The 219,600-nt window shown below is 44.6% G+C and overlaps 7 protein-coding genes, 2 long non-coding RNA genes and 1 other non-coding gene across 10 annotated transcripts; 7 read left to right on the plus strand and 3 right to left on the minus strand.

Moving 5' to 3' along the window:
* Positions 1-7,649: 7,649 nt before the first annotated feature.
* On the plus strand, positions 7,650-51,990 carry ddrgk1 (DDRGK domain containing 1). The gene is made up of 9 exons (XM_031895257.1): positions 7,650-7,783; positions 9,590-9,739; positions 18,422-18,531; positions 19,880-19,981; positions 40,528-40,650; positions 45,782-45,820; positions 49,211-49,267; positions 50,720-50,768; positions 51,696-51,990. The coding sequence occupies exons 1-9, from the start codon at positions 7,696-7,698 to the stop codon at positions 51,866-51,868; spliced, it is 891 nt and encodes a 296-aa protein (XP_031751117.1). The 5' UTR covers positions 7,650-7,695; the 3' UTR covers positions 51,869-51,990.
* On the plus strand, positions 48,842-48,941 carry mir146b (microRNA mir-146b). Its single transcript, NR_049709.1, has one exon. It is a non-coding gene; the product is annotated as a microRNA mir-146b (primary transcript).
* Positions 51,991-54,542: 2,552 nt separating the features above from the next.
* Positions 54,543-55,418, minus strand: LOC100486283 (vomeronasal type-1 receptor A14). The gene has a single exon (XM_002938399.1). It carries the CDS (start codon positions 55,416-55,418, stop codon positions 54,543-54,545), a length of 876 nt encoding a protein of 291 aa, XP_002938445.1.
* Positions 55,419-63,365: 7,947 nt separating this feature from the next.
* paip2b (poly(A) binding protein interacting protein 2B) lies at positions 63,366-73,313 on the plus strand. The gene is given in 4 exon segments (NM_001001902.1): positions 63,366-63,533; positions 69,820-69,971; positions 70,984-71,160; positions 71,916-73,313. Coding segments are annotated over 3 exon segments (375 nt in total). The 5' UTR covers positions 63,366-63,533; positions 69,820-69,830; the 3' UTR covers positions 71,973-73,313.
* Positions 73,314-87,066: 13,753 nt separating this feature from the next.
* Positions 87,067-115,625, plus strand: siglec1 (sialic acid binding Ig like lectin 1). Its single transcript, XM_002938400.5, has 22 exons — positions 87,067-87,238; positions 89,822-89,877; positions 91,162-91,512; positions 92,230-92,526; positions 93,432-93,695; positions 94,353-94,607; positions 95,501-95,800; positions 97,043-97,297; positions 98,164-98,460; positions 98,755-99,009; positions 100,995-101,294; positions 101,449-101,703; positions 102,468-102,767; positions 102,852-103,106; positions 104,012-104,311; positions 104,611-104,865; positions 108,480-108,776; positions 109,539-109,793; positions 112,782-113,084; positions 113,464-113,560; positions 114,139-114,202; positions 115,089-115,625. Exons 2-22 carry the CDS (start codon positions 89,838-89,840, stop codon positions 115,104-115,106), a joined length of 5,013 nt encoding a protein of 1,670 aa, XP_002938446.3. The 5' UTR covers positions 87,067-87,238; positions 89,822-89,837; the 3' UTR covers positions 115,107-115,625.
* Positions 115,626-135,285: 19,660 nt separating this feature from the next.
* LOC101732811 lies at positions 135,286-172,254 on the plus strand. Its single transcript, XR_208753.4, has 3 exons — positions 135,286-135,359; positions 140,132-140,912; positions 171,935-172,254. It is a non-coding gene; the product is annotated as an uncharacterized LOC101732811 (long non-coding RNA).
* Positions 172,255-177,353: 5,099 nt separating this feature from the next.
* Positions 177,354-181,667, minus strand: LOC116408422. The gene is made up of 3 exons (XR_004220913.1): positions 181,551-181,667; positions 178,297-178,451; positions 177,354-178,008 (listed from the first exon to the last, which is right to left on the minus strand). It is a non-coding gene; the product is annotated as an uncharacterized LOC116408422 (long non-coding RNA).
* A 689-nt stretch (positions 181,668-182,356) lies between these two features.
* Positions 182,357-190,344, plus strand: tex261 (testis expressed 261). The gene is made up of 6 exons (NM_001113851.1): positions 182,357-182,742; positions 186,187-186,266; positions 186,545-186,698; positions 187,308-187,375; positions 189,282-189,384; positions 189,652-190,344. The coding sequence occupies exons 1-6, from the start codon at positions 182,673-182,675 to the stop codon at positions 189,765-189,767; spliced, it is 591 nt and encodes a 196-aa protein (NP_001107323.1). The 5' UTR covers positions 182,357-182,672; the 3' UTR covers positions 189,768-190,344.
* Positions 190,345-194,652: 4,308 nt separating this feature from the next.
* ankrd53 (ankyrin repeat domain 53) lies at positions 194,653-202,940 on the plus strand. The gene is made up of 6 exons (XM_004916428.4): positions 194,653-194,963; positions 198,614-198,749; positions 199,496-199,695; positions 199,842-200,006; positions 201,052-201,172; positions 201,388-202,940. Exons 1-6 carry the CDS (start codon positions 194,947-194,949, stop codon positions 202,081-202,083), a joined length of 1,335 nt encoding a protein of 444 aa, XP_004916485.1. The 5' UTR covers positions 194,653-194,946; the 3' UTR covers positions 202,084-202,940.
* A 621-nt stretch (positions 202,941-203,561) lies between these two features.
* LOC108645698 (shootin-1-like) lies at positions 203,562-214,539 on the minus strand. Its single transcript, XM_031904330.1, has 15 exons — positions 214,466-214,539; positions 214,025-214,085; positions 212,433-212,527; positions 212,006-212,165; positions 211,509-211,606; positions 210,574-210,655; positions 209,951-210,045; positions 208,347-208,493; positions 207,846-208,014; positions 207,187-207,325; positions 206,448-206,509; positions 205,793-205,884; positions 205,641-205,703; positions 204,954-205,113; positions 203,562-204,195 (listed from the first exon to the last, which is right to left on the minus strand). The coding sequence occupies exons 1-15, from the start codon at positions 214,535-214,537 to the stop codon at positions 204,086-204,088; spliced, it is 1,605 nt and encodes a 534-aa protein (XP_031760190.1). The 5' UTR covers positions 214,538-214,539; the 3' UTR covers positions 203,562-204,085.
* Positions 214,540-219,600: the final 5,061 nt, after the last annotated feature.

Consider the following 219,600-nt stretch of genomic DNA (forward strand, 5'->3'; position numbering starts at 1 on the left):
CGGTTTGTGCTGGATTTAATGTTTGTGTCACCCGAGGCCCAGGGCTGAGGTTCTGAATAGAAAGAAAAGTAATAAGTTATAGGAATATAGCATTGTAGCCTGTATTACAACAAAAAATGAAGACCAATTGAACTGTTGTTAAGATTAGAATATTCTATAACCCACTAATGTGCTGGGTCTCCCCGTGTCTGAAAAAAATACTGTACAGAGATACCTATAGTGACCAGCAGTGTATGATCTATACTGACTGCTCAAAGTGTTTCTTTCTCAGTGTTAAACCAATAAGCATTGCTCTGCTGCCCTCTAGTGGTAGAACTTGGAATAGGGAATGCATCCTGGAACATCCAAACTGTACAGTGGTCTGTAACTTTAAAAGCCCACCCAGTGCTGACTATTTGCCTCCCACCCAGTGCTGACTATTTGCCTCCCACCCAGTGCTGACTATTTGCCTCCCACCCAGTGCTGACTATTTGCCTCCCACCCAGTGCTGACTATTTGCCTCCCACCCAGTGCTGACTATTTGCCTCCCACCCAGTGCTGACTATTTGCCTCCCACCCAGTGCTGACTATTTGCCTCCCACCCAGTGCTGACTATTTGCCTCCCACCCAGTGCTGACTATTTGCCTCCCACCCTGTACCGACTACTTGCCTTACACCCTTCCACCCTGGCAGGGGCAGTTCTTTTTTTTTTCCCCCAAACAGAGTGCAGGCTCCAATAGCTCTATAATATAGGGGTGCCCTTTAACATATCTATACAGTTTGTCCAGGTATTAAATTTCAACCCCTGTGTTGCAATTTGTTAGAAATATCTTATTATTCTTACAGTTCAACAACATCAAATTTTTATATGATGTAGACATTGCTACTCTGAGACAATCTGCAATTGGTTTTCATTTGTTATTTTTTGTAGTTTTTCAGTTATTTAGCTTTGTGTCTAGCAGCTCTCCAGTTTGGAATTTCAGCAGCTATCTGGTTGCTAGGGTCTTGTTTACCTTAGCAACCAGGCAGTGGGGTGGAACGAGAGACTGGAATATGAATAGGAGAGGGACTAAATAAAAATATAAGGAATGAAAAGTAACAATAACAATAAAATTGTAGCCTCAAAGAGCAAAGGTTTTTGGCTGCCGGGGTCAGTGACCCCCATGGGAAAGCTGGAAAGATGTAGACAACTAATTCAATAACCATAAAAAAGAAATAATAAAGACCAATTGCAAAGTTGCTGGGAACAACTGAGGCTGGAAGGGCGTGTAAAGCACAACTAATTGGCTTCGTTTTCAGTTGTAAGTTTGACTAAATATCTGTTTTTTACTTAAATAACTACATTTCTAAATCTGTTTGACTTCGTTAATTAAAGGGGAACTGTCATAAATAGGAATTTGTTTAATTTGGCTCAGTACTGACAGGCAGCTTGTGTTCTAAGCAGAGAGGAGTAGGAGGGGCCAACCAGTCTTGACTGACAGCTAAAGTTTAACCCCCGCCTGCCCATCTTTCCTATCTGATAGAAAACCTGGGAAAGACTTAAGAAGGTCTAAAAATTCACCCCAATCCCCCCTTACATTGTCTGACACTTTCCCTCTCACTCACCGGAGTCACTAACAAACACCTAGAACTTTATTTTCTTGGTTATTTATGAGAAAAACATGAAAGAAGCCACTTTCTGAGCAGCAGCAATCAAGTTATTTAGTAAAGGCCCAGCAATTAGGAACATACAGGCCTAGTGAGCCGGGAGGGAATGCTGGGAGTTGTAGTCAAACAATAACTTAACAATAGGGCATTCCCATAAAACTACAATTTACCTTGTGTATAACCTATAAATAAATGCTGAAGGAACAATAACTTTATTGCATTACTGTGCAATAAAATTGTAGTCACTCTCTATATGTATGCAAGCTAACTGATAAGGGAATATACAGCCAACATGGACTGGCTATAGCAGAGTAAATGCTACAGACTGACCAGGGGGCCTGATTAGACTCAGCTGGCCAATCAAGAAGCCTGAAATCCTGGCGGGTCAGTCTTTAGAGAGACATAGAGAAGTGTCTCTGAATCCAACATACAGGAGTCTATGTGCCTGTACACACACAATTGCCTGTCACTGCAGAAAGTCTCTTTTATACCCTGTTTTGTTACCCCTGTATGTGGCTATTGAAGTAAGATTTGTATCTGCGTATATCTGTATGTGTAAATGGCAGGAGGGTGACGGGCAGCGGATGTAAGGCTGCTGGAGGGCTGCACAAACCCAAATGCAAAAGAGCCTGAAGTGCTGTGTAAATGTGGATATAAAGGATACAAACAATAAGCTGCTTTACTGTTATATGTACAAATGCAGCTTCATCAGCTCCCAGCCCGGCCCGGCTCTGTTCCTTTACTTCCCCTTTGCAAAGGTTTGCTGTTGAGGGGTGTGGCCTCATGACATGCAACAGCCAATCAGCTTTCACTTTGTTCTGTCACTCACACATTTCTGCGTCACTGACACAGACCAGGGAGTCAGAGATTCTGGAGGTGCAAAATTGTTAAAAGCTATAAATTGTCAAAATGTTTGTCTAGACTTTATATATTAAATATTATTAAAGCATTTTTCATGATTGTTCCCCTTTAACTTGATAAATCTCCCCCGAAATCTCAGTAATCAACATCAATACCACAGCCATGTGACCTGTACTCTGATAAACTTCAGCCACACTTTACTGCTGCGCTGCAAGTCGGAGTGATATTCCCCCCCCAGCAGCCGATCAGCAGAACAATGGGAAGGGAGCAAGATAGCAGCTCCCAGTAGGTATCAGAATAGCACTCAATAGTAAGAAATCCAAGTCCGGCTTGGGACTCCTCCAGTTACATGGGAGTAGGAGAAACAGTAGGTTAGCTGAAAGCAGTTCTAATGTGTAGCGCTGGCTCCTTCTGAAAGCTCAGACTCAGGCACACTTTACTGCTGCGCTGCAAGTTGGAGTGATATCCCCGCCCCCTCCCCCCCAGCAGCCGATCAGCAGAACAATGGGAAGGGAGCAAGATAGCAGCTCCCAGTAGGTATCAGAATAGCACTCAATAGTAAGAAACCCAAGTCCGGCTTGGGACTCCTCCAGTTACATGGGAGTAGGAGAAACAATAGGTTAGCTGAAAGCCGTTCTAATGTGTAGCGCTGGCTGAAAGCTCACACTCAGGCACACTTTACTGCTGCGCTGCAAGCCCAGCAGCCAATCAGCAGAACAATGGGAAGGGAGCAAGATAGCAGCTCCCAGTAGGTATCTGTCCCTTGTGAAATCACCAGTGGTTTAAACTGGGGCCAACTGTACCTTTGTTGCTTGTACTAAAGCACCTAGCTTTAGGTGCGTTCACATCATTAGCAGCCCCGCTGTTTCCTACTATGGTTACTATGACAAAAGCTCTTTTCTGCTGCAGATACAAACTAGGATAGCCTAACAAGAAATATTACAAATCTAAACTAAAATTTGACTGTCGTTCTCCAAAAACGCCCAAAGAATTTCCAAATTCCATTGGGAGGTCTCAGGGAGAGATTAATTATAATAAATGGGGTAATCGATATACAAGATGTGTCTGATCTTAGAGCCTACAATAGGGCTTTGTAGATAATCCCCTTGCACCATTACTCATTGCTGGTCCATAGGGATTTCTCAGGAACAAATATCTCATCCAGCATCAGAGTGTTGATCTCGTTAAAAAAAAATACTATCCTGACATCATTGTGAACTACAGGGCCTCCAACCCATCTAACTGGGAAAGAAAGGTAGCCATGGATATAGAGATAAGGCAATCCCAGCTCTCTCAGCTCGAGTCTTTATAAAGGACCAGCCTTTAGCTGGAGGAACGAGGCATCTCCAGGGCTCCATACAAGACAAAGTTCTCCCTTGGCCATAAAGTAGACCAACCAACATTCCAAGAAGATTAGAAAGCAAAAAGTGCAACCAACCATGATACAAATTTGGCCAGATATTGTGTCTTTTGCCATTTATCTATTATCACTTTTTGGAACGATAGCAAACTTGCTCATTCTCTTCGCCTTCATCTGCAATGCCGTCAAGAAGAAGGCTTTCCAGCCTCTGGACAGGATCATCGTTAACATGGTGTTTGTTAACTTCTTGCTCTGCTGCTACAAGGAGATCCCTGGGCTCTTGTTATTTTTACACATTGAAGTGTTCGGGGAGATAGGGTGCCGGATTCTGCTTTATATATGCCACACGCTCAGGTTGGTCAGCCTTTGGTCAGTGGCAAATCTAAGCTTTCTTCATCTCATCAAGATAAGGAGACCAGGCCATCGCTGGTTGAAATTCATACACAGACATGAAAGGCAGTATGTAAACTGGTCCCTGGCTGCCTGTTGGGTTGGTAGCGTCGTGTTTCATACACCGTACCTTCTATACAGCGATGAATTGAATGTCTACAATGGGAGCAATATCCATGTCACGAGCACCAACTGTATCGGTCTATCAGAAAGCTCCCTGCTCAGATTTCTCACCTACATCACTGTGAGCGTGGACTTCCTGCTGGTATTCCTGGTGATCCTATTAAATGGCTTTACCCTCGACCTGCTTTGTAGACACCGGCGGCAAGTAAGGGACACAATGACTGCCAGACGAGATTGGGCCAAACATACCGGAAGGGTGACCAAGACCCTCCTGTCCATGCTCTCAATCTATGTGATCTGCTGGGTCTGCACCGACCTGGTCTGGATTGCAATCGTTTCTGGAGCGTTACACAACTATCAAAATAACCTTCACATTGCAATGTATGGGATTTTGACATCTTTCTATTACTCCGTCAATGCTGGTATCATGGCTTTTGGCTACAGGCAAGTGAGGGACTACTTAACTGAGGCAGGTTGCTGCTGCCAGTGGAGGGCGCCATCAGTTATCCAAGGAGAACAACAGAGACAATGAAAAGGAACATTATTCTGATGAAAATAGCACACTTTATTGTTTATTTGTTGAGCCAAAGAAGAGTAACCTCTATTATGGATCATGATTATTCAGCAAGATATTGCTTGGTAATGACAAGAAAGCTTTTTATCACGTGTATGTGTATTTATAGTTAGCGGTGGGGACATTGATATATAAAGCAGGTGGAAGGGGTAGATACAATTTGGTAAATGTATTTTATATAGGTTTTCTGTTGTTACAAGTTCCAGTCTCTAGATGGCAGTGTGGGACAGGCAGTTGCCCAGAAGGTTCTGGAAGGAGATGTTCCTCAGTACCAATCAGGAGTATTGCCTTGGGAAGACCATAGTTGAGAAGTGATGACACCAAGGGACTGAGGTCCAAAACCCCAGATCAGTGCTGTCCAACTTCTGTGGTACCGAGGGCAGGATCTACATGGTGGAGGGCCGATAATGGAAGATAGTTTTGATCACCCTTTTTTAAACCACACCCACTTCAAACCGCACCCATGTTGTCAGAAGAGCTTTAAAAGGAACACTGTCATGATGTTTATGGGGCACTTTTTATTTTCTAAATGACACTGTTACACAGCAAATAATTCCCTCTGCCATTTAACCTTTTATTCTTGAACCAACAAATGTATTTGTAGCTGTAATAGTGGTGTGTAGGCGCCATCTCAGTGCCTTGTGCCTGAGTCTGAGCTTTCAGCCAGCGCTACACATTAGAACTGCTTTCAGCTAACCTATTGTTTCTCCTACTCCCATGTAACTGGAGGAGTCCCAAGCCGGACTTGGATTTCTTACTATTGAGTGCTATTCTGATACCTACTGGGAGCTGCTATCTTGCTCCCTTCCCATTGTTCTGCTGATCTGCTGCTGGGGGTGAGGGGGGGATATCACTCCAACTTGCAGCGCAGCAGTAAAGTGTTCCTGAAGTTTATCAGAGCACAGGTCACATGGCTGTGGAACCCTGGGAAATGAAGAATATAGCTAGCCCCATGTGACATTTCAAAATTAAATATGTATTAAATCTATGTATGTTTTTGAAAGACAGATTACAGGCAGGCAGAGTATGGCACACACAGGCAGCATAGGGCAGGCAGAGTATGGCACACACAGGCAGCATAGGGCAGGCAGAGTACGGCACACACAGGCAGCATAGGGCAGGCAGAGTACGGCACACACAGGCAGCATAGGGCAGGCAGAGTATGGCACACACAGGCAGCATAGGGCAGGCAGAGGATGGCACACACAGGCAGCATAGGGCAGGCAGAGGATGGCACACACAGGCAGCATAGGGCAGGCAGAGGATGGCACACACAGGCAGCATAGGGCAGGCAGAGGATGGCACACACAGGCAGCATAGGGCAGGCAGAGTATGGCACACACAGGCAGCATAGGGCAGGCAGAGTATGGCACACACAGGCAGCATAGGGCAGGCAGAGGATGGCACACACAGGCAGCATAGGGCAGGCAGAGTATGGCACACACAGACAGCATAGGGCAGGCAGAGGATGGCACACACAGGCAGCATAGGGCAGGCAGAGTATGGCACACACAGGCAGCATAGGGCAGGCAGACTATGGCACACACAGGCAGCATAGGGCAGGCAGAGTATGGCACACACAGGCAGCATGAGATGTACTGAGATGTTCTCTGGTGGTTTGTTCATGTTGCTGATTTTGCGATGGGACTGGGGAAGGTTGTTTTGGTGACTGAATAAAATTCATTCCTACATCTGTGTGGTCTCCAGTTTATTCATTACTTCAATGTCCAGACCAGAGTCTCCCTGTGCGAGCTAAAGGTAAGGTTGCTACTTTTTTTTTATATATAATACAGGTCTTTGGGTGGTGTCGTGTCATTGTTTGGGGTGAATGTGACTGGTAAATGGGGGTGAAATAGGCAGATTGGGTGGGGAAATGGGTGGGGCAAAGGTGGGCGTGTCAGTATAAAGGCTAATCAGCACAAAGAAGATGAGGAAAGGGGAGGATTTATGGGCAATACAAGTTTACTGGCCCAGTGGCAACTCTAGCTAACTGATTTCCCTGGAACTCTATTACACTAATATCAGACTAAACATTAAGAAATGTCCACTTTATTTCACATTTAGTCCCTATTAGTATTAACCAACCAGAAATTTCTGCTCAGGTGGCAACCCTATGGGGGCATCAAGTCTTCATTCTTTCCCACATAGACGGGCATAGATGGGGGGTCAGAAGGGCTGAGGGTGGGCTCCAGGCTGAGGTAAAAATCTCTTTAAATGAGGGATTTCAGCCTAAATAATAAAAAATATACACCAGCTATCAATATGTTGTTGTAAAAACATTTTCTGTAGGTATTTTTGGAGAAGCAGTGTTTAATGGAAATATAATTAGTGTCTTTATTGTATAAATAGTATAGCAACATTGTTACCAACATATTAAAACAGAGGAAGGACTAGAGGGAAAAAAGTACGAAGGCGGCAACACGTTTCTGCCCGACCGGCCCGTTTTCTTTTTAAAACATTCTTGGAACCATAAAATCAATGGGAAAACTCCAGGATACCACCAGTGTAACTTAAGATAGGGGGTTCTTTTTGGATACAAACCGAAAGTGTCGGCTTGAAGAGATACATTCGCACAAAACTTGTTATAAAAGGGTTACAGTGAATGGTATCCTAAATTTACCCAGTAAGAGTAAGTTGAAAAAAATCTAATGTACCAGCACCCCCCCCCCCCGCATTTAATTTGGTTGCTTCCAAACAAGCGAGCGATTGGCCGCTTACTGAGTGCCGGGCGGGGGCGGGGCCTGCAGTGTGACGTGTAACTATGGATCCCGTGTTGTACATTGTAGCGGCGGCGCTGCTGGCCGGGCTGCTGTTCTTCGCTATCAAACTCCGGGGCAACGTACAGCAAGGTGAGCGGGACATTACCGCAATCCCCTGCCCGGAGCTCTCCGCTGGCGCTACTTCTGCGTCACTGCACTGCGCCGGCTGGAACTGCGCTTAGTTCCGCTTCCCACACAGGGACTGGCACCCACAGGGGGCTCTATGCGGGGACTGGCACCCACAGGGGGCCCTATGCGGGGACTGGCACCCACAGGGGGCCCTATGCGGGGACTGGCACCCACAGGGGGCCCTATGCGGGGACTGGCACCCACAGGGGGCCCTATGCGGGGACTGGCACCCACAGGGGGCACTATGCGGGGACTGGCACCCACAGGGGGCTCTATGCGGGGACTGGCACCCACAGGGGGCACTATGCGGGGACTGGCACCCACAGGGGGCTCTATGCGGGGACTGGCGCCCACAGGGGGCTCTATGCGGGGACTGGCGCCCACAGGGGGCTCTATGCGGGGACTGGCGCCCACAGGGGGCTCTATGCGGGGACTGGCGCCCACAGGGGGCTCTATGCGGGGACTGGCACCCACAGGGGGCACTAGGCGGGGACTGGCACCCACAGGGGGCACTAGGCGGGGACTGGCACCCACAGGGGGCACTAGGCGGGGACTGGCACCCACAGAGGTCACTAGGCGGGGACTGGCACCCACAGGGGGCTCTGTATATGGGCTGGCTATTATATGGGACTTTATTATAAATACTATTATATATGCTACTGTATAGGGAATGGCAATTGTAGGAGATGCTGGGATGCAGGGACTGGCACCCACAGGGGGCCCTATGCAGGGACTGGCACCCACAGGGGGCCCTATGCGGGGACTGGCACCCACAGGGGGCCCTATGCAAGGACTGGCACCCACAGGGGGCTCCCACAGGGGGCCCTATGCAGGGACTGGCACCCACAGGGGGCCCTATGCGGGGACTGGCACCCACAGGGGGCCCTATGCGGGGACTGGCACCCACAGGGGACCCTATGCTGGGACTGGCGCCCGCAGGGGGCCCTATGCGGGGACTGGCGCCCGCAGGGGGCCCAATGCGGGGACTGGCGCCCGCAGGGGGCCCAATGCGGGGACTGGCGCCCGCAGGGGGCCCAATGCGGGGACTGGCGCCCGCAGGGGGCCCAATGCGGGGACTGTCGCCCGCAGGGGGCCCAATGCGGGGACTGTCGCCCGCAGGGGGCCCAATGCGGGGACTGTCGCCCGCAGGGGGCCCAATGCGGGGACTGTCGCCCACAGGGGGCCCAATGCAGGGACTGACAGCTGTAGTTGATCCCACACATGTCCCAGTTCTGACGGGAGCCATATAAAATGGTTACGGGGAAAGGTGGCCCAGATGTAGGGCGCCAGTCATTGATAGGACTGTAGGGTCCCCAACTGACCTGTGCCAGGCACCAGAGGGAAAAGAGGGTTCTGATGGTAGCTCTGCAGGCTCCGCTGGTACTTGGAAAGCAACACGGGGTCTGACATTTGCAGAGCTGTTTATAGGGATTGACATTTATGGGTTAATCTATACAGGAGTTGTTCCTTGTTTGGGTCTTCGTAGAGGAATAGGTACAAGAATTATCAACATCAATTGTTTTTTTAATGTTTATCGGTATATAGCTGGGCTTTACATGTTGGACTGACTCTTTCATACCCTTTATCTGGGGTAGGTGTTGGCTCTAGTAGGCTGGCAGCCACGCAGGGGTTGGTACCCCTTAGTGATTACCTTGAACCCCGGGCTGGTGCACCACCAAGTGATTGTACCTTTTTTTCTCCTTTAAATATGTTACCTGATTTTAAAAAAAAAGACATTTTCAATCATTTTTTTTTGTCTATCACTAGCTGATCAGGAACAACAACAGAATGTGGCGGCAGCAGTGGCAGCAAGGCCTCGCCCACAGCCAGTGGATCGGGCAGAGGGGATGCCGAGACCCAGGAGAAACAGAATGATGGCTCAGAGGCGCGCCCAGCACTTAGAGGAGGAGAGGGAAGGTAAAGTGATGCCCCCCAGTTACATGGAACTGCTGCCTTGTGGCTGGTTGGGGGAATATTTAATAATGGTGACCGGAACTCTGGTTCAGCTTAAATACAGCTGCCTGAGTCACGGCGCTTATGGGCTCTTTGTGTACCAGGATTGTGCTATTCCCCAGCTGTCATTCTCACACCAGGTCTAAATGCCACCAGCAGCTCTGTACCTATGTAAGTATTAGGGATTTCCTTCTTACATAACGGAAGGGTTTCTTGTGTAATAGGGCAGCCTGCGACCCTGGAAATGCTGCTTTAGCTAAAGGCTTCTAGTTAAGGACTGTATAAGCCAAATGCAGTTATTTATTAGCTGCTGTGTTTTAATGATAATTTTGCCTTCCTGCCTCAACTCCTGTTCTTGCAGTAAAGGCCCCTTAGGGCAGGGATCCCCAACCAGTGGCTCAGGGGCAACATGTTTCTCCCCAACCCCTTGGATGTTGCTCACAGTGGCCTCAGAGTAGGTACTTATTTTTCAATTTCTGGCTTTTGGGCAAGTTTTGGTTGCATAAAAACCAGGTGTACAGATAGACAGAACCTTCTGTAGGCTGCCAGTCCATATAGGGGCTACCAAATAGCCAATCACAGTCCTTACTTGGTACCTCAGGTAAATTTTACATATTTGTGTTTCGCCCCAATTCTTTTTACATTTGTATGTGGCTCACAGGTAAAAATGTTTGGGGATCCCTGCCTTACATCCCTTGATCTCTGCTATCGCAGGAGACTAACCGCTCCAAGGTTGCTGAAGTAGGAAACTTCACACAACTTTGGAATACGGAAGCGATGCGAAGGGCTTTTCACTGGCGACTTCTATTGTTGTCGGTGGAAGGCCATTCCAGAGCGGTTAGTCGTGAATGATAGCAGAGATCTATCGCGGCCGACTAATCCGCTCCATGGGTTCTTACCCTTAAAGATCTAAAGCTAATGGCAACATTTCCCATCCTGTAGACTCAGTGGCAGGGCCAGAACTAGAGGTAGGTAAAGGCTACCCATGCCTAGGGTGCAACAGTGGGGTGGCAGTAGGCACAAACCTCGTCTGCCTATTCCTAGTTCAACTTCATGTTGTTGTGCCTACGGAAGCCATGAGCAAGGCCAACGTGCACAGTCGCCATCGCACATTGCTGTACCTGCTCACTGCTGCACAGCCAATCCCGATCAATGCCAGGGGGTTTGCCTTGGGTGCCACTTCGGGTTGGCCTGGCACTGCTCAGTGGATATTTCCTTTCTGTGGAAGAGAAGTTCACTAGACACATGTAATGGTCCTATTGGTGGGCTTACTATTGGCGAAAAAAATGAGTGTGCAAGTACAACAGTTGGTATGCAAAGTAGATAGTGTGAGTAGCTGGGCAAGGGCAGGATACTGTGGGCCCAATAAGCTCAGCATAGGCGTGCTCCTATCATCTTTTGTGACTCATGTTTGCTTTTCGGGTGCAGCATCTGGGGGACGTTGCACAAATCAGACAGGCGGCCCTGTCCTGTACGAGTATTACATGAGTAGCTCAGTAGAAAAAAATCAAGTACTTCTTTGTTTAAATGCCACTTTGGTTATCACTTGGTAAAGACAGGCAGGCTGCAGGCATTCTGTAGTGATTCATGGTAATATACTATATTTTGTAAAGCTAAAGAAAGAAAGAAATCACCAGCGCTTGGTCTAACCCAACGCTATAGCATTGGCCAGCTGCTAGGAGCCTAAATATAAAATATATATAATATATAATATATGAGAGGGAGCAACAGACTCAGTTGGAGTAACTGATTTTAATAAAGCAACAAAGCATTGAGTGCGTTACTTTTTTGTTACTGATAATGTAATAGAAAAACCTTGCACTTTAGTCACATCACAGGGTGACGTTTGTTACTTTGAACACATTTTACCTGCACCCAGGCATGCTGTTTTTGTTTGAGTCCTCCATATGTATATATATACACACTTCTTCTTGAGTGTTTTCCGGTGTTGCTGGCCTTCTTAAAGAGTGTTTATATATAATATGTATACTTGGTACTTTCCTAAAGCTGAAGGATGAAATAAAAGGTGATGTAATAAAACCAGTGTCCACAAAAGATGGAGCAGAAGTTTTTGCATAAATTTGTATGTTTTAATTCCTTTTGTGGGCAGCAGAATATATACCCTGACACACAAATGATTGCCCTTGTTTTTCATACTAATGTTCCATTTGACCCTCTCTCCAGGGTGAGGAGTAGAGGTTGCTGTGCAAACATTGCCAGTATTCCTCTGTAGGGAAGTTAAATAACAAATATGACTCTTGGCCTAGTAACCCTAACATCCAATCAGATGGTTGCCTTCATAAATCTAACCTCTAAAATACAACAGCTATGGATGGCCTTCATTATGAAAGCCAAGGCTACAGAACAGGACAGAGCTTCCAATGTGGAAACTGATACTTCAACAGGCTTCAGATTTTCCCTTCACCATTACAAGACTTACACCTCTCAGGGAGGCCAGACTTACCATTTGGGCTTACACTCTTCAGCTTCAGAATGAACCTTAGACATGAGTGGTTCTGGCGGTGCCAGTGAGGGAAACTGCTTCAGTATTGCCCCATTTAGGGGGTATACCCCAATAGCTGATGGCTCTATCTTGGATATACCTTCATAAGAAGCCTGCACTACTTCATCCTTTCTTCTTGGGCTCCCCAAAACACTGGAGTTATGGGAAGTCATTCTGCTGGCAGGGAGGACCTCCTAACTGGTTTGTTATTAGGAAACTCATTGATTTTAAAACCAATAGGAGCGCCCACGTTAAGAATGGCAAACATTCTGTGGAAGATGAGGCTCTCAACAAGCTGACGCAGGAGACCGGAGATATTCCTTCCTTCTAGTAAAGCAACACGAGAGTACAATGAGCTTGATAGTAGGGTGTGGGCTGCGAGGTGGAAGGGCTGATTCACAAGCCACCACTACAAGTCTCTTTGATTTCTGCCACTGTAGGGGGTTAGTAAGCAGATATGATTCATAGAGTTGTGTGAAATGGAAACAGATACAAGAGGGACGATGAGTATGTAGTAACAGAGAATTACTACTGGCTTCCTACGTGCAAACGTAACGGCCTGGCACTCGGAGCAAAACACAGAGTTGCACTAATAACACAAAGCAAATGTGATCTCACCTTCCACGGAACCTCGTCCCCTCTTGCCGTGGGCGCTCGCTTGCTTCTGAAGCCCTCGCCGAGCATTTCAGGTTAACGATGAGCTCATTCCTCCACGTAATTATGAAAGATGTTGCTAATTGTTTCTTTTCAGTATTATTCGTGCTTGAACTATGACTTAATTTTTTTCCCCCCCCTCTTTCTCATTATAAATGACTATGTAGTAGTGGGCCCTGCAGGGAGCGGGGTAAAAATAGAGCTCACAGGGGTCTTAAAGAGGGTGAGAAATGCAAATGAGAATGAACGACAAAAGGAAGATGAGTAAGAATTGAGTAAGAATGCGTTACTCACTACACAACTCTCTACTACACTTTTATCTCCCTGTGTTTTTTGATGTCCCTTCCATGTCCCACAAAGACACCCTTGTTTATGCCATATCTCTTATCTCTACAATTCCACCCCTGTTACCCTCCACCTCTCCAGTACTAAACAAATCTTACCTAAAGATGGCCATGCAGGGGCACTAATTACGGGCCTGCCCGACCAACATCTGGCGTGAAATCGCCCAGTTGTCGATCGGGCAGGTTTAAAAATGTAGTCGGATTGGGGACCGCACTGGCTCATTGATGCGGTCCCCAAACCGAATGCGCCTATACCCATTGTTCCAAATCTATCATTTGGCCCCAGGGCCAAACGGCTGAATTAGCCCGATATCGCCCACCCATAGGTGGGGATATCGGGGGAAGATACACTTGCTTGGCAACCTCGCTAAGCGAGTGGCTCTTAGCGGATATGGCCACCTAGAGTATTAGAATTTATGAGCAGAGGCCCAAACTCTTTTGTGTCTATAAGTTACCTGTGCAGTTCTATTATTCTAGGCTCTATGGGCAGGGCCTCTTTCCTTCTAGATCCTTGGGAAATCCAGAGTCATGCCGTGCATTGACCACACTTGAATCTGTGCCACAATAGTTGACAGCGCTGCCAGTGCATCAAAATTCATACAATGGATGCCTGCCCCTTTATGTGGACCTGGCTGTGCTTTTTATAGGTATCCAAAAGAGCTTACAATCTATAAGGAGAAGGGGTTGGGACACATTTTGTTATTACATGTTCCTGGGCCAGGTTATATGTCAACTAACTGACCCACTCCATGGAAAGAGAGTGTCTCAGTCATTCCCCCCCCCCCCCCCCAACCCATTGCATTACTGACAGGTAGTAAATTAGGGAAACCATTTAAGATGAGAAGATTGTGGTTCATATGATCGTTTTGCTTAAAGCCACAGCATAGAATTATCCCAGTGAGGTATCTCGGGCTATCCCACATAGTTACTGCTGTAACTACAGTTATTGGACCCCTTATCAAAAACCCATAACCCAGAAATTTCCGAATTACAGAAAGGCCATCTCCCATACACTCCATTTTAATCAAATAATTCAGATTTTTAAAAATGATTCCCTTTTCTCTGTAATTGATCCCAACTAAGATATAATTAGTATTTCATGTTTAAATGATTCCCTTTTCTCTGTAATAATAAAACAGTACCTGTACTTGATCCCAACTAAGATATAATTACCCCTTATTGGGGGCAGAACAGCCCTATTGGGTTTATTTCATGGTTAAATGATTCCCTTTTCTCTGTAATAATAAAACAGTACCTGTACTTGATCCCAACTAAGATATAATTACCCCTTATTTGGGGCAGAACAGCCCTATTGGGTTTAATTACTGTTTATTAGCAGATTTAAGCTAGGAGATCCGAATTACGGAAAGACCCCTTATCCAGGAAACCCCAGGTCCCGATCATTCTGGATAATGGGTCCCATACCTGTACATTACTAGAGCAGCAGGACGTCTCCAGATACCCTGAATGTCTGTTTACCTTTTTAAGGACCAGTTTCCCATCACTCCCTGCTGGGTGACTTTGATTGACATTTAGTAGTTGCATTTATTCTCATTTAAGAATATTTCTATACCGTGGCCGGAATGACTGTTTTTCTTAAAAAGAATCGTGGGAGGTGACAGCCAAAGTGAGACTTGGGGAGCTGCTGTTTTTGTGCAGAAGGTACAAACCACAAGGTCGGTGTGATAGTGGGGGCCCCGTTTCTATAGGAGACCTCTCGGCTTCCTGCCTTAAAGCTGCGGTACCGGCACATCAGAACATTGTACAGCACCGTGTGGGTTGGCTGCATATAAACACTCTAAAGCTTTTAGACTTAAAGGGCAACTCTGGCTTCTGAACCAAAATCTGTTCAAGACCCCCACACAACACAGAAACCCCTAATATCCCTATCACTGTAATCTGTTCCTTTAAAAAGTAGGAATAAATATTATTTTTATATGCTAAAATCCAGCTGCAAAACAGTTCTTCTCTTTCTGCATCATTTGAAAACCTGGCAGGGGAGGAGGGACTAAAACACTGATGTTACAAATTGTAACAACTTCTCCCCAGCTTACAGACAGCATGCAGGAACTACATAACCCACGATGCATTGCACTGTGATTTCTTTTCCTTCTTGACATCACGTGTGCAGGGAATTGTGGGATTGGGAGGATGCAGGCTAAGGACAGGCGACTACTGTTACATTTTATTTGACTCTTAAAATAGTCAGCCAGATCACTCTCTCAAACTACTCCCTGGTTACCATTTTGGTACATAGGTTGGTACATAGCTTGGTACAAGCCGTCGGTATATAGGTTGGTACATAGCATGGTACAAGCCGTCGGTACATAGGTTGGTACATAGCTTGGTACAAGCCGTCGGTACATAGGTTGGTACAAGCCGTCGGTATATAGGTTGGTACAAGCCGTCTGTACATAGCTTGGTACAAGCCGTCGGTATATAGGTTGGTACATATAGCTTGGTACAAGCCGTCGGTATATAGGTTGGTACATAGCTTGGTACAAGCCGTCGGTATATAGGTTGGTACATAGCTTGGTACAAGCCGTCGGTATATAGGTTGGTACATAGCTTGGTACAAGCCGTCGGTATATAGGTTGGTACAAGCCGTCGGTATATAGGTTGGTACAAGCCGTCGGTATATAGGTTGGTACATAGCTTGGTACAAGCCGTCGGTATATAGGTTGGTACATAGCTTGGTACAAGCCGTCGGTATATAGGTGGCCGTCGGTATATAGGTGGTACACAAGCCGTCGGTATATAGGTTGGTACAAGCCGTCGGTATATAGGTTGGTACATAGCTTGGTACAAGCCGTCGGTATATAGGTTGGTACAAGCCGTCGGTATATAGGTTGGTACATAGCTTGGTACAAGCCGTCGGTATATAGGTTGGTACAAGCCGTCGGTATATAGGTTGGTACAAGCCGTCGGTATATAGGTTGGTACAAGCCGTCGGTATATAGGTTGGTACAAGCGTCGGTATATAGGTTGGTACAAGCCGTCGGTATATAGGTTGGTACAAGCCGTCGGTATATAGGTTGGTACAAGCCGTCGGTATATAGGTTGGTACAAGCCGTCGGTATATAGGTTGGTACAAGCCGTCGGTATATAGGTTGGTACAAGCCGTCGGTATATAGGTTGGTACAAGCCGTCGGTATATAGGTTGGTACAAGCCGTCGGTACAAGCCGTCGGTATATAGGTTGGTACAAGCCGTCGGTACAAGCCGTCGGTATATAGGTTGGTACAAGCCGTCGGTATATAGGTTGGTACAAGCCGTCGGTATATAGGTTGGTACAAGCCGTCGGTATATAGGTTGGTACAAGCCGTCGGTATATAGGTTGGTACAAGCCGTCGGTATATAGGTTGGTACAAGCCGTCGGTATATAGGTTGGTACAAGCCGTCGGTATATAGGTTGGTACAAGCCGTCGGTATATAGGTTGGTACAAGCCGTCGGTATATAGGTTGGTACAAGCCGTCGGTATATAGGTTGGTACAAGCCGTCGGTATATAGGTTGGTACAAGCTGCCTGTTGGTTACTGAGCTGTCGGTGATCTGTACGCTGCAGACTGTGTGTGGGGATGGTGGGTGCAAGTTATCTCAGTTACACCACGGGTGGGCGGCCAATGGCTTCCCGTGTTACAGAGCTCCCTGCCCATTGCAACCTTTCTTGGAGAATAAAGAAACCCATTTATACATGTTTTCCCATGCTGCAGCGCTCCTGCTTTGTACAGTTGTTTCCCGTTAGTCCCCCTGCTCCTCTCCCTGGGAGTTTTATCCTGAAGTTCTAGCACTGACTTCATACCTTATAATTTCCTATTCCCACTTTATTATGGCAGCTTTGTAGGGCAGGAGTTAACAGCACTTACTGAAGCAGTAGGCCACATTAGTTTTCTATTTTAGTCTCTAACTAGAATGCCACCCACTTCATAACTAACCCCCTCCTTTAAACTGCCATCAAAATGTAAAAGGTTCCTTGTCTATCCCTGTAAGCTGCTATTAGAGTAACAGACTCCCAGCCCCACCCCCTGTAAGCTGCAATTAGAGTATACTAGTCCCACCCACTACTTCAGTAACTGACTCCCACCCTCTATAAGCTTCCATCAGAGTGTTCTAGTCCAGCCCACTCTTGAATTGTAGACTCCCAGCCCCTCCCCCTGAAAGCTGCCATTAGAGTGTTCTAGTCCAGCCCACTGCTTGGGTTCCAGACTCCTTGCCCCTCCCCCTGTAAGCTCCCATCAGAGTGTTCTAGTCCAGCCCACTGCTTGAGTTACACACTCCTTGCCCCTCCCCCTGTAAGCTTCCATCAGAGTGTTCTAGTCCAGCCCACTGCTTGGGTTTCAGACTCCTTGCCCCTCCCCATGTAAGCTTCCATCAGAGCGTTCTAGTCCAGCCCACTGCTTGAGTTACAGACTCCTTGCCCCTCCCCCTGTAAGCTGCCATCAAATTGTTCTAGTCCCGCCCACTGCTTGAGTTACAGACTCCTTGCCCCTCCCCCTGTAAGCTCCCATCAGAGTGTTCTAGTCCAGCCCCCTGCTTGAGTTACAGACACCTTGCCTCTCCCCCTGTAAGCTTCCATCAGAGTGTTCTAGTCCAGCCCACTGCTTGAGTTACAGACTCCTTGCCCCTCCCCCTGTAAGCTACCATCAGAGTGTTCTAGCCCAGCCCACTGCTTGAGTTACAAACTCCTTGCCCCTCCCCCTGTAAGCTTCCATCAGAGTGTTCTAGTCCAGCCCACTGCTTGAGTTACAGACTCCTTGCCCCTCCCCCTGTAAGCTTCCATCAGAGTGTTCTAGTCCAGCCCACTGCTTGAGTTACAGACTCCTTGCCCCTCCCCCTGTAAGCTTCCATCAGAGTGTTCTAGTCCAGCCCACTGCTTGAGTTACAGACTCCTTGCCCCTCCCCCTGTAAGCTTCCATCAGAGTGTTCTAGTCCAGCCCACTGCTTGAGTTACAGACTCCTTGCCCCTCCCCCTGTAAGCTTCCATCAGAGTGTTCTAGTCCAGCCCACTGCTTGATTTACAGACTCCTTGCCCCTCCCCCTGTAGGCTACCATCCGAGTGCTCTCAGGTTTCCCACATCATTATTACACACAAATACAGACTCCCATCGAGTCACTAAAATCCCATCTCCTTTTCCCTGATGTATAGCGGTAGAAGAAGATGCAGATGAGACTCCAGAGACCCAAGCCCATGGGAAAATGGGTGCCAAAAAGATGAAGAAACTGGAAGAGAAACAAGCAAGGAAAGCTCAACGAGAGGTAAGAATGTCGCCAAATAACTGGAGAAACTTTAGGAGGAGGAGTTATGTTACCTAAACTAATAGATTATTTTTAACACTTTCCCAGGATAAATGCTATGTATATATATATATATATATATATGTATATATGAAATATTTAACCCCTGATTTATATTACAAGGAATAATATACAACCCTACTGTAAATTATAAGGATATTAATGGTGCAATTCTCTGGTGACCAGATGTTACATGATTATTAAATGATCATTACTGATAACATCACTAAGCACTGTGTTTATACAGTGAACAAAGAACCCCCTATTGTAACATATAGGGATATTATAAGCCCCCGAGGAGTTCCTTATAATATATAGTGAATAAAGTACCCCTATTGTAACATATAGGGATATTATAAGTCCCCGAGGAGTTCCTTATAATATATAGTGAATAAAGTACCCCCTATTGTAACATATAGGGATATTATAAGTCCCCGAGGAGTTCCTTATAATATATAGCGAATAACATACCCCCTATTGTAACATATAGGGATATTATAAGCCCCCGAGGAGTTCCTTATAATATAGTGATAAGTCCCCTATTGTACATATAGGGATATTATAAGCCCCGAGAGTTCCTTAAATATAGTGAATAAAGTACCCCCTATTGTAACATATAGGGATATTATAAGCCCCCCGAGGAGTTCCTTATAATACATAGTGAATAAAGTACCCCCTATTGTAACATATAGGGATATTATAAGCCCCGAGGAGTTCCTTATAATATATAGTGAATAAAGTGCCCCCTATTGTAACATATAGGGATATTATAAGCCCCGAGGAGTTCCTTATAATATATAGTGAATAAAGTACCCCCTATTGTAACATATAGGGATATTATAAGCCCCGAGGAGTTCCTTATAATATATAGTGAATAAAGTACCCCCTATTGTAACATATAGGGATATTATAAGTCACAGAGGAGTTCCTTACAATATATAGTGAATAAAGTGCATATAACATATAGGGATAACCATATTAAGGTACAAGGCTGAAGGCCCAGTGCTTTTATTCAGGTCATGGAACTCCGAGGTTACATCGAAAATTGTTATATTTTTTAGCAGGGGGCACTTTATTTATTTTAATACACAAGTTTCCATGGGTCATGTGACAGAAATGACATCACAGCACTATTTATAAGGATATCGTTTACAGGATATTCCTGGCTTCTGTGTATTTTGTTCAAGCATATATTTTACAGGTTGTTTTTGTGTTATATGAACCTTTAAGAGTTGACATTTACAAGCTAAGAAAACACTTTAATAAGAAAATGTATAATTTTTCCATTGCGATGGCTGTTTTGTGACAGGCGGAAGAAGCAGAAAGAGAAGAGCGCAAAAAGATGGAACTAAAACGGGAGGAAGAAAGACGCAAGGAAGAGGAACGCGAACGAATGGAAGAAGAAAAAAGGGTAACTATTCCCCCCCATATGCTACATAATGGTGCCATAACTGTTACCTCTCCATCGTACCGGCCACCAAATAACATAAATGCCCACTACCAACAAGAAAACAGACCCAGTTAAAAAAAAAAAAAAGTTCACTCATACATAGCAAATAGCCCCTATATCTGGGCCTTTAATTGCAAATGGTGAATACAACATTCAAAGTTACGTTTTTTGCTGATAGGGCTGCTTGTAAGTAATTGTTACTTGAAGCCTAAACCTGACTGGTTTGCCAACCTGACTGTCCCTTCTCAGCCTGACAGGGTGAAGACACACAGTAGCCGTGACAAGTAGCTGCTACTAGTAGCTCTGTGTGTCTTCACCCTTAGAGCTTCTAATGCTAATAGACTCCTGCTGCACAAATATGGCCGCCCCCTCATAGAGGAACATGGGGGATCAGATAGGTCATGTAAAAGCATCAGGCAAATACTATATGTATAAATACATTCAAAGACAATGTTATGATAGATGTAAAATAAGGTTTAATTTAAACAATTACGGGCCCTGTCATTGGTGGTCAGCGGGTAATTCGATTGGCTGTGCCCTGTGCGTACACGTGACGTTGGTACGCACCGGGCGCAACTGTTTAAATGTGTCAATGCAGCGGGGAGCCGGAGGAAGCAGCAGGACGCTGGGGAGGGGTGCCACAGGAAGCGGGACACTGGGGGGTAGGAGCCACAGGAAGCAGGAGGATGATGGGGGTGGAGCCACAGGAAGCAGGAGGATGCTGGGAGGGGGGGGAGCCTGGGAAGCAGGAGGATGCTGGGAGGGGGGCCACAGGAAGCAGGAGGATGCTGGGGGGGGGGAGCCCAGGAAGCAGGAGGATGCTGGGGGGGAGCCACAGGAAGCAGGAGGACGCTGGGGGGGGGAGCTAGAGGATGCTGGGGGGCTGGCTACCAATGTTATAGGGGGGCCCTGGCTACCAATGTTTTAGGGGGGTGCTGGCTACCAATGTCTGTGTCCTTTGTACTGATAGGTGGGGTCACTGGGGGAGGGGGGCCCAGAAAGTTTTGTTGTGAGGGACCCTGTGATTACTGATGGCGGCCCTGCCATTTCCACTGGAGTATTTTCATCACTGCCTGTTTAAATGGACATACCGCCGGTGGAAATGGGGCGGGCCACTTAGTACTCTTCAGACAAGTGAAGTTCTCAGACACCATCACCAGAATGTCCTGGGACTGTGATTTGGGCCAGTGGTTATGGTCAGGCAGGTTGTCCAACCCTGGGCACGTGCAGCCAGCGAGGCTCCACTCTGTGTAGGAACCATGTCCTGTTTCACTTCCCTGGGTGTTTTTACTCGAGGAGGTTCTTGTCTTCCCCTTCCCAGTTTTGGTTGGGTTTAGCCCAATCCCATTACAGTGTGCCAGTGCCTCGGAGCTATAACTTGCTCTTACACCTACCTTGTGAGAAAAAGACATTTATAAATAGAGCAAAGGATATATGAGCAGCAGTGAGTCACTTGCCTTCCGACAGTAGGGGGGCCTCGCCCTGTGTAGGCTGGGACCTTTATTCTCTAGCTGTGTCTGGGGGGGCCCTCGGCCTGTGTAGGCTGGGACCTTTATTCTCTAGCTATGTCTGGGGGGGCCTCGCCCTGTGTAGGCTGGGACCTTTATTCTCTAGCTGTGTCTGGGGGGGCCCTCGGCCTGTGTAGGCTGGGACCTTTATTCTCTAGCTATGTCTGGGGGGCCCTCGGCCTGTGTAGGCTGGGACCTTTATTCTCTAGCTATGTCTGGGGGGGCCTCGCCCTGTGTAGGCTGGGACCTTTATTCTCTAGCTATGTCTGGGGGGGCCTCGCCCTGTGTAGGCTGGGACCTTTATTCTTTAGCTGTGTCTGGGGGGGCCCTCGGCCTGTGTAGGCTGGGACCTTTATTCTCTAGCTGTGTCTGGGGGGGCCCTCGGCCTGTGTAGGCTGGGACCTTTATTCTCTAGCTATGTCTGGGGGGGCCTCGCCCTGTGTAGGCTGGGACCTTTATTCTCTAGCTGTGTCTGGGGGGGCCCTCGCCCTGTGTAGGCTGGGACCTTTATTCTCTAGCTGTGTCTGGGGGGGCCCTCGGCCTGTGTAGGCTGGGACCTTTATTCTCTAGCTGTGTCTGGGGGGGCCCTCGCCCTGTGTAGGCTGGGACCTTTATTCTCTAGCTATGTCTGGGGGGGCCTCGCCCTGTGTAGGCTGGGACCTTTATTCTCTAGCTATGTCTGGGGGGGCCTCGCCCTGTATAGGCTGGGACCTTTATTCTCTAGCTGTGTCTGGGGGGGCCTCGGCCTGTGTAGGCTGGGACCTTTATTCTCTAGCTATGTCTGGGGGGGCCCTCGGCCTGTGTAGGCTGGGACCTTTATTCTCTAGCTGTGTCTGGGGGGGCCTCGCCCTGTGTAGGCTGGGACCTTTATTCTCTAGCTATGTCTGGGGGGGCCCTCGGCCTGTGTAGGCTGGGACCTTTATTCTCTCGCTCTGTCTGGGGGGGCCCTCGGCCTGTGTAGGCTGGGACCTTTATTCTCTAGCTCTGTCTGGGGGGGCCCTCGGCCTGTGTAGGCTTGGGACCTTTATTCTCTAGCTCTGTCTGGGGGGGCCCTCGGCCTGTGTAGGCTGGGACCTTTATTCTCTAGCTGTGTCTGGGGGGGCCCTCGGCCTGTGTAGGCTGGGACCTTTATTCTCTAGCTGTGTCTGGGGGGCCCTCGGCCTGTGTAGACTGGGACCTTTATTCTCTAGCTGTGTCTGGGGGGCCCTCGGCCTGTGTAGGCTGGGACCTTTATTCTCTAGCTATGTCTGGGGGGGACTGAGTTACAGGGTCGTTGCCTGTGTGCGAAGGTTTCACAATTAGAGAGGTGCTGCCAGGTCACACTAACCGCCATGTTTAGCTATACACAGACTGGCAGCTCTAACATGATGAATCGGGACCCCCCCCCCGGGGCGAGTGTGGCTGAATTGTATTTTATAGTGATAAACTGCCACATAAAGGGACTTCCCATGCATTTACAGCTCCGCTTTGCAACATTTTTCTAAAACAGTGCGATTTGCCAACCTTCAAATGGAATTTTTCCAATTTTTCCAATTTTTTTTGCAAAAAGATTTGAATTCAAACTCAAATGTTTGGTATTTATTAAGCACGAAAACTCAAATGTAAAACTTCAGCGTCTAAAAGCTTGTAAGTTGCACGTAGAAGTCAATGGGGTTCTAAAACCTAACAAATTAGAATTTTGATTATTAAGTAATTACAGATTTTTTTTTCTAATAGCTTTCACTGTTTATTCAACTGCAACACATTTTACAAATTCTTTTTTTTATTCAGATAATAATCAAACAAAGCATATTTTTACTTCAATAGCAGCAGATTCTAAGATTCTGAGAATATTTGAATAAATGCAAAATACTTTCTGCGGAAGTGGTTCCAGTAGATCTATGCTGACCAACACTTTTTTTTTTTTTTTCAATTATGATTAGGTTTTTTTTATTGTAAAAAAAAAAAACAAACAAACACTCAACAGCGTGTTTTAATCTGATTTTTTATATTTCTTTCTTTTGGAGGAAATCAGCAATATCCATTTTGTCATAGGTTTGAAACTAAATCCAGAAAGGCTCTGTGTCTCCCACTGAGTAAATTTCAAGCAAATGATTCTATTATAATTAAATAATTTTGTATTATTCCACCTTTGTCTGTAATAATAAAACAGTACCTGTACTTGATCCCAACTAAGATATAATTACCCCTTATTGGGGGCAGAACAGTCCTATTGGGTTTATTTAATGGTTAAATGATTCCCTTTTCTCTGTAATAATAAAACAGTACCTGTACTTGATCCCAACTAAGATATAATTACCCCTTATTGGGGCAGAACAGCCCTATTGGGTTTATTTAATGGTTAAATGATTCCCTTTTCTCTGTAATAATAAAACAGTACCTGTACTTGATCCCAACTAAGATATAATTACCCCTTATTGGGGGCAGAACAGCCCTATTGGGTTTATTTCATGGTTAAATGATTCCCTTTTCTCTGTAATAATAAAACAGTACCTGTACTTGATCCCAACTAAGATATAATTACCCCTTATTGGGGCAGAACAGCCCTATTGGGTTTATTTAATGGTTAAATGATTCCCTTTTCTCTGTAATAATAAAACAGTACCTGTACTTGATCCCAACTAAGATATAATTACCCCTTATTGGGGCAGAACAGCCCTATTGGGTTTATTTCATGGTTAAATGATTCCCTTTTCTCTGTAATAATAAAACAGTACCTGTACTTGATCCCAACTAAGATATAATTACCCTTATTGGGGCAGAACAGCCCTATTGGGTTTATTTAATGGTTAAATGATTCCCTTTTCTCTGTAATAATAAAACAGTACCTGTACTTGATCCCAACTAAGATATATTACCCCTTATTGGGGGCAGAACAGCCCTATTGGGTTTATTTCATGGTTAAATGATTCCCTTTTCTCTGTAATAATAAAACAGTACCTGTACTTGATCCCAACTAAGATATAATTACCCCTTATTGGGGGCAGAACAGTCCTATTGGGTTTATTTCATGGTTAAATGATTCCCTTTTCTCTGTAATAATAAAACAGTACCTGTACTTTTTTTTAAAAGCAGATTTAAGGTATGGAGATCCAAATTACAGAAAGACTAGAAAACCCCAGGTCCCAAGCATCCCGTATAATAGATCCCATACCTGGTATATAATCTAAAGTTCCAACCGCAAATTGTACCAAATGAAACACTGGTAAGTTAGTGCTTGTTTCTTCCCTTGAAGAACATGTATTATGAGAAATTTGTTTTCCATTTTTATTTATTTTTTTTGTGGTTTGTGAATAATTTTGTTGTAATCATTTTAACTGCTGTTTTATTATTGATAATTATTTTTTTGTTCAGTGTGGCCCTACAGGAGTGTAACATTTGGGGGGGTAGGACAAACTGAAAATACTGCCTTTGATTGGGTCAATGACTGGACTTTTTTTTTTTAACTTTACCAATTGGAGATTAAAAAAAAAAAAAAAAAAAAATACATTTTTAAACTAGTAGATTACCAGTGTTAGCAGCCATGCAGTAGCTCAGGCAGAGATGCAACAAACAACACCTTGGAATATTAGTAATACAGATATTGTACAGCCGAGCAGAGAAAGTGACATCTCTAAACATAATAGGGTTATTGTGTAAGAATGGAAAATTTAATTTCTAGGCTCATTTTTTTTTTTCCTTTGAAAAAATGATTTTATGTGAGAAAAAATCGAAGTGAGAGCAGAGAAAAGGGAGGGTTGTTGTTTTTTTTTTTTTTACACCACTTTTGTGGGATGATTTCATTAGTAGAAATCTTATTTTAGTTTAAAAGCAGAAGAAAGACAGACAGCCGCTGTCTGCCCTCCTACTCACTCACTCACAGTGTTGCCTGTGACCTTTACGTGCGATGGGGGTGCAGGGACCGGCTGCTAACCAGAACGTGCAGCCTCCATGCACACACGGCCCGTCCTATAGCCCGACTGCACTTGTGCCGCAGGGGAGCGCCGACCGCCGTGGGCGGATAGAAATCCACCATATGTGTCGCTAATATTAAATACAATGTCCTATACAGAGCCTTGCAAAAGTATTCAGACCCTCGATGCATTCTCCCGTTTTTACTAAATAAAGTCAAATTGATATTTTTATTTCAAAGCATCAAAGTCATTTTTGAAACAAAATGTGTTTTTTAGGTTGGAAATATAAGAAAGTAAAATGTGTTATACATGTATAGGATCCATTATTCAGAAAGCTTTGAATTACAGGAAAGCCATGTCCCATTGACTTCATATTAATCAAATAATTCAGATTTGTAAAAATGATTTCCCTTTTCTCGGTAATAATAAAACAGTACCTGTACTTGATCCCAACTAAGATATAATTACCCCTTATTGGGGGCAGAACAGCCCTATTGGGTTTATTTAATGGTTAAATGATTCCCTTTTCTCTGTAATAATAAATGGGTATACACTTTTTAGGAGGGACAGAGAGATTAAAAAGGGTGGAGGGGTTTGTCTTTACGTAAAGTCAGACTTAAAGCCATGTAATAAAGACATTACCAATGAAAACGTCGAATCTCTTTGGGTAGAAATTTCAGTAGGGCTGAAGGTCACAAAGAAAATGATCATTGGTGTATGTTATAAACCACCCCGTATAGATGAGGGGGATGAGGCCCAGCTATTGTTGCAAATGGAGGAGGCTTCAAAACTGGGTCAAGTTGTTGTTATGGGGGACTATTTAATTATCCGGACATTGACTGGAGTAATGGGGTGGCTAAGTCAGAAAAAGCTAGTAGGTTTGTAAATATGCTAAAATGACAACTTTTTATTTCAGGCAGTTTCAAGAACCCACTAGGAATGACGCTGATTTTGGGACCTGGTGATTTCTAATAATAATGAACTTATCTCTAACATTTGTGTGGGTGAGCATTTGGGGAACAGTGATCACAACATGGTCTCCTTTGAGATAATGCTGCAGAGACAGCGCTATAAGGGAGTAACTAAAACACTCAATTTTAGACGTGCAGACTTTGCCAGTATAAGGGCATCTCTGCAATGTGTCAACTGGGAAAGGCTTTTCAATGGGGTTAGACACAGAAGGAAAATGGAACATCTTTAAAACATTGCTTTGTAGGTATACGCAACAGTATATCCCCCTAGTAAGCAAGGAGAGGCATCGCAAAGCAAACCTTTATGGCTGAATAAAAGTGTTATTGTCGAGGTTGGTAAGAAAAAACGTGCTTTTAGGGCATTCAAGTTAGCTGGGACAGCAGAAACTTTCATCAGGTACAAGGAAGCAAATAAAGCATGCAAAAAAGCTATCAGCAAGCTAAAATAGAGATGGAAAGGGATATTGCTGCTAGGAGTAAAAAGAATCCAAAATTATTTTTTAATTATGTGGAATAGTAAAAAAATGAAGCAAGAAGGGGTGGGAACTTTATTATCACGGGGGGTACGTTGGTTGAATGAAAACGGGGAAAAAGCTGAAATTTTGAACTCTTATTTTTCATCTGTCTATACATCTGAGGAGCCAGATAATGAAGGCTTCCCTTGTAATATGCCCAGTTCTAGTAATTTAGCTACTGACGCATGGGTCACTCGGGAGGAAATTCAAAAGAGACTTGAACATGTAAAGGTAAACAAAGGTCCAGGGCCGGATGGGATTCATCCCAGGGTATTAAATGAGCTGAGCGCTGTGATTGCCAAACCTCTTCACTTAATTTTTCAGGATTCATTGAGGTCTGGCATGGGTGCCAAGAGACTGGCGGATTGCTAATGTGGTGCCGTTATTTAAAAAGGGATCCCGTTCTCAGCCTGAAAACTATAGGCCTGTTAGTCTGACATCAGTAGTAGGAAAACTTTTGGAAGGGGTAATAAGGGATAGGGTACTTGAATACATTGCAGTTCACAATACTATTAGTTTGTGCCAGCATGGTTTTATGCGTAACAGATCTTGCCAGACTAATTTAGTTGCCTTTTATGAGGAGGTGAGTAGGAACCTTGATGCTGGAATGGCAGTTGATGTCATCTACTTGGACTTGCTAAAGCGTTTGATACAGTACCTCACAGAAGGTTAATTGATCAAATTAAGGAATATTGGCCTAGAACATAATATTTGTAATTGGATAGAGAACTGGCTGAAGGATAGAGTACAAAGAGTGGTTGTAAATGGAACATTTTCTAATTGGACCGTGTGGTTAGTGGAGTACCGCAGGGGTCAGTCTTGGGCCTTTGCTGTTTAACTTGTTTATTAATGACCTGGAGGTGGGCATAGACAGTATTGTTTCTATTTTTGCTGATGACACTAAATTGTGCAAAACTATAAGTTCCATGCAGGATGCTGCCGCTTTGCAGAGCGATTTGACAAAATTAGATAACTGGGCAGCAAACTGGAAAAATGAGGTTCAATGTTGATAAGTGCAAAGTTATGCACTTTGGTAGAAATAATATAAACGCAAACTATCTACTGAATGGTAGTGTGTTGGGGGTTTCCTTAATGGAGAAGGATCTAGGGGTTTTTGTTGATAACAAGTTGTCTAATTCCAGGCAGTGTCATTCTGTGGCTACTAAAGCAATAAAGTGCTGTCTTGTATAAAAAAGGGCATTGACTCAAGGGATGAGAACATAATTTTGCCCCTTTATAGGTCCCTGGTAAAGGCCTCACCTTGAGTATGCAGTGCAGTTTGGGCTCCAGTCCTTAAGAAGGATATTAATGAGCTGGAGAGAGTGCAGAGACGTGCAACTAAACTGGTTAAGGGGATGGAAGATTTAAACTATGAGGTTAGACTGTCGAGGTTGGGGTTGTTTTCTCTGGAAAAGAGGCGCTTGCGAGGGGACATGATTACTCTGTACAAGTACATTAGAGGGGATTATAGGCAGTTGGGGGATGTTCTTCTGTACTTGATCCCAACTAAGATATAATTACCCCTTATTGGGGCAGAACAGCCCTATTGGGTTTATTTAATGGTTAAATGATTCCCTTTTCTCTGTAATAATAAAAACAGTACCTGTACTTGATCCCAATAAGATATAATTAACCCCTTATTGGGGCAGAACAGCCCTATTGGGTTTTATTTAAATGGTTAAATGATTCGCGCTTTTTCTCCTGTAATTAATAAAGCAGTACCTGTACTTGATCCCAACTAAGATATAATTACGCCCATTATTGGGGGCAAGAAACAGCCCGCCTATTGGGTTATTTCATGGTTTAAATGATTCCCTTTTTCTCTGTATAATTAAAACAGTACTGTACTTGATGCGCAAGCTAAGATATCAATTACCCCTTATTGGGGCAGAACAGCCCTATTGGGTTTATTTCATGGTTAAATGATTCCCTTTCTCTGTAATAGATAAAACCAGTACTCTGTCTTGATCCGCAACTAAGATATAATTACCCCTTATTTGGGGCCAGAACAGCCCTATTGGGTTTTATTTTCATGGGTTAAATGATTCCCTTTTCTCTGTAATAATAAAACAGTACCTGTACTTGATCCCAACTAAGATATAATTACCCCTTATTGGGCAGAACAGCCCTATTGGGTTTATTTAATGGTTAAATGATTCCCTTTTCTCTGTAATAATAAAACAGTACCTGTACTTGATCCCAACTAAGATATAATTACCCCTTATTGGGGGCAGAACAGCCCTATTGGGTTTATTTCATGGTTAAATGATTCCCTTTTCTCTGTAATAATAAAACAGTACCTGTACTTGATCCCAACTAAGATATAATTACCCCTTATTGGGGCAGAACAGCCCTATTGGGTTTATTTCATGGTTAAATGATTCCCTTTTCTCTGTAATAATAAAACAGTACCTGTACTTGATCCCAACTAAGATATAATTACCCCTTATTGGGGGCAGAACAGCCCTATTGGGTTTATTTCATGGTTAAATGATTCCCTTTTCTCTGTAATAATAAAACAGTACCTGTACTTGATCCCAACTAAGATATAATTACCCCTTATTGGGGCAGAACAGCCCTATTGGGTTTATTTCATGGTTAAATGATTCCCTTTTCTCTGTAATAATAAAACAGTACCTGTACTTGATCCCAACTAAGATATAATTACCCCTTATTGGGGCAGAACAGCCCTATTGGGTTTATTAATGGTTAAATGATTCCCTTTTCTCTGTAATAATAAAACAGTACCTGTACTTGATCCCAACTAAGATATAATTACCCCTTATTGGGGCAGAACAGCCCTATTGGGTTTATTTAATGGTTAAATGATTCCCTTTTCTCTGTAATAATAAAACAGTACCTGTACTTGATCCCAACTAAGATATAATTACCCCTTATTGGGGCAGAACAGCCCTATTGGGTTTATTTAATGGTTAAATGATTCCCTTTTCTCTGTAATAATAAAACAGTACCTGTAATTGATCCCAACTAAGATATAATTACCCCTTATTGGGGCAGAACAGCCCTATTGGGTTTATTTCATGGTTAAATGATTCCCTTTTCTCTGTAATAATAAAACAGTACCAGAACAGCCCTATTGGGTTTAGTGAGTTGTTTCCTTTATTTTGCCAACCCCTGTCCCTGAAGCTTCTAAATCATTCTCCGGTTCTTCTGGTCCAGGCCTGGAACTCACTGCCTATAGACAATTATTATTGGGCCTGTGGGGGCTGTTTGGGCCTCTCTGTTCTTAAAATGCCAGGGCCTATTTTGAATCTCAGTCCCGACCTGCCCCTGTGTGGCTGCCTCTGTACCTGGGCAGTAAAGATGGCAGTGCATTCCTGTGCATTCATCGGAGCATGTGTTGTGCCCTAGCTGCCCCCGTGCCAGTCGCTCCGTGCCCCCATTCTCCCCCCTTCCTATTATTGTTGCCCCTATGAGCAGGCAGGCGTGTCCCGTGCTGTGGGGCCCCTGAAGCAGCCTTTATTAGCCGAGGGAGAGCGGTGGAATGTCTCTGCGGTGTAGCATATAGCTTTGGCACGGCACAGTCGGGGAATTCCCTTTCACCCGTGGAGTTTTTCTGGTGAGGAAATGGTTTACCAACCGACACCTTATCTCCGAGAGAGAACTTCCTTTTCTATTGCAAAACAGCGATGTGTATGATGAGCGCAAGTGGTCTGCCTGGCTGTGAGCGCCGGGGCCTTCCTGTGCACACAAGCAGGATTCTATTGCCTCTGACTGTTCCCACCCGTGCACTTTCATTGCTCCTCTTCTTCTCTATCAGGCCCCATAATAACATTCTAGATAATTCTATAAATCTCCAGCTCTGTTCTTACATCTCTCTTCTGAATATGAGCCAGGAGGGTGTCTGTGTATAAAGGGACACCCGGCCATATTGTAACACATGTATAATGGTCATCACTGCTGCCAAACTAGTTAGTTTACTAAAATTAGTTGATTAATCAGACAAAAACAATAAATGGGAACTCCAGCTTCCAAACCAAAATTTGTTAAAGAGCCCCCCACAACCCAGAAACCCCTAATATCCCTATCCCTGTAATCTGCTCCTTCAAAAAGTAGGAATAAATGCCATTTTTATATGCTGAAATCCAGCTGCAAAACAGTTCTTTCCTTTCTGCATCATTTGGAATCCTGGCAGGGGAGGAGGGACTAAAACACTGATGTTATAAATTGTAACAACTTCTCCACAGCTTAAACACAGCATGCAGGAACTACATAACCCACAATGCATTGCACTGAGATGTTTCTTTCTTTATTGACATCACGTGTGCAGCAGGGAATTGTGGGATTGGGAGGAGGCAGGCTGAAGGCAGGCGACTACTGTTACATTTTATTTAAGTTACAAAGTAGTCAGCCAGATCAGCAGGGGAACAGGGGGCGGGGCTTAGGGAACCCTATTATTTCAGGCTGCATATTTTTTAATTGTCATAAATTTGCTTAAAATTCTGTTTACTTTTCAAATAGCTTAAGTTGTGTTTGGGTGGAGTTCCCCTTTAAGAATTAGCACACAATAGATAGCTTATAGATTACTATAGCCCTGCTTGTACTACGGAAATGCATTTTCTAAGTTACTAGAGGACACAATGGAGTGCTGCGATTGGTTGAGTAAGGTTGCATATCTAATGTAATAAGGTAATAATAATCACCATAATAATATGTTTATTGGCTACGGTTAATTGACTTGGCCTTTCCAAGTAAAATCAGTATCAATAGTAATATTAAAAGATATGCACCCCCACCTCAACCTTCAGGGGGCAATTGCACCCAATGATTAAAGCCTTGTTTCCACCTTACAAACGCTGCTGCAGAATAGGCCGGGCCGCGTTCATTTATTCACGTCGCTAATTAAAGCAGATCCGTAACCTTCTGGTTTTACTTGGAACTGAATCACACAATATTCACATTCAGATCTGCAGTCGTCTGTTTGTACCTAGAGATAATTACTGTACTGCTGTGGGGGGCTTATAGAGTCATATCGGGACTATTGCACAAGTCAGCTGATTGACAGACCTTTGCAAGGCATTGTGGGAGCTGGGGTCTTGGCTTGTACTACATTATGTCAGTAGTCAGAACCCAAAGTGCAAAAATAGCAAAGGCTGATAGATACTGCTTTTAGTAGTAATTGTATAGTGGAAATCACTTTTTCTTCCATTATTTTGGGGTGAACGTGTGCCCTATTTATAATTAATGATTTCCTCTTTAAATTGGCGGCCGGTAACCGTGATTTTTAGCCCCCCCTCCCCGATTAATCATGTGTGGTCACAATGCTTTTCCCAAAACCACAGCAATTTTAGCAGAAAAAAATGAATTTCAGTGTTTGCCTGTGGCTCCCCCAGTGACAGCGGCTGACTCAGTCGTGCCTGCTCTGCTGCCGACAGGACGTCTCTCTGCCGCTTATAAAGTTTTACCTTCTGTGCAGCGATGAGACTTCCACTTAGGTGCAACGCCGGCGCCCCGAGGAGTCCTGGCCTCACTGAAAATCCCCATCATGGCTGTGAATTAGAGCGTCGGTGAGCTGGGCACTAGTGAGTTACACTGAAGGCCAAGGGGACAGGAATATCAATTGAGTATGACATAGGTAGTTTTACATTCACTTTTTTTTTCTAATTTAATATTTTTAATTCCTGCAGCAGCTCTGGTTGCTAGGCTGCTGACCCTAGCAACCAGGTAGTGTTGAAATGGTAGACCAAAAAATGTATATGAGTTATCCATAGGAGAAAGATAAATGATCAACATTTTCTGAAATATATATTCTCTCTCTCTATGTGTGTGTGTGTGTATGTGTATATATATATATATATATATATATATATATATATATATATATATATATATATATATATATATATATATATATATATATATATATATATATATTTGACGTTTGTAATAATAAATGAACTTTTTACTTTCTACTAAGTCCTGTGAGTGCGGCATTTGTTCCTAAGCGTGTATATATATATATATATATATATATATATATATATATGTTTCAAAAATAATGCTGATGCACACCAGGACTTTTACCCAAAATATACTTATTATTTATTGGATCAACGTTTCCGTCCTCATCTGTGACTTTATCAGAAGCAAAATAATCTTAATAAGCAAAAAATATCTTAATAAAGGTCCAATAAATATGTTTGTTTTGGCTAAAAGTCCTGGTGTGCATCAACCTTATTTTTTTTTTAATTTTGAATACTGATTGAAACCCAGGTAGTAGATGTGTCTTTATTTTCTACTACTTTATATATATATATATTCTCAGAATATCATCTACATTATATAAAAGTTATATTAAAACAATGTGAAAAATAATTTCAAAACAACTGGAAAAAATAATTTGAAACTTCCTGTGTATCAGTCTCTGATTTTTCACGCACCCAGTTTGCCCTTCCCGCTGTGTGGGCTGCGCCATACGGTGGCATTTTCATGGCGGCTGCCTGTGTGCGTTTCTCCGTATCCTGCCAATGCTTTCCATGTTTGATTTAGCAAACGACACTTTGACCTTAAATCTACTATTTTTATTCTCTTTGAATTGATGCTTTTTATGCTTCTCTTTTTCACATATATATATATATATAGTACAGGTATCGGACCCCTTATCCGGAAACCCGTTATCCAGAAAGCTCCGAATTACGGAAAGCCCATCTCCCATAGACTCCATTTTAATCAAATAATTCAGAATTTTAAAACTGATTTCCTTTTTCTCTGTAGTAATAAAAACAGTACCTTGTAATTGATCCCAACTAAGATTTAAATAATCCTTATTGGATGCAAAACAATCCTATTGGGGTTAATTACTGTTTTATTGATTTTTTAGCAGACTTAAGGTATGGAGATCCAAATTACGGAAAGACCCCTTATCCGGAATACCCTTGGTCCCGAGCATTCTGGATAATGGGTCCTATACCTGTACACAGAGAGGAGCACACCCTATACAAGTCCAAATGCCCCTGGTGCAGGGCAAAAATAAAAATATAATAGAAAGAGTGCCACACACACAGGCACTTGATACAAAAGAAAAAGTGTTTTTATTGAAAAAATTCCAATATTTCGAGCACAACTAGGGCGTTTCTCTGAGGAAGAGCACTGGTTGTGCTTGAAACGTTGGAATTTTTTCAATAAAAACACTTTTTCTTTTGTATCAAGTCCCTGTGTGTGTGGCACTCTTTCTATTATATATCTATATATATATATATATATATATATATATATATATATATATATATATATATATATATATATATATATATATATATATATATATATATATATATATATATATATATAGCTATATCTGTAAAGTTTCTATCAGAGGGATCTGCCGAAGTGAAATTCCTAATGGCTTCTGTTTGACTGGTATGGGAGCCTAATGGCAATTGATTTGCCCCCACCCTATTGTATCTGATCCTTATTACTCCGTATACTCTTGGCTTTCACATGGGTACAATTATAATTGCTGTTTGGGATTTTTAGGAAGCCACTACCTATTGCCCAGTGGTGCCCAGACTGCAGTTGGGCTCAGAGCCTTGGTTGGGGGGCCCAGCCTGAAGGCCAATTAGGGACAGATTTTGGGGGAATTCTAGAAGAATGTTTTTATGGTTTGGGGTGAACACGTCTTTGATGTCTTCATCAAGACATCAAGAATGCAATGTGTTTGCAACCTTGCTATGGGTTAAGGTGGACCCTGGGCAAATGTTGGCCCCAGAAGGGGGCTTGAATGCCGATAAGTATGAAAACCTCTAGTCAAAGGACAGGAGCCGCCATCTTTCCTGGTATCGTAAACAGGTAGCAGGTCCTACAGTGGGGTGGGGGTCCTAGACTATGAGACGGTAGCCTTGCACAGCTACTCTTTAGGCCAGGGCTGTCCAACTAGAAGCAGATGTGTGGCCCCCACCCATAGACCTTGTTGTATGACATCATTGTTTTATCCTAGTTTGGGCCCCAGATATGTAAAATAGTGCGTGATTGGCCCACGGCATTAACAGTCTTGGACAAGATCGCTTTAGATCATGGACTTGGTCGGAGCTGGAATTAGGGGCATTGGAGGCAACTATTCCTCCTTCTCCTGTTCATCATGCATTAAAGGCAGCTTTTGATTGGCTGATATTCTTTTAACTGATAATATATTAGCTAATCAGACAGTTGTTGGCTTAGACTGTAAATGGCTATAGATGGCAAAACTGTAGGGCCCCTATTTTACGTTTTTTTATGTATTATGTTTTAAAGGGGATGTTCACCTTTGAGTTAAGTTTTAGTATGATGTAGAGAGTAATATTCTGAGACAGCTTGCAATTGGTCTTTTAGTTCTTTCACTTTTTGTTCAGCAGCTCTCTAGTTTGGAGCTTCAGCAGTTATCTGGTTGCTAGGACCAAATTACCTTAGTGACCAGGGAGTGGTTTGAATGAGAGACTGATATATGAATAGGAGAGGGACTGAATAGAAAAATAAGTCATATCAAGTAACAATAACAATAGAACTGGAGCCTCACAGAGCAATAGTTTTTGGCTGCCGGGGTCAGTGACCCCCATTTGAAAGTTGGAAAGAGTTAGGAAGCAAAAGGCCAATAGATCAAAAATTATAAGAAATAAATAATGAAGACCAATTGAACAGTTGCTTAGAATAGGCCATTCTATAACATATTTCAAGTGGGACCATGATGTAAAGTGTAGAAATAAAAATTAAAATCAGAGAATGTAAAATTGAGGTTTCACTGAATGTTCTCTGAAAGTACATAATATTCTCCTGGAGCCGCTTCTGATTCTTTTATTGCTTTGGTTAAATTGAATTTATTTTCATTTGTGCTCCAGGAAACAAATAAATAGAAGCTGATTCATTTCAACTGTTTACACTTCCCTATAAAACAACTGTTATTTATGTAAGTTTAGCCACAAGGGGTGTGAATATATTCAGTTGGTGCTTTCTATAGAAACTGAGCTTGCTGCGTTGTTAGAGAAGCGGGGGTGGGCTGGGTGCAGGGGGGCTGCTGTATGGGGCGAGCTGTACGGCAGCCCTGTGTAAGGGACTTACAGCTGCCCACGGTTGTAATGAAATAGCAGCGACTAGAGCCAAGATAAAGAAGTTATCTTTTTTTAGTATTTTATTTACTTTTATAACATGAGCTAAAATACCAGTACAGCTATGGGACCTGTTATCCAGAATGCTCAGGACCTGGTGTTTTCCATATAAGGAATCTTTTCGTAATTTGGATCTCCATACCTTTAGTATATTAAATATTGAATAAACCCAATAGGATTGTTCTGCCCCCAATAAGGGGTAATTATATCTTAGTTGGGATCAAGTACAGGTACTGTTTTATTATTACAGAGAAAAGGGAATCATTTAACCATGAAATAAACCCAATAGGGCTGTTCTGCCCCCAATAAGGGGTAATTATATCTTAGTTGGGATCAAGTACAGGTACTGTTTTATTATTACAGAGAATAGGGAATCACTTAACCATTAAATAAACCCAATAGGGCTGTTCTGCCCCAATAAGGGGTAATTATATCTTAGTTGGGATCAAGTACAGGTACTGTTTTATTATTACAGAGAAAAGGGAATCATTTAACCATTAAATAAACCCAATAGGGCTGTTCTGCCCCAATAAGGGGTAATTATATCTTAGTTGGGATCAAGTACAGGTACTGTTTTATTATTACAGAGAAAAGGGAATCATTTAACCATTAAATATACCCAATAGGGCTGTTCTGCCCCCAATAAGGGGTAATTATATCTTAGTTGGGATCAAGTACAGGTACTGTTTTATTATTACAGAGAAAAGGGAATCATTTAACCATTAAATAAACCCAATAGGGCTGTTCTGCCCCCAATAAGGGGTAATTATATCTTAGTTGGGATCAAGTACAGGTACTGTTTTATTATTACAGATAAAAGGGAATCATTTTTAAAAATTAGAATTATTTGCTTATGATGGAGTCTATGGGAGATGGGCTTCCTGTAGTTCTGAACTTTCTGTATAACAGGTTTCCGGACAACTGATCCCATACCTGTATATGTAACAATAGAATATGTCAATTGTATGGAGCAGCCATATTGCCTATTAATGCATAACCCCCCATTATAAATGGGGGGTAATGCTATTTCGGGTATCTGCCATCTTTTTCAAACTGCCCTCTGAGCTTTCCATTCAATGGTGCCTCCTTCTCAGTTTGTGTCATGAAATGATTTCTGTGTGGAGCAGCGAGCAGGCGAGGGCCCCGGTGTGCCCGTCTGTGACACAGAGTGAAACCACTATCAGTACCAGCGCAAGAGAGAAATGAACCAGGGGAAAAAGAACCCGGGGGTGAATGTACAGGAGTGCGGGGGAGGCAAAGGGTTAATCAGCAAATGTAAAACAGACGCCCAGTACACACGCACCATCATTTAAAAAACAAAGGAAACAGATGCACAGAGGGCCAGCCTCTTCTTTTTCTCTTTTAGATGTTATTTTACTTATCTTACTGGAAAATATATAAAAATAAATAAATACATCCACAAATGTAATATACAACTTCTTTTTTGGGGAGTTCTAAAACTTGACTGCCCTTGCATTAAATCCCTTTCTATCCTGGTGGTCAAATCTCCTTTCCTCTTGTCTCCGTTGCCTTGTCCCTATGCCATCCTATTGCAGAAAAGTGTATTATTTTTTTTGTATATTATCTGTTTTTGCAAATGTCTCTTCTGTCTGTTTCTCTATTTATTTCTTAGCCAGAGTAAAGACTCTTACCCATATACACTTGCTTTACTCACTAGTCTTGGATGTGAAAAAGTATCGAATGCTTTAGTAAAATCTACAGCTTCAAGCTGAGTTATACAAGGAAGACATGTATTATAAGGGATAATGTACCCCCTACTGTAAATGATAAGGATATTAGCAGTCACTGAGGGGTTCTGTGCCCATATAAAGGCACAAGGCTGCAGGCTGAGTTATACAGGGAACTCTGAGTATCACTCATGTATTATAAGGGATAATGTACCCCCTACTGTAAATGATAAGGATATTAGCAGTCGCTGAGGGGTTCTGTGCCCATATAAAGGCACAAGGCTGCAGGCTGAGTTATACAGGGAACTCTGAGTATCACTCATGTATTATAAGGGATAATGTACCCCCTACTGTAAATGATAAGGATATTAGCAGTCACTGAGGGGTTCTGTGCCCATATAAAGGCACAAGGCTGCAGGCTGAGTTATACAGGGAACTCTGAGTATCACTCGTGTATTATAAGGGATAATGTACCCCCTACTGTAAGTGATAAGGATATTAGCAGTCACTGAGGGGTTCTGTGCCCATATAAAGGCACAAGGCTGCAGGCTGAGTTATACAGGGAACTCTGAGTATCACTCATGTATTATAAGGGATAATGTACCCCCTACTGTAAATGATAAGGATATTAGCAGTCACTGAGGGGTTCTGTGCCCATATAAAGGCACAAGGCTGCAGGCTGAGTTATACAGGGAACTCTGAGTATCAGTCATGTATTATAAGGGATAATGTACCCCCTACTGTAAATGATAAGGATATTAGCAGTCACTGAGGGGTTCTGTGCCCATATAAAGGCACAAGGCTGCAGGCTGAGTTATACAGGGAACTCTGAGTATCACTCATGTATTACAAACATTTTTTCTTAGCAAACTCTTCAGCTAATGCCACATATTAGCAATCAAATGCTCTGTACTGAAGAGCTGACATTTGAGCTGCAGTAAGGATCAGGGACACCCCCCATGCCCAAACCACTGCTTCCCATTTCTGATGTAAGATTTTAGCTAACTACAACAAGTGCTTGAATTTTTGCCCCATGACATTCATTTTCTCTTTCTGGAGTTGCTGGAGTAGGTTTTGCATTCAGCACCAACCCTTCCCACTGACTAACAGATGTTTCCCTTGTACCCCCCTATCTTGCGGGGGCTCTCGCTGTCACCTTGTCCAGTAGGAGCAGCCCCCAATTAGCCCTGCCCTGGAACCTGCAGGTCTGGTTCTAGAAGTCTGAGGACACTTCCCTTGTTTGTAACCCTGGGTCCCTAGATAGTGCTGGACTACAACTCCCAACGCCCTTAAACATATAACTAAGGTTTAAACATACAGGGAGTTGGTACCCAGGGTCAAGAAACAGAGCGTTGGCCAATCAGTGTTGCCCTGCATTATGGGACGCAAAGGAATCTGGCTGTATGGGAAAGCAAATTTTGTCTCGTTCAGAACCACATTTTCCTTCAGTTTGATGAGGGTTCTGATCAGGCGTCTGTATCCTGCTGATTTGGTACAAAATAAAGTGAAGTCAGAATAAAAATCTCCCCGGTTATGTAAGAGCGCAGGGCATGGGGAACAATTGCTGGGAAGGAAAAGGCCTTTATTGCATCACGCAGTAAATAAATGTGTGTCTCACCGCTGGTACTGGCTTCCTATGTATATGTATGGGGAAAGTACTGTCAGTTGGCGTCCCCATGTCACCCTTATGTATGGCGTTGGAAGGTGCTGAGGGCCACAGGAACCAATCAGGGATCTGCTTTCATTCTCCAGTTTTTGGGAGACTGCCAGAAACGAATTGCTAATTGGTTGTTGTTGGCATTATCTCTTGGGCAATTTAACCGCTTTGTCAGTCAGACTGACTATAATATATAAGAAATGTCAGAGTGTGTGGCGATGAGGGACCAGCAATAAAGGGGACGTGAAATAGCACTTTGTGCAGTAGGACGTGCTGGCATTTCCATTCTGTTGCTCCGGAACAGTACGGAACCCATCAGGAAAATATATTAAAGCAATGAGATGGCTCTGGCTTCTGTCTAACATTAGAGATAGGCTCTGTCTTAGATAACGGGGAGGTGTGTTCCAATACTGTGTGTGTGTGTATATATATAAATATATATATATTTTGGATCTCTTTTCTTAAATAAACTTATATTTTTGCCAAGTCCTGGTGTGTGCAGCTCATTCTCTTGCTTAATATTTTTTTGCTAGCACCCTGGGCATTTGAATTTCAATAGGGTGTGCTCCGTTTGTTCTTGTTATATATATATATATGTGTGTGTGTATATCAAATAGGAGGACCTGCACTTTAGTTAATTTCCATTTTCAAAACAACGTATATTCCTTCCGTTTGTACATATATAAGTTGCAGTTACGTATGTGTGTGTTTGTGTGTGTATGTGACATACATACACACATTATATATATATATATATATATATATATATATATATATATATATATAATATAAATTGTTCCATGTGTGTAAATATGTGAGGCAACAAAAAGCAGGTACATATAAACAGTTATGTATGTAGGTATAAGTATATGTGTGAATAGGACAGGTACATGCATAAGGAGTGAATAAGAGACAGGGACCTGTGTATAGAGAGAGCGCTCTAATGAGAGAGGGGCGGTGGGGCTGAGGGTATATCGGGGTGTGAGCTCTCATGCAAATGCAGCTTCCTGCTCTCTATATAAAGCTCAGTGTGGGACTGTGGGGCTTTAAATGCAGCTCGGACCTGTCACTTGTTGGCTAGCTGGGGGCTCAGCACTGGGAATAGCAGCAATATGTACCCTTGCTCACCTGGGGGCCCCCCTGTTTGTGACTCACAGGTGTGCTGTGTTCCCTATAGGAGGAGGAAGAGCGCAAAGCCAAGGAGGAGCAGGAGAAGAGGGAGTATGAGGAGTACCTGAAGCTGAAGGAGAGCTTTGTGGTGGAAGAGGAGGGTGTGCAAGAGGCAATGAGCGAAGAAGAGGTAAGTGGCTATGGATTGCAACTCTTACTTATTACTTACACTACTTATAACATTGCCTTTAGAAATTAATATGGAGTTTTTACTTTATAGATTAAAAGTTCCTTATATAGATCAGAACTGTAAATATAGTTGTATATATTAATACTTTATGCCCCTGCTTTCTGCCCAGTTTGAGATTTGAATTGTTCGTTTTTACTCATATCTCTCTCCAGTATATACATAGCATCAGTTTCCCTGTGCCAGCCCCCCCAGTATAGCAAAAAAATCCAGTAGCACACTGAAGATGCAAGCCGTGAAAAAATTGTATTTTATTTGCCCAAGTACATATAAACAAGCAAAGAGCAACGTTTCGGGACCCTCCGGACCCTTTCTCAAGCCCCCCCAGTATAGGCACAGCATAGAGAATATTGTCCTGTGCCAGCCCCCCAGTATATACACAGCATCAGTTTCCTTGTGCCAGCCCCCCAGTATAGGCACAGCATAGAGAGTATTGTCCTGTGCCACCCCCCAGTATAGGCACAGCATAGAGAGTATTGTCCTGTGCCGGCCCCCCAGTATAGGCACAGCATAGAGAGTATTGTCCTGTGCCACCCCCCAGTATAGGCACAGCATAGAGAGTATTGTCCTGTGCCGGCCCCCCAGTATAGGCACAGCATAGAGAGTATTGTCCTGTGCCAGCCCCCCAGTATAGGTACAGCATAGAGAGTATTGTCCTGTGCCAGCCCCCCAGTATAGGCACAGCATAGAGAGTATTGTCCTGTGCCAGCCCCCCAGTATAGGCACAGCATAGAGAGTATTGTCCTGTGCCGGCCCCCCATTATAGGCACAGCATAGAGAGTATTGTCCTGTGCCAGCCCCCAGTATAGGCACAGCATAGAGAGTATTGTCCTGTGCCACCCCCCAGTATAGGCACAGCATAGAGAGTATTGTCCTGTGCCACCCCCCAGTATAGGCACAGCATCAGTTTCCCTTCGCCAGCCCCCCAGTATAGGCACAGCATAGAGAGTATTGTCCTGTGCCAGCCCCCCAGTATAGGCACAGCATAGAGAGTATTGTCCTGTGCCAGCCCCCCAGTATAGGCACAGCATAGAGAGTATTGTCCTGTGCCAGCCCCCCAGTATAGGTACAGCATAGAGAGTATTGTCCTGTGCCAGCCCCCCAGTATAGGCACAGCATAGAGAGTATTGTCCTGTGCCAGCCCCCAGTATAGGCACAGCATAGAGAGTATTGTCCTGTGCCACCCCCCAGTATAGGCACAGCATAGAGAGTATTGTCCTGTGCCGGCCCCCCAGTATAGGCACAGCATAGAGAGTATTGTCCTGTGCCAGCCCCCAGTATAGGCACAGCATAGAGAGTATTGTCCTGTGCCAGCCCCCCAGTATAGGCACAGCATAGAGAGTATTGTCCTGTGCCGGCCCCCCAGTATAGGCACAGCATAGAGAGTATTGTCCTGTGCCAGCCCCCCAGTATAGGCACAGCATAGAGAGTATTGTCCTGTGCCACCCCCCAGTATAGGCACAGCATAGAGAGTATTGTCCTGTGCCAGCCCCCCAGTATAGGCACAGCATAGAGAGTATTGTCCTGTGCCAGCCCCCCAGTATAGGCACAGCATAGAGAGTATTGTCCTGTGCCGGCCCCCCAGTATAGGCACAGCATGGATAAATAAGTTAAAGGGGATGTAAACCCAAATAACATTTTGTTAATTGAAAGTGGATGTAATTCTAATTAACTTTCCAATATACATTCATTACACCCAAGTTATTTGTAAGTGTCATTTACAGCATCTGTCCTTTCTTACTCTCTGTTCTGCTAGTTCTGACTACATGTACCATTGGGAGAGTGTATCCGACTCGGTTCCCACAATGCCTTTCGCTATGCGGCGATATTTCTTCTGTAATGGGTCTGCTAATCACAGAAGTCATTATGGGGTTTGGAGTCCTGAATGGAGTGGTGCATGTAGTCTGGCCCAGCAGTGCAGAGAATAGCAAGGTACAGACCGATAAGCATCATTAGCAGATCCATGTACAGACATGCACATTTTCATTTATTTTAAAGTTATTAGTCAGTGTTATTGCTATTGGAAGCCTTGCCATTCTCTGTACTCACTGCTAGTTCCGCTCCAACTGTCAGTTGTCGGAGCCAGCAGTGCAGAGACTGTCGGGTAACAGACATCATTTTCAATAGAAATTTACATTTACAGATAACTTAATAGTGATCGGAAATTTTTACTGAATGTGTTGTGGGAAGTTGACATTTTGATTTTACAGATATGGCCCCATGAAGTCATAAATTGCTCTCTTTATCTCATGTAAACATTGTGCAGAGCACGGAGCCTGTTATCCAGAAAGCCCTAATAAATTACAGGAACGCCATCTTCCATAGACTTAATTTTAAACAAAATCCACATTTTTAAATATGATTCCCTTTTCTCTGTAATAATAAAACAGTACCTGTACTTGATCCCAACTAAGATATAATTACCCCTTATTGGGGCAGAACAGCCCTATTGGGTTTATTTCATGGTTAAATGATTCCCTTTTCTCTGTAATAATAAAACAGTACCTGTACTTGATCCCAACTAAGATATAATTACCCCTTATTGGGGCAGAACAGCCCTATTGGGTTTATTTCATGGTTAAATGATTCCCTTTTCTCTGTAATAATAAAACAGTACCTGTACTTGATCCCAACTAAGATATAATTACCCCTTATTGGGGCAGAACAGCCCTATTGGGTTTATTTCATGGTTAAATGATTCCCTTTTCTCTGTAATAATAAAACAGTACCTGTACTTGATCCCAACTAAGATATAATTACCCCTTATTGGGGGCAGAACAGCCCTATTGGGTTTATTTAATGGTTAAATGATTCCCTTTTCTCTGTAATAATAAAACAGTACCTGTACTTGATCCCAACTAAGATATAATTACCCCTTATTGGGGGCAGAACAGCCCTATTGGGTTTATTTCATGGTTAAATGATTCCCTTTTCTCTGTAATAATAAAACAGTACCTGTACTTGATCCCAACTAAGATATAATTACCCCTTATTGGGGGCAGAACAGCTCTATTGGGTTTATTTCATGGTTAAATGATTCCCTTTTCTCTGTAATAATAAAACAGTACCTGTACTTGATCCCAACTAAGATATAATTACCCCTTATTGGGGCAGAACAGCCCTATTGGGTTTATTTCATGGTTAAATGATTCCCTTTTCTCTGTAATAATAAAACAGTACCTGTACTTGATCCCAACTAAGATATAATTACCCCTTATTGGGGGCAGAACAGCCCTATTGGGTTTATTTAATGGTTAAATGATTCCCTTTTCTCTGTAATAATAAAACAGTACCTGTACTTGATCCCAACTAAGATATAATTACCCCTTATTGGGGCAGAACAGCCCTATTGGGTTTATTTAATGGTTAAATGATTCCCTTTTCTCTGTAATAATAAAACAGTACCTGTACTTGATCCCAACTAAGATATAATTACCCCTTATTGGGGGCAGAACAGCCCTATTGGGTTTATTTCATGGTTAAATGATTCCCTTTTCTCTGTAATAATAAAACAGTACCTGTACTTGATCCCAACTAAGATATAATTACCCCTTATTGGGGGCAGAACAGCCCTATTGAGTTTTTTAATGTTTCAATTATTTTTCAATAGACTTAAGGTATCTTGATGCAAATTACGGAAAGATCCCTTATCTGGAAAACCCCAGGTCCGGAGCATTCTGGATAACAGGACCCGTACGTGCATAGGGGCTGATTTACTATCAGATACTAAACTGCACTGATGCATTTATCAAGCACAACCAATCAGATCTTTGCTTTCATTTTCTAAATTGTGTAAAAATGACTTGCTGATTTGTTGCTGCTTGCACTGATACAATGGAACAGATTTACCCTGGATCGTTGCAGGGTGGGACTAGGGCCCCCCCCAAATCCGTAAGGAACGAATGTATATAATTTAGATATGTCCAACTTGTAATCTCTGCACTCTAATGGGGGGAAGGGGATGAACGTAAAGTGACACAAGGGCTGGACAGGCAGGGCTCACATTTAGTATGATATAGAATGGCCAGTTCTAAGCAACTTTTTCAGTTGGTCTGCATTATGTATTTTTTTATAGTTTTATAATTGTTTCTCTTCTTCTGACTCTTTCCAACTTTCAAATGGGGGTCACTGACCCCGGCAGCCAAAAAAAATGATTTCTTTGTGAGGCCTCGATTTTATTGTTATTGTTACTTTATATTCCTTATTTTCTATTCATTCTCATTCATTCAAAAAATGAGGCCCAGCAGCCCTATAACAGTAATAATCCAAAAGCAGCTCCCATCTTGGGCCTCATTAGGGCGTCTTTTGTGTGTCCGTGGCACCGCACATGCTCAGTGCACTCTGGGCTGCTGTGGAGTTCTGTATCTTAGGGGCCTTATTAATCTCAAATGTGCCTTTATATCCGGCCCAGGTTGGTGTATTTATTTGTGGGAGCTGCTAGTTGTTGTTGCATGTTGGGAACCCCTACACCCAGTCAGCCTTTACCGGGGGGAAGGTTGGGGTGGGGTTCTCGGCCTGGTTCTGAATCCTGCCATGTTGCTGATCCACAATAGAGGTTAGACCAACCAACCGTGGGATCAGAATCCCTAGTGACCAGTGATATTGTGTATAAGGGCCCCGGGGCCGGCTGTGAGGCTGCTCTACCCCTATATTTTATTGATTGTGAAACTACAAGTCTCTTTCTCTGTATTTTGACCTTCAGAACCGATGCACATACATTTAATTGTGCACCCAAACAACACTGACGGTTTTGCACGAGGGGCCGCCTAGTGATCTGACCACATAAGAGGAGGAGACCCTATATAACCACATCTGAGCGAGGGCCGGGCTCCTTAACCCTTTCACTGCCTCCTACAGCCATAACATCCTTCCCTGTGCTCCCCCTGCTTTTTACTCTCAGTAATACTGTGGCCTCTCTAATCATGTGGCCCCCCCCCTCCCTGTTCAACCCCCACACATTATATCCCCCGTCTGTGTGACTAACCCCCATTGGCTTTAAATTCCTGCTGCAGACTGCACTGCTATTCAGTGTTCAGGTACATTCTTATTCTCTTCAATCTTGTTTTATTTCCAGTCCCGAAGCTTTCTCACGGAGTTCATCAACTACATCAAGGTAAGCGGCGCGTTGCATTGTGGCGCATAAAATGCGATTACAGACTTCTACCTAGAAAGCGCAGTTTCAGGGCACCGCCTGTGGGCAGATAATTCACGTTCAGTGTGGCCCCTGCTCAGTAACACAGTGGGGCCCCTGCTCAGTAACACAGGGGGCCCCTGCTCAGTAACACAGTGGGGCCCCTGCTCCGTAACACAGTGGGGCCCCTGCTCAGTAACACAGTGGGGCCCCTGCTCCGTAACACAGTGGGGCCCCTGCTCAGTAACACAGTGGGGCCCCTGCTCCGTAACACAGTGGGGCCCCTGCTCAGTAACACAGTGGGGCCCCTGCTCAGTAACACAGTGGGGCCCCTGCTCAGTAACACAGTGGGGCCCCTGCTCAGTAACACAGTGGGGCCCCTGCTCAGTAACACAGTGGGGCCCCTGCTCAGTAACACAGTGGGGCCCCTGCTCAGTAACACAGTGGGGCCCCTGCTCAGTAACACAGTGGGGCCCCTGCTCAGTAACACAGTGGGGCCCCTGCTCAGTAACACAGGGGGCCCCTGCTCCAGTAACACAGTGGGGCCCCTGCTCGGTAACACAGTGGGGCCCCTGCTCCGTAACACAGTGGGGCCCTGCTCCGTAACACAGTGGGGCCCCTGCTCAGTAACACAGTGGGGCCCCTGCTCAGTAACACAGTGGGGCCCCTGCTCAGTAACACAGTGGGGCCCCTGCTCAGTAACACAGTGGGGCCCCTTGCTCAGTAACACAGTGGGGCCCCTGCTCAGTAACACAGTGGGGCCCCTGCTCCGTAACACAGTGGGGCCCCTGCTCAGTAACACAGTGGGGCCCCTGCTCAGTAACACAGTGGGGCCCCTGCTCAGTAACACAGTGGGGCCCTTGCTCAGTAACACAGTGGGGCCCCTGCTCAGTAACACAGTGGGGCCCCTGCTCAGTAACACAGTGGGGCCCCTGCTCAGTAACACAGTGGGGCCCCTGCTCAGTAACACAGTGGGGCCCCTGCTCAGTAACACAGTGGGGCCCCTGCTCAGTAACACAGTGGGGCCCCTGCTCAGTAACACAGTGGGGCCCCTGCTCAGTAACACAGGGGGGCCCTGTGTCTGTGACATTGGTGGGTCAGTAGTTAAAATGGCAGGAAAGCACTATGGCAATTTTTCATTCTCCCAGGGAGTTAAAAACACAATTTACCTGCAAAGGAAAGGGGAATCCGCATCACTGGGGGACACATGATATATGGGGGTGTAAAATGGACGTTCAGCTGTATATCATTTGTTCCCCTTTTTTTTCTATATATATATATAAAGACCAAAAGGAGCACACCCTATAGAAATTCAAACGCCCAGGCTGCTGGCAAAAAAATAAATATACAGACAGTGAGCCGCACACACAGGGACTTTGCAAAAAAAGCACACTTATTTCTTATTAAAAGTGTGATTTTTTGCAAAGTCCCTGTGTGTGCGGCTCACTGTCTGTATATATATATATATGTCAAAGGCTTAACATTTAAACCTTCAAATACCACAACCCATAGAATCTACAGCACCAGCATAAAAGTACCATTATGCTGATACCATAGACCAGGGATTCTGCATCTATGGTTTTATGGTTTTTGTCCGAAAAATGGTCCCTCAAGCTGCTTAGGGTTGGGTCTCCTTGGCTCCCCCTGAATTATGTGAAATTCCTTTCTGCAACAGAATAACATAATTTTTTTTTTTTTTTTTTTTTTTTAAAAAGGTACATTTTTTGGTTCTAAGCTGATTTTGCAATTTAATTCAGACCCCCTTAGAAGAAAAGGATATGAAACACTGCTATACACTCTACTGTCCTGCTCCCCAGTTTAATCGGTGCACCCCATATATGTACTGGGAACACATAGGGAGGGCAAGATCTAATGACTCGGAAAAGGTTAATGCTTAGATGCTCGTCATTGGGAGGCCAATTGTTTTGGGAAGCTCCATAGTGTTTCCACTATATATATATATATATATATATATTTATAAGATTGCACCAGGTGTGGTATATACTATACTCCTAACGTACTTTTTGGTATCATAGCTTGCATAGAAGGAATCCGTGATGGTGGTATGCATTCAGTCAGTAATATAGTTTGGCCTCTTTGGGGAGTCATTTATGTAAGGGGGTCGTTAGGATTGCTAATGATAATTCAGGCACATAAGGCAGACCTGAGTCACACTGTAATAGATTTATATACACATGACCGGCAATAAGCCCGCCCCCTAATATATAATTTTATATATATATGGTGTTTAGCAGAGAAACCAAAAGAAATGTGACAATATAAAATATTTTCCCCAGGCCTAGTGACCTTACCATTTAGCACTACGATTAGGATGAGGAAGATAATAATATCGATAACGTAAAATTCTGATACGGGCCAGTGTCCTTGTTACCCCTTTACTCCATCCATAAAAGCAGTAACCACAGAAATGAGTCTAGTTGTGTCCCTTTGGCAGCAAATAACATATTGTCTGCTAAATCTCAGTATTCCATATCGCTTATTATTAGGTGGCACCATGGGTACGACTGATCCCTCGCAGCGCTGGGGTCCAGTTCTAGAAGCACCCACTGGGGCGGGGCTGATGGGAATGATGTATAATCTTGCTAAAGTGCCTCATAATATGTTGGCGCTGTATAAATAAAGGAGGATAATAATGCTTATATATATATATTACCAGGAGGGTGGCACACCGCTTTAGTTAAATACCCCGGTGCACAGTAAAAATATAACACATCTTATAAAAAAGACCAGCAACACTGGGATTTCTGTGCAAATAAAAAGTGTATTTAAATGTACATATGCATATATATATATATTGTGTATATACAGTGTCTTTGTAGAAAATGTATTTACAGCCTGGCCTTGCTATGCTGCCCCACCGGATTGTCATTTGTCTTCAGAGACCCATCGGCTGCGCCCCGTGTCACCAGAATTGGACCACTGTCTGCGGTGGGCACTGCCCCTTTATCAACAGGAACTTCCTGCCTGAGAAGACAGCGAGGACCAATGGCAGGGCCCGGCTCTGAGAACTGAATTCCATGGACTGTTCCACTCACAGCACCCTCAGTCCACAGTGTTCAGTGCTCCAGTCTGGCTGCCACTAACATCATGGCTAACACTCCAGCCCCTTGGCTTCCGGTTGGCTGCCTTTAGCCAAAAAGCTGAAAATATATTCATTTGCCATTTGCTTTATTTTGCACAAATCACCGGCTCATCCTGCAGTTTCAGCTTTGCCTAAGCAGCCATTGTGTCCCAAGCTTCCTTATTAAATCCCATTGTATTTATAATCCTTGTTACCATGGGTACATTTAGTGAAGCTCAGTCCCTCCAGTCAGTACAGTTCCTCACACACTGCCATGTCCTCTCTTACAGACATCGAAGGTGGTTATTTTGGAAGACCTGGGGGCACATTTTGGGCTAAGGGCACAGGTAAGATAATGGAATCTATACAGTGTATTGTAGAGAGAGCAGTTTGTTGGGGAGTTCATGGTACCCAAAGGGTCAATGTGTTTGTTTTTACCTGGTTAAGCATGTGACTGGTGTTTTCTTCTGTCCCCCTGTTCCTTTGTCTGTGGTCTGTTCCCTCCATTCACTGTCCCTTTCTCCAAATTCTGTCTCTTCTTTGGTCTGTGCTTTTTACATCTGTAGCCTATTCCTTCATTCCACTGGACTAGTATGACTAGTATGTCCTCTCCATTTACTGCCCCTCCTGTCGTCTGTCTGTCTCCATTTACTGCCCCTCCCGTTGTCTGTCTCCATTTACTGCCCCTCCTGTCGTCTGTCTCCATTTACTGCCCCTCCTGTCGTCTGTCTCCATTTACTGCCCCTCCTGTTGTCTGTCTGTCTCCATTTACTGCCCCTCCTGTCGTCTGTCTCCATTTACTGCCCCTCCTGTTGTCTGTCTGTCTCCATTTACTGCCCCTCCTGTTGTCTGTCTGTCTCCATTTACTGCCCCTCCTGTTGTCTGTCTATCTCCATTTACTGTCCCTCCTGTCGTCTGTCTCCATTTACTGCCCCTCCTGTTGTCTGTCTGTCTCCATTTACTGCCCCTCCTGTTGTCTGTCTGTCTCCATTTACTGTCCCTCCTGTCGTCTGTCTCCATTTACTGCCCCTCCTGTTGTCTGTCTGTCTCCATTTACTGCCCCTCCTGTTGTCTGTCTGTCTCCATTTACTGCCCCTCCTGTTGTCTGTCTGTCTCCATTTACTGCCCCTCCTGTTGTCTGTCTGTCTCCATTTACTGCCCCTCCTGTTGTCTGTCTGTCTCCATTTACTGCCCCTCCTGTTGTCTGTCTGTCTCCATTTACTGCCCCTCCTGTTGTCTGTCTGTCTCCATTTACTGTCCCTCCTGTTGTCTGTCTGTCTCCATTTACTGCCCCTCCTGTTGTCTGTCTGTCTCCATTTACTGCCCCTCCTGTTGTCTGTCTGTCTCCATTTACTGCCCCTCCTGTCATCTGTCTGTCTCCATTTACTGCCCCTCCTGTTGTCTGTCTGTCTCCATTTACTGCCCCTCCTGTCATCTGTCTTGTTTATTCCCTCTATAGTTGGTCCGATCTATCTACTGTATGTTCTGTAATCCACTTCATTCACTGTCTCTGGGCTCCATTTACTGTCCCTTCTTAAGTCTGTCCCATCCATTGCGTAGTGCCCTTACCATGTTCTGTCCCCTAATTCCGTAGTCTCTTCTCTGTCAGCCCCCTCTGTCTATTGTTTGTTCTTTGGCCTGTACCTTACACTGACCATCTTCTGTCCCGCCATGTCAGTTTTGTGATCTGTAACTTTTTTCTTTTTACTGATTGTCTCCTCCCTAACTGTCCATTTCTTCCATTATCTAAAGGGGCAAAACAGCTAAAAGTCTAATATTTATGTTTGTCTTGTACCCAGGATGCCATCAGCAGGATACACGACTTGCTGGCCGATGGCTCTATAACAGGTGATTATTGGTGCAATTTATCTGTAGTACCAACAGCTGCCACTAGGGTTAAGGTGGCCATTCACTGTAAGATCCGCTCGTTTGGCGAGGGTGGGTGATATTGGGTAAATGGTGGGCATAGGCGCCGTTGGATCGGGGACCGCATTGAACTGACGCGGCCCTTCATCCGACAAAAAAATTAAACCTGCCGATAGAGATCTGGCCAGATGTCGGCCTAGGAGGCCCATCGGTGGTGCCCATACACAGGCAGATAAGCTGCGTATTGAAAACTGAAATTGGCCCATGCATGGCCATCTTTGGAGCAAAGTTTCTCCAGTGCAGTAACACATAGTAACCAATTAGCAGTAGCATTTACTGGCCTGGTCAATTTTCATCTGATTGGATTCTATGGGAAAATATCAGAAAGAGTTACATTTACAAATTGTCCAGCAGAATTGTGCTTAGTACAGGGGAATCCCTATGTGCCATAGTTTTATGGTATCTCTCTGTACAGGCTATGAGCAAACTTAGGGGGCTGTTCCTGCTGAATTGTGCTTAGTACAGGGGAATCCCTATGTGCCATAGTTTTATGGTATCTCTCTGTACAGGCTATGAGCAAACTTAGGGGGCTGTTCCTGCTGAATTGTGCTTAGTACAGGGGAATCCCTATGCTGCCATAGTTTTATGGTATCTCTCTGTACAGGCTATGAGCAAACATAGGGGGCTGTTCCTGCTGAAATTGTGCTTAGTACAGGGGAATCCCTATGTGCCATAGTTTTATGGTATCTTCTCTGTACAGGCTATGAGCAAACATAGGGGGTTCCTGCTGATTGTTAGCAGGGGACCTTGCATTTTGGTATCCTGCTGCTTGCAACTTAGGGGCTGTTGCTGATTGCTTAGTACGGGGGAATCCCTTTAATTGTATGACATAAGCTCTTATTATTTCAGGTGTCATTGATGACCGGGGCAAATTCATCTACATCACCCCAGAAGAAATGGCTGCTGTAGCCCGGTTTATCAGACAGAGGGGCCGCGTCTCCATCTCCGAGCTGGCCCAGGCCAGCAACAAACTCATTAACTTGGCCCCTGATGCCAGTTCTGTGCCCCTGGAAGTCTCCTGAAAGAACAGAATTCAGACCTGCAAAGAACAACTCAGACCCCCGGGGACTTTTATTAAAGGGATGGGAACTTGTTTGGTTGGTAAAAGTACATTAATATTCAGCTATTAAACAGGTTCAAGTGATCTGGGTGTCACTTTCTATAGAAAGGAATGTATCGGACACACACACATAAATCTTTCCATGACGTTAATGGGAATAGTGTGCCATCTCAGACACGCCTGTAGAGGATTCTGGGAGTTGTAGTTTAACAACTTGTTGGACTGCAGCTTGGATATGCCTAGTAAATGTAGTTTTATCATAATTAGGTATGTAGAGCACATCTCAGCTGTCACTACAGGGATGGGCAGGTTTATAAAAGCAAATATTTGGGTTGACAAATGTATAAATCACCAGAAAGTCTATTTGCAGATGTTCCTGTACTGCTGCCATCTAGTGGTGGGAACCTGTAATTGCATGTAAAGGATGTTTCTGTGGTTAAAGCTGGCCATACACGCACCGATACTACCATACGAAACCTCATTTCGTACGATATTCGGTGCGTGTATGGCATGTCGGCGAGTCGACAGATATTGCAGGAAGCTGCCGTTATCAGTCGACTCGCCGATCGGACTGGTTAAAAGATTTTGATCGGGCGCCATAGAAGGTGCCTGACCAAAATCTGCCGTCAGGGCTGAATCGGCAGAAGGAGGTAGAAATCCTATTGTTTCTATCTCCTTATCTGCCTGTTTCAGCCCTGACGGTGTGTGGCGGATCCGATGGTCGCACAAAACATCGTCAGATCGCCACGTGTATGGCCACCTTAAGACTATATACTATAGTGTATGGGACTGTGAGGAGAAGAGGGGAAAATCCTTAGCACAAAATCTGGTCAATGTGAACAGGACAGAACCTTTCCATACAAGCCTTGCCATTACAAGGTAGGTTATCTGTATCTATACATCATTTAGTCAAGGGGAAATAGTTTCTCATGCCTTTAATATTATAAATGTACAGTTGTGATGTCACAGTAGAAAGCTTCTCGGAACATTATTATTGTTATACATCAATCCAATGACCTGAAAAAGCTTTGTGCCTGTTATTACTCAGAGGGTTCTGGCAGCAGCGAGGGAACATTACTATTATACAGGTTTAGGGGCAGTTCTGACAGTGGGGAACTGGGGGGACACCAGGAGGAGCATAAAGGCCCTGGGAAGCTGTATAACTAAGCACTATAAGACACTCACATTGGGTGCCCCCTGTCACTTACTAAACATTATATATTGTTTTACTGGGCGTATGGAATACAGGGCCCAATACTGCGCTACTGCCCTACCCTTATCCAATTTAGAAAAAGTAAAGAAAACAGTCAACATCCACAGCAAAGGATGGAGAGAATCTGGTTTCAGTTGCGATCTTACCCCTAGTATGATGTAGAGAGTAATATTCTGAGACAATTTGCAGTTGGTCTTCATTTTTTATTATGTGTAGTTTTTTAGTTCAGTTTCAGCAGCTCTCCAGTTTGGAGTTTCAGCAGTTACTGGGGTCCAATTTACCTTAGCAACCAGGGAGTGGCTTGGATGAGAGACTGGTATATGAATAGGAGAGGGACTGTATAGAAAAAGTTAGAGCAATATTTTTTTGGCTGCCCATTTAAAAACTGCAAAGAGTTGCAAATAATTCAAAAACTATAACAAATAAATAATGAAGACCAATTGAAAAGTTGCTTAGAATAGGCTATAACATACTAAAAGTTAGCTTAAGTAAACCACCACTTTAAAACACAATAGCATTGTTACCACTATGTAGCATGTTACATACATGGTAGGTGTGCAGTTTTCCTATGGCACAGTGCCTAAGTGCACTAAGTGTTGTCGTTGGAATGCAGGCTATTTAGTAACCAGGACATAAAGGGTTACACCAATATAAGAGACACCTTACCAGAAGAGCAAATAACTTCAAAGGCTTAATGTGCCCATTTGGCTGAATCTTAGCAACGCCATAATGGAGCCTGTGTGCCTGGGAGAGTGCCCAGCAGTGCCCATTAAATCCCCTCTGCTGAAGGCATAATGATAGCTCTCTATCGTGTAGAGTCGGGCATTAGTGCCAGCTCATGGGTTTTCCATCCTTGTCTATTTGCCATGAAATTAAATGTGAATCAGCGGATCCCATGCACGTCAGCTTCTATGGCCCAGCGGAGGCTTTAGGGAGCGAGATTGTTATATGATGTGCCAGCCATTGGGTAGGTAAACAGATAATAGCTGTGCCCCGGCGACGGCTCAGATTAGACCATTCTTTTACAAGTAGCACTTCCAGTTATCCATAATGCCAAATGTCATGCAAGAATCATTGAGTTAATACTACAGAAAGCCATATAGTTACCGTATATCCACCTGTGCTTTGGGCAGGCTCACTGCATAATCGGCTAATGCCAATTTGCTTTGCTTATACTAGTGGTTCTCAACCTTCCTAATGCCACGACCCTTTAATACAGTTCCTCATGTTGTGGTGACCCCCAACCATAAAATTATTCCTAAGACCATCGGAAATATGTGTTTTCCGATGGTCTTAGGCGACCCCTGTGAAAGGGTCGTTCAACCCCCAAAGGGGTCCTGACCCACAGGTTGAGATCCGCTGGCTTAGACACAAGCAGTTGCAAAATATAGAGTAGGTTCTGCTTGTTAGAGATAGGTCAGTATCATGTGGCTTGTTGTTGCCTCTGTTGGGCAAGCGATGGCACCTTTCCCATGCAGCAGGCAACCTCGGCCAAGTAATCTCGCACTCGCCGGTAACCGAAGACCATGACCCAGGAACTGACAGAGTAGTAAATGGATGACAGTATCCCGTAAAGTGAAGAAAGGATCTTGTTTTCAAATCTGTTCTGTATTATTCCAGAAGCCATGGCTGCCCAGACCAGGTCACTTGAGAACCAGCAAATCACGTAAAGAGAGAGCAAAGACAGGAGGATTTTGGTTGCTTGTGCCGTACGCTTGTTCCAGCCATGGGTGAGGGTCATTGTGTCCCTTACTTGCCGCCGGTGTCTACAAAGCAGGTCTATAGTAAAGCCATTTAATAGGATCACCAGGAATATCAGCAGGAAGTCCACGCTCACGGTGATGTAGGTGATCAGTTTAAGTAGGGAGCTTTCCGATGGACCGATACAGTTGGTGCTCGTGAAAAGGATGTTGCTCTCATTGTGCACGTTCAATGAATCACCAGACAGAAGGTACGGTGTATGAAACATGACGCTACCAACCCAAAAGGCAGCCAGGGACCAGTTTACATACTGCCCTTGATGCCTGTGAATATATTTCAACCAGCGATGGCCAGGTCTCCGTATCTTGATGAGATGAAGAAAGCTTAGATTTGCCACTGACCAAAGGCTGACCAACCTGAGCGTGTGGTACAGATAAAGGAGAATCCGGCACCCTATCTCCCCGAACACTTTAGTGTGAAGGAACACCAGGAGCCCAGGGATCTCCTTGTAACAGCAAAGCAAAAGGTTGACCAATGCCATGTTAACAATGATCCTGTCCAGAGGCTGGAAAGCCTTGTTCTTGATGGCATTGCTCATAAAGGCGAAGAGAAGGATCAAGTTTGCCACTGTTCCGAAAATAGCAGAGAAATAAATGGTTATAGACACAATATCTGTCCAACTTAATATCATAGTTGGCTGCACTTTTTATACCCCCCTTGGAAAGTTGGTTGGTCTACTTCATGGCCAAGGAGGAACATCTCATCTTGCTTTATTCATTTCTCCGTATCGAGCGCTGGAGATGCCTCGTTCCTCTGCTAATCAGCTAAAGGCTGGATACTTTATAAAGGCTCGAGCTGAGAGAGCTGGGATTGCCTTATCTCTATATCCATGGCTACCTTTCATTTCCAGTTAGATAGGTTGGAGGCACTGGAACAGCTGTGCCACGATAGTATTTCAGTAAGGTCAACACTGGTGAGAAACGTTTGCTTACCCTGATCTCTATGGATCCCTAATTTATATAGAGCAGTTAGTCAGTGAAAGGAAGTTCACTCGAGTTTGAATTTTGGTTCAGGACCTGAGATATGGAGCAGCACAAATGATCTAATTTTCTAATTCCCATGCTTACTTTCCCTTAAGTAATATTATACATGGCTCTTTGCTCTCCGTCACGAAAGACAGGGCTGCTAGTTACATTTTTATGATTGTTGCAACCTTGAGGCAAAGCACTTTGCCCTCTCCTATTAGACTGCAAGCTCTATTGAGCAGGGCCCTCTCTACCAGTTCCGGCAGGTTGTTTTGAGCATTCTGGAGAACGTGGCTGTATTGCTTGCTTCTTTCTCTACAAATAATCCCAGTTGAGATTACAGCTTGGCGGGGGCTCCTTTTTACTACTTTACTTTGTTGGTTGTGTGTTTGGGGTAATTGTCATTGTGCAGAATCAATTTTGGCCTGATCGGATATAGACAAACTGCATTCTGTTAGAGCCAATTTTGACTCAAAAGTCCGGAGCAGCTGCTGCCATTTGTCTGCTCCCCATCCTTGTGTTTTCGTGTGTAACTAACTTGTTTGAAATGACTTTTTGGTCCCAATTCCTCTATGAAGGCTTAAAACCTAAGCATTAGTTAAGGTCCCCATACACGGGCCGACTGTAGCTGCCGATATGGGTCCCTTGGACCGATTCGGCAGCTTATCGGCCCGTGTAGGGGAAGAAACCTGAAATTGGCCAGATATCAATTGGGCAGGTTAAAAGATTTAGTCGGATCGGCTCGTTGATACGGTCCCCAAACCGACTGTGCCATTTCCGCCGTTAGAATTTGATCGTTTGGCCCCAGGGATCGATTTAGCCTACATTTTCCTGATATTGCCCACCTGTATGTGGGAGATCAGGAGAAGATCCGCTCGCTTAGCGACCTCGCCAAGCGAGCGGATCTTAACGTGTATGGGCACCTTTAGTCTTTGGCACATCATCCATCCATGTAACCATATTCAGACATAGGGTTCTATTTACATAAAGTTAGCTGAGAGCTAATGAACCATTGCAAAGGTTGGCAGTGTCGTCCACTCAGCTAGGCCCAATTCTGGTTTACAGTAAAAAATCTATTCTAATTATACCCGGTGGGAGTAGCTGTAAGGAATCTACATTATTGCACTTTATAAAATGAATTGCAGTTTGGCCTCCCACCACTAGCTGTCACTGAAGTACCATTTGGGCATTTGCACTTTACTAAGATAGCTTACAGCCATTCCTTTAGTGGCCGTCTTTGCTATGGTTTTTAACCATCTGAAAGATGGCAACCGGAATTATCTTTAAGATGGCCCAGAGATGGCGAGGTCACCAAACAAGTGGATTGTCTCCCAATATACCCACCCATGGTGGGTGCTATCAGGCTAATTCGATCGTTTGGCCCCAGGACCAAATCATCAAATTAAAACAGTGGGTATATGAGCCATCGAACCAAGGTCCGCATCAATGAGCTGATGTGTTCCCTGATACAAAGGGAAAATCAAACCTGCCAGATCAAGATCTGCCCAATATTAGACCAGAAATCGGGTCGGGTAGGCCCATTGGGAATGCCCATACACAAGCAGATAAGCTGCCAAATTGCTCCGAAGGACCTGAATCGACTGCTGAAATCTACCCACATATGGCCACCTTTACCTTTCTAACTGATCCGTCACTGTCTCTTATGCAAACGATCCCTCATCTCCAGTTCCACTTAATGTGGGGGTACCGCCAGGCTCTGTACTTAATGTGGGGGTACCGCCAGGCTCTGTACTTAATGTGGGGGTACCGCCAGGCTCTGTACTTAATGTGGGGGTACCGCCAGGCTCTGTACTTAATGTGGGGGTACCGCCAGGCTCTGTACTTAATGTGGGGGTACCGCCAGGCTCTGTACTTAATGTGGGGGTACCGCCAGGCTCTGTACTTAATGTGGGGGTACCGCCAGGCTCTGTACTTAATGTGGGGGTACCGCCAGGCTCTGTACTTAATGTGGGGGTACCGCCAGGCTCTGTACTTAGGCCGTTATTGTTCTCCCTTTACACTCTGTCTTTGGGAAATCTCATCCGCTCATTTGGCTTTATTTACAGCTGAAACTCTACTGATAAACCAACGCCACCTCAAACTGAACCTAACAAAAACTCAACTACCCCCTTTACTGTCTGTCAATGGCGCACTCATTAACCCTGTCTACTCTGCACGTTGTTTGACTCCTCTCTCTCTTCCTCTGACCATATTAACACCACTGTCACTTTTTCTGATGCAACATTGCCAAAATCCGTCCCTTTCTATCAACTGTAACAGCTAGGCTGCTCATCCTATCCCGACTTGACTACTGTAACCTGCTGCTAACCGGCCTCCCTAACTCCCATCTATCCTCCTACAGTCTGTCGTAAATACTGCTGCCAGAATTCTCCTTCTCTCATCCATCTGAATGTAGGCCCTTCCACTGCTAAAGGCCTCATCATGGCTTCCCATAAAACCAAGAATCAATTACAAACTAACAAAAAAAGAAACCGTACGAGTGTAGGTTGCCTCAATGTTAGGAAATAAAGTAGCAAAAAGAATTATAATGAATAATAGGTAAAGACTTTCTTGCTTTGAGTTAACTTTTAGTATAATGTAGAGAGTGATATTCTGAGACAATTTTCAATTGGTCTTCATTTTTTATTCTTGTAGTTTTTCAATTATCTCAATAATTGTTCAGCGGCTCTCCAGTTTGGAGGTATAACAGCAATCTGGTTGCTAGGGTCGGTAGTCTACTAGCCTGAATGGGAAAAATTATGTTTTTCGTAGGATTGGTGCCTGCCATCTATTTCCTGTTCAGAACATCCTCCTATTGGTTATGTTTAGAGCTTTATCCTACAATTTCAGACTGAAGGTTAGTTTCAGATCATTGCATTTTAATGTACGACCAATATCTGAACCAAGAAGACTAAAATCTACACGTGTGTAGGCAGCTTTAGTGCAATATTATTGTTACACACATGCAGTGTTCGTTCTTTTACCCAACCGCGCAGCTCTTTTTGTAATGCAAAAAAAAACAAAAAAACAGACAAATAGGCTCTCGCAGGCGTAAGAACAAGGGCAAACAATATTCATGAACCAGAAGCTCCAGTATCTTCTGGATCATGTGATCACAGTATGGCGTAAACTTGTGTTAACTGCATCCCAAAGATAAGAGAGAAAGGGCTGACTTAATAAAAAGCCTACCAGTATGAAAACAGAGTGACCAAGTTGGGAAGCGGGCAACTGCCCTTATTACTAGGGACAATGCATAAAGGTGGCTGTAAGATCTGCTCGTACGACAAGGTCGCCAAGCCAGCAGATCTTCTCCTGATATGTCCATCTACAGATAGGCGATATCGGACTAATTCCATCCTTTGGCCCTAGGGCATAGGCACCGTCGGTTAGGGGAACGCAATAACGAGCCATTGCGGTCCCTGATCCGACGGAAAAATCAAACCTGCCTGATCGAGATCTGGCCGATTTCAGGCCAATTGTCAGCCAGGGAACCCCTCATTGGTGCCCATACACGGGCAAGGTGGCCAAGCCAGATCTTCTCCTGATATGACCATCTACGGGTGGGTGGTATCAGGCTAATTCCATCGTTTGGCCCTAGGGTATAGGCACCATCGGTTTGGGGAACGCATCAACGAGCCACTGCTGTCCCTGATCCGATGGAAAAATCAAACCTGCCCGATCAAGATCTGCCCAATTCTACGCTGGGGAAGCCCCGTCATTGGTGCCCATACATGGGCAAATAAGCTGTCGAATCAGTCTAAAGCACCATTATGGGCAGCTGAAATCAGCCTGTGTCCGTCTCAAGCTTTAACGTCTGTCTACCCTGAGTTTTTGGACCAGACCAACTGCAAAGTGTATATCGGTCATCTTCCAGCCAGAAACCAGATATCCGTGTCTGCACCCTGTAACTTACTGTATTGCAAAGCATTGCTTACATCGCAGTGACATTCTTCCAGTCATTAGAATGAAGCACTTTACACAGGGCGGGTGTGGCACGTTCTGACCCTTTGTACTCATTTCTCATGTGACACAGTAGCCCCGGGGCCAAGTGTCTGTGGAAGATATTTCCATGTGTTGCTAACACTCCTGGCTCAGACAGCCATAGGGCAGATCTGGGACGCTATCCCTGAATTCCTCCGTAGGGAACACTCACTCTCAGACTGTACCTTCTGGGGCACTAATACATTATTTTGCCCAGTCCTGCGCTTAAGGGCAAATATACTTTTTTAGTAGTATGTGCCATTGGGTAATCCTAAATAGGAAACTGCCATTTTAAGTACTAAGGGCCGCCCCCTGGGATCATAGGAGTCACAGTGCACACAAACAAGCCAAGGCACACATACATGCTAGGCCCCATCAGCCAATGAATGGGCAGAGTTCTGCCTCTTACTCCCACACTACTTCCTGTTACAGTTAGGGCTGCATCACTTCCTGTCAGCTGATCTCTGAGGGAACACACAGCCCAGCACTAAATGGCGGCTCAAGGAAAAGGATGTAAAAGGGCAATATTTACTGATATATATATATTCCAGTTTGGCGAGATTCTTTAATGGGCCACTTAACATAATAGAAACCATACCTCCCAACTGTCCTGATTTTCGTGGGACAGTCCCTCTTTTGACAGCTCAGCCTGCAGTCCTGGATTCTTACTGAAAAGTCCCTCATTTCCCTTTGATCTCCTGCACTGAAGCTAAAAAAAGATACAAATTTAATTAAAAGTAGCTTTTGGCAGAGAACCAAGAAATCTTAACAAGCGTCAACTGAACTTAGATACAGTGTTTCTCACTTTTAATTAAATAAGTGGGCTTTTGGCAGAGAGCCCAGAAATTTAAAAACCACACCTAAGCTAAACAGGTCTCTTGGGGGAACTGAGGCTTACAGTAAAGGGCAATTTCAAATTTTTCAGGAAACCTGTAATAACACATAAAACAGGACCCCTAAACCCCCAGAAATGTCTTCAAACTTTAAATAACCAGACAAATTTAGTCGAATGGGGGATGGTATTTAGGGGCTGTGGTCACAAATATGGGTGTGGTCAAAAAAAGTTATAAACTATTGGTTAAGAATTCATTCTGGGGTATAGTTTTCCTTTAAAATGAAGCCTACCTGAAGTGCCACCAAACAGCCATGCCCAAGCCTTTAGGCTGATGCCACACGTGGCGTTTTTCCGCTGCATATTTTGTAATTCGGCGGCTGAAAAACGCCCGATATCATCATCCATAGAAACAGCTTGAAAAGACTCGAAGCAAACCACACAATGCGGAAATACGCTAGAAAACGCCTTAGCACCGATTTTTTCAAGCGTAGGCCGAAATACGCCAGTATTTGCAAATCAAGCTATTCCTATGTATACGCAAAGGCAGCTGCCAGACCTAGCGGAAATACACTGCGTTTTTTGCTATTTCGCACTATTAGCACCATGGAAACGGGATTTGCTTACGTCACCAGTACTAGGCTGAAAAACGCCATGTGTGGCTTGTGCGGCGTTTTTAGGCCGAGAAAAAACGCAGCGGAAAAACGCTACGTGTGGCATCTACCTTATGTGCTTCAATATTTTCATATACAGGTATGGGATCCCTTATCGTGAAACCCGTTATCCAGAAAGCTCCGAATTACGGAAAGCCCGTCTCCCATAGACTCCATTTTAATCAAATAATTCAGAATTTTAAAACTGATTTCCTTTTTCTCTGTAGTAATAAAACAGTACCTGTACTTGATCCCAACTAAGATATAATTACCCCTTATTGGGGCAGAACAGCCCTATTGGGTTTATTTCATGGTTAAATGATTCCCTTTTCTCTGTAATAATAAAACAGTACCTGTACTTGATCCCAACTAAGATATAATTACCCCTTATTGGGGGCAGAACAGCCCTATTGGGTTTATTTAATGGTTAAATGATTCCCTTTTCTCTGTAATAATAAAACAGTACCTGTACTTGATCCCAACTAAGATATAATTACCCCTTATTGGGGCAGAACAGCCCTATTGGGTTTATTTAATGGTTAAATGATTCCCTTTTCCCTGTAATAATAAAACAGTACCTGTACTTGATCCCAACTAAGATATAATTACCCCTTATTGGGGGCAGAACAGCCCTATTGGGTTTATTTAATGGTTAAATGATTCCCTTTTCTCTGTAATAATAAAACAGTACCTGTACTTGATCCCAACTAAGATATAATTACCCCTTATTGGGGGCAGAACAGCCTATTGGGTTTATTTCATGGTTAAATGATTCCCTTTTCTCTGTAATAATAAAACAGTACCTGTACTTGATCCCAACTAAGATATAATTACCCCTTATTGGGGCAGAACAGCCCTATTGGGTTTATTTAATGGTTAAATGATTCCCTTTTCTCTGTAATAATAAAACAGTACCTGTACTTGATCCCAACTAAGGTATAATTAATCCTTATTGGATGCAAAACAATCCTATTGGGTTTAATTAATGTTTTATTGATTTTTTAGTAGACCTAAGGTATGGAGATCTAAATTACGGAAAGACCCCTTATCCGGAATACCCTTGGTCCCGAACATTCTGGATAACGGGTCTTATACCTGTACAACTTTTATAGCATGGAAACCCACAGCAGCCAGTCAGCCAAGCTGCACGATTAATGTTACGCCGGCTGGACAATGAAACCAGACCAACGATAGGCTGACGCATTTTAGCCCTGTTTTACCCATTACCAGAGCACTCGTTGTATTGGCGCGATCAGGGTTACCAGATTTATTTTTCCAAATCAGCCAAAAGGCACTTTGAAAGTAGCCCAAAAATAGCCTAATATGCTCAATGAAAAAACATTCTAAAAAACGTGCCTTTTTAAAGCATATAATCACTACCCATGCCCCAGTTACTGGGATGGCTGTTCCCCTCTGTGCCCAGTCCCTGCAGGTTATAGCAGTTTTGCTACTTCAGGTTCAGTAGAGAGGAATAGAAAAGGGAGCTTCTGTTTATAATTGCATGCTGGGTATTGTAGTTTTCTATTAATGTTAGCTGTAGGCTAATTATTAGATACAAACTACATTACCCAGCATGCACTGGGACAGGCATGTCAGAGGAAAAACTAGGCTAGTTTCCAAACTACAAACCCGCCAACGCTCCAAAAACTAGGCCAAATTTGCACCTGGGCGGGTTTGTACTTTGAAAACCCGCCCGGGCTTAAAATTAGCAGCCCAATTTGGCGGAAACCCCGCCAACCTGGCAACTATGTTGACGGAACGCCAGCAGCCGCCATTATAGGAAGTGCGCCCCGCCCACTCGTCCCAGCGCGCAATGAACGTCACCACGGCAAGCCGGGGGCGGGGCTCCCGGGAGAGTTCCCAGAGGGGCGGGGCCAGCGCAGCACGTGTCACTGTGTCCCTACTTACCGTGCGCGGCTGCGAAGACACGTCCTCTCTGAGTCTCCGCCCACACTGCCCTGGCACGGCGCCCAATCAGAGACGCGCGTCTCCTTGATTGACGGGAGCGGACGGCTAATCCGGGAGAAGCTGGCGCGGCGCTCCGGCCAATGATCGGACAGGGGCGGGCGGGAGTAAAGGAAGCGAGTGAAGCTGCGCGCAGGGCTGAGAGGACGGAGAAGCGTGAGTGAGAGAGCCGCGGGCACCGAGCCAGAGGGAGGCAGAGCGGAGAGAGAGGGTCGGTAGTGTCCGTGTGAGAGCGCTGTACCCCGGGACGCACCGAGGTGAGACATTGCGGGACCTCCCAGCCGCCTGCTGTTATTGTGGCCTGTGAGTGGCCCGCCCGCCTCACGTGTTCCTGCTCTGTGTGTGTGTGTGTGTGTGAGTGAGTGTGGGGCCACTAGTGGGGCATAGGCCTCGCCTCTATCCTCTCTGCCTACCGGGGAACTACATTTCTACATACCCCTGAGCAGCCGCTCTGTAACCCTCCGCGTCCCTTCCCTGTATCCCCAGCCTTGTGCTACTACAACTCCCAGCATGCCTGCCCGGCACACGTGTCTCTATACGCTCTGTGCCTCGGAGTAGGTTCAACTACACTTCCCGGCATCCCCTCTCGTACCTCTTGCCTTAATGAGGCCTGCCCGTATCCTGCAATGTCTAATGTTACACGTACCCCCCCCCCCTCTCAGCTCATTATATCTGTATAAGGCCTGTGTGTCTCCTGTGTAAAACTACAACTCCCAGCATGCCATGCCTGTATAAGCCCCGCCCCTATCCTGACCCATCTCTATACTACATATAATACCAGCTGGGTTTGCGTGTGAATGTCTGATTCTCAACCTTGGTCACTGGATGTTGAACTACAACTTCCAGCAAGCTTTAACCCTTTATTAACATTTATTTATAAAGCGCCAACATATCCCGCAGCGCTGTACAATAAGTGGGTTCCATACATGGGACATACAGAGTAACATATAAAGCAATCAGTAACCAATACAGGAGGGGAAGAGAGCCCTGCCCAAAAGAGCTTACACTCTACAAGGAGTAACATATAAAGCAATCAGTAACCGATACAGGAGGGGAAGAGAGCCCTGCCCAAAAGAGCTTACAATCTACAAGGAGTAACATATAAAGCAATCAGTAACCGATACAAGAGGGGAAGAGAGCCCTGCCCAAAAGAGCTTACACTCTACAAGGAGTAACATATAAAGCAATCAGTAACCGATACAGGAGGGGAAGAGAGCCCTGCCCAAAAGAGCTTACAATCAAGTGCTAGTATCTGACACCTGGGGAGTCAGTGATAAGAATCCGGGTTTGCCTGGGTCCCTAGGAGACTTTCCCGAAACACATGGAGCAGCAGCATTGACTCTACAGGGGTTCCCAACCTTGGGGGGGGGGGGGGGGTAGTATGTATGGCAGCTGTCAGGCCTAGAGGTAATGGGCAGGGCCCATGGCTGCTGGTACCTGATCCAACTCACAGCCTGCTGGCCCCCAAGGAACCTGGAAGTGACATCGTGTGAGGGGCGGGAAAAGTTGGTAGGAAAACCTAATATGGTACCCGTGTATCTCCCCACCCAGTACCCACACTTTTCTTTGCAGGTACCCAGCCTCCTTCTGGCCTACAGCTCAGTGTGTGATACAGCAGTGTGTAACTGTAACTTTCTTATCATGTTGGTGGAGTCACACCAAATGCTGAACCTCACAGGGAACATAAACCAGAAAAAAGTCCTACGACTATTGTTCCAACCTGCTTTCAAGTATTAGTAGACGGTTCGTATGTTGTGGAAGTTGGGGGGCTGTAGTTTAGGTATTTCTGTACATGTGCAGGGAGCTGTAGCAGTTGTGAGGGGCTGTGGGGAGTTGTAGTAGTCGCAGGGAGCTGTATTTTATATACGTGTGGGAGCAGGCAGCTGTAGAAGGCTGCAGGGAGCTGAAGTAGTGGGTGGTTGTGGGGAGCAGTAGTTAATATACCTGTTGGAGCAGGGTGCTGTAGTCGTTGTGCTGGGCTGCTGGGAGCTGTAGTAGTTGTGGGGGGTTGTAGTTAATATACCTGTGGGAGCAGGGTGCTATAGTAGTTGTGCTGGGCTGCAGGGAGTTGTAGTAGTTGCAGAGGAACCATAGTACTTGTGGGGGGGCTGCAGGGAGCTGTTGTAGTTGTGGGGGGCTGTAGTTAATATACCTGTGGGAGCAGGGAGCTGTAGTAGTTGTGGCGGCTGCTGGGGCTGTAGTTAATATACCTGTGGCAGTAGGGAGCTGTTGCGGGGGGAGCTGTAGTTAATTTACCTTTTGGAGCAGGGAGCTGTAACTACTACTGTGAGGGGCTGTGGGGAGTTGTAGTAGTTGTGGGGGGCTGCAGGGAGCTGTAGTAGTTGTGCAGGGTTGCGGGGAGCTGTAGTATATACCTGTGGGAGCAGGGAGCTGTAGTAGTTGTGCTGGGCTGCCAGGAGCTGTAGTAGTTGTGGGGGGCTGTAATTATTATACCTGTGGGAGCAGGGTGCTATAGTAGTTGTGCTGGGCTGCAGGGAGTTGTAGTAGTTGTGGGGGGGCTGAAGGGAGCTGGAATAGATGTGGGGGAGGGGGCTGAAGGGAGCTGTAGTTTATATACCTGTGGGAGCAGGGAGCTGGAATAGCTGTGGGGGGCTGTAGTTAATATACCTGTGGGAGCAGGGTGCTATAGTAGTTGTACTGGGCTGCAGGGAGTTGTAGTAGTTGTGGGGGGGCTGAAGGGAGCTGGAATAGATGTGGGGGAGGGGGCTGAAGGGAGCTGTAGTTTATATACCTGTGGGAGCAGGGAGCTGGAATAGCTGTGGGGGGCTGTAGTTAATATACCTGTGGGAGCAGGGTGCTATAGTAGTTGTGCTGGGCTGCAGGGAGTTGTAGTAGTTGTGGGGGAGCAGTAGTACTTGTGGGGGGGCTGAAGGGAGCTGTAATAGTTGTGGGGGGCTGCAGGGAGTTGTAGTAGTAGTAGTAGTTGTGGGGAGCTGTATTTTTTGTGCAGGGCCTGCAGAGAGCTTTCATCTGTTTACAACGTTAAGGCCCGGTGGTTCTGAGGTTATTCCGTTCTATAAAGGCTGCTCTGGGACGGGCACCTCTGATGGCGGGTAGCCATGCTGTACAGCAGGGACCCCAAACTTTTTTATCCATGAGCAACTGTTAATTATCAAAAAAAGTTCCTGGGGATGCCCAGAAAGGGCTATGATTGGTTATTTGGTAGCCGAATTTGTACTGGCAGCCTACAGGAGGTTCTGTTTGGCAGTATGTATGTATGTGTGTGTAACTTTATTTATAAAGCGCCACAAGGGCACGCAGCGCTGTACAATCTTACAGAATACACAATTACACACAGGGAGGACAAGTGTTATAATAAATACAATAAATAAGTATAATACACAGGGAATAAGTGCCATGTGGTATGAGACACAGTAGGAAGGAGGTCCCTGCCCCATAGAGCTTACAGTCTAAGTGGTTGGGTAACATACAGGCAAATATGGTCCTTATGCCTCCAAAACTTGTCTCCAAGTCAGAAATTCAAAAATAAGCACCTTCTTTGAGGCCACTGGGAGCAACATCCAAGGGGTAAGCAACATGTTGCGGGGGTGGGGGAGCACTGGGCTATAGATTCCAGCATCCCCCTGTTAGTACCCATTGCGGCTTTCTATGGCTGCTCTACAGGCACGTGTGGCATAACTCTGGTTTTTCTGTGCCAGCCATACCTAAAATCTGTTTTACATCGGTCTTTGTTGTCCCACCAATATATAATGCATTTTTTGGTTTTTACCAATCAGCAGAACAATGGGAAGGGAGCAAGATGGCAGCTCCCAGTAGGTATCAGAATAGCACTCAATAGTAAGAAATCCAAGTCCGGCTTGGGACTCCTCCAGTTACATGGGAGTAGGAGAAACAATAGGTTAGCTGAAAGCAGTTCTAATGTGTAGCGCTGGCTGAAAGCTCAGACTCAGGCACAAGGCACTGAGATGGCGCCTACACACCAATATTACAGCTACAAATACATTTGTTGGTTCAAGAATAAAAGGTTAAATGGCAGAGGGAATTATTTGCTATGTAACAGTGTCATTTAGAAATAGAAAGTGCCCAATAAAATCACGACTGTATCCCTTTAAAACAGTTACTATGTCTGGTATTCCCTGGAGGTTTCTTATGAACACTTCAACCAATCGTGTGTGCTACCGTATTTGGGCCACTGGGGGCTGCTGTTTCACTGAATCTGCTTGTTGCTAGGATGAGGGGCAGTGTGGGTGCTATCACTGATACGAATACAGGCAGGTAATGTGTTACTGACTACACACAGGGCAATAAGGTTATATAGCAACGCACTGTTTATTTTACTCCGTGTTAACATGAGTAAAGGTGGCCATACAGGGGGCTGATTGTAGCTGCCGATATGGGTCCCTTAGACTGATTCAGCAAATTATCGGCCCGTGTAGGGGCAGAAATGAGGGGCCTGCCCGACCGATATCTGGCCTAAAATTTTTTTTACCTTACATGCTCCCCAATATCGCCTACCTGTAGGTGGGGATATCGGGGGCAGATCCGCTTGCTTGGCGATCTCGCCAAGCGAGCGAATCTCAACGTGTATGGGCACCTTAAGTCCAGTTATTTGTCTTTACAAATTGTAAGTACCATCAGATAGTAAGTATCACAGAGTGGTTAAATTGCTGGTATGTGCTGTAATTCATTAATATGTAACATAAGCACAAACTGCAGGGAGTCTAAATCCCATCTCTTATCTGCCTAGCCTGCTGGGAGTGGTAGTTTGATGGCTGGGTGGAAGGGTAGTGCAGGATTATGGGTAGGTGTAATATGTACAATAAGAATATTGGGAATGGTCTGTTGGCATTAACGACAGGGAGCCCCATCAGTCAGGTATCAGGGGGCTTATATTTGTCTGAAGGGGGTTGTTTATACAGAGATCTTTATTCTTAGTAACCTGGCTACTTACAGGGGTTCTAGTGTGTATATCACTGCTTTATAAGCTTATGCTTATTATATCAGCACAGTTGCAAAAAGTCAAAAGCCCTAAGGTCACATGATGTGCTTGGTAGTTGCACTCAAATCCAGGGGGCTTTGCTTTTCATGCTGAAGTATTAATATAATTTGATGTGCTGCCTGCTGATTGGTTGCTACGGGTTACTAGAACTGGTTGCGACATGTATTACATCATCCGAGGGATGCCAAGAAGCAACTGACAGTAAGTGAAACATAAGCCCTAGTTATGAGTAAACAGTGCTGCACGCAGGGGCCATATTTATAGTTACTGTATGTTTATCAGTGTGCGCTCAAGCAGCTGGGCTTTGCCAGACTCACCCGAATCTATGGCTTTATCCTATTGGCCAGCCTCGAAATGTATATGGCCCAATCGTTAATTAATAAGCTGGTAATTAACTTGCTTTTACTACAGAGGGCCCTGTTCACAAGAGCTTACAATCTGTTTACCTGGGTGCTGATGTATGGAGTCAGGTTTAATAGAAACACTTGGGTTGTGGCCTAACAGCCAGCCCTGTGGCCCAGTTTGGGCACCCGTAGGGTTAGATGCTTCTGCTTGCTAAGCAGGGCCTGGGGCTAGATGCCTGCGTTAGCCTTTGGGCCTTTGTTGCCCAGCTTGCACAATGTATAGTGACTTTCCACCCACCCTTTGTTTGGCTCGTTCTGCTGACTGGTGCACCTCTGTGCTGCCATCCATCTGACTCAGAACCATTCAGCCTCGTGTAGCCGCTGCCATCTGGTGCATTAATGGGCCAGTCAGGCACGGCGCTAGCACGGATATATTCATTATTACATGGCTGCTGTGTTCTGCATGGGAAGCCACTTCCTATAGAGCATTGCACCCTTTTTCCACAAGAGCCTCACCTTACTGTGTGTTTGCTGCTCAGGTAGGAGCTGTATCTGTTAAAAGAACAAACTCCAAAAATGAAAGTGTTTTAAAAGTAAAAAACATAATGTATTGTTGCCCTGCACTGGTACAGCTGGGGTGTTTGCTACAGAAACCCTACTATAGTTTATATAAATACCCCGCTGTGTAGCCCCGGGGGCAGCCATTCCTGCACTGGTACAGCTGGGGTGTTTGCTACAGAAACCCTACTATAGTTTATATAAATACCCCGCTGTGTAGCCCCGGGGGCAGCCATTCCTGCACCGGTACAGCTGGGGTGTTTGCTACAGAAACCCTACTATAGTTTATATAAATACCCCGCTGTGTAGCCCCGGGGGCAGCCATTCCTGCACTGGTACAGCTGGGGTGTTTGCTACAGAAACCCTACTATAGTTTATATAAATACCCCGCTGTGTACCCATTCAAGCTGGAAAAAAGGCACAGGGTACATAGCAGATAACTGATAAAACCCCATTATAATATACAGATTTTATCAGTTACCTGCTATGTACCCTGTGCCTTTTTTCAGGGCTCAGGATAGAGATGGGTTAGTCCTGCCGGGCTATTATGTCATTACTAGATACTTGCTCGCTGGGTTTATTTTTATCTCCTTTTTATTAGGTATGGGCAGTGCCCTGCTTTACTTCTCAACGCTGATTTGTTTTTCTTTCCCGTTTTAGCTTCTGCCATGATGAATGGTTCAAACATTGGGAACAACACATCTAATGCCAAATCGAACGACGACCAGGTTGTAAATGGACACGATGAAAATGAAAATAACCCCTTTGCTGAATATATGTGGATGGAGAATGAAGAGGACTTCAACAGACAGGTAAGGAGGAGTTCTCTATGTTGGTCGGCAGAACCTTAAAAGGCCAGTTACTGGGAACAGTGCCAGCATAAGTATACCACTGTACTAAGCACAATTCAGCAGGAACAGCCCCCTAAGTTTGCTCATAGCCTGTACAGAGAGATACCATAAAACTATGGCAGCATAGGAATTCCCCTGTACTAAGCACAATTCAGCAGGAACAGTCCCCTAAGTTTGCTCATAGCCTGTACAGAGAGATACCATAAAACTATGGCACATAGGAATTCCCCTGTACTAAGCACAATTCAGCAGGAACAGCCCCCTAAGTTTGCTCATAGCCTGTACAGAGAGATACCATAAAACTATGGCACATAGGGATTCCCCTGTACTAAGCACAATTCAGCAGGAACAGCCCCCTAAGTTTGCTCATAGCCTGTACAGAGAGTCCACAGAAACCAGTGTCATCGGAAATATTTCCCTTGGCACCATTTGTACTGCATATATCCCCTCCGCTTGCCAGCACCATTACATTTTCCTATAACAAACAGCAGCTTTCACCCGGTGGCCATTTTTCCTCTGATACATAATCAGATACATTTAAATTTGCAAACAGCACACACAGACCCTTATTCAGCATACATTTCATCAAGAATACAGGCTCTCACAGGCAGAACTGTCTTTTATAAAAGTTTTCTTTGTTTGAGCTGAGCTCAGGAGAGTTGGTTAGGAGAAAAAAATTGAATCAAACAGCTAGAGCTGAGTTTCTATGGGAACCATCTCTTCACTGGCTGCCAAACTGGGGGGTGTGTTTAGTAATCTGAGCTTAGAACAACTGAGCATGCCCACAAGAGAAGTCAAATCAAATTCCTGAGGGAGGGGGCTGAGTGGGTTACAGGAAGAGAAGGAAAAAGTGATTAAGGGGACGCCTCAGCCTTACTATTAACCTCTGAAATCTTTCAATACCTGCCACTCTAGTTGTCCAAAGAGGCTGTGCTTGGGGTTTACATGTCCTTTAATAAAATGTGTTATTTAGGTGGAGGAGGAGCTGCAGGAACAGGATTTTCTAGATCGCTGTTTCCAGGAGATGTTGGACGAAGAGGACAAGGATTGGTTCATTCCATCACGTGACTTGCCGCAGGGTGTGGGCCAATTGCAGCAGCAGTTAAATGGGCTCACAGTCAATGAAAATCACAGTACAGAGGACATATTGGTACGATGATTTCTGTTTTCTTTGTTTTCATAATCCCCACCTCTGCTCATTCTGTAGCTCCTCACAAACTTCTCAGGAGAGCATTCGGGGGGTGGAGTCAGCTAACTTTGTAGGTAGGAGGGGGCAGCGCGTGCCAAAGGATTCCATTTCTACTTCAAGTAAAATTACTGGGAGTGAAGGATTCATGTACTGGCCGCTTAGTCTGTAAGCTCAGTAGGGCAGAGGGCCCGGCATTCCTGGCTCAGCACCATAAATATCATTTATACAAATATGTGCAATTGAAATTCACCATACATAATGCTCTAAAGCAGGGTACCTCAAACTATGGCCCCCCCAGATTAATTTACCTGGGCCCCCGCTGTGTCCTAACCCCTGAGAGGACTCGGCGGGGAGTGGGATGGGGGAGCTGAGAGGGAGGACGGACGGTGCTGGCTGAGATAGGACTCGATGTTAAGTTGGGGAGGCAGGCGGAGTAGTGGGGTCATTGGGTGGGGGCTGGGAGGACGGGCGGAGCTGTTGGGGTGAGGGGGTCTGGAGGAGAGGGCGGGGTGTCGTGGGTGGGGGCTGGCGAGGATCCGGTGACAGGGCCCTTAAGAGTTGTGATATTAAGGGGGCTACCGGGGGAGGGGTACAGTGGCTGACGAATACATAGTGAGGGTTTGGCAGTGGAATGAGTTAGGGCTGTAAAATACGTGTATGGGGTGGAGAACTTTTAATAACTAACTATAACTTATACTATTTTTCATTCTCTTCAGAGCAAAAGCAGCCTCAACCCCGATGCCAAGGAATTTGTTCCGGGAGTGAAGTACTGAACATTATGGGCGACTTTTAAAACAATAAAAAGAAAAACAAAACAAAAAAAACAAAAAAAAGACTGTTTTCCTTAAATCTTCAGGACAAAAAGCTGCACAGAGAAATGGGAGGGGCTTGGGGAGGTGGGAAATAGTGATGCTTTAGCTCGACACTGACTCGACTTCCATGTGGAATCTTTTTTTTTTTCTTCAGGCGTTAAATGACTCCCCCTTTTTCCTTCCAGCATCCATTTTGGTGTTATACTTGTGGGACACAACTTTTTTTTTTTTTTTTTTCCCCTTCAATAAAAGGGTCGGGGGGGGGGGCAAGAAATCTTCATCAAAAGACCGAATGCTGTTTTATCTTCAACCGGAAGGTTCCTCCATAGTGTCATGAATCTTTCTTCCTCCTTCCAAACCGCCAGTCAGCCTACAGCCCCGGCGCAGAGATTGCGACGGATCCCCAAGCACGATTGAATATCTGTATTAATTATTCCTCGTTAGTGCCATGAAGATACCAGGTATTCACGCCACGGTGTTTAATTTTAAGAAGAAAATGCGGGCGCGGAAATCCCGCCGACCTCACCAAGCAGAGAGAGCGCGTTCTCTACCATTGCCATTTTATTTTAATCGAGAACCATCAGCTGTTTCTATTGTTCTAGAATCCAGAAAGGATACAGAAAATGAACCTTTGGGTTTAAAAAAAAAATAATGCCGATTCCGATATCTACAGCGAGAGAGAAGGCAAGAATCCACGTATTTGTCTGCCCATTGTAACTATGCTGCAACCGGTAAACTTTTTTTTTTTTTTTTTTTTTCGCTTTCAAATAGTGCGATTAGTCAGAATCCGACACTACATAAAAGAAAAAGAAAAAAAAAATGTTCACGGCTATAAAAGCAGGAAATCTGGGGCTGTTACATGACGCTTTATTGAATGTTACTGTGGGTAAGTTTAATGACGTCGCTGCCGCCAAAAAGCCGACTGGATAGACGGCAGTGGTTGGGTAAAATTTCCTTTTGCTTTGAAACCATTACAGTGTTGACTTTCTCTAGGTCTTAGGAGAAGGCATGGACTTTTAATTTTTTTTTTTTTTTCATTAATTGAAACCTTCTGTTTATCTGGATATAACGTGCGTTATTAGCACCCGTTCCTTTCCAGACATAACCATGCCTTTCCACCAGGGGGCAGTACATCAGCAATTGTTCAGTCCGTACAGTATGCGAGTTGGCTCCATTCTAAAGTACAAAACAGGTCTGTCAAATAAGCTATCTTTTAAACTGCCTCAAGAACCATACTGTTTTTATGGAATGACGTGGAATAAGTCACAGTAAAAATAAAGCAGCCTGATCATTGTAAATGTCTGTCTGTGTAATGAGTGCTTTTGTTATTGGTAAAGGTGAACTTACCCTTTAGGGTCTGGATAGCCTATCCTACCTAGGGCCATATATAATACTAGATGGGCCAAATTACTATATATATATATATCGATCTATCTCTCTATCTCTATCTCTATCTCTCTCTCTCTCTCTCTCTCTCTCTCTCTCTCTCTCTCTCTCTCTCTCTCTATATATCTCTATATCTCTCTATATCTCTATATATCTCTCTATATATCTATATATCTCTCTATATATCTATATATCTCTCTATATATCTATATATATATCTATATATATATCTATATATATATATATATATCTTATATATATATATATATATATATATATATATATAAAAAAAAAAAATCTGGCCCTTTATTTGCCTTACAAGGTATAGTATTTATTTATATAGCAGCACAAGTGTACACAGTTATTTACATGGTATTGGTACAAACAGGGGTATTGTACAATCTTACAATATATGCAGTTACACACAGGGAGGCCAAGTGTTATATAATAAATGAGTATAAATACACAGGGAATAACTGCCATGTGGTATGAGACCCAGTAGGAAGGAGGTCCCTGCCCCATAGAGCTTACAATCTAAGTTGTTCTAAATGAGCTAGACAGCGGGTAATGGGACTGCATTGCATAGCATGAGTTGTATGAGGAGGCGCCACTTGCTCTGCAACTGACTAATGACAACAGAGCCAACCTGCTCCTGCCTTACCCCACAAATTATATTGGGGGGTAATTACGCTAGGGTAGGATTCACTTAAACAGGCAATGCACCAACGTTTCTACCATATCTTTTTTTTTTGAAGCATCTCCTTTTTTTCAGTGTTTTTAACTGAAACATCTGTACTGGAAGACAGCCATTAGGGGGCAGTCTGTCCTGTCCAGAAATGGGAGCTTTATTAATGACATAATTTGGCATAAAAAGTATCAGAAGTCCATAAAGTTCAACTCCTATAAATGTCCACTGATGCACACAAACAGACCTACCTATACGTATGTAGCTAAACTGTATATGCCCATACCTATACTGAACAGCAGGACAATAGCCTTGGATGTTATGCTTGTTCAAGAAATCATCCAAGCCCCCCAACATCCCCCGGCAGGGCATTCCCCAACCCCCTCACTGCCCTCACCGTGAGGAACCCCCTACCCAACATCCCCCGGCAGGGCATTCCCCAACCCCCTCACTGCCCTCACCGTGAGGAACCCCCTACCCAACATCCCCCGGCAGGGCATTCCCCAACCCCCTCACTGCCCTCACCGTGAGGAACCCCCTACCCAACATCCCCCGGCAGGGCATTCCCCAACCCCCTCACTGCCCTCACCGTGAGGAACCCCCTACCCAACATCCCCCGGCAGGGCATTCCCCAACCCCCTCACTGCCCTCACCGTGAGGAACCCCTACCCAACATCCCCCGGCAGGGCATTCCCCAACCCCCTCACTGCCCTCACCGTGAGGAACCCCTACCCAACATCCCCCGGCAGGGCATTCCCCAACCCCTCACTGCCCTCACCGTGAGGAACCCCCTACCCAACATCCCCCGGCAGGGCATTCCCCAACCCCCTCACTGCCCTCACCGTGAGGAACCCCCTACCCAACATCCCCCGGCAGGGCATTCCCCAACCCCCTCACTGCCTCACCGTGAGGAACCCCCTACCCAACATCCCCCGGCAGGGCATTCCCCAACCCCTCACTGCCCTCACCGTGAGGAACCCCCTACCCAACATCCCCCGGCAGGGCATTCCCCAACCCCTCACTGCCCTCACCGTGAGGAACCCCCTACCCAACATCCCCCCGGCAGGGCATTCCCCAACCCCTCACTGCCCTCACCGTGAGGAACCCCCTACCCAACATCCCCCGGCAGGGCATTCCCCAACCCCCTCACTTGCCCTCACCGTGAGGAACCCCCTACCCAACATCCCCCGGCAGGGCATTCCCCAAACCCCCTCACTGCCCTCACCGTGAGGAACCCCCTACCCAACATCCCCGGCAGGGCATTCCCCAACCCCCTCACTGCCCTCACCGTGAGGAACCCCTACCCAACATCCCCGGCAGGCATTCCCCAAACCCCCTCACTGCCCTCACCGTGAGGAACCCCCTACCCAACATCCCCCGGCAGGGCATTCCCCAACCCCTCACTGCCCTCACCGTGAGGAACCCCCTACCCAACATCCCCGGCAGGGCATTCCCCAACCCCCTCACTGCCCTACCGTGAGGACCCCTACCCAACATCCCCCGGCAGGGCATTCCCCAACCCCTCACTGCCCTCACCGTGAGGAACCCCCTACCCAACATCCCCCGGCAGGGCATTCCCCAACCCCTCACTGCCCTCACCGTGAGGAACCCCCTACCCAACATCCCATGCTTGCATGCACTGCATACTCAGGGTGAGGCCTTACCAGGGACCTATAAAGGGGCAAAATTATGTTCTCATCCCTTGAGTCAATGCCCTTTTTTATACAAGACAGCACTTTATTTGCTTTAGTAGCCACAGAATGACACTGCCTGGATTACACAGTTTATCCCCCAACACTACCATTTAGTATAACTGGCAATTAAGTTATTTCTACCAAAGTGAGTAAGCTTGTTCATATCAACATTGAACAAAATTTGCCAATTTACTGCCTAGTTTTCTAGTTTAGTTAAACCACTCTGCAAAGTGTAAGCACCCTGCATGGAACTTGTACTTTTGCACGATTTATTATCTCCAAAAAGAGAGACAGAACTTATACTGTCTATATCAGGGCCATTAATAAACAAGTTAAAAAGCAAAGGCCCAAGGACTGACCCCTGCGGTACTCACTAACCACACTGGTCCAATTAGAAAATGTTCCATTTACCACCACTCTTTGTACTCTATCCTTCAGCCAGTTCTCTATCCAATTACAGATATTATGTTCTAGGCCAATGTTCCTTAATTTAACCAGTAACCTTACATGGGTTGGTACTGTATCAAACGCTTTAGCTTTTTACCAGGGAATGGGTTCTTGCTCACCTTTTTATAGAATCCAATTCAATTAGTCTGGCATTAATTACATATAAAGCTAAGTATTTGCAATGTATTCAAGTATCTTATCCCTTATTCCCCCATTCCTAACACTAACGACAAACTAACAGGCCTATAGTTCTCAGGCTGAGACCAGGATTGCTGTGGCACCACATTAGCAGTTTGCCAGTCTTGTGGCACAATGCCAGGCCTCAAGGAATCCTGAATGGCTAAGTAAAGAGGTTCAGCAATCACCAGGGCCGGATTTCTCTTCTGGGCGCCCCGAGGCTGCCCCTGTTGGTGCCCCTCCTCCAACTGTGCGCATGCGCGAACGCGCGACCCCCCCAGTGCGCATGCGCAAATGCGTGACAACCCCCCTCCCATCCCCGCAGCTGCGAGTGCGCATGCACTCCTTTAAACTCCCATACGATGCAGTGGGGAGAGGTCCCGACTGCTCCATATGGGAGACAAATTTAAACATTTTCTGCCGCCCTAGGCCCGGGCCTTTGTGGCCTCTCCACAAATCTGGGCCTGGCAATCACTAAGATCCGCCCAGTAGATATATTGCCAGAACTGGATGTATTAAAAAGGAAACCTTGCAGAAACATACTGGAACAAATAGGCAGGCACAACTGGGGTCCCTTTTGCGTCAAAAATAGTCGTCAAGAAGCAGCTTGTAGTGTAAATAAAAGTATCAAAATGTATTTATTCCATAAAAAACAACTGCAAAAGCCTTACGCGTTTCGTACCTGACAGGGTACTTAATCATAGGCTATGATTTTATTTACACTACAAGCTGCTTCTTGACGACTTTTTTGGACGCAAAAGGGACCCCAGATGTGCCTGCCTATTTGTTCCAGTATGTTTCTGCATGACTCCCCAAGCTGATGGTCTGGGGCATGAGCACCTGGACCCACCTAAGTAGGGGGTAAGATTCTACTTCAATACGATAATTGTGTTAGTCTGTGAGATTTATGTATATATTTATTAAACAGGAAACCTTCATTGTTCCTCAGTTGAAAAATAATTCAGAATTTCTGCTTTTTCCCTGCTCTCGTCAACCAATTGACCTCCCTTTGATAATAAAAGGCCCATCGCTATTTGCTTTATGGTTTTGTTCTTTTTCCGTAACGTCTAAAATTGTGTCTTAGTTACTCCGTTATATGGAGTTGTCTTTGCAACATCTCATAGGGAATGATGTTCCGATCACTATTCCCTAAATGCCCAATCAAATGCTAGAGGTGAGTTCAGTATTATTAGTTATTACCGGATCTTTTCCTGTAGGTTCCTGAGCATATTAACAAGCTGCCTAGACTTTTGTGATTGTTTTATTTCAGTCTCCGCTATGGGACCCGTAAGCACAACTTGGGTGCACCATTTGGTTTATTCCTGTTTGCCCGGAGGAGGCTGGTAGTTCTGGCTTGTGGTGTCCCCCCCCCCGGGTGTTTTCCCAACCTCTAGTGGGAAGATGCAGATCTTTGAGATACTAAGAGTTCCTTCTCTCCCCCTCAGTATAAATGTCTAAGAATAATCTTAAGGAAGTGAAATTTGCGTCCGTTCTGTAGCGAAACCCTTCAAGAGAGATTTAGCTGCCGTCAGCATTTTTAACCACAGATTGAATTGCTACAGATGAATGGGCCCGGGTGGAAACGGCTCCTGTAAGAAACACAATTTAATTTATAGTACAATGTGCTACGGTCAGATGGTCATTGCTGGTTCAGGCAAGTGTAGCGCTGCCCCCGTACAGTTACCATCGCTTGATTCTTCTTAGCAAAAGTGTTTCTCCATCTTCATGGGAGTTTTGCATTGCAGAGTCTTGCTCTCTAGAATGGGCTCCCAAACAATGAGTAAAGGTGGCCATAGCAAGCAGATCTTCTCCCGATATGCCCACCCACTCCTTAGGGCCAAGCGATTGAATTAAAATGATGGGTATAGGTGCCATTGGTTCGGGGACCCCATCAACGAGCCGACGCGGTCCACGATCCGACAGAAAAATCAAACCTTCCTGATTGAGACCTAGGTGATTTCTGGCTCGATGTCAGGGAGGCCCATCGTTGGTGCCTAAAGGACAGATATCGGCAGCTGGAATCGGCCTGTGTATGGCCTCCTTAATCTACTAGGCTGGAGATGGATTCCAGGGTAGAACATTGGAATTGCCAATATTTTCCTCCTTTCTCTAACCTTTATTTTCCTTTGTTCTGCTCTTGCTCCTGATCTTCCTTTTCCTTCACCCTGGTTCTCCATTCCATTGGCAACACTAGAGGATACCGACACCCACCATCTACCTCACCTTGTAAAGTATTATCATCTCCATGTTACATAGTAAGTTAGGTTGAAGAAAGACCTGTATTCCCTCACTTGTACTGAGAGCTATCTCCCCTACCCCTGTATTCCCTCACTTGTACTGAGAGCTATCCCCCCTACCCCTGTATTCCCTCACTTGTACTGAGAGCTATCTCCCCTACCCCTGTATTCCCTCACTTGTACTGAGAGCTATCCCCATACCCCTGTATTCCTCACTTGTACTGAGAGCTATCTCCCTACCCCTGTATTCCCTCACTTGTACTGAGAGCTATCTCCCCTACCCCTGTATTCCCTCACTTGTACTGAGAGCTATCCCCCCTACCCCTGTATTCCCTCACTTGTACTGAGAGCTATCTCCCCTACCCCTGTATTCCCTCACTTATACTGAGAGCTATCTCCCATAACCCCTGTATTCCCTCACTTGTACTGAGAGCTATCTCCCATACCCCTGTATTCCCTCACTTGTACTGAGAGCTATCCCCCATACCCTGTATTCCCTCACTTGTACTGAGCGCTATCTCCCCCCTTATCCCCACTTGTACTGAGAGCTATCCCCCTACCCCTGTATTCCCTCACTTGTACTGAGAGCTTATCTCCCCTACCCCTGTATTCCCTCACTTGTACTGAGAGCTATCCCCCCTACCCCTGTATTCCCTCACTTGTACTGAGAGCTATCCCCCTACCCCTGTATTCCCTCACTTGTACTGAGAGCTATCTCCCCTACCCTGTATTCCCTCACTTGTACTGAGAGCTATCCCCCTACCCCTGTATTCCCTCACTGTACTGAGAGCTATCTCCCCCCTACCCCTGTAATTCCCCTCACTTGTACTGAGAGCTATCTCCCCTATCCCCTGTATTCCCTCACTTGTACTGAGAGCTATCTCCCATACCCCTGTATTCCCTCACTTGTACTGAGAGCTATCCCCTACCTGTATTCCTCACTTGTCTGAGAGCTATCCCCCTACCCCTGTATTCCCTCACTTGTACTGAGAGCTATCTCCCCTACCCCTGTATTCCCTCACTTGGTACTGAGAGCTATCTCCCATACCCCTGTATTCCCTCACTTGTACTGAGAGCTATCTCCCCTACCCCTGTATCCCTCACTTGTACTGAGAGCTATATCCAATACCCCTGTATTCCCTCACTTGTACTGAGAGCTATATCCCATACCCCTGTATTCCCTCACTTGTACTGAGAGCTATCCCCCCTACCCCTGTATTCCCTCACTTGTACTGAGAGCTATCTCCCCTACCCCTGTATTCCCTCACTTGTACTGAGAGCTATCCCCCCTACCCCTGTATTCCCTCACTTGTACTGAGAGCTATCTCCCATACCCCTGTATTCCCTCACTTGTACTGAGAGCTATCCCCCTACCCCTGTATTCCCTTCACTTGTACTGAGAGCTATCCCCTTCCCCTACCCCCTCCGTATTCCCTCACTTGTACTGAGAGCTATCTCCCATACCCCTGTATTCCCTCACTTGTACTGAGAGCTATCCCCCATAACCCTGTATTCCCTCACTTGTACTGAGAGCTATCCCCCCTACCCCTGTATTCCCTCACTTGTACTGAGAGCTATCTCCCCTACTCTACCAATACCTTTGGGTCAAGCTCAGGGTGTTCAACCAAACCATTCTCAAGATCTGTATGATCACTCACAAGGGATGCAAAGTGCGGATGATGAGATCCGCCTCAGTGCTACCCCCAATTTAGAAAATTTGGTGACTCAGACCTCATCTGGTCGAGTGAAGGAGACACAGTCCCCACATGGCAAAAAGAGACCCCATTCAAGAGGGTCTGGTTTGTCTACCTCTAATAGGTACCAGGTTTTAGCCAGCCTAGGGAACACTTCAGCTGAGCCGCAACAGCTCAATGAACTTCCAGAGGAACCCACTGGTGACTGGGGTGACTCCATAGACCCTGGTGATGTTGACAGTCAGGCACGGTCGCATGTCAGTGAGACCCCTCAGGTTTGTCATCGCTTAGAGGATTCCAATATGGATTCCTCTGGCAGCTCCTCAGGGATTAAACAGAAGAAGAGAAGGAGGAACAATAAGAAACAGCGTGCCCATTAACATATAATACATAAATATGGCCAGTGAACACTATAGAGTGCTATCATTAAATGCGTGTAGTATTAAATCTGACGAAGCCAGGTTTTTAGCTTACGACTTCCTGGAGGCATCAGATGCAGAAATAATCTGCCTACAAGAGACCCGTCTTACCCACAAGCTGCAGATTGCTAAAGCCAGAAGGGACTGGCGGTGTGGAGCCTCCTTTTGGTCTATAGGGGAGGAGCCTGCAGCTGGTGTTGGCATTCTCTTTAAAGGCCCTCAGCAACCCACGGTGCACAGGCTAATTGAAATTTCAGTGGGTCGTTGTCTGTTGTTAGATTTCACCTTGGGTAATACCAGGATGAGGGTCATCAATACATATGGTCCTCAAATCCCCTCCGAGAGAACAAACTTATGGTCTGAAATAGCTCAGTACTTAATTGTTCCATATACTCTGTTGCTATTGGGAGATTTCAATCAGGGTCTCATACCCTCTCGGAAAACTTCTAGATCCCTGAGAACAATGGTGCACCAAGCAGGCCTAGTTGACCTTTTTGCTGCTAATGGTAGGCGCCCGGCAAATACCTACACGTGTAGCACTCGCTCATCACGCATTGATTTTGTGTTCGCTAATTCAACCACATCCTTCACTGGGTGTAAAGAAGTTGTGGTTGAGTTCTCAGACCATCTGGCCATTTCTGTCACTCTGGGTGTATCCTCCGTGCCCACAAGGGGTAAAGGTTTATGGAGATTAAACAGACCCTCACACCTTACAAGGTTTCAAAGAATTATTAGATTTGCAGTTGCAGAGAGTTAGTTTCTACGACTCCTATGCTAAATGGTGGGAGCAAGCCAAACAGACATTTAAGCACCATTTTAAATCTTCAGCATCTGCTAAGTCTGCTAGGCAATATCGAGCCTATCTTGCAGTCAGAAGCAAGCTGGAATATGCCATCTCCAACAAGTTGTCCAGCCGTGATATACAGAAGCTTAAGGAACGGCTCAGGGAACTCCAGTACTCCCGCTATAAGTCTCTCATCTTTGAGAGGGACTATGGCAAGTTCCTGACGCCCAACCCTTACTTGCAATGTAGAGAGAAGGAGAATGCCAAGATTGTTACTGGTTTCTTAGACTCCAAAGGGCAACTGCAACAGTCAAAAACAGGTATCTTGACAGTAGTTGCTGAGTTTTATAAGGAACTGTTTAAAGATAAAGCCATTGATTCTTCTCTTATTGATGGTTTTCTGGCATCAGTAGAACACCCCAAAGCCAACACTGATTTCTCGTCACTCACAAGAGAGATAGATGAGAGGGAGATTATGGAAGCTATAGCCTCACTTCCTCTCAAAAAATCCCCTGGTCCTGATGGGCTGACCTCAGAATTTTATAAAGCTTATAGTAAGGAACTGTCACCAATCCTTCAGAAAGTGTTTACCCAGTGCTTGCAGACAGGGCAGCTGCCAAGGTCCCTGAGGGAATCTGCCCTCATTCTATTGTCTAAGGGCAAAGACCGCAGGCAAATTACTAATTGGAGGCCCATAGCTTTACTCAACACGGACCGTAAAATCCTGGCTAAGGTGCTGTTCAATAGGTTGTATGCTGTCTCTGATCTTTTGCTATCAGAAGATCAATATTGTGCTGTGAAGGGGAGAGGGGTCCTTCAGGCAGCAGCCACAATAAGGGAGACAATTGAATATGCAAAAGTGACAAACTGTGAAAAATACCTTCTTGGTTTGGATCAAGCAAAAGCCTTTGACCGGGTGCAACACCCGTACCTGTGGGCTACTTTGTCTAAGTATGGCATCCCAGTTCCATTTGTCAATTGGTTGAAAACATTATACCAGGAGGGAGAATGCTTCCCCTTGATCAATGGTTGGCAGGGCGCTAGGTTCCCGGTGGGTGCTGGGGTGCGGCAGGGCTGCCCGCTCAGTCCGCTTCTGTATGTTTTTGCCTTGGATCCTTTTCTGAGGCGACTGCGCAGTGGTGGACTGGTTGGAGTCTGCATCCTTCGGCCTCCTCCGGTCAGCTTGGTGGCTTATGCTGATGATGTCTCAGTTTGGGTATCTGACTCGTCAGAGGTAGATATCCTGATGGAGGCTCTTGACACTCTGGGTGTCGGACTCCAAGCCTGCCTTCCAAGTGGCGAGTTTTCCGACGACCTCCACCAAAATTAAGGCTCTGGGGATAAAGTTTGGGAGGGACATGTCTGGGAAATCCAATTGGGAGGAGAAATTAGATGCCGGAAAAGAAAAGGTTCAGCGCTGGTGCAAATTGCGACTGACCTGCAGGGAAAGGGTTGCTATAGTCAAGGCTTACTTGGTCCCTATGTTTCTGTACCTGTCCTACATTTACCCAATACCTGCCACACTGTGTGCAGCTTTGCAGGCTATGTTTTTTACAATGCTCTGGGGTAACAAGATCACTTTGGTTAAGAGGGGCATTACTAACCTGCCAAAGAGCAAAGGTGGCCTCGACATGGTGTGCCCTATAGCCTTTTTTGCATCCACATTCTTGGCATTTAACTTTCCCAAGTTGGATGCAGACCCCCCTGCATTGTGGCAGATAGGAATCTCATATTGGTCTGAGCCAAACCTCACCAAGTGGTATAAGGGAGAAAGGTTGACCCAAGTCAGACGGAAAAATTGCAACATTCCTGAATATGTCATCACTGCTTTAGTATGGGTCAGGAAGTGGGCCTTGTCCAAGTGCCAGCTCGATACGGTCCCCTGAAAGGCCCTGTATAGTGAGATTGTTCAGGGTTATTTTGTTGCTTCCCCTGTGCTCAGTGACTGCATCGGTGACACCGCAGAGCGCTCACTTCGTCTCTTGAACAGCAAATCGTTACCTCCCAAACTGTACGATGTTCAGTGGCTGTCTCTGCATGGGAAACTGAAGGTGCGGGGTAATTACCGGCACCTCTCTCGGCCGGACAGGGTGTGCCCCTGGGGTTGTGCTGTTGAGGAAACTCAATGCCATTTTTTGGTTCACTGCCCAGTGTCAACAGCGGTCAGGCGTTCCCTAGCAACAGAGTTACAGTTTCCTTCTCTCAAAGTGGCCGGATACGCTCACCTAGCCTATGGAACACTAGATAACGCTGCCTACAGTGCTGACCACACCTACATCATTGTGTCGGTCTTTAAGTATTTCCTGTGGCAGTTCTTCCGGAAATCCACGGCAAAATCATAGACTCTTCCCAGGACTGAGACTGCTTTTGTCCATATGTCAGGATCTTCATCAGGACATTTGGCCAGTGGACTGGGGGGGGTGAATTTTTAGTTGTAACTTGAAATTATTGGCCGGCATGTCGGTCTGAGTTCTGTTAATTCTCTTTTGTGAAGTTTTAATAAAACCACATAAAAACCCTGTATTCCCTCACTTGCTAAAAAGCCACCCAGCCCCTTCTTAAAGTTATATAATGTATCAGCCAGCACGACTGATTCGGGGAGGGAATTCCAGAACTTCACAGCTCTCACTATATAATCCTTTTCCAAATATTAAGACAGAACCTCCCTTCTAAACGGAGTGGGTGCCCTCGTGCCCGTTAGAAGGACCTACTGGTAAATAAAACATTAGAGAGGTTATTATATGATCCCTTTATATATTTATACATAGTTATATCACCCCTCAAGCTGTTATACCTACATCTCGTGACCCACGTGGCATCACCCAATGAGCTTGGTTACCAGTATTACGCCCCAGCATTGGCGCCGAACAGAGGCTCCAGAATCAGAACCCACAAGGAACAGAACTAGAAACCAGAAGAATAAAACGGGAACCAGCCATGAAAATAAGGAACATTAATCCGACTACAGGGCGATTTTTATTTGTCAATTAAGAAAAGGATGTTACGCAAAATACAAACGCAACAGTAATAGAGTCGATTGTTATTGACCTCGGGTGGCATTGCCGTTCCCAAACACCGGTAATAGGACGGATATCGCCATTGATGTATTTTACGCTTTGTATGCCGGAATTTTCTTTGTTAAATTGTATATGACCCATTATTGCATATTGCCTCTTCCATTCTGGGGGGAAAGAACGGTCACTAACTTCTCTGGAAGCTGATTGGTTGTATTAAAGAAGCAGCACTTGGAATACCTAAGTCCTTTCTTCTCGTGCCCAATGCATTCTGGGTAGTTAATAATGTTTACTTATCTATGGTGTTTTTATAGGAGACCCTTGGAGGTCTGGGGGTGACACTTTCGTATACTTTCCTGGGCAAGCACAATACATAAATCATCAATAAATCAGCTCCATGAAACTAAAACATTTAGTGTTGAGACCTATACCATGATATTTTGGCAATGCAAGTGTCAGACCCACCGGCACCTCGGGATATGTGGTGATCTCAAGCACCTAAGCCGTCATGCCATGGGGATACCAACAATACAATTTTGCTCAAGTTTGCTTGGGTTACCAACCTGCTGAAGGCCTTCTTGTACCTTTGATATGGACCTGTTTTTGGCCCTTGCCTGTCTGGATTCTGACTTGTTGAGGTCCGCCAATGACTTTTGGACTGTAACAATTCTGAATATGGCCACTTGCCCTGAAGCTTTTCAATATTACCTGGTTCTGGTCTTCACTGCCTTGTCTGTTGCACCCAGAAAACTTGGATCTCTCTTAGCACTTGTAATGCCATAGAATGCAAGGGTGAGCCAAGTGAGAGTGAGCCAATGCTTCTCCCTTATGGGGGCTCATCAGTGACCAGTGCAAGGTTGTCTGATCGGCATATAGAGAGCCAGGACATTGGGTCCACAAAAAAAGCACTTGGGGGAGGAGACACAATCCTTATTCGTAGGCAGAAGGAATTATGTGAAGGAAGCCCATTATTGCTTTGTAGAGGGTGAAGCCAGTCTGCAGTTGGGAATCTGATCAGAATACTTCCCTGGCTATTCAATAAAAGCCACAACCCATTTCACTTGTGAGCCACACAGCATAAAAAAAGTTCTTTGGGGAGGCCAAATAAGGGCTGTGATTGGCTATTTGGTAGCCCCATGGGGACAGCTGGCCTGCAGGAGGCTCTGATTGGGGTAAAACTGTGTCTCTGTGATTACAAAACTTGTCTCCAAGCCGGAAAGGTTAATTAGGTACCTACTTTGTGGCTACATGGAGCAACATCAAAGGGGGTGGTGAAAAACATGTTGCCCCTGAGCCACTGGTTGGGGATCTGTGCTCTAGGGCAGTGCTGTCCAACTTCTGTGGTGCTGAGGGCCGGAATTTCTCTAGCATACATAGTGGAGGGCCGCTAATGGAAGCCAGTTTTGACCACTCTCCCTGTGCTGCCTGTGTGTGCCATACTCTGCCTGCCCTAGGCTGCCTGTGTGTGCCATACTCTGCCTGCCCTATGCTGCCTGTGTGTGCCATACTCTGCCTGCCCTATGCTGCCTTTGTGTGCCATACTCTGCCTGCCCTATGCTGCCTTTGTGTGCCATACTCTGCCTGCCCTATGCTGCCTGTGTGTGCCATACTCTGCCTGCCCTATGCTGCCTGTGCGTGCCATACTCTGCCTGCCCTATGTTGCCTGTGCATGCCATACTCTGCCTGCCCTATGCTGCCTGTGTGTGCCATACTCTGGCCTGCCCTATGCTGCCTTGTGTGCCATACTCTGCCTGCCCTATGCTGCCTTTGTGTGAAATACTCTGCCTGCCCTATGCTGCCTGTGTGTGCCATACTCTGCCTGCCCTATGCTGCCTGTGCGTGCCATACTCTGCCTGCCCTATGCTGCCTATGTATGCTATACACACAATGCTGGCACTGCTCCTACAGCCTGAGCCTGAGGTGTGAACACTGCAGGGGGTGAACAATGCAGAAACTAAAAGGTGTGAGCAGTACAGGGGATTACATATTTAAACAATACAGGGGGTTTACAGCCTGAATCTGAGGTGAGAACCATGCAGGGGGGGCAGTTAATCTCAGTACTGATACTATTTAAAGTTTACACAAAGGTAAGCCATCAAAGCAGCCAGACAGGTGGGGGGCCACACAGAGGGGGGTCACGGGCCGCCAGTTGGACAGCACTGCTCTAGGGTATTCCATGTAAACAGATATTTTAGGAGCAAAACCAGGGGGGCAGTTGGGAAGCTGATGAGGATATTACCCTGGCTCTGCCTTAGAATTCAAAGGGTCTGGGGTATTCCATATAAATGGGGGTTTCGGAGTGATGTTGGGCTCCCTTCCCAGAATGCCTTCTGCTTTGCACACAAATGACAAGGGCAACTCCTCAATGGAACACTTTTCCTATGGCTCAATTAATGCCGCAATGCTCATAGCATGGACACGGCCAAGCGCTTTGTGGCCCTACGTTGCCAGGCAGAGGGGACCATAACGATGAGTGAGTTTCGTTTTTCTCCTTCCCCCTTCCTGGCTGACTCTCGTTTCTCGCACTTGAGGAATGTGGATTTGCTGACGGGGCCGCGTTGCACAAACACAACTTGTCCCAAAAGAGGAACCCGGGATCCACTCATTATTAATAGCGATGATCTTTCCTTCTGCACTCGCTCAGTGGGGACGGCAGCGCCGGCGGCAGGACTCTGGGCTCCTCCAGGCAGGTGGGTAAAACCATTCAATGTCCCATAGGGGGGGATCCATCATGCGTTGCCCAGATAACCTTATGTCAGGGGGCCCCAACCTTTCTTACTCGGGAGCCACAGTCAGATGTAAAAAGACTTGGGGAGCAACACAAGCACCATAAAAGTTCATGGAGGAGCCAAATAAGGGCTGTGATTGGCTATTAGGGGCCTCTATGCACCCTATCAGCTTACAGGGGCTTTATTTGGTAGGAAATCTTGTTTTTATTCAACCAAAACTTGCCCCCAAGTCAGGAATTCAAAAATAACTCCCTGGTTTGGGGGCACTGAGAGCAACACCCAAGGGGTTGGGGAGCAACATGTTACCCCTGAGCTACTGGTTGGGGATCACTGGCTTACGTCTATACTTTGCTGTTATCTCTTCTCCACTGCAGGTAACTGTTGGCTCTGGATGGTTCTGATTGGCTACATTCTCTGTTCCCATAATGGTTCTTCTGTAGTAACTGGTTACAGGTTGGGCTAGTTATAGGGGTGGTTAACTTTTAGTATGTTATAGAATGGCCAATTCTAAGCAACGTTCCACTTGGTCTTCATTATTTATTGTTTTATAGTTTTTGAATGATTTACCTTCTTGTCCTGAATATTTCCAGCTATGGGGGGGGGTCACTGACCCCATCTAAGAAACAAATGCTGTGTAAGGCTACACATCCTTGTTATTGTTACTTTTTATTACAGGTATAGGACCCCTTATCCAGAATGCTTGGGACCAAGGGTATTCCAGTTAAGGGATCTTTCTGTAATTTGGATCTCCATACCATAAGAAGACTAAAAAATCTATAAAACATTTATCAAACCCAATAGGATTGTTTTGCATCCAATAACTATTATTTATATCTTAGTTGGGATCAATGACAGGTACTGTTTTATTATTACAGAGAAAAGGGAATCATTTAACCATGAAATAAACCCAATAGGGCTGTTCTGCCCCCAATAAGGGGTAATTATATCTTAGTTGGGATCAAGTACAGGTACTGTTTTATTATTACAGAGAAAAGGGAATCATTTAACCATTAAATAAACCCAATAGGGCTGTTCTGCCCCCAATAAGGGGTAATTATATCTTAGTTGGGATCAATTACAGGTACTGTTTTATTATTACAGAGAAAAGGGAATCATTTAACCATTAAATAAACCCAATAGGGCTGTTCTGCCCCAATAAGGGGTAATTATATCTTAGTTGGGATCAAGTACAGGTACTGTTTTATTATTACAGAGAAAAGGGAATCATTTAACCATTAAATAAACCCAATAGGGCTGTTCTGCCCCCAATAAGGGGTAATTATATCTTAGTTGGGATCAATTACAGGTACTGTTTTATTATTACAGAGAAAAGGGAATCATTTAACCATTAAATAAACCCAATAGGGCTGTTCTGCCCCAATAAGGGGTAATTATATCTAGTTGGGGATCAAGTACAGGTACTGTTTTATTATTACAGAGAAAAGGGAATCATTTAACCATGAAATAAACCCAATAGGGCTGTTCTGCCCCCAATAAGGGGTAATTATATCTTAGTTGGGATCAATTACAGGTACTGTTTTATTATTACAGAGAAAAAGGGAATCAGTTTTAAAATTCTGAATTACTTGATTAAAATGGAGTCTATGGGAGACGGGCTTTCCATAATTCGGAGCTTTCTGGATAACGGGTTTCCGTATAAGGGATCCCATACCTGTACTGATCTTTCTATTCAGGCCCTCGCCTATTTGTATTCCAGTCTTTCATTCAAATCAGTGCATGGTTGCTATGGTAATTTGAGCTCCGGCAACCAGACTGCTATAAAGTGCAAACTGGAAAGCTGCTAAATAACAAGCTAAATAACTCAAATAATGAAAATGAAGACCAGTTGCAAACTGTCTCAGAATATCACTCTCTACATAGCAGCCCCTTTAACCCTTTATTTTAAACCTGTCTACTTCAATGCTGAGCAAATAGTCCCTTACACCAGGGTGTAACTAGTCCCTGTTGGGGTACCCCCCACCCCTTGAAATCCAGTTTTTCATTTTGTGTATGGGGTTGTGTTTCACTTTGTTCTATTTGACTACATACCCATTATCTCCCACCCACTGAAAATGATGGAAAAATAAAGTTAATATTGGTGGGGGGGGGGGGGGCGCTACACAGTAGAACTGCTTTCAGCTAACCTATTGTTTCTCCTACTCCCATGTAACTGGAGGAGTCCCAAGCCATGAAGAATATGGCTAGCCCCATGGGAAAAACAGATAGCCCATAAACCCGATCTGGTGCCATTACAGTCTCCTCCCAGCAGCCAATAACCTTTCCCTTCCTTCTGATCTCAGAACCAAACCAGAAGTATTTTCCCTTTTCTCGTGCCCTTAACTTTCCCTTTATTTCCTTTTTTTGGTTTCTGCTTCGCGCCTCTCACTTCTTCTTTCTGCAACCGCAACCTAAATAATAAATATTCCTTCTCCCCCTCATTGTATTGGCAACAGAACATGGGCCCCCAATCACTCCCAAGCTTAGGGCCCTATTGGTCCAATCCGACTCTGCATGTACAATTCACTTTCTTTGTGTTTGTTGTAGATTGGACTCAGTTCTGATGTTGCTGTTAATTCTACTCATCTCATGGAACGGCCGAGGTAATGTATTAACCCTGCGACCAATAAATACTTCTATTAAGTAGAAAGTAAAGGCCCAATAAATGTATCCTGGGATATGAACTGATTCCCATGGCCCCTTATTGATTATTCACTTATTCACCAAGTATTTTACCCTTCCCAGAGGCTATTATCCCCCCACTGCTACTATAGGCACCATCTCTCCCTACTATACCTGCTATCCCACAGCCCCAGTCCCTTCCCAGAGGCTATTATCCCCCCACTGCTACTATAGGCACCATCTCTCCCTACTATACCTGCTATCCCACAGCCCCAGTCCCTTCCCAGAGGCTATTATCCCCCCACTGCTACTATAGGCACCATCTCTCCCTACTATACCTGCTATCCCACAGCCCCAGTCCCTTCCCAGAGGCTATTATCCCCCCCACTGCTACTAATAGGCACCATCCTCTCCCTACTATACCTTGCTATCCCACAGCCCCAGTCCCTTCCCAGAGGCTATTATCCCCCCACTGCTACTATAGGCACCATCTCTCCCTACTATACCTGCTATCCCACAGCCCCAGTCCCTTCCCAGAGGCTATTATCCCCCCACTGCTACTATAGGGCCCCATAGCTACTACTAGGCACCATCTCTCCCTACTATACTGCTATCCCACAGCCACAGTCCCTTCCCAGAGGCTATTATCCCCCACTGCACTATAGGCACCATCTCTCCCTACTATACCTTGCTATCCCACAGCCACAGTCCCTTCCCAGAGGCTATTATCCCCCCCACTGCTACTATAGGCACCAATCTCTCCTACTATACCTGCTATCCACAGCCACAGTCCTTCCCAGAGGCTATTATCCACTGCTACTATAGGCCCATCTCTCCCTATATACCTGCTATCCCCAGCCCCAGTCCTTCCAGAGGCTATTATCCCCCACTGCTACTATAGGCCCATCTCTCCGCTACTATGCCTGCTATCCCACAGCCCCAGTCCCTTCCCAGAGGCTATTATCCCCCACTGCTACTATAGGCACCATCTCTCCCTACTATACCTGCTATCCCACAGCCCCAGTCCCTTCCCAGAGGCTATTATCCCCCCACTGCTACTATAGGCACCATCTCTCCCTACTATACCTGCTATCCCACAGCCCCAGTCCCTTCCCAGAGGCTATTATCCCCCCACTGCTACTATAGGCACCATCTCTCCCTACTATACCTGCTATCCCACAGCCCCATTCCCTTCCCAGAGGCTATTATCCCCATTTGGATTCTATTGGCTGCTTTAATCTCCTTTCCTTCTTGCCCCCCTGTAGGCGCCTACTCCAGCTGGGATGTATTTGTCCCAGATTCCATACAAGGAGTGGTGGGTTCCTGCCTGCTAATACCCTGCTCATTCACCTACCCCAGCAATGTTCAGACTCCTGACGGAATTGCCCCAATATGGTACAAGGACAGGGACTTGAAAGTTGTCTACCATCCTACGGAGACCATAGAAGCCGGATTTCAGGGGCGCATGGAATTGCTGGGAAACCCCAACCTGAACAACTGTACCACCCTCCTGAGAAACCTACAGAGTAGTGATACGGGGGAGTATTTTTTTAGGTTTGAAATTAGTAATGTGAATAGATGGACAGGCAAGAAAGCCGTCACTGTTACTGTCAATAGTAAGTATCCATAGAGTTGTATCCTTACACATTAGCAACCAAATTAACTCATGTTCCAGCATGTCCTGCTCTTCCTGACTGGGGAACATGGGGTAAAATAGGAAATAATGTACCCCATATTGTATTATAAGGGATAATGTACCCCCTACTGTAAATGATAAGGATATTAGCAGTCACTGAGGGGTTCTGTGCCCATATAAAGGCACAAGGCTGCAGGCTGAGTTATACAGGGAACTCTGAGTATCACTCATGTATTATAAGGGATAATGTACCCCCTACTGTAAATGATAAGGATATTAGCAGTCACTGAGGGTTCTGTGCCCATATAAAGGCACAAGGCTGCAGGCTGAGTTATACAGGGAACTCTGAGTATCACTCATGTATTATAAGGGATAATGTACCCCCTACTGTAAATGATAAGGATATTAGCAGTCACTGAGGGGTTCTGTGCCCATATAAAGGCACAAGGCTGCAGGCTGAGCTATACAGGGAACTCTGAGTATCACTCATGTATTATAAGGGATAATGTACCCCCTACTGTAAATGATAAGGATATTAGCAGTCACTGAGGGGTTCTGTGCCCATATAAAGGCACAAGGCTGCAGGCTGAGTTATACAGGGAACTCTGAGTATCACTCATGTATTATAAGGGATAACGTACCCCCTACTGTAAATGATAAGGATATTCGAAGTCACCAATATATTTTGATGTTGCAGGCAGACCAGAAATGCCCAACGCTGTGATCCCTCGGTCTATAAGAGAAGGGGAATCTGTTACGTTCCAGTGCACGACACAGTACTACTGCCCAAACGGGTCGGGCACACTGGAGTGGCATGGGTACCACCCAGACAGATCTTTCTTGGCACGGAGCCTACAGACGGACACATCTGCCGTTCAGATGGGACAAAACCTGACCACGAGTTTCACTTGGCTGTATCACCAGAAGCAGCTTCAGTGCGAGGTGTCAGTCGGGGATCAGAAGGAAACCAAGGAAGTTCTCCTCGTTGTCAATCGTAAGTTCCCGCTGATTAATCCACACCCCAAAACATCACTTTTACTGGTACAGCGCCCTGATTGGACAGTAATCATTTACTGGGCCAATCACATTTCTAACAGGGGATCTGTAAATCAAGTGATGTCTTCTTCTCCCAGCGTGGAGCCTGGGTCCCAGAGTGACACTGTTTGGGACAAGAATCTATAGGGGGAATTAAGGAACACAAATGATTTTTACCCATAATTCCATCATAGTTGAGGCCACAGTCTGAGCTTCATCCACTGCAACTGCACCAATGGCATCAAAGGGAAACAATTGCCCTTGAGTTTCTGATGCAAATCAGGTTTAAGTTGGAAATCTGGACAGGACTCTAATTGATGTGGCAATCGGCCGATGCCCCCAGGAACAGGGTGGCAGTAGCTCCAGGTTCCCCCCGTATCAATAGGTATAGAAAAGGCAGGACGGACATGCTGGTAGCCATGTGGAAGTGCAGGGGCGCCACTTAGTACAGGGGTGTTTTATAGAAGGGCTCATTTACTAACATGTATGGGCCAAATTGCATGAGGGTAGTTACCCATAGTGACCATCAGATATGATCAGCCTGAGACAAGCTGGGGACCAAAAGCAAAGATCTGATTTGTTGCTATGGGTAATTCACTTGTGCAGTTTAGCACCTAAGATAGTAAATAAGCAAGCTATAGTAGGCTGCACCATGCTTACAACCCTTTGTAAATGTTGCACTCATTGCATCAGTGCCATCATGGGCATCACTTGGGCGGCACTTCGGCGGCACTTGGGCATAGTAGGATGGTGGCCCAATAACATGAACAGAAACACAGACCAACCTCATATTCTTATTATTCAGGGTCTGATACTCAGAGAGTGCCCGTATATACAGTATATTGTCACATGTTCCTCCTGCAGATGCCCCCAAAGGGGTAAAGATCCTCATGGCGCCATCGAGAGACAACATTAAGCAGGGGGACTCGGTGGCGCTGACGTGCCAGTACAACAGCTCTTACCCAGCAGTGAGTGGCTACACGTGGTACAGGAACAACAAGGTGTTTTCCAGGGAGCCAATCGTCTCTTTCCCTAGCATCACCAGACAGGATTTTGGGGACTTTCGGTGTGAAGTGCAGAACCCAGAGGGAACTGGGACCTCGGAGGTCAGCCGGCTAATTGTGTTCTGTGAGTAGCAATGAGTTCTAATGAGTAGCAATGATTTCCAGTGAGTAGCAATGAGTTCCAGTGAGTAGCAATGAGTTCCAGTGAGTAGCAATGAGTTCTAATGAGTTCTAATGAGTAGCAATGAGTTCTAATGAGTTCTAATGAGTAGCAATGAGTTCTAATGAGTTCTAATGAGTAGCAATGAGTTCTAATGAGTTCCAATGAGTAGCAATGAGTTCTAATGAGTAGCAATGAGTTCCAATGAGTAGCAATGTGTAGCAATGAGTTCCAGTGAGTAGCAATGAGTTCCAGTGAGTAGCAATGAGTTCCAGTGAGTAGCAATGAGTTCCAATGTGTAGCAATGAGTTCCAGTGAGTAGCAATGAGTTCCAATGTGTAGCAATGTGTTCCAGTGAGTAGCAATGAGTTTCGGTGAATTTCTCTCTATCTATCTATCTATCTATCTATCTATCTATCTATCTATCTATCATCTATCTATCATCTATCTATCTATCTATCTATCTATCTATCTATCTATCTATCTATCTATCTATCTGTCTATCTATCACTTTCACCCATGTTGGGGGGGGGTCCCTCTCACGTTTGCAGTCCCTGGGAGGCACCCATGTCTGAAACCAGCCTTGAGCTTAACCTTTCTTTGCACTTACCCCCCCCCCAGCGGCAAACACCTTGGTGAGTCCATCGTCGGAGGTGAGAGAGGGCGAGGCAGTGACCCTGACGTGTGACGTTCCCGGTGCTGACCCAGATCAGATCCACTACAGTTGGTATAAGAACAGTCTCTGGATTAAGGATGGAGCCACGCGCTCCCTGATACTCTATGAGGCTGCAGCCTCCGACGCGGGATACTACAGCTGCAAAGTACAGAACGACAAGGGCAGCGATTCTTCTCCACCTGTTATTTTACATGTCCTGTGTAAGTCCCATGGCACGCCCATGCCACAATAGCCACGCCCATACCACACTAGCGACGCCCTTGCCACACTAACAACACCCATGTCCCAGTAGCCACACCCATGTCACACTAGCCACACCCATTCCACACTAGCCACTGCCCAATCAAGCACATTTTTCCCCCTGTTTTGTCACACAATGTGGGCAAGTGAGTGCCAATGAGTTCCAGTGAGTATCAATGAGTTCAAGTGAGTAGCAATGAGTTCCAGTGAGTAGCAATGAGTTCCAGTGAGTAGCAATGAGTTCCAGTGAGTGCCAATGAGTTCCAGTGAGTGCCAATGAGTTCCAATGAGTAGAAATGAGTTTCAGTGAGTAGCAATGAGTTCCAGTGAGTAGCAATGAGTTCCAGTGAGTAGCAATGAGTTCCAATGAGTAGAAATGAGTTCTAGTGAGTGCCAATGAGTTCCAATGAGTAGCAATGAGTTCCAGTGAGGTTCAATGAGTTCCAGTGAGTGCCAATGACTTCCAGTGAGTAGCAATGAGTTCCAGTGAGTAGCAATGAGTTCCAGTGAGTGCCAATGAGTTCCAGTGAGTGCCAATGACTTCCAGTGAGTAGCAATGAGTTCCAGTGAGTAGCAATGAGTTCCAATGAGTAGCAATGAGTTCCAGTGACACAATAGCCCATGGCACGTCCACCCCACAATAGCCACGTCCATACCACACTAACCACGCTCATGTCACAGTATCCACACCCATGTCACAGTAGCCACTGCCCAATCAAGCACATTTTCCCCCTGTTTGGTCATGCAATATGGGCAACTATCAAAAATTTTACTTCAATATAAATACCCCCCCCCATTTCCGCTAAACCCATTTTCAGCTACTTTCTACATCATATTGCTGTCCCATTTGCAGATCCTCCCAGAATCCCAAAATTCAACTCATTTTTGGAAACGCAGGAAGGGAAACTGAGCATCATACACTGCTCTGTGGATAGCAACCCGCCCTCTGTGCTGACTCTCTACAAGAATGGCCAAGTATTGGCCACCACCAACTCCCACGGCGCCCCCACCCAGAGGCTCAATGTCATCTCGTCACGCAACTCCCTGAAACTGGAGATCCGTGAAGTGGTCATGTCGGACGCAGGAGCGTACAGCTGCGTGGCTACAAACGCCATCGGGAACTCAACGGCGTGTCTTCGGCTCACTGTGGAAAGTAAGGGAGGCAAAAGCTGGTTTGTAATGTCAGCTGACTAACATACGTCAGCTGTCAGCACCACTGTAAGGTAAATCTCCCCCAATAGGAGCAGAACTTACCTACTTCTATTCCTCTAGGGTGGAGTTCCTCTATTGTGGAGTTCCTCTAGGGCGGAGTTCCTCTAGGGCGGAGCTTATGTACATTGTGTGCTGGGTGAAGGACTGGAGCTTGGTTGTTCAGGCAGCTGGTAGGCGACAGCTAGTTATGGAGCCTTAAGGGGTCATTTTTCAAACCACGGAGCACAGGCAGGCAGTAAGCACAGGGCAGCCCCTCCTTCACTTGACGCGCAAGTCATGTGATGGGTGGAGAGCAGGGGGATTCTACATACCTCCCCTCTCTCTTGTGTATCATTAATACATGAATACTGCCCATTATCACCCTGATGTGCCGTTAGTAAGTGCCCCCTATTGTGTGCGAGGGGGAAATTGGCCAAACAGGCAGATCTGCCTTTGAGCAGTGAACTTAAGGGGCCTATTCACTAATATTTGAATATTTATGCCCCATGTAGTTGACATACAATAAAGGGGGAGGGGTTAGAGTAGCTGACGTGCCAGCTTTGTACTAACCCTGAGTACTAAGTACAGGAGCCATTAGTGACGTCCAAAAAGCTTTTGGCTAATGTGCCATTAGGAGTTAGTAGGGTACTAGGTAAAGGTTTAACATCCCAACTCCCAGTGTTAAATAATAGTTTTAATTACACAAGTTGGTGGCTCCAACCATACACCATCAGGGCCGGATTTTAAGATAGGGCACCCCTAAGCCCCCTGCAACCCCCCCGCCCCCTATATACCCCCAACCGCTTGCACACACCTCTCCCCACCAATCGCTGGACTCGGTGGGAGGTTCAAATAACTGTCAATGCTCAGTCAGATTTTTGCCTCCCTAGGCCGGGGCCTTTGAGTCCTTTGTGGCCTGCCCACAATCTCAACAAGGAATTAGAAAATATAAATAAGCTGCTAATTTATACAAGTTAAAAAAATCTAAAATCTCATTCATAAGACCACTCAAAATTCAAAAATATCTACTAAAATTCATTTACAAATTTCAGAATTCCTCGGCAATAAATGGAGCCTAAAAACAATTTCTGAAAAAAATTTGGATGAAAAATGGGCAATTTAGCTTCACGGGGGATTAGTATATGAGAGAACTTTCCGAATGAATATTCTGTGGCTTATCCAGTTGGCTTCTCTTTCTTTCCAGTTGCCCGGTTGGTGATATCGCCATCGTCGGAAATAGAAGAGGGGAAAGAGGTCACCCTCACCTGTTTTGCAACCCGCAGCTCTGAGAAGGGAATAAAATATACATGGTACAGGAACGGCAAGTGGCTGAAGGAGACAGAGGAGGACACTGTCACCTTTCCGAGAGTGTCCAGTCGGGACGCGGGTTCTTATTACTGCCTGGCCCAGAGCAGCCAAGGAAGCAGCAGCTCCCCACCCAGGACCCTGCACGTGTTCTGTATGTAAATCACTTTCATTTCTCATTTTCTCGAAAAATAACACACTGGGAAATGCACGAGGGGGGAAGACAACAGTTATTTATAGACAATATTTCATCAACAGCTGCAGAACAACTGACTCCACTTCAGCCTGTGCCTTTTGCAACACTAACACAAAAATTGCCCACGTGGCCCAAGATGAGCATCAGGAACTAAAAAGAACTCAATATATCTATATATATATATATATAAAACAGTGATAATGAATAAAGGCATTTTGCTCTGCATACAGGCCTGGACTGGCAGTCTGTAGGTTCTAGCAAATGCCAGGGGGGCTGCTGTTAGACGCCATAGGCCAGTGATCCCCAACCATTGGCTCAGGAGCAACATATTGCTCCACCAACCCCATGGATGTTGCTTTCAGTGCCCTTCTTTTTGAATTCCTGGTTTGGAGGCAAGTTTTGGTTGCATAAAAACCCAGTATACTGACAAACAGTCTGCCAGTCCACATAGGGGCTACCAAATAGCCACTCACAGCTCTTATTTGGCACCTCCGGAACTCTGTGTTGCTCCCCAACACTTTTTCCAATTGAATGTGGCTCCCGCATAGAAAAGGTTGGGGACCCCTGCCATAGACAGTCACTGTTGATTGTTTGGCTCTGTGTGTACTTGAAATGCAAGGGCTTATCTTGAATCTCAGTCTAAACCTGTATGCCTATCATCTGCAGTAACCCTTTCTAAGACAGCCAACAGCATTGGCAAATGGCAGAGAAGTTAATAACTAGGTCAAAGAGAGTAGAAAACAATAATAAGTTCTGGGAACTAGGAAAGAAGTTTTTCATGGGTTTTGAAGGACATCTACTGTATACTTGATGTCTCTTTCCAGTTGCACCAAGAGATCTCTCTGTGAGCTCCTTTGTGGGATCATCGGGCAGAAATCTAGGAATCATCCTGTGTACGGTGGACAGTGACCCACACTCTGAGCTGTTCCTCTATAGGAAGGAGACCTTGGTGGCTTCCAGCACAATGCTACTTCACAATAGGAGATACAATATTTCAACTTCTCCCAATTCCTTGAAGCTGGAGATCCAAGATGTGTTTCTTGAAGATGAAGGAGCATATCGATGTATTGCTAATAACACTTATGGTCATATGATGGGTTCCTTAGACTTCACCATGGAAAGTAAGTGAGGGTCAAGCTGCACTACGTTGATATCAGGTTTTTTAATAGTAACCACTGTTGCTGACTTAGTCTCAAGTGTTGTATGACCCCAACTCCCAACTGGTGAAAGTGGTGGTCTAGTTCTTTTATTTTGGCCAATTAGGTTTGGTGTGATCTCACCAGAGGATCTCCAAGCTTAATTAAAAGAGCTCAGAGGAGCACTCCAAATATATTCAATGTCTGCATGTCCCCGTTAAAATTCTAAATCTGCTGCTTGATTGAGCGATTTATTCATAATTCTGTTTTTCTTGACAGCGGCAAAGATTTCCGTCATTCCAACGTCTGAGGTCCATGAGGCGGAGGCTGTTAATTTAACATGCATTCTAAACAGTGTTTCAAAAGGGAATTTCATATATACCTGGTATAAGAACAGTGTTCTGTACTCTGAAGGGCCCGAGCCTTTCCTAATGTTTCAAAGGGTCAGCAGTTCAGATTCAGGATCCTACTACTGTCGAGCCTGGAATAATGCAACCAGCAAGAGCTCATCCTCCTGCAGACTCCATGTTTTTTGTAAGTATCAATTGCTTACCCACCACAATGCCTTATGTAAGGGTTCAACAGCCAATCAACTACCAAACCTTTGTTAACGACAATGGCCATATGTCTCAAGGTTCCTATCTTATCTGAACAAAATGATATATTCCGTCTGTTGATCATGTCCATTTGGTTCAGGGCAAGGTCAAGATATCTACTCAATGAGCCTCTTGAGTAGTCTTTGAGTCTTGGTTGCACACACTGTTATCGACTATATAACATTGATCAGTGGAGCCTACTAGAACTTCAGTGGGTAAAAAATATGACATCAATGATAGATTCCATCCAAAAGCTATTTTACTGTCTGCTGATCATGTCCATTTGATCTAGTGCCTTCCTATCCAAGCTACAGATGATGTCTACTCAGTGAGCCTTTTGAGTAGTCTTGGAGTCTTGGTTGTACCCTTTGTTAGTGACTACATAACATTGTTTAGAACTTCAGTGGCTAAAAAATATGAATCAAATGTCCATTTGATCCAGGGCAAGGTCAAGATATCTACTCAATGAGCCTCTTGAGTAGTCTTTGAGTCTTGGTTGCACACCCTTTGTTAGCGACTACATAACATTGATCAGTGGAGCCTACTAGAACTTCAGTGGGTAAAAAATATGACATCAATGATAGATTCCACCCAAAAGCTATTTTACTGTCTGCTGATTATGTCCATTTGATCCAGTGCCTTCCTATCCAAGCTACAGATGATGTCTACTCAGTGAGCCTTTTGAGTAGTCTTGGAGTTTTGGTTGCACACCCTTTGTTAGTGACTACATAACATTGTTTAGAACTTCAGTGGCTAAAAAATATGAATCAAATGTCCATTTGATCCAGGGCAGGGTCAAGATATCTACTCAATGAGCCTCTTGAGTAGTCTTTGAGTCTTGGTTGCACACCCTTGTTAGCGACTACATAACATTGATCAGTGGAGCCTACTAGAACTTCAGTGGGTAAAAAATATGACATCAATGATAGATTCCACCCAAAAGCTATTTTACTGTCTGCTGATCATGTCCATTTGATCCAGTGCCTTCCTATCCAAGCTACAGATGATGTCTACTCAGTGAGCCTTTTGAGTAGTCTTGGAGTTTTGGTTGCACACCCTTTGTTAGTGACTACATAACATTGTTTAGAACTTCAGTGGCTAAAAAATATGAATCAAATGTCCATTTGATCCAGGGCAGGGTCAAGATATCTACTCAATGAGCCTCTTGAGTAGTCTTTGAGTCTTGGTTGCACACCCTTTGTTAGCGACTACATAACATTGATCAGTGGAGCCTACTAGAACTTCAGTGGGTAAAAAATATGACATCAATGATAGATTCCACCCAAAAGCTATTTTACTGTCTGCTGATCATGTCCATTTGATCCAGTGCCTTCCTATCCAAGCTACAGATGATGTCTACTCAGTGAGCCTTTTGAGTAGTCTTGGAGTTTTGGTTGCACACCCTTTGTTAGTGACTACATAACATTGTTTAGAACTTCAGTGGCTAAAAAATATGAATCAAATGTCCATTTGATCCAGGGCAGGGTCAAGATATCTACTCAATGAGCCTCTTGAGTAGTCTTTGAGTCTTGGTTGCACACCCTTTGTTAGCGACTACATAACATTGATCAGTTAAACCTACTAGAACTTCAGTGGGTAAAAAATATGACATCAATGATAGATTCCATCCAAAAGCTATTTTACTGTCTGCTGATCATGTCCATTTGATCCAGTGCCTTCCTATCCAAGCTACAGATGATGTCTACTCAATGAGCCTTTTGAGTAGTCTTGGAGTTTTGGTTGCACACCCTTTGTTAGCGACTACATAACATTGATCAGTTGAACCTATCAGAACCTCAGTGGCTAAAAAATATGAAGCTGCGCCTACCCATGTCTCGTTGTGCTCATTTATTTGGGAACACAAGGAACCCACTTACATTGCTGTCTTAAAATGATGATGTCTTTTTCTTCTTCATTGAACAGATGAACCAAGGAGCATGCAGCTCAAATCCTACCTGGACACAGAGGTAGGCAAATCAGCCTTCATCCTCTGCACCGTGGATAGTTACCCCCCAGCGCAGATGTTGCTCTATTACCAAGATGAACTGGTGATTTCCAAGAAGAACCTGAGTAATGTCAATCAGCGCTACAGAGTGTCCTTCTCCAGCAACGCCCTACGGGTGGATATCCAAGATGTCAAGCTGGAAGATGAGGGGAAATACACCTGCACCTCTGTTAATTCTGTTGGATCAACAAACAAGACCATTTATTTTAAAGTGCAGTGTAAGTATTAAGTCACTTCTGGAGCAAACTTTCCACTTACTTGCGTTGGCTAAGATAGCTGATGGAATCCTCTTTGCTTTTTACTGAAAGAAAAGAGCAAATCATTTCCACCCTTAATCTCAAGTAACTAATTTGTTCATTCTCTTCATTTCAGTGGCTCGGATTCTAGTTACACCATCTCCAGAGGTTAAGGAGAATGAGAAGGTGGTGCTCACCTGTGACCTGACCAAGACCCAACTGGAAGGAACAATGTACATTTGGTATAAGAACAGTCAGAGGCTCCGGGAATCATCTGAAAACACCTTGGTGTTTGATGCAGTAAAGAGCAATGATTCGGGCTATTACCACTGCAAAGCTCACAGCTCCCAGGACAGTACCATTTCTCCCTCTGTGTCTCTCCACGTGTCTTGTAAGTGAAGAACAGCTTTTAGAGAAATGCTGGGTATAATATTTATTTTGATTCCCTAAAGAGATTCTTGGTTAGTTTTGGTTATGACCATCGATGTATGTGAGAGCTGGAAAGTTCCTCTAGGGAATTCATTGCTTCATCCTCCATATTTATTGATAAATAATATACTCTATAGAACAAAGAAGACCCCATAACTTGTTATAGTTAAAGGTCAATCCATTTGTACTCTCATTCTAGCTTGAGAGACATCACTATTGCTCTCTGTGTTTCTTTTTACCTCTGATAATGGTTATTTGATTAGGTAACAGTCGAGTTTATAAACGAGTCCCTCTCTGTTGATCAATATGGATGGTATATGGTCATGGTATACCTGTGGTAATAAGTCCAGTCAACTGGACTTGATGTGTTTTTCTTGAAGGTGTTTGGCTAGTCATCTGACTGGTTTCTGAATTGAGAAAGCCAGTTGGAAGACTGGAGAAACATCTTCAAGAAAAACACGTTGATTTGACTTATTACTAAAGATACATCAGTCTTAGGGTTCTAAACACCCACAGATTTCTGCCTTACACACCCATTGTTGGCTAAGTTGCCAAATAATGAACTCCTGTATAGGATGGTGGGTTAGAAAATACAACTACAGTCTTGCCTGGAGTAGGGGCTGAAGATAATTGCATTAACCCTAATACATTCATATACAGTAAGTCCCAATTCAGGTCTATCTTCTAGGGAATTGCATTCAATTATGTTCTCCTTAATCGTTCCAGATGCCCCCAGGGTTCCAAACATGACCTCATTCTGGGAATCTCACAGTGGCCAGGTTGGCATCATCGAATGCAACGTGGATAGTGACCCTCTGTCCAGCTTATCCCTTTACAGGGGAAAGCTGTTGGTTGGTTTAACAGCTTCTTCTCAAACGCTCAACCAGAGAATGACCGTATCTTCTTCTCAGAACTCCCTGAAACTCGTGATTAGGGATGTTGTGTTGGAGGATGAAGGGGAGTATGTCTGCACAGCCAGTAATTCCATTGGCCATTCTACATCTGCCATAAATTTCACAGCACAAAGTAAGTAACACCCTGTCTGCCTCTCAGTCTTGACCTGTCATTCAGACCTCAATATCCCACCCACCATCACTTTTGTGTTTTTAGCATCTCGAATCCTGATCAGTCCATCGTCCCAAGTACAGGAAGGCATGACTGTGAATCTGACATGTCTGGTCGCCAGCAATGCTCCCGGGGAGGTCGAATACAGTTGGTTCCAAAATGGAAAGGAGCACCCAAGGGGTAGTAGCAAGACTCTTCTCTTTGGCAGGGTCTCCAGTGAGGATGGAGGGTTGTACTACTGCACAGTACGGAGTGACAAAGTAACAAAAGCCTCACCAACAATCAATTTGAACGTTACATGTAGGTGAATTTATTTGGGGGTTTATTTATTATATTTTGTTATTTTATACATATGAATATACTCTGTCTTACTGAAGGTCCACTGATACATTTTGGTGGAAGGGTGCCATGTTTATACCCATATATCCAGCACAATGACAGGAATACTAGCTGTACTGTAGATCTCTTGGTCTACAAGGATTTTGAGCTAATTGCCCTGGGGAGTGGTGCAGTTTCAGGTTTGCTGGTGCTGATGGACGACATCAACCAACTGGTAAGTTGTATAATAAAATAATAAGTTTTGGTCATTTGTAATAGCAACCAAAATGCTCATTAGGATTAGGGGAACCTAAAATAACTCAACTGTTATTGGTTGACCAGTTGGATTCTCTAGTGGCCATATTTATTGGGAAATGTAACTGCTGTGGGTCATACAGGTCAGATCTTAAGTCTCCAGAATATCCCATAGTGCTCTCATTGAGTGGAACCCATGGCCATGCCATGTTACAGGGGAGGAACCACTCAGTGTGCCAAGCCAAAGTGTTGCAATTGCACAGATATAAAATTGTAGATTATAAATCTGAAGACTTTCCTTAGTAACTGGACTCCATTCTAAAGAGATTGCCCAACTGTATCGGTTCAGCAACCTCAGCAGAACTCATTCTGATGTTCTGGACTGACTGGACTCCATTCTAAAGAGATTGCACAGCTGTATCTGGTCAGCAACCTCAGCAGAACTCATTCTGATGTTCTGGACTGACTGGACTCCATTCTAAAGAGATCGCACAACTGTATCAGGTCAGCAACTTCAGCAGAACTCATTCTGATGTTCTGGACTGACTGGACTCCATTCTAAAGAGATCGCGCAACTGTATCGGGTCAGCAACCTCAGCAGAACTCATTCTGATGTTTGATTTTCTTTCTAGATGCCCCAAGAAATGCCTACATCAAATCATTTGTGGAGACCCAAAATGGAGAAGTGGCCATTATTCAGTGTGGGGTTGACAGTAATCCTCCATCCCAATTGCTTTTATTGAAAGAGCACCAGGTGGTGGCTTCCTTGGGTGACAGCGGCCTCCACCATCAAAGGTTTAACCCTTACTTTTCCCCAAACACATTGCGATTGGAGATCAAAGACCTTATGCCAACTGATGAAGGAACCTACATCTTTACAGCAAAGAATGTCCACGGCACAAAATCGGTGTCCTCTCATCTGGCTGTAGAAGGTAGGCAGAGGGGCTAAGAACTTACACAGCAAGGGGTAATTCAGTAATATGGGTAACTTTTGCCCTGGTGAACCCACGCAAGCTAATTACTAAATGGTTGCCATTGGTTACTGTATTCCCATATTTTTTTTACTGGGAATCATTGACCTGGAAAAGGTTGGGGCCAACAGTAAAAGAAAGTGAGTGGAGCTTTGGGTAGATTTTTATCTACAGTTATCGGTGAATATTACTATTGGGTATTTTGGGTTAAATTAGTTAAATCTAACTAATCAAGAGCCTATTTATTCCCATAACCACAGTGGCTCGTATTTTGGTCAACCCATCCCCAAAGCTGAACGAGGGTCAGTCGGCCACCTTGACCTGTAATGTCCTGAGTACGCCTCAACCGGTGACCAGTTATACCTGGTATAAGAACGGCAGATGGTTCCAAGAAGGTTTTCCAGGGTCTCTTGCATTTGAAAAAGTGCTCAGTGCCGATGCAGGTACCTACGCCTGTACTGGCCACACCGCCAATGGCACGTGGCCCTCCTTACCTATCACGCTATACGTGCAGTGTAAGTATAATAAATCTTACTCTCATTGTTTTACCCATTTGTCTTTTCAAATAAAGCAGGGAGAAAGCTGTTTATATGCTTTTATATGAAATGTGGGCTCTGGGTATTTGCCTAGGGCACTGGGGTTGCAAATACTGGCGGCCATTACTGAAGGTGGCTCAGTGGGTATAAATGATATGAATCCAGTACCTATGCAATCACGCCTTCTGCAATGGTATCCATGGAGCCGTGTAACAACAGATGAGTTGGTGCATCATGGCAACATCCCTGTAGGATCTCAGTAGGGTTCCTGGTGTGCCTAGTACCAGTACAGTACCAGAACCTAGATCCCTGTAGGATCTCAGTAGGGTTCCGGTTGTGCCTAGTAGTAGTATAGTACCAGAACCTAGATCCCTGTAGGATCTCAGTAGGGTTCCTGTTGTGCCGAGTACCAGTACAGTACCAGAACCTAGATCCCTGTAGGATCTTAGTAGGGTTCCTGTAGTGCCTAGTACCAGTACAGTACCAGAACCTAGATCCCTGTAGGATCTCAGTAGGGTTCCGGTTGTGCCTATTACCAGTACAGTACCAGAACCTAGATCCCTGTAGGATCTCAGTAGGGTTCCTGTTGTGCCGAGTACCAGTACAGTACCAGAACCTAGATCCCTGTAGGATCTCAGTAGGGTTCCTGTTGTGCCTAGTACCAGTACAGTACCAGAACCTAGATCCCTGTAGGATCTCAGTAGGGTTCCTGTTGTGCCGAGTACCAGTACAGTACCAGAACCTAGATCCCTGTATGATCTCAGAAGGGTTCCTGTTGTGCCTAGTACCAGTACAGTACCAGAACCTATGTACCCAGTACCTACAGGAAAGCAGTATGGCAGCCATATTCAGGGAAGGAATGATTTATGCACACAATAAGCCGTGCCTTTGTACTATACTGTATGTCTAGAGAAGAAAGAATGGAAGGTAATTGGATATACCCTGATGAGACCCTACAAACAGCGTGATTGGCTACTAAACCCTCCCCAGTCAATGGAATGAGGGCTGTGCCATTAATATGAGCCGATACCCCTTGCATTGCCTGAGCATTGGGAGTGTCATGCAGTTTATATATTATACTGGTAGATATATACAGGTCCTTTTCAAAAAATTAGCATATTGTGATAAAGTTCATTATTTTCTGTAATGTACTGATAAACATTAGACTTTCATATATTTTAGATTCATTACACACAACTGAAGTAGTTCAAGCCTTTTCTTGTTTTAATATTGATGATTGTGGCATACAGCTCATGAAAACCCAAAATTCCTATCTCAAAAAATTAGCATATTTCATCCGCCCAATAAAAGAAAAGTGTTTTTAATACAAAAAAAGTCAACCTTCAAATAATTATGTTCAGTTATGCACTCAATACTTGGTCGGGAATCCTTTTGCAGAAATGACTGCTTCAATGCGGCGTGGCATGGAGGCAATCAGCCTGTGGCACTGCTCAGGTGTTATGGAGGCCCAGGATGCTTCAATAGCGGCCTTAAGCTCATCCAGAGTGTTGGGTCTTGTGTCTCTCAACTTTCTCTTCACAATATCCCACAGATTCTCTATGGGGTTCAGGTCAGGAGAGTTGGCAGGCCAATTGAGCACAGTAATACCATGGTCAGTAAACCATTTACCAGTGGTTTTGGCACTGTGAGCAGGTGCCAGGTCGTGCTGAAAAATGAAATCTTCATCTCCATAAAGCTTTTCAGCAGATGGAAGCATGAAGTGCTCCAAAATCTCCTGATAGCTAGCTGCATTGACCCTGCCCTTGATAAAACACAGTGGACCAACACCAGCAGCTGACATGGCACCCCAGACCATCACTGACTGTGGGTACTTGACACTGGACTTCAGGCATTTTGGCATTTCCCTCTCCCCAGTCTTCCTCCAGACTCTGGCACCTTGATTTCCGAATGACATACTTTGGACCACTGAGCAACAGTCCAGTGCTGCTTCTCTGTAGCCCAGGTCAGGCGCTTCTGCCGCTGTTTCTGGTTCAAAAGTGGCTTGACCTGGGGAATGCAGCACCTGTAGCCCATTTCCTGCACACGCCTGTACACGGTGGCTCTGGATGTTTCTACTCCAGACTCAGTCCACTGCTTCCGCAGGTCCCCCAAGGTCAGGAATCGGTCCTTCTCCACAATCTTCCTCAGGGCCCAGTCACCTCATCTCGTTGTGCAGCGTTTTCTGCCACACCTTTTCCTTCCCACAGACTTCCCACTGAGGTGCCTTGATACAGCACTCTGGGAACAGCCTATTTGTTCAGAAATTTCTTTTTGTGTCTTACCCTCTTGCTTGAGGGTGTCAATGATGGCCTTCTGGACAGCAGTCAGGTTGGCAGTCTTACCCATGATTGCGGTTTTGAGTAATGAACCAGGCTGGGAGTTTTTAAAAGCCTCAGGAATCTTTTGCAGGTTTTTAGAGTTAATTAGTTGATTCAGATGATTAGGTTAATAGAACCTTTTCATGATATGCTAATTTTTTGAGATAGGAATTTTGGGTTTTCATGAGCTGTATGCCACAATCATCAATATTAAAACAAGAAAAGGCTTGAACTACTTCAGTTGTGTGTAATGAATCTAAAATATATGAAAGTCTAATGTTTATCAGTACATTGCAGAAAATAATGAACTTTATCACAATATGCTAATTTTTTGAAAAGGACCTGTATATATAGATATATTATACTGGTAATAGAAGCAGACTGATCACAGGGCCAGTAATTATGGGGTCACGGAGAGACTGGGGGAAATGCTGCAAGCGCCGTAACCAATTAACCTATAATATAAATGATTTTCATTTTAATCACGACCCTTTTTCATTCACGTTTTTCGCAAGTAACCGGAAAGTAAAATGGCTGTTTTTAATGAGCGCCCTTTGCCTGTTTGTTCATGTTGGGAGCAATTTCATCTGAACTCTCTTTGGGTTGCTTGGCCCTTTCCATCTCAGTCAGATGTGTTGTTTTTAATTACGGCCCTTACAAACAATTATAATGATTATAAACAGGAGGGTCGGGCAGCCTATACATGTGTCTATTTACTGAGCACAATAATACATACCTGTCAGTTACAGCATCTCCCATAAATATGTCCTCAGAATATACAGATTCTATTCTATCTTTATATTCTATATATTCTCTTTATATTTTATTCTCTTTTATATTCTATATATTCTCTTTATATTTTATTCTCTTTTATATTCTATATATTCTCTCTTTATATTTTATTCTCTTTTATATTCTATATATTCTCTCTTTATATTTCATACAGTATATTCTCTCTATATTCTACATATTCTCTATTTCTTTATATATTCTCTATATTTTCACTTTATATCCTATATATTCTCTCTTTATATCCTATATATTCTCTCTTTATATCCTAAATATTTTCACTTTATATCCTATATATTCTCACTTTATATCCTATATATTCTCTCTTTATATCCTATATATTCTCACTTTATATCCTATATATTCTCACTTTATATCCTATATATTCTCTCTTTATATCCTATATATTCTCACTTTTATAAATTCTATATATTTTCTATATTCTATATATTCTTGATATATTCTCTATATCCTTCTCCGTTACAGACCCCCCGCGGAACCTGTCCCTCTCGTCCTTTTTGGAAGCGCAGGGCAAGCGCCAGGGGGTAATATCCTGCAGGGTGGAAAGTGACCCTCCCTCCCAGCTGGTTTTATACAAGGGGGGTCAAGTGGCCGCTTCCTTCGTCCCCCAAAGCACAAACAAACGTGTGAGATTGTCCTCATCCCATAATGCCCTGCGGCTGGAGATGGAGGAGGTGGCCCCAGAAGACCAGGGAGAGTATACCTGCCAGGCAACTAACTCCTTGGGGGCCGCACAGACCTCCGTTCACTTCTCGCTGCAAGGTGAGTGCGGCTCCAGTGTGTTGGTTCCGCCCAATCAGCTGTCTGGGGTGCAACCAACTGCTCTGAAATATTGTTTGTCTTCATTCTAGTCTTTCAGTTTGTATCATGGAAATATCCTAGGCCAAGATATTGAGGAAATATGAATCCCATTCCACACACAGTGGCTGCCCCAGTGGAGCTTACACTCCAAGGTCCCTATCACACAGAATCAGGAGCCACTGAACTTGCCCAATGTGGCCCTTACACGGGCTGATTGTAACTGGCGATATGGGTCCCTTGGGCAGATTTGGCAGCTTATCGGCCAGTGTAGAGGAAACAATGACTGACCTGCCCGACCGATATCTGGCCTGAAATCGAGCAAAACCCTTTGAGAACGTCTCCCTTATGGCCCTAATACTTGTTACTTCTACTATCACTGTCCCATCCCAACCAGCAGGGGGAGCTCCACCAAACTGCTCTGGCTCCTGGCTAGATAATATCAGCTGTTCCATAACCAGAAGCCAGCCAATCACTGACTGTCCTTGCCCCCTGCAGAGGGGCTGAGCTTGTCCATGCCCAGGACCAGGAAGTAGAATAGGTAGGCAATACCATAAAGCAGGTGAGTACTGCACCCAAATGTCATTTTTTGAAGTTCGGGACCTAAAGGGAGATAGTTGTGTTGAGCTTGCCCCAAAAACCAAATGGCATTGTTTCTCTCAGCATATATATATATAAATTATATGTATTAAAGTTCTCCTAAAATTGCAAATGGTCTCATTTTAGAAGCCAAAGTGGTGGTGACGCCGTCGGCCAAGCTGCAGGAAGGTGGATCGGCCACTCTCACTTGTCAGACTGTCAGCACAGTGGCCCAGAATGCCAGCTTTACCTGGTATAAAAATAACCAATGGCTGAAGGACGGTGCCGAGGCATCTCTGCTGCTGCTGAAAGTATCCGATGCCGACGCTGGGTCGTACCATTGCCTTGCCAAGTACGGGGGCCAGGAAAGTATCTCCCCGCTGGTTGCAGTCACTGTACTCTGTAAGGATTGTTTTGTAATTATAAACTGAGTTCTGGGGGTTAAGCCATAAGCATAGGAGCAATATTCATACTCATTCAGTCACTGTGTTTCTGAGAACAGGAGGCCAGTCTGTAACATGAAGCTTGTATAATCATATAAACATGTCCCTTAGTGCTACCCAGGGCTTGGGCTTGTGTGGGGCCCATGGCAAAAAAAACCCAAAACACTCTTTGGGGTCTAATTTTTTTCATATAAAGCAAAACTGTTCAATCCATTATTATTTACTGTTGTTAAACTAGAATGTTGCTAATTAGTGGCTGCTGGGAATTGTATTTCTACAGTAACCCTAGGGTGTCAGCACTGATACAGAATGTACCATCTTGCCTTAGGGTTGTCCCTATTCCCTGCCTTGTGTTGTCATCTTGCTCTGTAGTCTCCTTCTTTCTCTACTGTCTCCATCTGGCTCTACTGTAACTATCTTGTCTTACTGTCTCCATCTTCCTCTACTGTTTCAATCTCTCTTTACTGTCTCCATCTTGCCCTACTCTCTCCTTCTTGCTCTACTGTCTCCTTCTTGCCCTACTGTCTTCATCTTGCCCTACTGTCTCCTTCTTGCCCTACTGTCTCCCTCTTGCTCTACTGTCTCCTTCTTGCCCTACTGTCTCCATCTTGCCCTACTGTCTCCTTCTTGCCCTACTGTCTCCCTCTTGCTCTACTGTCTCCATCTTGCCCTACTGTCTCCTTCTTGCCCTACTGTCTCCATCTTGCCCTACTGTCTCCTTCTTGCCCTACTGTCTCCATCTTGCCCTACTGTCTCCTTCTTGCCCTACTGTCTCCCTCTTGCTCTACTGTCTCCTTCTTGCCCTACTGTCTCCATCTTGCTCTACTGTCTCCTTCTTGCTCTACTGTCTCCTTCTTGCCCTGCTGTCTCCATCTTGCCCTACTGTCTCCATCTTGCTCTACTGTCTCCATCTTGTCCTACTGTCTCCATCTTGCTCTGCTGTCTTCATCTTGCCCTGCTGTCTCCATCTTGCCCTACTGTCTCCATCTTGCCCTACTGTCTCCATCTTGTCCTACTGTCTCCATCTTGCCCTACTGTCTGCATCTTGCTCTACTGCCTTCATTTTGCTCTACCATCTCCTTCTTGCCCTACTGTCTCCATCTTGCTCTGCTGTCTTCATCTTGCCCTACTGTCTCCATCTTGCCCTACTGTCTCCATCTTGTCCTACTGTCTCCATCTTGCCCTACTGTCTCCATCTTGCCCTACTGTCTCCATCTTGCCCTACTGTCTCCATCTTGCCCTACTGTCTCCATCTTGCCCTACTGTCTCCATCTTGCCCTACTGTCTGCATCTTGCTCTACTGCCTTCATTTTGCTCTACCATCTCCTTCTTGTCCTACTGTCTCCACCTTGCCCTACTGTCTCCATCTTGTCCTACTGTCTCCATCTTGCCCTACTGTCTCCATCTTGCCCTACTGTCTCCATCTTGCCCTACTGTCTGCATCTTGTTCTACTGCCTTCATTTTGCTCTACCATCTCCATCTTGCCCTACTGTCTCCATCTTGCTCTACTGCCTTCATTTTGCTCTACCATCTCCATCTTGCCCTACTGTCTCCATCTTGCTCTACTGCCTTCATTTTGCTCTACCATCTCCATCTTGCCCTACTGTCTCCATCTTGCTCTACTGCCTTCATTTTGCTCTACCATCTCCTTCTTGCCCTACTGTCTCCATCTTGCTCTGCTGTCTTCATCTTGCCCTACTGTCTCCATCTTGCCCTACTGTCTCCATCTTGCTCTGCTGTCTTCATCTTGCCCTACTGTCTCCATCTTGCCCTACTGTCTCCATCTTGCCCTACTGTCTCCATCTTGCCCTACTGTCTCCATCTTGCCCTACTGTCTCCATCTTGCCCTACTGTCTGCATCTTGCTCTACTGCCTTCATTTTGCTCTACCATCTCCTTCTTGTCCTACTGTCTCCATCTTGCCCTACTGTCTCCATCTTGTCCTACTGTCTCCATCTTGCCCTACTGTCTCCATCTTGCCCTACTGTCTCCATCTTGCCCTACTGTCTGCATCTTGCTCTACTGCCTTCATTTTGCTCTACCATCTCCATCTTGCCCTACTGTCTCCATCTTGCTCTACTGCCTTCATTTTGCTCTACCATCTCCATCTTGCCCTACTGTCTCCATCTTGCTTTACTGCCTTCATTTTGCTCTACCATCTCCATCTTGCCCTACTGTCTCCATCTTGCTCTACTGCCTTCATTTTGCTCTACCATCTCCATCTTGCCCTACTGTCTCCATCTTGCTCTACTGCCTTCATTTTGCTCTACCATCTCCATCTTGCCCTACTGTCTCCATCTTGCTCTACTGCCTTCATTTTGCTCTACCATCTCCATCTTGCCCTATTGTCTCCATCTTGCTCTACTGCCTTCATTTTGCTCTACCATCTCCTTCTTGCCCTACTGTCTCCATCTTGCTCTACTTCCTTCATTTTGCTCTACTGTCTCCATCTTGCTCTGCTGTCTCCATCTTGCCCTACTGTCCCCATCTTGCCCTACTGTCTCCATCTTGCCCTACTGTCTCCATCTTGCCCTACTGTCCCCATCTTGCTCTGCTGTCTCCATCTTGCCCTACTGTCCCCATCTTGCTCTGCTGTCTCCATCTTGCCCTACTGTCCCCATCTTGCTCTGCTGTCTCCATCCTACTCTCTCAATCTTTTCCTACTGTCTCTAACTTGCATTAGAGTTGCCATCACTCCTTTCTTGTGCCATCTTGCCCTTTTGTTGTCATGTTACATCTTTAGTTGCCATATTTCCCTATTTTACCTCACTATCCACTCCGCCCCATCTCCCATACTGCCTTTAGGGGCCACACCACACCTGCAGGGCACTTTGCACCACACTAAAGAGAGCTATTATGGCTGTAAATAAGGTACACAATAAGGTGAATAGGGGACACAATATCCCACTACCCCTGAGCTCTCATAGACATGGACATTGTGTTGCAGATGCTCCCAAGAACCTGCTGGTTACATCATTCCTGGAACCTCATGGGAAGGATCAGGGGATTATTCTGTGCAAGTTGGATAGTGTCCCCCCCTCTGTTATCACTCTGCATAGAGAGGGCACCGTCCTGGCCAGCACCATGCCGGCCCAGCCTGATCAAGGTCAGAAATTCTGGTCATTTTCCTCTCACAACTACTTGAGATTGGAAATAAGAGATGTCACCGCTGAGGATTCTGGGAGATACGTCTGCACTGCCAACAATACAATAGGAAGTACTACAAGTTCTGTTTTATTTACCATAAATGGTGAGTTTGGGCTGCTTTATGGCCGGGGTCCTACATAGACTTTCAGCATCAGAACTATATATATATATATCTGGGATTTGGGTCAGTGTTCGGCAAACTGGGGTTTGAATTGTTTTGTTATCCAAACAGATCTTTTGCAGAGGATTTACTGTAGTATTGAGCCAAATCCATAAACCATACCCCGTGTCACACATGGGCAACTTACCCTTTATGGGAAAATCCTACATTTACAGCACTGCCGGCTGGAGACACCAGCGACTGGTTTACTAACAGGACCAGTACAGATATAAATGGTCTTTATTGGGACCTTCAGGTACAAGCAGCAAAGGCAGTCTGGGTCCCTAAGGGCCACTGAACATGGAAATTTCTCTTCCCCCAGATAAGGAGGTTCTTGTGTATAAAGTCACTGTTGGCGTTACGCTCCTATGTGTTGTCCTCCTATTGGCCGCCATCATTGTCATGTGGCAGAGGAAAAGGTGAGTAGCAGAATTTTCTGTACTGGATACTCTGATTCTTCCGAGGTGACTGAGCTGCTGCTTTCTTGCCTTATACTCAATGTACTATGGATATTTCTTGGCTTTTGTTAATGTACCATGGATAATTCTTGGTTTCTACTCACTTCATTTGGAAATTTCTTGGCTTTTGTTATTCTGCTATAGATATTTCTTGGTTTATACTCATTTCACGGTGAGGGCAGTGAGGTTGGGGAATGCCCTTCCTAGTGATGGGGTAATGGCAGATTCTGTTAATGCCTATAAGAGGGGCCTGGATGAGTTCTTCAACAAGCAGAATATCCAAGGCTATTGTGATACTAATATCTACAGTTAGTATTAGTGGTTGTATATATAGTTTATGTATGTGAGTGTATAGATTGGTAAGTATAGGCTGTGGGTGCTGGGTTTACTTGGAAGGGTTGAACTTGATGGACAATGGTCTTTTTTCAACACTATGTAACTATGTAACTATGTAACTATTGCATTTTGGATATTTCTTGGCAACTTCAGGTTGTTTCCTTTCAATAACTCTGGTTTCTCTTTGTATTTTCCATGATTAGAATCCGATACACAATGCAAACAGACAAGAACTCTATAGAGATGGATAACAATGGAACAACAAAGGTACAAATTACATTTTGTATTTATGTGCTTTCTTAGCCTAATACCTGGCTTGGCCAGCAGTGTGATGTCAACATTTGGTAGAGCTGAGAGTGGTGGCCTTCTCCACTGAGGCTGGTGGCCCTGTCCCAGTGAGGCTGGTGGCCCTGTCCCAGTGAGGCTGGTGGCCCCTCTCCCAGTGATGCTGGTGGCCCCTCTCCTAGTGAGGCTGGTGGCCCTGTCCCAGTGAGGCTGGTGGCCCTGTCCCAGTGAGGCTGGTGGCCCTGTCCCAGTGAGGCTGGTGGCCCTGTCCCAGTGAGGCTGGTGGCCCTCTCCAAATGAGGTTGGTTGCCCTGTCCCAGTGAGGCTGGTGGCCCCTCTCCCATTGATGCTGGTGGCCCCTCTCCCAGTGAGGCTGGTGGCCCCTCTCCCAGTGAGGCTGGTGGCCCCTCTCCCAGTGAGGCTGGTGGCCCTGTCCCAGTGAGGCTGGTAGACCTCTCCCAGTGATGCTGGTGGCCTCTCTCCCAGTGAGGCTGGTGGCCCCTCTCCCAGTGAGGCTGGTGGCTCTCTCCCAGTGAGGCTGGTGGCCCTCTCCCAGTGAGGCTGGTGGCCCTCTCCCAGTGAGGCTGGTGGCCCTCTCCCAGTGAGGCTGGTGGCCCTCTCCCAGTGAGGCTGGTGGCCCTCTCCCAGTGAGGCTGGTGGCCCTCTCCCAGTGAGGCTGGTAGCCCTCTCCCAGTGAGGCTGGTAGCCCTGTCCCCATGAGGGTGATGGCCCTGTCCCAGTAGTATTAGGGCATCTGCAATACATTTCCTGTGCACGTGTCAGACAGAAGGCAGTGTTCCAATGGCAATACCTCCTGTCAATTGCTCGGTTCCATGATTTACCAAATAATACCTTTAACTCTCTATAGGAGGAGCTGTTATCCTGATGCCCCAGCTTTGGGCTGCACTGGAGATGTTTGGACAGTCAGGGTACGTGTGAATGCCTTTCCTGCTCACTGGAGTCATAACAACAGCCAATAGCAATAGCCAATAGCACAATGGGGTTGTTACTCCTGTACAAACAAAAGAACTTCTCACACAACTGGAAATATCCACCGAGGAGCAAGGAACCACCTGAGAAAGACTGGAAAGTTCTGATATTCTTCTTGGTAACCCCTCTGGCTCCTAATAAAGAACTTCCTCGGCCCTGAGACAGGGAAACCTACAGACTGAACCTACTCACAGGCTTTTGCTGCTCCGCCTGAAGAACCTGCACATTATTGCAGTCCAGCTATTGACTTTCTACCATCCGGAACCTCTTTGGGAGTGAGCCAATGTGGCCGGTCTAATCTATAACCTTCCTACATTGTCTCCTCCATAAAAATGATCTGTCCCAGATTCCTAGTGGGCAAAAACTGCTCTAGGAACCTCCACACCCTAAATAAACTGTTCTCTGTATCAGCCCACCTTATTTGTTCTTCTACTGGCTCCATCTGCACTGGCTCCATCTTCTACTGCTCCATCCCAGCCCTTGCCCATCACCCACAGAGCAATAGTCACTTCCATTTCCCTAAGAATCTCTATCGGAAATCGCCCCCCTGACCATGTACCAACTGATTTATCCCTTACCCACCCTCCCAAGCCAGATTACTCTGATTTCCTCCTCTGATATATAATAATACATATATTATGACCACCAGGGGTCAGCAGAGTAATGCAGTGAAAATGGCCTGCCTGCAAGTGGATAAGTGGATAACGGAGCAACAACCTCTCATCAAATTCAGTTCCAGTTATGCCAGTTAGTGCCAGCAGATGGCAGTATAAGAATGCTATAAAGTTGCACAGCTAAACTGTAACTGCCATTGTCAATAGCACCAATAGATGGCAGCAAACTACACAATATATGTTGCTGTGCAAGAATGAATTAAAGAGACATAAACAATAAATCAACTAAAACATATAAAGGCTTGAACTTGGGGGCCCAGGGCAAACAGCCTTTCTGCCCTACCCTAAACCAGGCCTCAGAGTTCATCAGGTGCATCCATTAGAGTTGGGCGGCCACACCTACCTTGTGTTATTTGTAATGATGCGTGCCCTGTCTCCATCTTGCCCTACCGTCTCCATCTTGTCCTACCGTCTCCATCTTGTCCTACCGTCTCCATCTTGCCCTACCGTCTCCATCTTGCCCTACCGTCTCCATCTTGCCCTACCGTCTCCATCTTGTCCTACCGTCTCCATCTTGTCCTACCGTCTCCATCTTGCCCTACCGTCTCCATCTTGTCCTACCGTCTCCATCTTGCCCTACTGTCTCCATCTTGCCCTACTGTCTCCATCTTGCCTTACAGACTCCATCTTGTCCTATTTTCTCCATCTTGCCCTACTGTCTCCATCTTGCCCTACTGCCTCCATCTTGCCCTACTGTCTCCATTATGTCCTACTGTCTCCATCTTGCCCTACTGTCTCCATCTTGCCCTACTGTCTCCATCTTGCCCTACAGACTCCATCTTGTCCTATTTTCTCCATCTTGCCCTACTGTCTCCATCTTGCCCTACTGTCTCCATCTTGTCCTACTGTCTCCATCTTGCCCTACTGTCTCCATCTTGCCCTACTGTCACCATCTTGCCCTACTGTCTCCATCTTGCCCTACAGACTCCATCTTGTCCTATTTTCTCCATCTTGCCCTACTGTCTCCATCTTGTCCTACTGTCTCATTCTTGCCCTACTGTCTCCATCTTGCCCTACTGCCTCTATCTTGTCCTACTGTCTCCATCTTGCCCTACTGTCACCATCTTGCCCTACTGTCTCCATCTTGCCCTACTGTCTCCATCTTGCCCTACAGACTCCATCTTGTCCTATTTTCTCCATCTTGCCCTACTGTATCCATCTTGCCCTACTGTCTCCATCTTGCCCTACTGCCTCCATCTTGCCCTACTGTCTCCATTCTGTCCTACTGTCTCCATCTTGCCCTACTGTCTCCACCTTGCCCTACTGTCTCCATCTTGCCTTACAGACTCCATCTTGTCCTATTTTCTCCATCTTGCCCTACTGTCTCCATCTTGCCCTACTGTCTCCATCTTGCACTACTGCCTCCATCTTGCCCTACTGTCTCCATTCTGTCCTACTGTCTCCATCTTGCCCTACTGTCTCCATCTTGCCCTACTGTCTCCATCTTGCCCTACTGTCTCCATCTTGCCCTACTGTCTCCATCTTGTCCTACTGTCTCCATCTTGCCCTACAGACTCCATCTTGTCCTATTTTCTCCATCTTACCCTACTGTCTCCATCTTGCCTTACTGTCTCCATCTTGCCCTACTGTCTCCATCTTGTCCTACTGTCTCCATCTTGCCCTACTGTCTCCATCTTGCCCTACTGTCTCCATCTTGCCCTACTGTCACCATCTTTCCCTACTGTCTCCATCTTGCCCTACAGACTCCATCTTGTCCTATTTTCTCCATCTTGCCCTACTGTCTCCATCTTGTCCTACTGTCTCATTCTTGCCCTACTGTCTCCATCTTGCCCTACTGCCTCTATCTTGTCCTACTGTCTCCATCTTGCCCTACTGTCTCCATCTTGCCCTACTGTCTCCATCTTGCCCTACAGACTCCATCTTGTCCTATTTTCTCCATCTTGCCCTACTGTCTCCATCTTGCCCTACTGTCTCCATCTTGCCCTACTGCCTCCATCTTGCCCTACTGTCTCCATTCTGTCCTACTGTCTCCATCTTGCCCTACTGTCTCCACCTTGCCCTACTGTCTCCACCTTGCCCTACTGCCTCCATCTTGCCCTACTGTCTCCATTCTGTCCTACTGTCTCCATCTTGCCCTACTGTCTCCATCTTGCCCTACTGTCTCCATCTTGGCCTACTGTCTCCACCTTGCCCTACTGTCTCCATCTTGCCCTACTGTCTCCATCTTGCCCTACTGTCTCCACCTTGCCCTACTGTCTCCATCTTGCCCTACTGTCTCCATCTTGCCCTACAGTCTCCATCTTGTCCTACTGTCTCCATCTTGCCCTACAGTCTCCATCTTGCCCTACTGTCTCCATCTTGTCCTACTGTCTCCATCTTGCCCTACTGTCTCCATCTTGTCCTACTGTCTCCATCTTGCCCTACAGTCTCCATCTTGTCCTAGTGTCTCCATCTTGTCCTACTGTCTCCATCTTGCCCTACAGTCTCCATCTTGTCCTACTGTCTCCATCTTGTCCTACTGTCTCCATCTTGCTATGAAGTACGTGTATAATAACCCCACAAAAACCTATTTCTCTGAAAAGCCGATGGATTTGTGCCTGACCTTAGTTTCACCCCTCTATGCATTGGGGTCAGGAGTTCAGGAGGCGGGGCTATATTTCCGCCATGCTTATCCCACTCACCAGAAGTTTAGCACTTTCCTTAGCGGGAGATTAGCAGTTGATCCCTAGTGGGTGGGGGGATGGCAGGGACCCCTTTAGCAAAGGTCAAATCACTTCTCAGATTAGTTCCCCTTGGAAGCCTTGGACCTGGGTGTCCCTAATCGCTCGGCTCAGATGGGCACCGACGGCGCGGGAGTCACGGCATCTAAAGGTCACGCGTTTGGCACAGATGTTCCGCCTGAGCTGTGTGTGACCCAAGCGCCGGGCTGCCATTACCCACAGGGCTCTCTGTGCCCTACGTCATTCTATAAGTATCAGTAGAACTGTCAGGGCTCGTTAGGTTCAACTGACCCGGCTCCATTACTGCTCAGCAACATCATGGAAATATCTATGGATTCCAAATGTACTGGGACATCTGCATGAATGTCATTAACGGCTCTACTGGGCGCCCACTCCTTGTTCCCTCATGTTCTTCTACAGAGAGATACCATAAAACTATGGCACATAGGGATTCCCCTGTACTAAGCACAATTCAGTAGGAACAGCCCCCTAAGTTTGCTCATAGCCTGTACAGAGAGATACCATAAAACTATGGCACATAGGGATTCCCCTGTACTAAGCACAATTCAGCAGGAACAGCCCCCTAAGTTTGCTCATAGCCTGTACAGAGAGATACCATAAAACTATGGCACATAGGGATTCCCCTGTACTAAGCACAATTCAGCAGGAACAGCCCCCTAAGTTTGCTCATAGCCTGTACAGAGAGATACCATAAAACTATGGCACATAGGGATTCCCCTGTACTAAGCACAATTCAGCAGGAACAGCCCCCTAAGTTTGCTCATAGCCTGTACAGAGAGATACCATAAAACTATGGCACATAGGGATTCCCCTGTACTAAGCACAATTCAGCAGGAACAGCCCCCTAAGTTTGCTCATAGCCTGTACAGAGAGATACCATAAAACTATGGCAGCATAGGGATTCCCTGTACTAAGCACAATTCAGCAGGAACAGCCCCCTAAGTTTGCTCATAGCCTGTACGGGGGGGGGGGGGTAGATGGTATGGACCCAAGAGAACATTTACTATGCCATTGCTATTTGCCCCCTGACCGTTTTCCAACTCAGCACGTAGTGAGAGGAGTGAATAGATTTTTTTTCTTCGGGGGGGGGGGGGGCAATTAGGGTGCGGAATCTGATATAAAGAAACCCCAGACAGTATGATGCAGAACTACAACTCTCGGAACCCCAATAGCAGAAGGGTTGCGTTTGTGTATGTAATAGTGTTATTATCAGTATAGAGCACAGGGGGGCACAGACACATTGCCCTATATCTGCCCTGGTGTCATTAGGCACGTGCCCCCCCGTCACAATAAGGTGCATCCCCCTGAACATGGGCAATGGCCTCCACTGTGCCTGGGAGGAAAGAACGTGAAATCTCCCAGCACCAGGGGGCAGCGTTCCCCCACCCCCCTCCCCACAAAACCCCACAGATTGTTCCCAGGTCCTTAATCCCTATTTGTGCAGTGACTCTGAGCGTAGGAATTGCCCCCCCCCCCCCCCAGTAAGGGACTCTAAAAGGGCAGATTGTGCCCGGCTAATGGTATCTTATCTTCAGCAACTATTTCTCTAAGCAGATTCCTAATTCTCCAACAATGCCAAATTCCTCTAAATCCAGAATTACTCCTGTCAGATCGCTGGGCTGGGGGCTGGGGGCTGGGGGCTGGGGGGGGGGGGGGTACCACGCTGAATAATGTGGGTTTTGCCGGTTACACACAGACAGAAAGAAGTAAGAACTCAACATTTGATGGCTCTGTTTCCTCTTTCCAGCACAAGTGTTCCACAGAAAGCTGATGGTCTTGCTAAAGATTTCCTTAACGTGGTCTCCATCTTGCCCTACTGTCTCCATCTTGCCCTACTGTCCCCATCTTGCCCTACTGTCTCCATCTTGTTCTACTGTCTCCATCTTGTTCTACTGTCTCCATCTTGTTCTACTATCTCCATCTTGTTCTACTATCTCCATCTTGTTCTACTATCTCCATCTTGTTCTACTGTCTCCATCTTGTTCTACTATTTCTTTCTTGCCCTACTGTCTCCATCTTGTCCTACTATTTCTTTCTTGCCATACTGTCTCCATCTTGTCCTACTATTTCTTTCTTGCCCTACTGTCTCAATCTTGTCCTACTATTTCTATCTTGCCCTACTGTCTCCATCTTGTCCTACTATTTCTTTCTTGCCCTACTGTCTCCATCTTGTCCTACTATTTCTATCTTGCCCTACTGTCTCCATCTTGTCCTACAGTCTCCATCTTGCCCTACTGTCCCCATCTTGTCCTACTGTCTCCATCTTGCCCTACTGTCTCCATCTTGTCCTACTATTTCTTTCTTGCCCTACTGCCTCCATCTTGTCCTACTATTTCTATCTTGCCCTACTGTCTCCATCTTGACCTACAGTCTCCATCTTGCCCTACTGTCTCCATCTTGTCCTACAGTCTCCATCTTGCCCTACTGTCTCCATATTGTCCTACTGTCTCCATCTTGTCCTACTATTTCTTTCTTGCCCTACTGTCTCCATCTTATCCTACTGTCTCCATCTTGTCCTACTGTCTCCATCTTTTTCTACTGTCTCCATCTTGTTCTACTATCTCCATCTTGTTCTACTGTCTCCATCTTGTTCTACTGTCTCCATCTTGCCCTACTGTCTCCATCTTGTCCTACTATTTCTTTCTTGCCCTACTGTCTCCATCTTGTCCTACTATTTCTATCTTGCCCTACTGACTCCATCTTGTCCTACAGTCTCCATCTTGTCCTACTGTCTCCATCTTGTCCTACAGTCTCCATCTTGCCCTACTGTCTCCATATTGTCCTACTGTCTCCATTTTGTCCTACTATTTCTTTCTTGCCCTACTGTCTCCATCTTGCCCTACCATCTCCATCTTGCTCTACCATCTCCATTTTGTCCCCATCTTGCCCTACTGTCTCCATCTTGTCCTACTGTCTCCATCTTGTCCTACTGTCCCCATCTTATCCTACTGTCTCCATCTTGTTCTACTGTTCCCCTGGGCACATGAAGGGCTCTTTGGGGCACATGAAGGGCTCTACTGGGTTGGAGTTAAGTAGCCATCTAAAAGTAGCTGCTACTAAGTAGCTCCGTGTGTCTTCACCCTAACAGCAGCTGCATAATTCCTGGCTCACTAAGGAGCCTTTTAGGACACGTGTCAAGGACAAGGCCCGTGGGCCGAATCCCGCCAACCTGGCTGTTTTATGTGGCCCCTGGTGACTGTGCCTGAATGTGCAGCACCTATCGCCTGACAGAGCCGCTCCAGTCCCAGTGGTGCTGCAGGGTCAGACATGGTCGGCCTGCGACTTGGCTTATGTTTTAGATTTCGGCCCCCCTATGTAACTGAGTGACACCTCTGCTTTAGGAGGGCAGCTCACTTGCAGCAATTCTATAGGAGAAATCAGCAATGTGTTTTGTTTCAGCTCTGCCGCCTCCTAGTGGATAAAGCTGATAATGTTTGTTTGTTCCGCCAGTGAAGAATGTGCCAAAGACAAGCTCCGCCTATCCCACTCGGGGTTCAGATATTAATCATTTCTTTTTGAGAGAAATGGGGTTCACTTTTGAGTGTTCTCCCCCCCCAATAAAACATTTATACATTAATGACACATAAAGCTGCTTTACTTTGCCGCTACCTTGTTTAAGCCTCTATTTCACTACAGAAATCCCTACCGTTAATGTGTCCGCCGTCCGTTCCGGAAAAAATTCCCATTCGTATCCTATTATTATTATTATTATTTTTGATCGTTCCTAAATGAGCATTTCTCATTTTTTTTTTTAGAGCGCCGGGGGGATGAAGGGGAGTCAAAACAATGCGCCGCGGGGGAGAGCCTGACAAGCGCCACTTATCGTGTCAATAAAAAAACACGAAAAATACGTGTTTTTCCGACACCCGGTGAAAAGCGGAGCATCTCGGAGATTTTTGTTTTCACCCAAACAAAGGGATAATATCGGCAGAGAGCCGGCGCGTCCCCCGCGCTATAAATGGTCACCTTGGCACTAATGCGCCGGCCGCAAATATTTTAATTGGTTTTAATTCCCGGTCCCCCTGCAATGAGTGTCAATTTGCGGTTCCATTAGGCCCGGCCTAATGAATGTAATGAAAATACAGTGTTGCTTAAACAACATTAGCTTCTTGTCGCCGCTCGTCTTGTCCTTTGTCTGCGCTGGCAGTCTATCATTTTGGGCTGCAGCTGTTCCTCCGCTCCAGGACAAACATTTCAATCAGCCCTTTACATACACATGACAACTTAATGGCGGCGACGACTTTAATGCAAAAAAAAAAAAAAAAAAGACACCTTTTCAGCGTGAATAACACAAACCCAAGGGGGGGGGGGAATATAAAAAGTAATGTCTGTCTCGCCGTTACGGCTAATTGCAGCAACAATTTAGACTTTTTAAAATAAAATTAAATTGTTCTAATTAAAATATAAAATTGGACCCCCCTGCACAATGGAAATATCCATTAGGGACGCATATTAAAAGCATTAGGCAAATGGAAATATCCACTTGGGCTTTAGGAGCCTGAGAACAGGATGGAATTCTGTGGCCCTTGCTGGGGGCCCCCTATGGCCTACATACAGTAGGATTGGCCTTTATATACAGAATTATTCCAGCAGTTTCCCAGTTTGGCCCCCCCCTGTCTAAATCCAATAATAACCTCCTGATATCTCTGTTTCCCACCCCAATAACTCCCCCCCCCCCAGGCCCTGCTGGCCAATCACAGGGCAGGGCATTCATAGAAACAGAGCTGCCCTCTTGCCATCCATCCATTGGGCCCCCCATGCATAGGACTCAATGTCGGACTGGCCCACCAGGATACTAGGAAAACTTCCGGTGGGCCCAGGTGTCAGTGGGCCCTTCTGCCTCTAACCATTTGGCCAATTTATGGCTATTCCCTTTTTTTTGCTTGAAGAATAGATTATAGCATGTAAGGAAGATAGACTAGTAAAACAAAAAGTTTAAATGAGTAGAGGAAGAAAAATAGTTTGGAGAGTGGGCCCATGGTTTGAGGTTTTCTGGTGGGACCCTGGCATCCCAGTCCGACACTGATAGGACTAGTTACTGAAGGCTAGAGCTTGCTTAATTGGACTACAGGACAGACTGAGCAATCAACAGGACTGGATTTTCATTACAAGCCCAATAATAATAATTGTAGCCGGGGCAGAGAGCCGCTACTTTCCCAGCGTTCCACTCAACCTGCTACATGGTTGGATACTCGGTTATGTCCAACCATGTAGCAGCATCTTGCAGATCCTGTTTCTTGTGCATTCTTTGTTATATGTAATGAATGTTGCAGTTTGAAACAGGTCTAGTAACCCATGGCGACCAACCAGCAGGTATGCTTTACCAGTTTGAAAGCAAACACCTATGGTTGTTAGGGGTTACTAGACCTGTTTGTGACTTTTATTACATGAGTCCAATAGTATTTAGCTTGGAATGTTGGTTTTGGTTATGAGCGGGCATTAATCCCAGATTGGTGGGGGCAGGGCTGAATGACAGGCAAAAAGATATTATTATATTACATACAGGCTGTGTATAGAAAGCCAAACTATGGGTAAGCAGGTAGCTTTTTTATTGAAAAAATATATAATTTAATAAACTTAAAACAAGGCAATACAATAATCTGTGTTGTAGCCCTTTTCAACTTTACAATAATCTAGATTTATTCAGGCTACAGGATATAGCGAGAGGGTTGGACTGGGCCAGCAGGGCACCAGGAAAAAACCCGATGGATCCTCGTGGGCTCTATGGCCCCCACCAAGCCAGTCCCTTCTCTTCTCCAGCTCATCTTCCCTCCCCCATTGTGGCCACAAGGAGAAAGTGTGGTACACGGTGGGGGGACCAAGTTTAACATTGTTCCTAGTGTGGGGGCCCCCAGGCAGCAGCCCCAGACACCCCAATCCAACCCTGGGCGCACAGTATAGAGGGATCTTTAACAGTTCCTTCCAAATCTAACTCACCTTTAAAGGGATTCTTTTTATTTCTAAATGACACTCAGGCGCCATCTCAGTGCATTGTGCCTGAGTCTGAGCTTTCAGCCAGCGCTACACATTAGAACTGCTTTCAGCTAACCTATTGTTTCTCCTACTCCCATGTAACTGGAGGAGTCCCAAGCCGGACTTGGATTTCTTACTATTGAGTGCTATTCTGATACCTACTGGGAGCTGCTATCTTGCTCCCTTCCCATTGTTCTGCTGATCGGCTGCTGGGGGGGAGGGGGGGGGATATCACTCCAACTTGCAGCGCAGCAGTAAAGTGTGACTGAGTCTGAGCTTTCAGAAGGAGCCAGCACTACACATTAGAACTGCTTTCATCTAACCTATTGTTTCTCCTACTCCTATGTAACTGGAGGAGTCCCAAGCCGGACTTACAGATATATAGAAACATTGGGGTAACAGTCACCCTGCTATAGTTCTAGGGGTACCTAGGGCACAAATAAGCACTCACCCCAAATCCCCCCCTAACTGGCCTTCAGGCTGGGCCCCCTTAGCCCATAACAAGGTTACAGATATATAGAACCATTGGGGTAACAGTCACCCTGCTATAGTTCCAGGGGTACCCAGGGCACAAATAAGCACTCACCCCAAATCCCCCCCTAACTGGCCTTCAGGCTGGGCCCCCTTAGCCCATAACAAGGTTACAGATATATAGAAACATTGGGGTAACAGTCACCCCGCTATAGTTCTAGGGGTACCTAGGGCACAAATAAGCACTCACCCCAAATCCCCCCCTAACTGGCCTTCAGGCTGGGCCCCCTTAGCCCATAACAAGGTTACAGATATATAGAACCATTGGGGTAACAGTCACCCTGCTATAGTTCCAGGGGTACCCAGGGCACAAATAAGCACTCACCCCAAATCCCCCCCTAACTGGCATTCAGGCTACAGCTGATCTTTAACTTGCCCTTGGAAGGAGCCGGCAGCGGTGAGCCGGTATGTGAGGGTTCATATATACGCGGTACAGTATAACATGTACATTTACACAGTTGCTTTCCATTAGGGAATATGACCTTATTCCTGAACTGTCAGATTCAGGCGGATTCACAAGGAGAGAGCTCCCAGGGGCAGAGCGTGAGTGGCGGCCGCTATATTTAGCCCTACACTCTGGAGGTAAATCACACATTACACTATAGGACATGGGAGTGAATATTTCATACACATATATTGAATAAAACATATGAACTGTTATATACAGGGATAAAAGCTTTCCCCTAGATTGGCCATGGGGTAACATGGAGTTTAAGCCTGTAGCGTGCTGGATTTCCTAGAAGCGTGCCGATAATCATGTTGCTCTAAATCTGCCCCGCGGGTAGCACCGTGCTTATGTATTACCACCCAAACACCACTAGGGGCAGTATATAAAGTATATAAAGGCCATTTAGCTCAAGTTATTGGAGTATATTTTGGTCAACACCCCGACAGCTTTACCGCTGCCCCCCTATTGCTTCTGTGCGGGGCCCTAAAGAACAGGGAGCCCCAGGCAGTCCCCATGTACAAGGGACTTGTAGATTGTAAGCTCTTTTGGGCAGGGCTTCTCTTCACCTCTTGTATCGGTTATTGGTTGCTTTATATGTTACTCTGTGGGCCTGATTCACTAAAGGGCGATAAAAATTATCGCACGCTTTTTTGCGTTAAAAAACACAAAATAATTTGCGCGCGTGCGAAAAATCGCCATTTTCGCATGGGTTATTTCTCGCGCTAGTTTTACCGCATGTGTTAATTTCTGCGCTGAAAAGAATACGATCGCATGATTCACTATAACTTTTGCGCGCTAAATATCGCATTCGGCTATGCGAAAATTAACACCTACTACAGGCAGGCGAAAAATTATACAAAAGTACAGTAAATGATTTTTTGCAATAAAATATGGACTTACAGTGTTATTTATTCCAGTCTGTGTTTCCCCTAGAGTGACGCAGCCGCCAGTTTGCAGCGAAATGGTCATTTTTAATACAGTAATTTTCCGCAAGTATTGACGTGTATGGCTAACATGGCGTGCGTTCATTTGCGCGACTATTTATATTTGGCTACAAGTGATGAAATGTTTCGCCAGGCATGGATTCGCAGCAAATTTTTGGACGTGCGTTGAATTTTTTCGCGGCGGATTTTTCCATGCGTTTCGCAAAACAATCCGCCAATGGCAAAACGCATGAAAAAATTTGCCACGCAAAAATTCACCGCACATACAAAAATTGATACAAGTGTCAAAAAATAATAGTCACAGCAACAATTTTTTTGCCTGCACAACATTTTTGCCGTTTCGTGGATCTTTCGAAAGATTTGCTAATTTTTCACTAAAGAAACCAGAACACATTCGCTCATCACTAGTGGCTACTATTTATATGCACCATTTATATGATACCATTTATATGCTACTATTTATATGCTACTATTTATATGCTACTATTTATATGCTACTATTTATATGCTACCATTTATATGCTACCATTTATATGCTACTATTTATATGCTACTATTTATATGCTACTATTTATATGCTACTATTTATATGCTACCATTTATATGCTACCATTTATATGCTACTATTTATATGCTACTATTTATATGCTACCATTTATTTGCTACTATTTATATGCTACCATTTATATGCTACTATTTATATGCTACCATTTATATGATACTATTTATATGCTACCATTTATATGCTACCATTTATAGAGATATAGCGAACTGTTCGCCGGCGAACTAATTCGCGGACTTTTGCCGATGTTCGCCACTTTGTGTTCGCCGCGTTTTTTTTGGCGCCGCGTTTTTTCACCTTGGTTTTCCCGCCGCGTTTTATTGCCTATGCATATACATAGGAATAGCTTGCGTTTTTTTTTTGGCGTTATTTTTTGGCGTTTTTATTTTGGCGTTTTTTTTTTGGCGTTTTTTTTTGCGTTTTTTTTACAAAGTATTTTTCAGAGAAATTTTTGCTTGATCCCCCTCCTGCATGCCGCTGTCCAGGTCGTGGCACCCTTTAAACAACTTTAAAATCAGTTTTCTGGCCAGAAATGGCTTTTCTAGGTTTTAAAGTTCGCCTTCCCATTGAATATTCGCGAGTTTTGGCGAAAGTCCGCGAACGGGTTCGCGAACATTTTCGGCGATGTTCGCTACATCTCTAACCATTTATATGCTACTATTTATATGATACTATTTATATGCTACCATTTATATGCTACCATTTATATGCTACTATTTATATGCTACCATTTATATGCTACTATTTATATGATACTATTTATATGCTACCATTTATATGCTACCATTTATATGCTACTATTTATATGCTACTATTTATATGATACCATTTATATGTGGCTACCATTTATATACTACCATTTATATGCTACTATTTATATGATACTATTTATATGCTACCATTCATATGTGGCTAATATTTATATACACCATTTATATGCGGCGACAATTTTTATACACTATTTCTAAGCTACCATTCATATGCGGCGACTATTCGCGGGCGTAATTTAGCACATGTACCAGCAAATACCGCATTGAAATAGTCTTCGCGAGTTAAATAACGCATGCAATATCGCACGTAAAAAAGCGCGAGTATGCTTATAGTGAATCGTGCGAAAAATCGCCAAAATTAAGACACGGTAAAAATTTTAGCGCACAATAAAAATAGCGCACGTTTTATCGCCCTTTAGTGAATCAGGCCCTGTATGTCCAATGTATGGAACCCACTTATTGTAAGCGCTGCGGAATATGTTGGCACTTTATAATAATAATAATAATAACACTCCCTGGGCTGCTTATAAGCTGCTTTATTGGATTAAGCCTGCACCGACGCCAGCCAGTAGGGTTGGTAACCAATGTGGCCAAACTGACATATCCGTCTGCAGACACTTATTCAGTCCTGTTGCCAAACAAGGAGCCCAGACTGGGATGATCCCATTGTCTGACCATCAGGCTAACGATCCTATGGCGCTAGGGTGCAGTCTGCGGCTGATGGGATTTTCCAGATGGCTGATCAGTATCTGAGCACTCAGACATCAATTGAGTTTCAAGCCAAGTTCCCCGCGGTGGCCTAACCTTCAGTCATTGCCCCATTAGCTAATAACAAGGCTACTGATACAGGAGAGCTTTGGTGTAACAGACCTTCAGGAGCCACCTTGGGGGGGGGGCAGCCCCAGTCTTTGGGACCCCCGGCCGTAGGTGCAATGGCACATTCCATGCATTTTGTCTGCCATATTTGAACTCACGTGTGGATCAAGTTCTGCTTTAAATGTTCCTCACTCCCTGGTGTCTGTTTCCCAGGCCTTGGGTTCTGCCAGCTATTCCCACTGCTGGGAATAAGCACAAACCCAGCAGAACCATGTGGATCAGACCAAGTTTACTTTATTCCTATGTTTGCTAAAAAACCCATAGGCCTGAACCTTAATGTGCCGCGGGAATCAGTAAATGCACCTTATTCTCTCTGCTTTGTACCCATTGGCTCCCTAATGTTCCTCACTGTACAGGGATTAGATATTCCCCTGTGGGTAGGGCTGCCCCCCAGCCGGTATTTATCTGGCCTAACTCTCCCTCTGTGTAAATCCCATTCTGTATCCAAACATGAAAAAAGTGGTTCCCGTCAAGCGCCCCTTCCCCAGTGTAACCAGCCCCCAATTACTGCCCCCCCTTATATATTTATATATAGTGATCCTACCCCCCTTAACTGCCCCTTCCCCAGTGTAACCAATCCCAACTGGGCCAGCCTTTCCCCATAACTGAGCCCATTCCATTCCCTTTTGCAATATAGTTGATTGGGCAAAAATGTAATCTACAAAGGCTGGAGTGGGCAGATGTCTAACATAATAGCCAGAACACTACTTCCTGCTTTCAGCTCTCTAACCTCTTAGTCAGTGACTTGAGTGGGGGCCACATGGGACATAACTGCTCAGTTAGTTTGTGAGCACGCAGGTCTGATTCAAACGCAAACTACCTGATAGTTATGTCCCATATGGCCCCCCCTCAAGTCACTGATTGGTTACTGACTGCTAACAGCTTAGAGAGCTGTAAAGGCGTGAGTAGTGTTCTGCCCACTCCAGCCTTTATAGATTACATTTTTGCCTAACTAACTATATTGAATTTTTTTTTATTTTGCGCAGTCTATTTTGCCTAGTTTCATTTTTACACCGAACTGTTCCCTTAAGGTTTTTGAAAAGTAAACATCATTTCAAGTAACCAATGACCTTTCAGTTTATGCTTGGATTATTCAAAGCCACAGTTTTTTTTCAATGCACAAAGTCCCACCCACAATTTCACTTTGTACCTTGGCCAAGGTGTAGTCAATGGCTAGTTCCTATAGGGTTTTTTAGGGTATTTAGTACTCAAACGTGGTTACTTTCCCAAGAATCCCCCTGCCTTGCCTTTGGCATGACCAATGTGAGTGACTCTTTATGTTAGTGCTACAGGAGTTAAGGGTTTGAAAAGATCCATGGCTGCCTGATCCAGTTATGTGACCACATACTGGCCAACTGGTCTCCCAATGGAGCAGCCATGCAGATATTGAAGTGTTTGGCCCATAGGATGTAGTGGTTTTCATCTTTTCAAATATGGAGAACCCAATTTTTAATTTATCCAAAAAAAAATCCATGAAAAGTTTTTACAAATGTGAAAAGCAACCAACCTGGGCTGCAGGCAACTTGTCGTAGGGCAGGTTAGACCCTGGGTTGAGCCTCTAAACTGAACTCCTTCATCCTGCTTCCCTAGGCAGCCTTCACTCCAATATGGCACCTGGGGGGTCTTTAGTGGGGTCTGTGCTACAAAGGCATCTGTTTTCCCATCTTACTAGTAGCTTTCTTTTGCTCCCAGAATCCCTTGCCCAGCCCCCCAGATGGTGTTGCTTCCTGATGATATGCAGGGCCACTTGCCATACCACATACCAGCGGGCCCTGGGCAAGATTTCATTGGGGGGCTCCCACTGCACCGAGAAATTTGTAATAGGATAACCCTCAAGCATGTGGAGTTAAGTATAGTAAGTCAGGCAGTGAAGAAATGCGCTCACTAAGGTAGATGTGGCCCCCCAGGTGGGCCGCCATGATCCAACAGCCCTGGGAGCAGAAAAATTATAAAATGCCAATACCCCAAGAAAAAGTCAAAAATAATAAGGTGTGCTAGTGGGCCCCTATCCTGGTGGGCCCTGGGCAAATACCCCATATGCTCATTCAGCTCTGTTGATATGACTGTTTGGGGGGTGCCACTGCTGAATAATGACCAGATGAGCACAACAAGGGGGGGAGCACTTACCCCCCCCCCTACAACAAATGCGGAGAGATTCCATACCTGCACCCCATACACACCGTAAAGGGGTTTTCTCACATAGAATACAATAGCCTTAACAATTCACATTAGACTCCCTAGAGGATCATATATGAAGAAGGAGGACATACATGTGTTATATGTATTTTCATTAACGCGTTACCATGTACTACAGAGCCTATGTACTAAAGTTCAGACAGTAAAAATACACTAGGGGTCATTTACTAATATGAAGGCAGTTTGCAAAGTGCCTTCCTTGACTAAAGAATTGCTGCGGGTCTCTGGGCTCAGTCTTGGAAACTTACAACTACCAGGCCCGGACTGGGACTCAAATAGGCCCTGGAATTTCAATAATATGGCATGGAATAGTCACTTTAAGCAGCTATAATGTACCATATTTTGTCCTATTCATCCGAGAATTCTAATAGATGCCTATTAGTGATATGCGCATCGAGAAATCCTCAACCCGCACCCGACCCAAACCTGTCAGGTCCCAACCCAAATTCTACCGACCCAGCTTTTTCCCTCTATTTATAGACCCGGGCCCGACCCTAACCTGCCCGCTCCCAACCAAACCCTACTGACCCAGCTTCCTCCCTCTATTTATAGACCCACACCCGACCCTAACCTGCCCACTCCCAACCCAAACCCTACCGACCCAGCTTCTTCACTCTATTTATAGACCCACGCCCGACCCTAACCTGCCCACTCCCAACCCAAACCCTACCGACCCAGCTTCTTCCCTCTATTTTTAGACCCGCGCCCGACCCTAACCTGCCCGCTCCCAACCCAAACCCTACCGACCCAGCTTCTTCCCTCTATTTATAGACCCACGCCCGACCCTAACCTGCCCACTCCCAACCCAAACCCTACCGACCCAGCTTCTTCACTCTATTTATAGACCCACGCCCGACCCTAACCTGCCCACTCCCAACCCAAACCCTACCGACCCAGCTTCTTCCCTCTATTTATAGACCCACGCCCGACCCTAACCTGCCCGCTCCCAACCAAACCCCTACCAACCCGACTTCCCCTCTCTATTTATAGACCCACACCCGACCGTAACCTGCCCGCTCCCAACCCGAACCCTACCGATCCGGCTTTTTCCCTCTATTTATAGACCCGGGCCCGGCCCTAACCTGCCCGCTCCCAACCAAACCCCTACCGAGCCGGCTTTTTCCCTCTATTTATAGACCCGGGCCCGACCCTAACCTGCCCGCTCCCAACCAAACCCTACCGACCCAGCTTCTTCCCTCTATTTATAGACCCACGCCCGACCCTAACCTGCCCGCTCCCAACCAAACCCCTACCAACCCGGCTTCCCCTCTCTATTTATAGACCCACACCCGACCGTAACCTGCCCGCTCCCAACCAAACCCCTACCAACCCGGCTTCCCCTCTCTATTTTTAGACCCACGCCCGACCCTAACCTGCCCGCTCCCAACCAAACCCCTACCAACCCGGCTTCCCCTCTCTATTTTTAGACCCACACCCGACCCTAACCTGCCCGCTCCCAACCAAACCCCTACCGACCTGGCTTTTTCCCTCTATTTATAGACCCACGCCCGACCCTAACCTGCCCGCTCCTAACCAAACCCCTACCAACCCGGCTTCTTCCCTCTATTTATAGACCCACGCCCGACCCTAACCTGCCCGCTCCCAACCCAAACCCTACCGACCCAGCTTCTTCCCTCTATTTATAGACCCACACCCGACCCTAACCTGCCCACTACCAACCAAACCCTACCGACCCAGCTTCTTCACTCTATTTATAGACCCACGCCCGACCCTAACCTGCCCACTCCCAACCCAAACCCTACCGACCCAGCTTCTTCCCTCTATTTATAGACCCACGCCCGACCCTAACCTGCCCGCTCCCAACCAAACCCCTACCAACCCGGCTTCTTCCCTCTATTTATAGACCCACGCCCGACCCTAACCTGCCCGCTCCCAACCCAAACCCTACCGACCCAGCTTCTTCCCTCTATTTATAGACCCACACCCGACCCTAACCTGCCCGCTCCCAACCAAACCCCTACCAACCCGACTTCCCCTCTCTATTTATAGACCCACACCCGACCGTAACCTGCCCGCTCCCAACCCGAACCCTACCGATCCGGCTTTTTCCCTCTATTTATAGACCCGGGCCCGGCCCTAACCTGCCCGCTCCTAACCAAACCCCTACCGAGCCGGCTTTTTCCCTCTATTTATAGACCCGGGCCCGACCCTAACCTGCCCGCTCCCAACCAAACCCCTACCAACCCGGCTTCCCCTCTCTATTTATAGACCCACACCCGACCGTAACCTGCCCGCTCCCAACCAAACCCCTACCGACCCGGCTTTTTCCCTCTATTTATACACCCGGGCCCGACCCTAACCTGCCCACTACCAACCAAACCCTACCGACCCGGCTTCCTCTCTCTATTTATGGACCCACGCCCGACCCTAACCTACCCGCTCCCAACCAAACCCCTACCAACCCAGCTTCTTCCCTCTATTTATAGACCCACACCCGACCAAAACCTGCCCGCTCCCAACCAAACCCCTACCGACCCAGCTTCTTCCCTCTATTTATAGACCCACACCCGACCCTAACCTGCCCGCTCCCAACCCGAACCCTACCGACCCGGCTTCTTCCCTCTATTTATAGACCCGCGCCCGACCCTAACCTGCCCGCTCCCAACCCAAACCCTACCGACCAGGCTTCCTCCCTCTATTAATAGACCCACGCCCGACCCTAACCTGCTCACTCCCAACCCAAACCCTACCGACCAGGCTTCTTCCCTCTATTTATAGACCCACGCCCGACCCTAACCTGCTCACTCCCAACCCAAACCCTACCGACCAGGCTTCTTCCCTCTATTTATAGACCCACGCCCGACCCTAACCTGCTCACTCCCAACCAAACCCTACCGACCCAGCTTCTTCCCTCTATTTATAGACCCGCGCCCGACCCTAACCTGCCCGCTCCCAACCCCAACCCTACCGACCCGGCTTCCTCACTCTATTTATAGGCCCACACCCGACCCTAACCTGCCCACTCCCAACCCGAACCCTACCGACCCGGCTTCTTCCCTCTATTTATAGGCCCGCGCCCGACCCTAACCTGCCCGCTCCCAAACCCTACCGACCCAGCTTCCTCCCTCTATTTATAGGCATACGCCCGACCCTAACCTGCCCGCTCCCAACCTGAACCCTACCGATCCAGCTTCCTCCCTCTATTTATAGACCCACGCCCGAACCTAACCTGCCCACTCCCAGCCCGAACCCTACCAACCCGGCTTCTTCCCTCTATTTAAAGGCCTGTGCCCGCCCCGCAATGACATTGGTTCCCACGCGGAACCAATTTGTGAGCCCTGGACTCAAGGGCCACAACCCGAACCTGCAACCCACATTTTTACTTGCTTTGACCTGACTTATCCATGATCTGATTCATGACCCACTGACCACCATTAAACAGGAAATACTGGGGGTCATTTATCAACACTGGGCAAATCTGCCCCTGTGCAGTAACCCATGGCAACCAATCAAATTGTTGAATTCATTGTTCTACCTGCAGCTGGCTGAGAAAAGCAAATTACTGATTGGTTGCTATGGGTTACTGCCCAGTGTTGATAAATGAGCCCCAGTAGTGTTGCAGCAAACAGGAAGTAACATCAGAACCCCTGTAGATTGTAAGCTCTTGCGAGCAGGGCCCTCTGATCCTATTGTTACTCTGTATACCCTTGTTTGTTAAACTATTTAAGATCCCTGTTTGTTCAGATTTATTGTGAAGTGCTGCGTAATTTACTGGCGCTATATAAAGAAATGATGAAGTGGGTGGGGGTAGAAAAAAGTTTAAAAAAATGTTTATAGAATAAAATATAGATAAATAGGTAATATAAGATAAGAAATATGGATAATACCCGCAACCTGACCGGCAACCCCCAAACCCGTGACCCGTATCTATACTCAAGTCCGAAAATCCTACCCATAACCCACAGGTTAACCCACGGGTACCCGACTCTCTGCAGGACTCAGTAAGATACCGTTTAATTAATTATTGTTAAAATATATAATCAATATAAATAAAAATTACTTTAAAAATGATGTATAAAAAATATGGCAGATCGAAGGTAGGGGAGGAGAAAAACCACAGAAAGCAGCAATTGATAAAAGCCTATTCACTGACCCTCCCAAGCAATGTCAGGATATAAATGTTTATTCTCTAACCAAATACATAATTTTAGAAAAGAAATTTCAAAATAGTTACTAATTTTACAAAATTGTATTGATGGCTGTACCTTGTATAGAGCCGGACTGAGCAGAGTTGGAGCGGAGGGAGGGAGGGAGTGGGGGGGGGCAGAGAACAATCTGATGGAGCATCACCTCATTAGGTCGCTGGCACCACTATGTCTGGCCAGTAATTCCTCTGAGTGGCTTTATGTAAGAAACCCTAACGAGACCCCCACACAAACTTGCCTGCACTCCCTCCTAACCACACAAACCACAACCTGACTCTCCCTATAAGCTCATCGCTTTCCCATCATGGTAAGTTCCTTATTCTCTATCATTTTATTCACTCGTTTCATCTTTAATTCCCAAAACGATCATTTTTAGAAAGAATTTATGTAATGAGGACATATTAATCTTTTTTATATCCATCCAGAACTATGCAACACTCATACAGCGATCTACCAATAAATATATTATTAGCAAAAATATTCTACTTTATAAAATATATTCCATGCAATTTTCTGGCCATTTCTTTTCATTGTAAATCATAAGCATCATAAGGTTTAGGCTGAACAGCAATTAACAGAAATTAGTCTCTAATGCAGATGACGTGCCCGCCGCTATATCATTTTTTGTTTTTCGTAACTAAAAAGAGAGGGGAAAATCTGTGGAAATTTATGCAAAAAGAAAAAACTCTGGAACAAATTTCCGACTTTTTCCAATCTGAATTGGACTTCTGGGCGCACAATTGATTGATTTAGTATCAGAAGTCAGGTAAGAATGTTATTTTCAGAGAACCCAGGTAGAATATATTTTCAGTTTTATGGAGAAATATAAATAATAATAAAATATATATATATAGAAGGTGCTTGAGAGAGGGTCAGCACTCACAGGACTTATATAAACAAATTATTTTTATTAAAGAGGAGACTAACGTTTTGGCTAGCACTCTAGCCTTTATCAAAGTGGTGAACAACAAACACAGTGTCTACTGTGTGTCTTACTTGGATGTTTATATATATATATATATATATATATAAAGTTTAATTTTTTATCATTTAGGTTGGGAAAATATTACAAAATAAATTCAAATAGAATTCTGGTAAGTTTCCCTCAGTGGAGCAGAAAGCATTGAAACAATCACAGCAGCAAATAGACATATAAATGACATATAAAGAGGCCCCTGTGTTTTAATTACTCTGTAAATGAAACTTGGAATTTTGCTTCAAGATCTCGGCCAATAATATCTGTATTTGTTTTCCCCGTTTTTGCCTGATTATAATTTACATTGTGTGCAACTACGGACTCTCAGCCTTCCCACTGTGGGGCTTACATTAGCGAGACTACACAATCGGGTAGAAGGTTGCAGTTCCTCTGCAAAAGTGAGTGGAATCCTCATCTCCCCCCCCCCCAAAAAAAAAATTCAAGCACTTAGGGTGAACTAAAACAGACAATGCTGATAATTTACTGATAATTGTCTCTACGTGTGTTTTAGCAGAGGCAATTCTCAGTATTGTCTATGGCAGGGGATTTTCTGGAGTTTAGTAGCTGTTACTAGTAGCTCCGTGTGTCTTCACCCTTAAATGTGACATTGTACAAATGATGGTTTGTTCAATTAGGCACATTTGCTTTGAAAGACAAATTTCTGTGACTTCAAATACACACTGGGCCCCCAAATTCTCCTTAACCCTCTGGCGCATTATGTATTAAGACCAAAGAACGCAAAGGGGGTGCTTCAAAAATTGGACTTTTCTGTCATCTATAAATCTAGGAGAGTCCCTTTTTACTGAAATAATAGTAAATGTTATTTTGCCCAGAAACATAAAATCCATCAGTTTAATGTAATAATCATAAGCAACACTATCATTTGACCATTGTTCTTCTCTTTATAAATTAGAATTAACAGTTCAGTATATATCGGTGACCCCGGTTACAGAGTATCTGCTCTTCCATTTCATAATAAGACATTACTTCAGCTGCCGTATCCATACTAGACTATCTGCATGGCTTTTCCTTTTTTTTTTAAATGTAATTATCTTCTGATATTTATCATTTTAGTAGCTCTTATTATTTAGTTATGCCCTCCCTGAAATACTGGGCCAGCACCCAAGCCAGAACTCTACAGAAAAGTTCACCCACTTTATATTCATTCCTGTGTTTTTATCAAATGGTGAATTCTAACTTTTACCCATTGATAAATACACTAAAAATCCCATAGGGATGAATAGAAAGGGGGTTCATTTTTCTGTGGTGAGCTTTAATCTCCCATTTTCATAAATCTGCCCCATAGCCTCATTGAGAATCCTAAATACTGTACATATAAAAAAAAAACCTGTAAGACTCCATGTAATAGAAAAATGGTAATAATATTTCGTCTTTGGACTTTCATTGTACCCTTCTCTATATGTGCAACATATTGGACCAGATATAAACCATGGCCGGGGAAGGTACGGATGAGTTTTGATGGTTGAGTAGAAGTTTTGATGATGCTGAGTGGTTTGACCCATCCCTACATAGCAGTATAATATACAGATAGAATGGAGAGTTATTGGCTATTCTGCTGCAGAACAGTACATCCCAATATAATGCTGAATATTACACTTTTTCGTGCTTTTTCCAATATGATATCTTGAGTTAGTTAGCTGGTAGAGCACAATTCTCTCTCCATGCAAAAGCTAACCAGTTAGTTGCTTCAAATTATCTTAACCTTCTTGGTATCTCCCTCCCTATTATATAATGTGAATAGAGATCATACTTTTCATAGATGCGGTAATGGAAAAATATTGTTGCCTAGATAGCTCATTTATCAATTTTCGAGTTTGTGAATTGGAGAGTTTTTCTCCAATTCAAATAAACTTGCATTTTAAAAACAACTTGAATGTTTGCTTATTTATTAATATGAAAAACTCGAATATCTGGAATTTGCAAATTTACAAACTCAAAAAAATCCCCCCACGAAATTCTCAAATTGAAAGTACGGCTCGACTGCCTCAGACAACTCCCATTGACTTCTACAAAAACTCACAAGCCTTTGGATGCCGAAGTTTTACATTCCAGTTTTCAGGTTTTTTGCACTTAATAAATATCGGACATTTGAGTTTTTGAACCACATATTAAATAATGTGAGTTTAACACTAAAAAACTTGTGGAATCGTGCAATCATTTTTAATTCTAACACTGATAAATCACCCCCTTAGTTTAGATTTCATCCTCAGTATTGTGATAGGTTACCAAGAATACAGTTGTTTCCCGATACAGTCGGTTTCTCAGTTGAACAAGTGTGCTAATTTATAATTGTATATATATTGTACAGCACACACTGTTGTTGCTTTTTAATATGTTTTTTTTATTCCAGTTGCCCTTCCTACACTGTTTTTACATTGCCTACAGGAATAATACATAAACTGGTAAAACAGGGTTGGGAAGGGTCTCTACTTTTCCTTTAAAAGGACTATAAAGACAAAGAATCATTATTTAATGGTTGGAGAAGGCCTCTATCTTATCTAGTTGAAATGGCTACAGTACAGGTATGGGATCTGTTAAACACATTAACCAGAAATACGGGAAGGCCGTCTCCCATAGACTCCAGTTTAATCAAAAAATCACATCATAAGAAATTATTTCCTTTTTCTCTGTAATAATAAAACAGTACCTGTACTTGATCCCAATTAAGATATAATTACCCCTTATTGGGGGCAGAACAGCCCTATTGGGTTTATTTAATGGTTAAATGATTCCCTTTTCTCTGTAATAATAAAACAGTACCTGTACTTGATCCCAACTAAGATATAATTACCCCTTATTGGGGGCAGAACAGTCCTATTGGGTTTATTTCATGGTTAAATGATTCCCTTTTCTCTGTAATAATAAAACAGTACCTGTACTTGATCCCAACTAAGATATAATTACCCCTTATTGGGGCAGAACAGCCCTATTGGGTTTATTTAATGGTTAAATGATTCCCTTTTCTCTGTAATAATAAAACAGTACCTGTACTTGATCCCAACTAAGATATAATTACCCCTTATTGGGGGCAGAACAGCCCTATTGGGTTTATTTAATGGTTAAATCATTCCCTTTTCTCTGTAATAATAAAACAGTACCTGTACTTGATCCCAACTAAGATATAATTACCCCTTATTGGGGGCAGAACAGCCCTATTTGGTTTATTTCATGGTTAAATGATTCCCTTTTCTCTGTAATAATAAAACAGTACCTGTACTTGATCCCAACTAAGATATAATTACCCCTTATTGGGGCAGAACAGCCCTATTGGGTTTATTTAATGGTTAAATGATTCATTTTTCTCTGTAATAATAAAACAGTACCTGTACTTGATCCCAACTAAGATATAATTACCCCTTATTGGGGGCAGAACAGCCCTATTGGGTTTATTTCATGGTTAAATGATTCCCTTTTCTCTGTAATAATAAAACAGTACCTGTACTTGATCCCAACTAAGATATAATTACCCCTTATTGGGGCAGAACAGCCCTATTGGGTTTATTTCATGGTTAAATGATTCCCTTTTCTCTGTAATAATAAAACAGTACCTGTACTTGATCCCAACTAAGATATAATTACCCCTTATTGGGGGCAGAACAGCCCTATTGGGTTTATTTAATGGTTAAATGATTCCCTTTTCTCTGTAATAATAAAACAGTACCTGTACTTGATCCCAACTAAGATATAATTACCCCTTATTGGGGGCAGAACAGCCCTATTGGGTTTATTTAATGGTTAAATGATTCCTTTTTCTCTGTAATAATAAAACAGTACCTGTACTTGATCCCGAGCATTCTGGATAACAGGTCCTATACCTGTAATAGTAAGAAACATGCACACTTAATTCAGTATCAATTAAGGACCCTTCAAAAGATTCTTATTAGTACCATTAGGACTTATTAGGACTTTATATTAAATATGAATGTTTGATGCCCAAAAGACAAAAAACTAAGGAGAAAAATAATCAATCTAATATTTCTAAAGTCTGATACTTATTTCTGTTTGTAGACAATACATGGACATAGTAAGAAAACAAAGCATCAACAAAGTTGATTCATTTTAAGTTTATTGTTTCATTACAGGAAAGGGGGTTCTCGTTGAGGGTTTATTTTCCATGCTGAAGAAGAGACGAGGCCTAGTGCTTAGTCAGGAGTTACAAAATAAAAAAGAAAGTGATGGAGTATGTGGGGTTGTGTGCGGAACGTCCGATAGAGTTAACTGCCACTGTGTGTGGCACCGGCTCGGCCGTGGACCCATAAATAGCATCACGTGTGTCCCATTTACCCCTCCCACAGCCCTAATACATGAGGGCTACAGTTCATTCCAACATCATTAGGAGCAAGGCAGCTCTGCAACAACAACATTGTTAATGGCAAACTACTTGCACAACAGAGTTGCCTTGTCTTTTCAGAGCCTCAGCCTACTGTAAATGGAAGGAGCTACGAGAAACAGAGCAGCCTGCCCTCCATCCGTCACATATTCCAAGGCAGAGAAGCATGGCAGGGCCAGCTAAAAGTTTCTTGCCCCAATCCTGCACATTATCAATGGAATATATAGAGTTTGGAGATTACATCTCTAGGAAATTTGGCCGAGAAGCAATGGAATTTAGCATGGAATCTGGATTTTGCTTTATGGGGATCCTGCTTGGGTCAATGTGCCAAACTGGATTACAAACCCTTCCCTTGGAGTATGGAATATGGATAACAATGGAGGAAACGGGAATGGAATTGGATTACAGAGCAAATTGGAATTAATTGTTTCTGATGGATCTTTGTTTTCGGAGAAGAAAATGAAAACCAAAGGTCTTCTGGGGATGTGGCAGTAGATCCGGGCAGAAGGAAAACCTAAGGAACCCTATCCCAGGTAAGTGGCTTTTAAAAAAGTTTATGTCAGGATTTTTGTAGGTTTTTCTGCTTGTAAACAAATGTATCATGTAGGCAGCACATTAACAATGGTAGGAAATAGAATGTATGTGTATGTAACAGTTTGGTTATTGTAGTGATGAATAAATACTAAATAAATGTTTTGTTTTTCTTTTTATTATGTCTAGCGGGATTTAGAGGTGCAGTTGGGTTGGGGGTTCGTTCCATTACTAGTATAATTTCATTTACTAACAGATTAGAGATGAGAGGACTTGGAAATATAATATATAAGCTATAGACACACACCCATGTATATATAAATATCTTTATTGTTTCTCAATGAGAGGCTACCAACTCTACTCAGTAAAATAATTCCTACTGAATTCAAAAAGTTTCCCATGATGGAATATTTATACACAGTCCTTTTGTTATAAAATAACATAATGTGCATAGAGAATCCATGCAATTACATTATATTACATTAACATTTATTTATAAAGCGCCAACATATTCCGCAGAGCTGTACAATAAGTGGGTTACATACATGGGACATACAGAGTAACATATAAAGCCAATCAGTAACCGATACAAGAGGTGAAGAGGGCCCTGCCCAAAAGAGCTTACAATCTACAAGGAGAAAGGGTTGAGACACAAGGTGTGATGGAGAATATGGGGAATCAGATCTTAAACTCACAATATTCCCCTTTGGTTGCGCCACAGATAGGGGTTGTTCACCTTTGAGTTTACTTTTAGTATGATGTAGAGAGTGATATTCTGAGACAGTTTGCTATTGGTCTTCATTTTGTATTATTTGTAGTTTTGTAATTATTGTTTAGCAGCTCTCCAGTTTGGAGTTTTACCAGAGATCTGGTTGCTACAGTCTAAATTACCTTAGCAACCAGGGTGTGGTTTGAATGAAAGACTGATATATGAATAAGAGAGGGACTAAATAGAAAAATAAGTCATATAAAGTAAGAATAACAATGAAACTGTAGTCTCACAGAGCAATAGTTTCTGGCTGCTGGGGTCAGTGACCCCCATTTGAAAGAAAGTTAAAAAGAAAAAGGCAAATAGATCATTATTTATTTCTTATAGTTTCTGAAGACCAATTGAAAAGTAGCTTAGAATAGGCCAATGAGTGGTATATGAATAGGAGAGGACCTAAAAATAATTTATAACAATAAAACTGGAGCCTCACAGAGCAATAGTTTTTGGCTGCCGGGGTCAGTGACCCCCATTTGAAAGCTGCAAAGAGTTGGAAGAAGAAGGCAAATAATTCAAAACCTATAGCAGAAAAATCATGAAGACCAAGTGAAAAGTTGCTTAGAATGGGTCATTCTATAATATACTAAAAGTTAACTTAACTAATAGTGGCATAACTGACTAAAACCCCCCCAAAAGAAATTGAACGCGGCCCAGCCCGCACCCTGAGTTGCCACCCCCGGTCCTATTCTATCACCCACCGCTGTCGTAATTGCTGAGGGCAGCAAGGGGGAGCGATGAAGGGAACTAAGGGAACTACAATACAGCACACCCCATACTCTGGGCCCCTCTGTATCTGGAGTTGTTTCTGCCAATAATAATTATAGGCAAATTGGATATTTTATAAAAATAAGCCGTGCCTGTTAATAAGTTAAATACGTCAGTCAGTCCAGTTATTGTTAGTTCTACTGGCTCTTAGCGCTTAGGTTCTGGGCTCTGTTTTGACCATTGCACTTACAGAGGCAGATTAGTTAGGTTCAGATGAAACCGACCCTAGTGCGTGTGTGTTGTGTGAATGGGATTGGGAAGTTAGACTGTAAGCTCCTCGGGGCAGGGACTGAGTGGAACACTTGAACATTCTTTGCAAAGCACTGCCTTAAAGGGGTGGTTCACCTTCACCTTTTCACTAACTAATATATCAAAGAATGGCCAATTCAAAAAGTCTTCATTATTTATTTTTTATAGTTTTTAAATTATTTACCTTCTTCTTCTGACTCTTTGCAACTTTCAAATGGGGGTCACTGACCCAGCAGCCAAACAACAATTTCTCTGTGAGGCTACAATTTTATTGATATACAGGTATGGGATCCCTTATCCGGAAACCCGTTATCCATAAAGTTCCAAATTACGGAAAGGCCATCTCCCATTCCATCATAAGCAAACAATTCTAAGTTTTAAAATTACAGCCCTATTGGGTTTATTTAATGGTTAAATGATTCCCTTTTCTCTGTAATAATAAAACAGTACCTGTACTTGATCCCAACTAAGATATAATTACCCCTTATTGGGGCAGAACAGCCCTATTGGGTTTATTTAATGGTTAAATGATTCCCTTTTCTCTGTAATAATAAAACAGTACCTGTACTTGATCCCAACTAAGATATAATTACCCCTTATTGGGGCAGAACAGCCCTATTGGGTTTATTTAATGGTTAAATGATTCCCTTTTCTCTGTAATAATAAACAGTTACCTGTACCTTGATCCCAACTAAGATATAATTACCCCTTATTGGGGCAGAACAATCCTATTGGGTTTATTTAATGGTTAAATGATTCCCTTTTCTCTGTAATAATAAAACAGTACCTGTACTTTGATTCCCAACTAAGATATAATTACCCCTTATTGGGGGCAGAACAGCCCTATTGGGTTTATTTAATGGTTAAATGATTCCCTTTTCTCTGTAATAATAAAACAGTACCTGTAGTTGATCCCAACTAAGATATAATTACCCCTTATTGGGGCAGAACAATCCTATTGGGTTTATTCACTATTTAAATGATTTTTAGCAGACTTAAGTTATAGAGATAGAAATTACGGAAAGATTCCTTATCCGGAAAACCCCAGGTCCCAAGCATTCTGGATAACAGGTCCCATACCTGTATATTTTATTACTTATCTTTCTGTTTAGGTCCTCTACTATTAATATATCACTCTTTCATTCAAACAAATGCCTGGTCGCTAAGGTAATTTGAATCCTAGCAACCAGATAACTACACAAATTCTATACTGGAGAGCTGCTCAACAAAAAGTGAAATAATTGCAAAACCACATATAATAAAAGATGACAACCAATTGCAAATTGTTTCAGAATATTACTTTCTACATCAGACTAAAAGTTAATTCAAAGGTGAACAACCCCATTAAGGTGGCCATGGTCCAACTTGGCAGCTTATTGGCCTGTGTATGGGGCCCTCACATGGGTCTACCCAATTGATATCTGGTTGAAAATTGGGCAGATACCGATTGATCAGGTTAAAAAATCCTGTCAGGTTGAGGACTGTATCAGCACATGGATGTGATCCTTGTTCCAACGGCCTGTATCCCGCCAATGTAATTGGACCATTTGGCCCAATAGCATTCCAATAACTCTTATGTCAAGGGGTGCATAAGGGAAAGATCCCCCCTGTTAGGTGAACTCTCCAAACTTCAGATCTTTGGTTTATGGTCAGCTTAACTTGTTGGCTGTATATAAATGAAGGATACAGGCATGCGATCCATTATCCGGAAACCCATTATCCATAAAGTTCCAAATTACAGTAAGGCAATCTCCCACAGAATCCATTATAATCAAATAATTCAATTTTTTTAAAAAATATTTCCTTTTTCTCTGTAATAATAAAACAGTCCCTTGTTCTTAATCCTAAACTAAGATATAATTACCTGTACTTGATCCCCATCAGGGTTTGACAGAGGAGGTTCTACCCCGGTGCTAGAGTCGCTAGTACAGGGACAGGAAAGGATCTCATTGGATTTTTCCGCCTGAACTATTCCCATAAGTGTAAGACACTGCCTATAATTGCTGTGAGCATTTGTACTCCATATGTCAATGTAACCGATATCAGCTGATGTACAATACTTATTCTATTCCTAATATAACAGTATTCCTAGGGGATCTTGAAAATCTAAAAGATTCATAAAACTGACAGGCCAACATTTTATGGGGAAAGAGACCTACAGGTTCATGGAAACCGATTATTCTATTGGGGTAACATGCCTGATACTTATGGCTCTTACATATCCAAATCTGCTGCTGGGGTAAGATCTCTAATAACTACGGCCCATGGAAACTAAACATTCTGTGGGGGGTAAGATCCCTAATAACTATGGCCCATGGAAACTAAACATTCTGTGGGGGGTAAGATCCCTAATAACTACGGCCCATGGAAACTAAACATTCTGTGGGGGGTAAGATCCCTAATAACTATGGCCCATGGAAACTAAACATTCTGTGGGGGGTAAGATCCCTAATAACTACGGCACATGGAAACTAAACATTCTGTGGGGGTAAGATCCACTAATAACTACGGCCCATGGAAACTAAACATTCTGTGGGGGTAAGATCCCTAATAACTACGGCCCATGGAAACTAAACATTCTGTGGGGGGTAAGATCCCTAATAACTACGGCCCATGGCAAACGAAACATTCTGTGAGGGGGTAAGATCCCTAATAACTACGGCCCATGGAAACTAAACATTCTGTGGGGGGTAAAAACCCTAATAACTACGGCCCATGGAAACTAAACATTCTGTGGGGGGTAAGAACCCTAATAACTACGCCCCATGGAAACGAAACATTCTGTGGGCGTAAAATCCTTAATAACTAAACTACGGCCCATGGAAACTAAACATTTTGTGGGGGGTAAGATCCCTGATAACTACGGCCCATGGAAACTAAACATTCTGTGGGCGTAAAATCCTTAATAACTAAACTACGGCCCATGGAAACGAAACATTCTGTGGGCGTAAAATCCTTAATAACTAAACTACGGCCCATGGAAACTAAACATTCTGTGGGGGGTAAGATCCCTAATAACTACGGCCCATGGAAACTAAACATTCTGTGGGGGTAAGATCCCCAATAACTACGGCCCATGGAAACTAAACATTCTGTGGGGTAAGATCCCTAATAACTACGGCCCATGGAAACTAAACATTCTGTGGGGTAAGATCCCTAATAACTACGGCCCATGGAAACGAAACATTTCTGTGGGCGTGGTAAGGTCTGTGGGGGTAAGATCCCTATAACTAAGGCCCATGGAAACTAAACATTCTATCCCCAATAACTACGGCACATGGAAACTAAACAACTAGCTGGATTGTGGGGTAAGATCGCCCATGGAAAATTCTGTGGGGGTAAGATCCCAATAACTACGGCCCATGGAAACTAAACATTCTGTGGGGTAAACAAGGCCCATCATTCTGTGGGGTAAGATCCTAAATAACTATGGAAACTAAACATTCTGTGGGGGTAAGATCCCTAATAACTACGGGAAATAAACATTCTGTGGGGGTAAGATCCCTACATGGAAACTAAACATTCTGTGGGGGTAAGATCCCTAATAACTACGGCCCATGGAAACTAAACATTCTGTGGGGGTAAGATCCCCAATAACTACGGCCATGGAAACTAAACATTCTGGGTAAGATCCCTAATAACTACGGCCCATGGAAACTAAACATACTGTGGGGTAATTAAGAAAAAACCGCTACCCTAACTACGGCCCATGGAAACTAAACTATTCTGTGGGGCAAAAAACTACGGCCCATGGAAACTAAACATTCTGTGGGGGTAAGATCCCCAACATCTTGTGGGGTAAGGGGGGCTACATGGAAACTAAACATTCTGTGGGGGTAAGATCCCCAATAACTACGGCCCATGGAAACTAAACATTCTGTGGGGGTAAGATCCCAATAAACTACGGCACATGGAAACGAAACATTCTGTGCCGGGCCCATGGAAACTAAACATTCTGTGGGGGTAAGATCCCTAATAACTGGGAAACTAAACATTCTGTGGGGTAAGATCCTAATAACTACGGCCCATGGAAACTAAACATTCTGTGGGGGTAAGATCCCTAATAACTACGGGCCATGGAAACTAAACATTCTGTGGGGGTAAGATCTCTAATAACTACGGGCCCATGGAAACTAAACATTCTGTAGGGGTAAACTAAACATCCTGTGGGGGTAAGATCCCCAATAACTACGGCCCTAATAACTAAACATTCAAGATCCCCAAAAACTACGGCCCATGGAAACTAAACATTCTGTGGGGGTAAGATCCCTAATAACTATGGCCCATGGAAACTAAACATTCTGTGGGGGTAAGATCCCTAATAACTATGGCCCATGGAAACTAAACATTTCTGTGGGGGTAAGATCCCTAATAACTACGGGCCATGGAAACTAACATTCTGTGGGGTAAGACCCCTAATAACTACGGGCCATGGAAACGAAACATTCTGTGGGGTAGGGTCCTAATAACTACGGGCCATGGAAACGAAACATTCTGTGCGGGTAAGATCCCTAATACCTACGGCCCATGGAAACTAAACATTCTGTGGGGGTAAGATCCCCAATAACTACGGCCCATGGAAACTAAACATTCTGTGGGGGTAAGACCCCTAATAACTATGGGCCATGGAAACGAAACATTCTGTGGGGGTAAGATCCCCAATAACTACGGGCCATGGAAACGAAACATTCTGTGGGGGTAAGATCCCCAATAACTACGGCCCATGGAAACTAAACATTCTGTGGGGGTAAGATCCCTAATAACTATGGCCCATGGAAACTAAACATTCTGTGGGGGTAAGATCCCTAATAACTATGGCCCATGGAAACTAAACATTCTGTGGGGGTAAGATCCCTAATAACTACGGGCCATGGAAACTAAACATTCTGTGGGGGTAAGACCCCTAATAACTACGGGCCATGGAAACGAGACATTCTGTGGGGGTAAGATCCCTAATAACTACGGGCCATGGAAACGAAACATTCTGTGGGGGTAAGATCCCTAATAACTACGGCCCATGGAAACTAAACATTCTGTGGGGGTAAGATCCCTAATAACTACGGGCCATGGAAACTAAACATTCTGTGGGGGTAAGATCCCTAATAACTACGGGCCATGGAAACTAAACATTCTGTGGGGGTAAGATCCCTAATAACTACGGCCCATGGAAACTAAACATTCTGTGGGGGTAAGATCCCTAATAACTACGGCCCATGGAAACTAAACATTCTGTGGAGGTAAGATCCCCAATAACTACGGCCCATGGAAACTAAATATTCTGTGGGGGTAAGATCCCTAATAACTACGGGCCATGGAAACTAAACATTCTGTGGGGGTAAGATCCCTAATAACTACGGCCCATGGAAACTAAACATTCTGTGGGGGTAAGATCCCTAATAACTACAGGCCATGGAAACTAAACATTCTGTGGGGGTAAGATCCCTAATAACTACGGGCCATGGAAACAAAACATTCTGTGGGGGTAAGATCCCTAATAACTACAGCCCATGGAAACTAAACATTCTGTGGGGGTAAGATCCCTAATAACTACGGGCCATGGAAACAAAACATTCTGTGGGGGTAAGATCCCCAATAACTACGGCCCATGGAAACTAAACATTCTGTGGGGGTAAGATCCCTAATAACTACGGCCCATGGAAACGAAACATTCTGTGGGGATGAGATCCCTAATAACTACGGCCCATGGAAACTAAACATTCTGTGGGGGTAAGATCCCTAATAACTACGGCCCATGGAAACGAAACATTCTGTGGGGGTAAGATCCCCAATAACAGCTGGTATTTTTTCTCATTTATGCCCCTTAGTCACTTACGTTGGCACTTTGCACCAGATGTTAGTGAGAAGCTTAACATGAGAGTGTCTGTGACACCATAGTTTGACCCTAATCCTTTTGCTCCCAGACTCCTATCTGTAACATCAGAAACACCTCTAATCATTGGCTCCGCCCTCATTATCAAGATGTCTTAAGGTGGCCATACATGCACCGATATTATTGTACGATAAACAGTGGGTGTATGGTGGAAGACGAGGCGATCGATACCAGTAAAAGCCTTGGATGTTTTATCGATGGCCTTTGAAGGTGCCTGAACATCGTAATGTTCCTGCTGAATCGCCAGATAGGGGTAAAGAATTCCTTTGTTTTTACCGGCATATCTGACCATTCAGCAGTGGTCATGGGAAAGATCGCAATTGTAGTGTGTATGGCCACCTTTGCCCCTGCAGGTTATAATGAGAAAATGCCCTACAACCTACTGTACCAAGAAACCTTGGGCCTGATTCACTAAAGTGCGATAAAATTTATCGCACGTTTTTTTGTGTTAAATTAGACGTGATAATTAGCGCGCGATTCACCATAGTATTATCGCGTGTGTTAAGTCGCCATATCGCATGCGTTATTTTTCGCGCGACCGCATGCGTTAAATAGCGCACAGAAAAGAATACGATCGCATGATTCACAAACAGTAAGGCGCGCTAAATATCGCATTAGGCTATGCGAAAATTAACACCTTCTTCAGGCAGGCGATAATTATAGAAAAGTACAGTAAGGGCACTGGCACACGGGGAGATTAGTCGCCCGCGACAAAACTCCCTGTTTGCGGGCGACTAATCTCCCCGAGTTGCCATCACCTGACATCCCACTGGCGAAAGTGTAAGTCGCCGGTGGGATGGCACATGCAGCGGAGTGATTTCGGCAAATCGGCGAAAAAGCCTCGCGAGGGAACTTCTGTGATTTGCGCTTAATCGCGCCGCTGCGTGTGTACACTTTTGCCGGTGGGATGGCAACTCGGGGAGATTAGTCGCCCACGAACAGGGAGTTTTGTCGCGGGGCGACTAATCTCCCCGTGTGCCAGAGCCCTAAATGAGCTTTTGGCAATAAAATATGGACTTACAGTGTTATTTATTCAGTCTGTGTTTCCCCCAGAGTGACGCAGCCGCCAGTTTGCAGGGAAATGGGCATTTTTAATACAGTAATTTTCCGCAAGTATTGGCGTGTATGGCTAACATGGCGTGCGTTCATTTGCGCGACTATTTATATGCGGCTACAATTGATGAAATGTTTCGCCAGGCATGGATTCACAGCGACTTTTTGGACGTGCAGCGAATTTTTCCGCTGCAAATTTTTTCATGCGTTTCGCAAAACAATCCGCCAATGGCAAAACGCATGAAAAAATTTGCCACGTAAGAATTCACCGCACGTCCAAAAATTGACACAGGAATCAAAAAATATTAGTCGCGGGTAACAATTTTTTTGCCCGCACAACATTTTCGCCTTTCGAAAGATTTGCTAATTTTTCACTAAAGATAACCAGAACACATTTGCTCATCACTAGTGGCTACTATTTATAAGCATCTACTATTTATATGCTACTATTTATATGCTACCATTTATATGCTACTATTTATATGCTACCATTTATATGCTACCATTTATATGCTACTATTTATATGCTACTATTTATATGCTACCATTTATATGCTACCATTTATATGTGGCTACTATTGATATGCGGCGATAATTTTTATACACTATTTCTAAGCTACTATTTATATGCGGCGACTATTCGCGTGCGTTATTTAGCGCATGTACCGTCAAATACCGCATTGAAATAGTCTTCGCGAGTTAAATAACGCATGCAATATCGCGCGTAAAGTAGCAAGTATGCTTATAGTGAATCGTGCGATAATTTAGACGCGATAAAATTTCTACCGCACGCTATAAATAGCGCACGTTTTATCGCACTTTAGTGAATCTGCCCCCTTACGTCCTATTAGAAATCCCAGTAACAGCTATAGCCCTGCTTAGCACTCAGATATAGCAGATAGAGCCAGAGCATTCCTAGCTCGTAGCCTGACACTCTAATCCCTTCCTCTGTTATTGGAGGGGCTTCAGATGTCCAGTACGTTATAGTCCTGTGCTTTTTACTTGTGGTTCCCTCTAGGACAAAGTCATACATACAATGGCTATTAAACAGGAAGAGGGATTTCCTAGAGGACCCTCTTTGGGACGCTGCTGTAAAAATGTAAACTCTTGCTCAGAGTATGCAGGCCTAATGTTATTTAGGCAGTAAGTTCTAGTTAAAGGAGAAGGAAAGGTAAAAACTCAGTAAGCTTTATCAGAAAGGCCTATGTAAATACAGCCATAAGCACTCACAGAAACGCTATCAAAAGAAACACAGGATTTCTTGTCTCCATTTGTGTAAACATGTTCTTCTGTTTCAAACTTCCTTCTCTCAGAAAAATCCTTCAGGGCAAGGGCATGAGTCTGCTCACTTTGCTCCTCTCTCCCTCTCCCTTTTCCTCCTCACCCTCCCATCAGAATTCGCTAACAGCCAGAGCTGCAGCACGGAAGCTACTGAGACCAAGCAGCTGCTATGTTAAACAAACAGAGGGAGCTTCCAGGGCTGTACACTTGTGGTGTGGTAAAGCTTTCACTGATCTTTCCATGACTGTTGTGGCATTATTAAAAGTGGCAACCCTAGGTGAATAGTGGAGCAGTAACCCATAGCAACCAATCAGCGGTTAGAAATGATTATTTGAGGGCACAATAATGAAAGAAAAACTTTAATTGGTTGCTTTGGGCTAATGAGCCTCAGTGTAGAATCCTGCGCAGAACAAATTTTTGAGACTCAGACCCGCGGCCTTGACCCCCAGCCTGCATTTTTACTTGCTTTAACCCTCTACACTACCTGATCCACAACTGCCATATCCGCAATCCGATCCGCGACCCACTGACCACCATTAAACAGGAAGTGCTGTTTCTGCAAACTGGAAGTGACATCATCAGAAGTGCGCGGGGGTAGAAAAGTTTTAAAAAAGTGTCAAAAGGGGTAAAATATAGATTATATAGGTTATATAAAATAAGAAATATGGAATAGATCCTCGACCCGCAGACCCGTATCTATACCCGCATCTGAAAATCCTACCCACAACCCACAGGGTACACACTTTTTGCCTGACCCCCTGCAGGACCCTATATTGAGCACCCCATTGGTTACATAGTATAGACAGTGAATAAAATGATCTGATTTGGGTGCAAGTTTTGCACTGGCTGTGGGGCAATATCGCCGCTCCCTGGCACTTGTGGCGCCGCGCAGGGAGTAAATGTGAGGAGGCTCCACTTCCCCAGAATAACAAATACAGCTAACAATCTAATAATGAATATTTCATACTATTTGCAATGATAGAATTAGCTGCCAAGCCAAATCATTCCTGGATCAGTCAGTGTTACAGGAACATTAATGAATGTTTTGGTGCCCCCGCGTTCCTGTAAGAATAAAATCATCTCCTCTCATGATGTTCTACAGCACCATGCTCTCTCCCAGGGTTACCACTAAGTGCTCCTGAACTCATTGTGCCATTGAATTATGTATAAAGGCATGATCCTAACAACCCCAGCTCGCAGTGCATTTAGGTCACTTCGTGCCGCAGCTGCACGCCTTTATCTTGGCGCTCGACATGCTTTCTGGTAAAAGAGTAAAGTGCCACCAATTCATCTTTCTTCAGACTTTGGGTTCCAGCCCAATGGCCGACGCGTATGTTATTCAGATTCCTGTATGACTGAGATAGGTCAGAAGGTGGGGCACGGGCAATTAGATAAGGCTAAAGAGAAGAGGGGTGCCAGGCGAGGGGGAAAAATGTCAACAATCAGGAATTGTACCCATGCTGATAATATAGGCTTTATATTCAGCATCCCACAGCCCTCTGCAGAGACTGAACATCATTCACATTAGTCCTGGCCCAGTCGGAGCTTACAATCTACAAACTTACAGATAGTGGCTAGCCTGGAATTGAACCTAGGACCCAAGTGCTGCCATGCTAACCACTACCCACCATATCCTTTGCAGTTTTATTCACCTTCCTTCCCCAATGGTTTCTTTGAATGCTGATCCAACTACCACCAGGTCTACTAACCCAAAGCAACCAGTTAGAAAGTAGTATGAATAGGTCACCTGTTTAAAAGCAAACAACTAATCTGGTTGCTGTGGGATACTAGACCCCGTGCAAGTTTTCCAGCTGCTGTTACATTACTCCATGTATGTTGCATGTGTTAGTGATGGGAAAGCCAACCAACAAGATGCGGGCAATGGCAGCCATATACTGTATCACTGCATCCTGTTTTCAGGAAGTGATGTCAGCAATAGGATATGGCATGGTACGGCCAAATAGCTTAGAGTAGGGTTAGATACGCTTCTAAGAGCTGCCACAGTTGGAATTGCCCTTTCGATCCTCCCCATGGGAACTTATAGAAGTAACGTAATAAACTCAATGCAATGTTTTCTCCAGGTCTAGTACTTGTAGCAACCAATCAGCAGGAAGCATTTACTACTCTGACAGCAAACATCTGATTGGCTGGTTGACTGGACCCAAACAAAGCTTGCAACTTACATAACATAACCTAATTTTATAAGATTTCTTATAGTAGGTCCCTATAGGACCCTATTTACGGGTTTATTGACCAGTAGAAGGCAAGAAATGGAAGTAAAATGCAAGAGCCTACTATTAGCCAAGCGCAAGAGTCGCAGTCTGAGGCGTCACAAGGCCACGTTGCTGCACTTCTCTTGTGTTATGGCAACACTATAGATTCAGTTGCTATTTTATTGTATTGTGAGCTAAAACCAGCTTAACTGGAACAAGATCTTGGCACATTTAGTATCACCAACATGGCAGCACCTATGGAAACTTCACCCATTTCCACTAGAGCCAATCAGAAGCTGCATGGTGCCAAGAACTTACCCTACCTGAATCATGCACCTTGCACTGTTGATTGTGGTGCCCCATGGCATGCTGGGACAGGAGACCAAGATCTACAGTAACAGTATTGTGGCACAATAATACAATAACCCTGCTGATATATTTCATTAAAACCAGTAGACAGCACAGCACTGGTTTCAGACCCATGTTGTGGCGCCAATTACTGGGCACTGGTGCTGAAACTAAAATGGCCTCCAACTGGGGACTTCTTGCACCTAGTATTAACTGGAAATGCCTACATCTCCTCCTACAGAGGCAGACCTAAAATACAGAGAGATATTTGTAAAGCTACTCTTTTCCCATATTCAGAATCAGTGGCGTAACTAATCTGCGCCGGGCCCCCCTGCAAAAAAAATCTCCAAAGGGACCCAGCACAGAGTAGCAAACTTACCCAGCTCCAGGCCCGGATTTGTGGTGAGGCCTCAAAGGCCCGGACATAGGGCGGCACAAATTTAGGGGCCCAGCCATAATGTAATTTTGCTCATATGGAGCAATGGGGACCAGACACGCAGAAACTTTTGGCAGGGTGAGGTGGGGCCTCGGGGCATCTTGTATCCCCATTCTGTAATTTTGCTCAAACGGAGAATGGGGACCAGACACGCAGAAACCTTTGGCGAGGTGAGGTGGGGCTCGGGGCATCTTGTATCCCCATTCTGTGATTTTGCTCAAACGGAGAATGGGGACCAGACATGCAGAATCCTTTGGCGAGGTGGGGCCTCGGGGCATCTTGTATCCCCATTCTGTAATTTTGCTCATATGGAGCAATGGGGACCAGACATGCAGAAACTTTTGGCGGGCTGAGGTGGGGCCTCGGGGCATCTTGTATCCCCATTCTGTAATTTTGCTCAAACGGAGAATGGGGACGACACGCAGAAACTTTTGGCGGGCTGAGGTGGGGCCTCGAGGCATCTTGTATCCCCATTCTGTGCCAACTTGGATCTGTAACTGTAGGTTGAGAGTTTGCTGCCAGGCATCTGTGATCCCATCAGACACAATTCACCGGAAGGCAGCCAATCAGAGAGCAGTTAGCAAGATAGATATAAAGTGGAACACAGGGGTTGCATATTCAGTTGGACCTTCCTGGCCTTACTCTTGGTTTTGGGGGACCCAGCTGGTTACACCACTTGACTCATCAGTTTTAAAGCACGGGGGCCGATGCAAGGGACGGGGAATGGCAAGAAATTGGGTCTAATGCTCAGACTTTGATCTTAAAAGGCTACATTTTCCTTGATGCTGGAGATGGATGGGCCAAGGGAATATGCCTGCCAACCGCATTCCCCACTGTCACTCCATATTACCTGGGTATTTTAGCCACAGTGACAGTGATGGGGCCCAGCTGCAACCCCATGGTGGGACAGCTCCACCTCTGTCTCAGTGAGCTAATGTGTGGGAGGCCGCAGCTCCGGCCGGGGGGAACCATGGGGAGCGCTTGTTAATGTCTCTGTGTGTGACTTCATGACTCACGGAGAGTGGGCGGAACGGGCTCCAGGGATTTGGGAAGATGCACTAAGTGCATCAACGTTTGATCCATGCGAATGCCAGCTTGAGTTACAGCAAGGAGAAATGGGATATGCAGCTACCCAGGAGGATTGTTTCTGTAGGAGCATTCCTGCAATTGGTCCGGTTGCAGTTCATATAGAGTATGTGTCTTAAAGAGTCACGATAATTGAAATAATATATATAAAGTAGTATGACAGTCTACAGTTTCAGCTCTGTATAAGGTTCCATTAGTCTCTAAACGTTTCTTTATAATCTACTGCCTACCTACCATGGCCCTCCTGTAGTGTTATAATCCACTTGCAAGAAGTCAGCCATCTCAGGGAACATGTGGCGATCCCATTGGATGTGTAGAGCCAAAAATGATAGTCTGACTCCCCTGTAGAGTTGCAGTGCATCTTGACAAAGTCATTGGCCGGCTCATAGACTGGCCAATTCTCATTATATCTGATTGGTCAATACATAATCACAGAGAAATAAATTAATGCAATCTGGGCAATCATGCTGGCCCTGACATTGTTCTTCGTCTGTAGCAACTGAAATGTAATAGATTGCACCATGGTCCCTACATATGAAAAGCAAAGGCACCCACACTTCAGTGACCTGATTGGTCAACCATCTTGCCCAATGCTTGATCAGCTTTGGATCTCCCTGTTTGGATTTCGCAGTCGTTTTCTGTGCCCCTTGAACTTATTGTCCAGTATTTTTTCTACTATTATTTGTAAATCCCTAATCTCAGTGCAATTTAATCCTTACGTTACATATGGACTCTCTGGAATGTGTCCATCCTTCTTTTATGACAACTCCCATTTTTTCAGCTTTCCCTTTTACGTATTTTAGTTTCTTGAAACTCAACACAACCCTGTCAGACCTATCATTCTACTGAACCCAAGCACGAAGGAACTGACGTGGATTTAAAAGAAATAATGGTCAGATGTGCCCGACACAATTACAGTACATAGTGGCGGCGCTTCTGCAGCTGCAGAGTGTGTTCGTCAGCAGAATGAGTTCCCATTAGCAGCCTCTTCTGTCCGCTCCCTCCCAATTCTAAATTAGCCAACACAGAATAGTCACAAAAAGGTCTATTGCTGGACTACAAATGTATTAGCTATGTTTCATACATGATTCATTGCAACAATAATAGTGGCAATGGCTCTCAAATGATTAAACTTTAATGCTCCCCCACTGTGAAACATAAGGATATTAGCAGTCACTGAGGGTTTCTGTGCCCATATAAAGGCACAAGGCTGCAGGCTGAGTTATACAGGGAACTCTGAGTATCACTCATGTATTATAAGGGATAATGTACCCCCTACTGTAAATGATAAGGATATTAGCAGTCACTGAGGGGTTCTGTGCCCATATAAAGGCACAAGGCTGCAGGCTGAGTTATACAGGGAACTCTGAGTATCACTCATGTATTATAAGGGATAATGTACCCCCTACTGTAAATGATAAGGATATTAGCAGTCACTGAGGGGTTCTGTGCCCCCCATATAAAGGCACAAGGCTGCAGGCTGAGTTATACAGGGAACTCTGAGTATCACTCATGTATTATAAGGGATAATGTACCCCCTACTGTAAATGATAAGGATATTAGCAGTCACCGAGGGGTTCTGTGCCCATATAAAGGCACAAGGCTGCAGGCTGAGTTATACAGGGAACTCTGAGTATCACTCATGTATTATAAGGGATAATGTACCCCCTACTGTAAATGATAAGGATATTAGCAGTCATTGAGGGGTTCTGTGCCCATATAAAGGCACAAGGCTGCAGGCTGAGTTATACAGGGAACTCTGAGTATCACTCATGTATTATAAGGGATAATGTACCCCCTACTGTAAATGATAAGGATATTAGCAGTCACTGAGGGGTTCTGTGCCCATATAAAGGCACAAGGCTGCAGGCTGAGTTATACAGGGAACTCTGAGTATCACTCATGTATTATAAGGGATAATGTACCCCCTACTGTAAATGATAAGGATATTAGCAGTCACTGAGGGGTTCTGAGCCCATATAAAGGCACAAGGCTGCAGGCTGAGTTATACAGGGAACTCTGAGTATCACTCATGTATTATAAGGGATAATGTACCCCCTACTGTAAATGATAAGGATATTAGCAGTCACTGAGGGGTTCTGTGCCCATATAAAGGCACAAGGCTGCAGGCTGAGTTATACAGGGAACTCTGAGTATCACTCATGTATAAGGGATAATGTACCCCTACTATAAATTATAAGGATATTTTAGAAGACATTACTAATCACTGTTTTAAAGAAATTATTTTAGGTCACGGCTATGAATATGTAATAGTGTGTCAGGCCAAAAAAATGACCCATCCAACCAATATATTATCATGGGTTGTTCATATGATTTTCTCCAAATAAATAATATAAATCTGCCCATACAGTTGTTACCCCTAGGGCCAAATCATTAGATCAGTCTGATATTGCCCACCACCGGGGGAGCTAAATCTCGCATAAGGACCTTGGCAACATATGGGGACCACATAATGGGAGTATCAGTTGTATATAAATATACCCCGTACTGGTACATCTGTAGCTACAGCCCAAATTAAAATGATAAATCTGCATTTTTCCTTTCCCTACACTGATGGTTTTGTGAGTTTCTATATTTAAACTGCTCAGAGACGACAGCTCTGCAATGTAAATTCAATTAATCCGCCTATAAATTGTCTCCTCCTATATCCAATAAGCTTCAGATCTCTGTCACCTAATGTTATATTTGATCTATCATTTCTCCAGGGGGTTAACGCCTGATAGGGTAATGTCCCCGAAGGGCCGCTATTGATTTAATGTCAGTCTGACACTAACTTGCCGTTATTTTATTGCTTTCCTTTAAAGTGACGTCACGTACGAAAGGAGGATTATATCAGATACATTGATTCATTCTTCATTGACTCAATAAGGGCAAAAGCAGGAGTGTGACTTACACAGGCAGAAGTCAAAGCTTAAAGAAATATAATTCTAAAAAAGATCCATAACTATATTAGTTGATCAATAGTAACCTAAAAAGCCACACTCCTAATTAATTAATATGAAGCGAGAACTTTCCTCCGCTCCTGTTATATTGAATGTGAACCATAGTGAAGATAGGTTTGGCCTCCATTAATATTAGAGCGGGAGGCTGAAAACTTATGGGAAGGCTATAGGGGTCAATTACGTAGGCCTTGGGCTGATACACAAGAGTAATTGGGGGCCCTCTGTAGCTGTTGGCAGAGCCCTCCCAGCTGTCTAATAGGTTAACAGGGGGCGGGCAGGGGGCGGGCAGGGGGTGGACGGTGATGTCATGGGGGCGGGAAGAGGCAGGGCCGTGTCATCATGGGGTGGGGACAAGGTGGGGCCAGGACGTCACCAGGCGGGGCTATGACGTGTGATCGGTAAATGGCTTATTGCCTCATCAATCTCAAGAGTCCTGTCTGGTTCTACTAATTTGGGAAACCGGGCAGGAAGTTTTGACCAAAACTGGACAGGTGGCAACCCTATTAACAGTGGATCCCCCCTGGGGGAGGACCTGTAAACTAAGTCGTATAGGGCCCCATGATTCCTTATGGAGCCCCATATAGCAGATGGCAAGTACAGGGCCTCATTGCAATCTGTGCAACCCATTTCCTAATTGGTGCATCTGCATGACCCGCAAGTTAGGGAGCACTGTATTCAGGGGATGAATGCAGATCTCATTTTTAAATATGGAGACCTACAGAAGTTCTTCTACATGCAGGGTAGGGTGTATGTGTCTTTGCCACTGGTCCCTGAGGGACCAACCATTTGGATGAATGGGGCCTCAATATTTCTGATTGTGGCCCTGTTTATAATATAAGTTTTAATGGAAGTCTATCTGTCATTTTCTGTGTAGTAAGAGACTTTACTAAATTGATGCCTTCAGAACACTCTGCTTTAGAACAAGGAACAAATGCTCTGCATTCCTTTTTTTAAAAAAAATGTTCTTACCATGGAATGTCACAGATTAACAATCCAGCATCAATTATTCAAGAGATAAAATATTTACCCTTTGGTTCCCCTCAGAATTCCTCTTTAAGTGTTCCAAGAAATGTAATGAGCGGTGTCGGAATTGACCGTATCACTTCTGACTGACGCAGAAGGCTGTGGCCGCCTAAAAAAAAAAGAGGCCCAGAAGTCATGTAGAATATCACTTGCCTTAAAGAGGTTACATCTTGAGTGATGGACAGTTGGGACAACACCGCTCTGGGCTATATTGGTTAAGATTTGCTCCTGTAAAGGACACCACCCAAGGTGTCAAACACCTCTTGCCACTCGTCATAACGAATGTATCAGAAAATGTCAAACTGCACTTACAGCCATTTTTAAAGGACGGGGTTTGACAAGGTCCCGTTTTCCAATCCACGGTCGAAGGGTCAGTGGTGCACCGGAATGGTAAACCTGACCTTTTCATTCAGTTGGCAAGCACGCTCTTAGGGTTCCTATCCAGAGATGTTGATGATAAGGAGGTCAGTATAGTATGTAGGAGGGAGATGGTCAAAGCCATCCTTTGTTTCAACGTCTTAGCTACAAAGATGGAGGCAGTAGAGTTGCCAAGAATAAAATACCAACGACTAGGCTGCTTATTAAGAAAGTCATAAGGAGGTCAGTATAGTATGTTGGAGGGAGATGGTCAAAGCCATCCTTTGCCTCAACGTCTTAGCTACAAAGATGGAAGCAGTAGAGTTGCCAAGAATAAAATACCAATGACTAGGCTGCTGATTAAGAAAGTCAGTGTAGGAATATTCGGCAAACTCACCAAGCTTGGGGAACCCTTTGGACAATGTAAAGTTATTGTTATGATCAAATTCATCAATGTGAAAACATATTCCCCACACCCTACAGCCATATCTAGGATAAATAGGAGTCAGTGACATATATGGCTGTCAATATTCTGTGGCAGAATGGGTACTATTTATGTGTATTGCGGAATGGCCATGTCTTTCTTCTGCTCTTCATGTACCCTCTTTCCATCTCCAATCCTTTCCGAGCAATTATGGTTTGTCTTTTGATATATTATCTCAGCAACTGACTTTCCTTGTTCATTTGTTGTTGCTGGAAGGAAGGAGCCGGCGTCCCCTCCCATGTGTCCCTTTCCCCTCTGCTGCCCCCTCCCTCCCCTCCATTCCCCTAACAATTGGAAGGTTCTCCAGCAGTTCACGCGGAGCGGTCCCTCGCCGCGGTGCATTCACAGTTCATGAGCACATCAGCGCTAAGAGGAGGTGACAGGCAAACCTTTACTGGAACAAACGGGAATATAGTATCAGGAAAAGCTGACCGCGCTATGAACCGTAGCCAAACACAGACCAAATTATCATCAACGAAAATAGCAGGCAGTTCAGATCACTTATGTGTGAGGTACCAAATGCAACTTGCACGTCAGGTCGCGTTAGTTCAGGGATGGATACGAAATTGCGGAGAGAATTCAGGCTGAACATTTCCAGGGCTGCCACTTCTAGCTCAGGAGAGGTTCTCCGGGGAGATTATTTATAAAGACGCACATGCCAAGGACTTATGTCTCTGTACACCATGTTACACCATTTTGAATGTCCCTACAAAGATCTGTAAAGTAGGTGAATAAATAATTGTTATTTTATGTCATTAAAGGAAAATGGATACTTAACCAACAGACAGTTTATATCATATTAGGTGACCTTTTAAAGAGTCTCCCCAAACTGGAATATATATATCAGTAAATATTGCCCTTTTACATCCTTTCCCTTGAGCCGCCATTTTGTGCTAGGCTGTGTGCTTCCTCAGAGATCAGCTGACAGGAAGTGATGCAGCAACTGTAACAGTGTGGGAGTAAAAGACAGAACTCTGTCCATCCATTGGCTGATGTGACCTAATCTATGTGTGCCTTGGCTTGTTTGTGTGCACCGTGAACCATATGATCCGCCTTAGTCCGTAAAATGGCAGTTTCCTATTTAGGATTACCCAATGGCACATACTAATAAAAAAGTATATTTATATGAAAATGGTTTATTTAGATAAAGCAGCGTTTTACATATGGGCTATTTTATGGGTATAGCTTTCCTTTAATCTCTTGGTGCAAGTCTGCTGCACCTATTGATGCAACTCGCCATTGGGAACTATGTTTAGGGTGGCAACAACGTCAGGGTTCCACAGCATCAATAGGTGCACTTGCTTTAGTTAATGGCCTTTTTAGTCAGTGTGGTGAGAGGTTAAGGCAAGCCCAGGATTTCCCTGGGGGCAGGGGGTTTGATAAGTGGGAGCAGCAATGTGATAATGAGTGAGGGGCCAACACGCATTGCATCATCACTCTTTCAGCTGGTCTGGGAGTTGACTGGGCCGGGAGTTATAGAAGGCCAAACAAGGAGCAGACAAGTAACTGAGGCACTTACCTATTACACACACCCATGTTGCACCCTAGCCATGTGCCCCTTCTGCCCTCCCCTAATTCACAGTTAGTTGGGGGTTAGACCAACATTTTTTCCAAGGACATACATGGAAGCCAAACAAATAAAATCCCAATAAATCTTTTAGAGGAAGAAAAAAATTCTGTCCGTCTTCCACATTGGACCAGTCCTTGGGTCAACTTTATATTGACTATTAGTATCAGTAGCCCTGTATCTGCCCACTTGCCAGAAAAGCTTGTATCTACCACTCACAGCTAGTGATTGAGTGGAAAGTGAAAGTAATTGGCAGCCCCGCCTCTATGCCATGATTGACAGTTGGGATTTTTAAATGCCTTTATAATGGGTATGGATGTGTTAAAAAAAATGGGGAATTTGGGTTTCATTTTCAATATGAAAAGGGCTTTTATGATATAGGGGTGGGATACCAGATATAGGGGTGGGATACCAGATATAGGGGTAGGATACCAGATATAGGGGTGGGATACCAGATATAGGGGTGGGATACCAGATATAGGGGTGGGATACCAGATATAGGGGTGGGATACCAGATATAGGGTTGGGATACCAGATATAGGGGTGGGATACCAGATATAGGGGTGGGATACCAGATATAGGGGTGGGTGGGATACCAGATATAGGGGTGGATACCAGATATAGGGTGGGATACCAGATATAGGGGTGGGATACCAGATATAGGGGTAGGATACCAGATATAGGGGTGGGATACCAGATATAGGGGTGGGATACCAGATATAGGGGTGGGATACCAGATATAGGGGTGGGATACCAGATATAGGGGTGGGATACCAGATATAGGGGTGGGATACCAGATATAGGGGTGGATACCAGATATAGGGGTGGGATACCAGATATAGGGGTGGGATACCAGATATAGGGGTGGGATACCAGATATAGGGGTGGGATACCAGATATAGGGGGTGAGATAGGGGACCAGATATAGGGGTGGGATACCAGATATAGGGGTGGGATACCAGATATAGGGGTGGGATATCAGATATAGGGGTGGGATACCAGATATAGGGGTGGGATACCAGATATAAGATCCAGTGCTGTGCTCAGACTATTGACTTGGTGTTGCAGTCATTGGCTCTGACTCTGTTGCATAGGGCTACTGTATAGCACACAGGCACTGCCCATAGCGGTGTGACTATAGTGCGGGGCTTTAGTATTCAGACCTGGTAACTTGAATAGAAGACTCTGCTTCAAACTATAGCTCTTTGATGTTGGGAACAGAGGTCCCAGTTAAGCAGATTAGGGCTTTTGTAGTGCTGACAATAGAATGTGAGTGCCCAGCCTGCTAGGTTTGAGCCATGAATGGGAATGCTGGGGTGCACACAACTGAGCTGATTTCATGTGTAGGAACTGCAATACACAGAGTAATTGCTTCAAGCCATTAGGAAACAATGTAGAAAACAAATAATATATAAATGGCAGCTATAGGATAGAATGGAATATGTGGGTTTTGCTCACTGCTGGGCACAGAAGATTCTAATATACAGAGATCTCTCCCTACTATACCTGCTATCCCACAGCCCCAGTCCCTTCCCAGAGGCTATTATCCCCCCACTGCTACTATAGGCACCATCTCTCCCTACTATACCTGCTATCCCACAGCCCCAGTCCCTTCCCAGAGGCTATTATCCCCCCACTACTACTATAGGCACCATCTCTCCCTACTATACCTGCTATCCCACAGCCCCAGTCCCTTCCCAGAGGCTATTATCCCCCACTGCTACTATAGGCACCATCTCTCCCTACTATACCTGCTATCCCACAGTCCCAGTCCCTTCCCAGAGGCTATTATCCCCCCACTGCTACTATAGGCACCATCTCTCCCTACTATACCTGCTATCCCACAGCCCAGTCCTTCCCAGAGGCTATTATCCCCCCCACTGCCTACTATAGGCACCATCTCTCCCTACTATACCTGCTATCCCACAGCCCCAGTCCCTTCCCAGAGGCTATTATCCCCCCACTTGCTACTATAGGCACCATCTCTCCCTACTATACCTGCTATTCCCCACAGCCCCAGTCCCTTCCAGAGGCTATTATCCCCCCACTGCTACTATAGGCACCATCTCTCCCTACTATACCTGCTTCCCACAGCCCCAGTCCCTTCCCAGAGGCTATTATCCCCCCACTGCTACTATAGGCACCATCTCTCCCTACTATACCTGCTATCCCACAGCCCCAGTCCCTTCCCAGAGGCTATTATCCCCCCACTGTTACTATAGGCACCATCTCTCCCTACTATACCTGCTATCCCACAGCCCCAGTCCCTTCCCAGAGGCTATTATCCCCCACTGCTACTATAGGCACCATCTCTCCCTACTATACCTGCTATCCCACAGCCCCAGTCCCTTCCCAGAGGCTATTATCCCCCACTGCTACTATAGGCACCATCTCTCCCTACTATACCTGCTATCCCACAGCCCCAGTCCCTTCCCAGAGGCTATTATCCCCCCACTGCTACTATAGGCACCATCTCTCCCTACTATACCTGCTATCCCACAGCCCCAGTCCCTTCCCAGAGGCTATTATCCCACTGCTACTATAGGCACCATCTCTCCCTACTATACCTGCTATCCCATAGCCCCAGTCCCTTCCCAGAGGCTATTATCCCCCACTGCTACTATAGGCACCATCTCTCCCTACTATACCTGCTATCCACAGCCCCAGTCCCTTCCCAGAGGCTATTATCCCCCCACTGCTACTATAGGCACCATCTCTCCCTACTATACCTGCTATCCCACAGCCCCAGTCCCTTCCCAGAGGCTATTATCCCACTGCTACTATAGGCACCATCTCTCCCTACTATACCTGCTATCCCACAGCCCCAGTCCCTACCCAGAGGCTATTATCCCCCCACTGCTACTATAGGCACCATCTCTCCCTACTATACCTATCCCACAGCCCCAGTCCCTTCCCAGAGAGCACCAGACTCTTATTGGGTGCACATTAGATTGGGTGCTCTCATTAAATGTTTTTATGGTATGGTTCTAACAGGTTAATGGCCTGGCCAATCAGGGGCCGCTAATAAAGGGGTAAAAAGATTGGCAGTTCAATGGGCAGGCTGGGTTATTAGTCTCGCATTTCTCTGGGTTTAATTCACTGTAAGCAAATTAGTCTTATCATAAATCCATCTGGCATTCTGTTCCTCAGTAAGCCTCGTGGTGTGGCCCCCCGGGGAGGGGGCCGGGGCCATCTTGCTACAATCTCCGGGCATTCACATGGGGGCTCTTCCTCCTCCTAAAATGCACATAATAATCTCATTTTTATATGAGCCGCTGCTGAAATAATATTAATATCTCGTCCCTAATGGAAAGCTTTGGATTTGTGCAGCAGATGGTGCTCGGAGCTTTGTGCTATTTACCAGCGGAACGGCCCAACATTATCTCTAAGGGGGGAAATTCAGCTAAAAATCATTTTGGTATTTGCCGTTCGAAGGCAATTTTTCCTTCCTAAAGTTCCGGTATCTCTAGATATTGGAGTTTAATTGCCCATCTGGTTGCTAGGGTCTCCGGGGCACATGGGGGTCGCTGACCCCGGCAGCCAAACAATTTTTTCTCTTTAAAGAAACAATTTTATTTTTATTGTTACTTTGTATTCCTTATCTTTCTACTTAAGTCCATCTTCTATTCATGTTCCAGTCTCTCCTTCACAACACTGCCCAGTTGCTAAGGTAAACAAAACCCTAGCAACCAGATAGCTGCTGAAATTCCAAATGGACAGCTGCCAAACAAAAAGATAAATAACCGAAAAACTACAAAAAATAAAAATCAATGTCTACATCATATAAAGAGTTAATTTCAGGGTGAATAACCCCTTTAAAGGAATTGACCTACAGTAAGAATCCCTTTAGCTCTCTGGGAATTGTGGATGTTTTTGTGCAACAAGAGCCCAGTGATTACATTTTGGTTTGTGCACATACGATGCCCAGGGATTTGGAGCCACCGGTCTACGGCTATTGCTAAACTACAATTCCCAGCATTCCCTCTCGGCGGAATTATTTCCGTTCGCTTTGCTTTAGGGTATACAATATGCCCTTTATTCCAAGCGAGAACAGTGACTATAATTAGGAATAACAAAGCAATTAGTGCCGTGGCCAAACGGCTTATGGAGGGAGGAATTAGGTCTGTGCGCTCCCCTACTGCCAGGCAGAGATTGGACAGGCTGATCCGTACGGAGACGCGGAATAACATCTGTGACCCGTAATGATTCCTAAATCCTCTCCATAGCTTCTCCCTCATTAACCCCACATGAATGGGCACTAGTATCTAATGAACGTGCCCTACTTGCAGCCAACGCTCAGGATTCCTGCCCATTCAAATCTCTGCCAACCCCCCCCCCATGCTTAGAAAAAACATCTTTCTTATGCCCCAAATATTTTAAAGGCGCAGTGATGCTTAAAAAGGTCGCTGTTTGGTCAGGAAGATATAATGTTTCTGTAGGTATAAATATACATTGCTGATACGGCTGACTGGGCATAGGGGCAACCCACAGGCAATTTGTTGTTAGATGCTGTGTTGCTGTCAGGGGATGCTGGGAATTGTAGTTTGGCCACATGATGCAGTGTTGAAAACAAAGCCAGCGCAACAGGCCATGGTTTTTTTTTTTACCCATAATGCAACATTCCTTCCTAAAATTAGAGTAAAATGTTTTAGATGCAAAAGGCGCAAAGGCTGCTAAGTAAATAGCGCTGAATGCGCAGAACTTGGCACGGGGGCACGTGGGTAGGACATGGGTGTATATGTGGGTGCCAGTTGGCTCTGTACTCCTCAGGGTGGGTGGGTACAGTGGGTGCCAAACTGGCACATAATAAGGGCATTACCAGCGCCATTAGGCACCAGCGCTCTACATATGGCGCATTTTAGGGCGCAGTTTTGGGCTGATTTTGATAGTAAATGAGCCCTATGATGCGGTCACTGTGTTTGCCCCGCTTTGCTGCCCCCCCCCATAGAGTTCAGCTTACGGTCAGTGTGCAGCGCAGGCGGGCCCTACAGAGTGCCAGGGCGCATTAACGCCACGTCGCTTCCATGCACAGCCTTCCCTGGGAGACATGAGCGCACTTACACAGTCCCATGGCTCCTCAGCATTCCTTAACCCTCGCCTGCCCGGTGCCCTCCCAAGCAGGGGGCATGTTTGCAATACACCCCATGCAGTCCTTAAGTATAGAAATAAATAGCATTTGTGAACCCTGCCTTGCCCAGAAAGTACCTCCCCCCACACACACCCAGTTCATGCCTAATATGAGGCTTCTTTAACCCTTGGTTCCCTTTGACCTTCCCAATTTCCTCCTAGAGTGGTGTCTGCGTAAGTTTAAGTAGGGTGCCACTTGTTAACCTCTTGGCTGCCTCCAATGTACCTGTTGTACGAGTCTTACAAGAGGTCATATAGATTGTAAGCTCTACGGGGCAGGGACCATCCTCTTGTGCCATGGACTCTTAACTTGTTGCAACTGCATTTATCTTGTATCTATCTGTATTTATTGTTGTACTTTGTATTTATCTATTATTATCTTATTAACCCCCTGTTTGTATTAATGTATTCTACTGTACAGTGCTGCGTACATAAGTAGCACTTTATAAATAAAGATATACATACATACATAGGTCACACTATTTAACCTCTTCCTGCCTTGTGTGCGCTCAGATTAACTATGAAGTAAGATAGATGGAACCTGTTAACCCCTTCCTTTCTGATGTCCTCCCAGATTTAACTACAGAGTCTCCCTGCACTAGTAGACTAATAAATGGAACCTGTTAACCCCTTCATTTCTGATGTCCTCCTAGATTTAACTACAGAGTCTCCCTGCACTAGGACAGTGATCGATGGAACCTGTTAACCCCTTCATTTCTGATGTCCTCCCAGATTTAACTACAGAGCCTCCCTGCACTAGGACAGTGATAGATGGAACCTGTTAACCCCTTCATTTCTGATGTCGTCCCAGATTTAACTACAGAGTTTCCCTGCACTAGTAGACTAATAAATGGAACCTGTTAACCCCTTCATTTCTGATGTCCTCCCAGATTTAACTAGAGTCTCCCTGCACTAGCACACTAATAAATGGAACCTGTTAACCCCTTCCTTTCTGATGTCCTCCCAGATTTAACTACAGTGTCCCTGCACTAGGACAGTGATAGATGGAACCTATTAACCCCTTCATTTCTGATGTCCTCCCAGATTTAACTACAGAGTCTCCCTGCACTAGCACACTAATAAATGGAACCTTTTAACCCCTTCCTTTCTGATGTCCTCCCAGATTTAACTACAGTCTCCCTGCACTAGGACAGTGATATGTGGAACCTGTTAACCCCTTCCTTTCTGATGTCCTCCCAGATTTAACTACAGAGTCTCTCTGCACTAGGACAGTGATAGACGGAACCTGTTAACTCCTACCTTTCTGGTGCCCACCCAGATTGAACTGCAGAGTCTTTTTCACTTACAGTGATCAGGGCTGCCTTTATGGGTTTATGGGGGGGGGTACTTCTATTAGGGTTCCATGTTGTTAGGGGACTAATGGCAGAGGGGACCCCAAAAGATGGAAAAATGTTACTTGCAGGTCATGAAGGCACAGGTATTGTGGGTAAAGAAAAACTGGTATTATGGGGTAAGATTTGGGTGGATCATGAGCTTAATGTGGTGTAGCTGGGGTGCAGCAGGGGTGTGGTCATGTGTGCAGGAAAAAAATTTTCTATTGGGGCCCCTGCTTGTCCAACAATTTTTATTTTCCATTTGCAATGTCTGATCTCTCACTGACACCCATTAACCCCTGACTCTCTAGTACAAATGACGGGGGTATCTGAACTCTACAGAGTTGAAGAGAGGTGACAATTGTTAACCCCCTTTTCTGACTGGCACCTTCCCAGTCACAAGCTTAGTGTGATTGTGTTTGGGGTTGGGGTCCCACTTGAGAGTCTAATGAGGGGTGACATTGTATTTACATCAGTGAGATGACACTCTGATAATGTGCAGCGCTGCTCACTTGGACTGGGGCATTCACTCTGCATTTCTGTTATCCTGAGTGCATTTTGGACTGGCACAAGGGGCCAGGGTTGGTGGCTGGGTATAGCATTTATGCTAAGCTTGGCACTATAATGGCTGGCAGCAAGGTTAATGGAAGAATGTGCACTTAAGATTTAGCTTCAGGGTATGGGATGGCCACTGGTTTGCTATAGGTACTGATGGCATTATTTGAAATCTAGGTATGCAGAGGGATGGCACAGTAAATTAATGGTGTTGTCATTCTTATTAACCTTCGTATTGAAGTAGCTAGCATAGGAATTTAATCAAAAGTTTTTGAAGGAGCAGGTGCAAATAGTTATAATTGATGTATGTTTTAATTGATCGTTAAACCAATTTACTCCATTATTATTCAACATTCAGAGTAAAGCAAATCTCATCATCCACTGTTTGTTCTTTATAATAAAGTCACATGGGTTATTTGGTCGCCCACATTAACTATTATATATATATATGTACCTTTATATTTTGGTATTATACATTGATGCTGATGGTAAGGGTGATATGTAATACCACTGAGTGCCACTAGGGGGCAATTACTCCTTATGGATGAACCAGGTCAGCTCTGGAATGAATATGTGATAAAAATGATCTGTGTTGTTATTTGGAAAATATAGGAAGGCCAGGGAAAAAGTTGGCAACTCTATTAATGGGTGAGTGGAGGGACATAGCTTAATATGTGACGTGTGCACAGACAGATGCAGGCCCTGCTACACTAAGCTGAACTTGCTTGTCTGCAGAACTGCAAGCCCCCTGTATTTCTTTGAGAGTCCCTCACACTAATAGCCCTGGACTGAGAGTTGAATGTAATGGGGCATGGGCAAACTCTCCTGAATTTCTATCCTGGGAGGCTGAGGTCTCTGTGAACTCACCGGCAACACCCCTAGAGTTACCCCTAGACTTCATTCGTTCGCCTGGCTATGCTGATGGTGAAAACTCCTTTTAGTATATATATATACAGCAGTGATCCCCAACCAGTGGTTCGTGAGCAACATGTTGCTCCCCAACCCCTTGGATGTTGCTCCCAGGGGCCTCAAAGAAAGTGCTTATTTTTTAATTTCTGGCTTGGGGCAAATTTTGGTTGCATAAAACCCAGTCTAAAGCCAAACAGAGCCTTTTATAGGCTTCCGGTCCACATAGGGGCTACCAAATAGCCAAAATATAGCTCTTATTTGCACCCCAGGAACTTTTCCATGCTTGTGTTGCTCCCCAACACTTTTTCCATTTGAATGTGGCTCCCGAGTATAAAAGGTTGGGGATCCCTGATATATATGTGTTAATATGATCAACTGTGATCTTTAAATCTACTTGTTTCATTTACTATATTTGTCCCCCACCCCCCAGTGTATTCCAGGGCCATTGATTAGACAAGGACAGAATTATGTCTGCTCTGTAGCAGCTGCCCAACTCCAATGCTCTTTCCAAGCTTGCTCACTACTCCTAATCCTAAACCCCTTTCCATCTCTCATGTACTTAGTTTAATCCATAATAGATTGTATGAGGAGCATGTTTGCTTGTGCAGAATACATGCTTAACACGTGTGTTCCCAGTAGCTCTGTGCCAACCTGCAGCCTAGAAGCTTTGTTGTACCACAGATCCTTTCATTTTCCTTCCATGTTCTCCATTGGATCACAGGAGGACATCAGATGAGGCAGGACCAGCGACAGTCGGACATGGACCAACTCTAATGATTCAGGGGTCACTGCCTATTCCCTGTCCATTTCCCCACCCACACTACCCATTTCCTCACCCACACCACCCATTTCCCACCCACACTACCCATTTCCTCACCCACACTACCCATTTCCTCACCCACACCACCCATTTCCTCACCCACATCACCCATTTCCTCACCCACACCACCCATATCCTCACCCATACCACCCATTTCCCCACCCACACCACCCATTTCTCCACCCACACCACCCATTTCCCCACCCACACTACCCATTTCCTCACCCACACCACCCATTTCCTCACCCACATCACCATTTCCTCACCCACACCACCCATTTCCCCACCCACACCATCCATTTTCTCACCCACACCACCCATTTCCTCACCCACACCACCCATTTCCTCACCCACACCACCAATTTCCACACCACCCATCTTCTCACCCACACCACCCATTTCCTCACCCACACCACCCATTTCCCCACCCCCACCACCCATTTTCTCACCCACACCACCCATTTCCTCACCCACACCACCCATTTCCTCACCCACACTACCCATTTCTTCACCCACACTACCCATTTCCTCACCCACACTACCCATTTCCTCACCCACACCACCCATTTTCTCACCCACACCACCCATTTCCTCACCCACACCACCCATTTCCCCACCCACACCACCCATTTTCTCACCCACACCACCCATTTCCTCACCCACACTACCCATTTCTTCACCCACACCATCCATTTCCTCACCCACACCACCCATTTCCTCACCCACACCACACCCACACCACCCATTTCCTCACCCACACCACCCATTTCCTCACCTACACTACCCATTTCCTGCCCCTCTCTTCTCATTTCCCTGCCCCTGTGTCACCTCCTATTCCCCACCTGTAGGGCAACCCTATATCTATATAAATGCCTCCAACCCTCCCTAAACTTATAGAACCCACAGAGCTGGAATTAGGGATAGGCTAAAGAGGCACATGACTAGGGCACAACAGTTTGGGGGTGCTAGAACCCTAGGAACATAACTCGGCTGCCTACCCTAAATTCCAGCCCTGTGAATAAGCATGTCTTTTACCATCTTTTCATGATACCTGAGCACACAGGGAGGAGAGACGAATCCCTGGTGGGGACTGAGATAGGGGTTGGCTTTAGGTACAGGGTACAAAAGCTAACAAAAAAAAGAAATGACTTCATATATATATATTGTAAATATTAATAAACTGTCATGGTTGGAGTAGCTCACAAGGGAAACCCCACTTATCCTAGGTGTCAAAGGGCCCACAGAGAGGTCAGACTCCTGAAACATAATTCCAGAAGGATTTTAGTCATGCCCAGTTACACCCCAATCACACCCCTTACGCTGTATGAATGTAAAATTCACTGCAATGAGATGTGAAAGGCCTGTTACTGGGCTGGGAGAGCTGGGTCAAAACTTGGAGAATCCTGAAAGAGTTAACATGCCTTTATTGAAATGGAGAAAGGGAAGGACAAAAACAGAATGTGAGGGAATAGACTGAATAAACAAAGAGAAAAGAAAAAATGGAGAGGAAATAAGAGTAAAGGTGGCCATACATGGTAAGATTTGCTCGTATGGGGAGGTTGCCAAATGAGCAAATCTTTCCCCCAATATACCCACTTTGGTTGGGTGATATTGTGCTAGGGCCAAATGATCGCATTGCAATGAAGTATATAGGAAAAGTCGGAACGAGGACTGTATCAATGAGCCGGTGCGGTCCCCAATTCGATGAAAAATCAAGTCTATCCGATATAGTCGCATTCAAACCTGCCATTATTCAGTGCCATGAGTTTGAACCTAATGCCCTCCTTTTCTTTTTTAGATGTTCCTATAGTGCAGCACATCCCGTGGCAGAACTGTCATGCTGGATCGGATCATGAATGGGGAATGTATAGGATACATTGATGACTTCCCAACCTGTTGTGAAATGATCACTCTTTTGATTGGCTGATTCTTGGAGAGAACTCGCCGTCTACAAGGGTGGAGCCTGGTTAAATGACAAGAATTTGGATGGGAGCAGAAAGTTGGGGGCAACTGTTTGATAATGGTGGACTCACTCTTGCAGTATTCATTCACTGGGTGAAAATGTTAATTCTTTAACTTTTAATGTAATAAAAAAATCCTGTACTCGGTTTCTTTTATTTTGACAACAATGAAAATGGTTTCTACACTATGTTCCTATAATAACGAGTATGTCACTCGTTATATTTGATATTAACACATTACAGGTGCCTTATTTGTTCCTCCGTGGGAAAGGAAAGTTCCAGTGTTCTGCCAAGAGATGGCGCTCCTTCTGCCCCATAACAACTTCTGCCACTGATGAATTCCCAGACCTGAACTTTGTTCAGAATGAGGCTAGACAGTATACAAAATATATTGCCACCTTGTTGTAATAGTGAGTATCCAGAAATGTTGTTTCCATTGACAGGCTGGGTCCCCAATCCAGTGCTTTGGTCCATACTAGGGATGCCAACCCCAACAATATTGATCGGAGTGGGCAGGCTTCAGCCCACAAGCAAGAAAAGAGTACAAAAATTTGTGCTGCACAAAGGATACACAATAAATTCAAATAAAGCTATTTGAGTTCTAATTCAATATATGAGAAAAAATAAACTGAGTTTTATGCAAAGATAAGGAACAGAATAAGAATCAGTGGTTTTCAAATGAGAGCATAAAATCTCAGGCATCAAGAAGTCCACTCACGACCACTCATCAAGAAGTCCACTCACGACCCACCCAAAGCACAAGCTGGACATTCTGCAATATGCATATTCACCCCAAATTGCCCCCCTAACTGACCTTCAGTCTGGGCTTCCACGTGTATCTTCGAGAACCAATAACCATTTTCCCAAATTTTCACCGTAGGTTGTTCTGTTTAGAGGTTCTCCAGTTTGGAATTTGAGCAACTAACTGGTTGCTAGTGTCCAAATTACCCTAGCAACCAGGCAGTGGTTTAATAAGATACCAAAATATCAATAGGAGAGGAGCTGAATAGAACGATAAGTATTAAAAAATGACAACAATAAAACTGTAGCCTCACAGAGCAATAGTTTATGGGCTGCTGGGGTCAGTGACCCCCATTTGGAAGCCTAAAATATGGTAGTTCCCGCTTACATAGTAATGCATAAATGCCCTAACAACAACCAATACCTTGTACAGGTATCAGGCCTGTTATCCAGAATGCTCGAGACCTGAAGTTTTCCGTATCAGGGGTCTTTCTGTAATTTGGATCTCCATACCTTAAATCTACTAAAAAATTATTTAAACATTATTTGCCCCCAATAAAAATTAATTATATTATAGTTGGGATCAAGTACAAGTTACTGTTTTATTATTAAGGAGAAGAAGGAAATCAGTTTCAAAAATTTCAATTATTTGCTTATAACTTTCTGGTTAATGGGTTTCCATGCCTGTAATTATTATAAAGGGTCACATGACCAGACACAAAAATAAGGAATATCAAGAAGATGGGGTACTTTAGCCTTGGAGTCTGGTTAAAGGGCTCTGCTCCCCCACACAGACATTAGGGATGCAGCGGCCTAATGAGCGCCCCCTGCAGGTTAGTTCAGTACACATGTTACTTTAGCGCAGCAGTAGGAGAGCGGATTTGCAAGAGATAAGGAGGTTAAGAGTTCAGTGGTAGAGGTGTGAATTTGGGGTGTTGTGAAAAGGGTTATGCAGAGCCAATGAGACGTGAAATGCTCTGCACACACCATGCCTAGAAGTGTTAATTGGTCCAAACAGGCGGGATGAGCTGCACTTGTGATAAACACCTTGTTCCCAGCACCCTTAATGGACGAGTTGGAGAGATCATCACTTAACCCTTTCATGGCACAGATGCTCTGCATCGCTGGGGAGGGCAAATTGTTCATGTGTTTTGGCCACTGAGCTTGATCATATATTCTGCAGGCGTATTGGGCCCAGAACAAGTGGGATATTATGGCAGTTCTGCAAATTAGGAGGGATAGCCATGCTGTTAGGGCAAAGTCATATGGAACTAATTAGTAGCAGCTACTAAACACCAGAAATTCCCCTGCCATAGACAATACTGAGAATTGCCTCTGCTAAAACACACGTAGGGCAATTATCAGTAAATGATCAGCACTGGCTATTTTAGTAGCCGTGACAAGTAGCTGCTACTAGTAGCTCTGTGTTTTCACTACAGTGACCAAATATAGTTTGATAGAACCCTAAAATGTGTATAAATACAACCAGTCTATTGGATATATATATCATATGCACTTCTATGTAAAGGATCATGGGACATTCTAAAAAACAATACAACGGACCTCTCCTGGCGGGGTGGTAGCCCAGAAACAGTGGGGGCCCCACAGTGCATAATATATGGTGCTGGTTATTATTTGTAAAAATGACCCCTTTATTGGAGCTCCCTATAGATCCTCTCAGGTCCCTGTCTGTGTTTCAAATAAAGGGGTGGGCATGTCCTAATGGTCCCTGCCAGAAACACAGTAAGAGGGGGATAGCCAATCACAGTCCTGCAGTCACACACCAAAGAGACGCATCAGTTCCCTATCAGGTCAGCCTAGCTGCTGATTGGTTCCTATCCTTTAATGCAGTGTGCTGAGTGCCGCCGGCCCCCCTGCGCAGCCTGGGAAAGAAGCCAGCAGGAAGTGGGACAGATGGGTGGGACTGGTAGGTTTTTGGGGTAATTTCTCAATAAATCAGTCAAAAACACAACTTTTTAAAGTACAATCCTTCCCTAAAGTACAATTCTATATTTAGAGGAGTATAATATTGCCCCATAAGAAAGCTACAGGGGACACGGGGGGCATAATGATCCAGAAATAAGTGAAGGTAGTGCATTGATGGTTATGTTTGCCACAATTTGTCCTGTGCTCTGGCCTATAAATGACTTTGAGGTGACCTCTCCCTTGAACTGATACTACCCATCCTGTTTCCCTATTCTAATGTTAGTTGCCCTCCCTGGCAGTGCAACAGTTAAGGCGCAATATTCTCATTGGCTCGTTATGTTTAGCCGCCTCATTAAAGTCAAGCGGATGCTGGCAAGATGGCCGGGGGCACAGTAATGAGGTCAGTGCTGGCACACATCTCTATGACAGACAGCATTTTAAACCGCGTTGGTCATGCAATGTCGCCGCTGAGAGAAAATGCAAATTGTGCCCTTCTGGGATAAAATGCCTGGTAACCCCATGAACTTCACCTTAGGGGGGGGGTGCCAGCAACTGCTCCTGGCCTTCATGCTGCAAAAATGGGCCCCTTATAACCAATCACTGGCAAATTCACCAGCTTCTACATCAACCAGCTCAAGGGACTAATACTGACACAAACAAGTACAGAATTTACTGCAGATCTAGGTGCCCATAGCAACCAATGAGATGTCAGTAAATGCTATCTCCTGGTTGCTATGAGTTTCTACAAGTAGATCAAATCCCCCACCTACATTAACCCCACAGCTTTCATTGCTGGACAAATAAACAATGCAGTAGAGGAAAAGACTGAGGAAAATGAAGGGAGGCTGGCTGTGAAGGATGGGATATCTAGGCGGTCCAGGGGCACTAGTGGGTGGATTGAGGGTGCAACTGGGAGGGTGCTGGGCCTAATTTCAAGGGGTTACTTGCAAAACCCCAAATTTCTTAAAGGGATACTGTCATCATGTTTATGGGGTACTTTTTATTTCTAAATGACACTGTTAAACAGCAAATAATTCCCTCTGCCATTTAACCTTTTATTCTTGAACCAACAAATGTATTTGTAGCTGTAATATTGGTGTGTAGGCGCCATCTCAGTGCCTTGTGCCTGAGTCTGAGCTTTCAGCCAGCGCTACACATTAGAACTGCTTTCAGCTAACCTATTGTTTCTCCTACTCCCATGTAACTGGAGGAGTCCCAAGCCGGACTTGGATTTCTTACTATTGAGTGCTATTCTGATACCTACTGGGAGCTGCTATCTTGCTCCCTTCCCATTGTTCTGCTGATCGGCTGCTGGGGGTGAGGGGGGGGGGGGATATCACTCCAACTTGCAGCGCAGCAGTAAAGTGTGCCTGAGTCTGAGCTTTCAGAAGGAGCAAGCGCTACACATTAGAACTGCTTTCAGCTAACCTATTGTTTCTCCTACTCCCATGTAACTGGAGGAGTCCCAAGCCGGACTTGGATTTCTTAGTATTGAGTGCTATTCTGATACCTACTGGGAGCTGCTATCTTGCTCCCTTCCCATTGTTCTGCTGACCGGCTGCTGGGGGTGAGCGGGGGATATCACTCCAACTTGCAGCACAGCAGTAAAGTGATACCTACTGGGAGCTGCTATCTTGCTCCCTTCCCATTGTTCTGCTGATCGGCTGCTGGGGGTGAGGGGGGGATATCACTCCAACTTGCAGCACAGCAGTAAAGTGTGCCTGAGTCTGAACTTTCAGAAGTAGCCAGCGCTACACATTAGAACTGCTTTCAGCTAACCTATTGTTTCTCCTACTCCCATGTAACTGGAGGAGTCCCAAGCCGGACTTGGATTTCTTAGTATTGAGTGCTATTCTGATACCTACTAGGAGCTGCTATCTTGCTCCCTTCCCATTGTTCTGCTGATCGGCTGCTGGGGGTGAGGGGGGGATATCACTCCAACTTGCAGCGCAGCAGTAAAGTGTGCCTGAGTCTGAGCTTTCAGAAGGAGCCAGCACTACACATTAGAACTGCTTTCAGCTAACCTATTGTTTCTCCTACTCCCATGTAACTGGAGGAGTCCCAAGCCGGACTTGGATTTCTTAGTATTGAGTGCTATTCTGATACCTACTGGGAGCTGCTATCTTGCTCCCTTCCCATTGTTCTGCTGATCGGCTGCTGGGGGTGAGGGGGGGATATCACTCCAACTTGCAGCGCAGCAGTAAAGTGTGCCTGAGTCTGAACTTTCAGAAGGAGCCAGCGCTACACATTAGAACTGCTTTCAGCTAACCTATTGTTTCTCCTACTCCTATGTAACTGGAGGAGTCCCAAGCCGGACTTGGATTTCTTACTATTGAGTGCTATTCTGATACCTACTGGGAGCTGCTATCTTGCTCCCTTCCCATTGTTCTGCTGATCGGCTGCTGGGGGTGAGGGGGGGGATATCGCTCCAACTTGCAGGGCAACAGTAAAGTGTGCCTGAAGTTTATCAGAGCACAGGTCACATGGCTGTGGCACCCTGGGAAATTAAGAATATGGCTAGCCCCATGGGAAAAACAGATTACAATGCAGGATTCTGCTGGAGAAGCTCTATTAACTGATGGGTTTTGAAAAAAGCGTGTTTTCTCATGACAGTATTGCTTTAATACTGATCAGGCTGTAGGGCTGTGACTAAACAATAGGCCAATAAGCTGCCAGCAGGGTCTAGGATAGCAGTTCTTATGGCCCACCTTTACACTATGGAATGGACATGTGTTCATGGGCATTTCCTGGCTTTGGGGGGCAAGAAATGTATTTTCTGGATTGCCATTAAACCTCTGACTATTTTTAGCTGCTTGTAAATCACAACTGTGCCAGTTGGGCCCCAGGGTACAGATGGCAGTTTTACCCCTGACCGCAGGGCTACAGATGGTCTCTCTCCCCAAAACATTTGCCTGCCCTTAGGCCTAAAAGCCTTCCCTTGGCTAATTCTGCACAGGGCTCTGGCTCAGGAAGAAATAATGCTATCCTTTTCACATCCATTACATTTTCACCTCCCGGTCCCCTCCTCATAGCAGGGGTTGGTGCGGAGAAGATGAGAAGAGAGTCATATTTTATTCACACCGTGCTTCATACACTCTCATGCGCATTTCTGACACTATTAGAACAAGGCATCCTAATTTTGTCTCTATTTACCATGTACCTCGCACCGCGGCACTTTCTGTCTAGCAGAGTTAGGCACGGCTCAGCGCCTCCGCAGTTTATTCACATCTACATTTTGCCAGTCCTAGGAGAAGGGTAAAACAGGGTCACCAAACTCCAGCAATGCCCCATATACTTTGCAGTTTAACTTCCTTCACAATCAGCATTTAAGATAGGAAATGGGATTCTTTAGATGTGGTTGAAATACATTAATTGCACTTATAGAGCCACCATACCTTCATGTTTTACTTTCTCTTTCTGTTTCTTTAATAAAAAAAATATAAGGGGGAACTGTACAATCTGTATGAACTGTAACCCCCCCCCCCAGCTTATATGAAGGTGTTACTGACTCACCATGCTGTTTCTGACTTACCTTGGATGCCATTGTCCAGTTTTCCCTGCCCAAAGCCATTCTTCTCTCCTCCCACAGTCCTCCTTTTGTGTTATAATTCAATTCCAAGTTGTTATTAGTGGGTGTGACCTAGGGGCAAGATTGCATTTGACGTTGCAAATGGAACCTGGGTCTGGCTGAAAACAGATACAAATTAGAAGGATCAGTAACAACCCCTAGGATAACATATAGCCTGTAACCTGAAATACCATTAAATTCTATTAGCATTGGTACTATCCTCTATTAAGGACATTTCAGCAAGAACAGCCACAATGTGTTCTGAAAGTCTTAAAGACAGATCCTATAAAACACATTTTATTAATAGTAGGGGCAATCTGCCCGACCATGAACCTTCCAATCCACATGAAATCTTGCCCACTTTCTGCTAAAAATAATACCACAATGCATTTAGTGCCCTGGTCCAGCTGCCCCATTCCTCTCAACAACCCCTGGTGAGTCTTGATGAAAATGGTTGCAAGTAACATGAGTAGATTGTACTATGTGGCAATTAGCCTACATTTCTACTGAGAATATTGAGATATTCAGCGCTGGCCATTCTGCCCTTGGTCACTTAGCCCTGCCCATCAATCCATCTCTTTTGAAGAACAACAATATCTCTGACACCTCAGCTCCATGCATAGTTACTGGCTCTCTGAGGGTATCAGCTTAGAAACACATTGTTTATGTGCAGGACTTACAGGCAGGCCTTGAAAGGTGCTCATACGTGGCCCAATCTGCTAGTTTGGCGAGGTCGCCAAATGAGAGGATCATTTCGTAATATGCCCACCTATGGTGGGCGATATTGGGCTAATTTGATCGTTTGGCCCTAGGGCCAGACAGTGGGTATATGGGCCATTGGACCAGGGACTATATCAACACGTTGATACGGTCCCCCCATCCGATGGGAGCATCAAACCTGCCTGATCAAGATCTGGCCAATTTTAGGCTCGTTGGAGGTGCCCATACACGCCGAATTGGCCTGATGGACCAATTCGGCAAACCTGCCAATCTTGATCGATTTTTCCATCGGATTGGGGACCGTATCGCCCGTTGATGCAGCCTTGGTCCAATGGCCCATATACCCGCCGTCTGAAATCAGCCAGATCTCAATGGGGCAGGTTTGATTTTTCAGTCTGATCAGGGACCACATGGGCTTGTTGATGCGGCCCCTGAACTGACGGCGCCTATAACTGCTCTGGGGCCAAACAACCAAATTAGGGAGAAGGTCCGCTAATTTGGCCATCTTAAGACACAATAGTTTCATAATATTATAATATAGCATAAATTTAGGATGAACTGTAATATTAAGTTTGGAGTTTTAGGGTTTATTTACTATACTGCCACTATGTGCCAATATAGTTGCTAATTGCCATGGTGTTTACCCATTTCGCAGTGTATTTCCCAGAATTCCAAAGTGATTTCAGGTGCCCACTAAGTGGCATACACCTCAGCCTGTGTGCGATTTACCGGGGGGGGGGAGGGCACTGACAAATAGTCTGACCTCAGAAAAAGGAGTTTGAGAAAACTTTTTAGGTTGCTAGTTAAACACCCTGGCACCCAATGCAATGAAACAATAAGGTCAGGGTGTCGTTTTAGCTTTTGGGACAAATATTTCCTTCATTTATGAATTTTTTTAATATATATATTTTTATATGAAATCTAATGCCCTAGGCCCATATTTAACCTTTGTGTTAACCTTCAGTATGATGTTGAGAGTAATATTCTGAGACAGTTTACAATTGGTCTTCATTTTTTGTGTTTTTTTAATTATTTTACTTTTTGTTCGGCAACTCTCCAGTTTGGAATTTTAGGTGATATCTGGTTTCTAGGGTTCGTTACGTTAGCAACCAGGGTGTGGTTTGAATGATAGAATAGGAGAGGACCTGCCTAGAAAAATAAGTAATAAAAATTAAGAATGCCATTAGAATTGTGGCCTCACGGAGCAATAGTTTTATGGGAGCCAGGGTCAGTGACCCCCATATGAAAGTTGGAAAGAGTTAGAAGAAGGCAAATAATTCAAAAACTATAAAATAAAATAATCAAAACCAATATAAAAGTTGTTTATAATTGGCCATTCATTAATATACTAAAAGTAAACTTAAAGGTGAACCACCCCTTTAAAGAGAAAGTTGGATCAGTATTTTTCCCCTCCTATCTCAAGATGGACAATAAACATACAAACAAAAGTCCTGGGCTCCCGGGAACCCCGGTTACTGGGGCCTAGGGTTGCCACCTGGCTAGTATTGCAAGACCCCAATGTTATCAACAGGGAAGAGAGATAAATATATAGGAAGGCCGGGGTAACCCTATTTCATCTATTTATCTAATTAGGGTTGACACTTTAACATTAAAAATGATGCTTGATCCCATTGCCAATAATGGGGAAGAAAGATAGATATATAGGAAGGCTGACTTTTTCAAGAAAAGCTGGCAGTGGCAACCTGACTGGGGCCCAATGATGTCTGGAATACCAAGTCGCAGGCATAAATGACTGGCAGATTCTGACTTAAAAGAGAACTAAACCCTAAACATGAATGTGGCTTAAAATGTTACTGTATATTTTATATACTGAACTTACTGCACCAGCCTAAAGTTTCAGCATGGCAATAGCAGCAAAGATCCGAGGCTTCAAACTTGTCACAGGAGCTCCCCCATCTTGGAAAGTGTCTGTGACACTGCACATGCTCAGTGGGCTCTGGGCAGCTGTGGGGAAGCTGAGCATAGGGGTTAGAAAATGAGGCTGGCCTATCACATAAACCGATGCTACAGGGCTGATTATTTCATTTTGATGATAACTGCACTGGTTTTAGAGCTGCCAAATAGCCAATCACAGCCCTTATTTTGCACCCCCTGAAACATTTTTCATGCTTGTGTTCCTCTCCAACTTTCTTCACATTTGAACGTGGCTCATGGGTAAAACATGTTGGGGATCACTGCGCTAATGGGCACAAAATCCTTTCTTTCACTTCCATACCTCACAAACCTACCCAAGATGCTTAGCGGGACACATTCTCTCATGGCTAATCTCTATATTTGCCTCTCAGAGTGACACATAAGCAGCAAGCCCAGTGGCCCCTAATCACTGTCACACATAGGGATATTTTATCTTTATCAATCTCACATTAATATCACATTACAGTCACAGAGCTTATATCCCTCACTCCTGCCCAAGAACTTACTCTATATATTTAGTCCATTCCTGAGGCAAATATTTTTACTATAGAACCCTTAGATACCCCAGTATAGGAAATAGTAAGCAGCTGTGCCTCTTTATAGACAGAGCAAAACATTCCCGAAGACTGTCTGTAGCGCTACTGTTTGCCCAAATCTAAAATGGCTACCGCTCCTTCCGCATGTCTCTATGGTTACGCGCAGTAGACCGTCCCCAGTTTGCCTTATCGCCGCAAACCGGAAGTATGTGTACTTTCCACTCTATGGTTTCCGTGTGACGCTCCCGCTCTATGGTTAGGTGTCCAGCTGCCTTGCTGGAGGGAGAGGCTGGGAGCAGGGACAGGAACTTGTGAGAGAGGGAAAGTGCAAGGGCCGGGAGTACTGCGGAACGGGAGGGAGGGACGGACGAGTCAGGGCAGGGGCTGCAGGTTGAGGTGAATTAGCTGGGAAATAAGTGCAGGAGCTGGTGGGAGTGAGGGGGTAGTAGCAGGGTCTGCTGAGAGTAAAGGGGTAGTAGCAGGGTCTGCTGAGAGTAAAGGGGTAGTAGCAGGGTCTGCTGAGTGTAAAGGGGTAGTAGCAGGGTCTGCTGAGAGTAAAGGGGTAGTAGCAGGGTCTGCTGTGTGTAAAGGGGTAGTAGCAGGGTCTGCTGAGTGTAAAGGGGTAGTAGCAGGGTCTGCTGAGTGTAAAGGGGTAGTAGCAGGGTCTGCTGTGTGTAAAGGGGTAGTAGCAGGGTCTGCTGTGTGTAGTTGCTAGGGCAGTGCAGGGGTAGTGACTGTAGGCCTGAGTGGGTAGTAGGGATTTCAGGTGGGGTAGCAGGAAGGGAAAGCAGGGGGTATTGAGGGGGATAGGCCTGTGACTGGTGCAGGGGTGAGTGGGCAGCTACAGGGGCAAACAAAGCCTTATTGCCTGTGGAACATTAGTGCAGGGTGAGAGATAGGAGGTGAGGAGACTGGGGGGGAGACTAAGGGCTCAGTAGATGCTGCTGCATGGGAGTATTAATGTGAGAATAAGTTAGTGTAAGGCTGAAAGCTCTTGTTTAGCTCTGAGAGGGGAGTGTGGGTGCCTCATTGGGGTGTGTAGGGTGGGGGCATCACATTGGGTCTGATACACAGACTGACGTTGGCCGGAGACCCCCGTGCTTTGGCGGCTGAGTATCTGGAGAGGGTGCCGGGCACAGCAGCGCCAGGATGTGGTTCATCTATATACTCAGCTGGCTCTCCTTGTTTGTTCAGGTGGCCTTTGTCACTCTGGCGATTGGTGAGTTTCCCTTCAAGCACTTGTTTATATGGAATGAATTTAGTATCTGTGTAACTACTGCTTGTCCCAGCCAGCGCCGGCCTGCTCTGGTATTGTCATTGCTTTCTTGAAACAGGAGAAACAGCCTCTCTCACTTCTACATCCTCTTCCATCCCTGGCAAGGCAAAGTTTAACCACAGTCAGGGCTTGTTGTAATTAAAGGCGACCTGTCGCCCAGACATAAGCTATACAGTTAACATCAAATTTGCAAATTAAACATGAAACCCAACTTCTTATTTTATGAAAACATCCACACCTGTTATAAAGGTATTTAAAAATCTCTGCCGTCAGTCATCTATTGCCTGCTCCCCCCCCTTATACCTTAGGCAAAGAGGTGGGGCCGGCAGTTTCACTTTACATTCTGCACTTTCTAGATGTCACTGCCTCCCTCACATTCCCCATCTCTACTAACTGGAAGATGCAAAGCTTGTCTTAATAACAATGTTTACAATATAGCCCCTGTCTGCTTTCTATCATTGTGAAGGAGACAAGATTCATATAGTTTTAATAGTATAAATAAAATTTATTTTGCGTGACAAGCACAATAGAAAAGAATTTGGAATTATTTTTAAGGGTGACAAGTCCCCATTATGGGTTTTTTTCCAGCCCTGCTGCTCACTTGTTTTTATCTCAATAATCTCCCAAAGTGCCTATAACCCATCATATAGGGTAATCTCTGTTATCAGTTGAATAGTAAGTCCAAAGACTGGACTGGCCATCTTTATTTTCATACTAAATGAGGTTTTTGTTGTGAGCAGTGTAAAGAGGAATGCAGTGTATAATCAGTTTGGTCCCTATTGGGTTTTGAAGGTTTAATGAAACCAATATACTGCCAGTATTAGATTCTGAGTCATTGGCAGGGCTCATATAATAAAGGTATCCATACCTTTAGATCCCTTGGACCGATTCGGCATCTTATTGGCCCGTGTAGAGGCAACAACAACTGGCCTGCCCGACCGATATCTGGCCTGAAATCGAGCAAATATCGACCGGGCAGGTTAAAAAATTCAGTCGTATCGGGCACCGCGTCGGCTGGTTGATGCAGTCCCCGAACGACAGAGCCCATTACAGTCATTATAATTCAATCGTTTGGCCCCAGGGACAAAGATCCACCTGCCTGGTGAGGTTGCCAAGAGAGCGGATCTTCTCCCGATATCCCTTCCTACAGGTGGACGATATAGGGGAATAACGACTGTAATGGGCACTGTCGATATCGGCAGCTACAATCGGCCTGTGTATGGCCACCTTTAGTCACATAGCAATTTTATCCCAATCTTTTTATTTTCTTTCTTGAGTTGTCTGTCCCAGCTAAAGGGTAAGGAGCAGAGTCCACAGGCTGCATTAACACCTTTTAATCTCTCAGCTTATAGATACTCACACTGAGAGACACGTCAACATCAGCTATAACTTACTATTAAGAATAGGGATAAGAGCCAACCCATTGCCCCATAACCTTGTAGAAATTCAGACTATTACACTAGAGGCAGAGGATGGTCCCATAGTATTGCTTCCCCTGTTTATTCTTCCCCTTTCCTGGAGAACAGGGCACTTACTGCCTGGATCAGCACACAGTTCCCCAGTACAATGTTTCTTGGAGTTAATAGCATTTCTTATTGACACTAATGAGGATTACACTACAAAGCCCTCTGGAAACAGAAGCAGCAAAGCTAGCATAGGTAAGGGTGACACATGGAGCTAATAGTAGCAGCTACGTATCACAGCTACTAAAGTAGACAATGCTGATCATTTACTGAGAATCTCTCTACATGTGTTTTAGCAGAGGCAGTTCTCAGTATTGCCTATGGCAGGGGATTTTCTGTAGTCTAGTAGCTGTGAAAAAGTAGCTGCTACTAGTAGCTCAGTGTATCTTCACCCTACAAAAAAATAAAATAAAAATGTTTATTTGTTGTCTTCTGAATAGATAGTACCTGGGGGTTATAAATATCCACTTGCCAGGTTGGCATAAGAGAGGATCCTTGATTTGTTCAGACACTCTATATTCAGATCAACCTGATTTGGTTCATCTCTAAAGTAGATAAACACTAAAGCATAGATATATATGCAGAATAGATATTCCAATGCAATGCAAGAATGTAAAGGACCTAATAAAGAAGGAAAGAGTTAATCACTGCAGGGTAGAGTCCTGCACGGAATTTTTGAAACCTGGACCCAGGGTTATGGGAGATAGCTCTTAGAACAAGTTGATCCAGGGACCGGTCTGATTGCCATCTTGGAGTCAGGGAGTCCCCCTTTTTTGCCCCTTTGAAATTAGGGGAAGACACAACAGAGCTAATTAGTAGCAGCTACTTGTCACAGCTACTAAACGCCAGAAAATCCCGTACCATAGACAGTACTGAGAATTGCCTCTTCTAAAACACACGTAGAGACAATTATCAGTAAATAATCAGAATTGTCTGTTTTAGTAGCCACGACAAGTAGATGCTACTAGTAGCTCTGTGTGTCTTCAGATGGGGTTTTTTGCCTTCCTCTTGATCAACTAGCAGTTAGGCACTTTGTAGTTTGCACATAGAAACATATATAAAGTGGGAACAAACATATACAGCAGCCAGGCAGAGACAATATGCAATTCCCTTTGTTTTAAAGTGTTTTCCATTTTATGGACTTGAACAGAATATCTTGCTGAGGTTTCTTGGCTAATTGCCACCTATTATATATAATAAAATATTAAATGACAAGTAAACAATATGATATTTTCCCAGCATTCCCACAGGTATGCCCTGTAGTGTTTTTATACAATTTAGCACCTCACTGAATGTGCATAGTTCTCTTTATGGAACATCTGGAAAGCAGGTTGGATGAAGGAGCCATTTTGATAGAACTCTGCAGTGACCCAGGGAGAGGAATGTTGCCCAATTCCTTTTATAACAGGGATTTTTAAAAGAATTTAAATTGTACAACATACAGCAGCCCACAGTTTTTATCTAAATGTTACCGTGTCTGTAATGCAGGTAGGAGTTGTGCCAAGAGAAAGTGGCAAGATTTACCTTTGGACCAATCAGGGCGCATGGGGCAAAGTTCTTGCTCATAGGAGCTGGTATTCGTTAAAAATAAGGGAGGTTTTATGTCTGGTTAGTTGCCTTGGGCTGATTATAGTGTCATGTTACTGCATGGAGACTCGGTGTGCAGGGGTGAAAGGAACATGCAGTTACTGCCATTACATGTATGTAATGCTCCGCTTGTCATGTGACCATGTATGCCCAATCTGCACAGCAAAACCCACCAGAGTCCGTCTGGGCATATGACAGTCCATCGTTCCATTCCCTAACAAAAATCCGATCATGTCTGTAGTGTATTGTGAGAGTTGTAGTTCAGCCTCGGCTGACTGGTTGTTCTTTGCTCTGCTTTATGGGTTAAAATGTGATTAAACTTTTTTTCCCCTTCCAGCTGCTGGGCTGTACTACTTGGCAGAGCTGATAGAGGAATACACAGTAGCCACCAGCCGTATAATAAAGTACATGATATGGGTAAGTTTGATTGTATCCTGAAATACTGCATTCCCTTGTTATCATTCATGGACCAGTGTTAAGGTGGCCAAGGTTTGCTCGTTTGGCAAGGCCCATCTTGGGTGGGTAATATTGGGCTAATGCTATCGTTTGGCCCTAGGGCCAAGGACAATGCTGGCACCAGCTGGAGAGATATCACTGAAACCTGTCTTTGTAGTTTGCCTTTAGTTCTGGTTCAACCCAAAGTGCCAAGAAAACTAAAGCTCATAGCTAAATATTATTATTATTATGTCTTGCAGTTTTCTACAGGGGTGCTCATCTGCCTCTATTTGTTTGAGAAATTCCCAACCATTATGATTGGAGTCGGGCTTTTCACTAATGTAGTGTACTTTGGGCTGCTGCAAACGTTTCCTTTCATAATGCTGACATCCCCCAACTTCATATTATCCTGCGGTAAGTATCACTACAGTTATACAGGGAACTCTGAGTATCACTCATGTATTATAAGGGATAATGTACCCCCTACTGTAAATGATAAGGATATTAGCAGTCACTGAGGGGTTCTGTGCCCATATAAAGGCACAAGGCTGCAGGCTGAGTTATACAGGGAACTCTGAGTATCACTCATGTATTATAAGGGATAATGTACCCCCTACTGTAAATGATAAGGATATTAGCAGTCACTGAGGGGTTCTGTGCCCATATAAAGGCACAAGGCTGCAGGCTGAGTTATACAGGGAACTCTGAGTATCACTCATGTATTATAAGGGATAATGTACCCCCTACTGTAAATGATAAGGATATTAGAAGTCTGTTACTGGACTAAAGCTCCATTGGGAGAAACAGGAGAGCCGTGTCTCCAGCCTGATAGCTATAAAGGGAACGCTGGGGCTTTGCTCATCTCAGAAGGCTGCACTGTCAGTTTAGGGTTACTATTATTACAGGTTACACCTCAGTGAATTTAAGGCAGGTCTAATCCACGCCACAAATGTACCAATATTTCTTAGTAATGTAACCAAGGCATTTGCATCTCACAGCTAAACCCATTATGTCTCCTGACAGTTCTCGTGGTGCTGAATCACTACTTGGCTTTTCAATACTTCGCTGAGGAATATTATCCATTCTCAGAGGTAGGTAATTACAGCAAATGCAAGGCGTCGGGCATAAAATTACTCATTCCTCCAAGGGCTTCCACTAAACCAGCCCTGGGATTGTATTGTTACTATCTGCAGTGCTGTAACCTGGAAATACACCAACAGTGGTGTTAGTTAGACAGTAAAGAAGTAAGATAAGGAAAAGTACTAGGATTAGAAAAGTGTGACAGAAGGATGTTTGGGGTAATCTTTTGGGATAGAGACTGAATGATGGCTATTATAGGCAGTGGTTAGTATGATATGGCCATACAAGCAAAGGTATTGCCTGACATTTGGCACAGTTAAGTAGGTTTGCTTATAGCGATACCATAATTTCCCCTAAATTTGCTCATAGCCTGTACAGAGAGATACCATAAAACTATGGCAGCATAGGGATTCCCCGGTACAAAGCACAATTCAGCAGGAACAGCCCCCTAAGTTTGCTCATAGCCTGTACAGAGAGATACCATAAAACTATGGCAGCATAGGGATTCCCCAGTACTAAGCACAATTCAGCAGGAACAGCCCCCTAAGTTTGCTCATAGCCTGTACAGAGAGATACCATAAAACTATAACACATAGGGATTCCCCTGTACTAAGCACAATTCAGCAGGAACAGCCCCCTAAGTTTGCTCATAGCCTGTACAGAGAGATACCATAAAACTATGGCAGCATAGGGATTCCCCTGTACTAAGCACAATTCAGCAGGAACAGCCCCCTAAGTTTGCTCATAGCCTGTACAGAGAGATACCATAAAACTATGGCAGCATAGGGATTCCCCTGTACTAAGCACAATTCAGCAGGAACAGCCACCTAAGTTTGCTCATAGCCTGTACAGAGAGATACCATAAAACTATGGCAGCATTGGGATTCCCCTGTACTAAGCACAATTCAGCAGGAACAGCCCCCTAAGTTTGCTCATAGCCTGTACAGAGAGATACCATAAAACTATGGCACATAGGGATTCCCCTGTACTAAGCACAGTTCAGCAAGAATTGTAAGCGGATAGTAGCTTTTAAAAATAAATCCATGTTTCTTTATGCATAACCTTTAGTGTGTATTTATTGTGTATTAAAGGGTACTTAGGTAATCTCTCCACATTATTTCAATTATCCTGGACAGGGCGCTTAAAGCTCAGGAATGGATTTATTTTTAATCTGTTAAGGACACTGATTGACACCACTAGAGCTTGTTTTTATTCCCTGGTCAAGCTGGGCTTGTTCCACATTAGCATCTCTTACACCAGGTCATAATGGCTTCGCTATGGGGCACTGACAGATATCTGGGATTGATGGTCCCAATATCAGTTTTCCAGAGGGCACAAAGAGCAGTGTTTAATATTATGTTATGCATTATAGCTTTCTGATAGTTCTTAAAATACTGTGAGCAAAAGTTGGGCTCTTCCTGATACTGCTTTGCCTGCCCTTTTTTGCCATTGGTCAGCTGTCTGTGAACCCAGGTCCCCTTCTGGCATTTTGTAAAGACATTATCACACTACATTTTGGGGGGCATGTAAAGAAGGTTTTATTTGATTTTTGCCAAGCAAGCAGATCTTCTCCCGATATCCCCACCTACGGGTGGGCGATATCAGGTGAATTTAGGCTAATTCAGTCGTTTGGCCCTGGGCCGGTAACAGGCACAGTCGGTTCGGGGGCCGCATCAATGAGCCCATACGGTCCCCGATCTGACTAAATTTTTTAACCTGCCCGAACAATATCTGCCCGATTTAAGGCAGGCCTTTCGTTTGTGCCTCTACACGGGCCGATAAGCTGCCGAATCGGTCTAAGGGACCGATATCTGCAGCTACAATCGGCCCATGTATGGCCACCTTAAATCAGAAAACAATGATAAAGATCATTTTACTACTTCTTGCCTAAGTGCTTCTCTGCTTGTTCTTTTTCAGGTCCTGGCTTATTTCACCTTCTGTCTGTGGCTCATCCCATTTTCCTTCTTTGTTTCCTTGTCCGCTGGAGAGAACGTTCTGCCCTCCACAATTCAGCAAGGTGGTAAGTCTTGGTGCCAGTGCTTTTCATTAGCACCTCATCCCCCCAGCAGACTGGGAAAAAAAACACCTCCAATCAAGTTCAGATACACAGATAAACAGAGGAATGTTCTCTGCCACCCTTATACTGTACTCAGGGAAATAATATGGCAGCTCCCACTTGTATACCTTAATATACAGAGAAGGAATGCTCCCATCCTAGCTATCCCCACTGGCCTGTGTGTTCCTTTTTGCCACTGCTTACATAATATTTGCCTTCTCTTTTCCACAGATGATGTTGTGTCCAACTATTTTACCAAGGGCAAGAGAGGAAAGCGCTCAGGAATCCTAGTTATCTTCTCTTTCATCAAGGAGGCCATCTTGCCGAGCCGGCAGAAGATCTACTGAGCCTAATAAATCCTGTGACAACTGACTGTGCTGAATCACTTTAAATGGCAGCAAAAACAAGATGGAACCCGGGTTTGCACAGAGCAGAAAGCTGTTGCCCAAAGGGCAACACGAGATCGACAGACGTATTTCTGGATAGGTTACCGGGATAGGTTTCTCCAGCTGTGATTGGATGGACTGCATTCTCCAGCTCTGATTGGATATCCAGTCACTGACTTGTCCCTCTGATAATTTTAAAGCAACCAGTGTGCGCTACCATGTTAACTCGCAGGACTTAACCTTGTATAAACATCGAACAGTTGAACGTTCTACCAATAGGAAATACAAAATAAAATGTCAGCAGTAGCCTTTCATACTAAAAGCGAAATAAACCCCAAGTTCTGCATTAATTTTATCACAGCTGATGTAGTGCCAATAGAGAAGTCTATATTTTCATGACTGTGTATGGCAGATTGGCTTGTAAATCCTCCAGCTGTGCACAGATTACAGATACATGGTATTATCAGGGCTCTCCTTGGGGGGGTTGGATGCTGCCAATAATTGTGCTCTAGCCCTATTAAATACATTTTTTCTTATACTCTTGTATAATATATATATGTAAATGCTCATGTGTTCCTATATGGAAAAAGATAACATTACTGTTCAACTTGGCACTGGTATTTTGTGTTAAGGGAAGAAGCAGAAGCCATATCCTAATAGTGATGTCTAATAATCTTGTACCTAGCTTCTTTTAAGGGGAACTAAAGCCTAAAAAAAGAATATGGCTAGAAATGCTTTATTTTATATACTGAACTTACTGTAGCAGCCCAGAAGTTCAGCAGCCCTATAACATCAATGATACAATAAGCCGTTAAAGTTGTCTGTAAAAGCTCCCCATCTTGGATCGTTACGTCATGTCTTGTGTGTCATTGGCTCTGCACTTTCTCAGGTTGCTCTGAGCTGCTATTGAGCTAAGCTTAGGGGTCATTATCCAAACATTAGCAGAAGGTAAAGCTATATCTGCTGTAGACGCTCATTCTAAAGGGCTATTAATTCTAATGCATAATGTGCCGGTTTCTATGCTTCAGTTAAATGTGAATCAGAATTAATTACTAATAAGCCTTGTAATGTGAATTTTAATAGATATATATATAGATATATATATATATAGATATATATATATAGAGAAGATGGGGAGCTATTGGGGCATTTTCAGAGGCACAGATCTTTCTTGCTAAAGGGCTTAGGGCTAAAACAAAAGGTGTAAAGTGTCTAGACTTATACTTTGTTGAGTCTTTGTTCTCCTTTTAGGGTGAAGACACACAGAGCTACTTAATAGCAGCTACTTAACGTCACGGCTACTAAACGCCAGATAATCCCCTGCCATAGACAATACTGAGAATTACCTCTGCTGAAACACACGTAGAGATGATTCTCAGTAAATGATCAGCATTGTCTATTTTAGTAGCTGCTACTAGTAGCTCCGTGTGTCTTGGCCCTAATATAAGAGTTTGGTTGTATGAACTGTGTCCATTCTTTTCATCCTTATTAAATAACATCATTGCCCAATTTTGCACCCTACCAATAAATGCCATTGGTTGCACCCCTTACTTTACCCTCCCCTTCCCGTAATTTACTTGGGTTTTCACGTTGGCATCAGACCCCTCCTATATCTGACACTGACTATACCCCTAAGCATCCTGCCTGCTTAATCAATTAAGGCACGGAGCTTCTAAATACCATCCTTGTAAGGCAGTGATTTGGGTTGCCTGGATACAGTGACAGCGTTCAGACTTCAGATGAGATGCAGCTTTTTAGGCAGCAGTTAGAATATAGTGCAATTTTGCCTGTATTTTTTTTTTTATTTCTCCTGCAATGTTGAAGTTGAACAAAATGGGGCATATATAGCTGAAGCTTTGGGGGTGCAAGGCCAGCTCAGGAGGAAGCAAATCAGCCTTCATATCAGATGCATAACATTCATGCCTTTGCAGTCTCTATAGCAATTCTTCTTTGTTATGTTCTTTAAAGCAATACTGACATGGGAAAAGATATTTTTTTTCCCCAAAACCCAGCAGTTAATAGAGCTTCTCCAGCAGAATCCTGCATTGTAATCTGTTTTTAACATGGGGCTAGCCATATTCTTCATTTCCCAGGGTGCCACAGCCATGTGACCTGTGCTCTGAGAAACTTCAGTCTCACTTTACTGCTGCGCTGCAAGTCGGAGTGATATCCTCACCCCCAGCAGCCAATCAGCAGAACAATGGGAAGGGAGCAAGATAGCAGCTCCCAGTAGGTATCAGAATAGCACTCAATAGTAAGAAATCCAAGTCCGGCTTGGGACTCCTCCAGTTACATGGGAGTAGGAGAAACAATAGGTTAGCTGAAAGCAGTTCTAATGTGTAGCGCTGGCTGAAAGCTCAGACTCAGGCACAATTCATTGAGATGGTGCCTACACACCAATATTACAGCTACAAATACATTTGTTGGTTCAAGAATAAAAGGTTAAATGGCAGAGGGAATTATTTGCTGTGTAACAGTGTCATTTAGAAATAAACGGTATCCCATAAAAATCATGACAGTATTCCTTTTAAAAAAGTAATAAGAAGCAGTTCAGATGACAAATGTTAAACTTGTATCAATTTTACTTCAAGATTTATACAGTATATATCTCCAGGAGCTTACCAACAGGGGCAGGGCAGGGTCTAGGTTAAATTAACTAGGGGTTTCCTGTACATGCATTTTATTAAGTCTGTGATAAAGAAATCACTTGGGTGTCCCAGAATCCCATTCTGCGTCCCCAGTGTAGGGGCAGATTAAATCAATATCCACCTTGCCCAAAAAGTTCCTGAAAAGTTCTTATTTTGCCAAATGATTTATTTTGGGAAGTTTAGTGTTTGGGAGCACTGGATGTACTTACCTGTCTCCTATATACTTACAGCAACTGTGTTGCAGCTGACACTGGGTGTAATGTAAAACCTACCACTTATAACCTTGCAGCCCAGACACTGTACAGGATACCCTTCATTTCCCATTATATGTAAATAATGATCCCCCAATTCTGTATATAAGGCCCAATTATCCTTGTTATAGATTTGCTTTCCTTTACATGGGTTTCCTTTTTCGTTTTTTCCTGCCTGGTGCCCTTTTGCCCTCATCTTAATGCAGTTTACACTTGAGGGTATGTGTATAGGTCACACAAGCTTAAAAGCTATACTGTCACCAGTGGCATTCCAGATCGGCACCAACAGCAGGAAATCAATAGCAGGTAGAGCTGGGAGAGAGCCACTATCCTGTCTCCCTGATGCATTGTGCAGTGACACCGGGCAAATGTAAGTGCAAGTGATGGCTGACATCAGGATGGGGAGCTGCCAGCGAGATTTAATGTGGGATCTTGTCAATAATGTGAAAATTGCTCAGCTTGTGCCTACTATTAATGTTGGCAGGTCTCGCTCTCTGACATTTCCTTCTGGCCGTTCAAATTAAAAAGAGGCTTTTTTTTTTTCTTTCCTGATGCTGAAATATTGATAGTTTAAATGCCAGTGGCTTGTCATCAGAGCGAGAAATGATCAGGGGGTTAAATGGAAGGCAGAGGTCAAGATATGGTTATGGTGGGACAGACTCTTCCATCTAAAACCGACCTTTAATTGGCTGAGCTCTTTACTCATAACAAGGTTACAGATATATAGAAACATTGGGGTAACAGTCACCCCGCTATAGTTCCAGGGGTACCCAGGGCACAAATAAGCACTCACCCCAAATCCCCCCCTAACTGGCCTTCAGGCTGGGCCCCCTTAGCTCATAACAAGGTTACAGATATATAGAAACATTGGGGTAACAGTCACCATGCTATAGTTCCAGGGGTACCCAGGGCACAAATAAGCACTCACCCCAAATCCCCCCCTAACTGGCCTTCAGGCTGGGTCCCCTTAGCCCATAACAAGGTTACAGATATATAGAAACATTGGGGTAACAGTCACCCTGCTATAGTTCCAGGGGTACCCAGGGCACAAATAAGCACTCACCCCAAATCCCCCCCTAACTGGCCTTCAGGCTGGGCCCCCTTAGCCCATAACAAGGTTACAGATATATAGAAACATTGGGGTAACAGTCACCCCGCTATAGTTCCAGGGGTACCCAGGGCACAAATAAGCACTCACCCCAAATCCCCCCTAACTGGCCTTCAGGCTGGGCCCCTTAGCCCATAACAAGGTTACAGATATATAGAAACATTGGGGTAACAGTCACCCCGCTATAGTTCCAGGGGTACCCAGGGCACAATAAGCACTCACCCCAAATCCCCCCCTAACTGGCCTTCAGGCTGGGCCCCCTTAGCCCATAACAAGGTTACAGATATATAGAAACATTGGGGTAACAGTCACCCCGCTATAGTTCCAGGGGTACCCAGGGCACAAATAAGCACTCACCCCAAATCCCCCCTAACTGGCCTTCAGGCTGGGCCCCCTTAGCCCATAACAAGGTTACAGATATATAGAAACATTGGGGTAACAGTCACCCTGCTATAGTTCCAGGGGTACCCAGGGCACAAATAAGCACTCACCCCAAATCCCCCCCTAACTGGCCTTCAGGCTGGGCCCCCTTAGCCCATAACAAGGTTACAGATATATAGAAACATTGGGGTAACAGTCACCCTGCTATAGTTCCAGGGGTACCCAGGGCACAAATAAGCACTCACCCCAAATCTCCCCCTAACTGGCCTTCAGGCTGGGCCCCCTTAGCCCATAACAAGGTTACAGATATATAGAAACATTGGGGTAACAGTCACCCCGCTATAGTTCCAGGGGTACCCAGGGCACAAATAAGCACTCACCCCAAATCCCCCCCTAACTGGCCTTCAGGCTGGGCCCCCTTAGCCCATAACAAGGTTACAGATATATAGAAACATTGGGGTAACAGTCACCCCGCTATAGTTCCAGGGGCACCCAGGGCACAAATAAGCCCTCACATAGTCCCTTCCTGTTTCGTGTTGTTCCTTCTCTGAATACTCTTCCCTGGTTGCCTAGTAACCGTATTAGGGCTGGGCAGCTCACTCTGTAAACTCTTTGTCCCTCTGGTATTTTGTCCTCCCCATAGCTTTCCCTTCAGCTATAACAGAACTTTCCTGTCACAGCCAACTGGTCTCTTTTAACCCCTGACTGGAACGTGTGACGGTCACCTCTGCCTGGGACCTGCACTCATCACTATGTCTCATTCTCTGAGGTAAACTTGTGGGGCAGCCCTTGGCTCAGGGTTGCCAGATTGGCGATTATTCCACAAAATTGGGCTACTAATTTAAAGTCCTGGTGGGTTTCAAAAGTACAAACCTGCCAAGGTACAGTTTTGGGTTATTTTTTGGGGCCTTGGCAGGTTTGTAGTTTGGAAACTAGCCAAAGTTTTTTCCCCCTAGTGTGCCTGTTCCACTGTATGCTGGGTAATGTAGTTTGTATCTAACAATTAGCCTACAGCTAGGATTAATATAAAACTACAATACCCAGCATGCAATTGGACAGTATAGACAGAGGCTCCGTTTTGTATTCCCTTTTGCTCTTTCCCTGTATTTTGGTTATAACTTGTAATTATTGGCTGGCATGTCGGTCTGAGTTATGTTAATTCTTTTTTGTGACGTTTTTAATAAAAACAAATAAAAAAAACCCTGTATGTTCTACCCCCTGCTCCCTGCTCTATAGGGTATGTGATTGTATTGTTACTTTCTACTGGGATGTGGGGCAGTTCTACCCCCTGCTCCCTGCTCTATAGGGTATGTGATTGTACTGTTACTTTCTACTGGGATGTGGGGCAGTTCTACCCCCTGCTCCCTGCTCTATAGGGTATGTGATTGTACCGTTACTTTCTACTGGGATGTGGGGCAGTTCTACCCCCTGCTCCCTGCTCTATAGGGTATGTGATTGTACCGTTACTTTCTACTGGGATGTGGGGCAGTTCTACCCCCTGCTCTATAGGGTATGTGATTGTACTGTTACTTTCTACTGGGATGTGAGGCAGTTCTACCCCCTGCTCCCTGCTCTATAGGGTATGTGATTGTACCGTTACTTTCTACTGGGATGTGGGGCAGTTCTACCCCCTGCTCTATAGGGTATGTGATTGTACTGTTACTTTCTACTGGGATGTGAGGCAGTTCTACCCCCTGCTCCCTGCTCTATAGGGTATGTGATTGTACCGTTACTTTCTACTGGGATGTGGGGGCAGTTCTACCCCCTGCTCCCTGCTCTATAGGGTATGTGATTGTACTGTTACTTTCTACTGGGATGTGGGGCAGTTCTACCCCCTGCTCCCTGCTCTATAGGGTATGTGATTGTACCGTTACTTTCTACTGGGATGTGGGGCAGTTCTACCCCCTGCTCCCTGCTCTATAGGGTATGTGATTGTACTGTTACTTTCTACTGGGATGTGGGGCAGTTCTACCCCCTGCTCCCTGCTCTATAGGGTATGTGATTGTACTGTTACTTTCTACTGGGATGTGGGGCAGTTCTACCCCCTGCTCCCTGCTCTATAGGGTATGTGATTGTACCGTTACTTTCTACTGGGATGTGGGGCAGTTCTACCCCCTGCTCCCTGCTCTATAGGGTATGTGATTGTACCGTTACTTTCTACTGGGGTGTGGGGCAGTTCTACCCCCTGCTCTATAGGGTATGTGACTGTACTGTTACTTTCTACTGGGATGTGGGGCAGTTCTACCCCCTGCTCCCTGCTCTATAGGGTATGTGATTGTACTGTTACTTTCTACTGGGATGTGGGGCAGTTCTACCCCCTGCTCTATAGGGTATGTGATTGTACTGTTACTTTCTACTGGGATGTGGGGCAGTTCTACCCCCTGCTCCCTGCTCTATAGGGTATGTGATTGTACTGTTACTGTCTACTGGGATGTGGGGCAGTTCTACCCCCTGCTCCCTGCTCTATAGGGTATGTGATTGTACCGTTACTTTCTACTGGGATGTGGGGCAGTTCTACCCCCTGCTCCCTGCTCTATAGGGTATGTGATTGTACTGTTACTTTCTACTGGGATGTGGGGCAGTTCTACCCCCTGCTCCATAGGGTATGTGACTGTACTGTTACTTTCTACTGGGATGTGGGGCAGTTCTACTCCCTGCTCTATAGGGTATGTGATTGTATTGTTACTTTCTACTGGGATGTGGGGCAGTTCTACCCCCTGCTCCCTGCTCTATAGGGTATGTGATTGTACTGTTACTTTCTACTGGGATGTGGGGCAGTTCTACCCCCTGCTCTATAGGGTATGTGATTGTACCGTTACTTTCTACTGGGATGTGGGGCAGTTCTACCCCCTGCTCCCTGCTCTATATGGTATGTGATTGTACTGTTACTTTCTACTGGGATGTGGGGCAGTTCTACCCCCTGCTCCCTGCTCTATAGGGAATGTGATTGTACTGTTACTTTCTACTGGGATGTGGGGCAGTTCTACCCCCTGCTCTATAGGGTATGTGATTGTACTGTTACTTTCTACTGGGATGTGGGGCAGTTCTACCCCCTGCTCCCTGCTCTATAGGGTATGTGATTGTACTGTTACTTTCTACTGGGATGTGGGGCAGTTCTACCCCCTGCTCTATAGGGTATGTGATTGTACTGTTACTTTCTACTGGGATGTGGGGCAGTTCTACCCCCTGCTCCCTGCTCTATAGGGTATGTGATTGTACTGTTACTTTCTACTGGGATGTGGGGCAGTTCTACCCCCTGCTCCCTGCTCTATAGGGTATGTGATTGTACTGTTACTTTCTACTGGGATGTGGGGCAGTTCTGCAGTTGGTCCTTTAGCTATAACTCTCAGGATATCTTGGGGCTGCTGAGAGTTGTAGTTCAACGCACCCATATGTATATCATGTCTGGGGTTAATGCAACATTCTGAATCCATTTCTGTAGTGACTTCCCAGCTAGACTGGGCACAGAGGGCAGGGAATTATCAGCCTTCCCAGCAACTGGGTAGTGCTTATACGCTTTAAAATATATATAAAATATATAAAATATAAAATAAATACTTTTATTTTTTTTGCATTTTTTTCATTGCACATATTGGGCTATTTTTGGGCTACTTTCAAAGTGGCTTTTGGCTAGTTTTTGGGCTCGTTTTAGAAGTGACTTAGTTTGGAAAAATAAATCTGGCAACCCTGCCTTGGCTATTAGCTCAGAGACTGCAGCCGTTATGGCACATATCAATAGAGGGGGCAGTTCTATACGGATACATTCTGGTTATAGGGCTAAAGGTTGTACTGTATTCCCCCACTGTAAATCAGAATCACTGCTGAGTTATAAGAGTTGAGTTTTTGTAATGTTTTGGGGTAACATGGTTTTAAGGTTACATTTGTGGCATGTCCCTGTGTTTATGTTATAAATGGCACATTTAGACTTCAGAATATTCTGATTATAAGGGCTATACTTTAGAGTCTACGCAATGGCACATTCACTGTTCTACAGATTAAATAGAGATATTGTACCCCCTACTGTAATTTATAAGGCTACAAAAGTTGCCAAGGGGACTCTACAACTACTGAGAGAATTACAGCTCAGGGAGTAATGTTGCATATTTGTGTTTATAATTCAGCTTTAGTGCTACGGGTAGGGTAGCCCCCGGGCTAGTACCCTACTGGGCTAGCTGGTACAACACCTGCCAGGGCCAGGGCTGGTATTACAAATTTACTGTTAAAGTACTTGTGTCTGTCACTTTAAGTATATATACTATACATACTATAAGCAAAACTATACCTTTTTAAAAATATGACTTTTTGACTCAAATTAATAGATTATGGAAAAGATATTGAGTAAATTACCTATTTTTCTAGCTGTGGAACATAGGTGTATATTCCTAATTTAACAAAGATTTACTGCTGGCTCCACTTTAGCATCCAGGCACAGAACTCTGCTTCAAGCAATGGGATTCTAACGAGAGACCAGCTATCAGCTGCCGCCCTTGGGAATGACGACTGGCTGCAAGTCAGCCTAAAAGCAGCAAATTCGGAAGTAAAAGTGGACCGACACGTGAGTTCTATAAGCCCAAATGGGGAATTCATTAAAGTCATTTGTGGTCCATTTTGAGAACATTTTCAAACAAGGTTGGTGGGACTCTACATTTCTCTTTCCAAGTACAGTAATGTAATAGAACTCTTGAGAGGGAGACGGCCATATTGTTACTGTTATGCTGCAATATCCACTGCCATTCATTATGCTTGCTTGAGGCCCTATCTAAAAAAACAACGTTTGATAGCCACAAAGACATCATTGATGGCCACTGTGATGGGGAAACCCCATGTCAAGATAAAAGCTTGTTAAAGGAACAGTAACACCAAAAAATGAAAGAGCTTTAAAGTAATAAAAATATAATGCACTGTTGCCCTGCACTGGTAAAACTGGTGTGTTTGCTACAGTAACACTACTATAATTTATATAATAAGCTGCTGTGTAGCCACGGCAGCCATTCAAGCTGGAAAAAAGGAGAAAAGGCACAGGTTACATAGCAGATAACAGATAAGCTCTGTAGAGTACAATAGTGTTTTATCTGGTATCTGCTATGTGCCTGTGCCTTTTCTCCTTTGAATGGCTGCCTCCATGGCTACATAGCAACTTATTTATATAAATTAAGTAGACTTTCTGAAGTAAACACACAACTTTTACCAGTGCAGGACAGCAGCACATTATATTTTAATTACTTTTATACACTTTCATTTTTTGGTGTTACTGTTCCTTTAAACATGAGATACATTACCAGTCCTTGTTGTTTTTTACAGGGGTTTACAGCTCTGCATTTGGCAGCGCTTTATGGTAGGCTATCATGTATGAAGCTGTTAGTTGAAAAGTATAAGATGAGCGTTGACTTGGCCAATCATTATGGGTTGACACCTCTCCATTTGGCCTTGGACATGAAGACTGGACCTCGGGCGCTTGAGTGTGTGCAGTATTTATTGGAACGTGGAGCCAAGGTCAATGTGTGAGTGCTGCTTTTTGTTTTTATTATTATTAGGGTCAACTAGCAATGGGGGTTATAGAGCCCCCATTATAAAAATAGGCATAATAATTCAATCCTTTCCCTAATTCTGTGAGACCGAACCCAAGATGTAAGTTTGTTGTATGTAGGCAAACCAAGAGTGGCCTGACGCCCTTACACCAAGCAGCCAAGGAAGGACGGCAGGATTGTATCACGTTACTAGTGGAAGCTGGAGCAGATGTTCACGCTAAGGATTCCCAAGGCCAAACACCTTTTGATTTGTGCAAAATATGGTCCCATAAGGCTTGTGCTAGGTAAGTAGATTTTATTATGGAGTCAACTCTCAACCCATAAAAAGCCCATTCTAATGCAGATAAATGAGTGTTTGAATTGGGAAACTGGCAGCAAACGCAAAGAACCAACAGGGTGGTGTAGAGATTTGTAATGAGATAAAGTGGCTTTAAAAGAGACATTGTAACTAAAGCTGCCCATACACAGTAAGATTTGCTCGTTTGTGAGGTTGCCAAAATAGCAAATCCTTCCCCCGATATGCCCACCTTGGGTATCGTGCTAATGCGATTACAATGAAGGGGATAGGAAAAGTTGGAGTGAGGACCGCATCAATAAGCGGATGTGGCCCCCAATCCGACAAAAAATCAAGCCTGTCTGATCAACATCTGGCCAATGTTTGGCCAGATATCAGTCAGGGAGGCCTGTCGGAGGGTCCCATACAGAGGGGCAGATAAGCTGCAGAGTCAGTGTTAATGACCCGAATCAGCATCTGAAATCTGACCATGTATTGTTACCTTGACAGACAGTGTATGCCTGTTCTCATTGATATTTGATCAGGAACTAGGGGTAGGCAGAAGAGGCACCTACCTAGGTTGCATTACTGGGGAGGAGGGAACCAGGCAGGTACCTCTCCTATCTACCCCTGGTCCACGCTCCCTTGCCCCCTGCCGTCTCTTGTACAGTGATATCACTGCGCATTTACATGCATATTCGCTCTCGCGTGGATGCAGGGAGGGTGTGGAAGACGCAGGGGAGAGGTGGCAAGCCGGGTTGCCTAGGGTGCCTGGTCGGCTTGGCCTGCCCCTGCTCAAGATGTCTGTGTGTAGTGAACCTTATACTGAACGAAACTGTAACCAACAGTATTAGAGCGTTCACAGGAAGCAGACCAAGCTGTAGCCAATCAAAGCATGAGAACAATCACACTATATGCATAGGTCATAACATATTAGAAGACAATCAGAGCTTGAGAACCTATGATTTAAGAACTAATACAAGACGGTGCACTGCCTAGTGATGTGTGCATTGATATATATTCTATATATCTATAATATATCTGCCTATACCTAGGTTCCTCCGTTACAAAATGTGGGAGAAACAAAAGCATGACCTTTCTCATGAAATGAAGAAAATGGAGAAACTCAAAAAAGATATTATTGCCTCCGAGAAAGAAACCCTCTCCAGAATAAAGGTAACACTATTGCTAGGCTATGTGTTAGAGACACAAACGTTTGTCATTGACCTGGCCTATCCTTTCTTCATTCTGTCAACGGGTGGCTGGGTGCAGTATCTACGTAACTATGCTATGATATTTCTTGTTAGAGGATCATATATATCATATAAAGGAGAACCTGAGGGAGTCAGTGGACAATGGAATTGAACAAAAGTTTTTGTGTTTTATTGCAGAAAGACCATGAAGTCATTCAGCATTTGCATTTTTGCGAATGGCTTGATAAGAAGGGCTTACCAGAGAAGTTAAAAGAATCAGCTCGTAGCCAGACTCAAACCTCCTCAAAATCAAGCGGCTATAGGAAGGGCTCTGGTGAACAGTGTAACAAATCATTATCTTCAAAAACTCCTAAAAGAGCTGTCCTACCATCGGCACGTTCCCATAAATGGAAAGATCACTCCAATTCACAGCACTCTGTTACAAAAGAAAACCAGTCACATGGGAAGAAGGAATTAAAAAGATGGAATTCAAGTGTCAAGCCTTCCAGGCCACCAATCACAGAGATCTCAAGAGATTTCCAAGATTTGCAGAGCGCTCATTCCGAGGAATTCTCCAGTGAGGATTTAGGTTCCTATGTGCTCCTTAGTAAAGATGAACGTGGACTTCCACGAATTAATACAATCAGTGGGAAGGAGGTTTCTCCTGTCCCTAATTTGCCATTTGAGATGATAGAAAGGAGCCTCTTTCCTGGTTCTGTACCACACCAGAGGTTACTCTCCCCAAAAAACTTCACCGCCAACCATATTTTGGATGTTCCCAGGAAGCAGCTACCTTCTAATGCTCAACGGCCGAAGTCAGAAATTTCTTACCATTTGCAACAAAAGGTTGATCCCAATTACTTAAAGTTAACCAACAATTTTCTGTCTCTTTAACAAAAACTAGGTTCTTAAATTTCATGCCATGCCCCTTAGCAGCTCTCTGGTAATTGTCTCTGCCGGGGGGCAACCAAACTCTAGTTGTGGCACAGGAAAACAATTTCCATATATATCTCAGGTTCCATATATAAAACTGAGCAAAGTGGAACAACATGGTGTAGGAGTGTTGTAAAATAGATGCATGCTTGGTTCCCATTGATTTGAATGCACATTGGCAAGTCTAGTACAAAGACAACATATCAATTCTTGAAACTGAACTTTTTTTTTTTTTTTTAAATATCTGCTAATTTTTTATTTAAAGCTAGAAACACATTTCCCAAAAGTTGAGACTGGGCAACAATGGACTGGAGAAGATGCTTAATGTTATAAACAGCAGATCCCATAGAGGCTGGGTCTCCCAAATAAAGATGGGGAGGGGTAACTGAGAAACACTGCACATATAAATATTGCAACAATTTAACAATACCATTGCTCAATATAAAATTGCAAGAAACTTGGGAATTTCATCACATACAGTACATAATATCACTGAAAGAGGAAAAGAATCCAGAGAAATCTCAAGGGACTAGGCCAAATGCCAATATTGGATGCCAGTGATCTTCAAGGCCTTAGGCAGCACTGCATTAAAAACAAACCCAATGACATGAAAATAAGTGCATGGGCTTAGTTATACTTCCCAAACTGCTGTCCAGGAAGACAGTTTGCAAGTTACAATCATAAAAAGAAAAAGACATAAACATGATCCAGAAACACCGCCGTCTTCTCTGGGCCCAAGCTCATTTAAGATGGCCTTAGGTAAAGTGGAAAACTGTCCTGTGGTCTGACCAATTAAAATTTGAAATTCTTTTTGGAAATCATGGATGCCACCTCCTCTGGGCTAAAAGGGAAAAGGACCATCCCGTTCGTTGTCAGTGCACCTTGAGGGTATGGGAGTGCATTAGTTCACATGGTATGGGGAGCTGGCACATCCGTGAGGGTATGGGGGTGCATTAGTGCACATGGCATGGGGAGCTGGCACATCCGTGAGGGTATGGGGGTGCATTAGTGCACATGGCACGGGGAGCTGGCACATCCATGAGGGTATGGGGGTGCATTAGTGCACATGGCACGGGGAGCTGGCACATCCGTGAGGGTATGGGGGTGCATTAGTGCACATGGCATGGGGAGCTGGCACATCCGTGAGGGTATGGGGGTGCATTAGTGCACATGGCACGGGGAGCTGGCACATCCATGAGGGTATGGGGGTGCATTAGTGCACATGGCACGGGGAGCTGGCACATCCGTGAGGGTATGGGGGTTGCATTAGTGCACATGGCATGGGGAGCTGGCACATCCGTGTGGGTATGGGGGTGCATTAGTGCACATGGCATGGGGAGCTGGCACATCCATGAGGGTATGGGGGTGCATTAGTGCACATGGCATGGGGAGCTGGCACATCCGTGAGGGTATGGGGGTGCATTAGTGCACATGGCATGGGGAGCTGGCACATCCGTGACGGTATGGGGGTGCATTAGTGCACATGGCATGGGGAGCTGGCACATCCGTGAGGGTATGGGGGTACATTAGTGCACATGGTATGGGGAACTGGCACATCCGTGAGGGTATGGGGGTGCATTAGTGCACATGGTATGGGGAACTGGCACATCCGTGAGGGTATGGGGGTGCATTAGTGCACATGGTATGGGGAACTGGCACATCCTTGAGGGTATGGGGGTGCATTAGTGCACATGGTATGGGGAGCTGGCACATCCGTGAGGGTATGGGGGTGCATTAGTGCACATGGTATGGGGAGCTGGCACATCTGGGAAAGGCACCATTAATAATGAAGGATCATTTGTTTCTGGGAAGGCTTATTCTCAGCAAGACAATGTCAAACTGCATTTTGCACATATTACCCCAGCATGGCTCTGTAGTAAGAGAGCCCGGGTGCTAAATTAGCCCACCAATACCTACACTTTCAGTTCATGGAAAGTTCTAGTCCCACAGGACAATGCCAGTCTCAAAAAACCTTTCTCCTACTCCGCTGGAGCTCGTTGGTTCTCTGTCTTAGCTTGACCAGCACTGGGCTGTTCTCGTTTGACCATGGAGCAATGGGTGGTTTTGATTCATCTGCAATCAGAGAAAAATAAGCTCAGTTGGTTACATTGAAAGGGGAATTGTGTCCATGTTTTCTTCACCAAGAGGTCTGATAAGTTGCTGAGCATTAATTCATACCAAGGTGTTGCTAATTCTTAGTCTCCAAGGCCAATCACAATACTGGTGAGAAATGTTGCTGAGCTACATAGGAAATGTCCCCCCACATGACTTGTGAGAAAGGAACACCAACGCCGGACTTATGATAATCTAACTACATTCTGCAACGTTGAAGGGAAGGTGGCAGATACAAGTAAGGGCAAAGCCTGGGCATGATGATGTCAGCACACAGGAAGTTGTCAGTGTGTCAGGTTCAAAATATGCCCCTCCCATCCCATAAGAAGGACTGATTTAACAGGTATAAAAATAAGCTTTTACAGTGGCTTTTACTTTTTTATGGAAAATGGACTTTCTAACACACTGAGAGCATTGTTGGTGGTTTAATAAGATTTGAACATTGAAGTTAAACAACCCCTTTACTGTCATCAGTCTCATTAACTCAGCCCGCTTACATAAGGCTGAAATCACCTACTGTAGATATAGGGCAAACCTTACAAAAACTACTCAGTACAGATGCCTCCCACTTACGCATCATACTGTGTGAATGAGTCCATTGATATAACTTTAATACAAGGGAATTCAAGTGCTTTTCCCTTCCTGTGCCATGATATCTCTCCCTGGATACAAGATAAAATCCTCTATCGTAACAGGAATGATTCGTTTTCCATTTGCACCTTTTCCTGGAGGGTTACTGTGACTGTCCGTGCCCCCGCCTGTCACTTGGGGAATATCCACTATTCTACGCCTTCTCATGAGCACGGACTCCAATTCGCTTTCGTTCACTTTTCGACTTCTTCTCCGACTTGCCTTGCGAGCAGGCTTCTTCATGGTGTCCTGCAAAAGAGAGGGATCATTGGGGGGCTGCATGTCATGCCAGTATGTATAACATAGGTTGGAACTCTAGAACTTTCTTCTACCCTACGGAAGGGAGCAAGATAGCAGCTCCCAGTAGGTATCAGAATAGCACTCAATAGTAAGAAATCCAAGTCCGGCTTGGGACTCCTCCAGTTACATGGGAGTAGGAGAAACAATAGGTTAGCTGAAAGCAGTTCTAATGGGTAGCGCTGGCTGAAAGCTCAGACTCAGGCACCTACACACCAATATTACAGCTACAAATACATTTGTTGGTTGAAGAATAAAATGTTAAATAGCAGAGGGAATTATTTGCTGTGTAACAGTGTCATTTAGAGATAAATAGTACCCCATACAATTGTACTGTAACTAAAAGTTACTGGGCCCCACCATCTTTTTGAGCCCCCGGACCTTGAGGAAAGATACCAAATACCATCCATTAGAAACATCCAAATCAGTAGATGTGGTGAGAGGGTGATTTCGTGCAGTACTGAAAGTGACGCACTTACCTCCAGGATGACGTGAAGCTCACTGATGACACTTTTTCGTTTGATGGCAGCTGCAGACTGACTCTGAGAAGAATTCATAAGAGTTATTGACTAATTCTAAAGGAAAAGCAAACATAAGGTTTTAGTTATAAAGGACTATAGTACAATCAGACCTGTTTGTCTTTCTGGGCTGACCTCAGAATCACACCATTCTTAATTCTGTCCATCATCTCCTTCACAGCATCTGCTTTAATATCATCACAGCCTAAAAAAAGGTGGTGGCATATTTAAATGGCTGTTAAATACCACTGAAATCACATTTTCTAGTTTACCATATTTTCCATTTTTTTATTATTTCATAACTAAATTAGTGATGAAGAAACCCTAGGAAACCCCTCATATAAACCATTAGTTATTGACCCCTCCCACTTACCCATCATTCTATGTGTGTCACATGGTATAACTGAATCAGTGATGGGTAACACACCCAGATATGAGGAACCCCTCATATAAACGACCTGCTACAGGCCCCTCCCACTTACCCATCATTCTATGTGTGTGTGTCACATGGTATAACTGAATCAGTGATGGGTAACACACCCAGATATGAGTTACCCCTCATATAAACGACCTGCTACAGGCCCCTCCCACTTACCCATCATTCTATGTATAACATGGTATAACTGAATTACATGTCCCAGTACTCAAAATTCTGCATGAATGAATAACAGAATATCTTACATAAATTACATTTTCTTCACTGAATCCTTGGAGGAATATTTAAAAAAAACTGGTATATTCTAAAAAGTAAATTTGGAATACTCTTACTTTTACTTGGGTTCTCTCCTGCTGCCTTTGATCCTCTTCTTTGTTTGATTAAGTCTAATGGGCTAAAATACAGTAAAAGATTTGGTTATTATCCACATTACTAAAGGAATAGGAAACACTGATAGACGTATGGGATCACAGCAGTGCTTTGTGGTTGTTCATTTGATTCCATGAATCTTCAGTATTCCCACCCACCTCATCATTAATATAGGGTCAGTAAGGTAATGTGATAAAAGTGTAAAGTTTTAACAGGTCTAATGAGCCAAAGCAACCAATCAGCAGGTACCATCTGGGTTGGACTGGCCCACCGGGATATCTGGGAGAGCCACAGTCCTGTTGGGCCCTGCCGCCTGCAAGCAAGCTGCCAACTTTCAACAAAATTAAAGATGGTTCCACTGTAGAGATTCAGCCTGATTGTAGTACCTCCGTGGGGTGGAACGGGATGGGCAGGGGTTGGTAGGGTCGGGGATTTCACTGCGGCGGTGGCTGGAAGAGTGGGCCCTTGACTGCTGAACCAGTTCTTTCATCTCTGAGTTGAATCCAGTACGAATGTTACGAAAGGCATTTATATCATAAAATATCTTGAACATGAACCTCTTTGATGCGACAAGCGGAACCGACACTATGGTTCATCTGAACGACCAACTTCTAACCATTGTTCACTCTAAAGAACTAACATTCATTAGACCTGGAGTAAACTAGAAATGGGTAATAGATTTACCCATAACTTTAATCTTACTTCTCTGGGGCCTTGCCAGACAGGCAGTGGGGCAGCGGAGGTGGCGGAGGTGGTGGCACCGGCACTGGGTCAGGCTTTTGTTCTTCTTCTTTCAAGCAAGTACATTCCGCTTCTCTTAGTTTTTCCTCCAGGGCACCGACTGTGGGTGTGAATTATGTTTAATGTTTAAGCATAAATAGGATGGAATCTAATGGCAGCAATCAACACTTCTACTGGCAGTAACCCTAAGGGCTCATTTACAAACACAAGAGCTAGGCGCAAAGACAAACTGCAATATGTCTTTATGCACAATACAGCATTACAGGTGCAGAGGGCACAGAACCATGGAGTTGTCAGGAGAATGTCAGTAGAGTTTATGGAAACAAGTACCTTTGTGAATAGCACTGAAGTAAAGATGAAGATGTTAGTCAAATAAGATGAAGTAATTAGCCAGTAAAAGCATACCTACTTACTATTGGATCCCTCCTGGAAACTAAAAATGGGTTGTGGCTCACTAGAAAGTGGGTGGAGTTAGGTTAGGTCTGGGTGGGGTTTTTATAGATGGAATGGGATAGTGGTCAACTGTTAGTAATGAATCATCACTTTCTAGAAACTCATGCTCCAGTTTCTGACACAGAAGGAACTACAGATTGTAGAAAATCTCTCAAGGAAAAGTCAACTCCAGGTATACTGACCTTTCTGTTCTAGGATAGTTTGTTTTTCTTCAGATGCTTCCAGCTTCTTTTCCAGTTGGCTTTTCTCCTCCTTTGTTACTTTAAGGTCTCCTTGAAGCAGCTCAAACTCTGACTGTAAAGGTCTCTCCTCTAGCTGGGATTCTAAATCTTGTATCTTGGAAGAAAAATGGAAAATATATTTAAGTGCTCAACCAAGACATGTTGGGATCCCGAAACCCATTGTTTAAAAACTTGTAAATGATGGGAAGGGCATCCAATAGACTCCATTTAAATAAAATAATACTGTGGTTTTGTGGTGTATCTTAGGGGATTGTGAGTATTATGATCTATATGTTGGTCAGATGAGTTCTGGAGGCAAAGTGATTATTGTTCTGCACAGTTGGGGCTCTGTGGGTGCTACTTTATTGATACTGTTATAATGTCACTATTTAGGTTACAAATTTGGGATGTTGTTCCGAGTATAAGCCACCCAGTCTAGAACATTACCTTTGCTTGTAGATCGTGTTTAGTTTCTTCTAGAGCTGCAGTCAGGCTGCCAACTTCATCCAGAGCCTTCAGCAACATCATACTGGGCTCAGCGTTCTGCATCAGTATCGAGCTCTGCCTGCTAACGGCCTGCTGCTCCCTCAGCATCTGGTATTATATATATATATATATATATATATGGGAAGAGAAACTGTTTGTTGTATGTGTGTATAACTTTATTATAGTAAGCACAGTACTGTACAGTCTTACAATGTAGAAGTAAACACAGAGAAGACAACATAATAAATATTAGTATAAATATACAGAGATTAAATGCCATATAATAGGAGACACAATAGGAAGGAAGTCCTCTGTATGTGTACATTTTAAACTCATTCTATAACATCATTTGTTCTTGGGTATGATGTGCTAAAAGCCCCCCCATATACCCACTTTGGTCCAACATTTGATTGACCACTAAGACCTCCATATATGTTCCAAGGGTACCCAGGGCACAAATAAGCACTCACCCCAAATCACCCCCTAACTGGCCTTCAGGCTGGTCCCCCTTAGCCCATAACAAGGTTACAGATATATAGAAACATTGGGGTAACAGTCACCCTGCTATAGTTCCAGGGGTACCCAGGGCACAAATAAGCACTCACCCCAAATCTCCCCCTAACTGGCCTTCAGGCTGGGCCCCCTTAGCTCATAACAAGGTTACAGATATATAGAAACATTGGGGTAACAGTCACCCTGCTATAGTTCCAGGGGTACCCAGGGCACAAATAAGCACTCACCCCAAATCCCCCCCTAACTGGCCTTCAGGCTGGGCCCCCTTAGCCCATAACAAAGTTACAGATATATATAGAAACATTGGGGTAACAGTCACCCTGCTATAGTTCCAGGGGTACCCAGGGCACAAATAAGCACTCACCCCAAATCCCCCCCTAACTGGCCTTCAGGCTGGGCCCCCTTAGCCCATAACAATGTTACAGATATATAGAAACATTGGGGTAACAGTCATCCCGCTATAGTTCCAGGGGTACCCAGGGCACAAATAAGCACTCACCCCAAATCCCCCCCTAACTGGCCTTCAGGCTGGGCCCCTTAGCCCATAACAAGGTTACAGATATATAGAAACATTGGGGTAACAGTCACCCTGCTATAGTTCCAGGGGTACCCAGGGCACAAATAAGCACTCACCCCAAATCCACCCTAACTGGCCTTCAGGCTGGGCCCCCTTAGCCCATAACAAGGTTACAGATATATAGAAACATTGGGGTAACAGTCACCCCGCTATAGTTCCAGGGGTACCCAGGGCACAAATAAGCACTCACCCCAAATCCCCCCTAACTGGCCTTCAGGCTGGGCCCCCTTAGCCCATAACAAGGTTACAGATATATAGAAACATTGGGGTAACAGTCACCCCGCTATAGTTCCAGGGGTACCCAGGGCACAAATAAGCACTCACCCCAAATCCCCCCCTAACTGGCCTTCAGGCTGGGCCCCCTTAGCCCATAACAAGGTTACAGATATATAAAAACATTGGGGTAACAGTCACCCTTAGAATGACCATCTCATGTTCCCCTACACAAAAAGAGCTCAGATATTATAGTTAGAACCTTATGGGCAAAGAGTTCTGCTTTGTGCCGCAGGTCCTGCTCCAACTCCAGCTGCTGCATCATCTCTTTGTATTCCTGGGAGACCTTCAGGGAAGCTGCACCAAGGTGAAGGAAAGTTTGTCAGTTCTTTACAAGTGGGTTATCAGATATATAAATGTGTTTTTCTAATTAAGAACTATAATAGGGATGTGAGCACCTACAAACCTCTCAGTATATATGTATTTATACATATGGATGTATATCCTGACTGAGCCAAAATCTTGGAAGCTCTGAGCCATTACTTATCTCCAGTATATATATATATGGGGGGGAACAGTTCCTGCACTCCATAATCTAGCTGGGCCTGCTGGGGAATAATAGCTGCTATAATCCCTTGGTATTAGGGCATCCATTAGACAAATGGCTAGTGTGGCTCAGCGTGCAGACAGATGGGCTCTATTTGCGGAGGAGGAGGTTGCCATAGTAAATAGAGGGGGGATTTAAATAATTTGTGATTTGGATAATGGAAAGGCATATTCATACCTATCCATTCAAGGCTGCTCTAAACATGCAGGGATTCTGGGATGGGGGAGAGGTGTATGGGAGACAATCCCTGTAGCTATGAATATAGGGGATCTGCTAACCTTTGGTTAATTGCAACAACATCCCCTGATTCTGCTCCAACGACACAACAAGAGAGTTTCTTTCCAACCTTTCCTCTTCCATCTGTATAAATCACATTTAATCACAATTAACAGGCTTTGATATTTTGTCTTATAGATTATTTTATATTTAATGATTTACTAGTGAGCTCCTAAACCCAACACTACTTGCCTCAACCAACACATTCGTACTGTAAGTCACTGGCATCCCCCTGCTCTGATTGGCCGGCTCCAGCATTAGCCACTTTGCTACTGACATACCGCCTGGTTGGTTAGTTTGCGGTAGGAAATCATGTTGGGTCGAGGAAGCCGCTCACAAACCATTTGTATCTCAAATACTATCGGAAACAGCAATCAATACTATTTATGAAAAATGGCTGCATAAAAATTCAGAACTGGGTAGAAAAGTTCTGGGCCGGGCTGGTTCTGATACCTATTAAAGGGGTGGTTCACCTTAAAGATAGTATGTTATAGAAAGCCCTATTCCCAGCAACTTGGCAATTGGTCTTTGTTATTTTTTTTTATATAGTTTTTTAATTATTTGCTGTCTTACATGGGGGTCACTGACCCTGGCATCCAAAAAACTTTTGCTCTACAATTTTATTTTTATTGTTACTTTTTATACCTTATCTTTCTATTTAGTCCCTCTCCTATTCATATTCCAGTCTCTCATTCACACCGCTGCCTGGTTGCTAAGGTAAACAAGACCCTGGCAACCAGAGAGCTTTTGAAATTCTAAACTGGGAGCTGCTGAATAAAGCTAAATACCTAAATAAAAAATGAAAACCAATTGCAAATTGTCTCAGAATATCAATGTCTTTGTCCTCACTTGTTAGGGGTCTTCGACATCTACTTGGGTTCTAGTGATCAAGGTTCCCGGTGGGACAGAGCCTTGAAGGGGTGAGATGAGGTTTTACCTTTTTGTTTAGAGCCCTAATCTGGCATTTCAGTTCCTCTACTTCAACTGTTGCTTGCTTCTTTTCCTCCAGTAATTTATTAATAGTTTCCTGTAAATCTAAACACAAGGAATGATACACACAATAACCACACTGTACCAAAGAGCGCTACAGAGATCTCTACAGGTCGGCTTATACACAGGCCAATGTGTAATACAAAATACATTCCGCAAACACTGCACAAATGGCACGAATTACATTGAACACACAATTCTGTGAACACAAGAATGCTTTTGCAGGTTGTGATAACTACAATTTCATTTTGTGGTGCCAAAATCAGTTTTATATTCACAGAATGAATTCTGTTCTGACAAAATACATTTTCTCACTGTGGTCTTTGGGAGGCAATGTACAATTAAGAACAAAGTAAGTAGTAAGTCATTATGTGAGTACAAAATATATATGTAGAAGATATATCTTTAATAAGTTTGCTGTGAAACTTTCACCTTGAAACTGACATTTGATTTGCTGCTGGTACTCGTATTCCGTATCAGAGGCGGAGTCAGTGGCTGAGGGCGGTTCCTGACAGTTTTGGCTCAGAATCTCCCCAGGAAGCTCGTGTAACATGGGAATCACTTGCATGCTGATCCGCTTCAGTTTTTGGTTTTCCTTCTGGACCTGCACAGAAGTTGTTACGTTTCAGAACAGCAGGATCTACTGTGACTTTATTTTCATGGGGAAACCCACTTACCTTAGGAGCTAACATTCGCACCAAAGTATCCCCATCATAGCACCAAAACCCCCCTACAAATATGCATACAATTAGGGCTCCCTGTGCAGAATGATCCAAACAGACTAGATTTTTCATTTATTGTAAAACAAATGAAAAGTAGAAGTAGGAACAGAGAGGGAGATGATGGGATTTATCGCACAGCAAGTACCTACCTTAGAGGCATAGACTTCTGCCTGTGCCCGGCATGTCTTCTCTATTTCAAACTCGTCTTCTAGCATTGACAGCTCAGCAAGCAGCCGCTCAGATACTGCAAGGCATTAATTAGGGTTTTATAATCAACATGATCAAGTTTGTTATAAACAGTGAAAAGGACCCAGGTGAGCAAGAAAACCCCCAACCTTAGATCCTTCAGTTCTTGTGACTGTTTAGACCTACAACTCTAAAGGTGACCATACACAAGTCTTTAGACTCAGCAGCTTATCTGCCTGTGTATGGGGTCCCCCTTCAAAGATTGGGCAGGTTTGATTTTCCCATTGGATTGGGGACAGTATCAGCTCACTGATGCAGTCCTCGGTCCGATGGCTCCTATATCCGTTGTTGTAATTCGATTGTTTAGGGCCAAGCAATCTAATAGCCTGATATCGCCCACCTTAAGTTGGCATATCGGGAAAAGATCTGCTCATTTGGTGGACCTCGCCAAATGAGCAGATCTTAACCTCTAACCATAACCAGATACTGTGCCATGTTGACCTACCACCACCATCTTGCTCTACTGTCACCATCTTCTCCTACTGCTGTTATCTGGCCCTGTGGCCACCACCTTCTCTTCATCTTGTCCTTGTCTTCTTCTCATGCAGTTGCCATCTTTCCTTAGTGCCTCCATTGTGACCTACTGCCATCACCTTGCTCTCTTGTCTCCTCCTACTGTTGCAATCTAATTCTAATCTAATCCTACAGTCTCCATCTTGCCCTACCAGTGCTATCATGCCCTACTATACCTACTATTTCAACCTCTCTCTACCAATAGCTCAGGGTAGTCAGAAACCCCTGAAGGAAGCTCATTATTTGTTTCTAGCAGAGACATAACCTTGGAAGTGGAAGGATGAAGCACCAGATCACATCATTCTAGCAGAAATACAGTAAGTAGCGTAGAAATATTATCAAACTGTTATTCAGAAATAAAAGTTTATTCACATTATGGTCAACAAAAAGTAGCCTGCATTCCACGCTCCATGACTGGTTTGGTAAAGTTGACCAGATCACTTTAATATTGAACACTGGATTTCAGAAAAGTGTCCTAGAACTTTCAGAAGATACTAGATTGGGGGAGAATGTGATCTGGTTGGGGAGAATTGCAGGCTGGGTAACTGAGGAACAATTTGGGTTGGGTAAGTGAGATATGAATTGAGGCTAAGTAATAAAGTACATTCAAATATTGGATGTGATTAAAGAAACCACCTAACCCTATTAATATCTGCTCTATTCCTTTCAGTTATTATGGACATTACACCAGTGTAAGACCAACCCCCAATAAGGTCTCTAAGGCTGATATCCCCTGGGGAGATTAGTCGCCCCCAGCCACAGCAAGCAGGTAGCCGCCATTTTGTGAGCACTGTTAGCAGTCAGACTTTGTGTCACCCCAAAATCTTATGCAATTGCCATCTAGGTGATAACTAGGAAGTGCTGAATAGAAAGTGAAAGTGATTGTAATTAAAAATCTAAGCTATCAATCTGATTTTTAAATTAATTTATAGCAGGTATAGATGATTTAATTAAAAAAATTAAAGATATTTCTAACACTCACTGTTCTTGAATTCCTCCAGCTTTTTGATAGCATCTTCCCTTTCTTTTTCAAGCTCCTCTTCCTGTAAAAAAGCGATAAAGAAAAAGTTAAATGCATTGGTGTTATAGAATTATAAGGGGTTGTTCACCTTTGAGTTAACTTTTAGTATGATGTAGAGAGTAATAGTCTGAGACAATTTGCAATTGGTCTTCATTATTTGTAGTTTTTTTTTAAATTTCCTTTTCACTTCAGGCTGGAGTTTCAGCCGTTATTTGGTTGCTAGGTTCCAAGTTACCTTAGCAACCAGGGAGTGGTTTGGATGAGAGAATGGTATATGAAAAGGAGAGAGTTATATAGCATTTATAACTCTTTTAAACACATCTATGTAATCTCCAGCATTCACTACTACAATCATCCTCCCACACCAACCAATATTATATTCCCCCACACTGGGATTATTACCTCTGTTTCACTGTCAGGCAGTGAGTCCGTATCACTGAATTCTTGAATGGCTAATAAAGGAAAATGAAACATGGATTATAGGTTAAACTCCGACTGCAACATTAAGGGGCTGATTTACTAACCCACGAATCCGACCCGAATTGGAAAAGTTCCGACTTGAAAACGAACATTTTGCGACTTTTTCGTATGTTTTGCGATTTTTTCGGATTCTGTACGAATTTTTCGTTTCCAATACGATTTTTGCGTAAAAACGCGAGTTTTTCGTATCCATTACGAAAGTTGCGTAAAAAGTTGCGCATTTTGCGTAGCGTTAAAACTTACGCGAAAAATGCGCAACTTTTCGCGTAAGTTTTAACGCTACGCAAAATGCGCAACTTTTTACGCAACTTTCGTAAAGGATAGGAAAACTCGCGTTTTTACGCAAAAATCGTATTGGATCCGAAAAATTCGTAAAGAATCCGAAAAAATCGCAAAACATACGAAAAAATCGCAAAGTACCGATCATTACGAAAAAAACGCAATCGGACTCCATTCGACCCGTTCGTGGGTAAGTAAATCAGCCCCTAAGTATCTGACAGGAGAGTCCCTCGGCACTGAAATGGAACGTGTTACTGTAATGTTAGTTGCCCATCACAAGCCACATTACAGCCTAATGCCCCCTTATTAATTCTGCACACGTATGTGAGGGGTAATGGGTAATTATATCTTAGTTGGGATCAAGTACAGGTACTGTTTTATTATTACAGAGAAAAGGGAATCATTTAACCATTAAATAAACCCAATAGGACTGTTCTGCCCCCAATAAGGGGTAATTATATCTTAGTTGGGATCAAGTACAGGTACTGTTTTATTATTACAGAGAAAAGGGAATCATTTAACCATTAAATAAACCCAATAGGGCTGTTCTGCCCCAATAAGGGGTAATTATATCTTAGTTGGGATCAAGTACAGGTACTGTTTTATTATTACAGAGAAAAGGGAATCATTTAACCATTAAATAAACCCAATAGGGCTGTTCTGCCCCCAATAAGGGGTAATTATATCTTAGTTGGGATCAAGTACAGGTACTGTTTTATTATTACAGAGAAAAGGGAATCCTTTAACCATTAAATAAACCCAATAGGGCTGTTCTGCCCCCAATAAGGGGTAATTATATCTTAGTTGGGATCAAGTACAGGTACTGTTTTATTATTACAGAGAAAAGGGAATCATTTAACCATTAAATAAACCCAATAGGGCTGTTCTGCCCCAATAAGGGGTAATTATATCTTAGTTGGGATCAAGTACAGGTACTGTTTTATTATTACAGAGAAAAGGGAATCATTTAACCATTAAATAAACCCAATAGGGCTGTTCTGCCCCCAATAAGGGGTAATTATAACTTATTTGGGATCAAGTACAGGTACTGTTTTATTATTACAGAGAAAAGGGAATCATTTAACCATTAAATAAACCCAATAGGGCTGTTCTGCCCCCAATAAGGGGTAATTATATCTTAGTTGGGATCAAGTACAGGTACTGTTTTATTATTACAGAGAAAAGGGAATCATTTAACCATGAAATAAACCCAATAGGGCTGTTCTGCCCCAATAAGGGGTAATTATATCTTAGTTGGGATCAAGTACAGGTACTGTTTTATTATTACAGAGAAAAGGGAATCATTTAACCATTAAATAAACCCAATAGGGCTGTTCTGCCCCCAATAAGGGGTAATTATATCTTAGTTGGGATCAAGTACAGGTACTGTTTTATTATTACAGAGAAAAGGGAATCCTTTAACCATTAAATAAACCCAATAGGGCTGTTCTGCCCCCAATAAGGGGTAATTATATCTTAGTTGGGATCAAGTACAGGTACTGTTTTATTATTACAGAGAAAAGGGAATCATTTAACCATTAAATAAACCCAATAGGGCTGTTCTGCCCCAATAAGGGGTAATTATATCTTAGTTGGGATCAAGTACAGGTACTGTTTTATTATTACAGAGAAAAGGGAATCATTTAACCATTAAATAAACCCAATAGGGCTGTTCTGCCCCCAATAAGGGGTAATTATAACTTATTTGGGATCAAGTACAGGTACTGTTTTATTATTACAGAGAAAAGGGAATCATTTAACCATTAAATAAACCCAATAGGGCTGTTCTGCCCCAATAAGGGGTCATTATATCTTAGTTGGGATCAAGTACAGGTACTGTTTTATTATTACAGAGAAAAGGGAATCATTTAACCATGAAATAAACCCAATAGGGCTGTTCTGCCCCAATAAGGGGTAATTATATCTTAGTTGGGATCAAGTACAGGTACTGTTTTATTATTACAGAGAAAAGGGAATCATTTAACCATGAAATAAACCCAATAGGGCTGTTCTGCCCCCAATAAGGGGTAATTATATCTTAGTTGGGATCCAGTACAGGAACTGTTTTATTTATTTATTTAAAATGGAGACTATGAGAAATGGCCTTCCTGTAATTCAGAGCTTTCTGGATAACCAGTTTCCAGATAATAGATCCTATACCTGTATATAGATGGTGCCTATTGTATTGTGATAATAATAGCCTCTGGGATGGGACTGGGGCTGTGGGATAGCAGGTATAGTACGGAGAGATGGTGCCTATAGTAGCAGTGGGGGGATAATAGCCTCTGGGAAGGGACTGGGGCTGTGGGATAGCAGGTATAGTAGGGAGAGATGGTGCCTATAGTAGCAGTGGGGGGATAATAGCCTCTGGGAAGGGACTGGGGCTGTGGGATAGCAGGTATAGTAGGGAGAGATGGTGCCTATAGTAGCAGTGGGGGGATAATAGCCTCAGGGAAGGACTGGGGCTGTGGGATAGCAAGGTATAGTAGGGAGAGATGGTGCCTATAGTAGCAGTGGGGGGATAATAGCCTCTGGGAAGGGACTGGGGGCTGTGGGATAGCAGGTATAGTAGGGAGAGATGGTGCCTATAGTAGCAGTGGGGGGATAATAGCCTCTGGGAAGGGACTGGGGCTGTGGGATAGCAGGTATAGTAGGGAGAGATGGTGCCTATAGTAGCAGTGGGATAATAGCCTCTGGGAAGGGGCTGGGGCTGTGGGATAACAGGTATAGTAGGGAGAGATGGTGCCTATAGTAGCAGTGGGGGGATAATAGCCTCTGGGAAGGGACTGGGGCTGTGGGATAGCAGGTATAGTAGGGAGAGATGGTGCCTATAGTAGCAGTGGGGGGATAATAACCTCTGGGAAGGGACTGGGGCTGTGGGATAGCAGGTATAGTAGGGAGAGATGGTGCTTATAGTAGCAGTGGGGGGATAATAGCCTCTGGGAAGGGACTGGGGCTGTGGGATAGCAGGTATAAGGGCTGATTCACTAAAGTGCGTTTTAACGAGCGCTATTTATAGCGTGCGGTAAAAATTTTATTGCGTCTAAATTTTCGCGACAACGCACGATTCACTATAGGCACACTTGCGCTAATTTACGCGCGATACTGCATGCGATATTTTAGTCGCGAAAAAGCTACGTGTGTCAAATAACGCACGCGCAGCGCGGTATTTTTTGCGAGCACGCTAATTATCGCAAGTGCGATAGCTTTTTTTGCAAAAAAAAAACAATAAAAATATAAGTAACAAAAAAAAAGAAGTGGGGGGGGGGCATTTACGAATATTTAGCCAAATACTTAGGGGTCCGTTTGCTAAAGTGGCTTAAATTCAGTTAGAGATTTTAGACACAGAATAAATGGCAAATATGTTATGGGCACTTTATTAAATGGGGACAAATATAATATTGCAATTATTCTGGCAACAAAACATTGGATTGGCAGTTATCCCACTCGCCAGAAAATACGCTACGTACTAATTAGCGCAAGTTTTACTATTCAGCAAAATGGGCTAAAGACTAAATTGTTGGCAGAATATTTGCAAACATTTAACCCATATAGTATATTGATGTGTTACTGATAAATGTAAGAGTGTAGGGGAAACTACATGAAAGTATAGAATACCATATCAAGGAAGGAAAAATAATGACACATTACTCAGTTCAAAAGTACAAAAATTAAAAGTACAAAAATTAAACAACTTTTATTACAACAATAAAATGTTAAAAACTCTAAAACTATAAAAATAGAAAAACTTAAATAAATGCGTCCACTTTTTGCTCCACTCTGTCCAAATGGGCCTTCATGGAGGCAATGTCCTCTTGTATGGACTGAAGAGTGAGGTCAATCCGGGATGGTGATGTTTGGGTCCCCACTTCTTCGGTCGGAGGACTTGCCTCTTCCCAGTCTTCGGCCAGGGGAGCAAAATCGGCCTCTGCAGCCTGGGGGGCCTGGGGTTGGGCCTCGAGATGAGGCGCTACATCCAGCTGAAGTTCTGTGAGATAGTATTGCAAGATGTTATTTTGTGTAATATATTATACATATATATATACATTCATACACCATCATAAATAACGGTGCCCCTCACAACAACATTTTTTGGGCCACCCTCCTCCCACGCCCCCAATGGCCCCTCCCCCTGTGAACCCTCACATCAATACAAAGGACACACAGACATTGTTAGCCAGGGCCCCCTAAAACATTCGTGGCCCTTCCCCAAATGTCTCACACTATGGGCCGCTCCCTGCTGCTTCCCCCCTGCTTTAAACTTATTTAGGCATATGTATTTGAAAATAGATGTGTGTATATATATATATACAATAGGAAGTGCTGGGAACCTGCACACCATAAGGAACAATAACACCTGGGTGCCTGTGGCAAATCAAAATCTAGACAGGCATGGGGTGACAGCACACACAGGATTTTCACAAGGAGTCACGAAGATGTGAAATAATATTCAAAAGGTTTATTGTGACCAATGTTTCAGTTCCTCAGGAACTTTCCTCATCCCTGACATTTCTTACATTTGTACTTTTAGTTCAAATTACTTGTTAAATCTTTTACTGAACGTATACTGTAAAAGCATAATAAAGTACAATAATTACCTTCCGCTATTTCAGCGATCAGATCTGAATTCCTGCGCTTCAGGTCCGACCATAACTGCTGGAGCAGGCGGAGGTCCACATCAAGGGCAAACCTGGCGCACAACCCGTCTATTAGGTCACGCAGGATTGCCCTCTTCCTCTCATGGACCCCTAAGGGCCCCAGCGGCAGATTATCATATC

Source organism: Xenopus tropicalis, chromosome 1, assembly GCF_000004195.4.
Source record: "Xenopus tropicalis strain Nigerian chromosome 1, UCB_Xtro_10.0, whole genome shotgun sequence".
NCBI lineage: Eukaryota > Metazoa > Chordata > Amphibia > Anura > Pipidae > Xenopus > Xenopus tropicalis.

Excerpts from the sequence above, each read along its gene's own strand:
- tex261 (NM_001113851.1), top strand. The coding sequence starts at position 182,673 with ATGTGGTTCATCTATATACTCAGCTGGCTCTCCTTGTTTGTTCAGGTG. Across the intron at positions 187,376-189,281 it reads AATATTATCCATTCTCAGAG|GTCCTGGCTTATTTCACCTT; the intron begins GTAGGTAATTAC and ends GTTCTTTTTCAG. Across the intron at positions 189,385-189,651 it reads CTCCACAATTCAGCAAGGTG|ATGATGTTGTGTCCAACTAT; the intron begins GTAAGTCTTGGT and ends TCTTTTCCACAG.
- ankrd53 (XM_004916428.4), top strand. Across the intron at positions 199,696-199,841 it reads CGTGGAGCCAAGGTCAATGT|GCAAACCAAGAGTGGCCTGA; the intron begins GTGAGTGCTGCT and ends TGTTGTATGTAG. Across the intron at positions 200,007-201,051 it reads TCCCATAAGGCTTGTGCTAG|GTTCCTCCGTTACAAAATGT; the intron begins GTAAGTAGATTT and ends GCCTATACCTAG.
- ddrgk1 (XM_031895257.1), top strand. The coding sequence starts at position 7,696 with ATGGATCCCGTGTTGTACATTGTAGCGGCGGCGCTGCTGGCCGGGCTG. Across the intron at positions 45,821-49,210 it reads AGTTCATCAACTACATCAAG|ACATCGAAGGTGGTTATTTT; the intron begins GTAAGCGGCGCG and ends CCTCTCTTACAG. Across the intron at positions 50,769-51,695 it reads GGCCGATGGCTCTATAACAG|GTGTCATTGATGACCGGGGC; the intron begins GTGATTATTGGT and ends TTATTATTTCAG.
- siglec1 (XM_002938400.5), top strand. The coding sequence starts at position 89,838 with ATGTTGCTGTTAATTCTACTCATCTCATGGAACGGCCGAG. Across the intron at positions 97,298-98,163 it reads CAGGACCCTGCACGTGTTCT|TTGCACCAAGAGATCTCTCT; the intron begins GTATGTAAATCA and ends GTCTCTTTCCAG. Across the intron at positions 109,794-112,781 it reads GGTTGCAGTCACTGTACTCT|ATGCTCCCAAGAACCTGCTG; the intron begins GTAAGGATTGTT and ends ATTGTGTTGCAG.
- LOC108645698 (XM_031904330.1), bottom strand. The coding sequence starts at position 214,537 with ATGTTTCATTTTCCTTTATTAGCCATTCAAGAATTCAGTGATACGGAC. Across the intron at positions 207,326-207,845 it reads GAAAGGTCAGTATACCTGGA|TCGGTGCCCTGGAGGAAAAA; the intron begins GTTGACTTTTCC and ends TCACACCCACAG. Across the intron at positions 205,114-205,640 it reads AGCTTCACGTCATCCTGGAG|GACACCATGAAGAAGCCTGC; the intron begins GTAAGTGCGTCA and ends TCTCTTTTGCAG.
- LOC100486283 (XM_002938399.1), bottom strand. The coding sequence starts at position 55,418 with ATGAGCAATGCCATCAAGAACAAGGCTTTCCAGCCTCTGGACAGGATC.